The 228,113-nt window shown below is 39.9% G+C and overlaps 2 protein-coding genes across 4 annotated transcripts; both read left to right on the top strand.

The window, feature by feature from the left end:
* Nucleotides 1-19,397: 19,397 nt before the first annotated feature.
* LOC117810717 (UPF0606 protein KIAA1549L-like) lies at nucleotides 19,398-31,362 on the top strand. Of its 2 annotated transcripts, XM_034680652.1 has the most exons (8): nucleotides 19,398-19,778; nucleotides 22,938-23,070; nucleotides 26,798-27,169; nucleotides 27,252-27,346; nucleotides 27,653-27,801; nucleotides 27,953-28,104; nucleotides 29,006-29,080; nucleotides 29,449-29,565. In XM_034680652.1, exons 1-7 carry the CDS (start codon nucleotides 19,447-19,449, stop codon nucleotides 29,033-29,035), a joined length of 1,263 nt encoding a protein of 420 aa, XP_034536543.1. In that variant the 5' UTR covers nucleotides 19,398-19,446; the 3' UTR covers nucleotides 29,036-29,080; nucleotides 29,449-29,565. The 2 variants fall into 2 exon arrangements, with proteins under 2 accessions (XP_034536543.1, XP_034536542.1); XM_034680651.1 differs by lacking the exon at nucleotides 29,006-29,080 and having other exon boundaries at nucleotides 19,399-19,778; nucleotides 29,449-31,362.
* An 11,906-nt stretch (nucleotides 31,363-43,268) lies between these two features.
* Nucleotides 43,269-192,621, top strand: spon1a (spondin 1a). 2 transcript variants are annotated; one of them, XM_034680712.1, is made up of 18 exons: nucleotides 43,269-43,646; nucleotides 97,147-97,298; nucleotides 102,866-103,036; nucleotides 104,014-104,120; nucleotides 109,969-110,102; nucleotides 119,482-119,555; nucleotides 120,042-120,164; nucleotides 127,754-127,902; nucleotides 165,102-165,166; nucleotides 178,119-178,320; nucleotides 180,666-180,806; nucleotides 183,300-183,375; nucleotides 183,573-183,755; nucleotides 188,419-188,589; nucleotides 188,713-188,880; nucleotides 189,370-189,534; nucleotides 190,702-190,968; nucleotides 191,729-192,621. In XM_034680712.1, exons 5-18 carry the CDS (start codon nucleotides 109,996-109,998, stop codon nucleotides 191,890-191,892), a joined length of 2,055 nt encoding a protein of 684 aa, XP_034536603.1. In that variant the 5' UTR covers nucleotides 43,269-43,646; nucleotides 97,147-97,298; nucleotides 102,866-103,036; nucleotides 104,014-104,120; nucleotides 109,969-109,995; the 3' UTR covers nucleotides 191,893-192,621. The 2 variants fall into 2 exon arrangements, with proteins under 2 accessions (XP_034536603.1, XP_034536602.1); XM_034680711.1 differs by lacking the exons at nucleotides 43,269-43,646; nucleotides 97,147-97,298 and having other exon boundaries at nucleotides 102,325-103,036.
* The last annotated feature ends 35,492 nt before the right edge of the window (nucleotides 192,622-228,113 follow it).

Genomic DNA, 228,113 nt, shown 5'->3' with positions numbered 1-228,113 from the left:
AAACTGATCTGAATTAGGGTTAGGCTTAGGCTTAGGGTTAGGCTTAGGGAAGGTCGTAGAGAGTCATGGGTTAGGGTTAGGGAAGGTCGCAGAGAGTCATGGGTTAGGGTTAGGGAAGGTCGCAGAGAGTCATGGGTGGTACCGTTGGAAAGCCCGTGGCCATATTATGTGTGAAGAATCTTGGTTTGGAGTCTCTAGGACCTTCTGTTGAGGACTTATAGGTACAAAACTGATCTGAATTAGGCTTAGGCTTAGGCTTAGGGAAGGTCTTAGAGAGTCATGGGTTAGGGTTAGGGTTAGGGTTAGGGAAGGTCGCAGAGAGTCATTGGTTGTACCGTTGGAAAGCCCGTTGCCATATTATGATGACGGATCTTGGTTTGGAGTCTCTAGGACCTTCTGTTGAGGAGTTATAGGTAAAAAACTGATCTGAATTAGGGTTAGGATTAGGCTTAGGGTTAGGCTTAGGGAAGGTCGTAGAGAGTCATGGGTTAGGGTTAGGGAAGGTCGCAGAGAGTCATGGGTTAGGGTTAGGGAAGGTCGCAGAGAGTCATGGGTGGTACCGTTGGAAAGCCCGTGGCCATATTATGTGTGAAGAATCTTGGTTTGGAGTCTCTAGGACCTTCTGTTGAGGACTTATAGGTACAAAACTGATCTGAATTAGGCTTAGGCTTAGGCTTAGGGAAGGTCTTAGAGAGTCATGGGTTAGGGTTAGGGTTAGGGTTTAGGGAAGGTCGCAGAGAGTCATTGGTTGTACCGTTGGAAAGCCCATGGCCATATTATGTGGGACGGAGCTTGGTTTGGAGTCTCTAGGACCTTCTGTTGAGGAGTTATAGGTAAAAAACTGATCTGAATTAGGGTTAGGCTTAGGCTTAGGGTTAGGCTTAGGGAAGGTCGTAGAGAGTCATGGGTTAGGGTTAGGGAAGGTCGCAGAGAGTCATGGGTTAGGGTTAGGGAAGGTCGCAGAGAGTCATGGGTGGTACCGTTGGAAAGCCCGTGGCCATATTATGTGTGAAGAATCTTGGTTTGGAGTCTCTAGGACCTTCTGTTGAGGACTTATAGGTACAAAACTGATCTGAATTAGGCTTAGGCTTAGGCTTAGGGAAGGTCTTAGAGAGTCATGGGTTAGGGTTAGGGTTAGGGTTAGGGAAGGTCGCAGAGAGTCATTGGTTGTACCGTTGGAAAGCCCGTTGCCATATTATGATGGACGGATCTTGGTTTGGAGTCTCTAGGACCTTCTGTTGAGGAGTTATAGGTAAAAAACTGATCTGAATTAGGGTTAGGCTTAGGCTTAGGGTTAGGCTTAGGGAAGGTCGTAGAGAGTCATGGGTTAGGGTTAGGGAAGGTCGCAGAGAGTCATGGGTTAGGGTTAGGGAAGGTCGCAGAGAGTCATGGGTGGTACCGTTGGAAAGCCCGTGGCCATATTATGTGTGAAGAATCTTGGTTTGGAGTCTCTAGGACCTTCTGTTGAGGACTTATAGGTACAAAACTGATCTGAATTAGGCTTAGGCTTAGGCTTAGGGAAGGTCTTAGAGAGTCATGGGTTAGGGTTAGGGTTAGGGTTAGGGAAGGTCGCAGAGAGTCATTGGTTGTACCGTTGGAAAGCCCGTTGCCATATTATGATGACGGATCTTGGTTTGGAGTCTCTAGGACCTTCTGTTGAGGAGTTATAGGTAAAAAACTGATCTGAATTAAGGTTAGGATTAGGGTTAGGGTTAGGCTTAGGGAAGGTCGTAGAGAGTCGTGGGTGGTACCGTTGGAAAGCCCATGGCTGACAATTGGGGTTAGAGCTTGGTCCCAAATCTTTGCGACTTCCGGTTCCGGAGATACCTCATGTTTTATTTTCAAAATTGCCGTATCTCCTGAACAGTGGGTCGCAGAGAGTTGTGGATGGTACCGTTGGAAAGCCCATGGCCATATTATGTGGGACGGAGCTTGGTTTGGAGTCTCTAGGACCTTCTGTTGAGGAGTTATAGGTAAAAAACTGATCTGAATTAGGGTTAGGCTTAGGCTTAGGGTTAGGCTTAGGGAAGGTCGTAGAGAGTCATGGGTTAGGGTTAGGGAAGGTCGCAGAGAGTCATGGGTTAGGGTTAGGGAAGGTCGCAGAGAGTCATGGGTGGTACCGTTGGAAAGCCCGTGGCCATATTATGTGTGAAGAATCTTGGTTTGGAGTCTCTAGGACCTTCTGTTGAGGAGTTATAGGTACAAAACTGATCTGAATTAGGCTTAGGCTTAGGCTTAGGGAAGGTCTTAGAGAGTCATGGGTTAGGGTTAGGGTTAGGGTTAGGGAAGGTCGCAGAGAGTCATTGGTTGTACCGTTGGAAAGCCCGTTGCCATATTATGATGACGGATCTTGGTTTGGAGTCTCTAGGACCTTCTGTTGAGGAGTTATAGGTAAAAAACTGATCTGAATTAAGGTTAGGATTAGGGTTAGGGTTAGGCTTAGGGAAGGTCGTAGAGAGTCGTGGGTGGTACCGTTGGAAAGCCCATGGCTGACAATTGGGGTTAGAGCTTGGTCCCAAATCTTTGCGACTTCCGGTTCCGGAGATACCTCATGTTTTATTTTCAAAATTGCCGTATCTCCTGAACAGTGGGTCGCAGAGAGTTGTGGATGGTACCGTTGGAAAGCCCATGGCCATATTATGTGGGACGGAGCTTGGTTTGGAGTCTCTAGGACCTTCTGTTGAGGAGTTATAGGTAAAAAACTGATCTGAATTAGGGTTAGGCTTAGGCTTAGGGTTAGGCTTAGGGAAGGTCGTAGAGAGTCATGGGTTAGGGTTAGGGAAGGTCGCAGAGAGTCATGGGTTAGGGTTAGGGAAGGTCGCAGAGAGTCATGGGTGGTACCGTTGGAAAGCCCGTGGCCATATTATGTGTGAAGAATCTTGGTTTGGAGTCTCTAGGACCTTCTGTTGAGGACTTATAGGTACAAAACTGATCTGAATTAGGCTTAGGCTTAGGCTTAGGGAAGGTCTTAGAGAGTCATGGGTTAGGGTTAGGGTTAGGGTTAGGGAAGGTCGCAGAGAGTCATTGGTTGTACCGTTGGAAAGCCCGTTGCCATATTATGATGACGGATCTTGGTTTGGAGTCTCTAGGACCTTCTGTTTAGGAGTTATAGGTAAAAAACTGATCTGAATTAAGGTTAGGATTAGGGTTAGGGTTAGGCTTAGGGAAGGTCGTAGAGAGTCGTGGGTGGTACCGTTGGAAAGCCCATGGCTGACAATTGGGGTTAGAGCTTGGTCCCAAATCTTTGCGACTTCCGGTTCCGGAGATACCTCATGTTTTATTTTCAAAATTGCCGTATCTCCTGAACAGTGGGTCGCAGAGAGTTGTGGATGGTACCGTTGGAAAGCCCATGGCCATATTATGTGGGACGGAGCTTGGTTTGGAGTCTCTAGGACCTTCTGTTGAGGAGTTATAGGTAAAAAACTGATCTGAATTAGGGTTAGGCTTAGGCTTAGGGTTAGGCTTAGGGAAGGTCGTAGAGAGTCATGGGTTAGGGTTAGGGAAGGTCGCAGAGAGTCATGGGTTAGGGTTAGGGAAGGTCGCAGAGAGTCATGGGTGGTACCGTTGGAAAGCCCGTGGCCATATTATGTGTGAAGAATCTTGGTTTGGAGTCTCTAGGACCTTCTGTTGAGGACTTATAGGTACAAAACTGATCTGAATTAGGCTTAGGCTTAGGCTTAGGGAAGGTCTTAGAGAGTCATGGGTTAGGGTTAGGGTTAGGGTTAGGGAAGGTCGCAGAGAGTCATTGGTTGTACCGTTGGAAAGCCCGTTGCCATATTATGATGACGGATCTTGGTTTGGAGTCTCTAGGACCTTCTGTTGAGGAGTTATAGGTAAAAAACTGATCTGAATTAAGGTTAGGATTAGGGTTAGGGTTAGGCTTAGGGAAGGTCGTAGAGAGTCGTGGGTGGTACCGTTGGAAAGCCCATGGCTGACAATTGGGGTTAGAGCTTGGTCCCAAATCTTTGCGACTTCCGGTTCCGGAGATACCTCATGTTTTATTTTCAAAATTGCCGTATCTCCTGAACAGTGGGTCGCAGAGAGTTGTGGATGGTACCGTTGGAAAGCCCATGGCCATATTATGTGGGACGGAGCTTGGTTTGGAGTCTCTAGGACCTTCTGTTGAGGAGTTATAGGTAAAAAACTGATCTGAATTAGGGTTAGGCTTAGGCTTAGGGTTAGGCTTAGGGAAGGTCGTAGAGAGTCATGGGTTAGGGTTAGGGAAGGTCGCAGAGAGTCATGGGTTAGGGTTAGGGAAGGTCGCAGAGAGTCATTGGTTGTACCGTTGGAAAGCCCGTTGCCATATTATGATGACGGATCTTGGTTTGGAGTCTCTAGGACCTTCTGTTGAGGAGTTATAGGTAAAAAACTGATCTGAATTAAGGTTAGGATTAGGGTTAGGGTTAGGCTTAGGGAAGGTCGTAGAGAGTCGTGGGTGGTACCGTTGGAAAGCCCATGGCTGACAATTGGGGTTAGAGCTTGGTCCCAAATCTTTGCGACTTCCGGTTCCGGAGATACCTCATGTTTTATTTTCAAAATTGCCGTATCTCCTGAACAGTGGGTCGTAGAGAGTTGTGGATGGCACTGTTGGAAAGCCCATGGCCATATTATGTGGGACGGAGCTTGGTTTGGAGTCTCTAGGACCTTCTGTTGAGGAGTTATAGGTAAAAAACTGATCTGAATTAGGGTTAGGCTTAGGCTTAGGGTTAGGCTTAGGGAAGGTCGTAGAGAGTCATGGGTTAGGGTTAGGGAAGGTCGCAGAGAGTCATGGGTTAGGGTTAGGGAAGGTCGCAGAGAGTCATGGGTGGTACCGTTGGAAAGCCCGTGGCCATATTATGTGTGAAGAATCTTGGTTTGGAGTCTCTAGGACCTTCTGTTGAGGACTTATAGGTACAAAACTGATCTGAATTAGGCTTAGGCTTAGGCTTAGGGAAGGTCTTAGAGAGTCATGGGTTAGGGTTAGGGTTAGGGTTAGGGAAGGTCGCAGAGAGTCATTGGTTGTACCGTTGGAAAGCCCGTTGCCATATTATGATGACGGATCTTGGTTTGGAGTCTCTAGGACCTTCTGTTGAGGAGTTATAGGTAAAAAACTGATCTGAATTAAGGTTAGGATTAGGGTTAGGGTTAGGCTTAGGGAAGGTCGTAGAGAGTCGTGGGTGGTACCGTTGGAAAGCCCATGGCTGACAATTGGGGTTAGAGCTTGGTCCCAAATCTTTGCGACTTCCGGTTCCGGAGATACCTCATGTTTTATTTTCAAAATTGCCGTATCTCCTGAACAGTGGGTCGCAGAGAGTTGTGGATGGTACCGTTGGAAAGCCCATGGCCATATTATGTGGGACGGAGCTTGGTTTGGAGTCTCTAGGACCTTCTGTTGAGGAGTTATAGGTAAAAAACTGATCTGAATTAGGGTTAGGCTTAGGCTTAGGGTTAGGCTTAGGGAAGGTCGTAGAGAGTCATGGGTTAGGGTTAGGGAAGGTCGCAGAGAGTCATGGGTTAGGGTTAGGGAAGGTCGCAGAGAGTCATGGGTGGTACCGTTGGAAAGCCCGTGGCCATATTATGTGTGAAGAATCTTGGTTTGGAGTCTCTAGGACCTTCTGTTGAGGACTTATAGGTACAAAACTGATCTGAATTAGGCTTAGGCTTAGGCTTAGGGAAGGTCTTAGAGAGTCATGGGTTAGGGTTAGGGTTAGGGTTAGGGAAGGTCGCAGAGAGTCATTGGTTGTACCGTTGGAAAGCCCGTTGCCATATTATGATGACGGATCTTGGTTTGGAGTCTCTAGGACCTTCTGTTGAGGAGTTATAGGTAAAAAACTGATCTGAATTAGGGTTAGGATTAGGGTTAGGGTTAGGCTTAGGGAAGGTCGTAGAGAGTCATGGGTTAGGGTTAGGGAAGGTCGCAGAGAGTCATGGGTTAGGGTTAGGGAAGGTCGCAGAGAGTCATGGGTGGTACCGTTGGAAAGCCCGTGGCCATATTATGTGTGAAGAATCTTGGTTTGGAGTCTCTAGGACCTTCTGTTGAGGACTTATAGGTACAAAACTGATCTGAATTAGGCTTAGGCTTAGGCTTAGGGAAGGTCTTAGAGAGTCATGGGTTAGGGTTAGGGTTAGGGAAGGTCGCAGAGAGTCATTGGTTGTACCGTTGGAAAGCCCGTTGCCATATTATGATGACGGATCTTGGTTTGGAGTCTCTAGGACCTTCTGTTGAGGAGTTATAGGTAAAAAACTGATCTGAATTAAGGTTAGGATTAGGGTTAGGGTTAGGCTTAGGGAAGGTCGTAGAGAGTCGTGGGTGGTACCGTTGGAAAGCCCATGGCTGACAATTGGGGTTAGAGCTTGGTCCCAAATCTTTGCGACTTCCGGTTCCGGAGATACCTCATGTTTTATTTTCAAAATTGCCGTATCTCCTGAACAGTGGGTCGCAGAGAGTTGTGGATGGTACCGTTGGAAAGCCCATGGCCATATTATGTGGGACGGAGCTTGGTTTGGAGTCTCTAGGACCTTCTGTTGAGGAGTTATAGGTAAAAAACTGATCTGAATTAGGGTTAGGCTTAGGCTTAGGGTTAGGCTTAGGGAAGGTCGTAGAGAGTCATGGGTTAGGGTTAGGGAAGGTCGCAGAGAGTCATGGGTTAGGGTTAGGGAAGGTCGCAGAGAGTCATGGGTGGTACCGTTGGAAAGCCCGTGGCCATATTATGTGTGAAGAATCTTGGTTTGGAGTCTCTAGGACCTTCTGTTGAGGACTTATAGGTACAAAACTGATCTGAATTAGGCTTAGGCTTAGGCTTAGGGAAGGTCTTAGAGAGTCATGGGTTAGGGTTAGGGTTAGGGTTAGGGAAGGTCGCAGAGAGTCATTGGTTGTACCGTTGGAAAGCCCGTTGCCATATTATGATGACGGATCTTGGTTTGGAGTCTCTAGGACCTTCTGTTGAGGAGTTATAGGTAAAAAACTGATCTGAATTAAGGTTAGGATTAGGGTTAGGGTTAGGCTTAGGGAAGGTCGTAGAGAGTCGTGGGTGGTACCGTTGGAAAGCCCATGGCTGACAATTGGGGTTAGAGCTTGGTCCCAAATCTTTGCGACTTCCGGTTCCGGAGATACCTCATGTTTTATTTTCAAAATTGCCGTATCTCCTGAACAGTGGGTCGTAGAGAGTTGTGGATGGTACCGTTGGAAAGCCCATGGCCATATTATGTGGGACGGAGCTTGGTTTGGAGTCTCTAGGACCTTCTGTTGAGGAGTTATAGGTAAAAAACTGATCTGAATTAGGGTTAGGCTTAGGCTTAGGGTTAGGCTTAGGGAAGGTCGTAGAGAGTCATGGGTTAGGGTTAGGGAAGGTCGCAGAGAGTCATGGGTTAGGGTTAGGGAAGGTCGCAGAGAGTCATGGGTGGTACCGTTGGAAAGCCCGTGGCCATATTATGTGTGAAGAATCTTGGTTTGGAGTCTCTAGGACCTTCTGTTGAGGACTTATAGGTACAAAACTGATCTGAATTAGGCTTAGGCTTAGGCTTAGGGAAGGTCTTAGAGAGTCATGGGTTAGGGTTAGGGTTAGGGTTAGGGAAGGTCGCAGAGAGTCATTGGTTGTACCGTTGGAAAGCCCGTTGCCATATTATGATGACGGATCTTGGTTTGGAGTCTCTAGGACCTTCTGTTGAGGAGTTATAGGTAAAAAACTGATCTGAATTAAGGTTAGGATTAGGGTTAGGGTTAGGCTTAGGGAAGGTCGTAGAGAGTCGTGGGTGGTACCGTTGGAAAGCCCATGGCTGACAATTGGGGTTAGAGCTTGGTCCCAAATCTTTGCGACTTCTGGTTCCGGAGATACCTCATGTTTTATTTTCAAAATTGCCATATCTCCTGAACAGTGGGTCGCAGAGAGTTGTGGATGGTACCGTTGGAAAGCCCATGTCCATATTATGTGGGACGGAGCTTGGTTTGGAGTCTCTAGGACCTTCTGTTGAGGAGTTATAGGTAAAAAACTGATCTGAATTAGGGTTAGGCTTAGGCTTAGGGTTAGGCTTAGGGAAGGTCGTAGAGAGTCATGGGTTAGGGTTAGGGAAGGTCGCAGAGAGTCATGGGTTAGGGTTAGGGAAGGTCGCAGAGAGTCATGGGTGGTACCGTTGGAAAGCCCGTTGCCATATTATGATGACGGATCTTGGTTTGGAGTCTCTAGGACCTTCTGTTGAGGAGTTATAGGTAAAAAACTGATCTGAATTAAGGTTAGGATTAGGGTTAGGGTTAGGCTTAGGGAAGGTCGTAGAGAGTCGTGGGTGGTACCGTTGGAAAGCCCATGGCTGACAATTGGGGTTAGAGCTTGGTCCCAAATCTTTGCGACTTCTGGTTCCGGAGATACCTCATGTTTTATTTTCAAAATTGCCATATCTCCTGAACAGTGGGTCGCAGAGAGTTGTGGATGGTACCGTTGGAAAGCCCGTGTCCATATTATGTAGGACGGAGCTTGGTTTGGAGTCTCTAGGACCTTCTGTTGAGGAGTTACAGGTAAAAAACTGATCTGAATTAGGGTTAGGCTTAGGCTTAGGGTTAGGCTTAGGGAAGGTCGTAGAGAGTCATGGGTTAGGGTTAGGGAAGGTCGCAGAGAGTCATGGGTTAGGGTTAGGGAAGGTCGCAGAGAGTCATGGGTGGTACCGTTGGAAAGCCCGTTGCCATATTATGATGACGGATCTTGGTTTGGAGTCTCTAGGACCTTCTGTTGAGGAGTTATAGGTAAAAAACTGATCTGAATTAAGGTTAGGATTAGGGTTAGGGTTAGGCTTAGGGAAGGTCGTAGAGAGTCGTGGGTGGTACCGTTGGAAAGCCCATGGCTGACAATTGGGGTTAGAGCTTGGTCTCAAATCTTTGCGACTTCTGGTTCCGGAGATACGTCATGTTTTATTTTCAAAATTGCAGTATCTCCTGAACGGTGGGTCGTAGAGAGTTGTGGATGGTACCGTTGGAAAGCCTGTGGCCATATTATGTGGGACGGAGCTTGGTTTGGAGTCTCTAGGACCTTCTGTTGAGGAGTTATAGGTAAAAAACTGATCTGAATTAGGGTTAGGCTTAGGCTTAGGGTTAGGCTTAGGGAAGGTCGTAGAGAGTCATGGGTTAGGGTTAGGGAAGGTCGCAGAGAGTCATGGGTGGTACCGTTGGAAAGCCCGTGGCCATATTATGTGTGAAGAATCTTGGTTTGGAGTCTCTAGGACCTTCTGTTGAGGACTTATAGGTACAAAACTGATCTGAATTAGGCTTAGGCTTAGGCTTAGGGAAGGTCTAGAGAGTCATGGGTTAGGGTTAGGGTTAGGGTTAGGGAAGGTCGCAGAGAGTCATTGGTTGTACCGTTGGAAAGCCCGTTGCCATATTATGATGACGGATCTTGGTTTGGAGTCTGTAGGACCTTCTGTTGAGGAGTTATAGGTAAAAAACTGATCTGAATTAAGGTTAGGATTAGGGTTAGGGTTAGGCTTAGGGAAGGTCGTAGAGAGTCGTGGGTGGTACCGTTGGAAAGCCCATGGCTGACAATTGGGGTTAGAGCTTGGTCCCAAATCTTTGCGACTTCCGGTTCCGGAGATACCTCATGTTTTATTTTCAAAATTGCCGTATCTCCTGAACAGTGGGTCGCAGAGAGTTGTGGATGGTACCGTTGGAAAGCCCGTGGCCATATTATGTGGGACGGAGCTTGGTTTGGAGTCTCTAGGACCTTCTGTTGAGGAGTTATAGGTAAAAAACTGATCTGAATTAGGGTTAGGCTTAGGCTTAGGGTTAGGCTTAGGGAAGGTCGTAGAGAGTCATGGGTTAGGGTTAGGGAAGGTCGCAGAGAGTCATGGGTTAGGGTTAGGGAAGGTCGCAGAGAGTCATGGGTGGTACCGTTGGAAAGCCCGTTGCCATATTATGATGACGGATCTTGGTTTGGAGTCTCTAGGACCTTCTGTTGAGGAGTTATAGGTAAAAAACTGATCTGAATTAAGGTTAGGATTAGGGTTAGGGTTAGGCTTAGGGAAGGTCGTAGAGAGTCGTGGGTGGTACCGTTGGAAAGCCCATGGCTGACAATTGGGGTTAGAGCTTGGTCTCAAATCTTTGCGACTTCTGGTTCCGGAGATACGTCATGTTTTATTTTCAAAATTGCAGTATCTCCTGAACGGTGGGTCGTAGAGAGTTGTGGATGGTACCGTTGGAAAGCCTGTGGCCATATTATGTGGGACGGAGCTTGGTTTGGAGTCTGTAGGACCTTCTGTTGAGGAGTTATAGGTAAAAAACTGATCTGAATTAGGGTTAGGCTTAGGGTTAGGGTTAGGCTTAGGGAAGGTCGTAGAGAGTCATGGGTTAGGGTTAGGGAAGGTCGCAGAGAGTCATGGGTGGTACCGTTGGAAAGCCCGTGGCCATATTATGTGTGAAGAATCTTGGTTTGGAGTCTCTAGGACCTTCTGTTGAGGAGTTATAGGTAAAAAACTGATCTGAATTAAGGTTAGGATTAGGGTTAGGGTTAGGCTTAGGGAAGGTCGTAGAGAGTCATGGGTTAGGGTTAGGGAAGGTCGCAGAGAGTCATGGGTTAGGGTTAGGGAAGGTCGCAGAGAGTCATGGGTGGTACCGTTGGAAAGCCCGTGGCCATATTATGTGTGAAGAATCTTGGTTTGGAGTCTCTAGGACCTTCTGTTGAGGACTTATAGGTACAAAACTGATCTGAATTAGGCTTAGGCTTAGGCTTAGGGAAGGTCTTAGAGAGTCATGGGTTAGGGTTAGGGTTAGGGTTAGGGAAGGTCGCAGAGAGTCATTGGTTGTACCGTTGGAAAGCCCGTTGCCATATTATGATGACGGATCTTGGTTTGGAGTCTCTAGGACCTTCTGTTGAGGAGTTATAGGTAAAAAACTGATCTGAATTAAGGTTAGGATTAGGGTTAGGGTTAGGCTTAGGGAAGGTCGTAGAGAGTCATGGGTTAGGGTTAGGGAAGGTCGCAGAGAGTCATGGGTTAGGGTTAGGGAAGGTCGCAGAGAGTCATGGGTGGTACCGTTGGAAAGCCCGTGGCCATATTATGTGTGAAGAATCTTGGTTTGGAGTCTCTAGGACCTTCTGTTGAGGACTTATAGGTACAAAACTGATCTGAATTAGGCTTAGGCTTAGGCTTAGGGAAGGTCTTAGAGAGTCATGGGTTAGGGTTAGGGTTAGGGTTAGGGTTAGGGAAGGTCGCAGAGAGTCATTGGTTGTACCGTTGGAAAGCCCGTTGCCATATTATGATGACGGATCTTGGTTTGGAGTCTCTAGGACCTTCTGTTGAGGAGTTATAGGTAAAAAACTGATCTGAATTAAGGTTAGGATTAGGGTTAGGGTTAGGCTTAGGGAAGGTCGTAGAGAGTCGTGGGTGGTACCGTTGGAAAGCCCATGGCTGACAATTGGGGTTAGAGCTTGGTCCCAAATCTTTGCGACTTCCGGTTCCGGAGATACCTCATGTTTTATTTTCAAAATTGCCGTATCTCCTGAACAGTGGGTCGCAGAGAGTTGTGGATGGTACCGTTGGAAAGCCCATGGCCATATTATGTGGGACGGAGCTTGGTTTGGAGTCTCTAGGACCTTCTGTTGAGGAGTTATAGGTAAAAAACTGATCTGAATTAGGGTTAGGCTTAGGCTTAGGGTTAGGCTTAGGGAAGGTCGTAGAGAGTCATGGGTTAGGGTTAGGGAAGGTCGCAGAGAGTCATGGGTTAGGGTTAGGGAAGGTCGCAGAGAGTCATGGGTGGTACCGTTGGAAAGCCCGTGGCCATATTATGTGTGAAGAATCTTGGTTTGGAGTCTCTAGGACCTTCTGTTGAGGACTTATAGGTACAAAACTGATCTGAATTAGGCTTAGGCTTAGGCTTAGGGAAGGTCTTAGAGAGTCATGGGTTAGGGTTAGGGTTAGGGTTAGGGAAGGTCGCAGAGAGTCATTGGTTGTACCGTTGGAAAGCCCGTTGCCATATTATGATGACGGATCTTGGTTTGGAGTCTCTAGGACCTTCTGTTGAGGAGTTATAGGTAAAAAACTGATCTGAATTAAGGTTAGGATTAGGGTTAGGGTTAGGCTTAGGGAAGGTCGTAGAGAGTCGTGGGTGGTACCGTTGGAAAGCCCATGGCTGACAATTGGGGTTAGAGCTTGGTCTCAAATCTTTGCGACTTCTGGTTCCGGAGATACGTCATGTTTTATTTTCAAAATTGCAGTATCTCCTGAACGGTGGGTCGTAGAGAGTTGTGGATGGTACCGTTGGAAAGCCTGTGGTCATATTATGTGGGACGGAGCTTGGTTTGGAGTCTGTAGGACCTTCTGTTGAGGAGTTATAGGTAAAAAACTGATCTGAATTAGGGTTAGGTTAGGCTTAGGGTTAGGCTTAGGGAAGGTCGTAGAGAGTCATGGGTTAGGGTTAGGGAAGGTCGCAGAGAGTCATGGGTGGTACCGTTGGAAAGCCCGTGGCCATATTATGTGTGAAGAATCTTGGTTTGGAGTCTCTAGGACCTTCTGTTGAGGAGTTATAGGTACAAAACTGATCTGATTTAGGCTTAGGGTTAGGCTTAGGGAAGGTCATAGAGAGTCATGGGTTAGGGTTAGGGTTAGGGTCAGGGTTAGGGAAGGTCGCAGAGAGTCATGGGTGGTACCGTTGGAAAGCCCGATGCCATATTATGATGACGGATCTTGGTTTGGAGTCTGTAGGACCTTCTGTTGAGGAGTTATAGGTAAAAAACTGATCTGAATTAAGGTTAGGATTAGGGTTAGGGTTAGGCTTAGGGAAGGTCGTAGAGAGTCGTGGGTGGTACCGTTGGAAAGCCCATGGCTGACAATTGGGGTTAGAGCTTGGTCCCAAATCTTTGCGACTTCTGGTTCCGGAGATACCTCATGTTTTATTTTCAAAATTGCCATATCTCCTGAACAGTGGGTCGCAGAGAGTTGTGGATGGTACCGTTGGAAAGCCCGTGTCCATATTATGTGGGACGGAGCTTGGTTTGGAGTCTCTAGGACCTTCTGTTGAGGAGTTACAGGTAAAAAACTGATCTGAATTAGGGTTAGGCTTAGGCTTAGGGTTAGGCTTAGGGAAGGTCGTAGAGAGTCATGGGTTAGGGTTAGGGAAGGTCGCAGAGAGTCATGGGTTAGGGTTAGGGAAGGTCGCAGAGAGTCATGGGTGGTACCGTTGGAAAGCCCGTTGCCATATTATGATGACGGATCTTGGTTTGGAGTCTCTAGGACCTTCTGTTGAGGAGTTATAGGTAAAAAACTGATCTGAATTAAGGTTAGGATTAGGGTTAGGGTTAGGCTTAGGGAAGGTCGTAGAGAGTCGTGGGTGGTACCGTTGGAAAGCCCATGGCTGACAATTGGGGTTAGAGCTTGGTCTCAAATCTTTGCGACTTCTGGTTCCGGAGATACGTCATGTTTTATTTTCAAAATTGCAGTATCTCCTGAACGGTGGGTCGTAGAGAGTTGTGGATGGTACCGTTGGAAAGCCTGTGGCCATATTATGTGGGACGGAGCTTGGTTTGGAGTCTGTAGGACCTTCTGTTGAGGAGTTATAGGTAAAAAACTGATCTGAATTAGGCTTAGGCTTAGGCTTAGGGTTAGGCTTAGGGAAGGTCGTAGAGAGTCATGGGTTAGGGTTAGGGAAGGTCGCAGAGAGTCATGGGTGGTACCGTTGGAAAGCCCGTGGCCATATTATGTGTGAAGAATCTTGGTTTGGAGTCTCTAGGACCTTCTGTTGAGGAGTTATAGGTACAAAACTGATCTGAATTAGGCTGCGGGCTTAGGCTTAGGGAAGGTCGTAGAGAGTCATGGGTTAGGGTTAGGGTTAGGGTCAGGGTTAGGGAAGGTCGCAGAGAGTCATGGGTGGTACCGTTGGAAAGCCCGTTGCCATATTATGATGACGGATCTTGGTTTGGAGTCTGTAGGACCTTCTGTTGAGGAGTTATAGGTAAAAAACTGATCTGAATTAAGGTTAGGATTAGGGTTAGGGTTAGGCTTAGGGAAGGTCGTAGAGAGTCGTGGGTGGTACCGTTGGAAAGCCCATGGCTGACAATTGGGGTTAGAGCTTGGTCCCAAATCTTTGCGACTTCTGGTTCCGGAGATACCTCATGTTTTATTTTCAAAATTGCCGTATCTCCTGAACAGTGGGTCGTAGAGAGTTGTGGATGGTACCGTTGGAAAGCCCGTGGCCATATTATGTGGGACGGAGCTTGGTTTGGAGTCTCTAGGACCTTCTGTTGAGGAGTTATAGGTAAAAAACTGATCTGAATTAGGGTTAGGCTTAGGCTTAGGGTTAGGCTTAGGGAAGGTCGTAGAGAGTCATGGGTTAGGGTTAGGGAAGGTCGCAGAGAGTCATGGGTTAGGGTTAGGGAAGGTCGCAGAGAGTCATGGGTGGTACCGTTGGAAAGCCCGTGGCCATATTATGTGTGAAGAATCTTGGTTTGGAGTCTCTAGGACCTTCTGTTGAGGACTTATAGGTACAAAACTGATCTGAATTAGGCTTAGGCTTAGGCTTAGGGAAGGTCTTAGAGAGTCATGGGTTAGGGTTAGGGTTAGGGTTAGGGAAGGTCGCAGAGAGTCATTGGTTGTACCGTTGGAAAGCCCGTTGCCATATTATGATGACGGATCTTGGTTTGGAGTCTCTAGGACCTTCTGTTGAGGAGTTATAGGTAAAAAACTGATCTGAATTAAGGTTAGGATTAGGGTTAGGGTTAGGCTTAGGGAAGGTCGTAGAGAGTCGTGGGTGGTACCGTTGGAAAGCCCATGGCTGACAATTGGGGTTAGAGCTTGGTCCCAAATCTTTGCGACTTCTGGTTCCGGAGATACCTCATGTTTTATTTTCAAAATTGCCATATCTCCTGAACAGTGGGTCGCAGAGAGTTGTGGATGGTACCGTTGGAAAGCCCGTGTCCATATTATGTGGGACGGAGCTTGGTTTGGAGTCTCTAGGACCTTCTGTTGAGGAGTTACAGGTAAAAAACTGATCTGAATTAGGGTTAGGCTTAGGCTTAGGGTTAGGCTTAGGGAAGGTCGTAGAGAGTCATGGGTTAGGGTTAGGGAAGGTCGCAGAGAGTCATGGGTTAGGGTTAGGGAAGGTCGCAGAGAGTCATGGGTGGTACCGTTGGAAAGCCCGTTGCCATATTATGATGACGGATCTTGGTTTGGAGTCTCTAGGACCTTCTGTTGAGGAGTTATAGGTAAAAAACTGATCTGAATTAAGGTTAGGATTAGGGTTAGGGTTAGGCTTAGGGAAGGTCGTAGAGAGTCGTGGGTGGTACCGTTGGAAAGCCCATGGCTGACAATTGGGGTTAGAGCTTGGTCTCAAATCTTTGCGACTTCTGGTTCCGGAGATACGTCATGTTTTATTTTCAAAATTGCAGTATCTCCTGAACGGTGGGTCGTAGAGAGTTGTGGATGGTACCGTTGGAAAGCCTGTGGCCATATTATGTGGGACGGAGCTTGGTTTGGAGTCTGTAGGACCTTCTGTTGAGGAGTTATAGGTAAAAAACTGATCTGAATTAGGGTTAGGCTTAGGCTTAGGGTTAGGCTTAGGGAAGGTCGTAGAGAGTCATGGGTTAGGGTTAGGGAAGGTCGCAGAGAGTCATGGGTGGTACCGTTGGAAAGCCTGTGGCCATATTATGTGTGAAGAATCTTGGTTTGGAGTCTCTAGGACCTTCTGTTGAGGAGTTATAGGTACAAAACTGATCTGATTTAGGCTTAGGGTTAGGCTTAGGGAAGGTCATAGAGAGTCATGGGTTAGGGTTAGGGTTAGGGTCAGGGTTAGGGAAGGTCGCAGAGAGTCATGGGTGGTACCGTTGGAAAGCCCGTTGCCATATTATGATGACGGATCTTGGTTTGGAGTCTGTAGGACCTTCTGTTGAGGAGTTATAGGTAAAAAACTGATCTGAATTAAGGTTAGGATTAGGGTTAGGGTTAGGCTTAGGGAAGGTCGTAGAGAGTCGTGGGTGGTACCGTTGGAAAGCCCATGGCTGACAATTGGGGTTAGAGCTTGGTCCCAAATCTTTGCGACTTCTGGTTCCGGAGATACGTCATGTTTTATTTTCAAAATTGCAGTATCTCCTGAACGGTGGGTCGTAGAGAGTTGTGGATGGTACCGTTGGAAAGCCTGTGGCCATATTATGTGGGACGGAGCTTGGTTTGGAGTCTGTAGGACCTTCTGTTGAGGAGTTATAGGTAAAAAACTGATCTGAATTAGGGTTAGGCTTAGGCTTAGGGTTAGGCTTAGGGAAGGTCGTAGAGAGTCATGGGTTAGGGTTAGGGAAGGTCGCAGAGAGTCATGGGTGGTACCGTTGGAAAGCCCGTGGCCATATTATGTGCGAAGAATCTTGGTTTGGAGTCTCAAGGACCTTCTGTTGAGGAGTTATAGGTACAAAACTGATCTGATTTAGGCTTAGGGTTAGGCTTAGGGAAGGTCATAGAGAGTCATGGGTTAGGGTTAGGGTTAGGGTCAGGGTTAGGGAAGGTCGCAGAGAGTCATGGGTGGTACCGTTGGAAAGCCCGATGCCATATTATGATGACGGATCTTGGTTTGGAGTCTCTAGGACCTTCTGTTGAGGAGTTATAGGTACAAAACTGATCTGAATTAGGTTTAGGGTTAGGCTTAGGGAAGGTCGTAGAGAGTCATGGGTTAGGGTTGGGGTTAGGTTTAGGGAAGGTCGCAGAGAGTCATGGGTGGTACCGTTGGAAAGCCCGTGGCCATATTATGATGACGGATCTTTGTTTGGAGTCTCTAGGACCTTCTGTTGAGGAGTTATAGGTAAAAAACTGATCTGAATTAAGGTTAGGATTAGGGTTAGGGTTAGGCTTAGGGAAGGTCGTAGAGAGTCGTGGGTGGTACCGTTGGAAAGCCCATGGCTGACAATTGGGGTTAGAGCTTGGTCCCAAATCTTTGCGACTTCCGGTTCCGGAGATACGTCATGTTTTATTTTCAAAATTGCCGTATCTCCTGAACGGTGGGTCGTAGAGAGTTGTGGATGGCTAGGAGGCTCAAACCCTTTTCCAATATGGCTGCTGCCGTCGATTGGCTTCAAAACAGCGCTCAGGAGCAGATGGGTGACATCACGGATACTACGTCCATTATTTATACAGTCTATGCTTGCAACCCACCAGTCACTTTAAATGGCAGCAGTTAAACAAAAGCAAAGCTACCATAGAGAACAAGTTGATACTTCCTTGTAAAAAATATGATCAAGTGGACACGTATATGATACAAAAATGTAACAAAATTTGGAACAAATAAGTCACGTTCCCATGAAAAATACTAATCTAATAATTGAAATTTAAAAAGTACCCATTTCTCCCCTGAGTCTACATAAGAAAATTAAATAGACAAAATACCCACTACTTATGGTAAACAGCAATTAATTTACCCCCTATCTATTTAGCTTAACCTATCAAATAAAGGCAGTACTGCCAAAAAGTAAGAGCACAGAAATGATTGGTTTCCTCTTTGGCCAAAGTCCTGCCCACGATACATTATCTTGCTAATTACAAGGCTACTGAATTACTGAATTAATCAATAGTTAGAATTAATAGTATTCACCAAATGCTGATTTGGGGATATTTTTGTTTAAATTAGAAAATACTTAACTTCTTCATTTGGAAATAACCTGTTACACTCACAGCTTGAGCTGTGTCCACAGTAACGGTTAACTCTGTATCCCTCTCAAAATGAGATTACTCACATAACATAACTTTTCCACTGATGGTGAAGTAAAACAAGGTGAACTGGACTTACATGTATCAAGATTAGTTTTTCTAATTTCTTACTGTTAGAGTCTGTGATATATTTTTTTCCATTAATTAGTCCTCAAACAGTGTCATATCCTGTGATCCATCAAGTTTTTGCTTCATGCAGGATCTTTAATTTTGTATAATAATATTGCCAAAGCCTTTAATTCCTCCTGTCTTTTTTTGTTTTTTCATCTCTTTTCTTGGGTTACCCACATAGGCTGTATAAATAATGGACGTAGTATTTGTCACCCATCTGTTCCTGTGCGCTGTTTTGAAACCAATCGACGGCGGGAGCCATATTGGAAATGCGGAACTCAACCAGTCATAGTGTGACGTAAAGAGGCAGAGTTTGAGCCTCCTAGCCAACAGCTATGTGTTCACATCCGGGAGTCAAGTCAGTCATGTCCTTATTTGGGAAAAAACTCGTAATCTTAATGTCTTCTGAACTGTCGCGTTAGAAAACAATTCACCCCCCATACAGTGTGTGCTGATAGAGAAATTGGCTACGTAGAGCCAAACCGCTTTTTGAACCAGGCTGTAAACATGTTTACTAATGCTGCAAAGATCGTCTCTTTTGAACTGATGTCTATGTGGTTTCTGGTGTTTCTGCAGCCAGCCACAAGCAGATTCTCAATGAATGCAGTTTATAACACTTCCCCATGGGCTTCATAGATTGAGACTGGAGGTTGCCACTTGGTTACCCATCATAAACTAACTAACCAGCTTTCTTCCTGGCATTGATATAACAATTTGTTGAGATCTGTGAATCTGTGATCAGAGCTGCATCCTTAGTAACCTTAGTGTATTCTGCATAACAATGGTACGCTCTCAAGAGACTGTTGCAATGAACTGTTGCTATGTAATGACCAATCAGAATCAAATATTCATGTAGCTGTGTGATCATTTTGTGTGTGTGTGTGTGTGTGTTGTGTTGCTTTATCCCCGGTTTGTCAGAAGGTGGAAAAACTTGTACTGTAAATCTGTTCACCAGTCAGTTTTGCAAATAGGTAATCAAAATAAAAACAAGTTTGATGTTATTTTCTTGTATCCAGAACTGCCAATTAAATCTAATTAAACCAAAACCACAACTACAGTCCTGATGAGCTGAAGCTTTAATAAATAATAACCAAAGACATTTTTCCCGGCTGCCAATCTTGACCTGAATATTTAATGATACTAAAAAAGTACTTTAAAAGATGTTCCACTCTGATGCCAATTAGCTGGAGAAAAATCGCCTTTTTCATGGAAGAAAATTTCCATCCTTTTAAATTAATAATATGATTTGTGGTTTTGTGTAATTTATCCTATTGAAGCTGTGACCTATGAAGACCACATTACAATACAATCAGTTCAGTGAAAGTAAAAAGTGGAGCTGGAATGCATTACTTTAATATAACCCAGCCATTTTAATATTTTAAAATGTGACCTTTTTTGACATATTGTTAGCTCATCCAAGTTTTATTTACCTGAAAATGATATATTACAATTTCTACAATAGGTTATCATTGGATCAAAGCAAAACTGAGTATGGTTTGTTTGATAGTATGATGCAACACATCTTTGAAATTTTTAATCTCAGTTTTCTTCCTTTTACATTTCCTTTGTGGTTTTGAAGTTTAAACATACCATAAAAAATAATGAATCTGTCCAGAGTCTTTTTGATGTTTAATACAAAGCAGCGTCATTTTTAGATCACCTTATTCCAATGAACCCCTCTGATCTTTCATCCACACATTCATGGAAGAAGTAGACTCATGCCACATACAGCAGGAACAGCCTTTGTCTGTTTTCATTGTGATCTCCATGTTTCTCTGCTTCCTGCACTTCTCCTCTCTGCAGGTGAACCTGGCTCTGAAGCAGAAGTCAGACATCGAGCACTACAGAAACAAGCTGAGGCTAAAGGCTAAGAGGAAAGGCTATTATGATTTCCCCTCCACAGACGGCAGCAGCAGCAGCAGAGCTCTGGCACAAAGACAGTCACACGGCTATGAGAGGGCAGCCGGTGAGCATGGCAGACCGTCGGAGCCTGATGATGAGCGGGGTTCCACTTTTGTCAAGTCTCACAGGAGGTGAGGGGAGAGGGGGGAAAGCAAGAGGAACCTAGGTTAAGACTAAATCCATGCTTACATAAGGGCTGAAAGGATATGACTAGAGCTGTCACAACGTTATGCAGATGACAAGCTATTTCATATCGATCATATTGGGCATCTATCACTGATGACTTCTGCATTTAGTGATTAGCTAATACTGTAACCATGCATGGACTGTTTACAAAAATCAAACATAAATAAAAGCTTGATGCCAAAGTGGAAGTGCCTTAACCCTGCATTCTCTCTGATGGCTAGAAATGATGCTGGGCGATGTTGCCAATAATATCGTCATCATAAAATTTCAAAAATCACTGCATTACATTTGTAATTAGATAAGCTACTGCATCTTTGTTTGTTTTTTATGTCAGGCATGGTGCTAGAAAACACAATAATGATCTAATAGTTTGCAGCCGGGGGGGGTCACACTTAATTTCCTGCTCCTTGCCGAGGGTAATCACACCAAAGATTTGTTGCTTCATTGGTTCTAACGGGTTTGTAGTGTTACCTGTGTTAGCTGGCACTTCATCGGCACGTTTGCAGTGCATGCTGCTCTGTTTTTGACAGACTGTAAATAGCCAAAATATCTCAGCTACTGAAGTTGAGTGGCCTTTCTTGTCAAGGATGTTTTCATCTTGGTTTGAGCTTCAGTGTTTCTGTCGCTCCATTCCGCTCCAAACGTCTACATGATTGGCTGTTCATCATTGCCTTTTACTTCTCTTTAATGTTAGGTGGCAACTAGCATTAAAAGTGTCCCTACCCTCACTAGTGGTGAATGGGGTAATTACAAGTTTGAATATACTGGATTTTTGTCATGATAATTATCAATTGTTGTTATATTGCCCTGTCCTTGCTAGCAGGGGACATGTATTTCTGGTAGGCTGATTCATCCCTCTGAGTCTCTGGGGCGGCTGACCTTTAATCTCTGAGTTGATTTTCATCTGGTGGAGCAAGATTTAGACTGTAGAAAGACACCCTGTATAATAAGACATGTTGACCTTAGTCATTGAACATATCTTTTACCACCGTCATTACTTACGCTGCGACATCAAGTAGGAGCTCCGCTGTGTAGTTGCTCCATGTTTCTTGCATAAACCTCCCTGTGTCAGCGTTGTCTCTCTCTTTTTTTTTTTAAGTTATATTTTTTAGCTTTTTTTGCCTTTATTAGATAGGACAGCTGAAGAGAGACAGGAAATGTGGGGAGTGGAGAGCGGGGCAAGACATGCAGGAAATGGTCGCGGCCGGGAATCGAACCGGCAATGGAACTGCAGCCTCTGTATGTGGGGCGCTTAGACCGCCAGGCCACCAGCGCCCCGTCAGCGTTGTCTCTTGAGGCACATTTTTTCATAATGTGGAAATCTATAGTGTTTTTGTGGTGGACATACATTTTTAAGATAACAATTTTATTCCAATAAGGTCAACATGTCTTATTATGCAGGGTATTGAAAGCGGTGAATAGACACATGTTGAACTCTTAGAATCACAGAGGTAGAAAACAAAAGAGCAATTGTCTATTGGCACCTAAAGAGATAAGTGGGTGAAGAAAATAAGTGTTTGGGTTTTGTCTTTTTCAGAAAATTTCAGTGTGGTCTATAAGAAGACAACTGTTTTTCTTTGTTATGGATAACAACAGGAGATCTATGAGAGTAAGATGGCAAACCAAATACAATTTCCATGTTTATTTCTGTGTTTATCTGTAAAGTATTACAGTCACTCCACTCAACCTCTTTGTTTGCAGCATGTTGTTGCAGCTCAGGGTCATCTGTGATGCTTAAAGAAGAAATCAGAGCTGTATTATCACAATACTTGAATGTATTGATTTGGTGTATATATGAATGGCAGATATCTGTATAGAAAATGAATAGCACAGCTGAACTCACACATCACTGAAGAGCCTTAACATTAGTTTTGATTGCAGAGGAGAGTTTTATTGACCTTGACACTCTGGCTCTGAGAAAATCACACTTTTTTCAGTAGATCAAATACCTCAATGAACATTTTCTAATGAGTTTGAGGTCTCAGTGGCTAGTTTCAAGTCTCATTCAATACATCATTTAGGTTTGCCATAATTGTATGGTGCCATTTAGGGTAAAATCAATGATAAAGCAGGAAACACTTTTTGATGTGTTTACCCATGAATGATAAACTGCTATCAAAGCAGCTAATTAACTATGATAGAGAATGCATCTACAACCTGTCTACACAGGACGACTTCTCGTTTTCATTTGTTTATTTTGAACATATAAAATAGAGAACATTTAAACTGACACATTTTTTATAGGCAATAAAATGAAAATGATAAACAAGAAGCGTTATTTTTTTGTAATAAATTATTAGGTGACATCTCAATGGCCATGTCCATCTTTTATATACAATCCATGTAGTAAGATTGTTTCTTGCAAGTTCTCATTATCCTTTGTTCATATGCAGGGAGACACCCATCAAGTCAGTCTGATTACTTTTAGTCTTGAGCTTCCAAGATGTGAAAAACGGGTGTGGACAATCTTAGATTATGACAGACTCAGGTCAAGGGGGGAAAGCAGCCTTTTCCACATGACATAAACCTCAGACTAGATGCATTTAGAGCGGAAAGCAACATTCGAATTTTGGCTTGTGTGTTGACTTAGTGAAGGGTTGAATGGACTTGCTATTTTTATATCCCACCATGGTGAGTAAGATCAAGGTTTGAACATCAATTTCCAGTTTGACATTACTGTATGGTTGAACAGATACACCAAGCACATGCTGATGTTTATGTTTCTCTTTCAAATTGATTGTACATTGTTGTTTTGTTTTACTTGGGAGATTATCAGCACTGCTTGGCTTTAAGGATACCATCATGCCTGGCAACATTATTATGTAATCTGGTGATTCAGCTCTTTTACTTGATGTTGTAATGAGAGATATGAGCACACTGTATCTATTTGGTCTGTATTGAACTTAATGAATGATATTGAGAGGGAATTAAATCAATTCCTCCTACTGTGGTCTCCACCATATCTACTTTCCACCCACTTTCCACTGCAGGCCCTTTGCAAACATAACTTCAAGCAAGAAACCTGAGCTGAAAGGAGTTCACTGTATAATAGCGTTACCCCAGGTCTGATTTGTAATGAAGCCATCCTTTATTCTGATTCGCAGGCACTCCCAGGTAGGACAGACGGCCTACCGCAGCAGACAGAGTCTGAGCAGTCCCAGTCCTGGGGGAACAGAGATGGACTTGCTCGTTATGAGGGAGAGACCCAGAAGAGGCATTCGCAACAGCGGATATGATGTGAGTCACATGTCATCACAAACTGACCCCGTCTACAAAACAGATGCCACTCACATACTATTTACCATCACATAAAGTAGCACCTCTTCTAACTCAGGGATTTACAGAGCAACACTGTGCTGCTTGTTAATTATGTTTGTTACTTTGCAAGATGTGTGTAATCATTTAAATGTATTTATGATGTGATTCAGAATTACTATTCATACAATGTTTATATTCTTGTAACCAAGTTCACATAAAAGGAAAAAGCAATGTAATAAATGTCACAGTTTCCACTCTTGTACAACGGAATATAAAAATAGAACAGATAATTATCAATCTGAGCTGAATCTGTGCTAAACCTCCTCTTTATTGCCCCATTTAAAATCTCACTCAATGAGCTCGAAATCAGACACCGTCTACCACCCAGGTGCAGTTATATGGGACCACAGACAGCTGGAAGAAGAAAAGTGGTTCATTCATAATTAAGAGTAAAGATTTATAAGCTCCTGTCGTCTTGATATGTGGTGTGTCTCAGGATGGCTGGTTTATGCCTCGGCTCCTTTATTGTTCCATTACGGCTCTGTGTACAACTCTTTCTGTCATGAAGTCAGAATACTAGCAAGTGAGCTCCCACGAGTAATGGTGCTGGCCATTCCTAAAAGGTGTTTTTCATTCAGAGCTGTCCTTCTGTAAAATATATGAGCACTGATAGAAATATTTCACTGAACTGCTGCTGACCTGCCAGCCTCTTTGACCAGTCACAGCTGGAAAAACGCAGATGAAACCGGCTCTGGTATTGTTATGCTGGCTCACTGGGACACAACAATGGAAATAAAGGAGTGTTAAACTAACCTGTGCATTTACTACGACTGAAAGTCAATTGTAATATCATGATTATAGCATTTTAGCAAGAGCAGTTTATTCCATGTTAGGCTCTAGGCACAAAAGAGGCTTTTCTTTAAAAGTAGATACTCCCTTTATTCTTGGTTGGTTTCCACCATAGACCGCACAAAACTTGAAAATAGTCTTAGTGATATAACCTATTGATTTCTGAAGAGGCATTATGAATCTCAAAGAAAGTGATTCAAATGCTGACTCAACCTAACTTCAGTTAACATAACCTTAAAATTGGGAAAGAGGTCAAGTTGAGGCTATAGCCATGGCTGCCTTGCAAACAGCTACAATCCCCTCACCTGTCAGTCAAGCACTAATTTTACCTAAATATTCATAACTCTAATTCTTTATTGAAATAAAACAGATGAGTACAAAAAGTTAAACAAAAAGTTAGAGCTCTTTATAATCATCATAAACACAGAAACAATGTATAGAGACCAAAAAACGTTTTTTTGTTGTTTTTTTTTTGGACCAGGCTGTCAACTTGTTAATTCTTCTTTAAATACTTGCATTTTAATTTGGCCTCTAAAGAGGTTTCCTCAAGCAGCAATGTCTGGTGTTGAAAAATGAGGCCAATGAAGAAGTGCAAAAAACTGCAGCTTCTCAAGTTTTAGGGCTTGCTCTAATGCCAAGGAATCCCCATTAGGTCCCTTATAAAGATTAAAACCTGGTTTAAAAATAGGTTTGGGTGTGTAGTTTGTGTATCTATTCATACACATCATACAGGGGGTGAATCTTTTCTAAAATACATCCATCAGGATAATGTAAAGGCTGGGATCTATACATGATTCAGCATTACTAGGGGTGTGGCTGTGTTGGCTGACGGGCAGATGTGTTGTAGCTGTATACCAGGGGGGTAAAAGCCTTCTTTGCTTCTTTGTTTGTTTCTAGCTTGATTAAATGTTAGATTGAGCCAGCATTTGTAGTATAGCTAGCTAGGCTTCAAAATGTCTTCAGACACTAATGGGTGACGTTACAGAGACTACGCATATTGGTTTCCTTGGCTTTCGGAGTCAGCCTCAAGTAGACACTCAAGGAATTGCACTTTTTGCACTTCAACATTTCATTTGTTTTTCAACACCACTTGGTTAACACAGAGTGTAGCCAACTGCTCATATCTGTTAAAAAATTAGAAAGTAACCTTTATAAGCTACATGATCCTTTTTCTTCAGTCCCAGTCCTGTTGATTAGAATGGGACCAGTGTAGCTGCAGGCCCTGCTGCTGCAGGTCCATGTTGCAGGGGGACTGATTTATGAGGTGCACTACACTAGGTCTCCTGTGGCTACCTTCAATTCGCACAGGAAGTAGGGCAGCCTCAACTTGTATTCATTTATCACTGAATATAAGAATTGGTTAGATGGAAACACAGGCTTGGGGAGAGAGCAGAGGGTATGAAAAGATGAAGGGACTTGTGGGAAATGTGAGGAAGAAGATGGAAAAGATGGAGTGAGGAAGCAGGAAATGTGTTAGGACGCTGTGGCAACGGTTTTAGAGGGGATGATTGAATATACTACATGTAGTGTAGATTAGAAAAGATATTATTTGCACCACACATATTCCATCACTGAAGGATTGTTAGAAGTATTGAAAAGTGCAGCTTTGCTCTCACTGAAACCAGCTGGCTGCGTCTGCTGCTGAACCTACTGTGACCAAGCAGTAACACTGCCGGTTCAAAGCTTCCTGCTGACACGTCTCCAAAATTCAGAAAAACATTAAACAGCCTCTTCAAGCTCATCAGACATCTTGTCAACAGCCCACAGAGAGAATGACAGGAGACATTATTGAACTTGTAACTGTTCATTTTCCTCTGGGTGTCTCTGTTGATATCCTGCTTATTCAATAAGGAGAGGCATCATTTTAAAATATTCTACATCAGGTGTAAATCGGAACATGCCTCCTGGGGTGCATACAGATTCAGTCATGCAAGCCCTCAGCACAACTACAGTGAAATTCGGGCTCTCCACTCAAATTTGTGCCCTAGTTCAACATAATGACTTTGTTTAAATTAAACAATGAGGTCTTAATGAGCTTTTAGTCACTAAATCAGAACGTCAAACAATTGTCCACCCCCTATTTTTCAGTCTCAGTCCTAGTTTCAGACCTTATCTGTCCTAACATACAGGACAGATTTAATGTGTTTGCGCACTTGGACTCAAAAAGGACTTCCAGGCAGCATTACACTGAATCTTTAACTCCATTACTGAAAATACAGAAACAGAAGCGCAACCGCTCAGCATGGCTTAGTGTTATGGGACATCTCGGTCTGTTGATTTCAAGTGTCATAAACATTCTCACTCACTTTAGCATGAATAAATTGCTGCATACACTATAAGCCAAAAACACACTGACAGTATTCAGTACACTCACAGTTTACATTGCCACATAATTGCATTGCCTCTAGTCTGTTATTCCTTTATATTGAGTTGTTTCAACACTTTTGCTCACCCAAAACTTTAAAAATCCAAGCACATCAGCTTAGCATGGCTGCATATTGCCTGACATCACAGTCCACTGAGCACAAGTGTGCACTACTGATTCCAAAAGACCCCTGAATTTCCCCTAAGTGCTTGAGTGAGCCTTACCCATTACAAATAGAAATGTACCTACCCAGTTATTGCAGGTGCCTATGTATATAGACACATTACAACTGAAAGGGTTCATAACACAATAAATAAAAGTGCACCTTGTTCAGTAATATGCCCAACATTACCACGAGTCCCACACTGTCCGTCTGATCCATTGCACATTCAGTTGTTTAAAGATTGTGCTGTTTGGGTTCATCAGTTTAAGTTTAAAGATGTGTGTTTGGTTTCACTTCATATAGGTGTAATTGTGCTGTCTGTGTTTCAGACTGAGCCAGAGTTGATCGAGGAGACGAATGTAGACCGTCTGATGGGGCCGCGGGGATACATGTACGGCCGGGGTTTGAAAGGCCACTCAGAGACATCCACTCTGAGCTCACAGCCATCCATTGATGAAGTGCGACAGCAGATGCACCTGCTGCTAGAGGAGGCATTCAGCCTGGCTTCAGGGGGGCAGTCCACATCCGGACGACACTCCCATCACCACCCGCCTCCTGACCACTACAGCCCTGGACCACCTCCCCTCCCCTACGCAGACGTTGTGACCAGCGCTCCTGGCACAATGACTAGCGGACGGGGAGGCTTGCAGTGGGTACCATCTTATGGCTCAGATGTGTATCAGTGCAGCCTGCCTAAACCGGTAAGATGAGATTATTCACCCTCTCTAAAAGTACAATGATAGTGTTTATGTAACCTTAAATGTCTTTCTCTATCTCTTCAAGGCCTTTCACTTCACCCAGCTTCCTGAAATGGCCATGGGTTCTCCTCCCCCTTTACCGCCTCGCACTGGTCCTCCTCCTGGGACCTCTTTAAGGCGGTAAGGCCAAATTAGGCACAGACAGAAACACACTGTCTGTAGAATTCCAAAGTCCATCAGATAAAGCCACATTTATTCACATTCACATTCATATTCAGGGACTAGATATTCACTAGGTAATGTGCTGTGGCCAGGGTGATTTTAGGCCTTGTATAAATTTGAATATTGAACTAGTGCATTGAGAGATGGCAAGAATGTTAATGAGGTGCTTACTCTCCCACATGGAGTGCATCTGCCATCTTGTGGTGATGAAGATGTATTTCACTTAAGCTGGGTGTTTATTCCTCTCCTATCTCAATCCAACAGTTCCACCTCCGACTTGGGGCCTAAGGGAAGGAGCTCAGAGACATCTGTCACTGAAATGCAGAGTCAACATGACAACAACCCATATGGGCCAACGACCAGAGCAGCACTTCCACCTATCACTGCTGAGCAGCCTGTGTCCAAATACTCAGGTAACAAATGAAGAGGTCATGACTTTGCATTTCAAGTATAACCAGAAATCTGCGTTACATACAGTACATCTTTATATTCTGATGACATTTGACTTTTTGAATTCTTTGATGTGATCATACACTGAAAATATCGCTCTTCTTCTCTCTGTAGGAAACCCAATAACAGCCGTCTACGCCATCCCAGCCAGCAGGTCCGGCTACTCAGAATACTTTGTCTCCACCCCACCCACCTCCTACCACAGTCCCTCCTGGATGTCCTATCCACCAGAGCCTGAGGATGTGCCGCCACAGTGGGCAGACTCTGTAAGGAGGCCCATAATTCTTGCTCAAGAAACACCCCACCCACTCTACTTGACACGTGGCCAGATGTTTTAGTCAAACTAGGACTCTCCAAGGTTTTGAAGCATGTATCACAGTGCTCCACTAGTTGTTGTCCAGTAGTTTAACCTTACATTTTTGGAAAGTAAAATGTTTGTATGGAACTATTGTGAAATCTCTGGCACAGTTAAGCCCATATCGAGGAAACAAACAAGTTAGAAAAGAGGTTTTCCTCTGCTATCAATACAGCCGCAGGGAGGTCAGACTCAGTCAGATAGTGTTTTCATTTTTAAGCTCTTACAGAGATAAAAATTGATCTAGAGCAAAGGAAGCCACGACAGTTGGATAATAAACATTATATTTGGAAAAAACAACCACAAAATATGGTTATAAAACTGATAAAGGAAAACACTCCTTGTGGTAGAGTGAGATTAAAATAGCCCTGATCTCAACTCTGGGTTGTCAGGATATTTTCCCTATATGGTCATGGTCACTCTAGTTAATGTTAAACAGTTGCGTAAGAGTCAAATTAATAAAGACAAAAACCCTGAATGTGAATATCAGCAGTTATTAAACCTTTAGTATGTGCATGAAATTGCTACTCTGTTTTAAAACACTGTTCTCTGCAGAGCATCAAGTGTCCTTATCTACCCTTGAACAGGCCTCATCAAGCATTGTTCTTTAAGCATTCACCTACTTACTCCTCTTTTTTACTTTTCAAAATAGTGAGATGGGATCCATTTGTCTTGTCATACCTGTTGTAACCCATGTGACCCTCCCCTCCCCTCCCCTGCGCAGGACTCACCTTGTTTGTATGGGATGTTCTCTTTTTGCTTGTCTGTTTGCCTGTTCCAACCACTTGTCTTCACGCAGTGTCTTTTTGCAGAACCAGTGTCATTTAGAAACCATTTGCTGATCTGAATTAATGGCTGCCGTTGAGTGGACACAACAAAACACCAGGGTAGATGAGCACATTTCCTAAAAGAACCTATTTACCTTTTTATCATTTTGTCGTATAAATCTGATACCTATATAGATTTTTGGTACCAGCATTTAAAAATAGTCCATTTGAGAGTTCAAACACTGTTTGAACAAAAACTCATTTTAGTGAACAGTAGCTCTACACACTCTTTACTTTCCCCGTCATTTCACCCCATCATCCATTTAATGTTTTTTTTTAAAAGTGCTGCAAGAGAAAATGCTCACACACCAACATAACAATCTAACCCATATGCTTAAATTGTATTATTTGCTGCCATATTTTTTGTTGTGAGTAGTAAAAACATAAAGTTACTTTATTACTGATTTCATACCTGGTCTGTTTTACAGTTGCCCCTCCCTGGGTATGTAGAGGCTTTTCCTCATCCTCGGTATCCACAGGGAAGCCCCACCAGGCTGCCCCTAGAGTATAACACTGGAGCACTGGAGCCACCGCCTGCTGCCCCCAGCACAGCATCTAAACAAAGCCTGCCGCAGGTGGTGAAAGACATGGACAGCATGCCCCTGAGCAGCCTCTCCACCTCTGCACTGGTGCAGGCTATCCGGCAGGAGGTGGCCAAGCTGGCCAAGAAGCAGAACGACTTGTTTGAGTTCTAGATTTAATTCTACCCCCTCGAGTGCAGGAGATGGTCTTCAACAGTGACACAGAGGTGATGCTCCTGCAGACTGATTTTTGATGTTTGTACTGTAAAACAGACTGATCTTCTTTAACCACTGATAACCCACTGATTGATTTCTTTTCATACGTCATTGGTGATTTGAAGCTCCTTAATCCAAGGAACAGTAACAGTTTTTTTTAGAAAATAAAAAAAATTCCATCCTCTATCGATGATGTCCCAAATAACTACATGCATCTCTTCTTTGTAGATATGTCAATAAGATTCACCAACTACGGAAAATCTGACATTTTTTTCCAAGATTAGACATCTTTTTGTGAATCAGCATCAACTGAGAGGAGAGAAAAAGTAGCATCATTGTCTGTACTGAGAGGACCAAATATTTCCTGTCAGATGGTTCAGTATAAACCACAGTGTATATGAGCATGTACAGTATTAGGACATCATGTGTCTTCGATCCTTCTATGGACCATTAGCTTCTAAGAGAATGGCTACGTCTTTATTAGTTCATACCATTCATACCGTATCAGTTCATTACATTTCTTTTTGCAGACTCTTCAGTGTATTTATCAAATATAGGCACCACAACATCAACAACCACTGACTGTTCTTTGTTTTCTATTAAGAATTAGATGTTTTAAGTGTTATTCCCTTTAGTTAACAAATGGACTAAACAAATTGTGTCTGTGTCAGCCATTTTTCATTCAACCTAATTGAACATTGAATAAGCAGCATTAATGATGATGTAACACAATAATGGAAATGTTTGCTTTTATGAATCTTAAGCAAAGGGAAGCATTTATTCTTTCAATGTCGGAGTGTGCGAAGAAGTTCTGATTTGACTCTCCGTTTCTCTTTTGTTGAATTTTAAAACCCAATTGAAGAAGTTCTAAAGATAATTCACATATGCTGTTATAGTCATGAAGTTGTGTTCAGATGCTACAATGATTCAAGGCACAAAACCCCAAAACCTTTGTCACCAAACATTCAGAATATTCACACTTCTGCCATTTTACTCTGTTGCCACTCTGACTGTGGGGACCTTTGATGCTGTTGTTATTTTATTCCACTGTGTTCCAGGTTTGTAAGCTATATAAATGTAAGGAATCTAAAAGAAACCACAGTAATCTAGTGCTTCCTATGCTATCAGAACCTACCAAGTCGTTATGAGACACCAGGCCATATTTGGAGGTAAAAAAAATTACATTTGATAATTTATCAGACTACACAAACTACACAAGTCACAACAGGTATATCAGCATTCGTCTGATTACTCTGTTACTACACTGTTAGCTAGCTAGTGTTACTGTTTGCTGGAAAAATTGTCCTTTCCTATTTGATCTAGGAACACTGAGAGTGATGTTAGAGAGTAAATGGTTGAATCCAAACATTAGCTAATACCTTACGGTAACTGATGAGCTTTAACATATTGGTTTCCTTAAATAAATGAACTCTGGATTTTCACTTTTCTTAGGTAGATCAAAAATAACAATATGATGAAATGCTGTTATTTCTTTGTTTTCCAACCTTTATAAACCTTGCATCCTGAAACAAAGCAGAACAGCATTACAACAGCAAATGATCGTACCACTCTGAACTCAGAGGAAAATAAACGCCTTATAAATTTGTTGAAATTTCTTTGCTGCTGGAAGCTGTGCCATAGTTTATTGACTTTCTTAAGGAAGTCTAGCTTTTGTTTCATGGCCTTTTAAAGGTCTCAATTGGTGCATTTCATGAATAAAATACAAAGTTCATGTCAACTTTTGACCTAATGAGAGGTCCTACATCAGTACTCCTGTTTTAAGAAGCTATCAGTGCACAAACCTTGATGTGTTTGTGTGACATTACGAGTGTCTGCCTGAGCACAGACTCAGATATTGTGTACAGTAGAGCACTTCTCATTGATCACAAAGTGTTTCTGGAAGAACTGTGTTTAGTATGAAGTGTTACACCAGAGTGTTACATCTGTGCGCTCTGGAATCACCCGGTTTGTAACAGATCTGTTTACAGAGCAACATAACACACCACCACCAACCATGAAGACCCCATTAAAACTAATTTGTAAAAAAAGCTTAAATTTGTGACACAAAGCAATGCATATAACAAAACTGAACGTGCCAGATGAAAATATAAAAACTTCAACTAAAGAAAGTCATTAAATCACTGCACACATGGAAGGAAATCCTCTTTCTTAGACAAAAAAAAGTCAGAATCATATCTCACTGCGGCATAAAGTCATCAGAAGGTTATGATGAACTCCTAATGCAGAATTGTTGGCTTGGTTATGGAAAGTGGGACTGTTGGCAGATGAATCCATGACGGCCTATAGCAAAGGTGTTGCAATATGTTAGCATTAAATGTTCAGATGCTACAGCTTGCCTACTTTTACTATGTTAATGCCAATCACATGGAATGTTGATATTGATGCTGTTATTAGACAGATGCCAGCTGGGACATAAGAAAGACAACAAAGAGTACAAATGCCTTTTTCATAGGACAGTGTTGCTTTTACCGCAGCCCTGGATGAATTAAGCCTTTTTGCATTATGACTTTTGAGCCTCCCTCCCTCCCTCCATCCCTCCCTCCCTCCCTCCCTCCGAACAAATTTTCTTTTGTACTCATGCTTGTTGGTGAGTAAGTAAGTATGTGTAAGGAAATGCTGTATGTCTGAAACTCAGCAAGGACTCTGTTGCTTGTTTTCCCAAGATTCCTTTTACCCATAATGCAGAGAAGCACTTATTGTCTTAAGAACTGTACTAATTACAGTAAAAAAAAAACATTTTTTTGTGTATACCAGAAGTGAACACCTTTCCACATTCACATGCTGGAAAACTAAGTGATACTAAATAAAGGGTTTATGTGGTTCATACATTTAGAAAGATGAAAAGTATTTATTCTATAAATGAAGTATGGAGTGAGCTAAATCTACTACCAATCAATGTCTTTTTGTCTTCCTGACTGATTTTCTCATTTCCGTTTCATCTGCTTGATCTTGTTATATTTGATGTTCCTCAGAGATTGATCTGACAGGCAGACCTTGAGACAGATGGAGAATGAAAGAAATATTAGCCTACATGATTAATATCAAATTAAAGATTTTATTAGAACAATCAATCATCAGCTGTGTCTTCAATTAGTCTATTACTATGTGCATGTAATTTTTTCATGATTAGGAATTTCACCAGAGTTGCTGTAAAGGCACTGATGCTCCACTTTTATAATCTACCCTGGTGCTTAATTATGCTCCTTTATTATCATTTGCGAAACAGTAAGTAGAAGAGGTTATTACATTTTCCACCTACACAGAACATGGATGTCAGCATGCTTTTGTACCAGTGCGTTACATGAAAAGTTCAAAATTGCCTGTTTTGCTTAATTGCTGAGGGCATAAAATGGTTTCTGTTTGTATCCTTAAATGAACTGATCTCACACATGATGCTGGAGCTTTATCACTTAAGCTGCATTGAGACAGGAATAACTGAGCTTCAATATAGAGGGATTTGTAGGTCTCTTGGTGTGATGTATAGATGAATAGAGGGAGATTAACTCAATAATTCAACGTTTTTTTAATACATAGTTTTTTTGATCACCCAGTGCCTTGGTTTTCTGCATCTATCCATCCATTACATACTGCTGATGTTTCCAGGTTTGTTGTTGGTTGGAGCCAATACCAGTCATCATTAGACCATAAGCGGTTACACCCTTGACAGGGTGACACTCACGATTGTTAACCCACCTTCCAACACAGCCAGCAAGCCAGCCTCCATGTCTGTGCTCTCTAGTCCATGTACCTTGGTGTAACATGGTCCACACCTCTGGACCTCTGAATTTACCATCTCACAAAAAGGTATATGGCAGAAAGTAGAGGCATCTTTAGAACAGCCCCCTTGAATGACCAAACAACCGAGGTTAGACCCAAGGTGCAGCGCTCAGAGTAAAGGGAGCTGGACAGCAAACTTCCTCTGCATATCGGGAAGACCATGTTACGTCTCTCATTGTTTATGCTCCCTCTGTGTCTGCTTTTTCTCATCTTTGCATTCCTGCTTTTTGACAACTCTCACAACATGACTCAAATATATGGGACAAAAGGGGGAGACCATTTTCAATTAAGTAGAAGGGAACACTACAATGTTTTAAGTGCGTGAAGAAGTCAGTGTCAATGCAGTGTTGAACGTGTGATTAAGTGGGTTTGAGTCCAGGAACATAATATATAAGCAAAGATGAAGGCAGTTTGCAGGCCAGGAAGGAATGAGTATACTGTGCAGGTCTGCTTTGCAGCCTCCCAATGCCAGCCTGCTCAGGTGTGCTGCATTACTACCAAGCTGCCCACAGTTACCTGTGACTAATACAGCCTCGTTGGCTCTGCCCCCTCCTACGTCTCCTTCTTTCTTGTCTTTTACAGCAACTACCACGAACATTGCTGTGCTTACCGTCACAGTCTCTACAACTTTCACCAGTCACCAGTCAGAGCTAAAAGAAGATGGACCATGCAATTTGCTTTCTTCCTAAACCTATCATCAGTACATCTACATTGCCATGTTTTGAACACTCCATAATTAAACACCATGAGGTTAGTACCTGCACTTGTCAACCATATTTGCATTGTGATTGCTGCGAGTTTGAAATATTGTTCTGCTCCCAAAGAGGCCCAGCAGGGTTTCATTTTGTGATGAGTTGCAGTAAGGGTGGTTAAAGAAGCACACTTTGTTTTTCAGTGGGTTTTGAATTTGAAGTCAGGGCTTCTGTTATTCAGCTGCGAATAACCTTGTCAGCTGATTAAGGTGAGCATAAAATGTACCCAGTAGGTTTGTCTGTGCCATTAGAGAACTGGTTCTCATTTCTTACGGGGTGAAGCAAATGCAGTACAAGAACAAAGGCTAGGTTTCATCCTAGATCACTAACAATCAGTGGAAATATTCGCTGGCCTGACTAAGGCCTTTACTCCATCCTTAGCAGCTGATATGGGATTCAAGCAAAAATGTAGGTTAGAAACAGGTCTTATAGGTAAACATGACTGGTATGTTGGCAAGTACAATAGGCTCAGCCTTGTCACCTGATTAATGAATTCCAAAGTGACTGTTGCGTACAATTCCAGGCTCCAGTGCCCGAGAGACACATTTTTCATGTGTCTCAATAGAAATCTGCTGCGAAAACTTGCTCATCTGCTGCCCTTTAATGGGACAAATGAACAGAGACATCATGCCAAGTCACCTAGATCTCACTGGCTGTCAAAACCACCTGAAAAAGTTGCCATAATAGATTCTCAGTGGGCCCCCAAAATCTTCCTCTAACTAAAGACAAGCAGCTACCAAGCTGTCTAATTGAAGGCACTGTGAGGAATTTTCATGATGTGTTGTTTCTGGTGATTAGAGGTTTTCCAGGATAAAGACCGCATTTCCCACCATCGCACCATCACCTACTGTCATAAAGATGTGGCTCTAGCCGAAGCTTGCACTTGTTGTGGAAGTAAATTACAGGAGTAGAGATCTTCTTTTTCACCTATCTTTGTTCAAGATAACTTTTTGCGGGATGTCGAGTGATCAGGTCATGCATTTTAAAATTATTAACTGTAATGCAAAAATGACAAAACTTTCACTGCTATGCTTCACAAGCTGAGCTCTGAACATTGATTCATCCTCCACTGGTTAATTAATGCGTTCCAAGAATTTATAAGACTTTATACAAATAAAACTACTTCTACTACTATATATTAAAACTACAGCGTTTTTTCCCCCCCAAATCAATTGGTGTAAATACATTATGAAACCTTTAATATAGCCAAATTAAAAAAATAACTATGATGCATAAGAGCTTTAATAGGAGGCTGGTAACTTTGATGTATTTCTGTTTTAATACCTACCTACCTACCTACCTACCTACCTACCTACCTACCTACCTACCTACCTACCTTTTTGTGTTCAAGACTAAGAAGGAAGAAATGGAAAAAAAAGGCTCTGTTAAACAGTTTTCTAGTTTTGGGTTGATATTGGAAAAACGAAAAAAAAAAAAGGAGCTGTTTCCTCATTTCTGATTTGTCTAGGCTATATCCTGTCTGGCATTAAATTATACATTCATATCCTGACCTGAGGGCTGGTTTTACCTTGTCTTTTTATTCTGTTGTTGTTTAATACACAACAGAATGAAGGGATGATCTTCTCTCCACACTGCTGGGAGACCTGCACACCACACACTGACTGAATGCTGTGTCAATGTGTGTATCAGATGCAGGTGTGGAGGGGTGATGATAATGTTCAGAGCACAGACAGAGACAAGATGAGTAGATAACAAGTTCAACGGCCATGAGTACTGGTACTTTATAGTACAATCTTAATGTTTCATACCAAACATCATGTAAATAGCGTAATTCTGTGAATCCTATGGTTTATTATAAATACATTGACTAATATCAGTCATAGGTCAAATCATGACTACAAATGGCTGATTCCTAAGAAGCCAAAATCATACTATGAAGAGCCATTTGGGTGCTGACAGAGCCGGCTCAATGCTGAGCAGAGCCAAATGATCTGATCAACAAAAAGAGCCAGAACTCCCATCAATAATGTGTAGTTCAACATTTACCCACCAGGGCTCAGCCTTAAGCCATGCAAACAATGCCCTCTTGCAGCTAGAGTTACATATCCTTATTAAGAAGTCAAATTAACACTTGCACAGGCACAGGGGGTACAGCCTTGCATGAACATGAAAACAAATACCATAAAACAAAGGAGTGGCCATGTCATTGTTCAGGATATGTTACACCAAAATAACGCATACCTCACATTCGGGGGAAGACAGTGAAAATCAAATGGTCAGGCTTCGACCATTTGATCATGGTAGCCATGCGTTGGCTACGTCACAGATAAAATGTCTTACCTTTTTTCCCCCTTCCTTTGGTTCTAATTGTCTATGTTAAAACTCATAGCTATAATAATTTCAGTCAAAAAATGAAGGCAGAATATTAACCATTAATTTCATTATTATTTGGCTACTTCATTACAAATAAAGGATATTACTAATCAAATATTTTATTGTAAGAAACACATATGAGAAACAGCTGTAACCCTTTGTCATGACTTCATAATACACAACATTTGCTCTTACAAGCAGAAGTTAGCTTTAAGCTGTAACCCTCATCAACAGTTTCTTTAAATCTGGTCCACATTCTTAATCTGCTCTGAGTTGTTGTATATGAGTTTTTCAAATAGGGGGAGAGGGTTTCAGGGAAAATAAAAAGCCATCATGATATGAGTTTGATTTTTTGTTGTAAAGGTAATTAGTATGTTAACGCCTCAGCAACCCTTCACACTCCTCCTGACACGCTGATGTCTTACACCTCCATTTATATCCATCTCATGATAAGTACCCTTTTTAATTAATGAACTTGTACAACTCAAATGACTTGCGCTTGTGTTTGATGTCCTCTCTCTCAGGTAGAGTGTGGATAGTTAGAGCCTAATTTGGCAGCTGTAATTACATGTGATCTAACTCTTAAGATTCATTGTCTATAATAAAGGCTACTTAGGCTAATTATAGTGGAGACTTTTTGTACAGACAAAAGAGCAGTGATGAGATAATTACCACAATGGACAGTGCAAGGACGGGCCAAGAGAGGACAACACAGATGAAGAAATCTGTTGCGACACTTAAAGTATCGTATCTCTCTGATACTCAGGAGAGTCTGCACTTTCACATCACTCTCAATCTGGATTCATACAGTCGTCTGAAGCCTGGGGATTTTCAACTGCAGACTCTCTGCCATGTTATGAGATACAAGATATTAATGAGGAGATGAAAAATTCCTTCACACTTAGACAATCAAATGGCAATAAATATAACAAAAGAAAACTTTGTTTTTGTCTGTCTATATCATTTTATATGGATGAAGTATCACATTGTTTTCTACTGAGTGAACTCTTCCCAACTGGTGTCATTTTAATATGTGAACTCAGTAGGTGGTGCATTGAAAGTCAGACACAGAACCAGACTGACTGATTCTCATTAACAGAGACGCCTCTGAACTTCACAGTGGAGTAGAATATTAAAATTATCTTATTGTCTGTCATGCCTCTGAAGAAGATGCTCCAGTTAAAATGAATCATGAACATACAGTAAATAAAGCTTTGCAACTCTTTCTGTCAGCACAGTTGAGCTCTAAATAGATGAACCTGTGGGGTTTTCATAACAGCAGTTCTTTGTGCCTCAGCCCGCTATTTCATGTAATTCTATTGATTATTTCTCTGCCTACTCCCTCTGGTCAGTGCATCACAGCAAACTCCACTCCACGTAAGCCGTCCACCTCCTCGAGAAATGATCAGACAGCTGCTTTGACCCGGTTACTCTGAGTGTGAAACGTTGTGCAGGATTTAGTATCAGCATTACAGCATAATTGTGAGATAACTTCACGGCCCTTGCAGTCTAACCTTTTCATTTGCTGCTTCCGCTGCCCCCACAATTTTTGTAGTAGCTGGTTGAAGACACTAGGGGATGTTCAAGACACTTAATCACACATCACTGTAGCATTATCATATCCTACTGCTGAAGAAAGTCAGAGAGCTGGAGGATTTTTTCCACAGAATATAACATCAAGTTCATCTGCATGCATAAGCCTGCCCACTTCAAGACTGTAATTTTTCCTGTCAGTTCAGAAATTGGTCTTTAATCAAGCCACAATAACCCTTTATCTCCTGCTGAAAAAACTTATTTTGTTGAAGACCAATTTTCACAAACATGTTTGTGTTGTCATATTGTCTATGGAATGGTCTCTTTGTCCTGTTCAAATGATTAACTCACTGGGTGTTAGCTGCAGTGTTGTGAAAGAAAAAATAGACGGTACAATATTTACACCTTTTATCCCAGCAGATTTCTAATTACTCAGTTTTTTAAGCACGTGGAAGTGATTTCTGTCATTTATTACTGAATAACACTGTTTGAATTTAATTATCTGGTTGCTTGGAACAGTTTTCATGCTGTTTTTTTAAACCTTTAAAAGAAAATGAAAATCTAACAATTGAAAATACTGGGCTGATATTGCTAGAATAGATTCTGATCCTAAATCAAAAGCTGTCACATAGAAGGAAAGGTTTGAATGACAAAGGTTGTCAATGCCATTTGAGCCTATATATCATTAAGCAGTAAAACATATGCCAAAGTTTTAGTCAGTTTATGATTTCAATAAAAAGTGTTAACCATCTAAACCAAGTGTAACACTTTAGCACAGTATTAAAAAGGGCAAAGAATTTAAAAAAGAAACCCCTGCTCTGTTACACACCCGGCTCTGTCAATGTGTATGTTTGGGATAATAATAATAACAATGATAATCATAATAATAATAATAATAGCAATACTACTACTACTACTACTACTACTACTACTACTACTACTACTACTAATAATAATAATAATACATTTTATTTATATAGTGCTTTTCAAAAACTCAAAGACACTGTACAGTTGTTACAATCAATACAAGCAAGGAACACAAATCAAACAAAACAACAATACAATCACAAATTAAAAGCTAACTTAAAATGATTAGTGTTTAATAGAGATTGGAATGTTGAAGGGTCAGAACAGTTTGGGATATGAGTGGGGAAAGAGTTCCAGAGGGTGGGGGCTATGGAGAAGGCTTTGTCCCCCCAGGTTCGGTGCTTGGTTCTGTGAGGTGGAGACAGGAGGTTGGCATGTGAGGAACGCAGGTTACGGGAAGGAGTGTGATAGACAGTTATATCAAAATAAGGTTACATACTGTACATAGATTCCCTCTGCATGACAAGTTATTAGTTGCAAAGCATCCCTTCAAAGCCCTATTATCCTGGAGTTTAATATATAAACAGCACATTTTCAACAAGATTTGAAAGAACTCGGAAGGAACTGAGTCTGGGTTGATAAGGAAGAAGGGTTTAAACATTGATTGAGTGTGTGGGTCTTTCTGGATATGTAGAAAACACATTCAATTTAACATTACATTTGTTGCTGTGTCTGAGGATATTAAGATTATCAATGAAGTTACAGCAGTGTATGTTGTGTGTAAATACACGACGCAACTCTCGTAATAGGGAGACACTCATTGATTCACTCAGACTCATTTCTCTCTCTCTCTCTCTCTCTCTCTCTCTCTCTCTCTCTTAATCTTCTCTATCCTTCTTTCCAACCCCATCTCGGTCAAGGCAAATGGCTGTCTAACACAAGTCTGGTTCTGCTCGAGGTTTCTGCCTGTTAAAAGGAAGTTTTCCCTTGCTGCTGTTAATAGATAAAGACTGTGAGGTGCAATGCTCATGGTAGAGTAAGATGAGATAAGACTGAATCCTGTCTGTAAGAGGGGACTGGATTGCATCCTGTCTTGATGTTGGGTCTTTGTTAATAATTTAACATAGAACATGGTCTAGACCTGCTATGTTTGTAAAAGCATCTTGAGATAACATTTGTTGTGATTTGGCACTGTACAAATAAAGATTGATTGATTGACTGTGGTGGGGTCACTGTAGGTGTCGAATTAACACTGAAATACCTGCAACCCACTATTAATAAAAATGTAACCAATCAAACATGTTGGAACCAGTAGTTGAGTTACTTTAGGGGCTAACATTAGAAGGCTAACAGTCAAAGCAACTTAAGAAGTTCACTTATTATCCATGGCTCATCCTGGACAGATGTCTGTTAACGCTTGAGGTCTTCCCTGTCTTCTCTTCTTTGGTTCTTTTGCATGTCCAGCATGTTACACTCCTTTCACACTTTGCTTGCATGTACTTTAAATCTTTCAAATTAAAACTCACAGTTTATTGTGCCTCTTTAGGCATCCTGGCAGAAACTATGACCAAGATGGCATGCGAATGCACATGCAGGTGAAATCCAGGTTTAGAAAACAGTTTTACACTGAGGACAACTTTCTTTTTTATGGAGAACCTTAGAGGACAAGGAGGAAAAAAATGTAAGCCTTATCCGGGGAAAGTTTTGAAGGATCCTGAGAAAGTTATGTGAGATTTTGCTAAAGAATTTATTGCAGGACACTTCTTACTTTTGACCACAGACACGGCTTAAGATCTACAACAGCAGAGGTTTGTTTCACTTTGTTTTAAGACAGTATAAACTATGGTGGCTCTGAAGGGCAAAACATTTCAACATTTCAGTGTGTTCAGAAAACACAACAATTCAGAAAACACAACAACGTGTTACCTATCCTCAACACCACACCTTCTTCTGGAAGTCTTTATATTCCACCTGATCCCAGGATCCTTGCATGGAACCACAGCTGTCATATCCACATTACAACACAGCTGCCTTTCACTGCATGCTTTTCTCGGTCTTTTCATTCCACCACATTGTTGTGGTGATTTAAAAGCACAGCTCAACCACATTTGAAGGAAACTGTTTCATTTTCAACTCACAGTGGAATCTCTTCATGGGATTTGAAGCCAGTACCATAAGATTGAAAGTGAGCAGCCCTATCCTCAACATCACAGGGGTGTTTGAATGAGCTTACTTTTGTAGGTCTTTTCATTACACCATTTGGACAGTGTATTTCAAAAGCACAGTTTATGCTGCAGACCATAGGGCATAATTTAAATGTCCATGTATGTGAATTAATTCACTGCACTATCTGCTTGCTGACATTAGAAGAACATGCTAACTCCACAAAGAAAGGTCCCAGCAATTCAAACTGAGAGCCTTTTTGTCGTGATTTAACATTTCTTACCACTGCAACACTGTGCCACCCACTGCCTGTAAATCACGGTTTTCTTAAAGCAGGTGTACTGAGAAAGCAACAGGCTTTTTGTAAAGCAACTAAAATAAAGATAATTATATATGATTTTATTGCCAGGTGGCCAAGTGGTTTGGAAAACCAAGGCAGTGTCCAATCCAAGAACAATATCATTTTTGCAGCTCTCTGCAACTCAACAAAGAACTGAGAGGAAGCTGATAAGCTCCTAAATATGCACAGGTGTGAGCACACATACACTCTCACTATTTTGCTACACTTTTAAATCAGACAGAAAATAGTGCAGAAACATGTTCAGCAGTCCAAAACAAATGCAAAGGATAAGCAATGTACCTCTTTTGCATGATTTTTTGACTGTTTATTGTTGATACATTTGCATTATATTTACTGTTAGTAGGTTTCCGCAGCATGGCTTTTCATTTGCAGCATGTTTCAGTCATTGCATTTGTTTTAGACTTTTGCACTGTTTCTGAATTTGCAGTCTAAACTGTTTCAGAACGTTTGCAGTTGTCAGCTGCTGTACCAAACCAGCACACTTATGGTTCCACCTTAAACAGCTCTGTAAAACCACTTAAGCCCCCTCTCCCATGCTATCAGAGGGATTATTGCCTCAAGTGTCTAATTTGGCTCAATAGACAGCTGTGAGTTTGGGCTCGGATGTATCATAAAGCTGCTGCTGCTTATAGAGCTCCTGCTGGTGAAGCTGTAACAGAATGGTCCACTGAGTCAGATCATGGGTCGATTCATAATCATATACACTTTATCTCTTAATAACTTGTCCCTGCTCTTGAATTTCAACTATAATTCAAAGTTAAAATAAAATCACACAGTGATGCTGTATATGTTTGAAATGAATGGCCACAAGCAGTGCCTCTTATTTAGCGCTTTGATTAGGCTCAGATATATAAGGTTGAAATTTGGCTAAATTTTGAGCGAGGTTGGAAGCTATTTCATGGTGAAAAGCAGGCTGTTTCCTCTTTGTAGCTTGGCCATTAAATTACATTTCTGTCTCAGCTCTAATTGAAAGCATCTTTGGCTGGATGGGATATGCAGAGCTTTGGATGGGGTAGTAGCAGACAAGCTGGCAAAGCCTGGCTCTGTTATTTGGATTAATATCCGCCAACACCTGTCTTTGGGGAAATTAATGGGTGTTACTGTGAGCAGCTTTCTTTCTTCCTCAAACCATTTCTGCTGATTTCTTACTTTCTTGACCCCCTCTGCCAGCTCTTTTTTCCTCCCTCTGTTGTCCTTCCCATACTTTCTCTCTGTAGATTAATTGCTCAGTGATACCGTATGTTAAGGACTTCTGTGAGTTTCCCAGCTGTTTGAAATTCATGGAGTCAGCAGGAATTGGCTGCTTGGTTCTATATGGTCTTCTTAAGTACTCTCTCCTCTCCTGTCCAGGTCTCCTTAAAGGCCCTCCCTCCTGTCCTTTATTCTCCTCACTCAGTTTCAGGTTCATCATTGCCATTTCTGTTGCAGCCTCAGTATGTCTGTTCTTGAATGCCAGCCTATAACCAACTAAGTATTAAAGTATGTTAGACCATCTCTCAACAATACTCGCTGCCTTAAGACCTCCATTATATTTTATCATAAGGATGCTTCTCTAACCAACACGTTCTGTTAACCTTAATAAGATGTTGTGAGCACCGGTTCAGGAGAGTGTAGGACTCACAGGCGGTGCCAGTGAGGGCCTTGGGTGTGCTCAAGCTATCTCTTTAATAGGCACAGCACCCCGAATTTTTTTTTAAAGTTTAATTACATGTTGAATGTAGTTCTCTTAACATGTGAGACCTATTTCAGTTTAAATCACGTCATCATGAATACATTTTTTCCCTCGGAAAAAAAAAACATTAAAATGCGAATCAGATCAGATGATCACTTTCAGCCAATTGCGCAGCACGCATTGAACTTTGACGTTACGTTCACTTACTTTGAGTTTGAGCCGCCAGTTTTCGATTGTTTAGCAACAGTGTATATCACAATGGATCGTTTTGTATTTCATGAATGTTCCTGCAGTTCAAAACAGCAAAGGAGAGAGATGTTGATCCAAGTAAGGCGTATTCTGGTGCTGTTTAATTGGGCTGAGGAAGAAGTGTTAGTCACTGACCAGGACTAAGAAAAGGACGGGGACAACGAAGGGGACCCGGACTTTCTGTTGAGGAATCAGGCATCGCCAAAGACTTCAGTTCTCAGTAAGTGCGTATGTGTGTATGTGTGTATTTTCCTGGTGCGTAAATTCAATGCATTTGGCAGTTGAGGCACATTTTTGAATTCCTGGTGGCTCACTTTTTCCTATTCGTTACTCATTAATGAAATGATGGATAATGGAACACTATTGATTTTGTTTGATCTTTGTATCTGAGCAAAAATGCGATGTATAGCTTGTTGCGTGTATGCAGGCCCTGTCACTGGCTCAGTTGCTCGGCGCGTAATTCTATATTCATAACTTTGTTTGTAGGCAGGCTCGTTTGCTCACCTTCAGCTGAAACTTCCACCTTGTGTTTTACATAGAATACATTATAGGTACCTTGGTACATGTCTGTGAGCGACTCTGCGTGTCTGCGCATAGGTACGTTTGTGCGAAGGTGTTTTTGTGCCCATGTGCGTTTAAGCGCATTGGTGTGTTTGTGTGCATGTTGGCAGATCATTAATTTAAATATCTTATATGTGAGAGCGCTTTCATTGTTAAGATGAGCACTCTCAAAGCACCAGCAAAAAAAAAAAAGGTCTTGAGCCGCCACTGGTCGCACTGTACATCATCTGAATTTGATTATTTCCCCATATATGTCTGGCATCGCGCTGTCCATAATGCACTAGTGACACACACTTCTTATAAATGTATGCCTTACAACCATTATTTGGTTTCCAAAGAGGTACTGAGAGTACTGAATTGAAATGAAAATGAAAAAAATATATCATTTTTCATGGTCCAGATCAAATATACTGAACTAATGGTGTGTAAGCACTTTTAATGTCTACACTTTAGAAACATTTAACAACACTTCATGAAGCCTGAAGCAATCTGACTGGGTCAATAAATTCTTTGTTACTGCCTGAACTATTAATGAAGCAGCTTCCTTCCCTTGTGTTTTCAGTTGGAGTTAAAATCTGTTATCATGAAGCATTGCTGCCTTACAGCCTTTTGAAAATTACCTAACTGTGCATCTGCACAACTCTGCAGGAGTTTTTCAAGACATCCATTGTGTTACCAGTGCAAAGTAACCAGAGAGAACTGCCATTAGAGCCGGTTCATGGTGGAGCTGTATCCTCACCCACCTTGGACACTTTGCTTGTCAGAATACACTTCCCATCCTGCTGCTTTTCTTACCGCTGCTGTCAAGAATAAGGAAGTGAAATGAGGGGCAGCAGGGAATGGAAGCCAGGGAAGCTTATTGAATACATAAATCACTTCCTGGATAGAGGCTATGTTGTTTCATTGCTAATGGATCTTTGCCACTGCTCGGTAAATCACAGTACACACAACCAGAAATGGTGTTACTTGGAGGCAGGACTTCTATGTAGGCAAAGAAAGATAGAGGACATTATTCTGCAGCTTTCTACTTTGTTTTCCTTTTTTTTTCTTCCATCCCCTTTTGTAGGAGTTTTGGGCCCACACAGAATTGCAAAACAAGCAGTATTTAGGTTACTGCCCTCTCCCCTCTCTGGGTAAATAGGCACTTATTCAACTTGGTGGAGTTTCATTAATCCCTAATGCTGAGCAAAGTCACCAAAAGTTCATACCTGAGCAGGCAGCAATAGTGTCTTAGCTTGTCCTTGTGAAATATTTCTAAAAACTATAGGAAAGCATATCTGAGTTCATGTTATATTCATAGACCGCTTAATGCAAGTTGTGCAAAAAAAAAATGTCCCACAGGTGAGGAGTTTATTTGCTCTGTTTAATCAAGGAGGCTATGTAAGGATACTAGATAATACATAACATAAAAAATGTATTTTTTTGGCCATGGTATTAATGTGGTTGTTGCATTTTTCATTACAAGATAAGATGAGGACGAGAATTTTTTTTTGTATAAAATGTTATAAATTCAAGATATACAAGGTCTGCAAGCAGCATTCAATGGACTCCTGCACCTCTGTGCCCCAGAGTTTGCTGCAAATGCCGTGTCTTTATCTGACAAAGAGTCAACAGTCAAAATGGATCTAAACTCTTATATACACTGTTAAAAAAATAAAGGGAACACTTAAACAACCCATCCTAGATCACGATTAATGAAGTATTCCAGTTGAAAATCTTTATTCATTACAAAGTGGAATGTGTTGAGAACCAAATAACATCAAAATGATCAGTGGAAATCAAAATCATTAACCCACGGAGGTCTGGATTCAGAAGCATACTCAAAATCAAAGTGGAAAATCAGATCACAGGCTGATCCAACTTCTGTGGAAATTCCTCAAGACAATTCAAAATGAGGCTCAGTAGTGTGTGTGGCATCCACGTGCCTGTATGCACTCCTTACAACAATGAATGTCAACTGGCATCGGAGAGGGTAATTCCCTCTCATTTCCACCTGTTGTCTGTTCCATTTGCACAACAGCAGGTGAAATTGATTCACAATGTGTGTTGCTTCCTAACTGGACAGGTTGATATTGCAGAAGTGTGATTGATTTAGAGTTACATTGTAATTTTTAAGTGTTCTCTTTATTTTTTTGAGCAATGTATATTGGACACAACATGAAGTGAGAGCACACTGTGAATTTAATGATTACCAAGTCATACGTGTTCTCCAACTTATTTTCACTTACCAGTAAGTGAGTGTTTGAAGTTTCATGGCGAGATGTCATGTCAAAATTAAAATTTCCCTCATGGCACTTCCTCTGACAAAACCCCACATTTTCCAAGAGAGCAGAGGTTAATCCCCTAGAAGGATTCAATCCAAGTATGACCCCCAAAATTCACGCCAGGCCGAAGTATACAGTTTCATGAGTATCAGGTATGAAAATAACTAGCAGTCTGGTGGATACTTCAAGGGATATTTCTGTTTTTTCTAAGTGGGGTTGTATGAGGCAATAGACTATAGTAAGTGTAATAGCCATCAGGGATTTGGGTTTGCTTGGCCCCTTTGTCGAGGAACTGGAGCAGAAACTAGGCAATCATCCCCTGGAGGGCCATGACAACTGTAATAGAGCTGGTCATTTTAATTAAATAAATACTATAGATGCTAGACACTATCACAACCAACTCACAATGTCATCGTGTTTGTAGCACTAATGTCCTTTTCTCATTTTTTTTTGAGTATATTGAACCAATAAAATGTCCTTCTCTGTATTTCATCAAATAAAGCTCAAGCTTTTTCTGTATATTAATTTGTAGTACATTTTGATTTATATTTTTACCTAACTTTTGAGCTAATTCAGCATCGTTTTTTATTTATAGGCTAGTGCATGAGGACATTAACTGTTGTAGGGGAAAAGATGGTGGCAGACTGTCATGAGTCGATGTTTAGTTTAGTTTTTTGCTTGTGTTCATGCCTTGGTCTTTCCTGTTTATTCTGTATTAGTTATTATCCTTTGTGATCCATGTCTCTTTTTGTACTTTCTTGTGTTTCAAAGGCTGCGTTCACACTGCAAGGCTTAATGCTCAATTCAGATTTTTTGCTCAGATTTGATTTTTAGTTTGCCTGTTCATATTACCATCTATAATGTGACCTGTATCTGATTCCAGTGTGAACTGTTTGCAGCTCCTAACTGCCCCGCATGCGCAAAAGAACAGTAACAATGACGTCACATGCAGCTGTTTCACAAACGTAAACATGGAGGAAGTCAGCATTTTCGCCTTTGTTACAAAGTTTTTGTGCAGTGGGAGCCGGAGAATGAATGACCAGGTGAGGAGGAGGTCAAGTATAAAGAAAAATGGCTTGTTTCGGCTATTTGCGGAGCTGTGGCCGCAAATACGATTGAAAGGTCTATGTGGATGCGGACACAGAGTCAAGAGTGGTGGGTCTGCGACGTTAATAGTTTCACAGAGACAGGGTTTATTCAAAACTTCCGGATGTCGAGGGCAACTTTCAATTACATCTGTCAGCAGCTCTAGCCAAGACACAGACCTGTTACGGTATGAACCCTCAAGCTTTGCTTGTATGGAAGTGTCACCCCATATATTTATAAGGTCCAAGACCTCGCTGTCCCTCCATTGAGGGAATTGTGTGTCAGAATTGTGACGTGTGTCGCTGTAAAGTGACGTGAAAATATCAAATGCGCATCAAATCCGCCTTGGCCGTTCACACTGAGGTCGAATTGAAAAGAAAAAAGATCTGTATCTGAATCAAGACCACATATAGAAGTGATCTAAATCTGTTTGAAGAAATCTGATTTGGGCCAGATTTGAGTGTTCACACTGCCTCTAAAAAATCTGAACTGGTCACTTGACCCCCAAAACATCGGATTTGGGCCACTTTTGCCTGCAGTGTGAACATAGCCTTAGTATTGTCTTGTGTTCTCTGTTTTGTAGGCCTGATCCCTGTTTCCAGTTTACTTACTTTCTGTCCTTGTGTGTTTCCCTCCTTTTTGATTACCCTCATTAATTTCACCTGTGTCCTGTGCTCCACACCTGTGTTAATTACTCTGTGTATTTAGTTCCTCTGTTTCCCCTGTCTCTTGTCAGATCACTGTCTACCCCACCTGCGTGTTTCTCTGTTCTAGTGGTATTGTGTTCCAGTGTGTTCAGTATTCTTGTTCAGTAAGTTTTGGTTTCTAAATTCTTTATTGTTGTATCTGGGTCCTCCTTCTTCATTTTACCTCAACATGACAGACTGTAGTGTTGGGAGTACTTTTTTTTAAAGTACGACTTATTTTGTGTTTTATTTTGACATTCACTCACCAGTGATTTTGGTGAGTCAGCAGTGATCCCACTTTTCACAAGCTCTTAAGCTTATTCAGTCCGATGAATAAACACATTCAGTCAGCCCCAGCTTTAATAAAATCTCACTCTTAACACCAGATTAAACTAACTCATTCACCAGCTAATGAGCTTTAATCCAAATACCACAATTTGTGGCTCCAGAAAACCAACAAGACTTCATACATATGTTGAGAAACAAATGGGAGATGTTGCTGGGGCAACATTAATAATTAATACAATCTATGATTTGCACTGTGAAACACTAGGAGCTTTCAGTGTCATCCGTGGGTCTGTTTTCCTGGAAAATAGAGGCATTTTCAGAGCATCTTTTGACCCCTTATTTTCTTTAATTAGCTCATGGTTTCCTCTGCGATAAAGTGTTTGAAATAATACGTCAGATTAAATAACATGTGCATGGTTTCTCCCTGCTGCTTTTTAAAGGTTGACGTTGATAGTGACCCAATCTGTCTGCTCCCTGTAAGGGGTGACTTTGGCTTTGTGCTCCTAGGCTCCTGCTCCTCATGCTCCACTAGCCCTGCCGCAGTGATTGCTAAAATCCCTCAGCCGGAAAAAACTTCATTAGAAAGGCGAGATAGTTAATGAACTCTGACCTCATGTCTACATCTGACAAGCTGCCTTCAGTCCCAACTTTCTCTTCTCAGCCACCTCTCAACATGTTTTATCTTTGGAAATTGCTCTTCTTGTTTCTTGTTTGACCAAAGCTACATATGAGATGGCACTTCTTGAAATCAGCTGTCTGTCCTAGGTAGCCTAAAGGAAATTAAAAATTGATCTTGGTCCTCTGCGGTGAGGAATGTGAGGCACGAATACTTCCCCTTACACCTCCTGCATGGAATAATAAAGGTGTTAAAGATTCTTTAGTGCCTTATTTTGACTGTGGAAGAGGAAGCTGGATTTATTTGTGTAATTATATGCCAGGCTGCCCTACAAGCCATGCAGGTGTAAGGCGAAAGTATTCTTTTCTTTGAAGTCACACATCAGATATTTGTACCTTTTTTAAATTAATCATTCTTAAATAAGCAGTGTAGTGTAACATTTATTCTGTCACATTAATTAAGTAATACTGTAAAAATACTGATGTAAATACCTGAGGAGTTGTAGTGGATGGGTATTACACTGATGCTGTCAGTCAGCAGGCAACCAACTGTGTTCCCAAAGAGAAGAATTATGTGCAAAAAGTCTTTACAAGGAGTAAAGAACCTAGTATTGACTCTTTGTGAAGGGCAAGATGATTTTTTTTCACCCCAGAAATCAATGATCAAGATTGTGATTTAGGAAACCCATCTTTATGTCAGGTATCAGAGGAAAACACAACAAGGAACCCTGCTGAGCCAAGGATGCCAAAAACATAAATTTAAAAAGTGAACTGCCTGTAGGGGAAAAAAAGAGAGGAATACAGAGATAGCACACAGTTAAGCTGACATCACAAAAAGCAGTGGGATGAGAAATTATATTAACCCCTTCCTCTGCGACTCAGATACTCTGTCAGGTTTTTTAAGATTATATTTTTTAATCATGCTGCAGTCAAATAGGCAAACGCCTGAAGGGAACTTACAGACATGCAAAGCAACCCAAGCAGCGATGTGCAGGGCTGAGAAACCAAGCCGATGTAGGAGTATTAAAAACTGCAGTTCCTTGAGTGAGTGGCCACTTGAGGCTGGCTCCAAAAGTGAGTCAAACTCCATTTAGCCCCATTTTAAATTTACAGCCTGGTACAACATTCACTGATCATAACCTTTCTGCAGTGCTTGTAATTTTAGTTTTTTTTGTATCTGTTAGTTGTATACTGTAGCAATGCTACTGATTGATTTCATTCATCATTACCAGGTATTAATCCTGTGCTCACAGTACCTGGCTAGTTACCTTGTTCTGGGTTCTGTGTGACATACATGTTGTTGTTGTTGTTGTTGTTGACCCTATCCTGCAGAGAAAACCGTTTGCTACAGTGATGAGGTGACCAGTTGCTTTTTGTTATCTGCTTCGTTTCAGTCACTGCCACTTGCTGTCTTTGCTGAGATGTGGACGGGGGAGAATTTAATTTCATGCTTTAGGAAACTTTAAGGTTAAATAGCAAATTTGCTTGCTAAAGAATTAATTGCCGACACAGACTGTTAAACTTTGATAACTTAGCTGATGCCAACCCATCACTCCTCAGCAGCAACACCCTCTTGTCCAAATGTGGTACCTTCATGTCACAAAATAGTGTCTATATTATACAATAATTATAGTGTCTCTGAATACAACTTTGAATTATCAGGTGAGGATAATTGATCATAAACCATATTTTAGATGTTTTATGTATGGTTAAGCAATGAGGGTTATTAAGAACTGCCTCCTTAAACACCTGACTACATTTTTGGAAGCAACAGTAAAGGGAGAGGAAGGAGCTAGAAGCCATGCAGGAAACATGGTCAGCAGTGCAGCTGAACGGTTCAGAAAATAGGAGAAGGAAGGAGCCTAACACAAAGAACCAAAGAGCTGTAAAGATCTACATCAGGAAAGAGATGAAAACTTTTTCAGTCTCAGTAAAAGAGACACAAGAGGAAAGCATAGGCTCCCTCTTCTCATAAAATCTGAACTTCTTAGATAAGACCCCAAGTCTATTTACAATTCTTTTAAGTTTGAAAAAAAAAAAAAATGCTGTAGTGGAAGTAGAAAAGTGTAATAGAAATGGTAAAAAGTGAAAAGAAGGGCAGTGAGAGTAACTTTCTGTGACTGCTCCAAAATGTTCTGAACTTTGATGAAGTTGTCTAAACTACTTTAGGATCATACACAGGTACAACCTACCACTGTCCATTAAGCCTGACTGCTAGGCTGACAGTGCTGTCAGCATCAACAAATTAGACTAGGCACCCAGTGTACAGAGGCATAGGCCTCTTTACCCAATCTCTACTCCCCATGTTTCCTGTCTCTCCTCAGCTGTCCTATCTCATGAGGGCAAAGATGTACCCGCCAAAAAAAACATTCAGTTTATATAGGAGTGTTTGTTGTGTTACCTGGGTTTCACAAAGGAAGCGCGTTGGCTGAAGAACAGCTTGATTTTCATTTGGTCTCCCATGTTCAAAGATAAGAGCATTCAGGCCACTGGCACAAACAGTGTGTCTCACACGTGTCTCATGCACCTTTATATAGAGAGAATAGAAGGCTCACCTATTTTTTTCTGTGACCCATGTGAGGACCTCAGTCAAACTAGACTAAAATTGATGAGTTGAAGGCTTTATCTGCTTTGTACAAGCCAAATTTATGTCACATGAATAAAAAGTAAAGTATGATAACTCTTCTTTAATACTTTTCAAAGTAAAAGCCTGGCCTGTTTTTTTCTGGCTTGTTTTTTCACACAATGCTTTTACTCTGAAGTTTTGTTCAGGACAGTAATTTGGTGAATGAAGTCACTTGCAAAGTTATTTATTCAAGTCTCTGCTGAACATTAATTGATAAAAGTTGTATTTTTTTGTTGAAAACATCAGATTAAAGTAAATATTTTTTGTTGTGCAATCTCCCTGGCATGCCATCCCCTCTGCTCATTTGGCTGTGTTAGTGCCTGTGATTAAGCCATAGACTGTATAAAATATGGACGTAGTATCCGTATCACCCAGTATCACCCATCTGTTCCTGAGCGCTGTTTTGAAGCCATTCGACGGCGGCAGCCATATTAGAAATGCGGAACTCAACCAGGCAGAGTGTGATGTAAAGGGGCGGAGTTTGAGCCTCCTAGCCAACAGCTATGTGTTCCCGTCCGGGAGTCAAGTCAGTCATGTCCTTATTTGGGCAAAAACTTGTAATCTTAATATCTTCTGAACCGTCACGTTAGAAAATAATTCACCACCCGTACAGTTTGTGCTGATAGAGAAATTAGCTACGTAGAGCCAAGCCGCTTTTTGAACCAGGCTGTAAACATGTTTATTAATGCTGCAAAGATCGTCTTTTTCCCATTCATGTCTATGTGGTTTCTGGTGTTTCTGCAGCCAGCCTCAAGTGGATCCTCGATGAATTGCAGTTTATAACACTTCTGCATGGGCTTCATAGTTTGAGACCGGAGGTTGCCGCTTTGTTTAAGTTAAGCACATGTTTTTAATGTAAGTGATAATTTTCCGAAAAGATGTTCCCCATAATCCATAATCTAAACACCCGAAAGCATCCCCTGATATGGAAAAAAAAGGGCATGAAATGTCAAACAGATTGTCAAGTGAAAAGAGATTAACGTGTATATTTTATTCACGTATTTTATAATTTACAGTAGATCACATGCCTTTCCCATGTAGAACCTATCCTGATGACATTTAAATACACTTCAATAATAGATCGTTTCGCCTTGTTTCAGGCAACACTTATGGGGCTGACAGCAACAAATCACGCAGCCAACATGCAGCCTGTGTGATTACTATGATTGCCCAAGCTGGAAATGTCCCCCGCTGCAGCCAACACGCTCCCTTTGGGGCTGACCTTCCACAGCTGCACCAAACCAGCACTAACAGGTAAGGGGAGTAAAAAATATATCTCTTTTACTTGTTGTGTGAAGTGCAGATCTACCTGTCTTGGCATACCAATGTGAGATGAACTACCTATAGGGCTGGCTGGCAATTTGATGACAATAACATAGTCTTGATCAAGAAGTAACTGAAATGGTACAAAAACCTAATAGTTTGCATATAGTGGCTGCCACGTTGTGTTTTATTGGTGTATGATGATATATAAGGGGTGTTGTATAAGTTTCAGATTGTGGATTTGGTCTTTGTTTCATGTTCATGTGAGCCTTTCTAACAACACAGTCTTGGTGGCTGGCAATAATTATTGCTTTGCTGTGTGTGTGTCTTTGGTTAAACTTTTGATTTACAATCATAACTGTCTCATCAAAAGCTTGGTAGTGATCATCAATTGTTGTAAATCAGGTAGTGATTAATGAATGAGTGGAGCAGGTGCTGAAGAGTACTTCATGGTTCTGACTTTACAGCCTTATGTTCATACACTCATAGGCCTACAGTATATTCTCTGGCTTTGAGTATGTCCAGTCTCTGTGGTGTTTGAGGATTTGGTTAATGCTTTTTGTTCATGTGAGCTTTCGACATTGATGAAGTACACTGTTTATTACTTTCTGAGTTCATATCAGTTGTTGTTGATAATCCAAGGTGCATTTTATTGTGTTTACTGCTTTTTCAAAATAGCATGTCCATGTTAGGTTTTGAGCACCCACCAGCATAAACATAAAATGGCATCTGTGACTGTCAGCAATGAGTTTTAAAATGACAACCTTTGTCCTGTTGCTTTTTTTGTAGCACTAAAAACAAGACACATAGATGTGCCAACAATTGTGCTGAATAATTCGGCTGGATGGTCGTTTGAATGACCTCCATTATTCAAAAGGCATTTTCCCCATTACCCTAATTTCCATGGATAGTTCACTGAGTGTTGTTGGAGAGAGCGAAGCGGAGTGTTTCATGTCCATTGTAAATGTGCTGTTTCTGAACCCTTTGCTTCCCTGGAACGATAGCTTCCTCATGTTATTAATTTGGTTAATTGAAAACGTATCTGCATGTACTATGAGTTATCTGTCTCTGCTGCTCTTAATTAAAATAATTTGCCCGCTCTATTGATCTTTAAAAACACCTTTGTGTTTTTTCTTGGACCGACATGCACCTTGCTCTCCAATTCTTATAGACACAGAGCCCACATTAAAATGTTATCTGAGAACACCTGACATTTCAGGCTTTTAAAAATATGAGCCGGACTAGTTCAGCCTGTTCAGGCATACAGACGATTTTTCAGGTCTTTTCAGGGTTCTGGTTTTGTTATTAATACATGCAAGCTTTTTAATATTTGCAGAAACAAAGGTCTGAATGACTGATAGGAAGAAGAGGTACAGAAAAGATAACTGCACTAGTATTACATCTCTTATATAAAAACTACAATCAGTAGATGAACTAAAATATGTATACAGTTGTTTTTTCTCTTCTGTGTTTTAACAACAAAATTAAAATTATGTTGACATAGGATTACTTTGTTAAGCAACTCATAATTATTCTATTACGAATTTGGTTTGCCTACTTTTGTTTTAACTACACTAATATAAAGTTATATTTTTGGGGGCATTTTCGCCTTTAATGGATAGGACAGCTGAAGAGAGACTGGAAATGTGGGAAGCAGATAGTGGGGGAAGACATGCAATAAATGGTCGAGGCTGGGAGTCAAACCCACGACGACAGTCTACATGGGGCGCACGCTTAGGCCGATAGGCCAACGGCGCCCCTACACCAAAATAGACCTATAATACAGTAATTATCATGTTCCTACCTGTATCATTATTTATAAAAGGATAGGCTGTACAGACGGTGGCAACAAATCTCCTTATTAAGGAAAAATAAAGCCTACCTACCTACCTACCTATCTACCTATCTACCTATCTATCTATCTATCTATCTATCTATCTATCTATCTATCTATCTATCTATCTATCTATCTATCTATCTATCTATCTATCTATAGGCTAGTAACCTGCATAATTTTGTTCAAGGGTCAGGAAGTAGGGTGAGCACATACTACTAGTAAACCCTGAACCATTTTTAAGTTTGATTCCTGCTCTATTGCCTGTTGGGCCATTCTGTATAGGTTTTGAGCTCAGTGTATGAATAGTCTAACTATGTTGAATAGAGTTTTTATGAGATTGCACACGATTCTTTGGGGGCACACAGTTGTCCTAACTTTATATTGGACCACTGATTTCCCTACATTTGACTGAATAAATTGCAGAGGTACAGAATAAATGACATTTATATAGCAGACAGCTCTTCAGATGGAAATGACACTCTGCTAACTCTTGTCTAGACTTTTGTACCAGATACTCCAGCAGCTGTTGGATTCTGGATGTTCCTGTTGAACTGTGCTGTTTTAGACATAACTCCGTTAATTGAGGAGGATGAAGAAGAAACAACAGCAACAGCAACAACAACAACAGAAACAACAACGAATACTTGACCAGGGGCCTGTTGCATGAAACTAGGATAAGGGATTAAGCCGGGATATGTTGCTTATCCTGGCTCAACTTATCCGTGATCCGGTTGCATGAAAGTAGGATAGGAGGAAGCAGGATATTCTATGACATTAGTTACCATGGAGATTTAGTCTTTGGAGCTAGCCTGCTCCAGACCAGGCTAAGTTCCAGGATCTATTTAATCTCATCCCTTATCTCAGTCAGCAGTCACCACAAATGGAAACTAATAGTTATTCTGCTGTCCACTACACATTGTTATCACATTCAACTAGACCCACAGTCATTATTTAAACATTTGTGATCATTGATTTGTAATCATTGTAGATAAATGATGATTTTAGATGTTGCAAATTGCAATTAGATAATTTAGTTTCCACACACGCGATATATAAAATACACATCCCATATAAATACACAGAGAGTGACATGATCTTCCTTTATTGAATAAGGATAATAAAAGCAGGTAAACCATCAGCTCCTTTCAAAACTGAAGCCACACAGTGACTCTACAAGATAGAAAGCATGGAATCAAAAGCATACAACAAAATAATGCATACACAATCAGTCTGTATATAATGTCTGCACACTGAAATAAATGCAGGCCAAATCCATACACAACAAATTAACAGACAAATTAATACATGCAGTAGCCTCCCTACAAGCTTGTATACACAATATACAGTGCAATTATAAGAGGTCAAATTAATTCAAATTTGAATATATATATGTCTCTGCCACTGCAGGCCATATATAACTGAAATTTAAAGCATGTTAACTAAAGTAATTCAACTATATTGGTCCCTGATCAGGGAACACGGCAGGCGTACAGTGTACTTACTGGATCATCATCATCATCATCATCTGGCATTGGTGGCTCCAGCAAGGAGATGGTGCTGCCAGAAACTGCAAGGCAAACCAAAGTCAGATAGTCCAAATGGATTAGATATGAATGTGCTTACATCACATGTAAAGATGGAAGAAGGTACCTTGTATGAAGCGGTTAGCCTCTTGGGAGGGACATGCATTTGTTTCTGTCCCCCCAAGGATCCCCTCCAAAACTGGCCTGCCTTTATTTTGTGATAAGGCCATGTCTTCGGCTGGGGTGAGGGCGGTGGGAGGTGACCCACCACCCGTTCTTTGTATTTGGCCTCTCTTTTTGACGGCTAAAACAGTACATCATTTGTGTGAGCAGGCACCTTCTGGGTACAATGTACACTTGTGTAAGTATTAGTCAGGGGGGCACTTACCATTCTGCAAGATGTTCTTGTATTTGACTTTTACTTGCTGCCAAGTTATTTTTGGCCCAGTCATGTTTAAGCCACACACACACACACACACACACACACACACACACACACACACACACACACACACACACACACACACACATATAAAGAAAGTTTCTATCTTGTCCTGTAAGTAAGTATATACATATATATACACACACACACTTGCAGGATAAGATAGGAGAAACTTTATTTCTCCCAAGGGGAAATTAAATCAGAGAGTTATACAGTCTGATGAAGTTATATTTACACAATTTCAAACACATCTGCATCGATTCCACAACAATTTTAATTTAGTGATTATCAAGAGTGTAAGTGTGTACATGTGCACTACTTACGCATTCAGGCGATCTGCAATGGTTTCCCAAGCTTTTTGGTGCTGTTTAATTATTGATGCTGTGTTGCCTTTCTTTCTGATTTGATCTTTCACCTCTTCATATGCTTCCATGAGGATCTCCTCTTCTGACGGTGAAAAGTATGCCGCACGCGTTGCCATGGTGAATCAGTGAATCTGCGATCGATATCTGGGGTCTATTTAAGGAAGCCGCGTACGCGCACTTAGCCAGGATTGGTTTCCCCTGGCTTGATGAATCCGTGTCTGCTCATCCTGGCTTGGTCTTTGTGCAACCGACTGAGCCTGGACGCTCTTGTTTTGGATTGGGTGAACTCGGCTCAGTCATTTATCCCGGATATCTTAATCCTACTTTCATGCAACAGGCCCCTGGAGAAGGTTCGATAAGGGGATGAAATAGCAAAATTGTTGCAATTGATTGTACTTGCACTTTGTCTAATGAACCACACTGTCTGGACCAAGCGGCAACCTCCGGTCTCAAACTATGAAGGTCAAGCGGAAGTGTTATAAACTGCAATTCATCGAGAATCCGCTTGAGGCTGGCTGCAGAAACACCGGAAACCACATAGACATGAATGGGAAAAAGACGATCTTTGTAGCATTAATAAACATGTTTACAGCCTGGTTCAATAAATGGCTTGGCCCTATGAAGCTAATATCTCTGAATATTAAGCAATGTGTAACTTGGTGCATTGCTTTTTTTTTTAACCTTGCTATATCCCAGCAAGAGGATAAAACACAAAAGAATACACTTTCAAATTAAAATCAAATCATTGAGTAAAGTTGTTGTAGGCAGGAGAGAAGCTTCTGTGGAAGACTAGGGAAGTGGTTGATCTACAAAGATTGAAAAGAGGTGCAAAGAAGAGGTGCAGAAGAAAACTACAGGGAGATGTAATCAGAGGGCAGAATAACAACCAAAGAAGACTAATGCTCACACTTGCAAATCGCTTTCTTCGTCAAGATGATATCTCCACACTAGTAATTATATCAAAATCTCCTGATACAATAACCCCACAGTACAGTATTTATTGCAATATTAAAACATTACAAATTAAAATTGGGAAAAAATTGTGGTAATAATATGGCTCTGAGTAGCTCATGAAATCCACCCATCTGTGGTGAGTGAGAGCTTGAGGCTCTATGTAACTTTAGCCTCTGTCTCTTTGTACTAGAGAGCTGGCAATAGTATTTGACTAAAGTGTGTCCATGATGGGAATTAATACTTTAGCTCCAGTGTGTTTACTAAACTTCTGAATCCCCCAATTTTTGACCATAGAAAATGATCAGCAGGTCTTTGGCTAGATATTCAACAACATATCTCCTGATCCCTTGAGCTTTCACACTGTTGTAGTGAAGTTAGGCTGTAAACACTTACTTTGGAGCCTTCTGGCTTGGTTGGATTTTTTTCTTGTGAACTGTGACAGTTTGCCAAGTTGCTTTTCATATTACTTGTATTTCCCGACGTGTAGAGCACAGCAGTCAGATGGTATCTGTACTGTATATTGTGTTTTGTCTGTCACCTTTTTATTAATTCTCATTTCTTGACACGGGGAAAACAAAATGCGTCACATTTTAGATTTAAGCTGCTGGTGCATCCAGTTTCAAAATCATCCTATAGTTCTTGTCCCTTACTACTAACATTGGTGTCTGCCATTTTCCCTGGAATAGAGCTGAGTCAGTGAGCATAGCGCGAAAGATTGTTAGCGCATAAGATTGTTGGCAGAGATGTGACAACAGTCTCTGTGGTCGGAAGGCCGTCGTTTCAAACTGTCACAGGTCCATGACAGTATTGAGTCCTTTCTCTCGCAGTATCATGAAACTGATGATACGGTCAATCTCATTTGTCTTGTCCTAGTGGTCTTTGAATAACACAGGCCAGTAGTGAGAAGGTCTCCAGATGACTCTACTCTTTTGTCCTGCTTGCTGAATCATGAGCTCGCACTTGGATCACTGCCTTGTGTATAAATGTCTTTTTCCCCCCTACCATTTTGTATGTAATGTTAGTTTGCAATGTAAGGGATGTGCTCCCATTGAAGAGGCAATTCCCCGCATGGCTGACTTTCTCCCTCTTTCAAACGCTCCTTCAGTCTAAACTGAACTAAACCAGGAGATAGCTCTGATCTCTTATGAACACGTTCTTTCATTCTACACAAATTCTTTCATTTCGTCCCCGCTTTCTTGCTTCTGTGAAAAAAATATCTGAGCTTGACAGTGTTCCTGTCTGAGTACTTCCAAAATATATCCTCTGCCACTACAATGGTATTTCAGCTAGCTCAGGTTCAGTGAGGCAGTGATTTGTACAATAGGTGGCCTCTTTCCATAGGGCGAGGATGATTTCTAATTTCAGAGAGCCTACAGCTTGGAAATTGCTGCCCTATCACACCACGACGCTTGCTGTTGAATACTGACAAGCCCATATCTTACACTCAAGCAAACTGACGTATCTGAATGGTGCAGCGAGGGAGGGTTGTAGATAGGAGAGATTTGTTGAAGACTGTTGTATCAAAGCAATAGAAGAATGCTGCTGTGTCCTTGTAGAGCTCCTAAGGACTGCATATTAAATGTCATGACTCCTTAATCATACACTGTTTCCTGGTGCTGGCTCTTTATGTGCTGTCACTTCTTATCCAGGGACAGTGGACTGTTTTAAAGTCCCCTTCATGGTCCTAAATAGTGAGATGTCAGATTGAGCCTAAGGTGCTGCAGAGGCTCTACTTAAACCTGGGACTGTGACACAGTTTTTATTGCACACTAACACATACATATACAGGACTTTATGGCTTAATGAAACATTTTGAAATAATGTAAAGCCAATTAAACAGGTGAAGCAGACTTCGGTAATTTCCTGTGGGATATGGATTGACTTAAAGACCTATTTGTAGAAGTAAAAATCGTAATTATTAGTTAGTGGTGTAAAATCCCTGCGAGACATGGTCAGACACCAAATTACATTTTTTTAAGGTTGATTGTAAATCCCAAAACTGAGCTTGTTACTAAACACACAAAAATAACCAAATAGGTTAATTAAAGTACCTCAGGAGTTACTTAAGTTCAAAACCAATCTCAGAACCCATCCATTATTCTTTAATATACCTGCATGCAATATCATTAGGGTATTATACTTTGATCTGTGGTATTATATTTTTCCACTGTAAGTGCAACAGGGACACTGCTCTTCACTGCGATGCTTCCTAAAAGCATTGAAAGTGCTTAAAGGCAGCCCATACATCACACTGCCGCGAGAGATTTGTCAATGATCACTCAAACCTGCGACTGCAGTGATGCACACATATGAGAAATGCCTGACCTGTGGTCCTAAGTGCGTATTGCATAATAACATCCCAGTAAAACTTCTTGCAATTTTCACATGTGGTCAGTGGTTGGTTTAATTTCTTTTTGACATTATCACCTTCCATTTCCTTTTCAGGAAAGTTGCATGCAGTACTGTTCCTGTTTCGATATCTTATTTATGCGAGTAATGGGAATTTAATGATTTCATCTAGTCAGTTTGTAAATCCAGACATGATTAAGGTTTAAAATGTACATGTTAATGATTTTTAATCCTACACTACGTTTATAACCGCATACTATTTTTTTCATTGCATTCTAATTGAATCTCTTTCTGTTTACTCCGGTCCACACTCCAGTACAGTAGGCTGCAGTTATGCACTGAAACGCAAGTAGTCCCCTTCTGCGCACCGTTGTTAAGCAGCACCCCCACATGCTGTATACCAGAATGATGGAAAATGACACTACTAAGCTTTTGAATGGTTCATTGTGCTTTTAAAAACTCCCAGACGTCTTGGTTGACAGGTCAAAAGTAATATGCTTTGTTTAAAACGGAATTAAAATACCATCAAAGTACTTTAAGTTTGAGCTACCGCCTACAAGCTCAGCATACAGTAACACGATCAGACTGATGTCAGCAGGCAACTATGTCATGAAAGAAGAACACTGTTGGAGTGTGGGACTCGCCACATACCTGCTGATGAAACTAAATATAAGAAGTTAACTACAGTGCTTGCAAAATGGGTAGCAACTGACTGCAGGCTAGTCAACACTGTGTAAGTCTGTGGTTTAAGGATTGGAAATCAACCTGCAGTGACCAGTCATATAGCTGACCATCACAAGGAACAACAGTTTCACACATACAGAACCAGTATGAATTAACGAAAGGAACCACACTGGAACTGCTGGAAGATGCAAAGGCTGTCACATCATCTGGGGATCATTTGACGTCAGTGAGTAATCACAATCATCTCAAAATAGCTGCACAGTATTGACACTGATTGTACATTGCACTCCTTTGCATCATTGGTTCGACATACAGAAGAACAACATCATGCAGAAACTTGTTCCCAGTACTTTTCCAAAGTTGCAGACTAATGGGATATTGCAAGGAAAGCAACAACAATTGGCACAGAAAGTGCACAGAATATGACAGCAGCAGTATAACTCTTGCCATATAGATAGATAGATAGATAGATAGATCTTTATTTGTCCTTAATAAGGAGATTTGTTGCCACTGTCTGTACAGGAATACATGTATGAACACAAGAAACAATAAACATCCACCCAGCCTCACAGCAATGGTGCACCTCATCCCACATATATACACACCGGACACATATGAACACACTGGACACATATAAAACACACCGAATGAGCCGGACTAGTTCAGCCTGTGGGGAGGCGGATGATTTTGGTGGCAGTGTTTGTGGTGCGTATGAGTTTGTTTTTGTTGGAGACAGTTAGCATGTTGTAGTAGCAGGGGGAACAGTAGAGGAGAATGGGTTGGATGATGCTTTGGTACAGTAACAGTAGAAGGTGGGGGGGCGACAGAAAGTGCTTTGAGTTTGCGGATGAACACATGCAGTGCATTGCACACAGTGGTCTGTTGCTGCAACAAGAAAACTATACCAAAGGTCTGGCACAAAGATTTTGCAGAATCTACTTTTTTACTACTAGAGATAGTAAAAAATATTGCTAATAATTTTGTGTTGTTTAATAAATCCGATTACCTTAAAATATTGGCTGTAGAGGCCTAAACCATACTTTTAGAACAGGGATTGCTGTGAATATGCTTGCAGGTTTACCAGTTAAAAATAATGTCATCCAAACTGACTTAAACATTGATTTTTCAAAGAGATCTCCCTTTACTTTCCCTATCAGTCCTGTCTCCATTGAATCAATGAGAAAAGATGTCCTGAAAATCAATAGGCATGTCTTGATAACAAATTTTCAAGTAACAAATTTGCTTTTGACTGGACTCATGGTCACAGAATGATTGACATACCCGTCATGTTCTTCCAATGTGAGTGTGCTGTGATCCACAAATTTACCTGGGACATTCTGAGCATAGATCCCCTGGTTAGTATGGAACAGCTGGAGTCCTTGATTGCTTTGTCCTCTCTTCTCATTTTCCCATGAATCTAATTTAGCATCTTGGAGGTTAAGAAGAAAGGAGGGCGCCATAGATGCCAGTTTTTTGGTTATAGCTCTTTTGAGGTGAATATGACTTTTATGAGCTGTAAAATGCATGCCAAGAGGAGAACAGTAACATCTGTGCTTTGGCTTGAAATTTGACATACCATAGTTCCCTGCTTTTGGATTCGCAGAATATATTTACCAAACCAACAAAAAAACAAAAAACAAAAATTCACTGCTATATCTGTGTGAGGAATAGTAGCAATGCTGACAATGCTACTAGCTGCTCATGTCAGAGTTATAGCTTGTTGTTTTGTTGGCTGGTTTTACTTTACACTCATCTTCCCCAATTACCAAGGCCTGTTTACTTCTTTTGTCTCTGATGTATTTGTTAAATGAAGTGCCTCCCCTCTTCCCCTCCTCCCATGCTTATCCGTCACGCTTTCGTTGAAAGTGACAGTGCAGCCCTTTCTGTTTGCACAACATAACAGACCTTCGTCTCCTGTGTCAAGTTGCGATTGACAGATTAGTGCGAGATAGATTTCACTCAATATTCTTCAAGCATCAAATATCAGCCCAGAGCTGAAGCAATAACTTGTAATATTTCAGAACTCTGCAACACATTACTTCTGTCTACTTCACCAGATTTGACCGAAAAAAAAAAAAAAAGAATTATTTTGGAGAAAATGTTTCATGAAAAGCTTTTTCATGCTTAGCTTGTGAAATGTTCATTTACTGATTTACACCTTTTTTATTAGTGCTCAGACTTTCATTACAAGAAAAATATAATATTGTATTAGTAATCAGGTTACTTCTAAGTTGTAAAACATTAAAAAGTATATTTAAGTAAACAGTAGCCATACTATGAAATATTGATACCCTTGTTTTCTGTGTACATGATGTGTGGTTGCTTATTGAAAATAACTGTCCTAACTGAGCATGTTACCTCATATATTGTGAGGGGACAAGCACATCCATATATAAATACATATACAGTATACATATAGCCTGAAAACATAGTCAGCAGCAGAAGCAAATGAAAACAAGGATACTCTGTAGAACTCTGCTTGAGGCTGGACTGTTGCAGTACGTAACCATCATCTCTGCGTCTCCCAGCTGTAGGTTTAAATTGGTTTATTGTTTTTCCTCATGGGAATAACAATATCTGATACTGTGGTGTGTCTATGCCATCTCTGACATGTGTACACAATTTATGAATATATTAATGTAATTGATGTTGCCTTTATGTCTAAAGATGAAATAACTGAAGATTAAAATTTAGCAAAGAAAGCAAAATTTTGTTGTCAAACACTCTTAATGGAAATGTATGTGATTTCAGTAGAAACAAACCTTTAGCTGCCTCTTCCTGTGGTTTCATGCAAACTAAACAGCCTATTACATCTCTCTTTCTGCAGCTGCAGCCCTCCTGATGTTTGAATGAGTTTTGCCAACTGCAAACCCAGCAGGAACCTCAAACCTTGCATGAAAATGAGCCTCTGTAATGACCACTTAGTACTCCAAGGAAACTCTAAGTGACTCTGCTGCTACAGAAAATCATTTGATATAAACTTTCCTAGTAAATGCAATTAATTTTTGGATGTCCTGTTTTGTTCAGTGACCTGGTATTTTAATGACTTTCATTACTTAGGGTTCTTAAAAAAGATAGTATACTTTAAAATGTCCATTCTACTGAATAACAACACAGTGGCTGATTTATTCAAAGTCATTAAGTTTTTGCAAAAGCCACCTGGAAGATTGTATTCATTCTAGGGGCAACCTTATTATTTTGCAAAGTTATATGAAATTGTCTACTGCAGTCATGATGATGTTTTGCTCAAGTTTCAGATTACAGACTGGGAGGTTGCATTACACACAGCATGGATTCAATTATAGAGAGGGAATGCTGGAGAAATTACAGGACTTGTCTATTTTCAGGGTTTCTTGTATAACATCATGTCCCAGAATGACATCATCTGGTCAAATCAAGTTTGTCTTTACTCACTTATTTCCATCCACACATATTCACACATGGAGCACCCTTGGTTCCATTTTTTTTACTGCGACACAGACTCTCACATAACTGAAGGTACAGATCAGTGTGTGAATTATCAGACAACTCTAACTACACTCAGCTCTCTTCTCTTTTCGTCTTTGTATCCACAGTCAAAGTCACAGCTATCACACGAGAAGTGTAACTATGTTGTGTTCAAAGTCATGTTCTGTTGCCTACCTCTATGATTGGTCTGCTTATGCATGTTCAGCTAGAGTACTGTATCTCAGCAACTAGAGTTTGTTCTGTTCTGTTGAAATTGATCATGTGCAAAAACAACTGTCAACACTGAGAAGGATCCAGCCCTCAATGAAAATATTGTTCTTAATAGGAATATTTAGAGTAAAATAACATATTGTGTTGTCATAAATAATGGAAAAACTGAAATCAGTTAATAATTCATCTGCCATAACTCCTTCAGCATGCATAAAAAGCCTTGTTTGGTGCTGCAATAAAAAGACCCATTGATACAACACAGGTCTACAAGTTGCCTGTTTGGGCTTGGTGATATCAACGGTTGGATTGAAGAGTCTAATCATCTAGATATAAATCTAATCATTCATATCCATCCACCCATTTTTTTTCCACTTAACCAGGGGTGGGGTGATAGTGGAGGCAGGTTAAACAAAGTCGACCCAGACATCCCTCCTGCCTCCCAGCAACGTTTTCCAGCCCCTCATGGGAGATCATGAGGCCAGATGGGATATACTGTATAATCCCTCCAGCTAGCTCTTGGTCCATGTCTGAGTTTCTTCTCAGTTGGATGCACCCAGAAAACCTTTAAAGAAAGGCATCAAGGAGGCATCCTGATCAGATGCCTGAACCACCTAAAATGGCTACATTCAATGCAAAAGACAGCTACACCTGACCCTTATAAAGGCTGAGCGCAGTCTTTGGCATCTATAAATGACATGTAAATGATAATGAAATAAGTTGCATGGTAACCCCACCTTTGGTAATTGGTCTCCTTACCTTTGAGATGACATACTTTAATCTTTACCTTTTGAATTTATAATTTCCTATTCAAGATAAGACTACTCAACACTTACAAACAATAACTTAATATAACATATTATTATTGAGAGTTATTTCAGTCACTTACTTTGCCAGATAGAGTTTTGTATTTGACACAGGCTGATTGTATATTTCTTGCAGTTAGAGGAAAACATTCCCACAGCCTTGTGCCCATTACCCACGAGAACAAGAGTAGATGTTCTTTTGCATCTCATTATTGCTTTTGACCTCCTCCACAAAGAGGTTATTGATTCTCCCACTGTGTCACGGTTGCCTCCACATTCTGGATTAAAGGGGTAAAAAATACCTTACACCAAACTCTGTAATTTCACTCATCACCACGCACCTCAAGTGTTAAGCAAGTGCCTTTGAAGCTTTCAAATTAACTAACTGAGGTAATCCGAAGGACACAAACTTCCTACAGGGAAATGAAAAAGGAACATGGACACAGTGGATTTCACTCTTTTCTCTTCTGCTGCTTTCACTTATAATGTGCAAGATGCTGATGAGTTACAAGCATTCAGTAAGGTGATAAACATTTAGATGATGATGAGTCAGCTTAGAAAGAAATGATCTGAATTATCTTACCTATTTTGCCAGAAAATTCCTTTGTATAGTGACATTCGTCTAACAGTGAATTCACAATTTTAAAGTGTATGTTCTGTACTTTTAGGCCTCTGGATAAGCTAATATCCTGTTTTCTTGCTCTTGATTGCTGTTTCATGAAGCATTGAGAATCATAATGACACCAAGGTACAATAAACATTCCTGTACATTACTATGGGTAGAAAAAAAACTAATGACCCAAATATGGTATTACCTGGAAAACTTGGTTGTATTTTTCATAGAGAGTGTATTTATCACAAAAGGTTTAATAACAGTCATTTTTGTAAATGTATTGAAAACTAATGCTTTAGACGGATAATCTGTATTTTTGGGTCACCTAGCATAGTTTGGTCATTCAGCGTATTGCTAACCTGAATTTACAATATAATATGAGCTGCAGTAGAAAATGATACCATACAGTGTATATGATTAATCCAATACAGTACAACATAATCGATACAATATGAAACAACGGAATTGATATGATACATAGCTTGCTAACCTAATTTGACAATATGATGATACCATACAACACAGAATAACACAACATGATACACACAATATTTGATTCAATATAATCTATTCAATACAATCTATTCAATACAATACTTGCTTACCTAAATTAATGACACAATATGATACAACACAGCAGTGTATGATACAATACAGTACTGTACAATATGGTGTTACAATAATATACGATACAGTGTTATTTATACACTATTGGCCTGATCTACTAAGATCCCAAATAACGAGGTCAAAATTGCCTGTGCAAACTAAAATGTTGCACTTGCTATCAGTGAGTGTGTTGTGGATGATCTACTATGACTGCGTGCGCAAATGGTAACAAGTGCAAAAGTGGTGCGGATTGCCCTATTTTAATGAGGATTTTGCGTGTGCTACTGGCTGTCACCATGGAGAGTTTGTGAGAGCGGCCATAAACGGAAAATGAAGTTTGAAGCCATGCAGTTGGAGGTCTTGGTGGAGGAGGCAAATAAACACATCGGTGAACTCCAGCAGAGACATATCAGTGTTGCCAGAAGTAACGCGGTTTGGGAGGCCATCTGTGAAAAGGTTACTGCTGTGAGAAGAAACAGAAGATCTGCCGATGAAATAAAAAGAAGATGGCAACATATTTGCAGAAGAAAAAGGGAAAACTTTCCCTTAATAAAACTTCAGCGCATTTCTAATATTGGACACATTTAAATAGTTCATAATGAATTTGATTTGTGTGTCTCGTTGAACATAGAATGGAGAGAAATCATGATTTCATTATTTGAAAAGTGTTTTAGTAGGTTGTTAGTCTTGACTGTAAAAATAATGTTTATCACTTTTTTCTTAAATTGAGAATCTTCATCAGATGTCTGACAATCAACGCCGTACTCCTCAAATCAGCTCAGACCAGAAAACCCCTCAGCAGAGCCCCGAAGGCATCCAGATTGTTATTATGACATTGATTGGGAGTTGCTGCAGCAACAAAGAAATCAGACAGATGGGTTACAGGCCATTTCACAGGAGGTGAGAGCTGTGGCCAATGTGGCGCGCGACCTCCGCGGTGATACTCGAACCATCGTTGCGCACACAAGGCCGCTGGTCAGTGCTGTGTCTGGGCTGACAATGGGTGTCAATGCCCTGGCAACAGTCAGGAGGTCATTCAGTGGCAGTCCTTCAACTGAGCCGCCGGCGAATGAAGAGGGAGGGGAGAGCACAGGAGATGAACATTCATTACGCATGGATGGACACTGGGAGACGCCGGCACTAACTGCGATGGGGCGCTGGAATGATCCAGATGCAAGAAAATGCAGTGTTGCAAGGAGTTTTTCCATGGGAGATATGGCATGGCTTCTTCTTGTGACTGGCTCCAAATCAGCCCTTAGTTCATCCAGCAGCTCAAAAATGGCATTGCTGGATAGACAGTATGTCTCTACCATTTTTATTTCAGTCCAAATATGTTGACACGTGCACGGAGGGTTCTTTCTCTCCGTCGTCTGTCATTGCACCTATGCCTCCTTCCCGCCACAGTAATTGCAGCTAGTTGTGTGTAACGCTGCGCCAGTTTGCACCTGCCTTTCAAACGTGCTAAATATAAATGCAAAAACACCGCCTGCTTTCTGTTTCAGGTTTGATAAATCACATTGCGTGTGCTAAATGATTAGATTTGTATCTCCTCCTCCCAGTATTTTGCGCGTTCTGATAATCTGCATATATTCTGCATATTCATGAATGTAAACACGCTAAATGGATTACGAGTGCAATTTTGCTCATTTGACAGACGCAATCTTCGGTGCTCCCGGTTAGTTCATCTGCTTTGCGTGCGCTATCAAGTTTGCACATGTTTTCATACATGCAAACCTTTAGTAGATTGGGCCCTATGGCACAATGTGATTCACATGAACCTAGACAATTGAGTAGAATATGATGCACTATATTGTCCCCATAAGGACATTTGTCTTGGACCCAAGTGCTGCAACCATTGGTACAGAAGTATTAATAAATAAGAACAATAAAAACAAACAATCTATATGTAAACCAAGAGGCATTTACAACGTGATAAACTTAACGCAGGTTTTATAAGCTATCATTTGGCGTATGTCAGCTTTAATTCATGGTTAATAATTAATAATTCTTCTGTTTACTGGTCACTGATCTGTTAAACTACACTGACACTTATTTGATTGTGATGCTCTTGGTGCATCCACACAGCCTTGTTAGATCACACTGACCCAAAATTTTGAGCGATAAGCTTTATTTATAGAAACATAAATTATGCTTGCAATAATAAATATGTATTTCAATGTTTTTAAAACAGAGAAAGAATTAAAGTTTACTGATGCATGAAGCATAGGACAAATGGCTTGAAGGTATGAAATGGAAATTCTAATGATTCACAAACGGAGAGAATTTATGAGGCCCTTTTTTGTGAAAATGAAAACCCATGGAAAAGGCAGAAGAAAATAATTCAGTATTAGTCACTGGCTAAAATATTCCAAGGGTTAAATGTTAATCAATTCACCAGAAGCATTTTGCACACTAACATAATCAGAAGCAGGGAATTTGTGAAAGTCAATGCAGTCAGTCTGGTGGCTAAAGGAGAGCACTTGTGTCAGGCTGGGTTTCTTGGTCTTGATGAATGTCTCTGTAACGCATGCTTTGAAACCCATTAGTCCCCTTAAATGAGTTGCATGGTAACCTCACTGATTTGCTTAAAAGTAATTACTTTCACCTTAAATTATTCACCAGAAACCATCAGATGTGAGAATAGTGGAGAAAAAAATTTGCCCTGAGACACTGCAAATGCACACAGCCTACATAAAATTAAGAGTATGTGATGTTAGAAAGACATGGAAGGTTTTTATATGATAATGGAAGCCTTCACTAATGTGAATGCTTTACCACACAAGTGCACTTCTTTTTACTCAAAGTGTCAAGGTTACTGTGCTTACCCATGCCTGCCTTTTATCTTCACCAACACTGCACTGCTATGCAAGAGTGTTTTTGTGTGCAAACTCTTTAGTACTGTGGTCTGTGTCCAGTACGGCTAAATACTTATGATTTTATTCTGCACCTGTTGAGTGGCTAGACTAACGCTTAATAAATGGAGAAAGTTCAGGACAAGCCAAGAGACCTCGGGCAATGGCAGTCTTAATTTCCTTTTCCATGTTCAAGGACTCTGGCTGCATAAAAATTGGAGGTAGGATTAGAACTGCACAGATCTCCGGAGGTTTTCAACATACAGATCAGATAATTATAGGTTACACAATTCTATAGTGGCTTTGATCCATAATGGCAGGTGTAGTTTTATATACCCCTAAATGATCGATCAAGCAGCCATATGCAATGTCTTGGGGGGCAACCAATTAATTGGCTGAATATTTGTTTTACAAATTTCTGATTATAAAATGAAATGGTGTAACAGAGAGTAAGTATACTAACAGCATTGTGCTTTAAAGACCTGACTGAAAAATGGGTCGTCATTGCATAACTAAATCTACTTGTCCTCTACTTGTCCTCTTCTTGATGCAACAAAAAATACTTTTTCAAGTTGGTCATTTTAAGTTTTTTTTGAGGGCCTAAGCTGTTTTTTTAATGGCATGTCATGGAACTGCGTCAAAGTTTCACATAGAGTGTGAAATATGTATTTTTGTTCCCAATACTTGCAGCCGTTAGTCTTATAATGAGCTTGTACAGCCTACAGTGTTTTGTTCACCCTGCTTGTTATCCTGTGGCCTTACAGGGTGTGATATATATGGCATGATCTTTTATAAGCTGTAGGATTCATAGTGATTGTAATTTACTGTGACTTTTATGTGATACTATACACTAACCCCCCTATGCTCAACCCTCAGGCTGTTGGGAAGCCTTCACAATGTATTTTCCTGTCAGACGGCCAATGTCAGATTGTGTCCATATTTTTGCTCACTGCATGAGGTCTGCTTATTTTTGTCTCGATGTATTGCTCATTGAGTTTTCTGCCTGCTTAATATATTTCCATTCAATTGTAGATCAAATGCTCATATTTTATACATGCAGCCAATATCAAGCATCTTTACATTTTAATGCCACACATGGAAATATGCACATTTTTCTTTTCCTGTAGTCTAACATGAGATGCAATTGAGCATCACGTATGATGTAGAATACATATTAAAGGAATATACAGATATATTCATCATTTATAAATGCAAACCTGTATTGCTGCATAAATTGCTTTCCAAAAGTATTACCAGTTTTGACCTTTTTACTCTCCATGCCACAACGTCAGCCTAGCTCCTCTAGTGGGCTCCAGAGGTATTACATGTGAGCTGCCAATGGATATGTAGAATGAATAGCTAAAGAGTAATAGTTTCCATTTTACAAAGGATTTGCTCTTATTCCATTGCATAACAATTAACTGTGCGCATGTAGATCACTTTGCACTAAAGTTCAATTGGTCTATACTTTTAGGTTAAATTATACATTTAGAGTATAGAGATAATTTTCATTCATCATCGTAGGGTACATTTACTGGCTGTGTAACTCTGTGAAACTTTTTGTGGCACAATGACACGTTTTATCTGCGTCTATAAGATTGAAGAGGATAACCACCCTTCAGCAGGGCAGAAAATTACATCACTGTTATCAAAGGACATGCTGTTCTACCTGTGTTTGATGGGGGAGTGATTTTGTCAGTGCTGATGAGCTCCATTATTTGACAGAGAATGAGTCAGAGAGAAAGACGGCATGATGCAGCAGATAGTTTAATTAAAAATTCCATCGGGATTTCAGTTATCTTGTTTCTTTGTGGACGGCTTATCTGTCTCTCAAATATTGTGTAGACAGCAATAGAATACGATTTTTGGGTGTAAATGCATAAATTAAACCTTCTCTCTCACTCACTCTCACTCTCATTCTCTCTCTTTATCTCTCTACCAGGAGGCTGTTGTAGAAACACTGGGGTATAACTAGAGGCCTGGGTATAAATACATACCTAAGAGGATACAGGTGTGTATGTGTGTGACTGGATGGATTTGTTTCTTGCTGCAGAAATTCTTTAGGAGGGAATTGAGATAGGCTGGAGGCATAATTTAGGCTTGGTGCCCTTTTGCGATAGGAAGCTCATTTTTCACATGTAATAGGTAAGCTTCCTTCTCCTGACTTGGGTGGCCTTATTATGCTGACAAAGCTTTTCACTGTAACACTGTATCTCCTGTCCTGGATCAAAGTGTCCCCCCATTATATTTTATTAGATTTATAAGATTTAATGAATAATTAAATTATTAATCAAAAGAAAAAACGAGATGTAGTCCAAATAAAAGAAGATACAAAAATAAATTGTAATTTAACTTTTAATTGAAATATTCCCTAAAACATATTTCAATTAAAAGTTAAATTACAATTTATTTTTTATCTTCTTTTATTTGGACCACATCTCATTTTTTTTTCATCTGGGGATGGAATTTTCTTGGCTGTCATAATGCAACTCTACCTCCTGAAATCATGTTTTTACAGTTAAAACAGTTTTCCTGACTTTGATTTGGTGACAAACATAATCACTGCCTGCAATATGTTAGAGGCATGAAATGCTGCATGAAATGCTGCATCAATCCACAGCAACCATCAGAGTCACATACTGATGGTTAGGTTAGATGCTGGCTGTCCAATGTGCAGGACCTTGACAGCAGTCACTGGGGTTTGCATCCTGAGCCTTGTTTGTTGTGAGGATTATGCTCCGAACGTGCTTTTGAGAAAAGATTGAGGTTTTGGCGAAGTTTTGATAAATGCTCCTGAATCGTTCAGTGGAAACAACTAATGGTAAACTTGATAGTTAAATCAAGTCAGTCAAGTCAGTCATGTCCTTAAATGGGCAAAACTCCTAATCTTAATATCTTCTGAACTGTTGCGTAAGAAAAAAAATCACCACCTGTACAATATGTGCCGATAGAGAAGTTAGCTCTTCAGACCGAAGCCGTTTTGTGAACCAGGCTGTAAACATGTTTATTGTCGCTGCAAAGATCGTCTTTTTTGAATGGGTTTGTATGTGGTTTCCAGTGTTTCTGCAGCCAATCTCAAGCGGAGGCTCCATTTATTTTTTTATTTAACCTTTATTTAACCAGATAAAAGACCCATTGAGATCGAGACCTCTTTCACAAGGGTGACCTGGCCAAGAGAGGCAGCAACATAGGTCATAGTAAACAAAACAGACAGATAATAACGGCAACAAACATTAAAATATAAAATACAAGCAATTTGATAAAATAAAGTGCAGAAGTTATTTTACAGTAACAATTTAAGAACACAGGCACTGCTCGAAGGATTTCCGTTGTCGTTTTCTTAAGATAGAGCAGAAAGCTTCCAATGAAACAAATGCTGATAGTTTCAGTTCAGATTGGAGGGCATTCCAAGCAGAGGGGGCAGAGAAACTGAATGCTTTTTTTCCCGTTTCAGTTTGAACACGAGGAGTAGAAAGATGCAAAATGTCATTTGATCGTAGGGCATAACGGCTTCCAGTTTTTTCCGAAGAAAAGTGCATAAATAAGTAGGAGCCAAGCCAAGAAGAGCCTTATAAACCAGAGTCATCCAGTGTGTATGCCTCCTTACATTTAAGGAAGGCATGCCAGCTTTAGCTTAGAGTTCGCAGTGGTGGGTGAGGCGGCTACAACCAGTGATAAACCTCAGAGCACTGTGGTAGACTGGTACCAAGGTCTATAGGCAGCTGGATGGAGCACACATGTACACAACATCACCATAATCAAGTACAGGCAAGAAAGTAGCTGACATCAGAAGCTTCCGAGCTCTGAGGGAGAAACATGACTTGTTTCTGTAATAGAAACCGAGCTTCACCCTTAATTTAGAGATTTTTGACATGCACTTTGAATGAAAGGTCCCCATCAATAATTAGTTCCAGGTTCTTGTAACTGGTGACCAGTTCTAAAGTTTTACCCTGGACAGCTCTAATTGAGGGGATACCCTCTGAGGGAAAGGATGCATTTAAGAAAAGCATTAGTTTGGATTTTTCCGCATTTAAACAATTTTCAATGTTTCCAGTCCATTCTGCACTGGATCAAAGGCGGATTGCAAGAATTTAAAAGCCTGTGCAATCGAGTGTGAGCAGCAGTAGATTACAGAGTCATCTGCATAAAGATGGTATGAGGCATTTGGCAAGTTTGCACACACATCATTGATGTAGATTGAGAACGGAATGGGTCCTAAACCTGAACCTTGAGGTACGCCTTTTGTGACCTCAAGAGAGGCACAACTAACTCCAGCCATCTGAACACATTGTGTCCTACTTGCCAAATAATCGGCAAACCAAGATGCAGCCTGTTTGGAGATGCCATTCTTGAAGAGAATATCTATCAGGAGACTGTGATCTACAGTGTCAAATGCCTTGGATAGGTCAATGAACAGAGCAACACAAAACTTTTAGAGTCCAATGCCTCAAATACATCATTAAGAACTTTCATGGCAGCAGTAGCAGTGCTATGCTGCTTCCTAAAACCTGACTGAAGGGGGTTTAAAATTCTGTTTGTTTCTAAAAAAATCCTCCAGTTGATCACAAACCAATTGTTGAAATACTTTCGCCAGAGTACATAATTTAGAGATAGGTCTGTAATTATTTACGATGGAGGGTTCGCCTCCTTTTAGCAGTGGGAGGACAAACGCGGATTTCCAAACTTTAGGAAGTTTGTTTATCCTGAGGCTTAGATTAAAAAGGTTAGAGGCTCAGCAATGACATCAGAAGCCAGCTTTAGAAAGAATGGATCCAAACTATCAAGACCAGCTGATTTTTTTAGAGTCCAACTTTTTTAGTGCACTACAGACCTCAGATATAGACACAGTTTCAAATTCAAAAGAACAGTCAACAGGAGGACTACTTACAACAGCAGGTTCATTATTTAAATTATTATTATCATTATTGTTCCAATCAGCCTCTATTTTTTTTTTCCTGTGCTCCGGCCCAGGCAAGATCTCTTTCTTTGAGGAGGTTTCCAATTTCATTGGAAAACCAGGGATTATTTCGCCCCTTTATCCTAAACTTACGTATGGGGCCATGTTTATTGATTAGCTTCAAGAATTCAGCATGAAGGAAATTCCAGGCCAACTCAACATCATCAATAAGAGAGATTTGTTCCCACTCAAAACAAGACAGACCATGCAAAAAAGCCTGCTCATGAAAATGTTTCTTTTCAAAAGTCTCTTTTGAGTAGAATACAAGGTTTAGTTTTGGGGAGTTTGGTATTTCTGACCACTGCAATGGCACAGTGGTCACTCAAATAGTTCCCAAGCGGACGCTCCATTAACTGCAGTTTATAAATCCTGGGCTTCATAGTTTGAGACCAGAAGTTGCCGCTTGGTCCCAACCAACACTCTAGGAACCCCTGGTCTGGAAGAATAAGGTCGGAACATTCAATTTAAGCATTAATAATCTCCAGAGAGTGTCTATGCATAACCCTTTAAGTTCAAGGCATGCTTGAACTTGAGTGAATATATGTATCCTAATCCTGTTGTTACTTACTGATAATAATCAGGTAGTTGTCAACAACATTCCGCTCTAGGTGTTTATCAAGAAATGAAAGAGTTTAGAAAAGCCTTGTTACCTGAGTAAACAATGCACAGGCAGGGGAGAATTTATAAGCAGATGCTTTACCATAGAAATGATGAAGCCATGGGGATATGTTTAATTGGAGGACATGTTGATTAATCTGGTTTCCTGGGAGAGGCCCTCACTCTGAGCTGTTACTGGGATGCATAATTACTTCATAACTTCTTCACTAGCTACCTGAAGTGAATTACAACCCCATCCTACTCCACTCACATTTTATCTTGAGAGAATTGGCAGTGTGCCATAATTTCATGGAAAAACACAAGTCAAAGGTTTTTCAATAGTGCCTCTTATCAACTTTTCATCACATTAGGACTCACATTGTTTATATAGTACTTACATGATGTTTCATATGTTGCACTTACAGCCAACGTGCATTCTGTGAAATGTCTGAAAGCACAGTCAATGAAAACCAACTGATATGCTGTTTGCAATCACACAGCCCCTCATACAGTTATCCAGACTCCAAAATCCAAATACCCTGACCAGTGACTTTCATCTGTTTCACATGATGATGCAAATGGACAACCTCAAAACAAGTGCTAATGTGCACACAATTTTGGGCAAATACTCAAATAAAAAGTGGAAAGGGAGAAAGTATCTTCAGCTCGCAGACTCAGTGTGCTCTCAGCTGTTAATCAACACAAAGCTCTGAAAATAAATGACATTTTCTTTAACTTCGATCTTGCCTCCATGACCCTTTGAACAAATTGGTCTAACAGACAAAAATCTACTGTTGTACCGGCACAACCAAAGTGTCCTCTGTCTCTGTGATTTTGTTGATGGAGCCTCTGGCTGCTTCAATCGGTTCATGTCCTCAAAAGAAACTTTGACTTTCCCTCTGATTATGAAGCTTCTGTTAGATTGTCTGGGAAAGTTCTGTGACCCGGAAGAAAGTAAATACGGAGCCTCCGTTGTTGCCGGTCTTTAACTGTTTACTTCAAAGATTGCTCGATCCTACCCCCTCAACTTTTGCACTGCTCCCAACTCTTCAAACTAGTTTGTGACAAAACATACAATAGCCCCTTTCACACATTCACTGCACTTTTCAAATTTGCCTGACACTACAGTATTTGTGAGGAAAATATTTTGTTCAAATGCATTTTTTCTCAAACTCCCTGGCAAAATGAAAAATGCTGTCTTAAAAAGAAGTTGAAGTTCTACAATTCTTGTGAAATAATTTTCTTGTATGCATGGGCAGTATCCAACAACTTTGAAAGTGCAGTGCTTGTTTTCATCAACTCTCAAACTGTGGGTCAACTAAACTATGAACAACAAAACAAAACGGGCACTAACTCTCTAAAAAAAAATCTCCACAGACACAGCTACAAGCACATCTGTTGCTCTGGCTTCTGCTTCACTTCATGTGCATACGATTTCTTCTATTTGCGATCTCTAACTCTCGAAAAATGACCAGACAGACTGACTTTGCCACAACAATCTAGCTATCTTTAATAATTCATGTAGTCGATCGGATATTACAGTAACATTTCACTCTTTTAACACTTTTGCTTTTGTAATATCCTAAATTAAATAATCTAGCCTGCAAACAAGTCAAAAGAAAACTTTCTTCATGTGACCACTATATCTGATTCCCTTGATTCAAATAAAAATGCCATGAACGCAAAATACAGGTCAGCATTGCACTTTTACGACGGTCCCTGAATGCACCTGCAGTGACACTCTTTGATGCCAAGGAGTTGATCCAAACTTACTAAATGTGTCTGATGTTTCACCAAACTGGATTAAATCAAGCTCTATGCAGAGCTTTTTACGATGAGAGCGGCAAAAATTGCAAACATCAAATATTAAACAGACGTCTCCGGGTTGTGTCTTTGTCATTAACGCACACCGGGGGGTAAAAATCCTCAATGAAGAGGAGACTGGTTCACACAGCACACCTGCTGCAGGTAGAGACCAAGCTAACACTGAGCCCCTCAAATAATAACTCAGCCAGTCACAGGAACGCATAGCTTTAATTTCTTAAGATTAGACGCACGGCAGGGAAAATATGAGTTGTTAATGTCCAACGATCCTTCTTAAGTTTTCATCTGAGTTTGTATTATCAGTGATGTCCTTTAGCTCATCATAGTCTCGTTTTCGTCTTGAAAAAACGAGTTGTTGATGAACATTTATCGTATCATTGTGCTGTGATGTGTGTATGTGAGCGCACGTGTTTGTGTGTCAGTGTGTGCATAGGGGCGGAACTCTGCCATGTGATACAGAGAGCAGATGAGCATAATGACATCCCGTCATGTAGCCTAAATAAAATAAAATAACATAAGGATATTTAGTCTGTTTAATAAAAGAACAAGTTTAAGACCTGATCTATAAGAGCAGCAGAATTACTTCTGCTGTGATCTGGCGCTATATAGAAAATAAAATTAATTGAACTTCCAAGGGGGGCGGCTGCCGCTGTTGGGGGGGCGCCCCGCCCCCCAATATAATGGTAGGGGAAACACTGTAATGAAGACAGAGGGTAAATGTTAGTGTGAGCACACAAGTCCTTCTGCCTATCAGTGGCCCGGCTGCCATCCCAGTCAAAAAAAGTCTAGAAACGCTCCTGAATAGCTTCTCCTGCTATTCAGGAGAAGCATTGGCTTTCTACACAGTCATGAGGAAGGTGGGAGTCCACACAAAAGTAGGACATCATCTCAATTTGTGGGATACATGACAAGTGATAATAATGCTGTGCGGTGCCACACAAAGCAGGACACCTAGTCACCCTACATGCAAAATAAATGCATTGGGTTCGGATTTAATGGAGTGCTTCATAGCCAATTAAGTCAGCACACACTTGCCCTAAAGATACTGCATTGTTGTGTTCTATAATTTTTTGGCCCACATTTTGAAAAGGTCATCTAGCCACAAAACATGAACTCCTTATTTAAATATGACTGCAGATGTGGTTTTATGGTTTAAACACAAAGGCTCAGAGCACTAGTCTTACAGTTATGAACATTATGAAAGCAAAAGCAGACTGCCTCAGTCTTACTGTGAATCCCTGTTGCCTTTTGTTCAAGCTGCAAAGTAAAGAGACTTATCTTTAATCGAGGTTTGATCTGCACAATCATATGATGGGTATAAAGCATACTCTAGAGTGCTGTGAGAATGAGTGGGAGTCAGTGTGGCCAACAATCGACATCCACGTCAAAGGACCATGCTAAAAGAGATGCTGGCATGTTTCTAAGCAACACACAAGCAATGCATGCACAAATACTCACAGGTCCAACCAGGAGTGGGAGATGTTTTTTTTTTCTCATGGTGTACTTCAGCTTCCTCTGATCCCTCATAGTCCTCCATTTTTCTGTTTTCAACTTCAAAACATCTCTAATGCTCCCTGCAGAGCCCTACGCCTCCAGTCTCTGGGGGATCAGTCAACACTCACACAGTCAGTCCTGCATCTAGTACTCTACAAACTCCCCTCTCTCCCACTTACTTTTGTTAGAACGGAAATAAAATAGTTTAATTAGTATGTAGTTGAATTGCTATTACTGTAGGATTAAGTGCTTGTTCACTGGAGTGCACATGAATATAAAGATAATGACAGAAAACTGAAAAAAAGGAAAGTTTTGGAATGACTGCATGATAAGTTAACAAAGCTGACCACAGAAGAACAGATGAAATAAACAAAATAGAGCCTCATGCTGACATTTTCCACTTGTCCACATCACCTCACTCTGCCCTCCACTATATCTCCTGTTGATCCTCAATAGCCCTGTCTCAGACAGCCCTCTGCATGCTTCAATCTCACACCTGCAGACTGCTTGACATTGTCTGCTCCTCGCTGAAGCCAAAGTCAGGTTAAGATCACAAGCTCTTCATCAGTATTCAGGTGTAGGAGAGCACTACAACGCTGAGGGGCCTCGACATTTGGCTAAAACTCGGCTCAACAGAAATGTATTGAGAACCTGAAAGCCGACAGCATCACAATTCATCATTCACAACTGCACAAGTCTCTAGTTTATTTAAGATATTATCATAAAGTCTTTAAAACTCTTCTGCAGAGCTTATCTATCGATGTATTTATTGTTGAAAACTACACATTGACAGGGCCAGATGACTAAATTTAAATTATTTCCTCTTCTGAGATTGAGATTTAACAATAAGGGATATTTCTTTATGCAAGATGGAAGGTTCTTCAGTATGTACTAATGTCTAATACCCTCCTCTGTAGTGCAATTTAAGTTACACCAAACAAACACACAAAAAAATCATATATCCTCATTATTTATGAAAATCAAGAGAAGCAGATTTAGTGCTGTTTGCAAGTAACGACCCATGTCAAGAAAAGGCCATGCTAGGGTCAATTTGACCAAAAGAAATACAGTAACAATGTTGTATACTAGCTTCCCTAACAGACTCATGTAGCACTCTCATCATGTTGGTTATCAACTTCTACTACTATCATCGTCCCTGATTCCAGGGACGATGATAGTAGCATAGAGAGGGAGGGATTCAGTCGGCACCTAACCTTGGATGCATAAGCAGGGTCACAGCATGATTCCAGGGGCTATGACTTTTCAAGTTCTTCACCTCATGAATGAATGAACCCAAAGACTGGACCTCCTCCGTCCGAGAAGAATTGCTGGCTTGACTCATTCACCTAGAGCCGAGCAGAGTTAGCTTACCAGGTATCAAGAACACAGTCCTGCAGTCTACCTGCTGCTATGCTCAGTTTGGGTTTATCATACGGTTGAGTTTAATAATTACTTTTTATTTCTGTCATCTCGTCAAAGGCCCCTGGTCTTCCCTGCAACTGTGAGTATTTCAGCCTAACAAAATTGTGAAGACAAAGGATCTATATGACTTTGATTAGATTCCTATTTAAATGTTCTGCAGAAATTGCAGTTGTAAAGGTAATCAAGTAATCCAAATGGGGATTTGAGTAAGAATCTAACAATGTGCATTTTTAATAAATGCTGGCAAATAATTATAAATATAAGGCATCAATTTAAGAGTATCAGAGCATATTTCAGGTCAATTTTCAATCTATGCTAATAAGGGCTGACTAATTCAAATGACTTGGGATTTATTCTGGATGGTGTTGGTTTGACTTTAATAGTGTTAACATTTCTTAGAAGCTCAGAGGCCAAAACCAGGAGTAGTTCATGTCTCCCTCGTCCTTATCCCTGTCTTGATCTTGACAACATTATAGGTTTTCATTTTCTCCCTTATTGTGTGTCACTCTTGTTCCCCCGCCTTGTCCCCCTTCCGGATTTGGTCTTGTGATGCCAGTATACCCTCTGTGTATTTACACATAGATCATTTTGTAAGGCAGATCTCTCTTCTGCTGCCATCTCGGAGGTTTTTGTCACTACTTTCTTTTTGTCCCTCACATCCCACACAGTCTGAGTCTCTCTCCAGACTTGTGTGTTGTCAGGATAGTCATTTGAAACTTAAAATGCCTGTCATGTTGACATTTTAACACTCTTTTACTTTCTTTCAATGAACACAAAACCAAAACTATGATGTTAAATTTCATCCTCAGGGTGTTGCAAGATAAAGATTCAGACTTTATTTCCTTCCTTACAGAGATCTCTTTATGAGTAAGAAACTGTATTTTTTCTGCTCTGACAGATTTGCAAGCACATAGTTGTTAACCACATGTGACTTCGGAGAGTTTCTTTTTAATGCCTCATATAAGGATGAATAAGATAAATGTTCTTTCTTTATGAAGCTCTGCCCGGATTTACAGTAGCTTTCATCCTGTCCCTCTCATAGTCTCTCAGGGGAACTTTTACACAAACACTTTGCAGGATTTGACTTGTAAATTTAGAGGCTATGCTGATTGCTGCAAGAATCTCCTATTTTATGAGTTTGTACACGCCCTTTTGCTGTATCCAACTTCCTGATCCGATATAACAGCCTGTCTGGATTATCATCAGTCTGAAACTGTTGGAGGAGTAAATGTAAAGGGAAAAGCTACAAGGCTGCCCGCCGCACACTGCAGAGACTCATACTCCAGCTGCAGTATAGTATCAGATACACACATCATGTGCTTCTCTTGTCCACAGTGTATTCAAGCACACCTCCCAACATGCCTGGCAGAAATAAATAATGCCTCAAGCTGAGATTATAACAGGATATAAAGGACTGGTAGCATACTTTTATGTGAGGAATTGGGATTGAGTGGACTGAATGGTGCGATGGAAAGACGGAGTTAGATAACGAACGGCTGTTGTGATGATCCGTGAGACTAAGAGCTATCCGAACACATAATGGAGCGTACATGTTCATGAGGAATACATGTGTTCATTGCCTGGAGGTTTGTGTGAAAGCCTGTGTTCAGATGTGTGTGGGTTGGGGTGCTGGATGGATGGATGGATGGATGGATGGATGGGTATATTCTAATCTCAGAGCAGAGAGAGCTTATGGTGTCCTGGGTTTTTATGTCTTTGACAACGTATATTTGAAATTGAAAGGTGTGGGTGTGAAATGGAAAGGACTTTCGTTGTGAGATCCAGTTCATGTCAATGGTATATATGGAGCGAGGTCCAGTATATGGGAGGAATACAAGCTAGAACACGAAGGAAAATCTGGTCTCTGATATACAACAACTCTATTTTTTGCGTCAGTTTATTAGAAACAATGATGATAATAAAAACAATCAGTATCTTCAGTCTGTATCAAGGACACACTTATATATTTCAGTCCATTTTGTACAAGCTTTATTTACATTTATTGGTGGTGACAATTTTGAGAGTGTACTTTTCTTCTTGAAGCATTTTTAATGACAGCAAAAACTGAAGCAGATTCCTTCACTGTTTAATACAGACACATATCCCTGCCATCCTTGGTGCTGTCGTAAGGTTAATTAGTGACCCTGCGGTTGGTTGTCTATCTATATGTGTCAGCCCTGCGATTGACTGTGCAGGTTGCACTCTGTCGCCCAATGACCGCTGGGATTGGCTGCAACACCCCTGCGAGCCCTTAAGTGCTATAGATGATGGATGGGCAAATTAAAGCTTATTCAATCCTTTGCAAATTGTTATTCTTAATAACACTGAGTTAGAGATTGCAGTTTGATACCTACATTTTTGATGATGATTAAAACAGCTTACAGTGCAGCTAACATCTGCTTCTGCACTGGTCAGGCTGCCGATCAATGAGACACAACCACAGACTGTGCAGTCAAAGGACACCACACTACCTCCACATGACTTTGAATGTTTCTTACCTCTTTTAACTTTATTATCCCATTTACACACACTTATCACACACATGTGATGTGACACTAGATAATGACTCAAAGATAAAAAAAAGTTGTATTTATTAATATTAAATCATGTCAGAGACATGGTGCTTGGAAAGAGTGATCCAGGGGTGTCTGCCCTGAGCAGCAGCAAAGTCTATCTCCCTGTGGAGTTCAGACAGTGGTGGTGGAGGTGTTTGACAATGATGTCATCTTAGGCAGATTAGATGATAGAGCTGAAGAAACTGTAAAGAGTTGGTAGTGAATGAGGGATGGGAAAGAAATTAGTACTAAACAATGTCCAAATAGGAACTTAAATTCACAACTTTATCGTTTTGGTTGAGCTTTTTTGAGTAAGCTTCATTACATATCAGAGCTGTAGTTAATTGCCCAGCGCCTGGTTTCACCAAAAAGGGGCCAAGGTGACAGGCATTCTCTGTGGGTAATAATGTGTACAGTGCTTAGTCATTGTGTATCCTATGACACATGCTTATTTAAAAAGCCACATTTTACATCTTGAATGTTAACCTTCAAATTTAAAACATATACTCAGAAATAATTTGTTGTTCAAAGAGGCGAAGCATTTCCTAATCTCCATCTTCGTCTCTGACATTTATGAAGATGCCACTCTGTCAAAGATCTGAGCCGAAAGCTGTTGATATCATCTGGCCTCTTTCCTTTGCCTGGAGCTGGTCTGTTACAAGACTTTGGCTTAAATACACATTGCCAAGAGGAAATGTTGTGCTGAAAATGTCTGTTTATGGTGTCCAAACAAACAATCAAGCCATCATTCCATTGCTAAATACAAATTCAAGGAAAAATAAAACCCCACTCAAAGCTAATGGTTCAAGCCGTCTTTGCAGCGCGGAAAAAACAGGGATAACCTGTTTTTCTTTCAACCTCTCGAAGAGCTGATTCATTTGCCCAAAGTCAAAAGCCAACAGCATCAACTGCTATAAAAGCGAAGCCAGTGCAGAAGTGAAAACATTGCAGTCCTTCTGAGGGCCACTTGAACCTGGCTCCAAAAAGTGAATGACCCCTTTGGAGGCCATTTTTTTAATTTCCAACTTTAGATATGCTTATAGCCTGTCGAAAAGACAGTGACTGTTTTAAAAGTTTGTAGTCCTCTTTGTGACAACTGTACGAGAAAGATGATATACACAACTTACCCATTAAAATGATATCAACGCTGAAAGTAATGTATTATAAGACTAAATCTGAGGCACTGAACTAGCCACTGTGATGTTTGTAGTTTGTTTGGGTGCCTTTTAACATACGTTTTCATGAAACTGTCCGATGATTGGTAAGACTATCTGTGAGGTTCATTTTAACTATTATGTACTGTCCTAGAAGTATGTGCTTCAGCTCTCGCACTAAACAGATATCTAAGTCTGTGTAAAAAAAACCCCCAGCTTATTCTACAACAGCTTGTTTAGTATCTGGCTAATTTGTCGCACCCATAGACTGTATAAAATATGGACGTAGTATCCGTGGCGTCACCCATCTGTTCCTGAGCGCTGTTTTGAGGCCAGTCGTCGGCGAAGCCATATCGCTGCTGTCAAGTGAGTGTGACGTAAAGAGGCTGGCTTTGAGCCTCCTAGCCAACAGTGACAGTGTTCCCCGCCTGCCAATCAAGTCAGCTGTGCCTCTCATTGGAAGACTCGTAATCTCAATATCTTCAAAATGCCACGTTAGTAAAAAATTCACCCCTGTACAGTGTGTGCCGATTGAGAAATGAGCTATCCAGACTACACTCGTCTTTTGTACCAGGCTGTAAACAGGTTTATTTCTGCTGTAAAAATCAACCTTTTTTGAATTGGTGTGTATGTGGTTTCCAGTACATCCAGAGCCAGCCTCAAGCGGATCCTCGATGAACTGCAGTTTTTAGCACTTCCCCATTGGACTCGTGGTTTTAGACCGGAGGTTGCCGCTTGGTCGCACCCATTGCACAGTAGTTCCACTAGCTGCTTTTGACCAAAACAGGCCCTCATATATTGGTCAAAAAAGTAACAACCTATGTAAACTGTTGAAAGAATTATCATCTTAGAATCAGAGTTGTCTCATATTCAGACTAATACAGTAGTTAGCAAGGTCTGTGAATCTGCCTTAAACATAGACTGTCTAACTGCTGGATTGCTGTGTTTTCGTTTCTTTGACAATAGTTTCATTGAGAAAGTTTGGGAGTTGAATACTTTTATTCTGAACAGGTTTGAGAATAAAAATTCTTACAGGCTTATATTTAGCTCTCTTATTCTTTCTGCTGTCATAATAACCAGAAATGCACTGCAGCCTGATTCATATTATTTTCAGCTATTGTATGTGAAGACAGTCAAATCTTTATAAAAAAAAAGCTCCCCTGATTGGCCCTTTTGTTACCACACTGTATGTGGTAGGAACATGAGGAGTATTATTGTTAAGTATTAATACACAATCAGCGCTGGGACTAGAGAGCCACAGTGTCTTCTATAATTTTACTTGATTGAATGATGACAGATACAATTATAACAATAATACCAGCATGTTCTCATGTTCCCTCCATCACTGATATTTTCTGGATACCATGTCATTATTTATTTCTGTGTAGTATTGTTTTTTCTCAGTGTTGAAGTCAGCTTTTATTTCCTCTTATTTTGTAGATCTTCATTGTGTTTCATATCTTGTTTCTCTCCTTTTTCTGACTTTAGTTAATTTGTATTATTTTAACCAGAGTATTAAGTTGTTATTTATTGTGTTGTAATGTCATTCTTTACCCTTGTGCTCTTGTTGTGTCCCTTGTTTTATTTTGTAGTATTTTCCCAAGTGTGTCATTTCTAGTTTTACTTCTTGAGTTTTCCCTCTTCTGTGATTGTGTGCCCGACCCTGAGTAGTTTCACTTGTGGCTCCTGTCACACCCGTGTTTGATTATCCTTTCTGTTTTTAATCTCTGTGTTGGTTTATCACATCATCTCTTGTGCTCCCCGATGCTTTCATTTGGACCTTTTTGGGATTTTGTTTGTGGCCTTTTGAAGTATGTTTTTGTTTGACCTTTTTGCTTTTGTTATTTTGTGCATAAACCTACTGATCTGCACGTGGGTCCATCCCTTCTTTTGTTTTTGCTTTCAAAATGTGACATACCAGTCAGTATTTTTAAATTACTCAAGGTAAGACATGTTTCCCCAGAATCCAAAAACATATAGAAACTGTATGATACATTATAAGAATATATTATTTCTGATGTCTATATAAGAGCAGTACAATGCAGCATTTGGTAATCTACAGCTACAAAGTGCAGTTCATGGCAACCAGTGCCGGAATAACTTTTGTCCAGCATTCAGCATGTGATCACTCCATCTCTTCTTCCTCAACAATATTATCTTCTCTTAATGTCTGCAATGTGTTCCATACTGACAAACCCAAGCTTTGACCTCCAATAATAGATGTTTACCTTCAGGACTTTCTACAAGAAAACCTAGCTTTCCTCAGGAGGTTGTCGTCCCTCAATCCACGTTACATAGTGCATGAAGAGGCATTATACAGGGGGTGGGAGTGGGAGTGGGAGAGGCACCATTCTCCCTTTCATAAGTTAGTGTACCGTAAAATGATTTTCAAGCTGTTACATGAAAATAAAATGGTTCCCAAATGTTGCTTTAAATGTTTGTGGATAATTTAATTCTGGTTTGGAGGACACTATAAGAAACAAAGACTGAGGTGGTCTCCTGACAGATGGACCACTTTAGTTGTTGATCTGTGATCAAATGTGGGATCTTCTCTGCCTCTGTCCCCAGAACGGACTGGATTTCCAGGCACCATTATGACTTTTGACAAATATCCAGTTAAAGGTGCAACATTAACCTTTGCCATTTGCTTCATCATGAAAACCGCATGGTTTTAAATTAGAAGAAACACTCTTCCAAATGAATCACACCATACAGAATGAACCCGCTGCTTGAACTTACTTGACAGGTCAGTGGAGTTTATTGTGAGGTGTCGGGTTTTGACACTGCAGTCAGCAAATGATTCATTCAGAGTTTGACCTTTGTGTGATAATTACCAGCTAGTTATTTGATGGCATTTAGGAAATCCTCTCAAACTTGAATAATTTCTATTCACCAGCTTTCTTTTCCCTCTCTCACCTTTTCCACCCCTCTCATCTTTAATACTCTGTGCACCAAGTATAATGGGAGGAGGCTGTGGAGGATATATTTGTGATTAATGGAAATTTTCTGGCCCCAGACAATACTTCCTTGTCAGAAGCAGACATTTCAAAGGCACTTTACAAAGATTCATGTAATTATTTGGCTTTTAGCTCTCTTTCTTGCTCACCATCCCCCGTAAATGCTTTTCAGGAGAAAGATACAAGAAGTCCTAAAATGCAGATGATACTATATGCCACTTTTCTGTAAAATACTAGACACATCGATGTTTTGGATGGTGTGTAAATGGGTTTCTGAGTGCTGTCAAGGACGTCAAACAAGATTCTAAGTCTTTGCAAGATAACGCTGATTCAAAACACAACACTTTCAGTTTAGTGGAGCTTCTGTATCTGCTGTTTTTATGAGAAAAGCGGGTGAAAATGGGCACACAGAAAATATCTGTCCAAAGATATAATCTGCATGAGTATATTTCTCTCAGGGATGGGTCAAGGTCTGCTTGGGAAATAAAGTGATTGGATATGTGAAGAAAGTTATGTTAAACTACAGGAATGACTTCATGCTCAAATATTTTCCATACCCACAGCTCTCAAATCAAACCATTCAAATTCACAGGACGCCAATACTGATGTTTTTCAAATCCATCTCACTTCTCATTTAGATGCACATGTTATATTTTTGCTGCTTTGTAATTGAAACAGGCATTGGTGCCATTGCTACTATTGTCAAATTAGCATTTATAAATTCTAGTATTGTGACCACTCTGTGATTAAACAAATTGAAAAGGAAAATTTGAACTAACTAGTTTTGACTCACACTGCAAGTCTTTATCTCAGTTCCACTTTTGAATTTCCAGTAAATTATGTTGAGTTTTGCAAAGTGTGGCAATACATACAGTCATGGACAAAAGTATCGGCACCCCTGGAATTTTTCCCGAAAATACACAATTTTTCCAAGAAATTGTTGCAATTACAAATGGTTTTTGTATACACATGTTTATTGCATTTATGTGCATTGGAACAACACAAAAAAACTGAAGAAAAAAGCCAAATTTGACATAATTTTAAACAAAACTCAACAAATGACCGGACAAAATTATTGGCACCCTCACCTTAATATTTGGTTGCACACCCTTTGGAAGAAATAACTGAAACCAATTGCTTCCTATAACCATCAACAAACTTCTTACACCTCTCAATTGGAATTTTGGACCACTCTTCTTTCGCAAACTGCTCCAGGTCTCTCAGATTTGAAGAGTGCCTTCTTGCAACAGCAATTTAGAGATCTCTCCACAGGTGTTCAGTGGGATTCAGATCTAGACTCATTGCTGGCCACTTCAGAACTCTCCAACCATTTCTTGGTGCTTTTTGAGGTGTGTTTTTTGGGTCATCGTCCTGCTGGAACACCCATGACCTCTGATGCAGACCCAGCTTTCTGACACTAGGCCCTAAATTGCGGCCTAAAATCTTTTGATAGTCTCCAGATTTCATGATTCCTTGAATACGGTCAAGGCACCCGGTGCCAGAAGCAGCAAAACAACCCCAAAACATTTTTGAACCCCCACTATGTTTGACTGTAGGTACTGTGTTCTTTTCTTTGTAGGGCTCACTCCGTTTCGGTAAACAGTAGAATGATGTGCTTTTCCAAAAAGCTCTACCTTAAACTATGGGTAAATAATTTTAATTCAAGCATGTGATGCTCATTTAAACTCACCTGTGGCAGGTAACAGGTGCTGGCAATATAGAAATCACACCTGACGCCAATTAGAATGTATAAAAGTCCACTCAACCTTTGTGTTGTGTGCCTGTGTGTGTCATACCAAGCATGGAGAAGAGAAAGAAGAGCCGAGAATTGTCTGAGGACTTGAGAAGTAAAATTGTGGAAAAATATGAACAATCAAGGTTACAAGAGCATCTCCAGAAATCTTGGAATTCCTTTGTCCACTGTGCATAATATAATCAAGAAGTTTATAACCCATGGAACTGTGGCGAATCTCCCTGGACTTGGACGGAAGAGAAAAACTGACAAAAGAATGCAACGCAGGATAGTTCGAATGGTGGATAAAGATCCTCAGTCAACTTCCACACAAATTCAGGCTGTCCTGCAGACTCAGGGTGCAGAAGTGTCAGCTCGGACCATACATCGTCATCTGGATGAGATGAAGCGCTATGTCAGCATTGGGGTTCTCCTCAGTCTCCTGCCAAAGAGACATAAAAAAGCCAGACTAGAGTTTGCAAAATTGTACGTGAGTAAGCCTCAGTCCTTCTGGGAGAACATTTTGTGGAAAGATGAGACTAATGTAGAGTTTAAATGAGCATCACATGCTTGAAATAAAATGATTTACCCACAATTTAAGGTAGAGCTTTTTGGAAAAGCATATCATTCTACTGTTTACAGAAAACGGAATGAGTCTTACAAAGAAAAGAACACAGTACCTACAGTCAAACATGGTGGGGGTTCAAAAATTTTTTGGGGTTGTTTTGCTGCTTCTGGCACCGGGTGCCTTGACCGTGTTCAAGGAATCATGAAATCTGGAGACTATCAAAAGATTTTAGGCCGCAATGTAGGGCCTAGTGTCAGAAAGCTGGGTCTGCATCAGAGGTCATGGGTGTTCCAGCAGGACGATGACCCAGAACACACCTCAAAAAGCACCAAGAAATGGTTGGAGAGTTCTGAAGTGGCCAGCAATGAGTCTAGATCTGAATCCCACTGAGCACCTGTGGAGAAATCTCTAAATTGCTGTTGCAAGAAGGCACCCTTCAAATCTGAGAGACCTGGAGCAGTTTGCAAAAGAAGAGTGGTCCAAAATTCCAGTTGAGAGGTGTAAGAAGTTTGTTGATGGTTATAGGAAGCAATTGGTTTCAGTTATTTCTTCCAAAGGGTGTGCAACCAAATATTAAGTTGAGGGTGCCAACAATTTTGTCCGGCTCATTTGTTGAGTTTTGTTTAAAATTATGTCAAATTTGGCTTTTTTCTTCATTTTTTTGTGTTGTTCCAATGTACATAAATGCAATAAACATGTGTATACAAAAACCATTTGTAATTGCAACAATTTATTGGAAAAATTGTGTATTTTCGGGAAAAATTCCAGGGGTGCCGATACTTTTGTCCATGACTGTATTATACTGTGAGGTCCTTGCCCTCATTCATTTATAGGTCTGATCAGGACAGATGGCCAACCATCTAAAGCAGATTAATGGTTAAGATTTCTGCATCTCCAAAAAAGAGGGGAATAAAAAAGTGTACATAATACCATGGAAAGTTAAATCAAGTTAAAAAAAACTGTCAACATTAGTCAGTGAAACACTTCAATGCCTTGTTGAGCAGGTGAGTGGTTGTGAAGAAATATACACAAAACATTTGCAATACGAGACAATTTCTCTCTCTTTCTTCTTTGGTGACATCTCTCTTTTTATAAACAAAAATATTATTGTTTACAATCAGATGTTTATGATCCTCTTAGTCTTTACAAGTCCCTGTAAATATGAATCACTTCACTATCAAATCAACTGCTTTTAAGACAACAAAAAGGTTTCTATGTTTGATAAATATATTTTAAACAAACATTTTACAGCTGTGAGATACTATTACTAATAATCGTGTCTAAAACTATCTGTGTATGTAACAGCATTAAACAGAGTCGGGCCATGATAAACGATGCAGACCGCATTACCCATGGTCATTAAAGGATCATCAGTGCAGTCTCGCTGTTGGAGGGTTTAACAATCCACTCCCACTCCACACTCAGACGGTACTCACTGTGGCGGACCCTCCATGCGAGCATGCAGAGGATGAAGGGGGTGGTGTGAGAGAGGTAAATGGACTACAACCGGTTAGGATTCTGAGCTGTATTTATGACCACCCAGTATACTTGCCAACAGTTATGACATTCTGTTGGTGTTTGTTAGTTTATACAGTAGATTGCAATCTTATACAAATAAACAATCCCTCTTATTCTCGCCCTTGTGTTGCAAGCAAGGTCCACATTAATGCTCCCCATAGAAAAACACACATATACATAAAGAGAGGGAGAAAGAGAAGGAGAAAGGTGTCATGTGTCCTCCCCATGTGCTGCATCTCATGTTCCATATGGACCCTTTTATGACTGTTTTATTTTTTTATCAGGGAAAAATAAAGAGAGTTGGGTAGCAAGATATTTGTCCCCCGTTGGGGGAAATTCTTTCGTTACAGCAGCTTACAACAGGGGACAGGGGAATACAACAATGTACTAACATAGTTAAAAAATATAATGACAATAATAATAGCAATGACAAGGGTAAAATAAAATAAAATAAAATAAAATAAAATAAAGTAAAAATAAAATAAAATATGGCAACTATTACAGATATATACACACTATGTACACTTCTATCTGATAATAGATAAGGTAAGTTATTGCACCATAAAAATTGGACCAGGTTATTTAAACAAACATACAGAAAAAACAACCAGGATACAAGCACGTTGGGCATCAAATTACCTCAGTAATGTGAAAAATGTTTAAAAATCAAGGTGGTGACATAAAAAGATTGTGTTTCTTTAATACTATCAGTAGTCGACCCTCAAAGTGGGCCGTGGCACTCTTATGTTAGGTTGAAGTTCCTGTGAAGGGAAAAGGAGAAGTGGAGGATCAGGATGTGTTCCAGGTACTTGGTTTCTCATAGGAGCTCAGTCCCACATGGCAGTTTGGCTCAGGTAATTTCAGGTGTGTTTCACATGTGAAGATTTGGCTCGAGTCTGCAGTCTCACCCTCTCCCTGGCAGCAAGATGATAATAATATCTTCAGGCAACCCTAACACATGGTGCTGAGACGCGTTGGCAGCGTCAGCTAGAGTTTGTTGGAGCTTTTGCGCCATCATAAATGCAGGTGTAGAGCCACTTAGCTGGTGCTAGTTTGTCTGGTAGGTTTTTCTTCTTCATAATTTGGCAAGCAGTCAGCCTCTAAACACATCCATTGCAGCAGCTTATTACATGATCACGGAGTATCTAAAGTAGAGATCTGAACCTACGCATGAGCAATATCAGGGCTTGGGCCTGGACAGGTCTACTATAGTGTGAGCATACAAGAAAAGAGTCAAGAGCAACACATTTTTTTTCTTTTTGCAGTATGAAAAAAATGTGTCCTGGGTCAATATGGAGGACTTCCTTGTCTCCTTAACCAGAGTGATGATGTTATTCTTGTCAGATTCAAACTCTAAACTGTTCCACTGACAACCCTCTGGGGGTGATGGACAACTTTTCTGGGCTCCCAGTGTAGCCAATGATGTTGTGAGTGATGACAGACATCTTACAAAGACTTACTTTCCCATGCGTTGCCATTGTTTACTGCCTGACAAGCCACGTGAGAAGCACTCCTTCTATCTGCTAGCAGATTCTCAGCTGCACTCACAGACAGATTTGTGTTTTTAGAGGTTAGATAAAGCTACATTGTTATCAGATGATTGCTGATTTGATTCTGGGATTATTATTTATGGCCAAAGCATTTTGTGTCTTGCTTTGTTTTTGCATTTTTTTTCTGAGTACGGCCAAAGCAAACTGATACTGACTGGGCAATTCTACTGTGACCACACTTTACAGATTATGCATTGTTATGCATAATCTAATGGAGATTTTGTCAGATTTAATACTGTGTCCTGTATTCATTTTGTGAGGGATGGTGTATTTTCTATCAGGCTCTTAAGTAGTCAAGGGACTAGGAAAAACCACACATAGACACAGAGATTTAACCTAAGACAAGTTCCTCACAGTTTACAGAAGCATGATTAAAAAAAGGATAAATGTAAGTCTGATCAACTTGTCAAGAGGGACTCCAGTCTGCGATGCACTTCATACACTTACTAATGAACTACAGTAGAGCCTTTAAGGATCAATGAAAGCTTTATATAATGTCCTCATGTCTGTCCATATTGTATGACACAAATGGTGAGTTTATTTGCATACAGAGCTGAAGTGAGATCTAATCACAAGATACATGTGGAGACATATTTTAATCATAAATGTAAAGTTAAACTTCCAGTTGTTCACTTGTGTTCCTATCATCAGTGCCTGGAAGATTTGTACCTACCTGATGTAAGATGACTGTAAATCATTTTGATCCTAAGCTGATATTTATTTTAAAAGGTGATGAAACGAAGATGAAAAGTTGTAGTTTGATCATTTGCTTCAGGGACTATACTCATAATCATGGGTCAGAATTCTCAACAGTGTTTTTTCCAAGGCCACATGAAGAATATACACAACACATAATACTGCAAACCAATATAATGAGTGTTTTGCAATAAATGCAGAGTTTATCGTTTATAAATGTCAGGAAGTGTCACATCTCTGACAGTCTCAATATAAGCTTCTGACATTTATGCAAGGTTGCTGTGCTGTACTGTAAGACAGGAACATTACAGAATGGAGTAGTCTATTGTTATATTGAAAATGATCCTCAATCGAGTCATTATTTAAAATACCCAGATATGGAGGAAAGTCAAGTAAACAGTAATCTATTTTTTCACTGTACTTGCTGTAAATATAAGTCTGATTTGAATTTACTGTAAATTGAGACATTGAACCAAATTCAGTAGTTTTCAATCTGAATAGTATTTGAGTTACAGATCTGCTCCAATAGAGAAGACTTGAATAGGGTGAAGGCAAAGTTTCACTAAATTATAAATGCTTGCCATACTCTCTGGGTAATTATAAGAATACGAAGTCCTGAGAAATTACTATAATTAACTTCATTCGCCTGAACTGACAACATGATAATCGCCACCTCGAGTTTGTTGGCTTTATAGTATTGTATTATGACTTTCACATATAAAAAGATTTGTGCACAGTATGTTGATGTATTTCATTCAGTTTGGTCTTAAATGTGGTGTAAAGTGGAGTTCTATATCAAATAAACATAACGTACTCAGTCTCCAAGAAAAAGGGTAAGCACTCAGTGAAGATACCCAGCCCATTAAGCCCTCATCCCAACATTAATGCTCTACCAATAAGTTACACAAATTGCCATATGACCCCTTTTGTCCCCCAACACCCAAGCATGAAGACAGATGGGGAAAGGTGGACAGCACATCACCTGGGTTATCATGTGGGCACCTCCCTTCCCTGGTGTTTCATCAAGTTAGACCCACAACACCTCGAGGAGGCTTGGCATTGAGCCCGAGCTACACCAGCACAAGTTTTTCAAGCAAGATGCATTCAAGCTCATTGCATCTTGGTGGCCTTCAACTTGGTTGATGTTCTGTCATGGATGTGTTAATGGAGTGGGCTATGTTTAGATGAGAGATACAGAACCTTGTAGTGCTTCTGGGCATGACATTCGAGAAGAGAGAACATTAAAGTGTCTTCAGCTAACGCAGGCGGTTTCCCTGCAAAAGGTCAGAAGCAAGTGGAGGGCTGAGCTCGAGAAAAGGTCAAAGCCTCTTTGAAATTGTTCATAACAAAAATAGTAAGTATCACTAACAAGTGAACCAGATCACATCACTAAACACATGGTGGCTCAACTTAAACCATTAGTTTTCTGGAAAAAAAATCAGTTGGGGTTATCTGTTTAGAGATCCAGTGTGCAATGGATTGAGATTTTAAATGGTGTGTCGGTCTGAGTCTGTTGGCCTGGATTGTGTTGTAGAATGTCACAGCACTTGTGGCACAGACAACATAGATGTTAATGTGACATTTAAACCAGAACGCACAGTAGGATGCCCTGGCCTTCAGCTGGACAATATGTCCAATGGTGATATGTAGAGATGTACAGTAAGTGTCTGCTGCCTCATGAACCCACTTGGACGGTTATCACATACCTACAAAGACTTGTATTCAGTATAAGATCAAGAATTTGCTCTACTTTACCAAACAAGGACACTTTTTGAATCCTTAAGTAAATTCTAAGTTGCAATTTTCCTATAATGGTAAAAAGTAGAACAGAGAATGGAAGAAGCACATCAGAAAGGTTTTACAATGTACTTTTGCTTGTTCCAAGGATATTGTAAGAGATGTTTGGAGCATAAACTATTCCACTTTTACATAAAATAGCTACAAATTGGTACATTGAAAACATTATTGCCACTTGCTGCATAAACCAAACCTAACTGCACATGCACCTTTTTGGTTCTTCAGTCAGTAATATTTGATCATAATATTTAGTGTGCGTTTTCGTCCCTTCCAGTGTTATTTTATGCTGGTGTAAGTGCAGTGAGAGGGCTCATAATGATGTCTTCTATCAGGTCTGGGACTTAAGCACCACATCTGTTTCTCTAATATGCCTCTCATACTGTGAGAGTGTCTCTTTGCTTGGCTCGTGAAAAAGGTGTCATCTAAGGACACAAAGCTTATAGGTCCCTGTCATGACTGGTTTCATGAATTGCAATACTCTCATAATGGACTCTATTTTTGTAATGTCCAGATTTTTGACGTCATTGTCCGAACACCTCCTTTCAAAGTCTCCTTTAGCCAGCCTTCAGCAGCACAACACTAAATTTTGTCTCCTGTAGGCTAGTGGCAAACTTTGGCTGAGACACTCTGTTCCTCAGACAGGAACATAATAGTTTCTGACAGGGTGTGTGATTTCCTCAAAGACATTTAGATATGGCCCAGGTCTCTTAAGAGCTAAAGACAGGATTCAATAAGTAATGCCTCAGCAGGCCGCAGCACCTGGCGATCCCTGTCACCCTCTAGCTGACTGTAATCACTTGTGATGGCCCCCGTACGATAGCTGGCCTCCCGACAGCACATGTTTCACTCAGGCTTTTAGACGGGCATCAGAATGCATTACCTCTGCAGCAGTAGATGGGGGCCTGGATGCGTGAAGCCTGGGTGGGAATAAAGACATTAACTCTGTAAGCAGACCAGGAATGCTGAGCTGTGCTGTGTGGCATCGGAGCCTATTATACATATAAACCAAGGAGTGTAAACACCATTAAGTCAAGGATATGACAGTCATTACTATACATAAATTTGAGCCTTCAGTTCTGAAATATATGTAGGCTATACTTGCAACAGATGCTGAAGAACTACAACTTAGTGACACATCTCAATAAGTTTTCATCCTCCTCCACTGTCTGTATCCTCTGACTAATTACCTTTCTCCTTCAAATTAAGTGGAAACTACATGGTAGATATTCTCACGTTCTGTGCATTTAGCGCTATTGCATGGTAAATATGGCTTTAATGGTTGGCAGCAGGGGGCTCCTCTGTTTAATGAGCAGATTCTCCTTCTCCACCACCATCAAATGAGATACTAATTTGATTTTCCCTCTTGACCTCTATTCCTCTTGGAAACAGCAAAGCACCAGGGAGTTTGTCTCAAAAGCATGTGCAGGAGGAGAGAAAATATAGGAGAAGAGGTATATGGAAAGAGAATGGGTAGATATGTGGTTAGGTGTGCTATATTCTTGCTTGCCAACAAATGCTGTATATAATGCCCAAATGTGTGATGCCGTAAACACAAGAAAACAAAAAGTATCACACTTATATTTTAATACCTTGGGAAAAATATCAGATATAAGTTGAGGTGAGTCTCTATCTTTGGACTAATTATCACCTGCATAATATTGGTGCAAGTAATGTGTTATGGAGGTTAAGAACCAGAAGATTAAATGCCAATGTAGGCTTCACTGTAATTTTTGTGTACAATACATTATAAGGTAGATAACTTTCTGAACTTTACACTGGATGTCAAGCATCTATTCAGAGTCTCGGAATAGTACATCACATAATCTTCCCTCAAATGGTAATTCATCCATGTGGTTTTAAAGAATTGAAGATGAAATGTTACGTGACCGGTGAGGTTCAAAACTTCAAACGTCATTGGTGCTTTAGAAAATGTTTCTCTCGGCTTGACGGGTTTAGAAAGTTTGAAACGTAAGCTGTGATTGGAACTTGTGAGATAAGAAAACGATGTTGACTCAGTAAGCGATCATTCCTTAATGATAACCTAACAGTACTAGCTCATTTAATGGATTATGGGGCAACTAATCCCATTCACACACTGCTGGCACAACCACTGGTGGCAGTTTGGGATTAAGCATCTTGCTCAAGGACACCTCAGCATGTTAGCAGCAGGTTGTGAGATCGAACCCCCAATTTTCTGACTGAAAGATGACTCAACCTTCCACTAAGCCACCCACAGCCACCTCCTATGTAGTTAATTGACATGAGCCAAACTAAGTACTCATACAACTGAACATCTGAAGTAAAGTAGGCTACACTGATAGTGTTGTTGTATTTCTCCATCGTTGGACTAAAACAGTGAGTAGAAAGGTGTAGTGTTGTTTCAGAACATTATTAACAGGGCTGCCAGAAGTTTTACAAGCCACCAGATGCCACTCTGTTGGCCAACTTTAAAGCTTCAAAGCACTGAGTTGTTTTTTGGCACAAACTGAAAAACAATCCAAAACTTAATCTGCCCATCACTAATGGACATCAGAGTGGTGCCCGACTTTTTACCTTGCTCTCTGCAAAAAAGAAAAAATGCATATTTCTCAGAATACTAAATTTCTGCTTTAAGCACAGCACGTGTTTCTTATCACATCCTGGAATGAAAGGCAAACAAGATAAGTCAAAACTCAATTCAGAAGTCAGCCAAAGGAAAGGCATTTTTTTTGTTAAAGGTGGTGGGTGAGGGTTAAAATGTGTGTCTGCGTCTGACATTGCAGGAACTCCTTTTTGATACCGGTCCCTCTGATTTGTTCCCTCAGATGTGGCAGTTGACGAGACCACTACAGAGGCAACCAGCAGACGATGGAACAGCTACGGAAGAACAAACATAGAGGATATCTGGACCAACAGTAACAACCTCATGTGCTGATACCACCACAAATACAGACATCATGAACTCTTTCAAACTGTTGTGAGTCGTGAGAAAGACTTCTGCTTTTAAAACACGAGACACAAATCCTTAAATGTTTTTCTTAACAAGAAAAGTCCAGTGAGGAAGGCCAAATCTGGTGGCATTTTATTACTCTCTGCAGATATGTTATCAGCATGTCAACTAGCCTCAAGCTTTTTACATATTGAACTCCTCTCTTTGTCTCTGAGCAGAATGGAAATCAGTTTTAGTATAATAACTTTTACATAACCCTTGTTTGTCCAGAAAAGGTCAGCTAAAAGTGAAGTCTATTTTAAGTGTTTCTGTTTCTGCATCCCCAGCTCCCCTCACATGTTCCTGGTAGTGGTGCAGAGCATTCGCATTCTCCTTCTGTTGCCTCTGAGAAGCTCTCCTGGAGCTTTAGGGGAGCTAAGTGCCCCACTCAAGGGCAGCTCAGAATAGTTGTTAAGGAAATGACAGCTCATAACTCATTCAACTTCATCACTCAGATTTTATTGACTAGTTTGAGCATTTAAAGCAGATTCTTGAGCTGGTCACGAGCCATTTCTCTGACATTATGAAGCAATAAAACACAGTGACATTATCTCCCCTGCAGTAGGTGGGAAAAGCTGGGTGGTAAGACAAAAAGAAGAGAGCAGATCTCTGTATTCAGTAACTTAAAATTGCATTTTTTCACCCATGATGTGTGTTATTTAGAATTTTACAGCATGAGAATTTTATGCATAAATGTTTTTTGTGCTGGAGAGATGGACAGATTCCATATAGCATATATGAATACTTATTTTACTCTGTGCTTTGGTGAAACCATTGCAGCGCTTTAAATTTAAAGCTGTTCATTTTTCAGAAAGTGGCTTAGATAAAAGTTAGTCCCTTTTTATTTGGTAACAGGGGTTGTAAGAGTCTTTTAGAGGTTCTACAATGTTACAATGTTACAATGTCATTTAGCAGACGCTTTTATCCAAAGCGACGTACATACGAGAACAAGAACAACACAAGCAAAGATCTAGACAAGAGGAAACAAGATCAGTACGAGTAACAAAGTGCTTCAAGTCAATTTGGGTGCAGGTACTGCCAAGCAGTGTAAAGGCAATGCACAAAAGTAAGAAAGGATATTTTTTTTTTTTTCAAAATAAGGAACATCTACAATGAAGCAACCAAACAATTTAAGACCTTCCATTATCATCATCAACAATTAACATCACCACAATAATGACCAAAGTACCAAGTGCTGGGTCACTCAAGAGCTGAACACAGATTCCCAGAGTAGAGCAGGACAGTGTGAGTCAATTGTAGCTGGAAGACATGATCTGCCACTAGGGACAACAGTGGAGAACAGTCTAGCTAAGTGCATAGTGCTTCTTAAAGAGCTGGGTCTTTAGCTGTCTTTTGAAAGTAGAGAGGGACTCTGCAGATCAAATGGAGTTGGCCAATTCATTCCACCATTTAGGTTCTCTGATGTATAGTACATTTTGTAAAATAACAGGTAGTAACCTGAGGTCTGACAGCAGTGAGGACATTCAGCTCAGCAGGACTATGAGACAAAATGCTTTCATGACACCTGCTGGTGTAGCGTTCTGCTTTCCAGACTCCAATCCTTTCCTCCCCCATCATCCATCTATCAACCCAGCGGTAGATGTGCAGAGCATAGCCACTCTCCATTTGTCAGTGCCCATTACAAGTTGTTACATTCTCATTACATGCCTGCTGACCCTATTGAAGACTGAAATAAACTCTGGGCATGTTGAAAGAAAATGTCACAAAGGATAAAACACGCCCTACACCTGAGCCAGAATTGAAGGTAAAGAAACGAGAAGAGTTCCTCAATACTTATCAGTTTAATGCCTCACACCTAGTGTTGTGTTGGTATGCTACATGTCATGTTTTTATCCACTGATTGTACTCCTTGGGCAAAAAGAGCTGTCAAAACCAACATGCTATGAAGTTATGAAGAAAAAAAAAGAAAAAAAAAAAGTGAGGAGTAGAACAAAGGAGGAAGGCACTAAGCAATCAGGAGAGAGGGTCAAAACAAAGCAAACCACAGGAAAGATTAAAAAGTGATTAGTCTCCTGTTTCCTAACAAGGGTTTGGTCCAAAAACCCATTATGTTTTTGAGGCTGGCTCTGTAATCATTAAATGTGCAGAAAGAGGCAGAGGTTGGGAGAAGAGCAGCTTTTGAAACCACCATTAAGAAAATGTGCCATGTTATTCAGCACATGATAAACAGTTGGATATTGGAGTTTTCTGGATTTATTTGGAGTTCATGACATAACCAATGAGTAAATCCACATAAATCGTATATATATAACACAGACGCCCCAAACAGACATGCAGCCATCCTCTGTTTTCCTGTAAGAGAGTTCATCTCAGCTGTTTTTTAAATTTCTCAAGATCAAGTCAGATGATTATAATTTGTACATACCTTGAGAGGCAAAAACATAAAACAAACAGAAATAATCTTAATTTACCTTACTGTTGACACTGTTGCAGAAGAGGCTTACATTTGATCCAAGAATCATTAAATTAAAGTAAAATCAAACAGACATAATTGTGTTCTTTTAGGGGCTTGTGAAGAATGTGATCATGGCATGAGTATTTAATTGGCATCACAAAGAGTAAACAGTCCCTAAACCTAGCTCTCTCCCTAAAGTCACCACTTCATAATTATAATCGTTTGAGAAAAGGTAATCATCACAGCAAAGAGTTTGTTCAAGGCTGATGGAAATCATAATGTAATGTATCGCTCTACTCTCTTATAAACACTCCACCATGAAAAGTAAAGTGTACAGAGAGCTATCTCAATTGATAATTTGGAAATGATACAACACACATGAAGGTTTAGATGATATACCCTTTCTTTTCCTTTCATCTCACAGTGTCAACAATAAGCACTTCCATAATGTTTATACTCAGCCTTGAGTGCCATCATTTCTGATCTATTGTTTATTTAAAATCAGCCTGATTAAGATTCAAATTTCAGTTATACTACACTATAGCCTTACACTATAATCAACACATCAGTGACACAGAGTTTGTAGTTTATGGAATTTAAAGTAGAGGGGAGTGGGCTAACATCTTTTAAAAAACTATAGTCCATAATGTAACCTCTATTGCGTCATTCAGATGCTTAGCAGGTATAAGGTTTATGATGTCAACCATATTAAGCTGTTATCACGTGTGCTAAAATCCTGAAAATTTCTAAACACGTTCAGTTCAATCTTCCATCCTGACTTACCCATGATTCTTGTTGTCAGCCCCAAATAACATTTAATTATGCAAGCAGTCTGGATGAGTTGATGTGTGAATAAATAAGGTAGAAGTCATGTAGATTCAGTGTAAACTACTGTGCAGGGGTGATGATATTTATATCATGCAACATGCTCAAAGGGTGTGATCTTCCTTCTCATTATAAAAATACTTCATACTCTTCTCAACTCATCAGTATGCGTCTTTCCTTCCTTTTGTTATAACTGTGAATGTGTCTGTTTAAACGTTGCATCGTTACATTGCAAAAAGATGTCATCCCTGGCCTAGTGAGACATGCCCTTACCCTTGGACAGGGAAAACTTTGTGTGGGACATGTGTGAAGGTTAACTTTGGAAAAATTAAGGAGAGGCTGCCTTGCAATTTTTTTTTCACAAAGTTTTGCATTTGTGAAAGGGCAATGGCTTGGTTTGTTATCATGCTAACATTTACTGATTAGGTTCAATTAAAAAGTGAAACTCAAGTTGATGGCAGTGCCAAAAGTTGTGTAAGTGTTTAACCTAATATATATACAAGACAAACTGAGAATTCTGACCTGATGGTGATGGGAAAGGTTTGAAAGAATCACTAAAATTAAATCAAATCATCCTGATAAGGGACAAGAGTAAAAACATGTGACATAACTCCAATAGGAAATTATCACCAATATATAAAAATGCACAAATGGGAATTCATTCCATCACTGGAGGACTAATCAGGAATCACCAAAGTCATATCAGTAGTCCCTTTTGTATGGTGTGGATAAAGGTACCATTTCACTTCTAATACATCCAATGTAAAAATTTAGCAGATTTTTTCACTTGCAAGCAAAATTGTCAGCCTGCTAATTTTGAAAGATGGGAGATCAGTAGATAAGAGAGAGCAGGGAGTTTCATCCTGTGGGAACCATGAACATCTGCACTGAAACTCATGGAAATCTGTTCAGCTGTTAGAGATAATTATGTTTTGCATATAAGGTGGTGAAGTGACTGAACAAAGACTGACACTGGTATCTAAAATGACTTTGGAGTGGATTAGCAAGATGGTGACAGGCAAAACAACTAAAGCAACTTTGGTTGTAAGTGACAATTGGCTCACTTAGGTTATGTATAATGTGAATTTAACAGCTGTTTGTTTTTGTAAAAGGACATACACACACTAATACTACTAAGACTGTGTGGTTCATTCTGAGCTGAAGCAAACATGATTCTATAGTCAATCATTTAATATCTGTGTCTTTGGACAGGAAAAACATGCTCAGGGTAGCAGTACTAACATTCTGATGTTTAGCAGGTATAAGGTTTATGATTTCAACCATCTTAAGCTGCACTCATGTGTGATGTACAACTTACCCATGATTATTTTTGTCAGCCCCAAAGTAACATTTGTGCAAGAAGTCTGGGTGTGTGAATGCATAATTCGCGAAGATTCATTATGAAACATTGCCAAAAGAGAAGCATTGCTTAAGATATAGTTGTTAGTTGCAACTTTGATGGATCAGAGCATAATTTCTCTTTTTGTCTAGACTTTAATACAGACATACATTCGTATGTTTCCTGATCTCACTAATGTGTTCAATCAGGGGGAAACTGAGTTACAGGCATCCACTCCGTCACAATGGTTTTAGTGTCATCAGTTGACTTTTTGTGCACCAGCGACCAGCCAATGAATTTCACACTTATTGTTTAATTAGTTGCCCAGACAACCGTTTTAGCATGCTTATTAATTCCTTTGTGTGACTCGCTGTGTGTTCTTGTCTTTTTGAGTGATGACACACACACACACACGCAAACACGCAAACACCACACACACACGCCGCACTGAGAGTTCAGTCCAAGTATGTCAAACGCGTTTCTTCCTCCTCGCACTCATTGGTAGAAACGCCTGTCTTTGTTCTCAGTCTGTTGGTTCAGAGTGTTCTCCACCTCGTCTGTTTGTAAATAGCTTTGCCCCTGCTGCCCTGGAGACAGACACACAACGCTCACTCCTCGCTTGGACATTTCCTCGCTCGGACCCCTCTTACTCTGTTCAGTGTAAGCAGCTGCGCGCAGTGTGCAGTTCTCACAGAGCGAGGGAGCACAGCAGATCCCAGTCAGTCCTCCTCCTCCTCTCTCTCTGTCAGTCACACCAGGATGGATCTTCTTTCCTAGCGGAACGCAAGTCTACTTCAGCAGTTAGTAAGTTTGGCTGTCATTAGGGATCGAAACAGGAGCTGGACGTTTCTTTTCCCCTTTAATAAAATCAGTTCCATCCCTGCGCATCAACTTGGTTGTCGGAAACCTACACGATGACATCCATCGGGCTACAGTCACGCGTTCTGCTCGTGCTCTGCTTCGTCTCCTCTGCAGCCTGCAATACATTTGCCTTCACCGAGGAGCCCTCCGAGAGAGTCGGGAAGGGAGACGGGTATTGTAGTCGGATATTACGGGCCCAGGGCAATCGGAAGGAGGTCAACAACGAGTTTCGTCTCCGCGTTGAGGGAGACCCAGAGAGCTACCAGCCAGGGAGCACATACAGAGGTTGGTGTTTATGCGCGAGATTTACGCACGCGGGGTTCGTTGGCACCATGAGCGCATTGTCAGTTAAAAACTTAACAGTGGGCTGCACTGAAATAAGTTTTCACAGAGTCTACAATAGGATGCATCATTATTTTTCATGTCATGAAAATAAACTGTTATTAGTCCAAATAAATTGAAGATCACCTATACCAACATGCAAATGCGCAATTGCACTTTTGAAAGCCTAACGTGGGAACAATTTCCTCTCAAAAAGTAAACCCTAGTTATTCTTAGTTTTTTTTTATTATAATAAAACTCAAGCCCACTGTAAACTATTGCATCATTTTTATAGGAGTGTTTTACTGGTGAATCAGATTGTGAGACTTTCGTTCGTCAGATGTAAAAGTTAATGGGTGCTGTTAATGGATATGTGCCATCTGCTGAGAATCTCAAATGTTCATGCTGTTCTTTTTTCGGCAATATGTCGCGCTGCGGTTGGTCGATACACTCCTGATGGACAAAAGCATTAACGGTTTCATAGCATCTTAATCAAATAACTGCGTAGACGAATCTGGATTCGTTAAAATATATTTTTTTTTACTGACCAAACGTTTTACCTGTTCTGGAAATTGATAATTTTTAAGGCTGTAAGTCATTTCCCAAGTTGATCGAGCTGCCAATTACAGGGAGAGATTTTGGTTTCGAGTTCAATTAAATAAATTATACGTTGGACTCAAACGTACACTGACATACTGAGTAGGAACATTTAATCACTGTTATCAGAGTTTCATGCTTTAGAAAATGTAACATTGTCGTATAAAATTATTACTCAACCAGAAAAAATGAACCATTTATCCTGTGCACAATTCCATATTATCTCTAAGCAAAGGACTACACATGTATAGTTCATTGAGCCCTGTCTTGTATTAGGTAGTGAGCAGTGCTGCTGTTTTCTCTGTTAATTAGTGCTTGTCTTCACTCTTGCTTGCTCCATCCAGTGACTCTGTTTGCATCCAGTCCTTCCTACTTCAGAGGGTTCACTCTTATCGCCCTGAAGGAAGGTGCGGAAGGAGACAGGGATGAGGACTATTCTGGACATTTCCAGGTAAGATATAGCAACATATTATTAATAAAAACATTCAATCTGTATGTTTTATTAGGTTCAATTAATGTTTTAGCTGGCTCTAAAGAGGAGCTAACCAAATGTGATTGAATTGTAATATCACTCCCACCATTCCCATATACTTGAGCACATGCACAGTGCGTGACGGGTGTGAAGAGAGTGGAAAAAATAATCAGATCTTACAGTAGACAGGGGATGGGGGTCTTCACACATTTTCTAAAGCACAGCCTCCTTGTCTTCACATGTCAAAGTGTGATTATTCTCACCTCTCCTCCTCTAACAAGCTTGATATAGCCTCTGAAAAGAGCATACTCCCAGATTGGCCCTATGTAGCTGTGCTTTGGAAGGCAGTAACACTACATATGTGTTGTATTTGATGAGGTTTGTGTTTGCATGTGCTCATGTATGCAGGGGGTGTACAGTTGGTACAGTTCTGATATCTGCTGGTAAGCCTTTTGTACGGACAGGTCCAGCTGGAGTACTGTGGGAAGCAGAGAGGAAACAGAGTGAGGCCAGGAGTGCAAAATGGAGAGAGTGAAGACAAGGAGACTGGTTGTGTATGTGATGATGGCCAAATATGCAAGGCTTTTGTTATTATCATGCCAAAAGCAAAGTAGTATTTAAAAGGAGAAGGCTGGTTACCAGTTGGGTTAATAAAGAAAAAGGAAAATATTCATCTAATGTAATCAAGTAGCTCTACACTATTGTATTATATGTGCTGCTATACGGCATAGAGCAATTTCTCTAAATATTTTATATCACATCACATGTTGGTTTACATGTGTCAATCAATCTTGGCGTGCAGCTGTTGCTTAGCTGGCCCAGCTTATCATACTGACAGTGACTGCTGTGTAACAAGACTGTAGGCTGGCATTCATGTCAGAAATGAAGACAGCGTTTTCCAAAGAGCTTTGGTTACACTTACCTTCAAAAAGCATCAGCCAATGAATGTGCTGTGTTTTGTACACACTGTAAGTGTCCATTTTTAGTCTCCCTTGTGGAATTGTGGACATACAAAGCCATATTATAACCAGTAAACACAAATGATGGGTACAGGCAGTGGTGTACTGATGAAAAATCCTATTGTGTAATGAGCTCATAGGAATGAATTTGTGCTAAAATGTAAGTGTCTGTATTTGGAAGTTTGGAAACATGGTCTCCCTAGCTAAGACTTTAAAAATGTTGTATTTAAAAAGGTTGCACTGCTGTGTACTTGCACTGACAAAAGCTAACTTTGGCACTCATCTTATATGAGCTGACATTGCCCTTACAGTGTAACATAATACTGTAGGAGAGGTGTAAATTAATTGCCAAATGCATTGTTAGCCTGCTAGCTAGCTAATTACCATTTTATTAAGGAGATCACTTCTTGACAGCAGTGCAGTTTGATTTTGTTGCATGGTATGAAAGAGAAAACTCTGAGCAGAGGAACTTTAGTCAACAAATGGAATGACAACCTGCTAGCAATAATGTATTGTTATAATTGGGTGAATGCTAAAATTCAAGCTGTGGTGACTAGCCGTCAGAACCTAATATGGTTTTCCAGCATGATATCCCTAGAAATTGATGCCGTCCTTTTCATTAGAAGCAATTACCTCTAGAACCAATGATGTTAATTTTCATGCTTGTTGCAAACCTTAAAAATAAAAATACGATGTTATGACAGCATTTAAAAACCTGCTCAAAGCATGATTTCTCTGGTAAATGGTTGCCATTTAATACAGTAAATAGTCTCACATATTGCAGAACTACTTCTGAAGTTGAGAAGCTATGTAACCTTAGCGTACTATTACATTCATAACCCTTAAATTAATTCCTCTTCACTTGTCGCAGTTACTCTGTGTCCTGCTAATGTTTATTTCACCTGATTCAAGGCTGCAGGTTGAAGAAACTCATTGAGCTTACAGTGCAGAAGATGACATCCTTTTCTCAAAGGATTTGAAAATAACTGAAAAACTGTTTTTTTTTTGGCTTTATTAAGCCCCGTAATATGGGATATGTATTAGAGTATGGAACAGTACAGCTACCATGATGTGTTCCTTGTAGTCATACATATAGGCAACCAAATTTAAAACCTTAGCCTTATTCCTAGTCTTTCTCAGCACTTGAAAGTGTTTTCTTTTCCAAGAGCAGCCCTTGTAAAGAAGAAGTTGTTAAATGGTTTTAACAGCATGTGTGAAGCTCTCCTTTTCAGACTTGGAGAACCCGCCAGTTTCAGTTGCTTACCACATAAACCCTCTTTATTTTATTGAACTTGAAGTACAATACACAGGGAGGTTTGCACAGCAGCCCTCGGGCTGTTATGATAACAGCTCCTGCTTTGCTGTGGCACTCTCAGTGAACCTGAACCTTGAATATGGGACAACCTTAAAAGACAGAGATTTTTTTCGTCCTGTGTGCACCTTCCACCTAGTCACCCAGCTTAAACACCAACAAGGTTTTCCTTGGTTTTATTTATCCTTGCAATTGATTTCACGCTGTAGTTATTTAGCACAAGCCTTGAGCTCAAGCCATGTAGCTGTGTTTGGCATGGTGTGGCAAGGTGCTACACGTCAGGAGCAAAGAGGCTGAAACATTCCATCATTTAGTTATGTTCAGTTGCTCCTCTCCACACATGAATGAGGCTAAGAGTGGACTGCACAGATAATTATACATGTGATTGAGAGATAGGTGATAGCAGCTCTCAGATGTTGGCATCAAAAGTAAGAAGAATGAGTGCGTCATTAACGAGACCTGCCTTTGATTTGTCTCCAGCCAGCTGAAGGTCTCTTTCACAGCTGCAGATGATCACCTGTCTTGTTAAAAGCGCCATGTGACAGTGCAGTAAAAATAACCCGCTGTCCAAAGAGATATCCCTCTACCATCACCTGCGCAGTCTTTCATGTTTCATATCTTTCATGTGAAAAAAGCAAACTGACACACACACAAAAGCACACAAACACACCATTCCTCAAATTCTGAAAGAGCTCTGGGTGGGCCGGCCTCCAGGCATTGAGAGGACAGAAAGAGAAAATAAGCAGCAACAGGAGACGTCAGGCTTTATTTAACATACCGCTCATTGGAAATCTGCTGGTGTGCCCCATCCCAGCCGTCTCAGGACAGCTCTGCTCTTGTTGAAAAGCACTTTTATTGAGCTTTTTCTTGGGGAGGTCAGCTGCTACTGTGTGCATTTATTTGTGTGTTTGTTGGCAAGAGTGTAAAACAGCGGGGCAATGCTGGCGATGTCTGATGAGACATTACTTCTCAGCAGGGAGAAGTGATAGAACAAGAAAAGGCAAATTGTTTTGTGGATGTGTGAGGGGGAAATCTGTACCACTGTGACATGAATGTCTGCATAACAGGCAGGTCTTCATATTATCACAAGGATGATTTGACATTAGGGGGACAAAAGTGTTTGACAAGAAACCTCTTTGCAAATTATGCTATTTGCATTCCTATTCCAGAGTCACAATGTTATGTAGAACTGAGCTGCGGCTGAAGAGACAAACTCTGAAACTCATGCATAAATTCTTGTATAGACCCAATGCAGTTTTCTCAATTATGTGGCATACTTTTTCTTCTTTCAAACTCTCTGTCTAGTTTTGGTAGAATATTTAAAAACTTGGAATTAGACACGTACAAGGAGAAACAGGTCTTAGGTCACTTTGCAGCAAATTGGTTGCTTCTCTTTGCAGATGGCGTTTAATGCATTCTCACGAGACTTCACTCCACTGATTTTAACATGTGTTGCAGTCCAGTCAGGCCAGCCCAGGATGCCTCATAGAAACCATGGGAACATAAGGGAGGGGGGTTGTAATCCGGCAGTCTGAGATAGGCTGCACACACGCATAGCACTTTCACAAACACACAGCTCCCAGGCTCTCTCTCTCTCCCTCTCTTACTGACTCTTAACACACACACTCACACTCATATGGAGTCATGCACATGCACACACAATCCACTTTCAGAGGGAGCTCATTCATAACAAGGCATGACAAAGGAAATTCTCTGCTGACAGCTTTATGGAGTGAGAAAGTTCCCCAACTTTACTGCCCTGATGTCACTTCCTATCAAACAGACCCTTGGTCTCTGGGCACTGAATATTAGCTTGGCGGCTGCGCTCCCTCATGCAACAAGCTCTACTCATGCTTATGCTTATTGTCTCAGGTGTGCACCAGAGTACAGAGGAAAGCATACAGTTGGACCTTTCAGTTTAAGCTGAAGAGTATTGGGGACTTATACTATAATGCTATGCACAGTAATGGCATCACAAGTGTACATCTGGATATTGAGCTCCTGAAAGTTGATACATTCAATCTAACTGACTTCATTTTGAAAAGGTAATCCACTAATGCTCTCCCGGTCTCAGCTACCTCTCAGCCCCGGGTTGATGCCAAACTTAACCCACCAGTCTGACATACATTACTCAAAGTTGAGGAACAGTGCAAATTGTCACCCACTCACTAATTTAGTTTGATTACTCTGCTGTTTGGTGTCAAATACAGGCCTCAACCAGCCTATTTGTTATTCAACATAGAGACAGTGGCAGTATTTTTCAGCAGGGCTAGGAATAAAGGAAAACTCAATTTCTTGCAACATCTATCAAACTAACCGTCCTATGTCTCTTATTATTACATGGCTGTGTTACTTGATTCAAACTGGTCATACTCCATATCAACGCCAGTCTGTATTTCTGGATAGAAAAATTGCTGTGAGGAACAAACCACTACCAGGGGCAACCTGATCCAACACTGCAAATCAATACATTCTCAAGAAAACAGTCTAGTACATTTCACCTCTGCCTGTTTACTCTGTGGCAAAAACTTTAGGTACTGATTTGCTGAGGTCAGACAACACAACAGCCCCATTAAGGCAGAAGTAGGGTGTTTGGACCGGTTTACCTCATGTAGTGTGTCATAAAATGTCAATCAAGACCATGTCTTGGACATTTACGACCTCCAGATAAAAGGTCTAGCATGTTTGATTTTTCTGTCTGTCTTCCATGATTGTTCCCGTCACATCAGTGACACTGACTAATGAAAGCACTGAGCGTTCTGCATGTGAAAAAGTCTTGAGTGTGAACAAAGAAAATAGCTAAGTGAAAGGAGAATGATAAAGATTGGTCCTGTGCGATGAAACTATGAGACAATTGTAAAGTTTGTTGACCTCTGCTAACAACACCCCATCATGATGTGTTATCTGGGGACTACCACAACAGACTGAAAAAAGAGGGATGTTAGTGAGAAATAGCAGGTGCACTTTAGCAAGACTGTTACCGAATTCCGGGGGTCGTCTTGCCCAGCCTCTCTTCTTTTCAACATCATTATGTCGGCCATTAAGATTGGCCAGGTACCACTGTGTAATCTGTCATATCTATCAGTCAAATCACTACACAAATGTATGGCTCTGTGATCGCCTAATCTAACAAGGTGACCATCATAATAGACATAAAGACTGTGTAGTCTGACCTCAGCATTAGTGTTCTACATCTGAGCTTTTGATTTATTTCATGAGCATAAAACTTTTGAATCCATGGTCAATGACTGACCAGTCACTAGCAAAGAACAGATAAAAGGAGGGGGAAAAAGCAGAGCTCACAGAGAGAGGGAGGGAGGTAAAAAGACACAAGGGCTGAGTGAAAGAGATGTTGAACTAGAGATGGCTGTAATCACAGACTCTAGCAGACTAATTTTAATCACATTAATGCACAAAAGAAATCCAATATATCTTGACTTCTGTTTGTTTACAATAGGAAACCAAGAAAAGAGGAGAAAACTGCAAAGTAAAGGCAGGAGGGGTTTCAGATGGAAATACTGTCTAATCTTTGTGTGTGTTTGTGTTTGCTTTACAGATAATTGATGAAGAGGAAACACAGTACATGACCAACTGCCCCCCTGCTGTGACAGAGAGCACTCCCCGCAGACGCACTAGCATCCAAGTGTTTTGGACTGCGCCCCCTGGTGGCTCCGGCTGTATCCTCCTGAAGTAAGCATACAGCGGTTTATACTGAACAGATGAAAGCACTTATTTCAAACACCTTAAACATTTGTGTGCACTACTGGTGGATGATTAGCTTGAGATATGTTTATTTTATTTCTTTTTAAAAGGTTTAATTGTAATTTATTGTTACCTGAGTTTTGGTAGTGTGGAAAGATAAGCTTCCTACTAATACTGCAAGCAATAACTTAGAATTCAGTGCAAGACTGCTGTTTTAGAAAGAGTTAGTTCCACCTACTAAATGAATCAAGGGAGATATTTACAAAGGATGGACTGCAGCTCCTGATAGCACCTTCAATTGTGCATCACTTGGCACTATCTGTCCTGTCTTTTACACTAATGGTATTCTAGCATAAACACATCCACAAAGTTGAAGCTCAGTGCAATTTGCGCTTTTCATTCCTCTGTTTGTGGAGAACAGCTGTCAGCGGCTCCACTCTTCTCATGCTGTCTGAGTTCACTTCCATCCATATGATGAGCCTGGAGCTTGTGAAGCTAGACTTGACAGATGGGATACCTGTTTCATCGTCTATACTGTTGCTTCCACCTTGCTCAGATAGAGTAGCTCATTACTGTCCTGCAGAATGGCTCTGGACCTCACACATCTTCAGATATATGGAGGAAGTTTGACAGAATATTCCTAGATTCAGACTGAATTTTCAAATGAAATTCTTGAATATGATGTTATGTCTAAATATTATTGACAAATTGTATTAAGATGACTTTTTTATTTATTGGGTCAAACAGAGGTTAAATGATTGCCAGTTTATACCATGCCACAGTTCCCAACAACTTTGTAAAGACCCAGATGTCACTCAAACAGCATGTGGCTGTGATCGCTTGTGTTTGTGAACTTAATCTTTATTTGTCATGCAGCTCATTTACATTGTTGCTCTCCAAGCTATGTAGAGTTCAATGCAGAAAGTCCCATTTTGATCCTTGTTGGCTTCATAGATTATTTATTTCTAGTATGAGTACTGCAGTTGATTGGTACCAATCAATTGTGCTGCTGTGTCCCTCTTGGCTTGCATGGTTAAGCCATGTTCAGCTGAAAGATCTTGGCAGGAATCTGTTTATTAAACCAGTCCTGTGGGACAATAAGATCAAAACATGCTGAGAGACTGTGACTCAGAAGGCCTCCTGATTAATGCATTATTTAACTGTTTTTGTACCCTATTAGTTCCTCTGCTGCCACATCTCTACTGTATATTACTTACTAACTGGTGATAGTAAAGGTTGCATTTTCAGTACAGTAATTTATTCAATTATGTGGCCCCCGCCCTGCCAGGGTTTTACAAGTTTCTCTTTTCTATGTCAATGTGCTTCCCAATCCCCCGTGTTTATCCTGCTTGAGTATCTTCATGGTCCGCCAGAGCTTTCTTTAACTCTCTTGCACTGATGTGACACTCTGCTTCCTGCTCTCTTCTCCTCTCTTTCTATCCATCTCCTCTTTGTTTTCATCTTCACAGTGCCGTTGTCATAGTTTTCTCACATCAGGTCATGTTGTTCGGCACTTCTGCCCTCAGCATTGACACCAGTGGGATGATGGCAGAATTGTACTCAGTTAAGCACACGAATAGATGGAAGAAGATGAAAGTATGACAGAGAATACAGGGTAGAAATGGAGGGTTGAAAGTGCAGAGATGTGGATGTAATACCAGGGTGCAGACAATAGAGGAGGGAGAGAGAAGTGTGAGAAGTAGACAGTTGAAAAGAGATGCCTGTGAAAGTCCTGATTACAGGCTGGGAGTGGGTTCTTTCTACTGTGCTCTCCTTCTATGGGGCTCAAAAAAAGATGACAAGTTCTTTGTTTGCCTCAGTGCTGCAACACAACAAATGTCTTAATGAAGTTGTCTTGATTGAAGAGGTACAACCCCTGTCTCCAACCAGCAAATGCTACTTTTCTGTATAAAAACTCTTCAAACAGGGGAGACATACTTCTGCAATATGACAGGGTAGGGTAACACAAACACTGCACAGCAAAGAACCAACATAACAATGTGAAATAATATTATAGATCAGCTGAGCTTAGATAGGAAAATTTCATTACCACCACAGGCAGGGCTAATGTTTGCTTTTAATTTCATTTCAAATCCCAAAAGAGCTGCCCGTTGGTCCGCCGGTCTGTAAAATATGATGGTTATTTCAAAAACGACATCTGGCCATGAAATTAGAAGTGTGTGTGTAGTTAAAGTATGTGTATGTGTGTTTCTGTTAGAAAGCTCCTGTGACTCAGATGCCGTCCCGGGAATCTTGCTCCTCCCGAGTGGTTTGCTGCAGTGTAATTGACAGGCTGTCGCTGTCTTTTAGATGGAAAGACTGAGCTTGGTGGTTTGGTGGATGATGATAGGGTCAGGCAAGGATGCTCATTCAAACTCCTGAACTCTGAGCACCAACTTTGAAAGTTTCACCATTGAGTGCAGTTATTTTCAGCTTTCTTCCATTATATGCCAGAATCATATCATGCCAAGGTTTCCTTCTCTGTGACTCTATTGCTGGTATCACATTTTTGTTTTTGTGGAAATGAATATCACACTGAAGCAATCCCTATGGTAGCTTCTCTAGAGCGGAGTCACTGTTTTTCAGGACCTGTTTATCAAAGAAGCACGTACAATCCAGGTTGTGTGCCCTTCTTTATGAAAAAGGATATTTGACCCTGTCAGGCACTTGTCTGCAGAGAGATTTGATTTCTTCTTTTTAAGTTACAGCTTGTTTTTGACAAATGAAATCTGCAAAAAGTGTAAGAGCTGCAATTTGAATGCTTTTCTCTTTAGTGAAAAATAAAACACAGCAACAAGCCTCAACATTAACAAACTCTGATCTTTAGCATTTGAAAGCAAAGTATACCAAACTCTCATTAAAAGGATCTTCCTAATTATTCAATATTTTTACTACAATGTATGCTAGATGACTCACTCGTGCATTCAAAATTTCAAATGTTCAAACTTGCTAATTGTCACTTAGGGCAGCTCAATTAAACAGTGTTGAATGCATTAATAAGAAAAGCATTTGTGGTACACGTGACATGCAATCATAAACTATAGCATACACCCTAACAGGGCAGCCCTTTATGCATCTGCCATGTATTTATACCATTCAACTGAGGACCAAGCTTCCCTCAGATTAATTGGTGTCAATTTGGACTGTCCTGTCAGCAATATCAGATCTTATCTCTAAACTTCTCTCACAGCAAGTCTTACAGAGAAAATAGGGAAGCAGGGGAGGGATTTTGTCAATCTTTTCACTCTCCTTTGTTCTAAATCCAGTGTTAAGCTTGATGCTTAATTGGATTGAAAATAATTGGCTTCCATTCTGATCATTAGGTGGTAACTTAATGAAATCAAACATGACCTGCTATAGTCTGCTGACAAAAAGATGTACTCTTGTCCAGGAAGTGATTTTCACAGCTGAACCGGTGTGGTTTGCAACCTGCTGGCTGTTCTGCAGAGGCAGAGTCACTCATATCAAAATACAATCCATAAACTGCAGCGACCATTGAAGTTGCCACAATCTTTTATCTTTCCATTTGTAGGTAGGAAGCAATTTATTTGTCATCTCCCTCTGGCGTGTGATATGGTGGATAGTGGGATATGTTCTGATGGGATGTCTGAAAGAGACAGTGTATCTGTGATCAGACGGATGTCAAACCCACGTGCAGCTGTCTGAAAGTGTTTATCTCCGTCTGCACAAAGACGGGATGGATCAAGGAGGACTTTGACAGGACCAGGAGGGGCCATCAAAATCAAATGTAAATACAGCTGCTCCTTTGCAGTGGATTAAAGTATTGTTTCTGTTTTGTACTGTTTATAGCAGCAGCAGACAGGACACAATGAAGTAATTTAATCTTTGGTTACATACATACAAATGGAGTTATAAAAAGACAATCCTTTTTTCTGCTTGCTTTTTTAACTCTCCTTTCTATCTTTCTTTGTTAACCTGTCACTCCTGCATACATACTCCCTCACACACACACACCCACACACATTCAAATCAGTGCACTTTTTGCGGTGATTGGGATCTGCGTTGGAGACGATCCAACAAAGTGAGATAGAATTTAAATTGGGTGTTAAATAAGCATTACTCTGCTCGATTGTCTAGCCAGACCTGGGAAGTGGGCAAGCAGCAGAGCAGAATGTGCTCTTCTCTCTCAGAGCGATATGTGAAATAGGGGTGGAATTGAATTAAAGCATGAACAATTAGAGATACGCTGGTGGTGTCACTTACCTTGAATCATTTCATCAATGTTAAGAGAGGTTGCTTTGGCCATACATCATACTTGCCCTCTCATAAGCCTTCCTAACTTTGAATGCACACCATTATACCCCTTATATTGTGTATGTGAGAATAAGTAGTGGTGTGTATGAGAAAGACTGTTGCTTTATGAGCAGGAATTCACTATATTCCCTATATTATATAAATCAACATTTTCCATTTGCTGCTTAACCATAGGTCACAGATTTAAGTATTTCCTGACAAATTCTCTACCACTAATGTGGGAGGATATTGAAGTTAGGTTTTCTGATGCTAATGGAAGACTTAATGCACTTATATCACCTACATAGCATTTTTCTAATCTGTTCCCTCAAAGCACTTTCACATTTCTTATTACATTCACCCATTCTCACTTATGACAGAGGCTGCTGTAATCATGGATCAAAGTATTCTAAAATTCCGTTCATACGCATTCACACACTACTGACTATTTCATCAGGAGCAATTTGGGGTCCAGTGTCTTGTTTGAGAACACACAGCATGTGACTGCAGGAATTGGGATCAAATCGCCAATCTTCCAAATGAGAGCCGACCACTGAGCTACAGCCGGGGTTGGACTGGGACCAAAAAATAGCCCTGGCATTTTTGGCCATGGCGGCCCACCATGATTATTTATATGATATGCGAAGGCACACGAAACACCAGAGGATATATGTGCACATTGTGTTGTTTCAAAAATTAAAATAAAAAGCACAGCAGCTTACATGGAAGAGAGTAAGCATGTTAAAAAATTGATACGCTCTTTCACTACTCACAGAGACTTTCATCCTGGGAGAGATGGCCACAGTGTCACAACTCCCATTTTGAAGTGAAAGTGGATGTCAAAGAAACACTGCTAGAGATGTCTTTTCAATGTTTAATGAAACAAACCGTCCTTCAAGTAAATCAACCAATGGGTCGTCTGGATTGATAAAAATGATTTATAATATTGTAACGTCCATCCGGACACTGCAATGATGTCGAGCCGATTCGTGAACACAAGAGCTTTATTAACTGGTCACTGTCGGCCGAGACCACGGCACCTAAAAAACGAAAATGAATAAAAGAATGAATGATCTAACAACTCCTCCTGGGCTGTCTCTCATACCTCAAGCTCGCACACACTCTCACTCACACACCTCCGCCCATCCCTCTTGCTGCACTCCGTGCCACTCACAGCCTTCCTGATGCCTTCACTGACTGTCAACACTGTAGGAATTATGAACATCTGCACTGAACACATTTAACAAACAGTAGCTGTTACAATATACTTTTTGGGTTTAGTTATGACAGCCCTGGGCCAGCCCAAAAAAATGTGCGTTGGCCCACTGGGCATTGCCCGGTACGCCAGATGGCCTGTCCATGCCGGGCTACAGCTGCCCAGTATTTATAACAGTATCTATTCATTTGATCCTGAGTGGGCAGTGAATGAAAAACGGATGTTGTGTGAATGTGGTTAATCATGGCGCGTTTGAATTAGATTAAGAATACAGATTGAAGGAGACAGATATGGTGGTGTCCTTATTGAAGAATAGTAGTTTTGTGTGATTTAGTATTGGGCTGCAAAGTAACCAGTATGAGAATTTGCAATCAACACATAGCAAAAGTTTAAATTAATTGCAGTAAATTAAGAGGATATATTTGTGTAACAAGTAGTATGTGTACATCTTACCTATTTGCTCGGGGCCTGGTAATAATGGCCATGCTTGCACACCATTTTTATGCAGTGAGATATAGCTCAAGCCAGCTATCAGTTGCCCTTAGATAAGCTGGACAACATACGCTTACACACACATTTCACAGAAATGTGTGTGTAAGCACACTTCACTCACACTTCACTCACTTGCACTATCGAATCATTGAGGAGTATAATGTGGCTAATAGGTATCGCCACAAGTCATAGAGTTCATGGTGATGGGTATAAGAGTGTTATCAGGATACAATAGTTGGTTTGAGAATGTGATTTATAAAAAAGCCTCTCATTGAGCCAGGCAGACCTGCCTTTCACAGTCCATCATGATCCCCCACAAGGTTGGCTGGAGGACCTGCCAACCTTTGTTTGAAATAGACCTTTCGCAGTGATTACCTTTTGTTTCTTCAATTTTCTAGTAGACTGATCTTTAGCTCTCTGATCTGTTGTTACTTCTTTCCGTCCATCTCTTTCATACACAGTGCTTAACTGAAGAAATAAATTAGGCTTATAAATACCAATACCACAGAAACTCTTATGTTAGTAGTTGTATATCACAGTTATCAGCTGTTACCGTGGAGATGCTGAGTGTACAGATTGTTATCTTCAAGCCCATCGATCAACATTCATAATGGGCTTCACGCAAGAACCCCTTCAATGTGCAAATTTGTTCTTAAGAGGCATACTAGAGTGGTTTAAGAGGATTTACAGCATGCAGCAGTTTTCTCTTTGTTTGCATTTTTCACATTGGTATCCATGCATACAAAGGTTGTGTTGTGCTATATGTAGCGATAGACTGCCAATTACTTACATGGGGAAAATCCCTTATATACTAATTATTAAGTTGTGTTGATATGAATGAGTTTTGATAAAGATCAAAAAAATGAACACAAGTCATTCTGATTGTTTACAAGCTTACTGAGAGGTCAAAAGTTATTGACTTCTGACTCAGAGAGCTGCCTTTTGATCTGTATGCTTACCATGATCAGCACAGCTAAATGCAACATGTGGGTGCATCACATACAGTCTAACAAGCTCTGCTTTAGTAGGCCTTTGATGGCTTTGAATATATGTTCATTGATTTACATTTTTAGGGCCAATTATTTTGCTGATGTTGGGCGACAGCACTACATTTTTCTGCCTTTTTTTTTACCCTTCATGGTCAAAATCTTTGTGAGTGAAAATTTCTTACAACAAAAGAAAAAAAAGATATACAGGAAGTATTTTATAAAAATTGAGGGGTTTGGGTTATGCTAATTTCTAAATTTGCAAATTCAACCCCCCTCTGAACTGGAATCATTTATGAGACAAACCACAACGCCTGCTAGGTTTGTTGAATTTTTGCAGAAAACAATTTGCAGAAATGACTATTACCAAATGGCAACATCAAGGGCTGAAAATTGAGGCCAGCATGGAACTGCAAAAGCTCTTGAGTGGACACACTTGAGACTGGCTCCAAAAATGAGTCAGTCCCTGTGGAGGCCAATATTAGAATGCTAACCTTTTCAGTAGAAATAAACATGTTTACAGCCTGATTCAAAATTTGTGTTTATAGTTTAATTCCCCATTTATGACATCTATGTGAGTGTAGAATATAATATACATCAATACATAAATAAGTCTCTGTTGTGCTTTCTCACTACAAGACTTCTAGCTTTACTAAGGTGGAAGTAATAACCCTGTATCCCTGTCTGTGTTTACCTATCCTGGCTTGTTAGCTTATCCATTGATTCTTATACATTTAATTTTGTGATTGAATGTGCTGTTGGTCTTCCCCTACATTGAAGGTGAGGTAGTGATGAGAAGACGCACACTTTTAAGTAGCATGATTTGCTTGTTCACCTGGCACTTTCTTCCTTACCAGACATAGAGTGGTACCAAGCAGCAGCCTTGTTCCTTTCAGCAAGCTCCCTTAGGTTTTTTATCTGATAGATAAATGTGTCAAATACAAACAGAATCGCTATTGCATAACTACTTTGATAACTTAGATTTTGGTAACATCTCACCTGCTCCAACCTCTCGCTGCGATGAGTCCCCAAAACAAAATTTGACATCATGGCATCCTTGCTTCATTTATTCATCCTTTGATTCTTGCATTAGGCTCATAATGACTTAAGAATTGCATTTAACTCTTTTTGGCTTTTTGGCTCTTCCTGTAAAAAATGTAAAAACTGGTTAGCGATTGGTAAAAATTCCCATCCCTAACCAGTCAATCAAAATGTAAAATTGTTTTTTAGAGCCAGCTTGAGATGTATTGGACCAGCTTACTAAACTGGCTCACATTGGTCCTTGAGACTGTTGTAAAACTGTGAATTGAGCAACAATAAACAGCTTGTCTGGGTTGAAATATTTTTTACTTAGATGAACAGCATCTTTTCCTATATGCTGCTGTTTGTATTTTCTTGTTAAGAAGAAGCAGATCTGTGATCAGCTCAGCTTACAGAACACAGCTCAGTTTAGCCTGATACTCCAGTATGAATGGCATCCAACCGGTCCAGCTGGACTTGGCCCACCTGGATCAGACCTCACCCTAGCATGTCCCTCCAGCATCTCATTGTTGGTTTTTTTTTTGTCTCCATGGAAACCTTCCTACAGCCATGGCTGGTGTAAAAGCCTGGTGTTTGTGGAAGTTAGGTGCCTTGAGGCTTGTTTTCTGGTGTTGTTTTCTCAAGTCTGTTGGCCTCTGAAAAGGTTTGTCTGGAGGCTGATTTACATGTCAAGGCCCCTCTCAGACCTGTGTTCCCTACCACCCAGAGGAACAAGCCTCTTAGACAGCTCAATCTAGAGGAGCTCCCCTCTGCCAGGCCTCCACTTTGGGAAACATTGCTGTTGGCCTGTCAATCAGTTCTTATCGACACAGTGCACAGTCTAAAATGTAGTGTGCCTGTACATTTCTGCATATTTTACTGTCGAAGTGCTGTAAGGATATTTTTCAGTGCAAAAAAAAAATCCCTCTTTTAGTTGCAGTCTCTCTCTTTTTCAGCTTTTTCTTCAGTTTTACAACCTCTCATGTCTTTATACGTGTATCTTAATGCTGATGCATGCTTTTTGTGGTCTTTGTATGAGACGCTGAATACCTCCATCTAAAAGACAGCAATTTCCCTGTGGGCTCTGATACCTGCTTTAGGAGTCTTCAGAAAAAAACAGGATGATGATCATGAATACCTGCACCTGTTCCATCTGCCAGAATCCACTGTTCAGACTCGATCAGATCTCTAAAGGGCAGGATTTTTCACTTTCCCTGCAGTCTACTCTTTCTACTTAAAATCTCACAGCATCTTTGAATGTTTCTCATTTTCTCCAGCCTTCTCCCGTTGTGACATTCACACTTAGTTTTGCCCCCTGCAAATATACATCTGCACTTGGTGCTGCCCCCAACAAACTTCCCCCTCACTGCCTTCATCTGTTCTTGTTCTCTGTGTGTAGGGCAAGCATTGTGCAGAAGAGGATAATCTATTTCCAGGATGAAGGATCACTCACCAAGCGGATGTGTGAGAAAGGTAGGCCTCTTTTATTGACATGGACTAAATAATTCTCCATGAATTTCTTATTCATTCAATATGAATTCACTCTGCCGCTTTTCTATTTCACTCCCTACTGATTGTATTTTTTTTTTTAGCCTGTCTTCTCTTTCCCAATTTTCTTTTATTTCTTGATTTTGATGCAGGGACATTCTTCTCCACTCTTATACTTTGGCATGTGAATGATTGTAAATGAGTGTGACCCCTGGCGGTGCATGACATTGGAGCCACACTGAGCAATAGATCAAAAGAACCATGCTGCATATCCTTCTCATTGCTCATGCACCCCCTCCTCTTCCTCCCATGGGCACCCCACTTTCCTAAACCACCCATCTCCTGTTTGATGGGCACCACTCTCATGTGATTCTGATATATTAATGAGAAATCCCTCTATGCTATTCCACAGTCTTCTGTATCTCTACCTTTTATTTTCCCCTTATCTCCCCTCCATTTATTTCTTCACAGAATCACTGTACGGGGACACTACGGAAAAACCTGTGCTTGACTGTTGTGCCTGTGGAACAGCAAAGTACAGAGTCACCTTCTTCGGAAACTGGTCAGAAAAGACTCATCCCAAAGATTATCCACGTAAGCACAACATTTCTGCCCACACCTTGATCCATATTGCATTTGAAGAACAAACCCTGAAATATTCTGTTGTTTTGGTCTCTTACAAGACGGCTGTGGCTCAGTGGGTAGAGTCAGCCGTCTATCAATTGGAAGGTTGCCGGTTCAATCCTAGCTCCGGCAGTCACATGCTTAAGTGTCCTTGAGCGAGACACTGAACCCCGAATTGCTCCCTCTGTTATTCAGAGGTGTGTGAATGTGTCCGAATGAGATTAGCTAACACTGATGGTCCCTCACTACATAGCAGCCTCTACCATCAGTGAGTGAATGGGTATGAATGGGTGAATGTGATGAGTAGTGTAAAAGCGCTTTGAGTGATCAGAAAGACTAGAGAAGCACTGTATAAGTACAAGTCCATTCACCATTTACCAAGACCAAGTGGCAACTTGGGGCTGAAAATGCAGCCAATGCAGAAATGCCAAAAACTGCAATTCCATGATTCACCACTTGAGGCTAGCTCCAAATGCAAGTCAATCCCCATCAGGCCCTTGATCATAAGTTTCCAGCTTTAGGATTAGGGCCTGTTTCCGCTACAGGTGTTTCTTTTTGCACTGAAAGCGCCTTTTCTCAATACAAAACAAATGTAGATCACTGTTTCAAGTGCTGGGTGACCTAAGCGTCCACAACCCTCTCAGTTTAGAATAGTTCAACTTTATAAACACTGCCACACTCATCAACTTCTCTTCTCCTTCACTGAACTGTCAAAATCAAGTGGTACTTCTGTTATCAACTTTGTCAGAAACAATAGTGGATGCCTGCACAGAGGAGAAACTAACGACAATTATTTATTTTATTTTTGGGGGGTAGGTACTATCTGCAAGTGTAGAGTTGTAGCTAATGCTACAACACAATTATGATGAATAGTTTTAACATTTACTTTGAACAATTCTGTAAAATAAAAGCAAATATTAAGTTTGCAGAGCTGTCTTAATAGTCACTGCTAAGAAAAGTGTAAGTGCCAGTGGATAACATTAGTGACTTAGCAATAGTAAGTGATGAGACCTCTAAAATCAAGGTTGTGGGTTCTGCCAGAAACTGCTGTTAGTAGACACAGGCCCTAAACACATAACTTTTTAATATTCTTCTCACTCATTATGTTATGGTCATGCATAGTAAGAGAGCAGTATATTATTAAGTAAATAAACCTTGTGAAGGACTAGTTAGAGTGGAAAGACTTTTCAGATTAGGACAACAAGTGAACAGCAGAGGGGGTGGCGTGAGTCTCGGCAAAGTGGTTGCTACAGTAGGCTGTACCTCACAAATAAACACCACTGTAGGCTGAGCTTAGCTAAATAATGCAATTGTACTGTATATGGCATGGTACCTACCCCAACCTCTCTTCCTAATTTGGTCATTTTTAGCTCCAAAGTCCATTAAAGCCTTAAAACTGCAACAGGTGAGGTATGTCACAATTCCCCCTCTACTTTTTAATCCAAAAGTCCTCTATTCAGAGGATCAAACAGGCTATTCAGTATCTCCTGTTAGGGACTATCACATAGACTTCTTGAGGTATAATTCAACCTTAAGAAAATCAGGTTAATAGTGATACAAAATTTGTTGAGATTTTGTCTTGATCGTTAACGATTGGGCTAGAGGCCTGAGAGATGGGATGGGAAGTTGAAAATAATCGAGAAATGGATTAAGACATTGTTGATTTTGATCTTTTAATAGGATATGTTGCCAATAGCAAAAATACAAATGATATGCAGCCTCATCCTTTTATCTTGATTGTTGCAACGTAGCCCCAAAGAGGAATTGTTCCCACCATGTGCATGATTTAGCCTCCATACATGGCTCTGAATAGTGGTGTGGCTGTTGAGCTATATTGTTACTATTGTTGGGTGTGATGTGTGTATAACCTTGAGCCACACTATCAGGATGCGAATGGACTTAAGGATTACACTGCCTCTCTTGTCTAAATCAGGCCCTCGCCGGTCAGATCAATACACTGATTGGAGGGGAATAAGATAAACCCTGAAATCGAAAGAGGCCCTAATTTACTGTCTTACAGAGTGAGTAGTTGGTTTGTGACTCACTCTTACACACAGGTACACAAATACACATCATCTTAAAAGAGGATAGGCCAAGCTGTGTATTTCTGTATCCATCTGTCTCTCATGAGGCAACATTTGGTTTTCTCCTTGCACAAAGTCATATCCTATGAAACTTTATATGAGAAAACTGCACATATTACACTGTATGATATCATTTACTAAATACAACCCGGTTACAATCCATACAACCCATTTCCAATTAAATAACTAATGAGAATCATACTCTTCATTCCACTTTGTCTTTCAGGTGCATACAGTTCCTTTTTTCGCTACCTGAGATATGCAGTAGTGTCAAAAGGCATCCTTTTGTTTTATGAGGGGGCATTTTTGCCCTTAGTGAATAGGACAGCTGATGAGGAAATGTGAAGAATAGAGAGTGAGTGAGGGAGGACATGCAGCAAATGGTCATGGCCGGGAGTTGAACCTGTGAACAAGCTGCATTGCATGCTTACACTGCTAGGCCAACCGTGTTTTTAACATGAGCCCTTCTAATGCCGGAACGATAGGCCTGACAGTTCGCAGTAAAATAGGCCACAAAACCATGACAGTTCTTTTTGTATTTGACTTTTGCCCTGATTGTAAGTCATAAAGCCTATAATCTATTGAACCCATACGACTAAAGCTCAGTCAGACATAGTGTATTGAGACAGAGAATAACAAAGGTTATCAAAGACATGTCACAGGATTTATGGCAAAAATGAAGAGAAAGAGGGGAAGAAAGTAAATCAAATATAGATCACCTTTTTATAATGATTTATCTATTACCCAAGTGAAACAATACATTAAATATTGGACTGAGAACATATACACCAAAAGGACAGCTGCCTTCTAGCTGCCTTTTTTTTTTGAAAGTCCATCTTAACCAAGAAAACCCTTTCTTCACCATATCGATTTCTGGCCTTTGACCATATTGTACAACTGTTAAATCAATATATTTAATTTGCACTATAACTTATAATGAACATCAAACAATAAATCAATAGTGAGCTATTTAATGGAGATATTTGACTTTTTTTTTTTGGGTAGGAAACCCAAGTTCACCCATCTGCATCACTTGCACAACAAGCCTGCTGTCCATCCCCAAATTGCAAAGCCACTTAGTTGGAGTTAGATATCTTTATTCAGTCTTTGGGGTTGTTCATAGTTTTAACTATACATAAAAGATAAGAGTCATATAATCTTTTATAGTGTGCACAAAATAGCAGTCATTCTCTTATCAAGCTCCACGTTCTTAACAAAGCTCTACAACTATCACAGGGTCATTAATACACATTTAAAAGATAAAAACACAGTAGCATAGAAGTTCACTGCTATACAACCCCTGATTTATCTTGACTAAAAGTTAACGGTTGAAACCTGCCACAGCTCTGACCACTAGCTCTCAACCCTGCCAGACAGCATTACAAAGGAGATGACTGACTCCAGGTTATACCTACCTTTGTAGTAAATCTAATACTCCATCAACCTTAGGCCAAAGAAGCTAGTGATGGATATAAGTCAGCCAACAGGGGCCATAATGCTAAAGTTATTTAGAGCTCGGCAATCCCTCCTGCCTGCAAAGGGGGAGAAATTTATGAAAGCCTGGGGCACAAATTACTTCTAAATTTCATCAAGGTCCTAACAAAAATATGAAGCCATATGTTTGAAGTAAGGTTGGCAGTAAAGAAAAAAACAGATTGATTTCTGGGTAGATTGTAAAAAACAAAAACAAACAAACAAACAAACCATCATCTGCTTCTGTAGTTCTACCTCAGTCATAACGTACAAACTAGGGATGACCACAATTAATCGATTATTGATTAATTGATTTATAAGAAATTACTCGAAACACGCATTTTTGTTATCAATTTTCCGTCACGTGGAACAAACATCATGTGGTCTCATATTACACTCAGCTATCAGGAAGGTGTTTAAAGTTTAAAGCATGTTTCATGTGAATCAGCTGTTAAAGGTGTTGCGCAAAGCGGAGATGCTCTGCTGGCGGCTGCGGCTGCACGTCAGGTCTCCACGTGCGCTTTTTAAAAAGAGGATCAATACAAAACTGCTGCCAACAACGACATGGACACGAAGGTTCACAACTATAAACTGGACATTTCCCACCTTTGGATACGAAGGCAACAGGCAGGTGGGAAATTCAGGTACACTATGTTTGCAGACCAGCAACATCAGAGCCGTCTGAGCTTTTCTGCAGTGGGACTGATTATGACCCGGTTGCGCTCCCGGCTGACACCTGACCGAATACACATGTTTATTTCTCTCAATAAGAACGAGTAGACAGAAAACTGGACACTGTGAGTCTGAAGTAATTTTCTGTTAGTAGTCTCAGCCTTCACTCTATAAGATTATGTCTGCGTAGAATATTTTTATGAGCCTGATCGTTGATATTCTGCATGTCAAACATGTGCCCATATTCAATCCTGTCTGTTATTTGCATTTTGTTGCTGCAGAAAATATTATTTAGGGGGAAAACAACCTATTTGGTCATGTTTTTGATGTAAGAATAATGCGTTTTTTTTTTATCAATTAATCGATAATTGAAAGTTAACATTTCCAAAAATCGATCACGGAAAATACTTAAAATGTACATCCCTAGTACAAACATACTTAGACATACACAAAAACTATCTACTGGATTTGTGAGTTGTTCCCCAGTGTTTTTCTAGACCACTGGTTTTAGAAGTACTCATCATTTTTTTGATGTTATCCCAGCCAGTACTGAGATAAGCTTATACTAACAAATTGAACCAAATCATGCATTCAACTCGCAGTAACCAAAACCTGATGCTCTGGTGTTCTCGTATGGCCTGAATAGAAACAACAAGCATCAACCTCCCCTCTGCAGACGGCTAAGGTAGTTTGGAGCCCTCAAGGTGCATCCTCACAAAGCTGCAAATGTGATTCACCTGGAGCACAAAAGCACTCAACAAACCCATTGCCAGTAAAGGAAAAGGACACCTTTTATTGTTAAAAACACATCCAGACCCCAAGAGGTTATATTGACTTTGCCATTACGTGTTCATCAGGCAAGTTCAACAATATTACCATCATTGGTCTTTAACAGGGACACAATTTTTGTCATTGCAGACTGGATACTGTTATCGCAAGATGCACTCAATCAATTTAGAGCCTTCAGTTTTTTGTGAAGGAGAGAATCAAACATATTAATGAGTTGTTTGCTGTAGATTTAGGCTCATGAAAGTGGGCAAGTACATAATATAACTCAAAAAAGATGTTCAATGCCAAAAGCAGCCACCCAGACAGAGTTTAAAGCCCAGTTAAAGCCCAGTTTGGTTATTCAACATGGCAGATTTGAAATTTAATTATTTAAAAATATGGAATGATGTCCTTTGTCATGGCACTACAGTTATTATAAACATATTAAAATCATATTTACTCATGACATGTAGTGGTAAATGAAAGACAAAATCTAACTCATATTTATTTTATGTAGCTGTCCAGAAGTTCTTCATTTCTCTGCGGTTGACTGACGGAAGGTTGTAAAAGTTGCCCTCTTGAAATGAAAAATTTAATGAAAAAGCGAATTATGCATGTTTGAAAAATGTTAAACAAGTTATAGTCAAAATTCTATTTAGAATTTAATATATAGGGTTTTTGCTACAAACCCTGAAAGTAGTACCTGAAAACTGTGAAATGTGTTGCTCACTGAGCAAGTACATCTGTACCTGTCTTATTTGGGCAACTAGTCCACCAGCATGGACACTAATCCTGCGATAGCTGATACAATCATCATTTGGTACTCCCAGAATGATGATTGGATCCCCAGTATAATGATCCCTGTGGCTTTGTTTCAAAGCATTGTTCCAAAGCTCAATAAAAGCATTTTTGGGTGGAAAAAAAAGTTATGGAAATAATATCCTATTTGAGAACATCCTGCATGAAAATTTACTATGCCTGCTGTGACCTATGAAACACTACATCCACGTTTTTCCAAGTTTCCACACCACAGTATAACAGGAATTCTGCAGACACAGAGATTGATATCAGTGCAATTAATCTGTGGTCAGACTCACACTGGGAAACAGCAGAAGGTGGAGAGGGTGACTTACAGAACTGCAGAGTAAGGGCTCTATTTAGGGCACTGAGATATGAGGCAGACCCATAACCCAACTGGGTGAACCTCACCTCGACTAAATATGTGGTAAAGTGGTTCTCGTGAACGATTCCATTTTGTGACATAAAGATAATCATTCAGCTCAATAAGATGCCTAAACCAGCTGAGCTTTATATCTTCAGTTGACTCGAAGGACTCTGTTGGGGCTGTAAAATCATCATTGTGCACTCGGGGTGATGTCATTCTAGTCTAGTTGCATAATGACATAGTAAGCAGGGGGATAATATGACAGCAGAGGGGGATAATGAAAGAATATGAGAAATCCAGTTTCAGTGCTGGTGATTTAGGTATGTCAGACCCACAGTGAGATAGTTATGATAGCCCAACATGTCTTGTAAACATCACCAGGAAGCCCATCAGTACAAGATGAACAGCTGTACTCCATGCTTTATTATGCTTTACACTTCTGTTGAGCTTACAGCAAGGCTTGAGCGTCAGCTGTCTCTAAGGTTGTGTAAGGCTCTGTATATTTTAGCCTGTCCTGTTGCCTCTGATGGTTCATCATGGACAGTAACACTGTTCCGTTACAGCTTTCCTTAAGGTGTGATGCAGATGTAGAGCGCCCCTTGCCACCTGAGGAAACACACATTTGCCCTGTGTGAGGAGATCTAGTGAGTGAGAAAATGGAAGGATTCAGAGGTAGTATAAAGATCAAGTGTTAGTATGTCAAGTGCTATACAAATGTAGGAAGAATTCTTAAGCCTCATTTGTACTTCTGCGTCAAATTAACGGCGTAGCCTACGCCGGAGGCCTTCGCACATGGCTGACGTGCACCTCTTCCAAAATGTAATTACCCGTAGAATCGAAGCGGACCACAAGCCCTGTTATTGGTCCGTGTGGCATTGTATTTCGGCATTTACAGCACCTCTTGGATCCCCACTCATCGGCTGTGTATTTCATCTCCTCCTCTCTATTCTTTATGTAATCATGTCTGTATGATAAAAAGCATGTGTATCAGCTATAGATTAAAATAACACGCTCTGAATCGCTGTGGAAAAGTAAACAGAGATCGTAGCGGGGTCGGAAGCAGGCTACCGGCTATCAGAGAGACCACACTGCCCTCAAGCGTTTCAGCGGAGTATTGCTGCGTGTCACGGACACATCGACGCACAAGTATGTGGTGCTCACGTCTTAGGTCGGAAGTATAAATCAGCCTTTAGTCAATGTTTGCTAAAGAATGTGTCAAACCAAAACCAGATTTTTGTCCGTCAGTCAACATATAAATGTAACAATCAACTGATGGGTCATCATTGGTATCCCTGCCACTGTGCATTTAGAGAGATAGCAAGTAATTGAATGATGCAATCAATAAATTGCAGTTTTTTGTCCATCTAAAAAGGTGTTCTATTATCTTGTTCCACCAGGTCGGGCCAATCACTGGTCAGCCATCATTGGTTCCTCCCACTCGAGGAACTATGTGCTGTGGGAATATGGAGGCCTTTCCAGTGAGGGAGTGAAACAGGTGGCTGAGCTGGGCTCCCCAGTCAAAATGGAGGAGGAGATCAGACAGAAGGTAAGACTGTTCAGGACAAGGAGGCGGCTGAAGTGTAGTGTATTTTGTACAAAAAAGTAGAATAGAAAAAGATCAAAAGGTCCCCAAACTGATGAGAGGAGTTGCATAACACAGCTGGGGCCTCAGAGGATGTTCTAGGGTACAGGCACACCTGAGTTCAGTATGAGATGACAGTGCTCAGTGATGTTTAAACATTTTTGTCGAGACTGATTAGTGCTTTGAAGCAGCTACGCTATTTTCAGCCTGTCCCTGCATCTACTGTTTCTCCCTAACCAATGCACAAGATTTCAGAGTTCAGTGCTTGAATTATTTCATATCAGTTTGGGTTCAATCAGACTTTGAGCTTTGACTCTGACCTTCTATTCTGGTGCCTGGGAGGCGTTTCGGAGGTAGTATCAACACCCGCTAATGCCCCCCTTCCCTTAGGTTATTGTTCCTGGATAAGACACAGTTTCCAAAATGAAAAGTGGAAATGCTTTCATGTGCCACCTTCTGAAGTGAGAATTAGCGAATAAAGCTGACAAGATGCTGACTTGTACAATACGCTGTGGTTAGGCTGTATTCAGGATGATGACCTATATCAACCAGCCAAAAATAGGCAAAGTAAGACTGAATCTTGCAGCTTAGTTAGTAAGTTTGTTTATTGTCCCCAGGTAGAAATTCATTTTCACAGAAAACTTTTACAGAGGCTAACAAAAACATTTAACAACTTTATCAAATGACATGACGAGACAGGCAACAATAACACAGAAAAAAAGGCTTCAACAATAAACATAAAAGCCAGCTAGCCTTCCCTGAGATTGCATTTGTTGCTCTTGGCATTTTAAAGATATGGTGCCTGATATTTGTACACTTTGTGGCATACACAACATAGAAACACTTTCAGTTCCTTTATTATAGTTTTTGTGATGAAATAAACAAGATGCCGTCCACAGTGAAGTCCCTTTATCCCACAAGCTTTCAAAAAGCCACTAGGCAGGAACTCCTCTGGTTGCAAAAAGAAGTGGGGTTATATAAAAGCAATGATACAAAAATGACCTACCTCAATTTCATCTATTAACTCCCCATTTTCCAAAAGAAATGATGGTGTCAGTTACTGGTTCTAAGTCTTCTTAATACTGCACAATATTTGATTGATAAATTGTGCTCCCACTTAGAGTTTAATAATTGATAAAGCACTGTACATTTGCAAAGTGGTTGATGCTTGATGTAAGTCCCTCACATGACGACTTTTCAACCAAGACAAGCAAACCCCCCCCCTAATTTTTGTCCAAATGTGGTCACTTATGGTTCAAAAAACCCAAGATGAAAATGACAAAGATCCAGAATTCAAGGCTTTAAATGTTGAGCCCACCTATCGTAGCCTGCTTTTTTACAAGATAGATGGTCTCCACTTATATGCTAAAGAGGAAAGCTATTTTTTATTTCAGAACATTAGCTTGGATTTATATTTATTCGTAATTAACATATAATTTCTGCGGACCATTGCTGTCTCCATTCTTGGCCTCTCTTCTCGCTATTATTTCCACAAATAACATGGTGCATATTTCTTCTTTCCTTCTTCTCCATCGCACTCTCTCTCTCACCCGTGCTGGCAGAGCAGATGGTCCGGTAGAGTGCTAATTGTTGGCTAATACTGAAGACCTGGAGTCACAGCAGATAATGAGAGCATAGTGTGAGCAGTGGGGTCTCTGTGTCATTGCCGCCTTCCCACTGCTATTGGAGCAGACAGTTTTTTAGTATTTTTTTGTGTCCCTGGCAGGATCATCAGATGATTTTTTTTCCAAACTTAGAAATCAGAGTGAAACACTAATAGATTTAATTGTTCTGTAATTTAAGTTTGCTGAAAGCATTGCTTTTTTAAAAGTGACTTATAATTGAATGCTCTCTTATGCATTTCCATTTCACTTACTTCGTGAGAACATGGTATGATTATTAATTTTCCCACACAATCAATCCCGTCTGCCCTACAAGAACTCAATTACATGAACAACAATATTTTTTCACGTCTTTTCCAATCAGCCCTTACAGTGAAATGATTGAACAGGAAAAATGAGTCATATTTCTCACCACCAGCAAATATATTATCCCAAGGTGTGGCTTGTCTCAAGCTTTTGTGTTGTAAAAAACAAGTCAGTAGTGAATTAGGATTGGCTGACACATGAATGCAGGGTGTTGATTACTCTGGAGATCAAGATAAACTATGGTTAGTCTGAAATATGCAAGCTGCTTGGGATCATTCACTCCCTAAAAAATGCCAATGGTGATCAGCTTTGTCAATACTTTACATGGCATTAGTAGGGTAATTTCTATCTGTGTGTGTAAGTGTGTTTATAACCTCTATTTTGTTTGTAAGTGGACATGTGATTGTGCTGAGCTTCAGATGACATGTGGTTTCTTTGTGGTTGGCTTTTCCAGCTACTGTGATACATGACAGCCTAAAAAGATCTTTTGTAGCCTGAGACTGCCACCGAACATGATCCACTTTCATACAACTCAGACAACACACAGAGTCTGTTGATGCCCTTGAGGTAAGGAGGGCTGGGTGAAGGAGCCTCCCTCTTTCAAGCCATGCAGAGGTTTCTTTGGTAAATGCTGACACAAACAGAAAGCTGATTCTCCTTTGTGTCAGGTGGGCCGTCAGGGGGAGAGCAACCAGCGATAAATGCTAAATTGATATTCATAGCCAGGCTCCACTCCAGCCGAGGGGGTGCACTGATCAGAGTGTTCATACAAAGTTTCATTTGCAGAGGCAAGCAGCCGTGCAGACCGTGCAAACATCTGCATGCATGCACACACACATGCATACACACACATGCAGAGCCCTCTCAACTCAGCTCATGTCAAGTCAGAATGTGATGGCTTTATTTCACTTCTAGTTGGTCATCCTGTCATAATTTGGAAAAGAGTGTGCTTTACCATCTGTCTTATTGTTATTTTTCATCAGATATATGGTTAAAATTTGATATATGCACGTCCCTCAGGGAACAAATGCGTTGAATTGGAGCTTTATTAAACTGAAGAAGTGTACACAACAGCAGCTGTTCTTTCCATTTCAGTGTTATTCCCCTTTTAAAAGACAATAGTGGATAGAAAAAAAAAGGAATTAAATACCATAACTATATACTATAACATAATTTGCCAAATTTAATATATCCATTCCAAGAAAACCTGCTGCTTGGCCTGATATTTTTGATATTTTTTCCATGTGACTGGCTGCTAATAAAAATATGATTGGATGTCAGAGCCTCCTCAAACAGCGCTTTCACCCACACAGTCTCAGCCCCTCTGCACCGCAGAAGTAATCATGGCACCTTGCCACTCATCGTATTGCAACAGCCCTAGAATATATGTGTGAGCATTAGTGTCTTCTTTAATAATTCATATATTGAAATAAACAGCATAAATTGCAGCATGGGGTGGAAAGGAAGGTACTTGATTCTGATTTTGCTGCCAGAGATGCAGATCAGATGTTGATTAATTTTGTGTCCCACTGTTCTTGAATGCATCATGTCATGAAGTTGGTTTATCTTTAGATCTAATGCATATGTAAGGTAAAGAATGTAATCAGAAATTATTTCATTCCACACATTTTTTCTACAGACTGTAAACGGATGTGCATAACTGTTTCATTTACCAAGTACAAATGTTCTTATCAGAGGAGTTGGCAGCACTGGGATGCAGCCTAGGTCCATTGTTGTTTTCCCTCCTTTCATGTCGGAGGTGATTTGTATATGCATTCAGTCATTACAGAAGCTCAGTGTGTTACTAATGAGAAGTTTAATGAGACTCTCTCCATGGACCAGCGACCAGGGCCAAGGCCTCAGACGGATTATGAAATCTCCCATTTCCTCCTGCAGCATGGGGCGTTTTTCATTATTGCACAGTACGGATACTTACGAGATCCTCTATTATCCCGAGCACTACAGCCGGGCGACAGAGCAGAGAAAACCCAGCTCAGGCTGAAGGTAAAAAGAGACAATACAGGTAAATAGCAGAAAATACAGATCCATTTCACTTTGATACAGCTGCTCTTATTTTATTTTGCAGCGTCTGTTTATTTGAACAAGGAAAAATGTAAAAAAAAAAGTCTTTCATGGATCACCTGAGTGAGTCCTGGGGTACCACAAGATTAATTCTTGAATTTATAATTTACTGACGCTGTTTTGCCAATAGTGTTGCTTTCCTTGGATTTCATCAGTTAAATTTCCAGGTGGACGAATCCTCTTTGAGAGTGTTCAAAGAGCATTAAAGCTTATTCACACTTTTGGTTTGCATGATGAGCAGATGAACAACAGGTATTATGGTATAAAAAAAAGCTTATTGTTAATCCCTCTCCCTCTGCTCTTCTCTCCGTGCACCTTGCAAGGATTCATATGATAATTTTGCAGTTCAGTTGTCGTGAGAACAGTGAGGTCTGCCATCTGTAAGTGGGAGGTCTGCAGTCAGCAGCGTGGGTAGAGAATAATAGATATGCAGGTTCCTTTGGGTCTTTTGACTCTCACTCTCACAATGAGAAGGTGTGTATGTGTTTTTCCTTTTGTATACAGAAAATTACTTCACAGCCACTTTTCCGAGGAATGAAGTGTCTGTCCCACCTGTGTCTTTTGTTACAATTCAAATACGTCTGGTGGTAGCAGTGACAAGGCATAAATCTTATCATAGTTAACATTACGTCTGAATACATTTGCTGTTATTAAGTATATGTGCATGGCGAAGAGCTCCTATGTTTTGTTTAGACTTTTTGCTCTTCTGAGAAATACTCATCAAGAAAAGGATAGAGGCTCCAGATATCAAAGTAGAAATGCCTTAAACATGTATTCTTTCAATGTCCAACAGAGTGCGACTCCATCAGTTGCAAAAACAGGCCAAATGATATAACTACACAGAAAAATGACACTTCCTCTGAGTTGATTCATCACCTCAGTAAACATTTTCCATAAATATATATATTCTAAATTGTTAACTTTAATTCATCTTTTCTAGAAAAAATAGTTTTATAAATAAATGTCTTTTTTTTGAGAGAAATATTAAAAAAAAGCTGAGTGTGCTCTGGGTGTCGCTACCTGGGCTTGTAAAGGCACTATACCGCTTGGACCTCTCAAACAGGATAGAGACGTGCCATCAACTCTAACTTCAGTTAATTTTGGCTGCAAATATGACAAGATGGCGAAAGCCAAATACCAAAATCCTGGCTTCAAAATGGCATTCTACAAACCATCTGTTCAGTGGGGACACACTGGCCATGTTGAATTCTTTCATTTATTCTTTTTAAAGACAGAGAAAATTACACTTGTCACAACACTGTTAACACCCTCAACAGCATCACTAACACAATTTCTTGAAGGAAGCACCTGAGTTGCTGCTTCAAAGTGTCTTCATGCACAACAGAGCATCACAAATAGATAACATGAGCCCAATTTAACCACACCTCTCAAGAGCCCACGCTCCTGAGCAGACAACAGTTGACATTTTCATAATGAGCAATTAGGATTTTTCTATTAACCATTTTTCTTCTCCTCCTGTACGTTTCTCCTTCAAAGCCAGTATAAGACCAACCGATGAGAGAAGACTGGGTGACTTGAGCTCAGTTATTTTCTTGCATCATTAAGTTTCGTAATGTATCCTCCGGTTCCTCATCTAAACAAAGGGAGATGAAACTGCTCTTCACCTTGATAACTTTCTGAAATGGTCTTTCAACCCACATATTTGATTAGTTCCTCAGCTAGCTAATTATTCTGAGCCTCAGTGTAAAAGCCAGCATGTGGTGGCCTGCGCAATATGCAAACATGCATGATACATCAATGAAATTCACTTCCTTTTATCTTCCATGAAAGGTTGGAATTCCTGATCATGCATGCTGAATATATTCTCATGATACCTTTGTGCTCTAAACAAGGCAGTATTTGAGATTAATGTGGATACAAAGATCTGTTAATGAGACAATACACTTGTACACTTGTCACTGTATTCTCTATTGCATGGTGTCATTGACACAATAGGACAAGTGGATTGCTGAAAGGGGTCAAGTGGTGTCAGGGCGATGAGATAAAAAGCTGTTGAATTCACAGTTTCGATTTTTTTTCTCTCAAGTGCCCCTGAGCTAAATCTTTCCTCAGCTATGTTACATTATAATGAAGCTCTGAGAGGGGAAACTGACCCATTACATCCTATTAAAAGAGGCTGTGCACTGAGTTTTTGCCAGAGGAGTAATGGTCTTTTAATTAAATGTGGAATTAAGTGGTTTAAAACAGGGGAAAAAAACTACTTACATTAGGTCAGGAATTATGTATAGTGAGTGGGTCATCATAGCGCGATGAAACCCCAGACTTGCTGATTCTCGACCTGAAGTAAATACCCTACTTACTATCAGCTGTTTGTTTGAGAAATGTATTATTCGACCCAAAACATTGATTCATGTTTGAATATTTATTTGAGACAATTTTAGTTCGTAAAAACTAATTAAAAAAAAGTCTGTTGTACTTCCAGTAAGAGCTACGTCCATTTAACTCTGTAGCCTTCTTAAAGTGAGCTTACTCCGTCTTTTTTCATTAACGCCAACATTTCTATTTATTTATTTTTTTTCTGGGCATTTTGGCCTCTTCTGGATGGGACATCTAAAGAGATATGTGTAATGTGGGGAGTGGAATGACTGCTGCTGTGGAGACTGTAGATTTGTTTATAGGGCGCATGCTTTAAGTGCTGAGCCGAACTAGTGCCCCCAAACTAAACATTTCTGAAATTCATCTAATTTCGCTGTTATTACCCATGATGAACAGACATTTTTCACCAATGATGAAGTATGGCAAGGTGGACATATCCTCAATCAGCATAGCACCTTCTTAAGTCATGCCGTTTTCTTGTTCACGCACAACCTTTAATCTTAGCTGTATCCCATACCATGTTCAGCTTAGTCTGTAGTTCAAAGTTCGTCTTCAATGTTGTAGATTTTTCCAACCTTAGCCTACAGGTCTTTGTTTTTTATTACTTCTCCTGCTTTTTCTCTGCTTTTATCATTTCTTCTGTCAAATGAACTGGACTTCGAATGTGCAGCCTTATATGATCACTGTTAGTTCTTTCGAGACTGTGGTTACAGCTGCATCAACAACGACAGCCTGTTCTTCATAGCAACAATCTGCTATAGAGAAGTTGCAGACATAAGACACCTCAAGTGTAATCCAAACAATAAAACTCAAAGTATGGTATGTAGATTTTTGGAGAAAATGTTCTGATTATCTGTATTCTCTCTGTTGAAGTGTAACATTTCACCATTTTCATTTATATTTCAAGCATTCTTGTGTGAAACAGATGCAAGGAATCCACTTGAGTATGCACTTTATAATTTGATATATGCCAGTCGACTTAAGGCTGATTTATACTTCTGCGTTGAATCAACGGCGTACCCTATGCCGGGGGTCCGCGTAGCTCCCGAACCTACGCAGAGGCCTACGCACGTAGCTGACGTGCACCTCCCCCAAAATGTAACTCCCCGTAGAGCCGACGCGGACCGCAAGCCCTGTGATTGGTCCGCTCGGCGGCTTTGTCTTTCCCGCATTTACAGCACTTCCGGGATCCCGGACATCGGCTGCACATCGGCCGTGTATTTCATCTCCTCCTCTCTATTCTTCATGTAATCATGTCTGTATCATAAACAGCAACATGTATCAGCTGTAGATTAACATAACACGCTCTGAATCTCTGTGGAAAAGTTAACAGAGATCGTAGCAGGATTGGAAACAGGCGGCCGGCTATCAGAGAGACCACACTGCCCTCAAGTGTTTCGGCATAGAATTGCTGCGCGACACGAACACATCAACGCACAAGTATGTGGGGCTCATGTCCGCGTCAGCCCCTGCTGCGTAGGGGAGACGCAGAAGTATAAATCAGCCTTTACACTTCACTTTTCGGTCGTGCATGTGCCAGTACAACTTTTGCTTTGTTTAGCTGAAATTAAAGCAGCAAAAGTCTCTTTTTTGTTTCTGCACTAGCGAAAAAATGAAAAAAATCATATCTCATCAAAATGGTGCTTCTGGCCTCAGGAAGCATGAGAGTTGGATTTATCAGATTCACAAGATGTTAAGATGCTAATTCACTTATCATCTTTATACTGGATCATTTCCTGTCTTTGTTTGTCTTACTGTTTTCACTCTTCTCTCTCATGTCTTGGTATTCCTCATGAATCTTTCTGCCCAAGTGCTCCTGCATGAGGTCAGGTTTGCCACAGTGGGATAGTAATTAGCTATAAAGGGGCCTCCCGGAGGGTGAAGTCTTGACCCCACCTTTGAATCCAACCCTGCCAAGCCACTGTGCACCGTGCCAAACCTCAGTGGGTGTAAGTGCATGGAGAAATTTCCCCACTCTTCACCACCAACTCCCCATGGCTACTTCTTTTCTGCCACACTGCTCTTTGGTTTTGTTCTCTGTGTATCATCTTGGCTGTCTGCTTTTTCGAAAAACACCCATGTTAAGGAGGGAATAATTCTTTAATTTCTTTAATTTCTCTATGCCCTGTCAAGGTAGCTCTATCAGCCCTGCAGAGATCTTCATGTTTGGAAAAACTAATCTCTCAAGCAACCGTAATGCTTGTCTTGGTTCCCAGGACTGTTATTGTGATTGCCGAATTCAAGAAATACAGCCAGAGGCAGGCACATTTCGAAATGTAGTGTGGTTGAGTTAGCCAATATAAGCTTTGTTTATAAGCATGTGTGTATGTGTGAGTGTGTATTTACACAAAGTTTGGGGATATGAGTGGGTTGCTCATTTTTCTCATAGAGCAGAAGTCAGAGAAATGTGTTACTTGATCATTAAGAGGAACACAGGTTATAATAGCCTTGCATACAAGTTTTTAGAATTGTAGATGGCTTATGTTTGTGGTAAATATGTATGATTAGTTGGCACTGTCATGCAGGGCTGATTGCTTGCATTCTTCATTTGTGTGTGTGTGTGTGTGTGTATGTGTGTGTGTGTGTGTGCATGTGTGCAGCCCTTGCTGTTGACTTAACCGCTTCTCAGTGCAGCTAGCTCAGGGCTCAGGGTTGCACACACGGTCACAGGGATAGAGAGTGGATTATTCTGGAATCTCGGATATCTTAGCTGGAGGCAGATTTGATAAAGCCTTCACAGTGTCCAGAGGATGAACAGAATATTAGAGAAGTAACAAAGCAGGCAAAGAGAAAAAAAAACACACACCGCTACCCGCCCTCCTGTTTGTGCATCACAGAATTGAAGAATTGGACATTTGCCTTGTTTGTCTTATTTAGCAGAACTTTTCTCTGAATATTTGTCATTAAGTTCCTGTGAGTGTGAGATGACACGAAATTATAATTTATGCTTATGTTGCATCTGTTAGCTCCAAGGAAAATCTTGTCCACTTTCACTTGTTATTAATCAACACTATTTATACTTCTCTTGTGCTTTATTTCAAGTATTTCTTTGAGTTTTGAGAACCACTCTCGAGATGTCAGACCTAATGTTTCAGACCTAACTATCTGCATTTGTGTTGAAGTTTGAGATGAGCAGGTTCAGGCAACCCTTGCTAGCTGGCACCAGATTTACTAGTAGGTTTGACTAAATATTAATATTTTAATAACTGTTGACCTGAACTACCAATCATTTGTTGTGTCTAAGCTGTAGTGTAGCCTCCTGCCCCTAGCCAGGGCTGCAGCTCTGGTTAATGGCTACTTCTGTAATACTATAATGCTCTATTACCCGGATGTAAACAAGCACCGATGACATACAGGATCTCTTTGCACGTTGCAGTTTGTCAATATCGTGATCTATAACGTGCATATAGTTTAATGTCTGCTTTGGTTAAACTGCCATTGAACCACTCAAACTAAGCAATGTGTAACCAGCACAGCCATGTGGACATTAACTTGTTAGGAGGACAGAAGGCTGGTGGAGCTATCTCTGGTAACGTTAACCACACACTGAAAATTAATTTGACGTTGTTTACCTACAGACTCTATGATCAGGTGTTCACTAATGTTTTCCCTTACTTCTAAACTATTTGGCTAGTAGTAATATAAATGTACCTTTACGGTAATTGCTTCGGAACATCCCTAGGTGAGGGAGTAAAAAATCCCACAAAAGAAAATAATCTTTGGAGAAGAGGAGAAAGTGTTTCAGGGGACAGAGATGAAAAAAGAAGGGGTTAGCATGTTTAAAAGGTAATTTGTATGAGACGTTCTCTGGTATGCTTGCTCAACTGAAAATAGATTTTGTCAGATCAATGTACATTTAATTTTCATCCCATTTTTTGTGCACCTGCAATCACTGCTTTAATCTCCATGAGCATTAATCAACATTTATCCATCACACATGACTGCTTAAAGACTCCTTCAAAGTTTCTGCACATTTAGAGGACACTCACACATAGCTCAAATACAGCTTCTCCTGAATGCAATTTTAGGATTTGGATTAGACTTCTTTCATCCAAAAAACAAATCCATAAGATCAAGGCCAGCTAAAGACGATAAACCTCATTATGAATCTGTGTGATCTTTTATTCATGAGGTGGCCTTGACAAATGTGTTTTCAGCAGTGGCTCTCTACCTGTCCTGTTGTCCCCATTTAAATGAGACCATGGCTCTGAAGCGCCCCTATTCACTGCAATCTCCATATCATTTGGTAGGTTGTGGACCTGCAGTCTGTCTTCTCAGGTATGGGTCAAATAGATAAAGGAGATGGGAGATGATTGACAGTTAAGGACATAGTAGAGCATTCATTCACGACCACACATGAATAAAACACAACTTTAATACAGCTTCTCTAGCCTTACAGTTTGTCCTGATGTCGTAGGCTGATATATGACTATGTAATCAACAATCATTTTGATTGTCTTTTGTAAACACTATTATTATCCTTCATCACTATTATTATGAAGTCTACAATAGCTTTCCATAAACATCAGGAAGACAGCAGAGATTTATTATCAAGAAAGCAATTTTCTCCAGCTATAGCTCTTTCTAATTCCAGGTTATGGTTTATTTCATTACTTTAAGTGCAACATCTTTCATTACCATCGTTGCATTATTCTGCCGCAAATGCATTAAAAAGCTCATTATTCTGTGTGTGTATGTGTGTGTATTTGTGAGTACCTTGGACGCAAACAGCAATAATAGTTACTCTGGATATTTTTCTTTTCTTAGAACAAAAAAAACAAGACTAATTTTATCAGCTCAGGCTGGCTTTGTATTGGATGATGACTTTTGTGAGACTTGCCTGTTCTTGTAGCAGTGTGTTAAATTGAATCACAGTCTGCCAATACTGTGCTGTTGTAATTGACAACAGCATCAAAACCACCTTAGTCCTGAGTATTTACGTGAGTTGACGAGGGCTGCCCCCTTAAAGACACCTAAACGTTAGTCGATACAGTCTTTGTTGGCCAAGTTTTCATTGGTCTTGTGATAGCAGGAAAAAAAAAACAGCAACAAAAAAGATATTCAAAAGCCATCCAGGAGCTGTGCCCTGTCTGTTTTCTGTGTGCCTCTTAAACTACATTAAGACATCAGCCAGAAGGTGGCCTGAGGGTGATGTTTGTTTGTGATGTACTCTAAGTGAGTTTTTCCTGTGTGTAAGTTTTAAAAAAAATGTGAGGTTGTGCCACAGACACGTTGAAGTGCATGCTCTCCTTGAGTTGGTTACAGTATACACATACAGTAGAAAGCTTTCAGATAAGCTTATAGGTGTTTTGTAAAACAGTAATGGAAAGAGCATGTATTGTGTTCCCTTCCTTGAACAAAAGAGGCTTCTAAATTTTGTAACATTACTACAATGTTTGCCCCAGCAACCTTTGGTGTTGAAAATGTTAAAATACTTTGAGCTATACTGTAGATGGTGTATGTCTTTCACCTGCTTGCTCTCTGAGTCTCAGAGTGAACAGTAAGTCTATTAGTCCACACTTCCAGTTAGTCGTGTTGTGTCAGGCCGCCAGATTCCTCTTTTAATCTAACTTTTTAACCAGTTTTCAGCATCACCCTAATGCTGCTTTTTTACATCTTTTTTTTAACTTTTAATTTTACCTTTACTGTACGAGGACACATAGGAGGAGTAACATCATGACTCCACTTACCTCACCTTTGAGCTGCTCGGGCTGTCTGAACCTCATTGAAAGGGTCTCCAAGTTGGAGGGAAGAATCCACAAACTCTATCAAACATTACTCAGACACAATCGTCTTCAGTGGTCTTGCATAGGGCTCAATCTCCAGTATTGAAGAGACAATAGTTAATCAGCTGATGGTTTAGCCACAAGTTTAGACTGTTTAGTGTTGATAATGTCACACATGCCATCCCCACGTTCTTCTCCAGCTTTTCCATCTTCTCCAAGTATGGTCTCGTCTGGCAGAAAACTAATATTTGGGCTGGTGGAGGTTCTGTGTTCCCATTCGATAAACCAGTGGCTGATGGCACAGTGGCTACACAGGTCTATCACCATTTTTCAATTAGTGAACTCATTAGTAGCTACAAGCCAGCTAAGACTAATTAAATTGGCCAAAAGAAATGCTTTATGATGAGATGATTTAACTGAACCATGATTTGGATTAAGTTAAATGTTAATTTGGCCAGCAAGTAGGTTGATAAGAATATAGCCATAATGCATTATCTCTAACTTAACAGTTCTTAGATGGCAGCACGATTGTAAAAAGTCTGTTTTATCCTGATGCTGGTTCACTGAACAATGAGTGGTGTGAAGTCAAACACGCCGGGTCCAGGGCAAGTTACAAAGGTTTATTTCTCAACAGAAAGGATCAGCTCAGTGCAGACAAAGGAGTGAGTTTGGATGTGGATGATTTGTGCTATCAAACAAAAGGGACAAAAAAGGAGATATTAAATATCTAAATAAACAATGGCACATAATATTGATAAAGATAATACAGAAATAAGGCATTACTTACATTAGTAATGCATCCACTCCAGGTAATAGTTCAAAACCACATAGTACAAACATTTCAACAAAGGAGTCACTGGCACATGGCAGGTTTGGAGGGAAAAGGGGGAACAAAGGCTTGGGTGCAGGCTTTTATAGTGTTGGGGGCGTGACTTAAGGCTGATTTATACTTCTGCGTCTCCCCTACGCAGCAGGGGCTGACGCGGACATGAGCCCCACATACTTGTGCGTCGATGTGTTCGTGTCGCGCAGCAATTCTCCTCCGAAACGCTTGAGGGCAGTGTGGTCTCTCTGATAGCCGGCCGCCTGCTTCCGGTCCTGCTACGATCTCTGTTTACTTTTCCACATCAATTCAGAGCGTGTTATGTTAATCTACAGCTGATACATGTTGCTGTTTATCATACAGACATGATTACATGAAGAATAGAGAGGAGGAGATGAAATACACGGACGATGTGTGGCCGATGTCCGGGATCCCGGAAGTGCTGTGAATGCGGGAAAGACAAAGCCGCCGAGCGGAACAATCACAGAGCTTGCGGTCCGCGTCGGCTCTACGGGGAGTTACATTTTGGAGGAGGTGCACGTCAGCTACGTGCGTAGGCCTCTGCGTAGGTACGGGAGCTACGCGGACCTACGGCATAGGGTACGCCGTCGATTCGACGCAGAAGTATAAATCAGCCTTTAGGTGATCAGGTGTGGCCTGGTGCATTAACATGCAGGTGGAGTGGAGACGTGATGTAACGACGATACTTAGAATTGATGCACTGTACTGCCTATATTACAAGTATATGTGCACTCTTTGTGGTTAGTTTTTTTTCTCTGTAGTTCCAAACAGTCTGAACAATACAACTCAAAAGTTCTCTCTGAAACCTGGAACTTAAATAACTTTCAGATTCTTAGTCATAGTATAAAGCTGTTCTTACATAACCTCTGACAGCTTGGAAAACCTTTAGTCGGGCCAGCCCTTGTTTGGACAGTGTTTACAAATTACAATACTTCATACATGAAAAGCCTATTGAGGGTTTTTGTCACACATAACCCAATTCATAGCTTTTTGAGTACTGTGTATAAATGTAGTTGCTGACTAAAAATTTGATTGCAAAAGTTTGAGAACCAACCTAATGTATAGTGATTAATACTTCTTCTACCGCAGTGTTTTTCAACCTTTTTTGAGCCAAGGCACATTTCATACATTAAAAAAATCCTGAGTCACACCACCAATCAAAAGTTTTACAAAATGACACATTTAGTCTCTCAATATATGAATCTATTTATCTGAGAGAGGGACTTTGGCTACTTCTTTAACTGTGTCAGGGCAAAGCATCTTATTTACAATGGCTTTTGCAGGTAGTATTAATGTCCCTGCCCCAGTGTGTGGCTTTTTTGATTTGGCTACGAGTGCAGCTACTCAGTAGCTAGCTTTCAGAGCTCTCGCAGACACAGATGTAGTTTTTCTCATAAAAGTTGCCTTTTCAACCACCCATATTATGCTCTTCATCCAAGTTAGAGTTTTGTCCAGGGCCCAGTTTGAAGTTTTCCTTTTTCCTTTTTGAATATTTATCCATCGCTGTTGTACGCCTACATCTTGTTACATACACCTCTCACACGCATCATTAATTCTATTGTCTTAAATGAACAAGGTCATAAGTGTGCTTTATTGCCACCCAGTGGATGGGTAGCGCAGGTCAGGACATGGACAAGTATTTAAATACTCCGCCAGTCACTGCACTGCAGGCACAGACACACTACATGGCAAATTATTTGCAGTATATGAATAATATTTTTTGGGACTAATTAAGTGAAATTTGATAATGTCCCACGGCACACCTGACGATCTGTCACGGCACACTAGTGTGCCACGGCACAGTGGTTGAAAATCACTGTTCTACCGTATATGATAATATCTTCATGAAAATGTTCTTCAAATATCAACATTTCACAGTACAAGTCTGTATGTTTTGTCTGTTATGGGAAATGGACTCAAACATTATGTATTCTGAAAGGAGATAAATCTCTGACAGTCTCTGAAGTCCCGCATATGTAAAGCATCTATGCAAAGTAATGTTTTGCCTTTAGCATGATTTTGTTTTTGTTTTGTTTTTCCCCTCTGAGGTAATGCAGAGTTAATGTCTCTTGTGAGTTTCAGACTGAATTAATGCATTCTGGTGAATAGCTGTTTGTGATAAACTGCTTTAATAAGGTTGATAAGAAGTTTCTAATGCTATAGGTATGATAAAAACATGGATGGGTTATATAAGGCTTTAATCTAAAAGTTTAGGGCCCAGTTGGTAGAACTGTGTTATTTTTTATCTGTGGTGGGCAGTTTAAAGATGCCTACACACTGTGCAGGGCAGCACATCTAACCTTAATGGATGCTGACCTCCTTACAGAGAAAGGATCCTGGAAGCAAGAATGAAAGTTAGTAAAAAGGAAGAAAAGCTTGGAGAGCGACAGACAGCCTGAACTGGGTCATCAAAAGCAGTTACCTCGATTCATCTCTAATAATATCCCCTTGCCCTGGGCCCAGGTCTGCAGCAGCTGTCCGTATGATGGCTCGGGCTGCTTGATGAATGAGTGTGCCAAGCAGCACTATAGGCTTCTAGACTGTGCTGCAAGGCTCAGAGATTGCCACCCAGGACAACCACAGTCAGCAAATCAATTCACAGCCCTCCAGAGATGTAGTCAGTGCTCACAAACTCATCTGCCTGAAGCGCGGACGATTCTCCTGTCACTGTGTTCCCTCCCTCGCCTGCGGGATGCTCTCCTGTCCTGTTCTGAGTAGGATTGGTGTGACTGAAGTGGCTTCACCTATATAGTATCTGAGCTGCAGCTGATTCTGCAGGGCAGGATATGGGAATGTCAGTGGAGATTTAATTAACACCTGAAGGCTGTGTAAGCCTTTATGCCGTGCACTGATAACAGCCAGCTTGCATCCCATTGGACTTTTGAAGCACATTTTTTTAAATGTCTATTAATAGTTAGAGTACGTGCTGGGAGAGACAGATCAGAGATTCCTGAGCAGAACTTTGATTACAACATCAGAGGAGCTGCTATCTCACCCAGGGAAAAGGCTCCTTCAGACGGAGTGGGGGCTTCGGCTCACACAGCTCTTAATTTCACATAATTGTGGTGTCCTGGGGAATATTTTGACCAGTTTAAATACAGACTAGAGAATTCTGCCACCTTTGTGCAAGTTAAACATCTCTTAAAAAGGCAGAGGAGTGTTTCGCAGTTTAAGGTTGTTTTTGTGTGCAGAAAATGTTAACGTTGCTTGGAATCTTATGCTGCACTTTTGCATTAGGTAACCAAGAGATAAGCAGAAATCCATTCTGTAGTCATCCTCATCCGGATTGGATGTTTCCATGCCACAATCGATGAATTAAAACAGTCTCAATGCATAATAGTGACAATTCCTGCATAAGTCTGCACTCAGGAAATGAGCTTTTCCTGTTAATATGAATGAGTTGAAAAAATGATCAAGTTATTTTTATGATAATTTGTACTAATGATCGTTTTAGCATGGTAATAATACAGCTGATACTCCAAATGATTTGAAAGGCAGAAGCTCCAGGTGTTACAGCTTCATGGGAATGATTCCCTGCTATTGCAGTGACTGAAAGGATGTTACCCCTTGCATGCTGTTCGCATAGCCCCCAGGAGCTAGAAATAGCCAGTACATGCTCTCTGAGAGATGGTATGAATTAGGCAGCAAGTTCCAACCCCTTTTTCTCTTTGTCGTTGATTCAGTGTCAGTAGCTGGCTTTGCTGGCATTATGGATGCTAATGTGGTTTAATTTGCATTAGAAACCCGGTCATGTACGCTACCTCATCTGTTTTGCAGAGCAAGACTGGTGGAAACATGATGATCATCATCAGTGTTTAATAAGAACTCTACCATCAACAGTCTCTGTTGTTTCACAGATAGCAAATGCCTTTCAGGGATTTTGTTGATGCTGTTTCAATCAAAGTGTAAATGCACAATTTCAAACATGCAACAGCCACACACCCACACACACAGACACCTTTAAATGCACCCAAAAAGTCCCAGAAGTGGTGGATTGTCTACTACAGTTTTGACATTTGTACCCTGATTTTATACAATTTGCAAAAACAACATATAGTACAATCTATGTTTAGTCCTTATCAGTGGAAATGGAGTACATGCATTGTAAACCAGCCAAACAATGAAAATAAAATTACACTTAGCACAGAAGTCAGAACATTCCCTTTCATTTGTTCTGAAGCCCATTGATTATTCAGAGTTTAGCAGGTGGATGCTGGCAGGAATAAATGATTTGACAGCTCTTATTGTTTTCTCTGCTGAAAGCTGGTAGTGGCAGCCTGAGGGCAGGATGGTGTATTCACTGAGGACGGGTTGAGATGGATCAGCAATGATTTCTCTCAGCAGAGATGCAGTGTTGTGTTCTGAAAGCTGTGTGATATTGGGAACAAATGTTGAAGCTTTTGCTGGCAGTAGTTGGTGTTTTGTTTCTTGTTTGGCCCTGGCTGAGTATGTTCTCTGTTAAAAAGTCTTAAGAACTTTATGATGAAGCTGTGTCTGCAGCAGAATTCTTGTTACCTTTTCTTATTCGTATGATCTTGCCAGTATCCACCATTATTCAGTCTTGTCACTTTTTAAAATGGCTTTGATACTTTTGCAAGAGGAAATGGATTACAGATCTTTAACAGTTGTTGTGGTTTATTAATAAACAGTGCAGTGAAATCTGACAATTTGATACTTAGTGTTCTGGCTTCAGTGAGTGCATACCTCTCTACTCTTACTTTATAACTTTTCATGATTATGGCTACTGCATGCAAAAGTATGTAATCAGCGCTGTGTATAGATATCAACTTAGAATTGCCATTAAGGAAAGTCTTCAACTCATCCAACAACCATTCATAACGCCTCACTTCACCACCATTCTCTCAACACCTCTTACAGGCCACGTCAGACCACACTTTCACACATCACACTTGTTCCTGTAATCCCACTCTGGATCACCTTTTAGTGTTTAACATTAGCAGTAGCTAACCTATGTAGCTAACTCAATCTTCTTTGACTCAAATGACCTGAGATGTGGCCATCTTTGTTTTATCCATTTACCTAGGAGTGGTTAGAAAGTGACCACTCACTGCTCTTCTCACAATGCCCTCAGGCGTGTCTGTGAGGAATGATGGATCCTATTATGTTGTCAAGTCAATTGTATGTGAATTCAAAGTCGTATTTGAGGTAACAGAGAGTCATGCACATTTATCATTAGGATTCGGTTTATTCTTATCTTTATCATGTTGGGGTCTATTAGCTGTTGTGGACTGATAATTAAACATTTTGCAATAAACAATTCCCATATAACACAATATCAACACAAACCAGCAAAAACACACAGCAAACAAAACATTTAATAAACTCTTCAACTGCATTCAGAGTCTCTTCTGAAGTCAAGGAAATTTTAATCATTTAATTTTGTTTTCAGTTGCTGTACTTTTATGTGACGGGTTATGCTCGATCTACTTTCTCTCTCTCTTGGTTGACTTATGTAAGTTAATGCACATAAGTAAGTAGTGTTGGGACTTATTTATTTAAATAGGAGGGATTAATACCAAAATTCGACCCCCTTTTTTTGCTTTGAAGTCCGTAACTTTGCAGAGTCTTATTGTCCCGCCGAACACAGAATCACAACTGGTCTTGTCTTAACGAGATGAACCCTCTAATCATTCGATTCACCTCAGAACTTTTCCCAAGGGTTAAGACTCACAGATTGAATATTTTCTGTGTTGAGTCGCAGCCCGAAGCTGGCTCAGACCTCTTGACTACCCCCGCAGGGTGCCCGCTACCCAACATCTAAAAATTTGTAGACTCCATTTTATTCCATAACGCCTTAACTTAAAAAAAAGTATCTAAATACAGCAATTACCAATTCACTACTTTCACTATGTGTCAAGTTTAGAATTCTAAATCCCAATTACAGTTTCTTTTAGATCTTGTCAGACTCAGACATTGTAAAGCAAATAAAAGTTTACACTTACCAGTCTTTGTCGTTAAGATGCTGTTCGTGACGCCAATTTGTGATGGAATTCAGCAACAAACTGGACACTGGACACAGAAGACTCAGGAGACTCTGATGGCTTACGTTGAAATAGTTTATGTAGAACTTGATCAAGGAGAAATAACATAACAGTACACAGGCAGGAGAGTGCAGTGTAATGCCAAGTCAGTTCTGCCAGACAAATCCAAAGGCATGGTATTTATTCCCCCTGAATACGACACTAAAGTTAGATAACCCTGTTTGGACAATAGGAACACAACAAGTGGGAAGAAGACCTGTGCTCTAGTTCTGGAGAAAGTAAGTCGGCCACAACACATAGATAAAGACGGGAGCAGGGGGAGAGACCTTGACTACTACCCTGACACTATCTCGCCCGTCACAGATGACATAGGAATCAAGTTACTCTAAACTTGACACTTAGACTGAAAGAATACAATAGTTAAACATTCTTACACACACATATATAAGACTATGAAAATTCCACGACACTTAGTTACCGTCTATTTGCATTACCATGATAAACTACAAAGTTTTCCCCTTAAATGTAGAGCAAAGTTTGAATTTAAGTATGCGGAAGAAAAGTAAAAGCAGGTTTCTCCACAGTACTAGTATGTGAAGGTTAGTAGTTGGTCTAACAGGATAAGACAGTGTTTCATCTCAGCCGAAACCTAATTTTTTTCTTCCTCCTTCTTCCTGTAAGTAGCTTTTAATGGATTACGACACAGACTGCAACTATTTATGACCTACAAAAGCAAAGAAGACCATTAGCAAAAAGATTCAACTTCTGTATCATCATTTTGAATGCCTGTAACTGCTGCAATGGAAAGGTGTCAGACAAGGTTATTTACAGCACAGTGAAGGAAAACCCCTACTGTGACTTTTTTCCCCACAGCAAATATTCATAATAAGGGATATAATTTACTGTAAGAAGAAAGCAGGACAAGTTTTTTTTATTATTATTATTTTTGTCAGAAAATGACATACACAAGCACAGGAGAAGATCAGTAAAGAGATAAGAGGAACCACTTTGTCCACAGGGGGCGCCAAAATGAACCCAAACAGAAAACTCCACTCAGGTGCTTAAAACATTTCTATATTTGCAGTATTGTCAGGAAGTATAAATTGTTGAGACTGGTGGTTGAAGTTCATCCTTGATAGACCAACACTTTTTGTGTGAGCTCTGTGTTTTGGGTATAAATCTTTTTGTCCCCATTAGCACTTATATAGGCCCTCTTATCTTTTGTGTTTGTTATTCCAACACCAAGCAGATATTTCTTCATCCTTGTCTCACTAAAGCCCCTGTGAGGAGTTTGTAACTGGTTGTGAAAGAGACTACTATTGATTCTGATGTCTCTGATCTACAAAGCAAAGAAGAACAACAGCAACACAATTGACATTTTCTTTATTGTAATTTTAAAATACTTGAAACTGCTGTGAGGGGGTAGGTGTCAGACTAGATGATTGACAGTACACTGAAGAAATAGACTTTCTTTACCTTGCCAAAAGCAAATATTAACAATGAGTGAAACATGTGACTGTAAAAGGTAGGAAGATACGATCTTTTCAATGAACAATAGTACCTTGGTATGTACGGGACAAGACCAGCAAAGCTGTAAGATGTACATATGTACCCACCGGGGGCGCCAAAATCAACACAAACCAGAAGTCCTTCACTTTGGCTTTACCTTTACCTCTTGTTAAACCTTTGAAAACCGAATACTAAAGAAAGCATTGTATTTAGATATTAAAAACTAAAGCTTTTGACGTTACGTTTTTGTGAACACTCATTGTTATCATCAGTTCACTTGAAACAGCTGGCTACTTTTTTAAATTTTTTGTTATGCAATGTATTTTATTTAGGGTAGGAACAGGATTGGCAATGCCTTTCTCTGTCACTGAAAGCTTACAGTAAATAATGACAGACACGGGCATAAAAGCCTGTGAACTCCAGCTATTGTTTCTTTCTATTTAGTTGAATCCTTTATCTGACTAATTCATTCTTGTGTTTTACGTGTGACATTGCCTTTCTTCGCAATCTCTGTTGTGAAAACAGATTTCCACACAGTAAAAGAGAAAGAGTATGTGTGCCACTCATATTTCAGTCATAAAATTCCTGCCCACCACGGCATCTCTGACAGCAGTTTGCAGGTTTTGATGTGTCATAACCACTGTTTGGGTGAAAAGTGGATCAGCCAACTTTGCTGGCAGTCATGACCAGAGCAGAGAGCATCCAAGAAGCAGACAGGCTTGTTCTACCCTGTTCGCTGTGACAAAAAAAGAATGACTTTTTGAACTTTTGGCGAACATCATTTTTTCAGGTTAAATGCGTCTCCCTATTATCCAGATCAGTGTTAAAGATTTAACTTTCAGTCTAAATTGAGATGTTTCTGTATTTGATCCTCTATCAAAACTATGCGCAGTGTTTGAGAAAACAAATGATTTTCAGTATAACAGCAGAAATGCTATATTTAACTCTGGCTGGAATCTGATTTGTTCCTTCTGCACAGTGAAATCACACAGTCTACTGTACGGCTGTCTTCCCACCCATGCTCATATTAAACCATTACAAGTGTCAGTGGAGCAAGTAGGCAATATTACACCATATAAACACTGTGACTCTGTTCCTAACCATCTCTTATTTGTGATGATGCCAGTTTAAATGTGTTGCTTGCCTAACAGGGAGTTACAAACGCTAAATCAAGCATCACAAACGAAGGTTCATTGTGCTTGTCAGGTCTAGATGGAAGTTATTCATGCAATATGAATCTTTTGCCTTGAAGATGAGAGAGTATGTCATCTGCACTGCATGACGTGTCTCCTCTAATGGATACAAGCAGCTCTCTGTTCTGGAAATGATTCCACTGAGCTTTTTACAATGTCTTCTTTTTTCTACATCAGTCGCTTTGTTTGAGTGAGTGAACAATAAAAAAATAGAAATATGTTTCACTTAGACTACCTAGGAGCTATATACCTGTACATGAAGTCTTTGCTTATATAGTATATTAAATAGTTATCTGAGCACACCAACTTCCAGATGTAACAGGGGGGAGGGAGCTCATCCTTACTCTTCCTCAGCTCTTCAGCACTCTCATTTTGACCCTAAGCATATATTCTTATTCTACTTCTTTACATTTACATTTCTGTATATCTTAGTTTGAAGTATGAGGGAAATTTCTTTTTAACCTTTAAGATTTTTACATCTTTCCATGACATAGAATCTAATCATGCACCAAAAGCACTAAGCCACCACAAGAAATGGCAGAGCCATAAATCTAATATGCTTCTCAAACTGTCATTTAACATTCATGCTCTGTCACAGCTTGGCCACCCTGCTTTGGGATTGATTTGACAGCTCACATCCCATGGTAGACCATAAACTCTGCTTTCTGATCATCAACACTTTTATGTGCTGCACTCCTAGAAACTCATCTCTCCTACAGAGAGTTTTTCATTTTCTCATTATGTTCCTGTGGTTTGTGTCTGTGTCAAGAGCTTACTGTAGATCATAGCTAACGCACACCGGCAATGAGCTCCATCTGTGTAAACATTGCAAGGGCTTGAGATATCCTCGTTCAATGTCAACTTATTGACCGGCAAAGAAAGGGCCAGTGTTGAAGGCAAACTCACCTCAAAAGTAAAGAGAGGTACTACTTCTACATCTGAAGTCGCTGACAGAAGGTATGCACGTTAAATAAGAATCTCATTTTAACATGGCCGTGAAATCAAACCATTAACATTTTTCAAATGACTGCTTTAATGTGCAGTTACAGGCAGACGTGACACAAGCATCAATTATTCATTCCATGGGGGTTAATGAAGAGACTTATAAGTAGATATTTATTCAGCCCATAGAGTCATTCACATTTCCACTTGACGCTAGTCTGGCATATTTCCCTCTTCAGGCGTATTTGCTGCAGATAGTAGAACTCTTCATGAACGTGTTATTTCACAGATGATGAGCCCTATACACAACACTGTTATGACAAAAGTCAAAGGCTTAGACTGATTACTCACTTGGCTTTTGCTATACCTGCATATATTTTAACATTTTCAAAAACAACCTTTGTCTTTCTCTCAAAGGGATAGTTCTTCTCTGTGGAAGTGTATTTTAACAAATCAAACATTTCATGGGAGGAGTTGAAAATTAATTGTGAATACATACTTCCATTTGGCGTCTTTGGTTTTCTGATTAAACCTATGGAAACTAAAGAATGTTGGTAAAAAGAAGCTTTCAGTGTAGCAGGGAACTCTGGAAGGTGAGCGATGCAGACTGTAGCCATGTGCACTGGTACACTGGTATCCTCTAAATCAAGAGAGGTCTTGAAATACTGTTGATATAAAAAAGCTGCACTCGTGACAGCAGTAACTTTCTGGGATTGTGTGCATTAGCTCACAGTTTACTCGCCTGCACCATGTTACTCGAGATCTCTCCTGCTCTCCAGTACACAAGTTTCTCTCCTCTCTCCTTTAGTCTGTGGAGTCTTGTTCTTCCTCTGTAACCTCTGGTTCATAAAAGTGTCCTCTTGTGTCTAGATAATGGCATGTCCTTGTAGCAGCCAGAGTCACTCATTATGACTTTGGTTTTGTCTGTTTGGAAGCCCACAAATCTGAACAGCTGATCAGTGCACTGCAGGCAGAAGAACACGTCTGAGAATGGTGCAGAAACTAATTGGTTTTCTGATGGCAAAGTGAAGCACTGGAAACATCTTAATAGAGCAGACACTTACACCGACTTTAATGTTCGGGTTGGAGTTATTAAATTTAGCTAAATTAGGTGGTGGAGTTGACCCAGTCTGCTGCTGTTTATAGCCGAGCTTCCGTGTCAGTTTCCTGGCAAGTTTCTCAGCAAAAGGGTCGAGCTGACTGTATTCCCGTGTGGGTAACACACTTGGTATTGACATGAACCTTATTCAACCCTCAAAAAAACAAAACAAAAAACACTCTCCCAGTATTGTGATGCTTATAAGGTTGAAATTGGTTATCTTTTATGAGCTTGTTCTCCTGTGTTGAGCTTTTATTGCACCTTAATTTTAGCTCAAATGTTCATGCCGTCTGTCTGCCAATATTTAATCTTATTAACTTTCTGATGGAGAAGGGCTGCTCAGGGAGCAGTATCTGATATGGCTGTTGGAGAGGAGTTCTCCCAGTGAGCTTTAAAGATGATGTCAGTAGTTGAGTATGTTTGTGGTGACAGGCATACAACATGTGCAGCTATACATAGTTACTGCCACACACTGCTACTGCTTGTGTTTTTCTCTGAATTAATTGTTTGCCTTAAATTGTGTGAGTGTACACAGTAAACTGCTAGATTATCTTCAATATGTTACTGTGTTGTTGAATGGTTACTCAATATTTTTAATCTTTGGTAGCAGGCTGTAAACACATTTACTTTTGCTGGGAAAACAGAATTTGAAAATGAAGAATTTTTACATGGGTGGTAACGGGGTCTGCTGGCTGTTTGGATCCAGTTGGAAGTGGACACTGGAGGAACTGCAGTTTTTAGCACCTCTCCTAACTTAATTTTTTAAGTCTAGAGGTTGATGTTTGATTACTGCTCAGACACTTCAAGCTACAGTAGTCTCTCCACAAGCACAGTTTTTTTCATGCACCATGAACTAAAAGTGGTAAACGGAACTTCACCTCCATCATCATCCATACTGATCTTTAGATATGTTTTCTCTATCATCATCCCAACTAAACTGCGTTGACATTAGAGTAGAACAATTGGAGCCTTATGATGTAATTCAAAATGACTCCCTGTCATTATTTTTCAGAGGGGGACGTTGCTTTCAGATGTTACAGTGATTATCATAGACTAGTGATACTACTGATTCTCAACTGTCATCTGCTTCTGCCTGAGGCACTCATTTCTTTAATAGCTCACTGTTGTCTGTCTCTATTCATGCTGTCTTATACAAACTCCTGGTGTCCTGACCGTCACTTTTAAAAACACTGGACCAAAGAGAAATCTGCCCTGAATCTGACAGACTGTCTCTAGAATTGTTTGTTTGTGCATCAGTGGTTAAATGAGAGGCTCTGAAAAGAATGGGGGAAAAAATCAATTGTTTATCTTTTATAATAATTGAAGATTGCTAAAGAGCAAATTAATTTAATAGCATAATGTATGTGTATGTGTATGTGTATGTGTGTGTGTGTGTGTGTGTGTGTGTTGGGTGCCTAGATTGTAGAGATATGAATATGTAGGCTTTTTTAAAACCAGTTAAATGATTAAAAACCCTAAAAAGATACATCTCTCTCACCAAGCTGAATAGTTAGGCAGATACTGTGGAGGCTAATGTAAACTACGCTCATTGTCTCAACCTAACAGTATGGTTGAGGTGAGCCTGTTTGTCTGATGGCTGCCATCAGCCTTCTGTGATCCACCGCAAATTTATGCTGCACACAGAGAGCTCTGTGTGGATGTCAGTACTGGTCAAACAGAGACATACACACACAAACATGTGCAAACAGTGACATGCACAGATGTTTAGATTCACTTACAGTGTATGAGCAGGTTGGCATTTGAAAGCTAATTAATGCATGAGCAGGCATGTAATCACAGCAGCCTGTCAATAAAAGGGCTCAGGTGCAGCGCAGATCAGACATGAATCACACATATGGAAATGCATACAAACACACACACAAATACACAATAATTTATCCCCTAGCTCCACAGCCTTTTTTCCCAGACAGCATCTGCGTCAGACACAACACATCACTTGTGTCAGTGTTCTCACAAGTTGAGTTTATTTTTGGTGGTTTTGGCTCTGAAATTTGCCACCTGAGGGGTTGAATGCCAAACAGCATTGCATTCACAAGCAATCACAACGATGTCTGCTATTTTGTACCATCTGGGAAGATATTTCAAGCAAGCTGCACTGTGAACTTGAATTTCATGCAAACTTTAAAAAGAAAATGACATCAAAGTAAAAAATGTTGACCACTTACCGAAATCAAATAATTAGGATAACAGCTTCCTGCAGATTTGGCAAACTGTCAGTTATATGGAACATACTTTTCCATTATTATCATCCCCACTGGACCAGTTCTTCAGTAAAATCAAGACCTAAGACATTGTAGCAGAGCTCAATTAGAGGGTAAATAAAACCTACACAAATTAAGTAAATGCACTAAAATGTGTCTGCATACTGTACATCATTCTGAACGTATGACTGCTGTAAGGAAAATTGCTGCTCAGAGGGTTCATGGTAAACAACCCATCCTGAGCAGTTTTCCTGGTAATAGAAGAGTAAGAGGGAAGACCTGAGGGTTGCTAAGGTTTTCAGTCCCAATGGGAGAACCATGTAAAACTTGGGTATTATCTCACTGTGGCAGTACTTAAAGACTACACCCAGAGTCCTCCTTGAACCAATTTCATGGCTGATATCCTCAGTGTGAGGGCTGCAACAGGGCAATTTCACCCCAGCAGGGGAGCCATGGCCTCTGGGGTTCAGAGGCAGCTCACAAAGGATTCACTTCCTGCACATGGTTGTGCTAGGTAGCAGGGACAAGGGCAAAATCAAGATCATACTTTAATAGCTAGACAACAAAAACAGAAGTAGGTAGGCCATAACTGACATAACCAGCACAACTTTTACACAGAAGTTGGGATATTAACCTTTTCAAGATAATGAACAAGGTCACTGTCAGTAAAAATAGCAAAATACGGAGCAAGTACTGTAAACATTTTATACCCAAAATCGATGCATTGATAGAAGGGAAAATGGGCTAATGCAAGGATATGATAGGATAACGACCTGGAGAAACACAACAGTGTTGACTTGTTCTCCTAAGTCCCCAGACCTCAATCCAGTCAAGCCTTGATGGGATGTGCCGGACAACCAAGTCTGATCCATGGAGGCCCCACCTTCCAGGACTTAAAGGATCTGCTTTTAACACTGTAGTGCCATTTACCACAACAAACCTTTAGAGGTCTAGTTAAGTCCTTGTCTCATCAGGTGAGGGCTCTTTTGGCCCTGATCTGATGGAGGGGGGGGCTAATACAATACTTGGCAGGTAGTCAAAATGATGGTGGCCCTAAAGGCCAATAGTAAAAAATATTTCAAAAGCACAAAAAAAAATTCATTTAACAAAATAAATTTGGTTTAATAACTTAAATTACTTTTCAAAAAGAGACAAAGAGAAGTTAAGTGCAGCTAAAAACAAAAATCTGAGCCAGTTTAACCTTTGTTTTGTAAAGTTAGTTTAAACAGTAAAATAGTTAACTGTGAACATGAACTAGTTCATTTAGGCCATGTGAACTCAACTTTGAGCCAGCTTCTTTTTAGTGTGAACTTGTACAACACTGACAACAGGAACTTTTAGAGCTGCTGGAGTAATTTCTCTGGCAGAGTTAAATGTGTTAAATAGCTCATTATGTCAGCATTTTATAAAACATATCAGCTCACAGGAATTTACAGCCTCACATGTGACCAATTAGAGGCCAGGATAAACAATTAAAATGTGTTTATTGCTGAAAGATAACAGAGCCTTCTCCTCTATCCAAAAATTATGTGACCCATGATACAATATGAGAAAGGAATTATAGATCATAAACAGGAAAAATATTCAATTAGTTACCAATGGTGTTTACAGAATGGTTCCTTTGTTAACCAGACCTACAGTTATGACGGATCCTCTGAAGTACAGTTGTACAGATATTTTCTCTTTCTGTAAAAAAATTCAGTCAGATCAAACATCAAGTAGTTTCTTTCAAACACTGTGGTATCATCAATGCTGTGCTCAACATTTTATTCACAAGAGTTGTAGATCTCTTGCATGGCCCCTGAACAGCATGCCGCCTATTTTACCAGAAGAACATTATTCTTACCATGTGAATAACAAGTACATTTAACATTCTTTAGTTCTCAGCTACATGGTATTTAGGTTACCAATTATTAAATGCAATGGTTAATCAGAATGGTGTTATAAAAACACCAATCACAGAGTCTCCTTTGGAAAAAAAACAAAAACAATAATGGAGTTAATTTTTAGGCCTGACACTGATAAATTCCCTCTACTGTGCTAGGTTACAGCGGGATAGCTGATGTGGAGCAGATGTTGTGTTATTGTTTATCATATTCTAATATCTCACACTTTGGACTGTGATTGGAGCCGCGGCAGATGAGACTGGCTGCTGTGGACTGGCAGGGATTAATGACATAGGGATTGAGATTCACAAAATAATGCATCAATATTATTTGATGGTTGCAAAAACAGATTTATTTTCATGCTGAATGTGTTTAGGGACAGTTTTAGAGTTATTGCAATATTCAGCACCTGAACATTAGTTGAAAAAAACTTTGGACTGCACCATATTTCCTCAGTGCATCTATTCAAGATTTAATTTAGTCAACATCACCTTTTTGACAGATTGCAATTTATGCTGATGTGGATAGGTTTTAAAGGAGGCTAATTGGACTAAGGGATGTGAGTAAACAGAAAAAATAATTTCCAAAAACTCAATTAAAATGAGAAAATACCAACATTACAACCTTGAAAGTTGAAGCAGTGAGAAGTGGTATTTGAGTTTATCGCTAATCACTTGTACAACTAAAGCATTTGTAAAAAAACATCACTTTGTACAATGTGATGAGTTCCTGAGAGTTTGTCCCTGAGCTGCCGTCCCACAGGATATAAGAAAATTATAGATTTGCTTTTTCTCTAATTTAAATGAGAAGAAGATAATTACAGGCTCTCTTTAAATCTAACTACCATCATGGGCAATAGGAGCAAGGGGCAGGTTACTTTGCTAATAGGGTTCAGCTTTATGCATCCCTGTCATTAGAAGACATTTGAGAAGCACATGGTCAACTCAGATGTAGCCTTTGAAATACCAAGTCTCTCTGTCTGGCCTTTAGGAGAGTCAATGGGGATACTTTGAGTAGTTGTGTCCAATATACAGCAAACCAGATAAAGTTTTAGTCACTGGCCTGAGAAAGTGAAAGGCACGGTGGCCCCACACTTGAACACAATAACATGAAGATAAAAGCAAATAAACAAAACATACTTATTGTAACTGAAATATACGGTAAATATACAGAAACAAGATTAAATAATGTAAGAAAAGGAAATGTGTCAATTTCTTAGATTATTTTTATAAAGTCATGTTGCATATGCAGACAGAGACATATAGGAATGTATCACAGTCTGCAAGTGAATGTGTTAAAAACTAACCCAGTTTGTGTGAATACATGAGAGATTGGATGCTTGATGAACTTAACTGAACTAAATGGGTCTTTGGGGTAAAGAAAAAAAACTCTTTTGGCAGTGTTTGTATTGTTTTTTCACTTATGGATGATAAACGATTCTTCTGATTGGTGATTTTCTGTCTTTGAGTACTGAAAGCTGTAGTTCTAGCAGCTGGCCAGAATCTTAACTCTGCTATTATTATTGTACTTAATTCCTGCACAATGACACATTTTAACTGTACAATATGTCTCAAATTCCCATGTGGTTTTGAAATGACGAGAAAATGAAAGTCTGTATTGCAAACCTCACTCATTTACCTCTTTGTTGTACAAATCTAACATGTATCCTTTGCCACTTGCAGATAGAAAGTTTATTTTGCTGTTACTGAAGTAGATCATCTTAACTTGACTTTTTAGTCTTGCATACTAAAGATTGAACTGAATGAAATGATGCACAAGTAGTTGTACTTGTTAATTGAGAAATGCATTCAGAGTCCTGAGATTCTGTGTGGGGGTAATGATCTGATGCATATTCTGTCATTAAGTCAATAAATCTCTGTTTTTCAGTCATTAAACCTAACCGCAAAACTGTGTCAAGCGGTAAAAGTGAGTTTATGGCAGCAGTCTTTAATATTTATCTCTGATGTAAGACACAGAAAAAGGCTGCTGCTGTCTCTCTCAAAAGAGAAATGTTTTGAGATCCAACTAAACATATCTAAAGGATATGAGTATGAACCTTAGCAACAAAGGTCAGATTTTATTAAGTTCTTCTTAAAAATCTCAGCTCTACAGTTGTGCATGAGGAGCGAGAAGCATTCCTTGGAATAAAGTAAAACAGACTGTTATCTTTGCCAAGAATAAGCCAGCAGGGGTTTATGTATTTAGTCATATGTGTAAGTGTGCAGATGCATGCATTTGTGTGTAGCGTTCCCTTTGTAGTAACTATACTGGACTGAACAACTCTTTTTTTACACTGATTAACATGCAGCTATTAGGCTCTTACATCCTATCAAATCTGCACGTGTAAATTTCAGAATAGGAGAAAGGAAACCAGATGGCTTACTTGTTGGCTTCTTCCATCATCAGCTGAGAGAAAAAACATTGTGTTGCAATTACTATCCCCTGAGGAAATTCAGCATTTGTCTTCGTGACAAAAGCTAAGTTCTCCTAACAGAGTATTATTTCATGTGCACACTTATTTCTCAATAGTCTCAAAGACCTCTCATTTTTGTGCAGTATACATACAATAACATGGTGTTCGTCATGGTCCAGTAGTCCATAGTTATAATCAAGTAGGTTTAGGTAAGACAGACTGCCCTGTATAATTCTTAATTATCTATTCCTTGTAACAACTGTGCGTACCTCTAAATTTAGACATAGAGGTATATACAGATAAATTGTATGGTCTTGTCTATTCTTGTCTTGTCTTATCTCATCTTATAAGGTATGTGTCTTCATGATACCCATTATCTATGCAAACATCTATGATAGGTTTTCAATTGGATTCAAATCTTTTGAAGAATTGTGTGACTCTTTATAAGCTAAAAGCAAAGCAGTTCCTCTTGAAGTCAGCAAGACATGGCAAGTTTCGGCTGTTCTTTGTTCTACAAATCTTTTATGCTTTATTTTCAGTTTATTTTAAGGTTTTTGAATCTGCATAACAGCTCCTGAGGCTAAATGTCTTAAGAAATACATATCTGTGGACCATGAGCATCTTTACCAGTGTCAGTTTAGTCTGGTGAGCTGCCAACATACTGTTCTGAAAGCCTCTGTGGAAGGTCACAGGATTGACCCTGCATGAAGATCTTAACACAAGAATGTAAAGAAAATAATGTGGATACTGATACTTTATGTTTTTTAAGTAAAACACAAATGGATTAATGTAAGGATTTTTTTCTCTGTGAAAGTAAAAAAAATGTTAAGTTCTGCACAAATGGAGTAAGTTTCAGTAAATATTAGAAGCAAGGAAAGATGGATGGATGTCTGAGGATTTATGCTGCTCCCAGAGCAAATTCATATCAGTGTCAAAGGCAGTCCATTAGGGTGTGGGGGTCTTGGTAGATTAATATTCTAGCTGAAGTTTGCAACCTGTGCTTTGGGTGATGGAGGAGGCCATTTGCCAGTGTTATGCTCTTCATTTGCATATTTTTTCATTGAATAAGATGAAAACTGGGAAGCTCTGAGCCAAAGTAAAACGGGCCAAAAACAGAGAGAAAACTCCAAATGCAAAAATTCTAATGGAAGCAAACTATTACAGTCTCGTATTTAATTAAAATTGCACTTGGATCGTGATCATCCAGTTATTCGAGTGAGTGTACATCATAAGGAAATAAAAAATGAATAGTTCTGTACCAAGGTGCAGATGAGCCCCTGGCTAAAGCATAGCTTGTGGAAACTGCACTGATAAGTCTGCCATTAATTATAAAACTGATCTATTCCATCAAAATGACCAGGGAGTTACTAAGTGATGGGTTTCTTGTAATTAGTGGGTAATGATGGAGAATATTGAATCACATCATCTATATTGATCCTGCAGAGAATTCCCACTTTTAACTGAGGACTCAATTACAACTGAGGGAAAGAGAGCCAGAAGTGAGATTCAGCACGGTGCCCCGTTTTCCACATTTGACAGAAAAAGTTTTGTTGTAATGTTTTGATTTGTTTGGTTGTTTAAATTGTTGTTACAGTTTCAAATATAATGTCTTTTTGTAAAAATCGTATTTATGTAACTCAGTAAATAAACAAATCTTGCCTTTTCAGTGGCAAGGTATTGGAATAAGTTTTGTCATGCTCTACCATTTAAGACTAACCATATGGGAATAGTAAAGCATGGCAGAAAAACATTTAAAACTTCAATGAATAGTATGTAAAAGGAAATATTTGTCTTAACTGGAGCGTCCTGTTACCTGGACCAATCAGACGGTTTTCTCAGTCTCTCAGTCCATTGTGCATATCTTTAAGGATTTACTCTGAAACCACTTCCCCTTTTTTCCCCCAGGCTGAGAGTCTGAATTGAACCTCCAGTCATATTAAAGAGAGCGCAGAGGGGACTGGTCTGTTGGTAGTTTTATCAAGTGATGAAAGGATGTGGCAGCATGATTGTGTGGGAGAGGGGAGAAGTCTAACTGGGAAAATGTGCTTTGCTGCTTGGACTTTGGTTGATTTTGGAGCAAAACATGGTGTCAGAGACTTGTAGCAAAAAATGCCTCCTCTTCATTATGGTATTTATGTACAAAGTATATATTAAGGATATTATGAGATTACATATCACATCTAAAATCTACGACAACCATCCACAATCAAGTGTACAAGTGTCCACCTCTCCTTGATCTCTACTCCTTCTGTGCATGTTGTGGGGAGGATCTAAACACACTTTACAGTGAAAGTCTCACATGCATAAAAAAACGTGCTCATGACAAAACTCTACGTACGTTGATTGAAGTGCAATCTCTCCCACTCAATGCAAACCTACTCCTGATTAATAAAAAAAAAAGCCAGCAGTTTTGAAAGCAGGGGTGTGTATTTGGAAGAGTCATGGTGATCGCATTGAAGAAGAAGAGTAACGGAACAGATATTTTCTTTATGTGAAAAGAGGATATGATTGAAATGTGGACGTTAATGATAGCTGTCTAAAAATAGGATTGTGTAGTATGTCTACCTGTAATGCAATGCTTCTTGCATCATCATTAATTGTGATTAATTAATCACGTATGCTGTAAATAATCGAAAATCATGTGATAACTTGGATTTGATTATTACAGCACATTACTATCTGTTAGAGCTGTCAAAGTAAATGCAATAATAATGTGAGATTGTTAGTGAGTTAACTATAGAAAATTATGAGATTACATTTTTTTTAATTTTAAATTTTCTTGTTTTTTTTTGTTTTTTTTTAACCCGAGGAACTGGTTGTACCTGCTGAAAACTTAACAAGTTACCATTCATTTCCTCTAAGTATGTCCACTCCTCCCCACTCTACAAGTAATTACTTTACATGGGAAGAAGACGAAGAGTTCAGGATGTTCTATCATAAGAAAACAGAAATAATCTGATCATAGGTTTGCAGAGATGAAAAAATGAATATCCTGTTATAGTGTCATTGAGGTGAAAACCCTCATTATGCTCACCTTTTCTTTGGATGTTACTAAAATGTTCTGAGGTTGGACTGGTTCAAAAAGTCCATTGTACATTATGTGCATTCAGGGACAATTATTTTGGGATGTTGTTGGGCAAAATAGAAAGAGGGAGAATGAGACAAAGAGAAAGAGAGAGAGTTGAAAGATAGAGACTGAAAAAAAACCCAGTGATGTTGTTTCTGGGGTTGCAGGTGCAGAACATGAAATGTGTCCTTTTCAGCATTTATGAGTCTCATCTTGACAGTTCAATTTGTTCTGCAAATGGCTGCCAAAAGACTAAATTGTGGGCGAAGGTCTTTTTTGGCTCGCTCGCTAGTGATCCTTGTCACCGTCTTGGATGCTGCTGGATGTGAAATATCTGTTTCTCTAAAGGTCTCACAGCAATATTTGCCAACTCTATTCCTCATCACAGGCGTATATCCAGGCTCCTTTCTGCTCACCCTCAGCCTGGGAAATTGGACGGTGAAAACCTCTGTCCTACCCAATTTAAAAGACAGAGAGAGACTGAATAAAATAAAATAAGCAAGCTTCTTCTTTTTCTTTTCTTTTTTTTGTGTTGATTTCCCTACAGTTACTCTAGCTTACAATACTCCCCTAGTCTTTAAAATTCAAACTAAACCAAAGTACTGTACCAAAGAACAATGCACTGTATCTTGTTCCCTGGGAAGAAATGATAAATACATTAAAATAGAACAAAATACAAATGAAATAACACACTATGGAATTCAACTGGAAAATGCAATAAAAAGCTGCGCCATCTTTTTTTATTCACACTTGTTCATGAAGTTTGCAGGCTCCTTAATAAATATGAATTTATACAGAATGAAATGTTTGCTCGAAGGTGTTAATCTTTCCCTGAATGTAAAACGGTGTCAGGTTGGAGAGAAGTCAGAGTATATGGTATTTGAATCCTTAGCACACGCACAGCCCATCAGTTCCACCCTTGAATGTTAAACAGGATTAGTCTGCTGTGCTTATTATCAGCCTGTCAGATTTGCTGCAGTGAAATTCAATCACACCGAGTAAGAGATGGGGCTGCTGTCATGTTGGAACAAATGTTATTTTCTGACCACAGGAAGTAAGGTTATTGTCACAACAACTGGTTATTAACACCCCTGAGAAAGCTCTTTTTAAAATGAGAAATAGTACTCAGCATTCAAAGCACATGGGACAGGTTTGACATTCTTTCATACACCCTCTATTACTTTACCGACAAAATGGCATGACAAGAAATAATGTCCATGTGTAATTCTGTGCCGCTCTCAGCAAGGGTCGAGAGGAAATAAAAGCAACAGAGCCATTTTCTGTTATTTTCTCTGCAAGCATCCTTAGTATAAGTGAGATTAAAAACCTTTTTGTTATTATTGGTGATCAGAGCTCTGTATTTCTAAGCAGCTAATCAGTGCCATTTCACACTGTGCATGGAAAGGGGACAAACTTGTATTCAATTAATGGTCTGCTTAATTTTTGTTTCCTCATAACACACACAAGCTGTGTTTGTGTTTAGGATGTGTAAAATATTAGATTTGACAAATCCATCCATGCCTGTGTTCTAAGGTGATATTTTACATGAGGTGTTTGGCATTGGTTGTACACCTCACCTCTATGATTCCCCCATTGTGAGATGTGAAACCAAAAGTATGTCTTGATGTGTGCTGATATATGGCGCTAGTGGAACAAAGGCATGTGCAAAAGTGATCTCAAAGATCCTTGAAGTCAGTCCGGTCCACAGAAGAACAGATTTTGAAGCAGACACTTGTGATTATGGAAAGTTTGATGACTCTGTCTTGTGTAAGTGTTTGTTATGTTTTCTCTCACATTTCCTCCTCTGCTCTGCTAATCCATTACAGAATGCTGCAGGAGCCTGCATATGTCAACAGGGCTGTCAATCAGTTATCATTTTAACATAAAATAATTGTTTACAACTAAACTTCTCAGAAAAATGAGCACTTGAACATAAATCAGCAGATGACAACTGCTACTACAAAAGCAGTGTTAAGTTCATTAACAAAAATGATGATGAGAAATGTTTGTCAGAGACCACTTTTCCATGTCTAAGATGTGAGGAAGTTGAGCTGAAAATACGCCATTGAAAATAAAACTCTAATGACAATATGTTTTTTTTTTATTAAAGAGAAGAGATTAAAATGTTAGTAGGGGGTCGTCAGACATTAAAATTCTATATTTTCCCCAATGTGCATTTAGTCTTTCAAAATTGCTGTAACGGGCTGAATTAGGTAAGGGATGCTGTGTTGATTTTGTCATTTATCTGTAATGAGTGTGCCGCAGGTACAAGTTCTCACTGCCTCAATGTATCTCTCATTTTCCCTGATGAATGACAGTATAAAAGCCATAACCAGCTACTGTGCTGATGCCTGTGTAATATTAGAAGTTTGCAGTTTTTTGCTACTGTTAACTCAATACTACTGTGTCAAAGCCATGATTTATCTTTGTTTAGCAGTACTTTAGCATATTAAGTGAGATGTTTCATAGCTTTGATCAACTCTAAATTATCAAGGATGAAGATGCAATTAGAAGTGGGTGGCTGTGGCTCAGTGGTAGAGTCGGTCGTCTCCTAATGGCAAGTTCTGGGGTTTGATAGATCCTGCTATCCACATGCTGAAGTGTCCTTGGGCAATTCTTAACCCCCGATCTACCTCTGGTGGCTCTGCTATCAGTGTGTGAATGTGATGTGAATAGGGGGATGTAACATAATGTAAAAGAGCTTTGAGAGGTCAAAAGTCTGGAGAAAGCACTATATAAACACAGTCCAAACACAGACCAGAGTGCCTTGAACTGAACGTGTGTGTTTAGCACTTTTATTTGAAGCGAAAGTATCAAAATATAGCCATACGGGCCACAAAAGATTGTTTTGTTTCTTAACTTGGAGTAAGGATCATTTCTTTATATTACCACAATGTACTTTCCTTACTCCAGTAGATAAGCAGGGACAGCACAGCACCTTTACATTGGAGACAGTCTAGGCTTAAGTATACAACAAAGGTTAGGAATACGAACATATTACAATTGATGGATATGACAGTTGACAATATATTGAGTTTTTGTCAACTGAAAGTTCTCAAAAATTATAAAAAGATAAAGACAGTAAGATGTGATCATCTTAAGACTAAGACTAAATCCAAAATAGTTGCCAAAACTAACGCTATACGGAAAGTGTGAGTACAGCCAGGCACCAGGGGGACCTCTACACATTTTGGGTTCACTCAGGGTAACAGTTGTTCTGTTCATGTTTTATACAGTCTATGGTATTTGATAAGTCCCTAAAAACAGTTTTCAAGAAAAGTACTTCTTGTTACTCTCTTACAGTTACCAGAGTTAGTGAAAGGCTTACACAACCTCTTTGTGCCCCAAACAAAATATATGTGCAAGTATCTAAAGGACTTGTAGGCAGGAATAATTTCTGTCCTGTTCTTTTATAACATAGGCTTCATCTTTTATCTTTTGTTGATATTGAATTCATTAGCAGGACATTTAGGTCCCTTTGAGTAATCTGTTTAAACTGATTTCACCTTTCCTCTCCATGCATGACAAAGTTCAGACACCGTTTTGATGTAAGATTTTCTTTCATGGTTTTCTCTCTGGAACATTTAGTTTCAGGTCCTCTTTAATCTTCTGGGCGTGTGTTCCCATTTCTCTGACATTTATTCTGTCATATTTACATTGATCTTTGTTCCGTGGCTGCATTGTCCCCTGTGCTTTTGTAATCTGTTTGAAACTGTGGTTCTGGCACTTTTGACCCCCTACCATCTTTGTCCACCATAATAACTTAATAGATTAAAAAAGTGAAATTGAATGGAAAATCTTTCATTGATTCTTTTTAATTAATCACTCTGGAACAGTGTGGTTCAAGAGTGTTGATAATCTCAGGGAGCTAAGATTGAATTTTTTTGTCTCTTTGTCTGTCTCTCCTTTGTAGGGTGATGAGGTCCTTACAGTCATCAAAATGAAAGCCCAGTGGCCAGCCTGGCAACCACTCAATGTGTAAGTGATATTTTCTGAGTATAATAGTGCTCACCACATATCTACCATGACTAGGCTGCTGGATTTGAAGGTGTGTAATCAAAAACGTAATACCAATGGGAAACAATCTACATGAGTTTACACTATCATGCAGAGTCAGCACAAACCTATTGGATTCCAGTAATAAGGACCACAAGACAAAGGAGCTGATCGTTAGCCAGACATAGGCTAAAGGTTAGATTCACAGGTCTCTGCTTTTTTGACATGTTCTCAGACACTGAGGTCCCATCAATGAGGAATAGCATATGTTGAGTCAGGTGTACAAATATGCCCTGTCCCACATTAGCTTTCCATAAAACAACCCAAATTTATGTGATCAGAGTACCAAAAATAACAATATTACAAAAAGTATTGAAAGTAACTACAACAAGCTTTTCATGCCTTTGTTTGCTGCATTATCTTCTACATAGATAATCAACCATTCCTTTGAGACAAAACGTGTGAAGTTGAACATACAACAATATCCAGTCCCACTTTGATCACCAACTTTAGTGCACCAAAAGATATCATGGAAAATCTTGTCAAGCAGCAAAGTTTGAACAATTCAAAACAAAATCATTCGTTGCTTCATGAGTTATATTCTACACTTAAATATCTAAGAGGGTGGCGGATTTCAAGCAAATGAAACCCGAGGAAAATTGATCGTCAAATAGTCACATACATCAGGACTGATGGAGTATGGAACTAAATTTGTATGTTAAAAATTCTGCCTTGTTTAATTTAAAACAAACACTGAGTTTTATTGGTGCTAACTCTAGCTGCTGCTAACGCTGATTCCTATTTCTTCTATACACCTTTGTTGCGACTTTAACTTTTCTGGTGACTTGTTGCAGCTGCATTTATTCCTCTTCTCTGTATGTAAAGTCTGATCGCAAACCTGCTATGTAGTAATGTGTAGGCTTGTTAATAAGCAAATGAAAGTGACTTTTATTGCCTGTTTTTTCATTCATTGGATACAACTGTAATGTAAGTAAGTTGAGATGTAATAATATGTTACAATACAATATTCCCTTAATGTGGAGCCAATAACCCATTGGCCTGTATATCTTTGTTCCCTGTGATTACTCTTAATTACTTTTACAATCTTACTGAAGAAGTGAGTATGTGACAGACTGGCGTTTGAGTATCACCATTGAAACTTTTACTGTTCCATGGTATAAAAGCACATCTACTTTAATTTGACTGTTTTGTTTGATTGTGATCCTTCTGGAGTTAAGTATACTCTGTAAAACTTTGTGCTCAAAAAATATTCAGCCTCTTCCTTGGTAACATGCACATAAAGCACCCCCAATTTGTAGCTAATGGTCCAAAGCAACCACTGGTAAACCTTTTTACAGGAATAAAATCACATATTTGGTACATTAGGTTCTAGTGTTTAAGATATCAGAACAAACATCCAGAAGTTTGTATCTAAAGTTGGACCCAGAGCTTGCTGATCAGTAAAAATCCACCTCAAAGGTGCCCTGAAACTGCCAGCTACACCCGCTCACTGTGTGCATGCTCATTTACTCCTGAATTCATAAAAGCCATTTTATCTCTTATTCATGAGAAAAACAAGAAGCTTGTTGGCTCAGCGAACTCTCAAGAACTTAAGTGTTAAAGGCCTGTGTAGTGTTGTTTTCCCGACCTCGGGCCTCAGTGAGAGCCATGAGTTAAGTCTCCAAAGGGAATACCACAGCCAGGAATAAAAGCCATGATATTACCTTGGGCTACTTAGCATACTCTGTTCTTGTAAAGAGAACCAATTAACTATTTTACACGGTTAATGTGGTTGGCACACACAGGAGGTATCATATCAATTCTTGTTTCAAGTAAGGGAGGGACATTTGTATTGATAACCACATGAAGTGTCTTCAGTATATAAGTTTAGGTTTTACTAACTGGAGGACCTGCATATGAAAAGCTAAGATTCTTCAGTGGTTCATTAGCATCACATTTAAACAGCTATAAAAATGTATAAATGTATGTTTATGTCAGCATGTTTCAGGGTTGCAAATATGCCTGTGTGTGTGTGTTTGTGTGTTTTTCAGTTAAATTGAAGAAGTGCTTCACTTAGTATCCTAACCAAAGTACTCAGAACATACTTAGCATAAAAACAGCTTATTCAGGTTTCTGGAAAATATTGTTGTTAGTTGCTGTGCTGGTCAGAAATCATGACACAACAGCAGGAATTATGAAAACCTTCATAATTATGCATGAATCAATACATTTCTCCTGTTCCAATAAGAAAAAGTAACAGAACTAAGGCTCTGTACTAATAAATATGTAGATGCACTTACTGTATGTAAATGTAACTTCACAAAGCTCCACAGTTATCCATAACTTAGATTTAATCTTCTACATATGTTGTGTTAGATAAAATACAAGGTACTTTCATTGCATGCAGAACAGGAAAAAGGTATAACCATATTCACACATCTTTGACCTGCTAAAAGTTCCTCTGCCACTTCAGCACTCCGTCTGGTGTCTCCTTTCCCTTAGCTGTCATTTCCTTTTAAGTGTGTTTATGCAGCCTAGAAGTAAAAAGTGCTCAAAAGGAGCATTTCACCAACTTTCCTCTAGCTCTGTTAAATATATATATATTGTGTAAAAGGTCTGAAGCTGCAGCCATACTTTGTGTGTCTCTGGGCCTGGGGCACAGTTGTATTGGTGTGGATATTGAGCTGCTAAATCTGTTATCTGTTCTCTGGCCAACAGTTCCATCCTTTAATGTAGGTGTTGACACAAAAGAACTACAGGCCAGCTTGCATTTCATATATCCACCTGTTTTGGTATGAAAAACTGTTTCACAATATTCCTTTCAGCAAGAGTAAAGCAAAGAAAAGCAGTAAGGCTGAGGCTGCAACTTCTTTTCCAAAATGCATCCTGATACATGCAGGCACTTCCCCAAGGAATCAAGTTCTCCATATCTACGATAGATTTTCATCAATGCCGTACTTGTTATGGTTGTCTACCAGTAACACCAGACAACTAAGGAACACACGTCGACCCTACATGTTACACAACACAGCTGTTTTACAGAGCAACACAGTATGAATCGCGTTTAAACATAGTGACACAACATAGTTTTCATACGTTGTATTAGCCTAACAATCAAGCAGTAGCTTACTTTGTTGCATTTCCTGGCTGAGAGATGAAAAACAAGAAGATAGAAGCACGGTCTCCCGTCATCTACTCTGGGTTGTCGTCTCGCTGTCTATTTTACCTCTACTGCACTTTTAATCTCAAAGGCATAAACTGTCTCCAATTTCAACTCCAATTTAGGAAAAATCTTTAGTATGACTTCTAGCGACTTTTCAGATTCATATTCTTTATACAAAGTATAATGATGTATCCTGCTTTAACATAGCATGAAGCCACCACAGTGGCCACCCTGAAATCCTAAATCATGATTGGCTATTTGCCTTGTCGGAGGTAGCACTCATATTAACATCAAATTTATTGTGTTGTATCTATGTGTTTGGATGTTTTTCAACAGGCTGCTTCTTTGCTTTTCAGTGAGGGACACTTTCTTTGTTCTGTACTTTAAATGGTGACTTTGGACAAACATCTTCTCTTTGGGTCCCTAAATAATTGAGGTCAGCGGATTTATATGTTGCCATTCAGTTGAGTTACCTTTAAAGTAGATGTGATTAGTAGAGGTAACCATCCTAGGTTGGGGAAGTCCTGAATCTTAACCATGCCTGGCCACTCCTACAAAAGTCAGTGCCCTAGTTTGACCAACCCCAAGTCAAAAAGTCTGGTTCAACCGGTTCAGTTTTTGAGCAAATATATATTTCTTTATGAGGGGGTTCTCTAATAAAGCTTGAGATGCAGCCATCTTGCTTTGACATATATGAGGATAAAAATAAGGGAGTCAAAGAAACAGAGAGAGAGAGAGAGAGAGAGAGAGAGAGAGAGAGAGAGAGAGAGAGAGAGAGAGAGAGAGAGAGAGAGAGAGAGAGAGAGAGAGAGAGAGAGAGAGAGAGAGAGAGAGAGAGAGAATAGAGAGAGAGAGAGAGAAATAGAGAGAGAGAGAGTGAGAGAGAGAGAGAGAGAGAGAGAGAGAGAGAGAGAGATAAGGAAGTGATTAAAAAGCTTCTAAGAAGACTGAGGTGTAATTACCTATGTAGATTTTTTAAGCCAACCATGTGTTTAAGAACTGCTGTGTGTACTGCAACTACATTCTGCAAAACCAAGTGCCTCCTCTTAAATCATGCTTTCAATTTTACTTTACTTAAAAGAACAAAATGATTGCTGGAACAAAGGCCAAGGCAGCAGAGAGGAAGAAGGAGAGAGAGGAGTTGGGAGATGAGAGGAGAATGAGGCTGAAGAAGTGACAGCTATTATCACACATATTACAGCAGTATTTCTCCAGCCTTCCTCCTGAGATCAAACATAATGGGGAAAAAGGAATAAGCTTGAACACAGTAAGATTTATTTTCAGGAAAAGTAGGTAGGCTAGACAGATCTTTGAGAGATGACTTCATCATCTGTCAAAATGTTTCATGGTCATCGAGCTTGCAGTGTGTGAATAAAACCAAGTAGAAGAGAAAAGCTTATCAAAGTATTTTCTCATGTCAGTAATAACAGCAGACAACGGCAATAAAACCGACACATAGATGATTTCAAATATTCAGCAGTGTTAATTACAAGTTATACTTCAAAAACAAATGTGTCTATGTACAAACTGAAGCAATCTCACTAAAAGTTGCTTTTATGTTGCAAATCATGCATGCTCCAAAGAAGCCTGAACTTATCAGACGAGCTCAGCTGACAAAGTGTAACTATTCTTGAGGACAGTTTCATTTACAGGATTGTCCTGTTCTTTTATTACTATATCATTAAATGGCCAAAACAACTTGTAGCAGAGTTGCTCTTCCAGTGTTTCTGTCCAAAAGCAAATCTTTTCCATCGGGTTTAAGTTGGGATACATTACAACACAGTAATACAATCATTTAAAATCACTTTGCAGAACGATTCGATATGATACCAAACAATACTACACAAAACAATATATGATACAGTACCATACTGTATACAATCTTATTTGATTTGATACAAAATGATACGTTTCAATTTTATTATGAGATACAACACAAAATAAAATGATAGTGTGATACAATGGGATATACAATTATATGATACCATACCAAACAATCTGTTTCAAGATGACACAAAATTATGTGTCTGAAATTCATTTTTTAAATCTTTCTCTTAAACAAACTCAAGATAAGGTTGATGGTTTTGGTGCAAACAAGCAGCTCTGGGACTCCCTCTAAAAGATGTACATTATTAAATCACAGCTTTCAAAAGAGTGTCAAGGGTAAACATCGACCTTAGCATCTTTTAGAGAAGCTCTGTGCGCTCCTCCAAGTCCTGACAGGAGGTGAGTTTGAAAAGAGGACAAACCCAACGCTATAGGACGCTTTATACAAATATAACAAAAAAGAAGCTGTTACAAACGTGTTTCTGCTTGACCTCCAGCACCCCAGATAAATGATTTGAAAATATAACCCAAGCAGTGAGTGACAAGGACTGACAACTCTCATACCTTATGTGTCAGAAACAATTCACTGTAGATGTAGATTCTGTTTTATCATGTCCAGTGCAACTCGTGTCCAGTGCCAAGATATTAAATATGTGCTCAGAAGCAAGCAGACCAATTTTGAAAGATCTATTTGACAAACTCCATTTTCAGTAGTGCAAAACAGTCTTCCATCCAAAAAGTGAAAAACCCCTGTGTGTAAAAATAATATGTTCTTGAATACCTGAAATAACTTTGGGAATCATTTCTATTATAATTTTGTCTGATTGGGTCTTTCTTCGAAGTCAGTGCACAGTGGACACCCTCAGCTTCTTTCAGTCTGCAGTCATTCTTGTGTGATATGATGGCTGTCTCAATTACTTTGTACCTTTGGAAATGAGGCAGGGTCTGAGGTAATCCCATTCTTCATTCACTAAACTCAGAGGGGGTCTGGGAAAATTCTAGGTTACAGTATTAAGTTGCATTTGCTAAAAGTAGGGATGGAAATGTGATTCAGAACTTGACATTTAACTTTTTCTTTCTGGATGGCATTAACCACCTACACAGCCATACCCGGAGTCTTTCAGCAAGGAGTTACAAACAATGCCAGCCCGGCTGCTGTAGCTTCTGTTTGCTACCTCAATTGAAACAAACTGTCACTTAGAAACACGGCAAGTCTCTCAAATCCCCCTATACCATGTGTCTCTCAATTTCCCTCATACCACCACCACCACCTCAGAAATCTGATTGGCCAGCCCAAGATCATGAACTTGGATTGGCTCTTTGCCTTGTCATAGGTAGGACTTGTAAAGATCAACTACTTGGACTCTGTTGAGCAAGCTACAAGCTTTGCATTTCAGTGTATCTTATTTTCTTTTGTTGGAACTTTAAATTGTAGAACAATACTTGACACATTTATTTAATCAGACAGGCACATGGGGGAGGAGTCAGTCCCTTAAAACTTGCGACCGGATTTTGTCAAACATACATCTATTATCAACTTTCCACTACCGGTGTTTTTCCGCTGCATGAGCACAGATACACGCCGATCAGCTGTTTTGATCAACAAGCACGTAGCATTTTTAGCAGACACTTTTAGGAACAAAAACTACAAACTGCAGAAATGAGTAATTCTGACAGCGACAATGACATGCCGTTGACTGTGGACACAAGAGGATTTCTCTATGAACCAGAGTTTACAGAGGAAGAACTCCAGATGCAGACCCAACGTACCAAAGAAGAGAGGGGAGAAAGTTCTGTACTAACGAGTGAGCAGGAGAGATCCCACGTTACCTGGTGATTCCGGTGTGTAAACTGTGAGCCCATGCCAACGAACCCAGAGAGCTTCTGCTGTCAGGAGAGGGACTTAGTGACAACAATACTTCAGGACCATTCTGAATTAGAGGATACCAGCGGCTCGCATACGGCTCCAGTCTGCGTCACTCGTCATCCAGAGTTCCATGCCTTACAGGAGGTTTGCTTGTTTGAACAGCCGGGATAAAGACAGGTATGCACCATCTTTTAAATTTGCAGAAAAGTGAGTTCAATTCACTGTAAAGACTGATACTGCTACTTGATCCTGCTACATGCTTGTTGATCCAAACAGCTGATCGGCGTGTATCCGTGCTCATGCAGCGGAAGAACACCAGTCTGCGAGGTCCGTCCGAAATAGTGCCAAAACAAAGGGGGTTTCTAACGGCAAACTGAATAGCTCCAATTTTTTTTTACTGGTGCATGCATTTGCACCTTGATGAGTGCCTGGAACATATTTTCTTAACTTTGGCGAAATTACGCAAAATAGGAGGCCCCGTCCGCAGAGAAAATAGCCTAGCTTACCTGCCGGTCCTCTGGGAATTTTCTCATTAAAGGGGAAGAGCTCACCGGCATGCATTGTGGCTAACAGGAGCACTAATGTACTGTAACTCATACGACCCCACTTCAAAAAAACTGAAATATCCCTTTAAGTCTAGAACTAAAATTGACTTTTGTTGGATACAACTAAGATCCCATTCTATTGGACATGCTAATCGTTTTGCCACTAGCGATAAGCTTTGTTTAGCTTTAATAACTTGGACTGTCTCCAGCACCAGCATTTATGGAAACTCTCACCAAATATTCGTCTGACGTCTGGCTTCAGAAAACCAATGTAGCCATATGCCATACTTGAGGATTTAGAGAGGCAGTTTAGGAACTGATGGTCCAACAGCTTACTCTGGTCACATCCATTATTTATAGTCTTTGTATAATACAAGCCCATATTTCAAATACACTTTTTAGCATGAAAGAATCAGTCACATCCAAGCTCCAGATTTTTTTGCAATAGAATTAGTCAGTGTGTACTATATCATACTTATTGGAACAAGATATATCTCCTGATTCTTGACAACAAATCTGATGAAAAGCTACCTTTGACTCTCTCCGTTTCTGTACTGTGTCCTCCCACTCTCACACCGTGGACTAAAGTGTTTTCTTCTTGCAGCTTCCTATCTGGGTTCCTCAAGGTTCTCTTCATTAGCTCACCCACTTCCCCCACTTTATACAGGATTAAAATGGTTGTCTCCATGACATCTACAGTACCTCCTTGACAGTCGACTGGCTCCTTGTTGTCTCCCCACTCCTACTCTTTCTTGTCAGGCCGCTTCCTAATAACCAGAGGAATGTTTTGGTATTCTGTTGGTTTCTTCTGTGAAGCAGCTTAAAGAAATGAGCTGGTAGTCAACAGAGTGAAATAAGAAGCTTATGAAGACGAGAAAACAGCTGTTAATGAGCTGCCTCCTTTATTTCTGTCACACTCAGAACTATCTTAAAAGTGTTGATACTTTATATGTGTGCGTACAGAGTAGTATACACACACGTACATCAACTTTTGGCATACTGTCATCTGTGCATCCAGCCACTTTGAGACAATACGTTTCCATAAAAAACATGTGAAATATCATAATCTGAGGTGTGACTTCACTAGACATGGAACCCTTACCCCAGGCATTAGGCAGTCCCTCCAGGAAGTTGTGATTTCGTGATCGCAACTATCAACGCAAATTCAACCAATCAGCACGATTTTTGCGCAGCCTTGCAATTTTATACAATCACCGCAACGTTCCCGTAAATTTGACCAATTACCTTAATCTCAGCCCCTGTGCGTCATTGGTTTCGTCATCAATTTCATTTCCTTGGAACATAAACGTAAGTCCTCACTTGATCGGCGCTTTCCAACAGCAAAACACGCACGGAGAACAAGTGAAAAGAGGGGACAGCAGGCAGGACAAGTGACGATGACAATGTTATTTATCGATACTAGAGTTATTATCTGAGGGGCACAGTGTTCGCTTGGTCTCTACCTGCAGCAGGTGTGCTTTATGAACCAGCTCTCTCCGCCTCCATGCATCTGTCTCATCTTCATTGATGATTTTTACCCCCGGTGTGCGTCAGTGACAAAGACACAACCGGGGGACATCTTTTTACTATTTGAGGTCTGACGTTGTTGCCGCCATTACCGTAAAAAGCTCTGCGTCTACAGCTTGATTTAATCCAGTTTGGTGAAACATCAGACACATTTAGTAAGTTTTGATCAACTCCTTGTTGAAAGATGCAGATGCATTTCAGAGTGCCGTGAACTGACTGACTGTCAAGTACCTCTGTCACTGCGAGGTGCATTCAGAGACCGTCGTAAATGTGCAATACAGCCCTTTCATGGCATTTTTCTGTGAATCAAGAGAATCAAAATACAGTCACAGTGGCCACATAAAAAAAACCAACTGTAATTTAGCGTATTTACTTGCCCCTTAGATGTTATTTGGGGGAAAAAGCAAAAAAAAACAATCCCAACTTTCACTGCAATTTTTTCAAAAAGCTGTTGAAAAATCAGGCTTTCTGGGCCCCAACAATCTAAAAAGAAAACATGAAATCATGGAGGGACTGATTAGGATTCAGTCCTAGCACTGGAAATCTTGTCTTGGCTGTCACTATGTGAAAAAGTGACGTTAGTTAATTATCCTAAATAAGGCTTTGTTCTTAATTTAGATCCAATGAAAATGTGCTTAGTTCTTTGCTATTTTAAGTATTTTTCATCTTCGTAAAGCATCAAAATCTCAGCGCAGTTAAGTTAAGACTTCTGCTCAGTTTTTTCTGCTACTTTTATTCTTACAAGTGCTAATTAATGATTTATAATACTACAAACATGTTTACACTGCTAATATCAACACTTTGTGTTATTACCATATAATAATCATGCTCTAAATACTTATTTGGGCCTTGTTTGTATGAGTGAGTGAATAAAACATTCATGCCTAATACCCATGTCTCAACACCCTGACACATTTTTGAATTGGTACCAACATCTCAACAGAATCATATTTATATAAAAAAAATACAATCCCTAAACATTTCAGGATAATACAATAATTTCCACAGTTTTTTTTTTGGTTTCTGTTTGTATATGTCATTAATCCCTTTCCGATCTTCGACCAGGCTTGCTCTGTCTCCTCGGTTCCTGTCAGTAACTTTTTCTCAGGGCCCAAGTAGCTGTCAACTATAACCCTCAGACTTGCAGCACTTAGTGAGCAGAGACCCAGGAGAGTCATGTCAAGCTGTGTGTTCCCCAGGTAGAAGAGCTATTTCACATCCTACTGGTAATCATTAGTAGAGAGCAAGAGGGCAAGAGTGAGTTTGCTGGAGTCAAATGGATTTATACGGGCATCATTACGGGTGAGAGGGAATCACCAGCTAATTGTCTGTTACTACAGGAATATTCTCACTCCTAATGAATCTTATGCTGGCTGGGAAACTTATTTTAATTAGTTTAGCTGTCAATCATTTGTCAAGACAGCTGGCTAAAGGTGTCTTTTTGTGTGTCTGCATGTGTGTGTATGGGTGGGTATTTATGTGTGTCTTCTCTGCTTGAGCAGAGCAAATTTAGCGTGGAGAGAGATGTGGTTTTTAAATTTGAGTCTGGAATATGTCAAATTAATACTTGCCAGTCATTATGATTTGTAGGCACTGTAAGTACCTTTCTCTACAACTGATTAAATTGTTGCACTCTTTTTGAGCTTCCACTCAAGTTAAGTATCTATTTTATAGTGTTACCTTTCTTCATTCTGCTTTTCATTTCTGTTGATTTTCCTGAAAGCTTAACAACTGCAGCTCCCATGAGGCCCTATATTTTTGGTGAAAGATAAGTTGTGTAGGTGTGTGGAAACGTCACAGTGGGGCATGTATTGACTCAAGAAAAACAAAGGCAGATATTTTTCACTCCATGCTACTGTATTTAGTGTCAGTCTGCTAGTGTGTTGCTGTGTTCTCCTTTGTACAAACCAGGCACACTTTTGTGTGAATGTCAAATGTTATGAAGTGACTTTGAGTTCTGATACAGTAATAAGCTACATGGCTTCTCTTACCTCTGATACGAGATAGATTTGTTACAGGGATTAATTACTCAGATTTAACAGTTATTTACACTGTTTAAGTAATTTAAGCTCAACAACTCAATATAATGATATTAATTATAGTTACAACAACGATTGTAATAAAATAATAATAATAATAATAATAATAATAATAATAATAATAATAATGTTTGTACTATTATTATAATTATTGTTGTTATTATTATTAGCAATTATTTTGTATAATTTAACAGTGGGTGAAAATGTGAGATCTTGTTGGGAAAGTTGAAATATTGTGACAAGAAAGGCTTAACTTTACAACGCTAAAGTTGTCAAAGAAAAAAGTTGTAAATTTGCTACGAATACATAGAACATTTTTGAATTTGATTATTGTTATTTTTTTAAGTTTTTACATTTACAAAAATCTGTAATTTAAGAGAAAGAATTCACAATTACAGTTGATATTTAATCTATGTAAAATAACATCAGAAGCCAGCCAATTACCTGCACTAAAATAAGGAAAATGGATTGTCTTGCAAAGTTCTACTCAACAACTGATGACAATCAACAGAAGCATTTATAGGCTGCATATTAGCCTACCCTTATTCCAAAGAGAGCTTTTATAACAATATGATCAGAATCCTGATTCTTACAACAATGCAGTGCTGATGTGCTAAAAGATTGAAGCCCTGTCCCCCGGTTTCTGGATGTTCTTCTTTGCGTTTCGTCCTCCTCTCTCTATGTAAACAGAGACTTAAGCCACTGAAAATTGAAGTTTTGAAAAACATCTTTCAAGGAGTAGATTTTTAAAACTCAGTTGTGTCTGTTTTAGTGGGGACAGAAGGGGGTTTTACGAAGCCTGACAACATAAAACTAACTTGAACTTGGCAATTGTTGTTTATATTTGTTGCCTGGGCGCAAAGGTGACTGGCTACCTGTTTCTGCTTGGTAAAGTTAGGTTTAATCACATGTTTACAATGAAACCTAGCTGTTCTTTATTACTATACCGCAGCCAAGGTGCCAATAACTATCTCACATCTGGTAGTGCTTAACTACTCCACACACAGTTTATAATACACAGTTTAAATGTGCCGCTCGCTCAAGAAGTATATATATGCTTGGCTGCCCACATCTTCTTATGGTAGTCAATGTGACGGACTGATTATCCACTATTGCCACCTTCCGGTTTACATGCTTGTTTGAGCATTTTTAACATTTTCTGCATTGTTGTAAGGACAGAAATATAAGAGAGCTTTTTTCTATTAAAAAAAGTAAAGCCTTCAGAATGGGTTTAGAAGAGGATCCTGCAAGTCTCACATTCTCAGGCAGGAACAGCACACTCTCAGTCTCTTTTGGTTTTTGAGTATGAGGTAGGAATGGCAGGAATATGGTGTTTCATGCTTGAGGATCTCAGACTGCATACTGGTTGGAAAGTGGGCAGTGTTCGAGCGGTAGCATATAGAGAGAAAGAGAAAGCGGTTCTTATATTTATCCCTGAAGGACTTCACAATCTACCGTGGAGCAAGGAAAACATGCTGATAGACACAAATAATCAGCAAATCTGAATAAAACCACTGCCAGAGGTGTGCCAGACATAGTATAGGCTTCACCTCTGACTGTATAGGTGCATATTCAGCCAACACTATACTGCTGCCATGAATGTATTTGCTTCTAAAAAGCACAAGTGAGCATCTTGGGCAAATGAAAAGGGACTGCAAAAAGTTATGTGCACTGGGCACTTTATATTGAATATTTCACTTGGTGGACATTTCAGGGAAACTTGCAAGTCACATGTTCACAAAGAGCAACCAAATGCATCACTGGGTTTGTTTTGGCTCAAAAAATCCATGTCACTTAAAAGGGAACAGGTGCAGCTGAGATTCAGGTCTTCTGAAGGACACACCTTCATGTGTAACATCCATTCAGTCTTTTGGGATACTTTTGACATCTCACTTTCTCTCCCCTGCTCCCCGGCTTTGATCCACTCTGAACTCTCTTTCTTTCTCTCTCTCTTTCTCTTCCTCAGACGAGCTGCCCCCTCAGCTGAATTCTCGGTGGACCGAAGTCGTCACCTCATGTCCTTCCTGACCATGCTGGGCCCCAGTCCAGACTGGAATGTGGGTCTGTCTGCAGAGGACTTGTGTACCAAGGAGTGTGGGTGGGCCCAAAGGGTGGTGCAGGATATGATCCCCTGGGATGCAGGCACTGACAGTGGAGTATCATATGAGGTCAGGAACAACACTCAAAACCTTATCCATCGACTAAACAATCTTTTTCGTGATTTGTATTGAATGCTGCAGCGTCAGGGTCATTGTTTTCCCTTTTTTTATTACTTAATGAAAAACATGCTGTTAAAAAAAGAAACTCTCAGTCATCGTTTTGCAGGGAAAACTGCAGAGTCCTTCTGAATGTGTGACTTAGCTCAGGTTATAACCCCACAGTCCAGTACCAATTACAGACTTTTGCAAACTGTTACTTTTCTCCTCCTTCTACCCCCTGGATAACCTTCTTCCTCACTCTCATCACCAGCCGAGTCTTCCCTTCACACTCTCATTCTGACCTTGTCATTAAACCAACCTCTCCCTCTTCATCTGCCTGTCTGCTCACATTCCCAATCACTCCCTCTCTCACCTCTTCACATACTGCCAGTCTGCAACAATTCACTGTCATCACTCATCCAATTCCCTTTAACAGCCTTCAATGTCTTCCCCTCTTGTCCAGAACCCTGAGGTGCTGTCTGCTGCGTGCTCGTTGTCTCCACGCAGCGCTCACAGATTAGTGTGTGTGTGTAAGTGTGTGTGTGGATGCTTGTCCAGACTCTATGATGACATGTGTGAAACCTTTGGTTGATCCCTCTGACCACACATGAACCCAATGAACTGTGATTTCTGTTTTTTTTTGGTCTGTCTCAAAAATAATTTCACTCTTCATCTGTCTCTCTCTCAAGCACACACACACACACACACACACACACACACACACACACACACACACACACACACACACACACACACACACACACACACACACACACACACACACACACACACACACACACTCCTTTGTCCACTATGTCTGTCTTTGTTTACAAGCAGTTTGCAACTCACACAGACTAAACAGGGACTGGGACATTCAGTAACCCTCAAGTTGTGTTCTCTTTAACTCTGACTACTCTTGACTGATATTGTCACTTGGACAAAAGTGTGTTCACACTGGTAATAACACACTTGCCATCCACTAAAGTCTAAAACATTTAACTTTGGACTCCATACTCAAAGGGAAACATCTGTAAAAATTCAGAATTTGAATTGCATTGAGACGTGATGCAAAGCTTCTTCATGAGGTCAAGGGATCATTTTATCGTATAAAAACAGGAAATTAGCTTTGTAACATATGAGACTTTGATTTGACTTTGGCTGGCTTATCAACATGGTCAGGAGTCACAGCTGCAGAAGTTGCCGTGACACATGGCTCAAGATGCAAATTAGGTTGCTTTAAATCCCCCAGGGTGTGCCTGACGCAATTAGCATCAAGCATTATACTTCGTCAGATTATTACTTCTTTCTTTCTTTATCAGGATCCCCATTGGCATGAGCATAAGAACCAGGCATTCTTCCCGGGGTCCAATGTATATACTTAATTTTATAGACAGATCTTTTTTGTGTCTATCTATAAATCTGCTTTCAAAGACAAATAATACTTTGTATATCTTTAGAAGCTGGACTACACAGAATCATCAGCAAATCAAATACTTTTCTGTAACAACTGCTCCCCAGTGTCTTAGTCTCCGGAATTTCCTTTCATACTCTTTTCCCCTAAAACATGATTTTCGGTTGAATAATTAAATGAAGTGTGTGCCACTAAAATATTTAATATGAAGGTGTGAGATGCCAACAAATTCAGCATTTCTCTGTTAAAATGCGCACTTGCTCAACCTGCATTATGCATTACGTGTAATTAAAACACAACAGGCTTTTCAGTTTCACTGATGAAATCAACCTTGTATCCAGAAACTCTTTGGTCAGCTGTGGATGGTGACACAGAGGTTGTTCTGGTAGTTTGGAGGGACTCTGGCTCTCTGTTACAATTTGTTAAAGGCACAGGCCTGTAACAGAGTAATTTGTTCCCATCTCTGTGCCAGTACTTTTACTGTATCTGTTTTAATTAGTGGATGCTCATTACTCTCCCCCTCTCTCACTCACACAAACACAAACAGTGCTGCTCTTCCCTGTGAGTGTTTTTTTCTTTTTTTGGGTGGCCTCAGTGGGGGGTGAAGGATGAACTGGTCGTCTGCCTCCAGACAGCCTCTGGCGGTGATGCTTTTATCAACCCCATGCTGGCAGACCTCTGCTGTTGACTAATAAGAGCATCTCCAATATAAACTGCTGCACTCCTCCACAGCTGCTCTCTGACTTTGTGACTCGTTTAACTTTGAGTGACTTTGTGCCCATTGGACTTTCACAAGAGTGTTTTTCACAAATCTTGAGTGTGTTCATTTTGATATCCTGCAGATTCTGAAGCATGTGTGCTTTACTTTTCATCTTCTCTTTCTATCTCTCTGTGTTTTGTGTAGTCACCCAACAAGCCCAGTTCACCCGCTGAAAAGATCAGGCCCCTGACCAGTCTGGATCATCCCCAGAGTCCTTTCTATGACCCTGAAGGGGGTGCTATCACTCCTGTGGCCAGGTTGGTGATAGAACGCATTGCCAGAAAGGTTTGTGTTTTTTAATACCAGTTATTTCTTGCTGTAGTAGGTACAGATACTCTTTGTAAACTGTGTACAATAATGACAATTATGCAGGGAACCACAGCATGATGGCATAGAAGTTCCTGTTAGGAGTTTTTTTTTTGGTTATGAAATGGACTTAAATATACAGTGACTGCGTTTACATGGACTTAAGTATCCTGGTTTTGATTGGGTTTTTTAAGTATCCTGTTTCTGTGTTTGTGCATGTAAGCATCATATCCTGATTAAACTAGGATATACCTCCATTATCTTCAGATACTAAATTTTGCTGACTGGTGGGCTCCGAAAGAAAATGGAATACTGTGGCATGTGTACATCTAACTCAGGTTTCTGACAGCAGCTGACTATCTGCAAGTAGCAGCTTCAGCCAAGTGATGTATCATCAAAACAAACATGGTGGTGGCAACAAGCGCACTTTACTCCATCTTTGTGTTACTTACAGCTGCATACATTCACATCAATTTCTCCCTTGTCCTATGTGGTGGAAGTGACAGGCTAACACTAGTCAGAGTTGAGGACATGTTTACCATTTCTCTCCTCTCCTGTTGCTGGAGATGAGGTGGATGCACCATATCTACAATGTCGGCATTTAATAGTGCTAAGCCTGCACTAAGCCACAGTGGTCTTGTTTTTCTCAGCTATTGAAACTGCTTTGGTTGTGCTGCTAAAAATAAACATCACAGGTGCCTGAACAGATAAGATGTAGTAATCAGAAACCAGGACACTAGTATTAATCATGTATACAGGGATAAAAATAAATGGGTTTCACTAAAACCTGGACTCAAGTCCATCTAAGCGCAGTAAATGATGCCTTTTTAAGAGCTACAAGAGCAAACAAGACCATCAGCAGCAACAAGGCTGACATTTCTGTACTGGGATTTTTGGGTGTAGCTGTCACGCTAGTCACACTAGATGATTGATGGAAAAAAAGCAAATAGTTACTAGTGATTACTTTGACTTTTTAAAGGAATCAGGAGGAGATTCTTTGTCGGAAAACAATATTTACATTTGTACAGAACAAGATTAGCAAGGAGATAAGTAGTATCACTTTGTCCACAGGGGGGTGCCAAAATCAACACAAACAGAAAGTTCCTGACAGGAGCTTTAGATAGATAAAGGAATTAAAACTTTCATATAGTGTTTGTGATTGAAATCCATAACGATGCAACATGTAAAGGCCCAACTAGGGGCAAAAATGCATGCTTAGTCTTCAATTTCATCATCCTAATTAAATAGGAAAATAATTCTAAGCTCACAGTTAAGAAAAAAAAAAGTACCTTAGTTATCATTGTTCCATACAGTATTTGACTGCAGTGGGCCTAGCAGTAACACAAACAAAGTATTTTTGACTATCAGCCTGAAAAATCAATGTTTCTTTGCTTACTTCTCTGCGCATTATTTATTTCCTTCCAAAGTCAGTGTCATGATAACTTTTTCACTTTTGAGGTTGTCCCCCAGTCTTCCCAGTTTTTATCTCCTTTACAGTGACATCCTTCTTTCACCCTACAGTCATAAATCAGACAAATGACAACATATCTTAATGTCATAAAAGTAACATCATGACTATCGGCTATAGTTGTGGAGTAAAGATATTTTTAAAAGTTTCAAAAGCAGACACAGAGAGGACAGAGAGACCTGTCCTTTTTCTTTATCACTGCTTAGCAGATGCGATGCAGAGTTTAATCCTGTCCATCGATACAGCAATTGATCAGTGCTGGATGTAGTTTTTGCAATTTGTTGTGCGTGAGGTCGAATGTCTTTCCCAAGGTGAAAACAAATCATTGGGACAATTGGAAAAAATGGAATACAAGCTTAATACCTAATGTTATAAAACTTAAGTTTAGCGATAGTTACTTATGTCATTCAATATTAAATATCAAACATATTTTGGCAAACAATTCAAATGTTATATGTCTTTAATGAATAAATGAATGATTGAACCTGTGAAAGTAATTGCCTGGCACTTTGTCATGGTAATCCATCACACGTATGTGTCCAAGAAAACACATCCAAGAAATAGTAAATCATATTAACACCTCAAATGTGTTGTGATGCAACGCCAAAAGAAGCCTCGGCCAATAAAATGACAGAAAGCATAAAAATTTCAATTAAAACATTTATGATAGGTATTAAAAGTCACCCTCTATGAACTATAAACTTTTCCTTATTATAATTTGATGGGTGGTGAAATACATTGCCTGGAAACTCTGGCTGCAGACCAGGAAGGTAGTAAAAGTTATCAGTGCTTCAGTGGCATCTAGAGGCAGCTGGGGGGATTACTCATGATCCACTCTAGGTATTATGCGGGTACACAGATATAACTTAAATTGTACATAGTGATAGAGAGTTTCAACATTACTCCGTGTGTGTGTGTGTGTGTGTGTGTGTGTGTGTGTGTGTGTGTGTGTGTGTGTGTGTGTGTGTGTGTGTGTGTGCACGTGCGTGCGTGTGTCCACACAGGGTGAACAGTGTAACATTGTGCCAGACAATGTGGATGACATTGTAGCAGATATTGCCCAGGAGGAGAAAGAGGAAGGTCTGGACCCTGCTCCCATTTCTCTCTCTCTCTCTCTCTCTCTCTCTCTATCTCTATCTCTCTCTCTTTCTCTCTCTCTATCTCTATCTGTCTCTCTCCATGCCTCCCTCTCTTTCTCTCTCTTTTGTACAAGATTGAAAGCATTGTTAAAAGTGGTGGGCTATTATAGTATCAGTGCGCCCTTTTCAATCCCACAGATGATACTCCTGAGACGTGTATCTACTCCAATTGGTCTCCATGGTCCGCCTGCAGCTCGGCCACTTGTGAAAAGGGCAAGCGGATGAGGCAGAGGATGCTGAAGGCCCAGTTGGACCTTAGTGTGCCCTGCCCGCACACCCAGGATTTTGAGCCCTGCATGGGGCCTGGGTGCAGCGATGAGGGTAAGTATCTACATTAAGACTGAAGGTTAATGTGTTTGAGGGGATTCTTAAAAAAGAGTCCAGGTAGATCGGTGTAAATTAATTGGAGTTTTTATTTTTAAAGGTTAAGCTCCCACATTTATGAGCTCTTTTGTTAAGATTTTCGGATGATTTATTTTATGAGCGTGATGTTTTGAAGCTCTCTACAAAGTAAGGACAGGTTTTAAAAGCAGCATTTATTAAAAAGCAGCTTTTATTGCTGCTAAAGACCATTGTTAATATCAAAGGGACAGTCCTACAGCAACAGTAAAATGAGAGCAACAGAAAGAAGAGGCAACAAGAGCAATTTGTTCTTACAGCAGCCTTTTAAATTTTATACCTATTCAAATAAAATGCCACGAGGCCATTCAATACATTTTGGAAGATGATAAAAACTAATTCACTCAAAGCTGGGGTTGGTAGTTAGATTTAGATACACTTTTTGTTATACTGGTTAAAATGATCTTTCTGTCTCGATGGCAATCAATACATAATGTGTATGTATTGCTATCTACAGCCGGAGTAAACCTGGGAAAACACCAACCAATCCCTGCCATCAGAAGCCAAATTATGAAACCAATCAAATCCTGTCCTGCCGTTCTGCCCGACTCCTGCGTGTACATTTCATGTTTGTTTATGTTTTTAACTTTCACTATGATAATGTTTTGGTGTTTTCTTACCGCTGAGTGAGACATGAGTTGGTGTAGTGCAAAACACAAATGATGTGCTGAGGACCGGTTTTGCATATGTCATGATCATATGGTCGCGAATCAGCAGCGCTCATGCATGTGAGGGGGGGGCGTCATTTTGGAGGAGCTCCGAGGGGAGGGGGGAGGGGTTAGACGGAGTCATGAGGAAATGTTACATTCAAATTAATGCTAGTTTTCCATGACTACCAACCCTAGCTTTAAGCAACATATGGTAGTTGTTCAAGGTTTTTTTTTTCATGTACTTTTTTCATCTTGTCTCTTCTTATTTAATGTCTTTATGTCTCTTTTTCTTTTTTGTCCCAGAAGCAGCAGGTTTGATTCGAATGAGAATGAGAATGAGTCAGTCACTCTGTGTTGAACATTTAGTCTAAACATTTGGTCTTTGAAACATAAAATCACAGATGAACTCCTGATCATTTTTCAACTGTGGACTATGTCAGGGATTATGTATAGTAAACAGTGATTATGATAATTAGAACCCAGACAGAATGAGCTTGACATGACTCAAAGTCTTGAGGTCTTCTGAAAGAGTTGCCTTCAATGAATGTTCTCATTTAAGGGGACGTCAGACCAGGTGAACAGGATTTCTGTAGGATCATTCATGTTGGCATTTCTGTCCTCATTCAGCTCTCCCTCTTCTCAGAGGCTTGCAGCTGACTCACCTTTAAACATGATTGAGGCAAATCATTACCACTTATGGTTTAAGCTACTTTGTAGCAATCAGCAACATAAAGATGTACTCACCAGCTCTGCTGCTGTTGCCTAGGTTGCAGGACAGCATCTTGCTCCACTTGTTCCTGTCAGGGATGCTTGAGGTCCAGTAGCTCCTCAGGCTGCTCTCACATGTATGCCTGGTATCTGTTATTATTTCTCTACTCTCAAGACCCACCTGAGACTGACACTGATGTTTACCATTTTGACGCTGATGGAAACTCACTTATTTTGCCACGATAACAACAGGCAGAGGTGAAATGTGACAGATTGAGAATTAGTTACTGTTGTTACAGGGCTCTGACTGATCAGAATCAAGTATTTAACACAGCCAGGTAATAAGCAAATATTAATTGTTGTTTTAAAAAAATATATATAGATAAAATACATTTTTAAAATAGATGGAAAAGTACTATAGGAGGGAGAAAATACCACAAATTCTACAGGAAAATATACATCAGGTCATACCAATAGAGAAAAGAAAGTAGAATCCTAAACTTTAAAATAAGATAAGGTAAAGATAATCTAACAAAATGAAATCAAATAGATTATTTTTCCTAAATTGTCAAGTCATTGAATTTAATGTATGAACTACATCTTATTTACTCCCACAACATATGCTGACCGTTCCTCCTGCTTCAACTAGTGGGCGCCAAGAACACACGTTCATCCCTGGCCTCTGCTGGGCTGACTGCCTACACACATCAATGGCCTGGAAATAACATCTGAGAGTGACTTTAAAAAGTCAAAAACAAAGCTATGATTGATTCATGGTCCATATGATGTGAATGCAAACACCCTAAAATTAAAGCTAGTACACAGCAACACAACCTCTCACTTAAAAAAAACCCATTAAAAACAGGATGAGCAGATGCAATATCAAATAAACCAAGTGTAGAGACACACAAGCCATACAGCACTATTTGATATCTGGCACATTCATGGCATTGTCATGGCATCAGCAGTACTTTTAAAAGATGTATGTCAACATGCATTTCAATGTGTTTATCCCTTCACTATGTACTATGCATCCCATAAACTGAGGTTTATAGTTTGATTAATGCCAAAAAATGTGGTTTGAATTATTCATTCAGTTTTGTTGTATTAAGAGAACTAACATCATTCAATGTAAAATTATTGATTTAATAATTTGGGATGTGGGTGCTGTGTAAAAGCTTAATTTGGCTCTCAGACTTTAAATGCCCTCTGTCTGTAATACTTGGCTTTAAATACTGGGATTGTAGTATTTCATTGTGCTAATGCCTTAAACCTTCCATTTCCACCACTGGAATAAGGTACTTATCCTTTACAGTGACAAACCTCTGAGCCTAACTCCTGGTGGCGTTGCACAGCAGCTGCGGCAGCTCCTTTCAGCTTTAATTCCTGCATATGTTAACTCTGGTGTCTACATAAATGAGGAACATCATTCCTACTGATGGAGCTGCTGCCTTCTCACACTCATTGCAGACAGAAAAGGAAAGCAGAACTGTCAGTGAAATCCATTAGAGTTGCATGTGTTCACTAATCTACAATGACATGCACAAATGAGAGAAGATGATCCTCTACATCTAGGACTTTCCTCTATGTCTCTGTCCTTTGACAACAAATGACTACAATTTATTTTGACAAGAGACTAATTAGCTGTTTAGTGTGAATTTTGTCTTAGACATTATAATGAGCCAACATGAACTGAACCCCTGCTTGTTTTGGTGAGCATATGTTGCATTAATTGATATGATGAAGATTACAAAATAATGTGACAGATCAGAGTACTCAAAATTAGCAATTATGATAAGTTTCACTCAACAGTATGAATTAAACTTGAATTAGTTTAGTTTTATCGAGCTTTTCTGACAAGAGATGTGCAAACACCATGACAGAGTTTCATGGCTAATTTAAAGAGCTCTTTATATACAGTACATCGATTACACACACGTCACACAATGACATAAAGAAAGACTTGTTATTTATCTTGTAAATCACAATAAAACAAGAAGATTGGGTGATGCTGCCTGGTGAGTTTTCCAGCAGCAGCTTAGAAGCTTGATTTTCTCTCCTGACATATGGATGGGACTGCTCCCATAGGAAGCCTCTTTAGGTCTCTGTTATGTCTCTCACTTTGTGACACAGTGAGAAGTTGCAAACAAGCTGATGGCTCTGTCTGATAGCATGTCAGCAACCCACTCGGGGGGCAAGACCGGCATGACTAAAAAATTCAGACAAGTAATATGATCCATCTTAAGGCCTTGTATACACGAGAACAGCACCATTAAACATGGAAGTCTTTCATTGTAAACAGGACTTAGAACCAAAATATGACACTCACATTTCTATATACACAGAAACAATTCCAATGGAAAACAGTATTGTTGCTTATACATGGAAACAGCGTTTTGGGTAACTGAAGATTCAAACTTCTGAAAGTTTGGGAGTAATGTAGAGGAAAATAACAACAGACGGACCACTGAGCTGTTTGTACTGCCAGCTCTATTGAGTTCATTAATGTTAACGGTTAGTGTGTGTTCGCTAAAGCCTTCTTGTTTGTCCTCACTCTGTTGAAGAACAGTTTTATGAGCAGTTCTCCACTTTGAGTGTTTTTCTTCTTCTTAAAGTTATGTAGGCATTTTTGCCTTTTATTGATAGGGCAGCTGAAGAGAGACACTGGGGAGTATAGCGTGGGGGGAGACATGCAGCAAAGGGTCAAGGCGGTGAGTCAAACCAGAGACCTCTGCGGCGAGGACTATAGCCTCTGTGTATGGGGTGCGTGTAGACCATTAGGCCACTCGCACCACTCTTCAGTGGTGTTTCATTACAAAGTTATACTGCCAACTATCAGTCTGGCAGTAGTTTTTGTGTACTTACTTTACTTTTTTTTATCAGGACTTAGGTTGAGAAAAACAAACCATTGTAAACATTTCAATGACAAACTTCTTATCCTCATGGAGGCATTTACACTTTATTCTCTACACTGTATTTAAAGAGTCAGGCCACAAAACCAGGACGGTATAGGTGTTTCATTCTAATCCCTGTAAATTCAGTCAAGACCTCCACAATAATGTCTAATGGCACATGCTATCCACTATAAAGTTACAAGAAGAATCAAACAGCTATAAAGTATTTATCAGGCTGTTATTAGCCCTGAAAAGTGACAACTGAACAAAGTATAGAACAGAAAAGGGCGTTACACCTGCTAACATCTTCTTCTTTGTCCTTTGACTCCTCAGATGCTTCCACCTGTATGATGTCAGAGTGGATCACCTGGTCTCCGTGCAGTCTGACCTGTGGGATGGGTACGCGTTCTCGGGAGCGCTATGTGAAACAGTTTCCTGACGACGGCTCAATCTGCACGCTGCCTACAGAGGAGACAGAAAACTGTGTGGTCAACGAAGAGTGCTGTGAGTTTTTTACTCTTTTACCAGATTCGCCTCTGGATCCCATGACCTGTCAGCTCACACTGTAGATCTATTGTACACCCCACTGTAGTTTAGCTTCTCATTGTTTCTCCCTCTTGGACTCAGCTCCCAGCAGTTGCCTTGTTACAGAGTGGGGTGAATGGGATGTCTGCAGTGCAACTTGTGGCCTCGGCATGAAGAGGAGAGAGCGCATGGTGAAGATGCCTCCTGCAGATGGCTCCATTTGTGGAGCAGAGGTGCTAGAAGTGGAGAAGTGCATGATGCCAGAATGTCGTAAGTAGCAGCACTGTCTGGACAACAACTTTCCCTGACGCCTACGACATGTTGTCTCATTAGGGCTCCAGACAAAAAAAGGATGGTAGCTCGAATGTAGATCTGTGAAATTAGCTCTGATAGGTTTATTATCTTGCACAAGTTTTCTTAACTATATTTTTCTGACCCCCCTGCACACACACACACACACACACACACACACACACACACACACACACACACACACACACACACACACATACACACACACACACACACACACACACACACACACACACACACAAAGCAAAGCAAAGCAAAGCAAAGCAAAGCAAAGCAATAAGAACAACTAAAACTTCTGAATAACTGTCTGTCCATTTAAGTCAAGCTGTAATTTTCATGTGACCATTTCTGATTTTTTCCCTAACAATAAGTAATTTGACTTGAAATATCCCTGACATGTATACATGTGATATTAAAATATGTATCCCTCATTGACTGTTATGACAGATACCATTCCTTGCATGCTGACCCCGTGGTCTGACTGGAGTGACTGCAGCGTGACTTGTGGGAAGGGTATGAGGACACGACAGCGCACGCTCAAGTCCCCTGTAGAGCTTGGAGAGTGTACAGAAGAGCTAGAACAGGTGGAGAAGTGCATGCTGCCAGAGTGCCGTAAGTTATACAGATCTCAATCCACACGCACAAACTGCACGTGTTATTTATGGAAATGACAAACTGATTCTCTGACTGCTGGTGAATATGAAAAATAATGTCTAATATATTAACTGTATATGCTGATAAAATTTGTGCTGGGATCAAAACTCCTGCTTTAAATGACCTTACAAACTTGAAAGGTTTCAGAGAGGATTAAAAAATATAATTCAAATAAGCAAAACCTTTAAGATTATTAACTGTTAGGCCTCTGAGAAATTGTCAAGATAGTTTTGAGGGTTGAATACTTTCATGAAAAACTTACTTGAGGCTTTAATATCAAAAACAACATCAAGTCATCTTCCTATCGAAAAACATGGGTCAGCACTTTTTCATTTTGTGTCTTTTGAATTTCTTAAGATTTTAGTGTTGGGTTAAAACAGCTAGCTAGTAGCAGTTTGGATACCTTCCATAGTCATTTTCCTTTGTATGAAAAAATATGCATTAAAGGATGTAAAAAAAATAAAATTCTGACAGCAGGATAAGATAACACACTCTTTGGAATTGAAAGTGTTGCTATGTTATCTTGCTTTAAAAACAATAAATTGTGCAATAGGAGCTGTTGCCAAATTAGACTATACTTAAAACGTGCTTATGTTGCGGGTGTGTACTACTTACTGTGAGCCCTCCAAAGGTGCTGGTTTAGCTTTGCAGTTTAAAGCACGTGCCATACAATAATCCTCATCACACTACCACCCATGACTTTTTGCTGCTTGTTTTCCCCTACTCTCACTTTTTTGCATTCATGTCAGCTGACAAAACTGTCCTGTCAAATAAAGGCAAAAATGCACAAAAAAATTAAATAAAATCTAAGTAAAAAATGTAGTGTCTCACAAAGGGCTTTTTTATATGCAAACATGTTCTTGTTTAAAGCATTAAAAGGAGTTTACCAAATAGATTTTATTCATGCTTAGTATTTTATGAGAGTAGTAAGGATGCTAGATCAGAGCCATGTGGTAATGTGAAAACATATCACACCAGCTTGGAAAATAGAAAGATAAAACACTATAATATATGACTTGCACTAAACAAAACAATATGGTAAGAGAGAAATATCAAAAACTAGTTTTCTGCTTCATTCTGCCTTCCTCTAAACCTCTTCCTCTTCATCCCACCCTGCCTCCTCAGCCATAGACTGCATCATGTCAGAGTGGACCGAGTGGTCAGAGTGCAACAAGTCCTGTGGAAAGGGTCATACAATCCGGACACGCATGGTGAAGCTGGAGCCTCAGTTTGGAGGAGACCCCTGCCATGAAACTATACAGAGGAAGAAGTGTAAGATCAGGAAGTGTAACAGAGGACAGGCCAACAGCGACGAGAAGAAACGGCGCAAGGAGCAGCGTGACAAGAGGAGGAGCAAACAGAGCAGGAGTGAGGCAAACTCAGAGCATCCAGGTTAGTAACCACACTTGTTCTATTCACAACTACAAAATTTATGTCTAATAAATCCTACCATGGTCAGGGTGAAAACTTGATTCTGACTGGCTGCTGGGTGTCAGTGTATTCCTGACAAAAGACACCTTCTACATAGCACTTGTGAAACTATAAGAAGTCAACTCAGTTCTACTTTGGGCAGTGGCCGCCATGGCCGATCATTTGTGAAAATCTGGGTTTGGATTTGGGGTCAGTGACACGGCCGGCTAGCGTGTCGAACATCCTATGAAATTACATTTACTTGCAATGTTCAGTTTTATTGACTTTGAGTGTTGCTAGCCTACTTGTAGCTATCTGCCCCATAACTGATCCGATGAGATGCCAGGGCTATAAATACAGTATCTCCCAAGTCATATCTAAAGTCTGTTCTACTTCAGTGGCAGTGGGCAGTGAACTATCCATTGCAGGAGAACTTATCAGATGGTAATGTTTTTTTCAGGTATTAGTCAAACCCTTTGGCATTAGGGAAACCAGATGCATCTTGTAAAAAAACACAATATATTGATTGTAAATGCATTAAACTATCAATGCCTTAATCCTTAAAGCTGTTTACATCATCAGGACTTTTACCACCTAGGGGGTTGCCTCTGGGTAGCATGTAAATCCTGATTATGGACATCTCCAGGGGCATTTCCCCTTTCATTTTATCATAAATTAAACAACAATTCTGTGAGACGCTTACATTTTCTGACAGCTTCTTCCTCTCTATTGCTTTCTTTAGGGTGTAAAATGAGGCCCTGGTCAAGTTGGACAGAGTGTACCAAGCAGTGCGGTGGCGGTATCCAAGAGCGACTCATGACAGTGAAGCAGAAGTTTAAGACTGCGCAGCTGTCCAGCTGCAAGGACAGGAAGGAGATCAGAGCTTGTAACGTGCAACCCTGCTAGGAAGGAGTAGGAAAACGGGTCGGTTTGATGGGGAGGGAGGGAGGGATGACACTGGGGCTGGGGACAGGACAGGGCATGGCACACTGTTGCACAATGATCCAATGCACTCTGTTTAGGGCTGAAATGGCACATACTTGAATCTGCATTGGTTTAAATCCAGAGCTGGATCTAAAGATCTCACAGGAAAACTCTGGATTTAAACTCAGCTGATTATTTTGTGCTTTCAAACTTGCTCTGATACACATACAACTCTTTTGCAAGGTTACTGTAAACATGTTGTGCTATAATAAATCTTGAGAAATATAATTATGAAATAAAACTGATTTAATAATGAGATAAAAAGAACTGTTATATCTTGTGGTATCCTTAAGTAGTACAGTATATTCCAGACTTTAAAGCACAGGTGCCCAGCCATTCCAGTGTTTTATATGCCTTCAAATGTTCAGTTGTTTCTAGGACACAAGATGCCCACTTGACTTTTTACCCAGCTATATTGTTGTACATGTAGATGCACCACGACCGATATCTCTATGATTTTAAGCATTATTAGAAGATTTTGTTATTTTTTTGCTGTTGAATATTTTGATAAGAATGTGTCCTAAGGTTCTTACCAAAGTCTTGTGTAGATGTTTTCTAGATCTCTTTCCTCTCCTTTTCTTTATCTCTGTTCCTTTAACATATTAATATTTTGGAATAATATCACCTTTACAATAAAAGTAAATGTGACAACTTGGATCTGTCTTTTTATTCTGAAGCAAAGTGTGTTATATGGTAGGATGATGTTTTTCGCCTCTGCTGCCACTAGGTGGGGATAACTAGCTTTAAACATTTGCATTTGAAAGGAAGCTGGTTGTTCCTCAGGGTGCATGTTTGAATGCTGTATCAGCTGACTTATCCCTGATTCCACCATTCATCTTTACTCACATAATAGCCACAAGGGGGCAGTCTGACGAATTGAATAAAAAAATTACACAGGGTTACTTTATTCATTTCTATGTGATTTGGTACAAAATTAAGACTTAAAGAACTATAAGGATGATAAAGAGCCCTTTATTGGCAAACTGAATATATCCCAGTGCAATTCTAAAGGACTAAAGATACAGCTAAGAGAAGAAGGGTCTCTTTTTTATGTCTTTACAGACCTTCACATTAAAGAAACATGAAGGTAGGGGTGTAATAAGTTTTATGTACATGCAATTTCTGAATCTTAAAGAATCAGCCCCACAGCTCTCTGGTGTAATAGGTGGGGGGAGGGGATTTCAGGGCTCTCTGTCTGTGGAACTCTGGGAACACGGGTGAAAATTCAATACACTCATACACACATCACAATGCCATGCCTGTTTCCATGCCAACACAACCACACATGGGGGAAGCCTACACACTTCAGAGGCGATGGAAACATGGTGGGGGAACTGTTACGGCCATCATTGAGCTGTTACAACAGAAATTGCTGCTGAGACTGTGACAAGAGGTGCATGGGCTTAAAATATATATATCTATATATCTATATATAGATATCTATCTATCTATCTATCTATCTATCTATCTATCTATCTATCTATCTATCTATCTATCTATCTATCTATCTATCTATCTATCTATCTATCTATCTATATATATATATATATACTGGACTGGAAATCAACTCAAAGATGCAGCTATCAGATGATCTTCCAGTTCTCTCCGATATTATAATGAGTTTGCTCTGTCTGTGGTCATATTAATGAATATTTATTTTTCAGACTCAGGCCACACAGCTGAACCCTAAAACCTCATCCTTGTTTAGCCAGTCTCTCACTGAGCTGTGGTTTGTAAATCTTTGTAAGTCTCTATTCTTGTGCTCTAGATTGTTGCAGCACCCTAATTTAAAATAGCCTCAGGCTCAAAACAGTGTGATGACAGCTATTTACAGTGACTATTATATAATACGTTTAGTAGAACCTAATAAACTACATGAACATGGATCATCACTCTCTTAAGTGTTTGACTTTTTTGTTCAGTCATTTCTGAATTTGCATGATTATCAAATGCTTGTACCTAAACTTTACGTGAGATGCATACCTTTTGTCAGTTCTCAAACTGAACATCTGTGTGCCCATCTAAAAATATACTGAGCTATAAATACATTTACCTCAAAGAGGTGCAGGGAACTATTTAATGTTGAACAAGACTCTCCCCAGCCATAGTGAAACTCCACTTGGATCACACACTGTATAAATATAATAGATACAGTAGGTACTGGACTACATTTATTTGGGACCCTTTTGTGTGATCCTTCCAGTTTAACATTTTGGGCTGTTGCAATGTTGTTTTTTGGAACCAAAAAATGCAAATTATGAAGCAGTCTATTTCTATGGCTAATTGTTAGCAGTAGAATCAGCAGCCATCATGTTTCCCTTTGACTGGCTAATACAAAAATTGGTGCAATAGATGACTACGAAGAGTAATACTGAAAAAGCTAAGAGAGCTTGTGAACATTAAAAAAAACTGAATAAATAATAATAAACTGTTTTTTTTTTATCAGTTTGACCTGCCATCTTGTCTGATATGTCAAGAGCAGTCCTTACTCCATGGACCACAATTAACAAAATCACTGTATGTCAATCCTACAAACTAGGTATAGTGAGCACAGACACCATTACAAGGTATTAAGACTGAAATATCAAAAAAAAAAAAATTTGACCCTTATTGAATGTACAGGAACACAAAGCAGGCAATATATATGATTTTGCATAAAAAAATCCAGAGCAGGCACCAATACAACAAACAGGAAAGAGAGGTTCTGTTCAGTTTCAGACTTAAACAAAATGTAATCCCCCCCAAAAATATATATATAACAGTATGCTGTTACGAATAGAGAAACTATCTTTGAATACATTTTTTTTAAATCATGTTTATCATGTTGTAAAGTTACATATTTCAGTATTGGGCCAAATGGGCATTCCCTTGCAGAGTCAGCCTTATAAGCTGTCTCTATGGGAACTGCAGTTTTGGGTATTCTTGCGTTGGCCAAAGCCTTTGAGGATGCTGCTTGATTTCCAAGACGAACCTTGGATCCCAAAGCCCTTAACAGCCGTCTCCTCAGCCCTGGGTCGAACCCTGAGTACTTATGGACACACCATGCTAAGTGGAGTTCCAAAGCCCTTAAAGCTGCTCAGAGGACAGAGGAGAGAGGAGAGATTAAAAAAGAAGAGAGGAGGGACATCAGAATAGTTATGAGAGAGGAAACACAGGAGCAGCCATCATGGAAGTCTTTTCACTGACACCACTCACTGATTGGAAGCCACAGCTCTGACCTTGTGATTACCAAACATATAATATCATTGTAAAAAAAAATGATATCCAATAATTGAGTTTTTAAACTCACCACCACAAATCAACACTTACAGGTCCCGTATTGTGCTTGTCACCTAAGACACTAAGTTAAAGCCTTTGGCAAAGAAAAACACATTTAATGTGTTCATAACTTATTCATTTATGTAATATTTTATTCCTAAATGCACCATGTTCATTATTACATGTGATAAAATGTATTAAATGAGATAGGTTACCATTTTGCCATTGTATAGGAGTCTTACTCTGGCAGGCTCAGCTGCTGCTGGGAACTGCTGCTGTTTGTGGCAGCAGCCACAGAATCACTGTAGCTACTGACACTGTTTTAAAGCTACGGATATGAAAGTTATGGTTTGTTATGGGATGTATGCAGAGAAAAGAAGTCAGATAATTTAGTAGGCTAATAATTACACTCTGCAATTTAATATGACATTACACAGAGTAAGCTACTTTATTTCTAAATAAAAAGAACAAGATTGTTTTGTAGCTTGTGCCTTCTGAATTATTCATTTATCCCTTGACATTACTCTGAAATGAAGATCCCGTGCCTGCATAATTTTAGGGATGTCTTGGCTTTTATGCTTACATTTTTGACATGTCAATTATGCTTGCTGCCGGCCCTCCCTTCTACTATCTGTCCAAAATAAGAAAAGATAAAAGTAATTTGCAAAATCAAAAAATAAGAGCATGGTTTTCATACTTTTTGTTAGGAACAGTGAGACAAATAGATCACTTGAGTTTGTTTTTTTCTTTTCCAGTTTAAAACAGCAAAACAAAGACATAAAATGAGAAAAAGCAATAAGATCTAAAGACAAAATAATAACCAATTGTGATTGGATTTTGGTTTATTTGATTCAAAGAGAGGCTCTTATGGTCTGCAACGTTCCTGGTTCAAACCCCCAGTTGGGCAGAAACCTTTCAGTGTGGAGTATGCGTGTTCCCTCTATGCATTTTTCTGTGTACTCTGGCTTCCACCCACAATCCAAAACATACTTGTTCGTCTAATTGCTCTCTCTAAATTGTCCATATATGTGAGTGTGTATGTGGATGGTTGTTTGTCTCCATATGTTGGTCCTGTGATAGGCTGGCAAACTGTTCAGGGTGTACCCCACCTCTCGTCTAATGACAGCTTGGATAGGGTCAAAAATGGGAAAAGTAGTTTAGATAATGGATGGATAGATCTGGTTTCTGGTTTCAGAATGAAAAACAAAACTACGGTTATGTTGTTATAAAATAATAAATAAATTACTGATTGCCCAATGATACCCTAACCATAAATCTTGTCATTTGATGCATTGTGCTAGAGTGAGCTAAAGCTAAAACTACAGAGTTACTGTAAAGATAATACCCAGCTGTGTGATCCATGCATCATAACAGTATGCATTTTGCAGGCTTGTTGGGTACACCAAGCTGAAATGCATGCTGTCCAATTGAAATGACATGTAAAAAAAAGGAACAATCTTTACATATGTCATATCCACTTTACATATCCTCTTTTCTCAAAGCCAAAGGTGATGTTGAGAGGGCATAATCAACCACAAATACTTTTGACTACTTGACAACTAAAAGACAGAACAATAACATAAATCAATCAATCAATCAATCAATCAATCAATCAATCAATCAATCAATCAATCAATCAATCAATCAATCAATCAATCAATCAATCAATCTTTATTGGTATAGCGCCAAATCACAACAAACATTATCTCAAGACGCTTTTACAAACATAGCAGGTATGAGCAGTGGAACAGTATTAAGCTAGGTACAGCGTCGATGAAAAACTTCCTATTAACAGGTACAAACCTCGAGCAGAACCAGACTCATGATACAGCCACCTGCTTCGACCAAGTTGGGGTTGGATAGAGGGATAGAGGAGAACAAGAAAGAGATAGGGATGATAGTGATGAGACGATGACAACAACAACAACATACTTGGACACTGGCACGTTGCAGGTTATCCAATTACTCAAAATTTACAAACCTAAAACCACATTTTGTTTGTGATTAAAGTTGAGTATTTCAGACATGCCAGCTGAATGCTTTTGATCATCATCCAAGAGCATGTCAGGAATAATTTCTGACTCTTTTTGAGCATTTTCAGATAAGAGGAACTGATTATCTAAAAAAGATCCCCGTGATGAAATTACATGTAAATGAACGTTAAAATGTTCAAACTGAAATATTATAATCAAAACAGCATCATGATTTTTTTTTCATTTGTTTGATTTATTTTAAAAGCCATTACTGTCTGTCTTATAGTGACCATTTTAGTAGTTAGCCCTAAGTTGTTGCACATTTTTAATTTAAATTGACTCCACAGCTGCCCCTTAATAGTTTCCTAAAAAACAGTGTTTGTTTTGTTTTTAGGAGAACCATAAATTAAGGGACATGGCTGTCTACCCAACATCATGATCACACAGCAAAGTGTTCATATCGGCATCAAGCAGATTAAGAGTTCCAGCTCTTACCAACACATCTCCCTTGTACTGTAATTTACATGATAATATGCATGATAATGAAGCCAAATATATCAGCAGTTTAATTATATTCTTTATGAATTATTTTACATAAAAACAAAGCCTACTCCCCAAATTGATGTATGACAGATATTGCAGCCATGCGTCATACTGCTGTGACAAGTCTCTTGTGAAAAGCCCTTATTTTTGCCGAGCAGTTCAAATGACCCATCTTTAAATTCTATAGAATGACAGGAAAAACATCAACCGGGCTGGTTATGTAAAGTGGATTATTATTGTTTTCCTTCATTTTGACAGCAGACATTTGGCTCTGCTTTGTGAAAGCAGTGAGGCATGAGAGGAAAAAAGCTGCATGGAGCTGGGACAGTGGGTGACAGAGTCTGCAAATTTCAATCGCTCTGGTTTGATTTGTCTTTGAGCCTTTTGAATGTGACAGGGGCAATCCATGCATTGAAAAAACCTAAAAATAAAAGTGGGGAATAAATGCAGCAGCCCTTCAGTTTTATAAACAAATAAGGAATTAAAGGTACAGTACAGCTCCTGTCTTTATTGGACTCACAGGCAGTTCTTCAGACTAGTGAGCCAGAGAGACAGAGGAAATATAGGATTTCATAAACTAATAAACCTCAGAGGGGAAATCAATATAGTGGCTCGCTCTGCAAAGGCTCCTTCTACAAATTTATAGACCACAGCAAAAATCAATGTCCTGAGTTTATAACCTGTTAAGACTTTGAAAAGGAGGGATCTCTGAAATGTCAGTTAGCATTACAGCGTATTCAGATTATTTATTTAAATGAACAATTAGTGTCTATAAGGCAGAGCCGAGGTATTTCTGCTTGATGATTGTAGCTCCAGGCTGCAGATTGCCTCCCTGGGGGTGTGGCTCATAATCTAGCTACACTGTTATGCATGTTTGATTTTAAACTGAAATGCCCATTCTGCTTACTGTCCTGCTCATTTTGCTCTACCTTGTTCAGTTACTGTCACCCATCTGTAGAGCTGGCAAAAAACTTGAAAAGCCTTTAACAGTGATGGCGTTAAATTATTTCCCTGTCATGTAATTTTTCTGTTGCTGGGGAAACACATTTTGCAGGGGTTCACAGACTATTAATCAGAAATTGGCTGATTTTCGACTGACAAACCCAACATGAGCAACATTTATTAACATACTGACTGGAAAAAATAAAACATTAAAGCCGGTATACAGTGTTGGGCAGTAACAGCTGTACAAATAATAGCATTAGTAGTTTGATTACATTTCCCAATAGCTTGGTGATGGTATTGTTTTTTTTACAAATCCAACAGTTTTTACATAGCTTAGCTGTTTTTGATCACTAAGTGGAGTAGTGTCACACAGGTTATTTTCACAAAAGCTGGAGCACAGTGAAGTGTGCGGTTCAACTGCTGAGGAAAACATTAGCTTGAACGTGGAAGTCTATTTGTCGCAGACTATCTAATCCTGTATGACCGCGAGGGGCGGAGCTAGACTCTCAGCGCAAAGGGGGCGGAGCATCCTCGAGGGGCCCTTCTGATAGTCAAATTCACAATTGTAAAACAGCTGATATATTTTCTATGGTTCAGCACCAACGCCGATGGACAGCGACAGGCAGGTGCATTGTCCATTACTGTCTTTCTCAGGAATAACAAACATAAAAAAGACACAGTGGTCTACAACAAAGTAAAGTGTATTTAAACATAAAAAAGACAAGCGGTTTAAACGCAATTTCAAAGGCAGTCTACAATATCTCAGGAGATGACACATAGGTGCCGAGATCAGCTTTTTCTTTTCTGCATCAGGGTGCTCAGTATTGTGAACAGTTTGGCCATTTCTCGATTCTAAAACTGCCCCACCAAAATACAGAGGATGTAAAAAATAAACCTCTGCTGAGAACAAAAGACCTGTGTCTCTGCTGTGACCTCACATCACAGCTGATAAAGGGGAAAGCCCCGCCCTAACACTGCTGAGCTGAAGTCCGAGATCGGGCACACCTGTTAGGAGTGAGAGTGACGCAGTAACATGCAAGCATATTTCCAACACCAATTCTAATAAATATAGGCACTAGGGATGTAAGTTTCAAGTATTTTCCGTGATCGACCTTTGGAAATGTTAACGATCAATTATCGATTAATCATTAAAATAATGTAAGAGTTTTCCATGTCAAAAATAATGCTAAATGTGTTTTCCCCTGAATCAAATTTTCCTTCATGACACAGTGTATATAATTGACAGTATTGAGTAACTACAGATTGTATTGAGGAGTTCAAAACATTAAACACTCTGAATATCAACATGTGGAGCAGGCTCATAATCTTCACGTATACACAGTCATGATAGTGAAGTTTAAGACTTCAACATGTGGATTACTGAAACAAGAGAACTGGACAGAAACATATTTTAGACTCAGTGTCCAGTTTTCTGTCTACATGCTTATTGACAAAAATAAGCATGTGAAAGCGGTCTGGTGTCAGCCGGGAGCAAAACCGGGTCATAATCAGTCCGGCAGTGGAGAAATCAAGCGCTCATGGAGACCTGTCACTCAGCCGAAGTTGAGCTCATCCGCTGTGCGCAATACATTTAGTCAGCTAATTCACATCGAAACATGCTTGAATTTAAAACCTAAACCTAACTCTAATCATAACCCTAACCCTGACCAGAATCACAATCCTAACCCTAACCCTAATCACAACCCTAACCCTGATCACACCCTAACACTAACCCAAATCACAACCCTAACCCTAACCCCTACTCATAACACCAATCACAACCCTAACCCTAATCACAACCACAACCCTGACCTGAATCACAATCCTAACCCTAACCCTAATCACAACCCTAACCCTAACCACACCCTAACACTAACCCAAATCACAACCCTAACCCTAACCTCTACTCATAACCCCAATCACAACCCTAACCCTAATCATAACCCTAAACTTAACCCTTATGACAACCCTAACCCCAACCCTAAACCTAACCCTAACCCTTATTATAACCCAAATCACAACCCTAACCCTAACCCTAATCACAACCCTAACCCTAATCATAACCCTAACCTTAACCCTAATCATTACCCTAACACTATTCCCAACCCTAACCCTCATCATTACCCTATCCCTATTCATAACCCTAACCCCAGTCATAACCCTAACCCTGATCATAACCCTAAACCTAACCCTTATCACAACCCTAACACTAACCCTAATCATAATCCTAACCCTAACCCTAATCATAACTCTAACCCTAATCATAACCATAACCCTAATCCTAACCCTACACCTAATAATAAGCCAAACACTAATCACAACCCTAACCCTAATAATAACGCTTACCCTAACCCTGATCACAAACCTGACCCTAACCCTAATCATAACGCTTACCCTAACCCTAATCATGAGCCTAACCCTAACCCTAAGCCTAACCCTAATAATAACCCTAACCCTAATAATAACCCTAACCCTAACCTTACTCACAACCCTAACCCTAAACGTAATAATAACCCAAAACCTAACCCTAATCACAAACCTTACCCTAACCCTAATCATAAGCCTAACCCTAAACCTAATAATAACCCAAATCACAACCCTAACCCTAACCCTAATAATAACCCTAACCCTAATCACAACCCTAACCCTAACCCTAACCCTAATAATAACCCTAACCCTTATCACAACCCTAAACCTAACCCTAACACTAATAATAACCTTAACCCTAACCCTAATCACAACCCTAACCCTAACCATCACCCTAATCACAACCCTAACCCTAATACTAACCCTAACCCTAACCCTATACACAACCCTAACCCTAACCCTAACCCTAACCCTAACCCTAACACGAATAAACACCATAACCCTAACCCTAATAAAAACCCTAACCCTTACCCTAATCACAACCCTAACCATAACCATAAACCTAAAAATATCCCTAACCCTAACACTAATCCCAACCCTAAACCTAACCCTAATCATAACCCTAAACCTAACCCTAATCATAACCCTTACCCTAAAAATATCCCTAACCCTAATCACAACCCTAACCCTAAAAACATCCCTAACCCTAACACTAATCACAACCCTTTCCCTAATCATAACCCTAACAATAACCGTAAAAATAACCCTAACCCTAATCATAACCCTAACCCTGATCATAACCCTAACCCTAACCCTAACCCTTATCATAACCCTTACCCTAATCACAAGCCTAACCCTAACCCTAATAACCCTAACCCTAATTATAGCCCTAAACCTAACCCTAACCCTAATAACCCTAATCCTAATCACAACCCTAACCCTAATCAAAACTCTAAGCCTAACCTTTATAATAACCCTAACCCTATCCGTAACCTTAATCACAACCCTAACCCTAATCCTTTCCCTAATCATAACCCTAACAATAACCCTAACCCTAATCATAACCCTAATCATAACCCTAACCCTAATCATAACCCTAAACCTAACCCTAACCCTTACCCTAATCACAAGCCTAACCCTAACCCTAATAACCCTAACCCTAACCCTAATTATATCCCTAAACCTAACCCTAACCCTAATAACCCTAATCCTATTCATAACCCTATCCCTAACCCTAATAATAACCCTACCCCTAACCCTAATCATAACCCTAACCCTAATTATAACCCTACCCCTAATCACCACCCTAACCCTAATCATAACCCTTACCCTAACCCTAATTATAACCCTAACCCTAATCACAACCCTTACCCTACCCCTAATCACCACCCTAACCCTAATCATAACACTTACCCTAACCCCAATTATAACCCTAACCCTAATTATAACCCTAACCCTAATCCCAACCCTTACCCTAACCCCAATCACCACCCTAACCCTAATCATAACCCTAATCATAGTGTATTTGTAGCATCCAGGTTGATTATTATTGATTTGTTTGCAAACGTTTGAATTATTTAGCAGTGTACCTGTACGTGGGCATGCGTTGAGCATGGTTGTGGTTTGCACACCTAAGCTTAAAGCATTTCATGGGCCCATCTTTAAACATAAGATAAATATTATTAATGGTCATTCCATATGCGTTTTCAGGTGTGTTAGTGTGTTTATGGATTTCTTGGGATTATTTACTGAACAATAACGAGAGGTTGCTTTAAACTGTTGATGTGTGTGTGTGTGTGTGTGTGTGTGTGTGTGTGTGTGTGTGTGTGTTATGTGTGTGTGTGTGTGTGTGTGTGTGCGTGTGTTTTTATAATTACAACACCGACTGTGGACAGGGACAGACATGGGCTGTTCCGGTCCTGTCAAAAAGTAGCTCAGTAGGGGGCCTCTGCTGAACATGGGCCCTGGGGCGGCCGCACCCTCTGCCCCCGGGGTCACTCCGCTTATGACCGTGACATCACTATAGCTAATCCTTTACATGAACTCATGATGGCCCAGCAGCTAGCAATATTGCAGACACATGAGCAAGAGCTCTAAACAGTGGAACACACATGCAGTTGTTCCCCTGAAAAGCTATATAACCAACCCCCATTGTTGCCGGGTCAGTCTGCAAACACCTGCTAGTGAATTTTAAACAGTATATGCTCAGGAAGAGGAGCACACTAAATAAGGTTATAAAAGAGAAGGAACGTTAAGAGTTTGACACATTGAGCCAGGCGGTATGTTGATGAACATCGTTTCTAGATTTTCTTTTCTTTTTCAGTCGATCATACTTCTAGACTTCCACCAGATTCTTGTTTGGTCCATCTCTGCTCTGTTGTATTTTTGAAGCAGCACCCCAAGACAGCTGAAGTCACGAGACCAATGACTTGCTCCGGTAATTCCAGAATCAGTGGTTTTCTGCCTCCACAATGAGCTTCTCCTCATCCACGTTGTCATTAGTGGCCTTTGAAAACCTCTGACCTGTTGACCTCAGGTCTGGTTAGCTCATTATGATGGTTGGTTGTTGTAGTTAAGTATAATGTGATCTGGCATTGACAAAGAGTTTTTCGGTTTGAAAATTAACCAAATGTTTTACCGTTGTTTCTGTATCTGACAGGGAATGTCTACCAGATCTGTGTTGTGTTTCTGCTCTGCCGCAGCTCCGGCAATCCAGGGCCGTCCACTGCAGAAAAACATAGCTTCCACTTATGCTGGATGATTCAGTACGTTTCATCAATCAGCACTGACAGATTTAGCAAGATAGGAATCGATGGCGCATCACAAAATGAACAATATGACAAAGGAGCTCAACTCAACTCAACTTTTTATATGTAACACCTTTCATACAAGCATGCAGCCCAAAGTGCTTCACAATGGATCAGACAGACAGTAAATGACATCAATAGATACAATAATACAAGACTAAAACAATAAGAAAAATGAAGATATGAATCAAAAATTTGTAAAAATAAGATCAAATACATACAGTAAAATCATTTCAGTATGTCAGGGTAAAAAACAAAATAAAATAAGTGAAAGTTAAATCAGATAAATACAAGAAAAAAATGTTTTTAAAACCAAGATAATAGTTTAGTCTGTGGCCTAAAAGAAATGTGTCCAGAGGCAGACGGTTCCACAGTTTTTGGTGCACAAAAACCAAAAGCTCTCTGGCTGGTGCTTGTGTGGGACACATGAGGGACATCTTAGAGCAAGCTTTTGAGGACCCAAGTGACCTAGCTGGGACATGAAATGAAAGTAGATCTGTGACAAACTGAACCAGAACTGTTAGGCAACTGAAAACTAATATCAGGTCAGTATGGACCACATTGCACTTTTAAAAACCTAGAACAGGTCATCTTAGTTCCAAAAGGTAAACTTGCCCCAAAAATATTACTGGTACTATATTTTTAATATATTTTTCATAAAAGTATCACATCATTCAGTTTCTACATTTGATATGTTGTCTTTGCTGTATTTTCAATTAAATATAGGGGTCAAGTGATTTGCAGCATTTTTTAAGTTGAGGTTAAATATAAAATAAATACAGGAATAATCACTGCTGGTCTTGATGCTTTTTGACGTCTTAAAAAGTCTTCAGTGTTAGTTTCAGTCTATTCTATTATAACCTTAAAACACTCACTTGAATGAACGGTCTAGCTGTTCAGATAAAAGCTCATCTTATAATGGACCGCTATTTTATTGAGTCAATGATTTTCTTTTATTTCAGTGAAACACAATTCTGATTGTGTGACAGTGGACTAATTCAGCTATGTGAAACACACTCCAAATATCAGTTGTGTAGCTAACATTTTGCAAGGTTAAAAGTCTGCTTTATGGTCTCATTGTAACCATGACAACAAAGTCATCCAATTACTTTGAACCTTTAATTACCATCTGGACTCTTAAGGGATAATTGACCGAATAATCAATGATTCTCTTTCCTTCAAAGCTCCTGCGAGGAACTTCAATTTGTTTTTTATTTAGGCATCCTCTGTGGACAAAGTGGTATCTCTTATTTTTTGACTGATTTTGTTCTTGACACGTCTAAATCTGCACTATTAAACTGATGCATGACTCTTTAAAGATCTTAGTCATACAAATTGTAAACAAAGCTGTTTCTGCAGCATGTAGTTGCTTTGACTGACACCTCCTGCCTGCCTGGTTTCAAACCTAAAAAATAACCCTATAGAAATAGTCAATCTTTATGCTGATGATCTAGTTTGCTTTCGTAGCTCATATAGTGCTATCACTATTAATTTCAGTCTGTTTAATAACCAGTTTAAAACTCCTCACAGGAGCTTTAAGATATAGGGTCCTCAGTAATGCCGTAAAGAACCTTAAGCCAAAGCTAGGTGGCATTTTGCTGTCAGTTTTGCTCAATATTTAACAATAAAAATAAATAAAAACATAAAACCAAAAACATTAAACTGTGCAGGTTTAAATGAGTATTCAAATATTAATTTCCAAGTCCTTGGAACTCGCCTTGAACCACATTGAAATGAGACAGAGATATCAAATGTTATATAACAGTAATTAGAATCGTTCCAATTATTGATCAAGGTCTGATATTTATTCAAATTACAACAGTATGTGTTACATCACTAATGAAGTATCTGCTGTTTGCTTTAAATGTGTTTCTTTAATCCTCTGTAATGTCTAATTAAAAAAATCTCATCTGTTTTGTTTTCAGAGGAGACATTAAGCTGTTCTTTGTTGGTGTCTGAATGTTGGTGTGTTTACAGTTTGTCATATGGCTACATACAGACACAACTTGAACCCATCCCCCAATAAGATCTGCTTATCAGTTTCCTGAATCCAGATTGTTTCAGAAAATATCACACTTTCATCTGTTCTCATCTTTTTCAGAGTATTAGAACATAAAAAACAGATAAATAGCAAAGTATTATTGAAATATTGTGTTTTTTAGTTTTCAGTTAATCTCTGGAAACACACCCTTAGGATTTGGATAAATGTCTCTATCTCTGTTAGTTTAATAGCTGACACAACAGTCTTGATAGTCATAGCTAAATTGACTAATTTTACGTGGGAAAATAATCCCAGATGCAGATCGCCACTAGCAAAAAATCCATTATTCCAATGCCAGAGGACCATCCATCAAATAGGAATTTGGATTTTACTGCAGATTATCACACACAAAACTCTCCCTCCTCCAAAACAGACATTTTTATGGGTGTTTGTAATGTATATAAAATGATTTTCAGTCATCAGGCTGACTGTTGGCTGATTTACATTCATTGTTACCAGTGAATATGAAGAACAATGGAGCCAGGAAGACCTCAAGGTTTGGACAGAAGTCTAATTCCTTTCTCAAAAATGTTGGCACATGGCTGTACCACCTCAAATTTTTCGCTCTGATACATCTCTTTTGAGACTTTTTGAGATTTGCTTTCAAACAGGAAGTGTGTCTTCAGAGTCTGCAGTTTCTGAAGGCTGATTTATACTTCTGCATCGAATCGACGGCGTCGCCTACGCCGGAGGACCGCGTAACTCCTGTACCTACATAGAGGCCTACACACGTAGCTGACGTGCACATCCTCCAAAATGTAAATATGCGTATAATCGACTAGGACCGCAAGCCCTGTGATTGGTCCGCTCGGCAGTTTATATTTCCCGCATTTACAGCACTTCCGGGATCCCCGCACAAAGGCCATGTATTTCATCTCCTCTCTTCTTGTCTGTATGATAAACAGCAACATGTATCACTGTGGAAAAGTAAACAGGGATTGTAGCGAGGTCGGAACGAGGAGACTGGCTATCAGAGAGACCACACTGCCCTCAAGCATTACTCTATTAAAGACAGAATACACCCCGTTTCATAAAGGGACAGGGTTTTTTTTGGAGCCCTGATAACTCTTTTTTCCTTGAAACAGCTCCACAATTTCTCAACTTTTTCTTGTTGCCCACGGGCCCAAAGTTTAAAATGTTCCACCCAACAATCCAGTTAATAGTGTAAGCAATGCTTTTATTTATCTGTTCCTTTTGATCAGGGCAGTTCTCTTTCAGTGCTGCTTACATCCTATTTGAGTGTGCTATCTGCTGTAGCTTTCCATTAACATGGTCACATGGACTAGTCAAATCATGTTACAGTGAAATGCAGACCTTCAGCAACACACTGGAGTGAGAAAGCTGGCCCCTACTTTGCACAATCACTAATTCATAGATGTCTTGCAAAGTTTTTGCCTTTTTATTTAAATGAGATCCAATACTCGCTATGATTAAAAGACTCCTCTGCTGCTACTTTAACCCTGTACCACCTCATTAAAATAACTGACTGATGTTACAGTTTAGTTTTGCCATTTTGGAGACATGATCCCTTTTATGTACTTAGCTTCTTGAACACTTATAGAGTAAAAATAATAATAGAGTGGGCAGCAACTGCAAATGTGCTGCAATGGTCTAAATGATTTCCTTAACAGGCTTCATATTAAGAAACAATGTATATCAAAATGTATTATATGTATTTATTTAGTGTGCAAAAGCCCAAAGCAAATGCACTGTAAATGAAAAACGTACAACAAAAAGCCACTCGAGTAACCCCTGATAAATGTAGCATTAGTTTGCTGTACTGGTATTATAAACTGACTGTGCTGGTGCTCAGAGAACTAGGGAATGCTATTGTTTACTCCTCAAAACTGCAACAGCTGCAACTTGCATTTTTTATATATTGGCTGCGAGAACCCGAGTATATTTATTTTGCAGCCAGTTTCTCTTGACGGAAAATTGAGTGTTGAAGATGGCTTGCACTTGTTTGCCAACATAGGTAGCAAATAGGTAAAGCTTAGAGAGAGAAATCCCAACCACAGCTACATAGCTGGTGAATAAGAAGGTGAACACGCACTCTTGACATTTTTTTTTCTCAAATCCTCTCAGCCTCCAGTGATATGTCTCTCCTTAAAGAGGAAACATGAACATGGCCACAGATGACTAATCTCATGAAGCCCCAACATGCCTGTATTTACTGTGGTGCTGGCCTCTACTGATTAGTGTGAGATAGATGGATAAAAGCATGGCCTCTGACAGGGAATATCAATGTTAATGGGTTTGGCAGCACAGAATTATCACCTACCAGAGGTGTGATGGTGTGATGGTTGCAGCAGCAGGGGATACTTTCTCTCAAATCTCCATCAACAAAGGGATACTTAGTGTCCAAATTGATTCTCTGCAGCAAGACAGAGCTTACATGTCTGCCACAATATTTTTGGCAGCACTCTGATGTACTGTGGTGCCGACCAGACTGTGCTTAGTTAGTGCGAGCAGGAGGAGTGAAGACAGATTATCTGCGAATCAATGAGTAGGGCTCAGTGGAGGGATGACCTGTTTATACAAGCTAATGGCTCCCAGAGCACCGCCAGAGCATGTAATGGTTCCTACTAATGTTTTCTCACATCGTTTAAACTCTCTTTCCCTCTCTTTGTGACACTCGTTCTTTCCCGAAGGAATCTTTTTTCTCAAGCAATAAAACCATCGCCTCTTTAAATCCTGTTTATTTCTTCTGAATTGGCTCTGGTGTTATTACCTCGAGGTCCAGTGTGTAAGATCAGGGGATCTATGGTCAGAATTACTGACAGAAAAGAAATACAATATGAAAGTATGCTTTCATTAGTTCATCATCACCTAAAATGAAAATGTGATGTTTTTATTTGTTCATTCTGGGTCTTGTTACAGCCATGACCCAGAATGAACAAATCAAACACACCCTTTGGCGCACTCCCTCCAGGTTTCTTCTTTCGGTGTTGTGACTTTAGTGGCCACAGTAGATTCTCCTTCAAGCTTAGATGGGCAGGCTGCCTCACAGATAATGCACTGTACTCACTTTATCTGAAGAGAGGTTGTATGTGGTACATGTCAATATTCAGTGTATTACCCACAGGGGATTCCAGTCAGCTCTGCCCCTTTGTTGAGAAACCGGCACAGGAGCTAGGCTATCAACCTCTACTACTTTACAATGTATTTTAGTTTTAAGAAACTCTGACCCCAACACTAATGTTGTTGTAGGTGTTTGCTCTACTAAGACATTTCTCTATGCTTTACATGTTAGCACTAGTCTCAGATTAGACACATACGTGTTCCTCTGCCTTTAGTGTACTTATCAGCTTTGCATGTCTGCAGCCTTTGAAAGAGGAAAAAAATACAACCAAACTAAAAAACAGTTCTGATTCTGACATTGACAATGACATACCGCTCACTGACAAAATAAAGAAATCTTAGTCAACCAGAGATTACAGGTGAATAACGTTACTCAACGCAGTCTCGTTCTTCCTCTGCTCTTGAAGAGAGAGGGGAAAACCTTCTGTGCTAACTGATGAGCAGAGACATCCAAAGTTACCTGGTAATGCTGGTCTAAACTGTGAGCCCATGCCCAAGTCCAAGAGAGACTCTTACTGTCACGAATGGGACTTGAATCAGAGGATACCAGCAGCTCAGAGTCAAGAGTTCCCTGCTGTTCTGAACATCCCTGTTTTACCCACTTGCTTCGATTTTCAGAAGTGAAATCAGAAAACCAGAAAAGCTCTTACTGTTTTTCATTTTGTAATGAGACAAACCATTGGCCACCAGAATCTTTACCTTATCAAAATACACTGAGTTAGCTGCTGAGGGGGGGGGGGGGGGGGACTGGGCTAAAATGAGAGACTCAAACATTAAGCCTGGTTTGCACTTCTGTGTCCAATCTTTGCCAAAGCAGTAAGTGGCATAGTCCTGTACCACGCAGAATCCAACGCACATAGCCACTATGGAGTAGCTATGGCGTGGTGTCAACACAGAATAACCCAGTCTTTACTTTGTTAGCCTTATAATATACAGCATTTGTAGCTTAAAATTGTGGAAGAATCAAATGCAATAATATAAAAATCATGATATCAGTGTACTAGGTAAAAGTCCTAGTGACTCATACATCAGTGCACTGCAGGTGGAGGAACACATACAGTATGTGTTACATCCTAGAATAGTGCAAAAATGAATGTGCTTTCTGACAGCAAAGTAAAGCTCTGAAAAATGTCTGAACTCAGCGTACACTTACAACAACATTAATGGTTTGGTCAGAGTTTCTTAAGATTGGCTAAATTGCATGGTAGAGTTGATCCCGTCTGCAACGCTTGATAGCCTAGCTTGCACGCCGGTCTTCAGTTGGTTTCTCAACGATAGAGCCAAGCTAACCAGCATCGCCTGTGACTAACACCTACTGTACTTACAACTGGCAAGTTCCTCACACAACCCCACTTACAAAAAAAATGTCAAAAAGAAAAACCCTTTCCCTTTTAGCAAAGCTAATGTCATTTTATAAACTGTTTACTACTTGAAATTGCAGGCTGATATATTAATAAGGCATTCATATGTGTTTGTCAATGTGATCTGCAGGTTAAGCCAACTGAAAGACGGGCAATGGTTGATAAAGAGAAATGGGCTGACAAATATTTATAGCTGGCTCATATAAAAGCAGATTTAGCTTCATGCCAGCCAAGCTGGAGTCCTGGCATTTTGTTTGAATGATACAGTGATCAACATATGAATGTCCAGATGACACAACTAAGGAGCAGAAAGCATGAGTCTATCTTTATGAATCCTTGGCAGCCTGGATTCTCTTTCACTTTGAATATTTCCATGTCCTGGAAGTATTTCATGATGATAATAGGAGTGTGCAGATGCAAATGAAGCATGAGGAGAACTTAATGGAATCACAGACCATGGTGTCAGATCCAGAAGGTTTCAAAACAGTTTGTGGGATGAATTATTCAGACACGGAGCATCTTCTGAGCACACTGGAAGCATGAGTCTCAACTGAGACAGCAGATTGTTCTATTTTATGAACAATCGGTGTTGCTCTTGAAAAGATGCCTTTTAAAGTGTGAACAACAAAAGCAGCAAGACGTCTCTGTATATCATCACTAAAATGGTAATGCTTCCATAAAATGCATGCAGAACCCCTCCTTGCTTGTTTGAAGCTGCTGAACTTGAAGCCAAATGAAGTCATTACTTATTCAATAGTAAAATAAAGAAACATAGGTTATAACATGGCTCAGTTATGCTCCTATGATGCTAGATGTAAAAATGATGTATTGTAGCAGTGCTTTCTTTCCTGAGGAGATACACAGTTGCACTGTTTTTCCTGGTTATTTGCATCTTAACAGGTTCCAATGCCCTTATGACTAACGCTGTTATCATATAATAACATTGTGCTTCACAGCCACACTCCAAACACACTATTTCTTAATTAGCTTACTTCTGTGTTGCTAAGCAATCTTAACTGCACCAGCAGATACAAGCCAGAAAATAATCATATTTAATTGATAAATATGCCTCAGTGAAAGACAGCTTTTGCCACTGAAGATGTCAGCTTTATCCTCCAAGACATCTCAAACATGCAGGCTGAAAAAGCATTTTTACTCTGCTTGGAAATGTAATTTATATAAATGTATTGTAAAAATATAAACTATAAAAGGAAGGTCATTCATAACACTGTTGAGAGAACAGTCCCAAAGAGACCTGTTCACCATATCGCTCAAGTCCACATGGACCATTTCTGTATGGATGGAGTAGATTTGCACCATGATGGAATATGTGGGTTCATCACGTTTTCACTCTCTCGTGGTTTGTTCCAGTTAGGACCAGGTAGTCCGTCTAAGCTCAGGTCATTCCCTGCTGTTCTGCACTGATGACACTCATATTCAACACTTGGTGAGCAGAATAGTGATCAATCCCTCCACCTCAGAATGGAAACAGACAGCCATAACCAGAGACATAAGAGCTATAGAGGTACTTGCAGCACTGTTACCAAGGCAACAGGCCGTGCAGGGGGGGCCTCATCATCAGCTCTCTGAGATTGGCTGGTGGTGGTTTGGTGCAATGGTTCAGCTTAGTTGGTTGTTTCTGCCCTTAGAGAGCCATGGGAAGTGGTTCTCTGGTTTTTCAATCTACCTTTATCTGGTGAAGGCTGGGAAGATTTACAAGACTCTGGAGCTGACAGCTGAAGTCTCTGGATAATCATATGAAGGCTGAAAAAACAGAAGTGTGATTCAATTACGTAATACCTACATCCAAACTGAGCATTGTTTATCTGATTCAGTTTCTGTATGACAAATCTCCTGTGCTCATGGTCCATTTCCTCATATTTTATTGCAAGGTGGTATAAAAAACTGATTTGCTATACATGCATTATTAAATGAATAGTTAAAGTGAGAACAAATCAAATGTATAGACAACCCATGTGTGTTGCAATTTTAAAACCACATGGTGATGAGCAAGTTAAATATTTATAATGCAATCAAGTTGTATGTTTTTCTAACCGTACCACTGTCATGTCTGAATCATTCAGCCAGTAAAGCTTGTTTTGTATTGCTGGGTTCACCATACTGAACCCAGGGGACAGACATGCAATATACACATAGCCTCACAGATTCCATTCAATACAGCATAACTGATTCAGTATAGCTGACCGTCCCAAGGTACACACTGTATGTTCAATATAACATGAGTCCACATCAAATGCATACATAATGCAGAACATGTAAGTACACACATTAACACAAACAGATGAACGCAGGCAGACACACACACACACACACACACCCAAACACACAATAGAGAACCTTCACCCTGCTCAGCTCCCCTGAGCCTCCTAACACATCCCATCAGCCAGATGCAGACTCACAGAGAGGAGAGTGACTGCATCATTCAAACTGGTAACCGCTCTCAGGATGAGAAAATCACTCAAAGATAATCAATCGCAGGCTGCTACACACAAAACGTTTCAGCATGATACGAGCTTGCTTGCTTACTATAAACAAGATGCAGCAGTCCTTCTAATTAATCTAACTCTCCCATTTACTTGTAGTTATTTGTACAAAGACATTAAATATGATGTATAATTTAACAGAATATTTACAAGCCCAATCTCTCAACAACAAATCTGTTTTTCTTCCGCTCGTTTTGTCTTGGAGCCTTTGCATCATTCCTTGACTGATTAATCAAGCTGCAAGAAATATAACCTTCTAATATAATATAAGCTCCATTGTTTCCTCACATTATGGTTGATTATTATTTTTTAAATTTATGTAGCTCACCATTTCCAAACATGGGAGTCCTGGGAGTCTGCAACAGATTATGTTTCAACTAATTCTGTTTTTTTCCAAGTGATTCAGAAAGCGTTAATGATTAGTTGAGCAAAAACATTCCCCAGTGCCTCTAGCTGAATGAAACAGAGCGATTAAGCATTGAAAAATTCCCCCGTCTGTTCAAATGTGAATTTAATCTATTGTCTACACATAAAGATTTTATTCACTGGAGCTATGAAGAAGCATCAACAGTATAAACAATTTGTTCAACTTCACCACAAACAGTGCAAGTATCAGGGGGTGATATACTTTTAAGTGTACATTTTGCAAAGAACAGGTGTTATATTCAACCTAAGGCATAGGTCTTACACTGTATTAGTATACAGCAGATATAGTGCCAGTGATTACAGAGATATAGTGTAGACTCGAGCAAGAGATCTATTAAAAGACCGAGTTGCCTGGCATCAGTCCCAGGCTTCTTTCTGTATTCTGAGGCTTACAGCATGGGCCTGGGCTCAAGATACTAAATCAAATACCCTGACTTACTTTGATTTTAGAGGGTAAAAAAAACTGATAACCATAGAGGTTGACAATCATTCAAACTGTGTCCCGATTTTGTAAATATGCCAATTTACTTTATCTCTGCCCACCACATTCTTTGCTTAAACCTGAGCAGGAAGCTGTGTGTGTGTGTTTCTTTACTTTCTTTACTAAATCCTTTTTATAGCAGCGGACCACCCTCGAGCGCCGGCAGGTTTAGCAGGTGTTAACCTCTCTCTGGGAGGCACCCTCCTGAGGCAACACACAGTCTAGCAGAGCAACACTTCTCATTCCCTGAGCAGCTTGTGGTCTGCCAATCAAATACAGGTAGAGATGATGGACAGGAGGATGAGTCTCCCTCAGTCCCTTAGTAATATTACTTTCTGGCACTTCCCAGCAAAAAAAGACAAAGTGCGCCGTCTACTAAGTTGATTCATAAGGCAGCTCCACAACAATTTCTTCATTACATTATAGTACCTTTTTATATGCTGGTTATTTTTGTAATGTCTGTCGTATATAATTCTTCTGTAGTGATGCTTATCGTTCAATAACATTTATATTATCTCCGTCACCGATAAATGGATAGATTTCAGCTTTTGTGTGTCTATGTTTTAAACTCATACTGTATGAGTCAATCATACCCCCCAGGCTTTGTTCCATTCACGTCTTGCATTCTACTGTAATTGTTATTTCTTCAGAATAAGACAGGCCTCCTTGTGTCTCATAGGGGAACACTTTACTTGGGGGGGGGGGCTCTTGTTACTCGCAACAGATAGTATTGATTGTGTTAGTCAGATATAAAGCTTGATTTATCTCTATGTGCATGGTTTGTGTTGCTGTTGTTATTTTGTACACCTCTTGGGATGTATTTTATTCACACGGGCTGTCGAGTGTTGTACAATTTATTGTAAAGCAGTCATATGATTTTGTCTTCCCTGTTTTAAACTAGTGCAAAAATCCTAAATGAGCACTGTTTGTGTGTAAGAGTAAGAGCATCAATCTGAGAAGTACAGGTATGGTGGTAAATGATTGTATGAAGAGGATCTTACCTCTAGCCATTGTTGTAATACTGGAGTCCAAGACCTGGGCTCATGACTTGGGTTTAAGCACTTGTAACTCTGACTTGGACTTGAAGACTGTTATATTTTTGGGGATTATTTTTCAAGTATAAGGTACAAATATTTAGTCTGTTTTTGAGCAAGGGTTTGCACATGTGCTCAAAACATGCTCACATGCCACCTCGTCAATGAAACTTCTTTCCTACTGGTTTTGCCGACTTATGTCTCTGTAAATCCACTTTGAAAACACAAACGCCTCAGCATATCCTCATATCCTACAGGAACCTCTGATATTCCTACTGTCATAATGTGGCACAGCACAGTTTGCTTCGCCTGCAGCAGCCTTTCACACTTGGTTCTCAGAGAAAAATGGGCTGAATGTCTTTGTGTTCTGGCCTTTATGAGAAAGTTGGATAATTAGCAAATAACAGTTGGCTGCCAGCTGGAAGAAGCTGAGCTCAGCATTATATTTCTGTCTCTTTCTGTCTCTGCAGGCCCAGCAAGAAGGACCTACAAGGCACAGAGAGTTTTTGTCCTAGCTCAGCAATAAGCTAACGGATAGTTATCCATGGGCTATGTGCACAAGTTTATATCATACTAGTAATGTTACAAGGCTCTTTATTTAAGAGCAAAAAAGTCATTGCATCTCGCTGACCAACTTGTTGTAGCCTAATCAAGGCAGTACAGTTCCACAGTGTATCACGATAATGAAAAATGGAGGAGGATCCATGTGCAGAAAATTAACGATTTTAATAATAAAAGAACAAAACCTACAAACAAAACTTTCTAAAATGTCCAAGAACTAAATATAAAAGAAAACACAAGGAAACACAAGGAAACACTGGGATAAAGCAACACACAGTGAACACAAAAAAGAGATACAATGATCAACCCAGGACAGGGGAGACAGAGAAACTAAATACATAGAGTAATTAACACAGGTGTGGACACAGGACAAAGTTGAAACTAATCAGGTTATTCATAAGGGCAGTAAGTAAAACTAAACTGGAAACACAGGGATCAAGAAACAAAAAATACAAGGAAATTCACAAAGGAATAAAGGCTGATTTGTACTCCTGCATCGAATCGATGGCGTAGCCTATGCCAGAGGTCCACGTAGCTCCTGTACCTACACAGAGGCCTACGCACGTAGCTGACATGCACCTCCTCCAATATAACTACCTGGAGAATCGATGCCTACCGCAAGCCTTGTGATTGGTCTGCTCGGCTGCGTTGTATTTCCCACATTTACAGTACTTCAAGGATTCCCGATCATCAGCCGCGTTTTTTTCATCTTCTCCTCTCTATTCTTCATGTAATCATGTCTGTATGATAAACAGCAACATGTATCAGCAGTAGATTAACATAACACGCTCTGAACCGCTGTGGGAAAGTAAACAGAGATTGTAGCCGGCCGGAAGTAGGCGACCGGCTATCAGAGAGACCACACTACCCTCAAGCATTTTGGCGGAAATTTTGTTTCACAACACAGACTCATCAACACACAAGTATGTGGTCCTCATGTCTACGTTAGCCCCTGCTGCGTAGGGGCAATGCAGAAGTATAAATCAGTGTTTAATTCATGCTCCAAACTGCCTCCTTCTCAGAATTGCATGAGAAACAAGTCATGCAAAGAATGTTTTATGCCTGATCAAAGGCAAAGACTGATCAATACTGGCTGCTGTACCACAAGAAAAGGACTCAACCTCCTTACAATGATTTTTTCTAGTTCAAACAATCAATCAATTAAGTTTTATTTACATGGCATTTTTATACAAATCAGATGTATTTCAAAGTGCTTCATGGGGATTGAGACAGACATAGTGACAAAACCATAGCACATGTTTCAGGAAAAAAAACTGTGGATTTAGAAGTAGACTAAGCACTCAAAAATACAAATCAAACATATAAATGAATGCAATAAAATGTAAAGAATTAAGAATTAAGTTAAAGTTTCCAAAATAACAATACAATGTGAACAGTAGAGTCATAAAAGTCAACACTTTATTCGGATAGTCCGTCTGTTGACACTCTAAAAGCTATCAGTAGATATTCACTTTAATGTCAACAGAGTGTCAGTTGACAATCAACTAAAAAGCCAGACTGAATAGACAGGTCTTTAGTTTGCTTCCAAAATTATTAACATTTCTGGCTTCTGTCAGATCCTCCAGTAGACTGTTCCAGCGTCTTGGAGCAAAGTGGCGGAAGCAGCATCATCAAATATTTCTGTTCTGCTCTGTGGAACAGATAAAAGAGAAGAGCTGGAGGATCTGAGGGGCCTCCTGGTTCATATAGTAAAAGCATCTCTGAGATGTAGTCTTGTGTACGGCCATGCAGTGCCTTATAAACTAATAAAATAATTTAAAAATCAATATGAAAACTAACAGGCAGCCAGAGTAAAGATTTTAAAATGTGTAATGTGTGCTCTCCTTCTTGTCTTTGTTAGAGCTTGTGCTGCATTTTAAATAAATTGCAGCTGGTGTATTGTTTTTTTTGGTCGAACCAGAAAGGAGAGCATTACTGTAGCAACACCTCTGTGTTGCTCAGAGAGAAACGGCCTCACTTTGAAAATGTTCTATAAATAAAATGCTGTTGTTGTGACAGACTTGTGGCTTGAAGGAAAATAAGAATCAAATAAAACACTTAGATTTCTTGCTTCTTAGCTTGGATTAATTCCAAGTACATTTAGTCTAGAGGCCAGTTTCTCTCTCTGAGCCTTTAAACTGATGATAAGTGCTTCTGTTCTGTACTGGTTGAACTGTAAAAAGTTTTGTGACATCCAGACTTTAATACAGTTCAAAAGTTCCACAGTTAGCCCAGTGTTATCAGGAGACATGGCAACAATATAGTTAAGAGTCAGCAGCATAGCAGTAGAAAGAGATGCAGTGTCTTGATACTGATACTACCTAGGGATAGCATGAACAAATTAAAATGTAATGGTCCTACAATTGATCCTTGCGGTAACCCACAGGTAACATGATAATGTTCTGAGGAGTGATCAATTATGATTACAAAAACTTACTTTTACTGAGATAAGAGGTAAACCAGTTTAAAACGTGTCCAGACCGGCCAACACGCTCACTTTATCTGTCTGAAAAAGTGGTGATAAACAGTGAAAAAGCAGCACCAGGGTCAAATAGCACCAGTACTGTTAGTTTGTTGACGTCAAGGTTTGTTCTAATGTCATTCACTACTTTAAGCAAGGCTTCTCCATGCTGTAGTACATCCTAAAAATCCAACTGAACATTCCTAATTTTGTGTTTGAGTTCAAAAAAGGTTCTTTGCTGAAAAAGAAAATAGTTCCTCTATATTTGTTTCTCTCTCTCGTGCTAAAAGTTATACATGAGTAAATTAAAGGAAAAGGTATCAGTGAGTTCATCAGACAAGACAATGTGGATTGTTCGTTGGTAAAGAAAAATGGCTGGAGGCATTTTATGCCAGCTCATGCTGAAGTGTGACTGAATTGATGTTTGAGCTTTGACAGAACAAGCTGTGTGAACGGCATGAAAAAGAGACAATGATACTGGAGGAAAAAACTGAATCAAACTTTGAAAGGAAGAAATGTTTTGACATCTGGCAGTTTGAGGTCTAATTGTCACATACAGCATGAGAGCAGATTACATCTTAGTTTTACGATTGGATATGCTATCCCATCTTTGCCCAGCTTTTACGTTTGGCCAATCTTCTGAATATAAAACTAAATTAATTAATAGAGTTTAAAATAAAAAAATATTCATGGTATAGTGTTTAAATATCATTGACTCTTTCATAGAATGAGATGTAGCCATAATGATGTCCCCTTTTCTTTTTTCCCCTTTTTAAAGCCATAAGTTCTGTGTTTTGACCATCTCAGTTTGTCCGTACTAGATCTCTACATATGGTTGCAACATATTGACTACAGATTGCCACACTTGAAAACATACCCTGCTTAACAATTGACTTACCTCCACTTTTGAGACCATTGCTAACTATCATGCTGATTTTGGACAAGAGTTTACATTGCAATGGAGACCATAAACATATTAGCAGAGTTCATACTGAGGTAATAAATCAGCTGCAAAGTGGTCTCATTCCCCCCTCTGGTTTTATAAAATTGGATTTTTTTGCAACTAGTGGAGTCCTCCCCTGCATTTCAAAGACTGCAGATTAAAGGCACTTCTGCATGAGCTTCACTTTAAAACCTGAGGCTATGTCCATTTCTCACACTTAATGGTAAACACATGCAGGAGTTTTGTTCCTATAGGAACAAAACTCCTAGTGTGTGTTGAAATACTTAAAGCTGATTCTGATGCTGCCATGATGACATCTGCATATGCCTCTCTTGTTTTGTCTGGGTCACATGTTATTTTATTTTGTTTTAAGCTGACTGTACCTCACCTGCCCCCCCTGTTCCCTGTGGTGTGTGTCCTGCTCCTGTACACTTGCCTTTGACTGAATCCCCCTGTGACCCCTCTTCTTTCCTACACAGCTGTTCCCCACTGGCTCATTATGATAACTGTGCAGCGTGCAGGAGTCTCTTCCCCGTGGGGACTTGTCACATTATCTAAGCTTGCTGTAGTGTTTGGTCCAAATTACCTTGCATGTTGTCTGCCTATGTGATCACATGTTATCTGCGCCCTTTTTTCCTGTTGATGTGTAGAGCAATGTTTGTCTGGCCCTGCCCCCATCCCTCCCCACTGACTGACTGACAGTTTAAAGTTAAATGCATTTAAAATTTACTCTACTTCACTGGATACTATTTCTCCCTTTTTCACACCAACATGCAACACATGTGTGTTGGGCCACTTTCATCCTTTGCCGCTGTAACATAATTTGGATAAGGAAATCAAATATAAGGATAAGGAATATTAATGAAGTAATGTTTGAAAAGCAAATCAAACTCCTGGGCCAGTCTGCTTCAAATGTTTACAACACAACCACACAGCTAAGGAAGACCTGGTTAAGGGGAGAGGATATATAATGTACTGCTATAGTCCAGAGTTTTTTGTGAGAGTCATGGGGACACTCTTTAACTTTTGATTTCTAAATTAAATCAGCAAAGCAAATACAATCAGCTTACAGCAATTTTAACATATTTGAAACAGAGTTCCCAACAAAAGATAACACTGCTATTGTCAATTACTACTGTTCAATTTATTTACAGGAACATTTAAGTGACATACATTAGTGTATACCTCTAAAAAAAATGCCATTACTGAGCTTAATTATGTTACTTAACATATCATTGTTCTATTCTTTTGCTACGTTGCCTAGTAGCTAGGTCAACATGGAACAGTTTTAATGATGATGATATAGTCTGATTAGAAAAAAAAAAAAGATCTCACTTTAAAGATCTCACTTTAACACCTCATTCATATCAGACTGGTATGTTTCCATATAGATTCTGATTGAGAGGGATATTTATGCCTTTGATCTTCAGATAGTTAGCCATATTAACACGTCATCCAATTGTTTCCTCCTGATTGGGGTAAAATTGTTCCGTGCATGTCTGCCCTGCATGACATGATGAGTGTTCACTTCTGTTATTATTGCTGGATCAGAAACACGGCAAGGGCAAAGTGTAACTGGTCTCTAGCTGACAAAAGTCTTTAACTAGAGACTGTAAAAGAATTAAGGAAAATTGAACATCTCAATGGTGAAAAAAAATAGAAATAAATGAAATGAGTGAGTGAATGAATAGTTGAATGGATGAATGAAATACAGATCCAAGGTAGATCCACAGTAATGAGAGAAGAGCAGAATGTTCTCTATGGTGCAGGGGCGTGTGGAGGAGGAAAATGTAGAGGCGTGTGGTGACAGCGATTTTTTTCTAACTTCATTTGTAACACGGTATGTACAATGACACAGTGACAGGGGTGTTTGTTAACCACAGGAACAGATGGAGGGAATGGTTTTTTTGTCTATTTCGAGAAATTAGATGGGCGTAAAAACTCTATACTTGTCAAACAGTTTTACTCAGATTGAATGCCTGATGCATGTACATCCATGTCTTAACAAGATCACTTTATTTGGCGTCCATGAAAACATTGAAGTTGGAATCTTCAATTAGAATGACTTTAATCAGGCTGAAGAAAAACTACAAAGGTATACATAGCTACTGTTTCTTTCCATCTAACCCATGCTTGAACTTTAGTGTTATACTTTATTTTATGTTCTTTAATGTTATATGAATATTAATAAAAATTACAGCATTTTATACAAATATTTCAACTTGGGGCACTACTGTAAGCCACAGATTATAGATGTGCAGCACACATTTCTGGGGTGCCTCTGCTATCTTTCTGCTGAATATACATCTCTTTGTACAGCTTGAGTGTATTTTCCCTCTTACTTACAGTCTTTTCCTTTTCATCCCCTCCCCCCACACACACTAACACTCTACATTATTCTGTTCTTCGTACACACAGCGGGATCTCTCTCACTCACTCTCTCTATCACACACTGTCTCTCCCTCTTTCACACACACAAACCAAAATATCTTGAATTGGCTTTGCCTTTGTGCCTTTGTTTTTTGAGACCCGATGCTCAAACCCTCAAGGCCTCTCTTTCAGCCATAGAGAAAAATAGAGGCAGAGAAAGAGCAGCTGAGATGAGAGAGAATTCCATCCTATCTTCTTCCTCCTCCTCCTCCTCCTCCTCCTCCACCTCCTCCTCCTCTCAGCTCAGCTCCTCTACGAACCACACTTTGTTTGATTCAAAGAATGCTGAGAGGCCTGGGCAGCAGATGTGAGATTTTGTGGAAAATAACAAGTAATGAATCTCTTCAACACCCATCTAGTCATTTCAGTGCTCTTCTCCCCTGTCTGCGGTTGATGGATACATTTGTAACAGCAGTACTTCCCTTTTTTCCCTCTCATGTTGGCACTTAAAAAGAATAGAAAACTCCATCTCTGCTTTCCTCTACTGTACACCACTTTTCTTCATATTTACATGATTAACTCTATTCAAGAATTCTATTCTCTGTGTTGAACATTTAAAAATGAATGGACATTTCTTTTTTGTAAATCATATGTAAGGGGAAGGGGCTCCTCAAAGTGCCCACAAATAACTGCATGGCCTTCGTATTCAGAGTAATTGCCACCATAGTGCCAAATGTATCACTACCTCATAGGCGCAAGATGCAGCCTAAGTATTGCCAACCCCACCAGGCAATGGAGGAGGCTGCTCAAGTGGCCTGATCACCCCTAAGTCGATCTGACTGGACAATTAGATATCCCCTTGACAGGTGACTGAAGCCCGCCAGCAAAGGGGGACAGTGGTCTCGTCCATCATGTAGTAATGCCCAATACTAGCTCCACAAAGGAGGTGCTAGTGGCCATGTCTGGGCAATAGAATCCGGGACTCATCGTCAGACATGATCATGTACCGGCTGCACAGGTCTCCAACAGGGGGGCACCCTTCAGCAAGGCCCATGAAGTACGCACCTGTTGGAGTGAACCCTTAACCCCACTGTTGCTGGAGAGCCAGTTACTTGCTTTCTGTATTGTTCACAACCTATTGAGACAGTCTGGAATCTGACCCTGTTTGGCCCATGTGTCCCAGCTTAACGTAGACAACACCTGATCCCCCTCTCTGATTGTCTCTGCCCATCTAATGTAGACCATCAGAGCCCTGACCAGACATAGAAATGATCACTGTCAAGCATCCCTACACCCTCTTGGGTGGAGTAAAGGGTTTGCAGCTTCATTGATTAAACTAAGTGGAAGGCAAGGCAAGGCAAGGCAAGGCAGCTTTATTTGTATAGCGCATTTCATACACAAGGGCAACTCAATGTGCTTTACATTAAAACATTAAAAGCATTGGAGACATTCAGACAGGCATAAAAGAACACAATTAAAATGACAAATATGATAAAACAGAAAAGAAAAGGAAAATTAGAAATATATAAAAAATTACATTAAAATTTTAATTTAAAGTGGGTTAAAATGAGCTAAGATAGGAAGGCAGTGACAAATAAAAAAGTTGGAGCAGACCTACAGCTTTCAGGGAGTGTGTTCCAGATATGTGGTGCATAATGACTAAACGCTGCTTCACCATGTTTCGTTCTGACTCTTGGGACTGAAAGCAGACCAGTACCTGATGACCTCAGAGGTTGAGGTGGTTCATAAAGTAGTAGCAGATCAGCAATGTATTTTGGGCCTAAACCATTCAGCGCTTTATAAACCATCAGCAGGATTTTAAAGTCTATTCTCTGACAGACAGGAAGCCAGTGTAGGGATCTAAGAACTGGAGTGATGTGGTCTACTTTTTTGGTCCTTGTTAGGACTCGAGCAGCAGCATTCTGTATGAGCTGCAGCCGTCTGATGGACTTTTTAGGGAGTCCTGTAAACACCCCATTACAGTAGTCTAGTCTGCTAAAGATAAATGCATGGACGAGTTTTTCTGCATCCTGCTGAGACATAAGTCCTTTAATCCTTGATATATTCTTAAGGTGATAGTAGGCGGACTTTGTAATTGTCTTAATGTGGCTGCTGAAATTAAGGTCTGAGTCTAAGACTACACCAAAGAAGTCTGAGAGCAACTTAAGAAAGCCGTAGAAGGACGCAAGACAACCTGTGTGTCCTCTTGAAGGAAGCTGCAGCTGCTCTCATGCCCAAACAGTCTGCAGATCCCTAACTCTCTAAGCTGATGTGACTGCAATAAGGAATATGACCTTTAGTGACAACCACTTCAAGGGCACTGACACAAACTCTTATTATGAAGCAGAAGTGTAGACAGATCTTCTCCTGCTGCCTCTCTGACACTGCTTCTTGTACGTGAGACTACAGCTACTGTGATTCACTGCTGCTAGCACTGGCAGAGCTACTGCAGGGAACTACTACACGTTCTACATATAAGATCCCCCTCCTCTTCCATCATTAACCTTATCTCTGGTGAACTGCAAAGTTCAGTTTTAGGTCAGATTTTATTTTCTATTTATATGCTGCCATTATGCAAAATAATGCAGCTCCTCAATGTCTCCTTTCATTGCTATGAAGGCGACACACAGAAATACCGTCATATGAGACCTGAGGACCCTAAAGCCTAGCTGTTGTAAGCAACTGTCTCAGCAATATTACATTTTAGATGGCACAGAACTATCTCCAACTCAACATCAACTCAACTAAAATTCAGAAATAATACTGCTTGATCCACACACCTGAGGTGCCTGTCAATAGGCCTTGGTGCTCTACTGACAAATACAAAGCCAACTGCTAGAAATGTAGGAGTAGTTTTTAACTCTGACATCATCACAAAAATAAAACCAATGCTCTCCCATTCAGACCTTCAAAAAGTCATCAACCCATTCTGGCATGAACAACAATAACAACAACAACAACAACAACAACAACAACACACAAAAAATCTCCCGCCACCAACTTGAAAAAATGCAGCAGCCAGGCTTCTTACTGGTCTCAATGGTCAACATCACATCACACTGATCGTAGCTTTCCTAAATTAGCCCCCCATCAGTTTTAAAATTGATTTTACAATTTTACTGATCTCTTTTAAAGTCCCTATTCGTCTGGCTTCATGCTATCACTGAACTGCTGACACCATATGAGCCAGCCAGCAGCCTTAGAACCTCAGGTGGGAACCTCCTGGCGGTTCCAAAGTCAAGGCTTAAATCTAAAGGAGACCAAGCTTTTCCATTAAGTCTTTCGATTTAGGCACAACCTGCCTGAGGAGATAAGGCACGCAGAATCAGTGATATCTTTTGAATCACTTCTTAAGATTAACTTATATAAACTAGCTTTTAAGAGATTGCCCTCTTATTATTTCCTTTATTGTCTAAATGCGCTTTATCCTATCTTATTTCCTCAACTTGCTTTATTTTCTTAATAACCTTAACTTATTTTTTTACTCTCTTTTTGGCTTTTTTTTTATTTGTAGGGCATTCTTTGTTTATTGCTTTTTTCTGCTTATATTGCCTTTATCTCCTTTAAATTTCATTTAACTCTTTTAAGTGTCTTGGTTCCTGTTATTGCTCATTAGCATTTTAATTTTTTGCTTAGATTTTTTTTTACTGCTGTTATCTTTATATACATCTGTCCTTTTAAATGTTTCCATTTCTCTTTTTTTCTTGATCTCTTTGTTTACTGCTTCATTTACTGCTTTCATCTTTTTTTTGCCTTTACCCCTTTTTTATTCTTTCTTTGTTTTTTATTACAATAATCATCTCATTTCTTTGGTCCTTTCAATCTCAGTTCATGTTATCAGGTTCTTGTTTTGCAGAGGTACTTATAGGCTCTTATGGTTTCTGATAATGCTGGCTGTAATTGTTGTTTGGGTTTCTTTGGGTTATGCTTGTCTCTTCAAAACACTTTCAAAAGTCTTGTTTTTCATGCTGATGTATCAATAAAGTTGTTATTATTACATTATTATAATCATTACATTCACCAACTTGGTCAGCTATGGTAGAAAGCTGCACCTATAGGCAAGTAAGCAGATAATGAAGATTACATTGTCTAGTGCCCTTTTACTGCCAACACAGCTGGTTACCCTGTGGAGTTTGGGTCGTGGATTACATGCTGCAGCTTCCTGCTTATTACACACGTCTGTTACCAAGTGGAAATCAATGAGCCAGTAAGTCCATGCACACCTTGACATTAAATATCCACCCAACATAGTATTGTGACTTCAAGAAATATCTACACCAACTGCCCTGTCGGGGTTGATCCCTGTGTAGGTGGAACATGTAACTGAGTGGAGAGACCATTTCAATATGATGCATAACTCTCATTGTAGAAGGTCTTTACTTCAATAATATAACTTTGGATTTGTGGAGGGATACAAGTCAGGGGAACAAGTGTTTGTCATGAAACAGGTACAAAGTGGAAGAAGGGGTCACAAAATCATACTCAAACAAGGCCTTGTAAATGCATATGTGAGCTTTCTGTGAATTTGAATCAACATCAGCTGTTGATGGTGGTACCACTATGTACTTGGTTTCCAGTTTGAGAAATAGCTATATTCATATTATTAATTATATATATATATATATATATATATTTATATATATATATATATATATATATATGGGGAAACAACATTGCTTGCCATGTTGCATGCACATGTGTACATAATCCAGTTATGGTATAAGATGGCACATTCACAAAAAACAGCTTGTCACAGAGTTAATCTACTCTCCAAAAGTATGCTGGTCCATTTTCAGTCCTGGTATTTACTGATTTCACTGCTGCCTCTGCCAAACTGTACAATCACATTATTTTATCTATCAAAGCCATCAGAATAGAAATGAATTCAATCCTCTATCCTTCGTCTCTTACCACGAAGGATGTTCACAGATAAATCCAAATCAATCTCAATGGCAACCTTCAGGGTTCAGTGGTTGGACCCCTCTGTCTTTTCCTGGACACAGGATCTATTGGTGATATGATTACTTCATATGATTTCCTATACAATTAATACGCTGATGAGATTACTTGCTACCTCTCCTTGAAACACATCACCACATGTTGACAACTTGATGATGCCTTTGCACTTCTACGTGATCAAAGATGTGTCTCATGCCATTCCAAGGAAGATATGCTCTTCTATTAATATTCCTTTTTTAAGCAGGAAAGCCAGATTGCAAAGCATACCAATGCATTGAACTGGGATCATTGATTAACCTATTGACTGGATTTACTGGTTAATTCAAATTACGTGCATGGGGTATTAGATTGGGAATACAGTCATGCAATCCTGTGCACACCCTGAATAAAAGATTAAGTGCCTAATGGAAACCCAGGAAGGACCTTCTCGCTCTCCCTTTATCTAGATTGGATCACCATCCTCACCCTATACTTCAATAGTGCCAGGATGAGCGGCACTCTTAACATTAGAGCGCTTATAAAGAGGAAGTTAATGCATTGTATTGAGTAGGCCTTCCTTCTTTTGGCCTTTTATGCTCCTGTGCATGCCAGCCTAACGAAGTTGATCTGTTGCACCAGCAGCTGGTAAACTGAAAAATACATGAGTCTATGAGCAAAAGAAAATGATTTAGAGATACACAAAGAGAGACAGAGAGAGTTATGATTGGGAATAGGATGTGGTGTGTAATGAAAGAACACAGCGAGGAGAGAAGATGAAAATGAAAATAAAAATAGAGATGGAGGTGGGGGAGGTGTTAAAAATGCTGAAGCGTTTTAATGGACGATGTGGAGGAGAGTGGCTGACAGAATGAGAGTTGAAGAAAGTAATGGGCAAAGAGTGCCTTCGGTATTTTACAGTTGCCATGGACACCGAGGAAGCTGACTTACTGCTGTGTGAAGGTTTTTTTGAATGGGAAACACATGCACAGACACCTGATTTCCACACATTAGTGCCATTATAACAACCATCCACTTACAAAGCTCCCACCTCCTCAACTGTTCAAAGAAGATGAATGCATTTTTACATGAATAGCATGGTAACCACATTCCTGTGTTCTCCTGTGTGAAGATTATATCTTTTAGGATGCCTGCTAGGCTTTCATTATCATAAGCTAGGAAAATGTAACATGCCATTTACAAGACCGCATAACAACAAGATAAATGCACACAGGGCACAGCTCATTAGAAGTTGTGTTTATCTTTGATGAGAGATGACTGCTATGGCTCTTTGTTTTTGATGGAACAAACATGAAATTCACCAGCATACCCATTTATCCGTCATGTTTTCATTCCCCTTGTCCCTTTTCTCCTGGTATTTACATCTCCTTGTCACTTTGGAAACACCCTGTATGTGAGGGCTGATAGCCTTGATGCATAAATGAAAATTATTTACACAAGGAAATGCGGTTACTCTGTTTTCTTTATTGGCTGCCGCTTTGACCTCTCTCTTTTTCTGGCACCCTCATTAATGATTTTCTTTACATCACAATCACATCAAAGGACCAATTTATATAATACAAGAGATTATATCTTACTAACACACACTAGATTAGCCCAGAGCTGTGCCTATGTATGGTGGGTGTCAGAAACTCCCTTGTTTCGCTTTTTATTTTGCACTCAGTCAAGCTATTACTTGTAACACTATAGTGTAATGATATGCACCCTGAAACCACAAATAGTCTCTGCATTAGTATCGTGCATGTCAATCACTGAAATGTATGAGTAATTGAGTGTGTGCTTTCAGAACGACTACTTACTGATCGGCTGTGCAAATGCACAATAGGAATGACAGCACAAAAAAGCTCATTCTCTGAGATATTGACATTGATTGTCCCCGGAGAAATATCTGAAGCTGTTCATTATAATTATGCCCTGAGCTATTCACAAACGATTTGGAACAATAAAAATAAAGAAAGGAGGATAAATATACGCCCTCTCTCCTTTTCTCTCTGGACATGCGCGGTGTTAATTTCTCATTAGTTCAGAGTA

Source organism: Notolabrus celidotus, chromosome 3, assembly GCF_009762535.1.
Source record: "Notolabrus celidotus isolate fNotCel1 chromosome 3, fNotCel1.pri, whole genome shotgun sequence".
NCBI classification, from domain to species: Eukaryota; Metazoa; Chordata; class Actinopteri; order Labriformes; family Labridae; genus Notolabrus; species Notolabrus celidotus.
Note: the sequence above shows the minus strand (reverse complement) of the source record. Positions and strands in the feature narration are given on the sequence as shown.

Bases quoted from the DNA above. Each gene is read 5' to 3' on its own strand.
- LOC117810717 (XM_034680651.1), top strand. From the start codon at position 19,447: ATGGAAGAAGTAGACTCATGCCACATACAGCAGGAACAGCCTTTGTCT. The intron at 19,779-22,937 runs GTGAGGGGAGAG...TCTGATTCGCAG, and splicing joins TTTGTCAAGTCTCACAGGAG to GCACTCCCAGGTAGGACAGA. The intron at 23,071-26,797 runs GTGAGTCACATG...TCTGTGTTTCAG, and splicing joins TTCGCAACAGCGGATATGAT to ACTGAGCCAGAGTTGATCGA.
- spon1a (XM_034680711.1), top strand. From the start codon at position 102,805: ATGACATCCATCGGGCTACAGTCACGCGTTCTGCTCGTGCTCTGCTTC. The intron at 183,376-183,572 runs GTCTGGACCCTG...TCAATCCCACAG, and splicing joins CCAGGAGGAGAAAGAGGAAG to ATGATACTCCTGAGACGTGT. The intron at 188,590-188,712 runs GTGAGTTTTTTA...TCTTGGACTCAG, and splicing joins TGTGGTCAACGAAGAGTGCT to CTCCCAGCAGTTGCCTTGTT.